The 238,853-nt window shown below is 46.1% G+C and overlaps 1 protein-coding gene and 2 long non-coding RNA genes across 3 annotated transcripts; 1 reads left to right on the plus strand and 2 right to left on the minus strand.

Annotated features, from left to right (window-relative positions):
• Positions 1-23,291: 23,291 nt before the first annotated feature.
• LOC141048873 (uncharacterized) lies at positions 23,292-134,867 on the minus strand. The gene is made up of 16 exons (XM_073544962.1): positions 130,883-134,867; positions 130,210-130,271; positions 128,343-128,506; positions 110,259-115,768; positions 109,586-109,647; positions 107,719-107,882; positions 88,654-95,162; positions 87,981-88,042; positions 86,114-86,277; positions 70,829-76,860; positions 70,154-70,218; positions 51,081-51,244; positions 27,124-33,966; positions 25,937-26,031; positions 24,289-24,364; positions 23,292-24,058 (listed from the first exon to the last, which is right to left on the minus strand). The coding sequence occupies exons 1-15, from the start codon at positions 134,738-134,740 to the stop codon at positions 24,308-24,310; spliced, it is 29,811 nt and encodes a 9,936-aa protein (XP_073401063.1). The 5' UTR covers positions 134,741-134,867; the 3' UTR covers positions 23,292-24,058; positions 24,289-24,307.
• Positions 134,868-136,976: 2,109 nt separating this feature from the next.
• On the minus strand, positions 136,977-176,239 carry LOC141048685 (uncharacterized). Its single transcript, XR_012220111.1, has 4 exons — positions 176,188-176,239; positions 169,562-169,649; positions 152,475-152,510; positions 136,977-137,118 (listed from the first exon to the last, which is right to left on the minus strand). It is a non-coding gene; the product is annotated as an uncharacterized lncRNA (long non-coding RNA).
• On the plus strand, positions 169,083-180,593 carry LOC141048684 (uncharacterized). The gene is made up of 5 exons (XR_012220110.1): positions 169,083-169,270; positions 169,528-169,664; positions 173,767-173,791; positions 174,873-174,942; positions 179,565-180,593. It is a non-coding gene; the product is annotated as an uncharacterized lncRNA (long non-coding RNA).
• The last annotated feature ends 58,260 nt before the right edge of the window (positions 180,594-238,853 follow it).

The raw sequence follows: 238,853 nt of genomic DNA on the forward strand, positions 1-238,853 counted from the left end.
TCCTGCGGCACTGCCTCTGCTACCTCTTTGTGCTTAGCTTCCTCCACTGCCTCTACCCACATGGCTGCTTTGAAAAGCACTACCAGCAACACTTGCGGGGGGAATGGAGAACATGATGGCCTGCACAAGTGTTTCTTGGTACTCCCACATTTTACGCTCCCGGGCTTTGTAAGTTGTCCCGGTAGCGAGGATCTAAGAGGGTGTAAACCCAATAATCAGCCGTGTGGAGAATGTTGGCGATGCGGCGGTCATTTAAAAGCACTGCAGCATGAAATCAACCATGTGCTGCAGACTGCCAACTGGACCGGAAACGCTGTCCCCAGCTTGAGGCAGCATCTCAGCCTGCTCAGCATCACCCCACCCTCGCTGTACACACCGACTACTAGAGCCTTGTGTACCTCCCTCCTCTGGAGAGATGTGTTCCTCCTCCTCCATTGACTCCTCGTCATCCTCCTCACTAAGTGTCCCCTGCCTGGGCCTTTGTGTGGAAGCACGTTGCGCAGACTTGCCAGAAGCAGATGGCATTTCTGACTCCTCATCCTCGACCTCTTCAAAAACCTCCTCACTTAGTGCTTGTAAGGTTTTTTGAAGCAGACAGATAAGGGGGACAGTCATGCTGACTAGTGCATCATCTGCACTGGCCATCCGCGTGGAGTCATCGAAGGCACGCAAAACTTGGCAGATGTCCCTCATAGTGGCCCACTCAGTGGTGTTGAAGTGTGTCCGGCGCACAGTGTGACTTGTTTGCGCCTGATGCAGCTGGTACTCCATTACTGCTGCCTGCTGCTCACACAACCGCTCCAACATATGTAACGTTGAATTCCACCTGGTGGGGAGGTCACATATGATGCGATGTTCTGGCAGGCGGAATCGGCGTTGCAGAGATGCAATGCGTGATCTTGCCATGCTGGAACGCCGCAAGTGAGCACACTCTAGGCGAACCTTGTGCAGCAGTGCATCAAGATCCGGATAGTCCCTCAGAAAGCTCTGCACGACCAAATTGAGCACGTGTGCCAGACATGGTATGTGAGTGAGGTTGCCTAGGCCCAGAGCTGCCACTAGATTTTGGCCATTGTCACTCACTACCAATCCTGGCTAGAGATTCGCTGGCACAAACCACACGTCACTCTCCTGCTTGATGGCATTCCAGAGCTCCTGTGCTGTGTGGCTCCGATTCCCCAAAGAAATTAATTTAAGGACGGCCTGTTGACGTTTGGCCACAGCTGTGCTCATATCTGGCCTAACAGGCTCATGCAGTGCTGATTCCGAGGAACTAGAGTAGGAGGAGGACTCAATATGTACAGACTGCATTCCTGCAATCCTTGGAGTTGGCAGAATACGTACAGAGCCACTCTCCAGATCTGTACCCGGCTCCACAACATTGACCCAATGGGCAGTGAGGGAAAGGTATCGTCCCTGTCCATGGCTACTGGTCCACGCATCGGTGGTCAGGAGGACCTTGCTACTGACGGCGTTTAGTAGCGCATTTTTAATTTTTCCCTCCACATGCTTTTGCAGGGCAGGGATGGCTTGCCTGCTGAAATAAAAGCGGCTGGGCACATTGTATTGTGGAACTGCCAATGACATCAAGTTCCGGAAGGTGTCAGTCTCCACCAGCCTGAATGACAGCATCTCAAGGGCCAGTAGTTTGGCAATGCCGGCATTCAGAGCCAGTGCACGGGGATGGTTTGCCGAGTATGGCCGCTTTTTCTCCCATGCCTGTGCTACCGATTGCTGGTGAGTGGCCTGGGAGTGTGATGATGACTGAGAACGTGGTTCAGTGGGTGGAATTTCACTGGGTCTCTGGACAACAGTGGCAGAGGTTCTTCCATGGCGTTCCAGTGAGGAAGCCGAACCAGCTGTGTGTGAGCTGGAGGAAGAGGCCTCAACACGAGCTGAAGAGGTGGTAGGTGCTGCTGAAGGTTGGCCTACATCTTCAGTGTGTCTGTGTAACTCCACCTCGTGCTTGGTACGCACATGTTTCCACATATTTGTGGTATTGAGATTGCTCACATTTTTCCCTCGTTTAACTTTCTGATGACACAGCTTGCATTTGACAAAGCAAATGTCATCTGCAACTGTGTCAAAAAAAGACCACGCACTACAAGTCCTGGGAGCGCCCGTTTTGTGTTTTGGAAGAGGATTGCTCCTCACGGGTGCCAAAGTGGAGGCTACAGGCAACCAAGTCTGCCCCCGCCCTCTCCCTCCTCTTTTGGCCGTTCGGGGAATCTCTTCCTCAGAGCTTCTCCCACCACCTTCCTATGGCTGACGCCATGATGGGTCAAGGACCTCATCATCTCCACTCCCCTCTTCAAGCACCGGCTGGTCCTGGGTTGTCTCGCCAGCACCGTACGCACCAGAAATTGGCAACTGAGTCTCATCATCATCAGATGAGTGCTGAGGTGTGCTGACAATAGGCACTGGCCCACCCGCCTCTTCAGATTCAGAGGGACAAAGCAGTTGCGCATCACTGCATACTCCCTCTTCTTCACACTCTAGAATGCTGCTTGGCTGGCCACCTCTTTCCAAGCCAACAGATTCTGAGAACAGAAGTAAAGATTGAGATGGCTCCTGTCCAGGGCTCTCAGACTGCCTGGGCAATTTGGCAGGTGGTGAAGAGACAGATGGTTGCTCTTCAGTGCTCTGGCCCTGGGAGGATGCGGAAGTCATTGAAGTGGATGCGTTAGCTGCCATCCATCCGACAACGGCTTTAATTTGTTCGTCACGCAGCAGTGGGGTACGGCGAGGTCCTACAAAGCTGCGCATGAAGGACTGTTGCCTGGTAAAAGTGGGGGATGCCGGGTCACTGGTGGCCGCAGCAGACACCGAATCCCCACGTCCTCTCCCTGCTGAATCCCCCCGTCCTCTCCCTGCTGAAACTCCACGGCCACGACCACGTGCCTTACTCCCTGCCTTCTTCATCTTGGTAGACTGATAAAGATAGGCAGAAAAGTAAAAAAGGGGGGGCTTAGTGTTCTTATTCCTGAACACCTGCTAACCAGTATAAGAAACACTAATTTTGCTAAGAGTGTGTGTACTACACTTTAATATGATCTAATGTGGCCTACACAACTCTAAAGTGGAGTGTTTGGTGAACTTTATTTCCTTTTTTTTTGGGGGGGAAAAATAAAAGGATGTGACCAAAGTTTGAAAGCTATAGTATCACAAACTTTTTGGAGCGATTACAATGCAGGAAGCTAACCTACAATGCAATTGATGAGGCTCCAAAAAATAGGGTGATACTAGTCTGGCTGGCCCTGAAGGGCACAGGCTAGCAAAAAGGCTCCTCTATCTAATCCTATATAGTGTTTGCAACCAACCAATGACAATGGATGCGGATGGAAGCACACTAACATAGGAGCAAAAATCTGGACAAATTAGCTGCAAAAAAAGGACTATGTATGAGGCAGTGACGCACGCTGAGCGGACTACAACCAGCGGTGGCTGTAGAACACACTGCAACGTGAGCTGCACTCACACACAGAGAGACTTATCAGACAGCCAAAAACAGTGCAGAGAAATGGGCTATAGCACTGAAAGGCTGCTGAAAGGCTCCGCTGTCCACTCCTTTAGTATTTGCAACCAACGTATATGGATACGTATGGAAGCACACTATACAGGAGAAAAAAAAAGCAGCAATAAAAGAAAAATGTGTATGAGGCAGAGACATACGCTGGGCGGCCTACAAGCAGACGTGCCTGCAGGACACACTACACAGCGTGGGTCTGCACTCACACAGCCCTTGCAGACAGCTATTAAAACAGCGCTGCTGGGCTAAAAAAAATGCTACAGTGGTGGATTATGTAGCCTGGGTAGAGCAATAGATATGTTTGATGATCGCTATTTCTAACTGTCCCTCACAGTCTTCAACAGCAGCCTGTCCCTAACTGAATTCACAGCAGAGTGAACACGAAATGGCGGCTGCTGCGGTTTTTATAGTGCATCATGACATCATTTCAGCAGCCAATCACAGCCATGCCAGTAGTTAACATGCCTACATGCCTAACAGGATGTGCCCACACTTCTGAGGATCCCCATTGGCTAAATCAAATCGAGCGGGCTCCTAGCATTATGGGAACTTCCGATTCCGGTATTCGATATGAAAAAAGTATCGGAACTAAGTATCGGAATTCCGATACAGCGAATATCGGCCGATACCCGATACTTGCGGTATCGGAATGCTCAACACTATTCATGATCCAATATCAACATGGGTTTACGAGGGACCGTTCCTGTCAGACTAATCTGATAAGCTTCTATGAAGAGGTCAGTTCCGGACTGGACTAAGGGAATGCAGTGGATGTGGTGTACATGGACTTTTCAAAAGCTTGTAATACGGTGCCACACAAAAGGTTGATACATAAAATGGGAACAATGGGGATAGGGGAAAATATGTGTAAGTGGGTTAAGAGCTGGCTCAGGGATAGGAAGCAAAGGGTGGTTATTAATGGAGCACACTCGGACTGGGTCACGGTTAGCAGTGGGGTACCGCAGGGGTCAGTATTGGGCCCACTTCTTTTTAAAATATTTATTAATGACCTTGTAGGGGGCATAGAGAGTAGAATTTCAATATTTGTAGATTACACTAAACTGCAGGGTAATCAATACAGAGGATGACAATTTTATATTACAGGAGGATTTATGTAAAATAGAAGCTTGGGCTGATAAATGGCAAATGAGCTTTAATGGGGATAAATGTAAGGTCATGCACTTGGGTAGAACAAACAAGATGTATAATTATGTGCTTAATTGTAAAACACTGGGCAAAACAGTCACTGAAAAAGAGCCAGTGGCCAGTGTCAGGCAGCTGCTGCAAAGGCAAATAAAATAATGGGATGCATTAAAAGAGGCATAGATGCTCATGAGGAGAACATAATTTTACCTCTATATAAGTCACTAGTGCGACCACACTTGGAATACTGTGTACAGTTCTGGTCTCCGGTGTATAAGAAAGACATAGCTGAACTGGAGCGGGTGCAGAGAAGAGCGACCAAGGTTATTAGGGAACTAGGGGGTCTGCAACACCAAGACAGGTTATTACACCTGAGGTTATTTAGTTTGGAGAATTGAAGGCTTAGGGGTGATCTTATTACAATGTATAAATATACGAGGGGACAATACCAAGACCTATCTAATGATCTTTTTACTCTTCGACCTGTGACGGGGACAAGGGGGCATCCTCTACGTCTGGAGGAAAGAAGGTGTAAGCATACTCACAGACGCGGATTCTTTACTGTAAGAGCAGTGAGACTATGGAACTCTCTGCCATATGATGTTGTAATGAGTGATTCCCTACTAAAATTTAAGAAGGACTGGATGCCTTTCTTGAAAAGTATAATATTACAGGGTATATGCATTAGTTTCCTTGATATTGCACTGATCCAGGGAGCTAGTCTGATTGCCGTATGTGGAGTCGGGAAGGAATTTTTTTCCCCAATGTGAAGCTTACTGTTTGCCACATGGGTTTTTTTTTGCCTTCCTCTGGATCAACATGTTAGGACAAGTCAGGATAGGATATGGGTTGAACTAGATGGACTTAAAGTCTTCCTTCAACCTTAATAACTATGTTACTATGTTATATGGGGGGGTTTATATGTGAGGCCATCATACTGTCTATGGGGGGGCATTTATATGTGGGGCCATCATATTGTCTATTGGGGTGTTTATATGTGAAGCCATCATATTGTATATGGGGGGTGTTTATATGTGGGGCCATCATACTGTATACGGGGGTGTTTATATGTGGGGCCATTATACTGTATATGGGGGTGTTTATATATGGGGCCATTATACTGTATATGGGGGGCATTATATGTGGGTCCATGATGCTGTAAATGGGGGGCATTATATGTGGAGTCATGACAGTGTATATGGAGGGCATTATATGTGGGGCCATCATACTGCATATGGGGCTTTATATGTGGGGCCATCATACTGCATATGGGGCATTATATGTGGGGCCATCATACTGTATATCGGACATTATATATGGGGCCATCATACTGCATATGGGACATTATATGTGGGGCCATCATACTGTATAAGGGGCATTATATGTGGGGCCATTATACTGTATATGGGGCATTATATGTGGGGCCATCATACTGTATATGGGGCATTATATGTGGGCCCATCATACTGTATATGGAGGGCATTATATGTGGGGCCATCATACTGCATATGGGGCATTATATATGGGGCCATCATACTGCATATGGGGCATTATATATGGGGCCATCATACTGCATATGGGGCATTATATGTGGGGCCATCATACTGTATATCGGGCTTTGTATAAGGGGCATTATATGTGGGGCCTTCATACTGTATATGGGGCATCATATGTGGGGCCATCATATTATGTGCAGGACTATATGTGGAGCCATTATATTATGTGCAGGACTGTATGTGGGCCCATTATATTATGTGCAGAGCTATATGTGGAGACATTATATTATGCGCAGGACTGTATGTGGGGCTTTCATACTGTATATAGGGCATTATATGTGAGGCCATTATACTGTATAAGGGGCATTATATGTGGGGCCATCATACTGTATATGGTGCATTATATGTGGGGACATCATACTGTATATGGGGCATTATATGTGGGGCCATCATACTGTATATGGGGCATTATATGTGGGGCCATCATATTATGTGCAGGACTATATGTGGAGCCATTATATTATGTGCAGTACTGTATGTGGGGCCATTATATTATGTGCAGGACTATCTGTGGAGCCATTCTATTGTGTGCAGGGCTCTATGTGGGGCCATCATATTATGTGCAGGGCTATTAGGACTTTTGCTCTGGGGCCTCATGATTTCTATGAACATCCCTGGTAGCCACCTAGTTAGCCCCAGACCAGCAGTCAGCCCAGTGTTGTCTTTCCTGCCCCTATCTGCAGCAATGTGGGTCACTGGGTGAGTTAGTATCTATCTCAACCTAGGGACAAATTTAATAAATTTAAGGAGGTGTCCACTGCTTTAACATTGATGATCTTTCCTTCGGATAGATGATCAATGTCTGATCTGTGTGGGTGCGACACCTGGCGCCACCACAGATCAGCTGTACTCGGTGCCAGCGGGAACTGCTCAGGTACGGTAAAGCATGGCTCCACCTACTGTATAGTGGTGGGTAATGCACATTTGGTACCTTATTCAAATGAAGGGGCGGACATGCAGAACCCGATTGTGGCCACTACACTGTAGATTGAGCGGTGCTGTGCAATTCACACTAGACCTTGGAAATCAAGGTCCTAGAGTCTGGAGGAAGAGTGGAGAGGCACATAATCTAAACTGTTTGAGGTCTAGTGTGAAGTTTCCACAATCAGTGATGGTTTGGGGAGCTATGTCATCTGCTGGTGTAGGTCCACTGTATTTTATCAAGACCAAAGTCAGAGCAGCCGTCTACCAGGACATTTTAGAGCACTTCATAATTCCCTCAGCTGACAAGCTTTTTGGAGATGGAAATGTCATTCTCCAGCAGGACTTGGCACCTGTCCACACTGCCAAAACTACCAACACCTGGTGTAAAAACAACAGTATCACTGTGCTTGATTGGCCAGCAAACTCGTCTGACCTTAACCCCATAGAGAATCTATGGGGTATTGTCAAGAGGAAGATGAGAGACACCAGACCCAACAATGCAGAGGAGCTGAAGGCTGCTATCAAAGCAACCTGGGCTTCCTTAACCCCTCAGCAGTGCCACAGGCTGATCACCTGCAGTGATGCAAAAGGAGCCCCAACTAAGTATTGAGTGCATTTACTGAGCATACATTTCTGTAGGCCAACATTTCGGATCTTAAAATCATTTTTTCAAGCTGATGTTATAAAGTAATCTAATTTACTGAGATAATGACTTTTGGGTTTTCATTGGCTGTGCCACGATAATTTAAATATGACGAATGGTTTTCCTTAGTAACATGCCTTTCCAGAACTTTCTGCTACATTCATAGCTGCACAGAGACAAGCGACCCCCCTCCTTCCCCCCTGTCAGCAGGCTGTTCTCCCTAGCTCACTTCATTCCTGTCTGTAATCCAACACTACACCTCTTACCCCCCCCCTCAGGAATGTGTTAATTAGCAGAGGAATGTTCTTTTGTCTTCAACCATGTGCTCTGTGGAAAATGGATGGGATTTAGAATCTAACCATTCGATGTAACTCAACGCCAGTTAATGTTATGAAAATGAAAATTACATATCTGGGACTGGCACTGTTTAAGCGACTCTACAGCACCTTTTCCAAAACTCTAGCACCAACAGAATCTGAGAAATGGATTTCTCCTGAACAGAGTTGAATAGACAGTCCGTGTTTAGAGTCGATAGGAAGCTAATTCCAAGACAAGATTAGTGATGGTTCTGCCGTTATTCTGCTAGGTTCTCCAGCCTAGTTATGTAGCTTCAAAGTTTTCGTAACCAAGTTGCAACTCAGAGAAAAAGGGAGGGTGTTGGTAGCTCAAACTCTTTTGTGATGTCACAAGCCCAGAAGTATAAGTTACTGTCACTCAGTCTGCAGTCAGTCTTGCCTGGGGAATGCTGAGATACAGAGCCCTCTCTGTAATGCATTGTGATGTATGGCTCCTCCCACCAGCCTGGTCTGCCTGAGATGATCTAAGCAATTGTAAGTGTTTTCTTCTTTCCTCCTGTTTTTTTTTTTTAATTGTCTGTACATACTTTAATTGTCCCATATTGTAGAATCTTTTTATACCTTCTGTAAACACTGCCTACCTTTTTGGAGTAAAATATAAAATTACTAGTCTCGTTTCTCCATGCTCTATAACGAATTTGCACGTACCTCGAAGTGAATTACGCTACTAATTTAGGTTGGCTTCGGACCCCCTTTATTAGTTTAGAAATATTAATAGAGAAATTGGAGCTGGTGGCAGCGAAGTGTGTTCTGGGCTAGTTGGGTAAAGCTGACAGTGATGGAACGGGTTTTATAAGCTCATTGGCTAGCTGCAGCTAGGATTAGCTATAATTCCCTCGCTACAGCGTGCCTCATAGCCAGTCCACAGTGAAGCAGGCCCATCCGGTGACCAATTATCCTAGGTGTAGTTCCCTGACTGACCTGAGGTTAAGTGGGGCGCCGGGAGCTGCGAGTTCCAAAGCAGAACTGGGAAGTGGGATATACATAAATCCCTGCAGTTCGTGACAAATTGTTGGCAGCAGTGGGAAAACTAAAATAAGCCCCTGCGGTAAATTGATAGGTCAAGACTAGTGTTGAGCATTCCGATACTGCAAATATCGGGTATCGGCCGATATTCGCTGTATCGGAATTCCGATAGCGAGTACCGATATTTTTTCAATATCAGAATCGGAAGTTCCCATAATGCAATGAGCCACTGTTGTGGCTCTGATTGGCTGCCGAAATGACGTCATCATGATGCGCGGTCTGTGCGCATCATGATGCGCCGTCAGTTCAGGCCTTCCGGGGGGTCTGTGCCGACTGCCCGGTGGTCTGTGCCGACTGTCCGGGGGTCTGTGCGGACTGCCGGGGGTCTGTACCGGCCTGCCGGGGGGGCTGTGCTGGCCTGCCAGTTGTCTGTGCCGACTGTCCGGGGGTCTGTGCCGACTGTCTGTGCCGACTGCCGGGGGTCTGTACCGGCCTGCCGGGGGCAGTGCCGACTGTTCGGGGGTCTGTGCAGGCTGCGGGGGTGTGTGCAGGCATCGTCCGATGGGACTACAAGTCCCATCGGGCGATGCCTGCTACCATGACGGTGATTGACACATTAGCCAATGATGGGACAGTAGTAGTCCCATCATCCGGCTAGTGTGTTGAATGTAAAAAAAAAAAATACATACTACATACATACTACATGCTACATACATACTGCATACATACTACATACATGCTACATACATAATACATATATACTACATGCATGCAACATGCATACTACATATATACTACATGCATGCAACATACATATATACTACATGCAACATACATACATACTACATATATACCATATGCATGCAACATGCATACTACATGTATACCACATATATACTACATGCATGCAACATACATACTACATATATACCACATGCATGCAACATGCATACCACATATATACTACATGCATGCAACATACATATATACTACATATATACTACATGCAACATACATACATACTACATATATACCACATGCATGCAACATACATATATACTACATGCAACATGCATACTACATATATACTACATGCATGCAACATACATACTACATATTTACCACATGCATGCAACATGCATACTACATATACACCACATATATACTACATGCATGCAACATACATATATACTACATGCAACATGCATACTACATATATACTACATGCATGCAACATATATACTACATATATACTACATGCATGCAACATGCATACTACATATATACCACATGCATGCAACATACATATATACTACATATATACTACATGCAACATATATACTACATGCATGCAACATACATACTACATATATACTACATGCATGCAACATGCATACTACATATATACCACATATATACTACATGCATGCAACATACATATATACTACATGCAACATGCATACTACATATATACTACATGCATGCAACATACATATATACTACATGCAACATGCATACTACATATATACTACATGCATGCAACATACATACTACATATTTACCACATGCATGCAACATGCATACTACATATACACCACATATATACTACATGCATGCAACATACATATATACTACATGCAACATGCATACTACATATATACTACATGCATGCAACATATATACTACATATATACTACATGCATGCAACATGCATACTACATATATACCACATGCATGCAACATACATATATACTACATATATACTACATGCAACATATATACTACATGCATGCAACATACATACTACATATATACTACATGCATGCAACATGCATACTACATATATACCACATATATACTACATGCATGCAACATACATATATACTACATGCAACATGCATACTACATATATACTACATGCATGCAACATACATACATACTACATACTGTATATACAACATGCATACTACATATATACCACATATATACTACATGCATGCAACATACATATATACAACATATATACTACATGCATGCAACATACATATATACAACATATATATTACATGCAACATATATACTACATGCATGCAACATACATATATACTACATGCAACATACATACTACATACAGTATATACCACATGCATGCAACATGCATACTACATATATACCACATATATACTACATGCAACATACATACTACATATAAGTCCAACAATGTAGACCAGCTCACTCCTGTGAACCACCTGGAACCTCAGCTAACCTGGTTAACTCCGTTGTGCCCGGATCAGGATGTAGGAGTCCATCCATACAAATGTGAACAACGGCAAGGCAAGGTCCAGCAATAACGTGAGCAATCCAGGATGCTGTTAAAAATTTTTCTTTCTTTTTATTCATGAATCCATTAAAATACAATGGTCCAAGCAGTTCAAAACAGCATTAACGCAGGAAAGTAGTGCAGATAGGACTACGCGTTTCAGCGGTAAAACCCGCCTTCTTCACGGTCCAGAATCTAATCTACTTTCCAAACATGGAACCTTATATACATCCCACTCCCATCAGGGTAATTATAAACATATGTGAGAGACTTAAAAACATGAGCTAAAAAAGCAGATCAAACATATAAACTATCCACATATTGATCAGTATACAACATGCATAAAGATTATAAAGAAAGGATTCAACATATTGGAGAAAAATACAATCGGAATATCCAATAACCTGACCACAAAATTTGAATGGTACAAAAACATAAAACAATAATATTAACCAGCATTATATAGTGCAAATATATCAATAGTGCATAATGATATCCAGACGGTTATTAAAGCCCTGTGGCATGCGAGTCCCCAGCTCAAATATCCACCTACTCTCTCTTGCAAGCACTTTTTAATGAAAATCTCCCCCCCTCAATGTTTTTTTTACATGCTCTATGCCCATAAGGGTACGTGCACACGCTGCGGATTCCGCTGCGTTTCCACAGCGGTTTTGGCCGCTGCGGACCCGCAGCAGCTTTAGCTGCGGTGTACAGTACCATTCAAATGAATGGGAAAAAAAAACCGCTGTGCCGACGCTGCGGAAAAATCCGCGCGGATTTGCTGCGGTTTTGAATCCGCAGAAAGAATTGACATGTCAATTCTTTCTGCGGAAACCGCTGCGGGTTCCTATCTCCACCATTGTGGAGATAGTGAATCCGCAGGACCAAACCGCAGGCAAAACCGCAGATAATCCGCAGGTCTTTGGACCTGCGGATTATCTGCGGTTTTTGCAAAATCCGTGCGGATTAATCTGCAGCGGAATCCGCAGCGTGTGCACGTACCCTAAAAGAGAAACCGCGTAAATCCCCATTATGTTTTTTTGAGAAATGTCGGGATACTACTGATGCCCCAACCATAGGCAAATTACTAGCGTCTGATAGGTGTTTGCGGATTCTAGTTTTAAGGGGATTCATCGTGCAACCTACATATTGCATGCGGCATATATTGCAATTGATTAGATACACTACATTCTCCGTATTACAGTTTATAAAAGAACAAACATTAAACTGTTTTTTATTCGAAATAGATGTAAATATTTTGGATTTATTAGCAAAACCGCAGCACTTGGAGATATTGGCACCGCATTTAAAAAATCCTGTTGTTTTTAACCAATTCCTAGGGGAAATTTTATCCGGATCTTTGAACATGCTGGGTGATAATAGTGTAGCTAAAGTCGGGGCTTTTCTTGCCACAAAGGCAATATCATTATTTTCCACAATATTTTTCAAAATATCATTCTGGGACAACAAAGGGAGATATTTTTTGATGATTTTAACAATAGAATTAAACTGAGGACTATAATTGGTACTAAAAACCACCCTAGATTTTTTAGAGTCAAACTGTCTTTTTTTCTCAGTAGATTCCAACAGCTTAACCCTATCCATGCCTGCTACCACTTTCTTGGCTCTCTCCAAAGACCAATTAGAATACCCCCTTTTTTTTAAATTATTACAGGTCATTTCAATTCCTTCCTCCAATTTATCGCTAGATGTGGTATTCCTTTTTAGTCTAATAAGCTCCCCCACAGGTATATTCTGAATGACATGTTTGGGGTGATTAGAAGAAGCCATTAAAATACTATTGCATGCAATGGATTTTTTATAGGGAGATATCAGAACCCCATCATTGTCCAAATCTGCGGTCAGTTTTAAATCCAAGAAGTTAATTGATACCTCATGACCACTACTAGTAAATTTTAGATTGAAATCATTCAAATCCAAATAAGAAAAAAAACTTTTTGCAGACGAGAGACTACCCCTCCAGACAAATATCAGATCATCAATAAATCTCCCCAGCCAAACAATATTATCCTTGTATGGGTTATCAATATTGAAGATATAATTTTCTACCCACACAGACATAACCAGGTTAGCTAGGGAAGGTGAGAACTTGGCGCCCATGCTCACACCCTGTGTCTGGAGGAAATATCTCTCATAAAACATAAAATAGTTGTGGCTTAAAAGAAATTGAATTGAGGAAACAATAAACCTCTGAATGGAATCATCATAATTACTGTATCTGGACAAGTAATATGTGATGCATATCTTCAATATTGATAACCCATACAAGGATAATATTGTTTGGCTGGGGAGATTTATTGATGATCTGATATTTGTCTGGAGGGGTAGTCTCTCGTCTGCAAAAAGTTTTTTTTCTTATTTGGATTTGAATGACTTCAATCTAAAATTTACTAGTAGTGGTCATGAGGTATCAATTAACTTCTTGGATTTAAAACTGACCGCAGATTTGGACAATGACAGGGTTCTGATATCTCCCTATAAAAAATCCATTGCATGCAATAGTATTTTAATGGCTTCTTCTAATCACCCCAAACATGTCATTCAGAATATACCTGTGGGGGAGCTTATTAGACTAAAATGGAATACCACATCTAGCGATAAATTGGAGGAAGGAATTGAAATGACCTGTAATAATTTAAAAAAAAGGGGGTATTCTAATTGGTCTTTGGAGAGAGCCAAGAAAGTGGTAGCAGGCATGGATAGGGTTAAGCTGTTGGAATCTACTGAGAAAAAAAGACAGTTTGACTCTAAAAAATCTAGGGTGGTTTTTAGTACCAATTATAGTCCTCAGTTTAATTCTATTGTTAAAATCATCAAAAAATATCTCCCTTTGTTGTCTCAGAATGATATTTTGAAAAATATTGTGGAAAATAATGATATTGCCTTTGTGGCAAGAAGAGCCCCGACTTTAGCTACACTATTATCACCCAGCATGTTCAAAGATTCGGATAAAATTTCCCCTAGGAATTGGTTAAAAACAACAGGATTTTTTAAATGCGGTGCCAATATCTGCAAGTGCTGCGGTTTTGCTAATAAATCCAAAATATTTACATCTATTTCGAATAAAAAACAGTTTAATGTTTCTTCTTTTATAAACTGTAATACGGAGAATGTAGTGTATCTAATCAATTGCAATATATGCCGCATGCAATATGTAGGTTGCACGATGAATCCCCTTAAAACTAGAATCCGCAAACACCTATCAGACGCTAGTAATTTGCCTATGGTTGGGGCATCAGTAGTATCACGACATTTCTCAAAAAAACATAATGGGGATTTACGCGGTTTCTCTTTTATGGGCATAGAGCATGTAAAAAAACCATTGAGGGGGGGAGATTTTCATTAAAAAGTGCTTGCAAGAGAGAGTAGGTGGATATTTGAGCTGGGGACTCGCATGCCACAGGGCTTTAATAACCGTCTGGATATCATTATGCACTATTGATATATTTGCACTATATAATGCTGGTTAATATTATTGTTTTATGTTTTTGTACCATTCAAATTTTGTGGTCAGGTTATTGGATATTCCGATTGTATTTTTCTCCAATATGTTGAATCCTTTCTTTATAATCTTTATGCATGTTGTATACTGATCAATATGTGGATAGTTTATATGTTTGATCTGCTTTTTTAGCTCATGTTTTTAAGTCTCTCACATATGTTTATAATTACCCTGATGGGAGTGGGATGTATATAAGGTTCCATGTTTGGAAAGCAGATTAGATTCTGGACCGTGAAGAAGGCGGGTTTTACCGCTGAAACGCGTAGTCCTATCTGCACTACTTTCCTGCGTTAATGCTGTTTTGAACTGCTTGGACCATTGTATTTTAATGGATTCATGAATAAAAAGAAAGGAAATTTTTTAACAGCATCCTGGATTGCTCACGTTATTGCTGGACCTTGCCTTGCCGTTGTTCATACATACTACATATATACTACATATATACTACATGCATGCAACATACATATATACTACATGCAACATACATACTACATATATACTACATGCATGCAACATACATACATACTACATATATACTACATGCATACTACATATATACCACATGCATGCAACATACATATATACAACATATATACTACATGCATGCAACATACATACATACTACATAAATACTACATATATACTACATGCATACTACATATATACCACATGCATGCCACATACATATATGCAACATATATACTACATGCATGCAACTTGCATACTACATATATACTACATATATACTACATGCATGCAACATACATATATACAACATATATACTACATGCATGCAACATACATATATACTACATATATACTACATGCAACATACATACTACATACATACTACAGTACATATATACCACATGCATGCAACATACATACATACTACATATATACCACATGCATGCAACATGCATACTGTGACGGGAGTATTCTCCAGAGCAAGGAGGGACAACAGGCCTGGGAACGATCCAACAGATTTATTGACCAGAAAACAGGAACAACACGAAGGTAATTTGCAGAGTCCCAAAATAAGTCCACAGGAAACTGATTTGGGGGCACCTCCCGACAATCCTTGTGCCAGATCACAAAACCATAGTCCTTTAAGAGTCCCAGAAATCCACCACGATCACACAGAGGCCGAGGCTTCCTCAGACAGCCTCGTCCTTCTCTTTTAGCATCCAACTCACATCTGATCTTAAAACAAGAATGTATTGTCAGGGCTCCTGGGATCAGCCCATCTGAAGGGGGGTAGGGGTCACACCTACTATTCAATGGTTTGGTCCATCAGAATATTCTAGAAATGTAAGGGCTCCACTGAGTCTACAGGGTGTGTATTGTAGGTTATCTTCTGCTTAGGAAATCAATAGCCAAAGCTCCACTAGCTGTTGACACAAGCCTAAATTAGATTATGGTCCAGGAACATCACAAGACATTGCAAAGTATTGGGGGAAGGAGACATGGTTAATTTACAGCAAATGAACCAGAGAAAAGTTAAATGACATATTATACAAAATACAGGACAGGGCAAAACTAAAAATCATGACACATACTACATATATACTACATATATACTACATGCATGCAACATACATATATACTACATACAATACATTCATACAATACATACATATAGACATACAGTACATATAACAGAGAGTACATACTCACCATCACTTGTCACTTTGTTCCCCGAAGCCATTGTCATCTTACAAACCCCCGGCAGTCCGCACAGACCCCCGGGCAGTCGGCACAGACCCCCGGCAGGGCGGCACAGACCCCCGGAAGGCCCGTACACACCCCCGAGAGGCTGTACAAGGATAGAAAAGGGTTTTCCTTATTCCGATACCGGAAGTCCCATAAACTTGAATGGGACTTCCGGTATCGGAATCGGTGATACCCGATACTTTTTTCGTATCGGGCCGATACCATCCGATCCGATATTTTAGGGTATCGGATGGTATCGCTCAACACTAGTCAAGACTAGCTTGCTGTGTTTTCCTCACATTTGGTGGCAGCAGTGGGATAATCAAGATAAGCCCCCATCTAAATGTGATAGCCGTGTGTCGGCCAAGGTAGTCGCCGTGACAGGCTGTAAGCCATAATCATCAACACTAACAAAAATACTTGAAATAGAGTTTCACTGTTTGTATTGGAGATCTGAAATAAATTAACTTTTTGATGATATTCTAATTTTGTGAGATGCACCTGTAGGTGCGCATGATCCGAATTTGGGAGCCACTCGCAGCATGCAATTTTTTTTTTTTTTTCAAAACCAAAAATGTCAGCAGGGTCACAAGGTATATGTGCAGTCATGGAATGCTGTATCTCCCAACTTTTAATGACAAGGAGTGACGTATTGTAATTTTTCACCTAGTTAACTCACTTATGTGTTCTCACCCACAAACTGTATAGAAAAGGCTGCATAGAAGATACACTCTTTTCTAATTAATTTGAATGTGGGCTGCTTTGGCTTGTGTGCCAGGGCTAATTTTCAGTCCCAGTCCAGCCCTGTATAAAATACTGACCAAATACTGAAGGTATGAGAGTGGTTAAATAGCCAACTTCAGGAGCTGGTCACAGTGGGAACAGTCGATGTTGTCAAAAAGGATTAGATGCATTTTTTTTTTTTAGAAGAAATTCACATTTTTTATTTAACCTCTCCGCAACGGAGAGGTAAGATTTGTTTTTTGCTTTTTTTAAAGATGTATTCCTTTGTGCAGCCATTATTGCATTGCATGTCTTGGTCAACACAGGGGCGGACATACCGCATGTGCAGCCGCTGCATCGGGGCCCGAAGGTGGAGGGGGCCCCTGCAGGACTACTAATAATGAGGGCAATATGGCCTGCTTATCTGGCCTCGAGGCTTTGGGGAGCTCCTGGCCAGATTGCCCTCATGTGCGGTGGGCAGGGACAGGCCCGGATTGGTAATATGCCCAACCGGGCATTTTCTCGCTGGGACGCTGTCATGTGGGCCGTGGGCGGCAGCGCCCGCTCATCTGGCCGCTTGCCAGCTGATGTGGCCACTGGCCTGGCTGTTGTTCCTGCTGCCGGCCCTCTGCGGGCACGGCGGTTATAGTTTCCAACCCTACCGGGATTTTTCTATCCGCACTGCAGGGAGATAAGCTGCCACGCACCCCATCCTCTCCCTAGCATGAGACCTCCCCCCCTCCCAGCAGCCACTGACAGCGTCGCTTGGCTGCTCTCTTCTCTGTACACAGGACCTGTGATGAGGTCACAGGAGGAGAGGAGTCAGGGGAGCCTTTGTCCAGACCCCTGATCATGTGACCCCTTGACTCCGCCCCTCCTGTGACCTCATCACATTTCCTGTGCGCACATCCCTGCCTCTTGGTGTCTGCAGGACTCTGCTGTGCTGGTTGTCATGGTGCTGGATGAGGGAAGTATGTGTGGGGTCAGGACGGGTTTACAGGGTAGATGTAGCAGAGCTGTGTGTGTGCGAGGTGTATGGAGCGGAGCCATGTGTATATGAGGTGTACGGAGCGGAGCCAAGTGTGTACGAGGTGTACGGAGCGGAACCGCACGTGTACGAGGTGTACGGAGAGGAACCGCGTGTGTACGAGGTGTACGGAGCAGAGCCGAGTGTGTACTTGGTGAATGGAGCGGAGCCGTGTGTGTACGGAGTGGAGCCATATGTGTACGGGATGTACGGAGCGGAGCCAAGTGTGTACGAAGCATACAAAGCGGGCTTTTCCCACGGACACAGGAGTACATGGCGGAGCCCCGAGGAGCATTTTAAAACTCACACATGACGTTCCACTGGAAGTGATGTTCTGGAAGCTGACCGGAAATTAGATAATTTCATGAGGAGATTGTAACGGAACTAGTAATGCACAGACAGCAGGATCGCCTTTTGAACGGGGATGCCGGCCATGTGAGCGGATCATGATATGTCCTGCATCGGGAGGCTCAGGTGGGCACTACAATGGGAGCCGGGCTGCTATAGTATCTTTATAGAATCTTTCTTTATTTCTTTCTCTCTTTTTCTTTATTTCTCTGTTCTTTCTTTCTCATTCTCTGTTCTGCCTTTCCCTCATTTTCTTTCTATCTCTGTTCTTTCTTTCTCTCTCTAATCTTTCTTTTTTCTTTCTCTCTCTCTGTTCTTTCTTTCCTGTCTTTCTTTTTCTTTCCTCTCTTTACTTCTTTCTCTCTCTCTGTTCTTTCTCTATCTCTCTCTGTTCTTTCTTTCTTTCCCCTCTTTCTTCCTCTCTGTTCTTTCTTCTTTCTCTCTCTGCTCTTTTTTTCTCTCTCGCTCTCCTTTCTTTCTCTGTTTTCTTTTTTCTCTCTCTCTGTTTTCTCTCTTCCTTAGTGCCAGTCAGTGTGCCCATAATGCCAGCCACTGTGCCCTCAGTACCAGTCAGTGTGATCAGCAGTGCTAAATGGGTGCGGTTGGGCGTGGACATGGGTGTGACTAGTTGCGAAATGGATGTGACCGGGGCGTGGCCTAAAATTTGCAGTCTTTGTCTCTCTTTCCCTTCTTCAAAACTTGGGAGGTATGATAGGGGCAGCTATGACCAGGGGTCTGGTTGCCCAATGGATAGCAGTTCTGCCAGGAATTCTGTCACCATGCATACAAAAGGGGACAGAGCTTTGGGAGGAGTACTGTACCTAAAAGCAATAAATAGGACTGAGCTGTAATACTGGGCACAGCTGTGACTACATGTTATATAGTTGTGTTAATCTTCTCTCACTTCTTGTAACCTACAAGTGTACAAAGATATTATATAGTCACCATGTGACTAGTGGGCCTATGTAACTTCAAATGCCAGGGCTGAATTTTAGTCCCAGTCCGGCCCTGGGCAGGAAGAGGTCCCTGCAGCTCCGCTGCCTGCAAAAGAAAATGGCAGTGGAGCTGCAGTGATTCGTCCTGCCAGCTGGATGACATCATCATTACGCGTCGCGGCAGTGCCAGAGAGAGGAAGCTGCTGGCGACGGTGATGCTGTGGGAGAGCATGCAGAGAGGTGAGAGGTGCAGAGAGGTGAGTGTGTGTTCCTGCGGGGGAACGTGCAGAGAGTTGAAGGGTGCTGTCTGTGTAGGTGGAGGAGAGTGTGTGTGTGTCACTGCGGAGGAATGTGCAGAGAATTGAATGGTGCTGTGTGTGTTGGTGGAGGAGAGGTTGTGTGTGTGCGTCGCTGCGGGAGAACGTGCAGAGAGGTGAATGGTGCTGTGTGTGTAGGTGGAGGAGAGGGCAGTAATGGGGAGAAGGCAATGATGAGGGTGATGGAGACAGGGCCGGCATCAGCACCTGGCGCACCCGGGCAAGTGCCGGGGCCCTGAGTATGTGGGGGGCCCACTCGCCATCAGAGGCACTGGCATACTATGAGGGGCCCTGTGCCAGTGCCGGCGCCCATGGGTTGGCCCCTCCTGCTTGCTCAGGGCCCCAGCACTTGCAATTCTTACGTCTCCCTGCTCCACCGCTGTGACATCTTCTGCATTTCCTGACAGTGACATTCAGGTCAGAGAGCGCGATGACGTCACGTCTGTGCACCCTCTGCCTGAGAGCTGGAAGATGGCAACGCTGAGGAGTCCAGAGTAGAGCAGTGCCCAGTGAGGAGAGGTATTTTATTATTTTTTATGTTTGGAGCAATATATGGGGAGCATTATAAACTGGAGAATTTTATATGGGGCCCATCATATACAGTATATGGGGCCCATCATATACTAGAGCATCATACGGGGTTCATTATTTATGGGGCATCACATGGAGCTCATATATGGAGCATTACATATGAGGACCAGTATATTTGGAGCATTATATGGGGCTCATCATACACTGGAGCATTATAAATGGGGCCCATTGTACACTGGAGCATCATATGGAGCCCATTATATATGGAGCATTATATAGGCCCATCATACACTGGAGCATCATCTATGGGACCCATCATACACTGGAGCATCATATACAGGGCCCATTATACACTGGAGCATTATAAATGGGGCCCATCATACACTGGAGCATCATATACGGGGCCCATTATACACTGGAGGATCATATGGGGCCCATTATATATGGAGCATTATATAGGCCCATCATACACTGGAGCATCATCCATGGGGACCATCATATACTGTAGCATTATGGGGAGCTCATCATATACTGTATGGAACATTATATGGGACAAATTATTTATGGAGCAATATATGGGGCTTATTATTCTGTGGTGGCGATAATACTGTATGGAGCAATATACTGTCCGGTTTTTGAGCTATTGTAGAATTTAAAATAGATATCAGTCATGTCATGTAAGAAGTGAAGTATTTTTCATTGTACTATACCTATATTTCTCTGCCGTATCGGAGCATCATGAATTGTGGTATGTGTTAAAGGGGCCCACTGAGACTCTTTGGCCCGGGGCCGACGAAAACCTGGAGCCAGCCCTGAACGGAGATGGCAATGATGGGGGTGATGGGGAGAAAGCAATGATGGTGGCAGTTGAAAGGACAATGATGGAGATGGTGGAGGGAGGAGAAAATGATGGAGGTGGTGGAATGGGCAATGATGGGGGTGGTGGGGGAGAAGACAATGATGGTGGCAGTTGAAAGGACAATGATGGAGATGGTGGAGGGAGGAGAAAATGATGGAGGTGGTGGAATGGGCAATGATGGGGGTGGTGGGGGAGAAGACAATGCTGGTGGCAATGGAAAGGACAATGATGGGGTGGTGGGGAAGGAGGCAATGATGTAGGTGGTGGAGAAGGCAATGATGGAGTGGTGGGGGACAAGGCAGTGATGGGGGTGATGGAGAGGGCAATGATGAGGGTGGTGGGGGAGAAAGCAATTATAGAGGTGGTGGAAAGGGCAATGATGGGGGTGGTGGGGGAGAAAACAATGATGGAGATGGTGGAAAGGACAATGATGGGGGTGGTGGGGGAGAAAGCAATTATAGAGGTGGTGGAAAGGGCAATGATGGGGGTGGTGGGGGAGAAAGCAATGATGGAGGTGGTGGAATGGGCGATGATGGGGGTGGTGGGGAAAAGGCAATGATGGTGGTGGTGGAAAGGACAATGATGGTCATGGCGTAAAGGGCAATAATGGGGGTGTGGGGGAGGAAATGATGGAGGTGGTGGATTGGGCAATGATGGGGGTGGTAGTGGAAAGGACAATGATGGTGGAAAGGGCAAAGATGGGGGTGGTGGGGGAGGAGGAAATGATGGAGGTGGTGGAATGGGCAATGATTGGGGAAGTGGGGAGAAGGCAATGATGGAGGTGGTAGAATGGGCAATGATGGCATGGTGGAGGAAAAAGCAATAATGGAGGTGGTGAAGAGAGCAAAGATTGGGGTGGGGGAGGGGACAATAATGGGACACGGGGAGAGGAGGACAATGAGGGGTGTGGGGGAATGGGATGGGAGGAAGGTGGATTTATAATGGATTAAGGAACAGGGGGAGGTGGAGGAAGACGTTGTTATCGCTTATTATGTCTAACACAGTCCCTTAGTGTATAGTGTACTCACTTGTTATACATAGCACAGCCCCTTAGTGTATTGTACTCATTTATTATGTATAGCACATTAGTATATAGTGTACTCGCTTATTATGTATAGTGCCATCCCTCAATATACAGTGTAGTCACTTTTTATGATGCCGTCCCTTATTATATACAGTAGCTTCCTCTGCTGTTATGTACAGTGCTGTCTCTTACATAGTGTATTCTTGTTATTTTTGTTATTCACAGTGCCCTCTTTTATTACATAGTCCCCTCTCTTATTAGATATAAAATGACTGCTGATGGAGGAGTCGGTGACCAGACTACCAGTCCATCAGCTCCTGCATTACAAAAGAAGCTTTCCCATGCGCCATCAGCCATCATTGCATTATACAGTTAACAAGACAGGACGGTATGTAATAAAAAACAGGGCCCTATATAATGTAAGGAATGGTGCTGTACATAACAAGAGAGGGAACTGTATAATAAGGGACGGCAATATACATAATAAAGGAGACTATGTAATATATATATACATGAATGTGTGTGTGACTATATTATTCATATATAGCTTTGTCACCATAGGAGGAGTGGGGCCCAGATACATTTCTTGCACAGGGGCCCCAAGCTACCAGTGTCCGTCCCCTGAGTCAACATAAGATATTTGATGAAAAGTCATCTTTGAGCATCAAAGTTGCTATTAATAGGGGAAGTAATGTGAGCTCACCTGATGCTCTGACCAAGTGGAGCAAATCCAATTTCTAATAAATCACATGTTAGTTAAATGTTATGATTTGTGTATGTGTATATACATCCGGTAGTCCAGATGGTAATCCAACATTTTATGCCAGATTATAAAAATGTATAATGCGTCTGGCTTTGATTGTCATATTTTTTTATTTAGAAGGCCACAGATTAGATATCAAAATGATGAAAATTATTACATATATTTATATATACAAATATCACGTTGCTCTCAATAAAACATTTAAAAAAGAGAAATCATTCAATAAATAGACATATAAGATAAATAAATGAAGCGCTCATGGGTGTGCTTGTGTTATTCATCATGTGCAGCAGACGGGTATGATATTGTATGTAGAAATGAACAGTTGTCCTGTTTGTCATATGATGTCATGTGTGTGATATCTGACCATCCATTGACAAGGCCAAAATCATTGTAGCCATTAGTGCAAAGCCACAGACCTGCATTACATTTCTGACCCTCCTTTCATCCCAGACATTTACCAGTGACCACAGCTATGTGCATATTACATGTCTGCAAAATGTGGGTGGTCACCAATACTGGAAGTGAATCTGGGGAATGGCAGAATCGTGATGCAGGGTCTTACTAGGAGATTATAGAGCAGAGGACGTATAATAATGGTCTTCATTTGGCATCTTTCCAGCTGTGGAAACAATAACTCTTAGAATGGCCTGGTAGTCACAGACTGTATGGAGATTGTTTCTCTTTTCTCTTGTATTGCTAGTTTTCAGGTTTTTAGATTTATCAGGATCTCTGGATCAGAAGTTGTTCTTTCACTACTGTTGCAGTGTTCTTTGAGACATATTGGACGTCTCTCGTTGCTGTTTGTTCCTTTTTTTCTGGTTTATCGGTTGATCAGTGAATCGCACATCAACATCTCTGCATGAAAAAAAAAACATCCCTGAATAAGATGGATACAGGACTGATATACCCGCCATTGTCTGTAGATTTGTGCATAAGCATAATTCCCAGCTGTTCTGTATTTTTGAGATATAGCCACATAATATGTGTCAATGTGGGTGACGTTAGTGCAAAGTGACAATAATCCGACTGGATCCTGACACCGTCACTTAGGACATGTGGGTAGAAACCAACAGAAATTCTCTTACCTTGGCAAGTATCAAAACTTTAGGTGGGGATCCGAACATTAGGCAAGGTAAAGGACACAGTAGTGAATCTGGCAGCCTGAAAATAAAAAATGAGATGTATCACACTGGTATGCATCACACTGTGCACTCTGTATTTCACATTAATCAGGTAATGTCACAACCCACAAGGGTCATTCCAGCGGACAGCACAACAAACACCAACAACGGGGATGGAAAAAGGCAGAGGAAGGCCCTAACAATAGGGAACAAGGGATGGGGCACCTCCTAACACAGCCTGTACCTATCGCTAAGCTCACCTAACGCCCTATGTGGGTCCTTCCCTCCGCCGCCGTCACGTACCTAGTCTCTAGCTGTCACCTCACTATACCCTGGCTAGTGCACTGTCCGACAAGGACGCTAGCATCACCACTGCAGATAGTGTACACACAGGGGTAATGACAAGCGTGAGACAAACCAACACAGGGAACAAGAAAACTTAGCTTTCAAGCTTCTGCTGCAAGCTCCACACAGCAGAGGATACGGAACCAGGACCTCACTCAGATGATACCCGCTAGCACCAGAGAGCTCCCAACTCCTTGGCTTGTCTCCAGAGAAAAACTCTATCACAACAGTCAGCTGATGCATCAGGTGATTATTTAAAGAATGGTGGGAGTGGTCACCACCCACATCAGCTGACCAGCAAAAACAGCAGCTGCCAGCAAGGAAACTAACATCAACCCTTGCTGGCCCAAAAGGAAAAGCCATGTTTAAAGTAAAGCAGAACCAGAGCTGTCACGACTTCCACAAAATGAGTTGTGACAAGTAATCCCAGTATTAAATGAAGAGTGCAGTACTAATAATGTCTGTGTCTTTAGGACCATTGCTCATTGTCAACATTCAGAAGCTTCATTCCTGATCTAGTCCTGCTCCACAGCTGATGGACTTCTACAATGTGGATGAATGTATGCCACTCAGGATGTGGTGCTTAAGAATGGGGTCCACTCTGTATCAATAATTATTATAAATACTCGGCACTCAAAAAAACAGGGAAAATATGGATTTTATTTATAAGGCAATCCCAAAAATAGTAGTAATGTTTCAACCCTACAACATGAGCCTTTATCAAACTCAGGTTGCAGAGAAAAGCGCGAGTTCCATATAGTATTCGTGCTATGGGTTGCGAAAAAATCACGTGGTGCTAGGTGAATATTTTTCCTGAATTTTTCTTCAAATTATTTTTATTAATTGTATAGGGAAGGGTTACAATATACACTTGAGTGCCGAGCTTCTACAATGTATCAGTCTAGGTAAAAGCTATCAGCCTGGTCTAGGACAGGGAAAGGATTTATACTGCTGCTTCTCCTACAGTAGCTTAGAGAATTGTTTAGACTGGATACATTGTATCAGTTTTATCAGGCGTGTGAAATACTAGAAATACTTTCCCTAGACGTGAAATACATTTTAAGGAACCATGTTGCCATAATAACAATTTATTTAATTCCGCAGATCTGAGCTTTCCTAAAAGGGAGAGGGTTCTGAGAGGCTCTCCCGTTTAGGAAATATGCAGAAGGGTTTGTTATAATGAGAAAGGTTTAAAATGCTCCCCAAACTAAGCAGGGGGTAATCATCATTATATTGATAGGAGCCCCAGTAATATTTGTCTACATACCACAATAAAGCATACAGGTACAATAACGATAACGACAATGACCAGAACAATTAGGGCAATCCCAAAGGCAGGGATAGAGGCTGGAGCAGCAACTCCTGTAGAAAAACAAAATGGAGCAAAATTATATACATAATATACACCCCCAGAAGCTTTAATGTAAAACGGCGTAGGGGTTGGGGAGGTGCGACTGTACTAAGTCTATTCTTGGACTGCATTGCCCTATTTACTCAGGTGAGGTACCTACCTTTATGGGTTATCTTTAAATGTTTGCCTACTACTGGTACTTATGTTATATGTAATTTAAACATTGGCAGGTTTATAAATATTTACCATTCATGCTTCCTTTCATTATTCACAATGCCTATGGTTAAACACTTTGCCATTTCCTTGTTTAATACACAGGACTGCTAAGTCCTTTTTCTATATATAATAATTATAAGTTTACAATAGCACATAGCACTTTATATCTTGGCAATACTAAAACTTATTTAGCTTTGATACTACTATCTTTACCTGTCTAAATTAAGCCCCTTTCTCACATAGCGAGATCGCTGAAGCGTCACCGATTTTGTGATTAAACAGCGACCTCGCCAGCGATCTCGCTTTGTGTGACACGCAGCGGCAACCGCCCCCCCCCCGGATATCACTGATCGTGCTCGAATGTCCTGGGCCATTTTTTCATCGACGCAGAACTCAGGACGCAGGCTGGAATCATTTAGAAACGCTGCTGTGTGACAAAGTACCAACGACCGCCGAGGATCGCTGGACGGTTGCTGCATCGCTGAAGAGATCTGACTGTTTGGCAGCTTACTAGCGATTATTTAGCGATGCACCAGCGATCCTTACCAGGACGTATCATTGTCGGGATCTCTGGTGCGTCGCCAAGTGTAACGGGACCCTAAGGCTCCATTCATTTGGGATTGCTGTGAGGTGAATAAATAGCCTCTCTGCACTTCCCCCCCAGGAGGTCTTTTTCATCACCTGTTAATTAATTGTTGTTTGTATTGATTTTAATTATTCATGTTATTAAAACGAATTGTATCTTTTACCTAAGCTAGAATCTCTATTTTTGGTTGACGGCAAAAAAACCCTAGCTGTTAAATTCAATATATTTTCTGCTAAGCCAAAATATCCACAATAAATTAAAAATTACCAGTGCTATGTATCTGTGTTACTGGTCTCTTTACCTTGTGGCTGATTTGTTGCAGGTCCCAGGGTTGGTGTTCCTGGTCCTGAGGTTGTTGTTGCACGTCGTGTAGTAGTTGAAGGTCCTGTGCTGGTGGGAAGCTGTGTGGTAGTTGGAGGCTGTGTGGTAGTTGGAGGCTCAGTACTGGTGTGAGGTTGTGCGGTAGTTGGAGGCTCAGTGCTGGTTGGAGGCTGTGTGGTAGTTGGAGGCTCAGTGCTGGTTGGAGGTTGTGTGGTAGATGGAGGCTCAGTGCTGGTGGGAGGCTGTGTTGTAGTTGGAGGCTGTGTGGTAGTTGGAGGCTCAGTGCTCATGGGAGGCTGTGTTGTAGTTGGAGGCTGTGTGGTAGTTGGAGGCTCAGTGCTGTTGGGAGGTTGTGTAGTAGTTGGAAGAGGTGTTGTAGTTGGAGGCTCAGAGCTGGTGGGAGGCTGTGTGGAAGTTGGAGGCTCAGTGCTGGTGGGAGGCTGTGTAGTAGTTGGAGGCTCAGTGCTGGTGGGAGACTGAGTTGTAGTTGTAGGCTGCGTGGTAATTAGAGGCTCAGTGTTGGTGGGAGGCTGTGTGGTAGTTGGAGGCTCAGTGCTGGAAGGAGGCTCTGTGGTAGTTGGAGGCTCAGTTGTGGTGGGAGGTTGTATGATAGTTGGAGGCTCAGTGCTGGTGGGAGGTTGTGTAGTAGTTGGAGGCTCAGTTGTGGTGGGAGGTTGTGTGGTAGTCGGAGGCTCTGTGCTTGTGGGAGGCTGTGTGGTAGTTGGAGGCTCAGTGCTGGTGGGAGGTTGTGTAGTAGTTGGAGGCTCAGTGCTGGTAGGAGGCTGTGTGGTCGTTGGAAGCTGTGTGGTAGTTGGAGGCTCAGTGCTGGTGGGACGTTGTGTCGTAGTTGGAGGCTCAGTGCTGGTGGGAGGCTGTGTGGTCGTTGGAGGCTTTGTGGTAGTTGGAGGCTCAGTGCTGGTGGGAGGCTGTGTTGTAGTTGGAGGCTGTGTGGTAGATGGAGGCTCAGTGTTGGTGGGAGGTTGTGTGGTAGTCGGAGGCTCAGTGCTGGTGAGAGGCTGTGTTGTAGTTGGAGGCTGTGTGGTAGTTGGAGGCTCAGTGCTGCTGGGAGGTTGTGTGGTAGTTGGAGGCTGTGTGGTAGTTGGAGACTCAGTGCTGGTGGGAGGCTGTGTAGTAGTTGGAGGCTGTGTGGTAGTTGGAGGCTCAGTGCTGCTGGGAGGTTGTGTGGTAGTTGGAGGCTGTGTGGTAGTTGGAGGCTTAGTGCTGGAGGGAGGCTGTGTTGTAGTTGGAAGCTGTGTGGTAGTTGGAGGCTCAGTGCTGCTGGGAGGTTGTGTGGTAGTTGGAGACTGTGTGGTAGTTGGAGACTCAGTGCTGGTGGGAGGCTGTGTTGTAGTTGGAGGCTGTGTGGTAGTGGGAGGCCGTGTGGTAGTTGTAGGCTCAGTGGTAGTGGGAGACTGTGTGGTAGTGGGAATCTCTGTGGCAGTTGGAGGCTGAGTGGTAGTAGGAGGCTGAGTGGTAGTGGGAGGCTGAGTGGTAAAGGGAGACTGTGTGGTAGTTGGAGGCTCTGTGGTGGTGGGAGACTCTGTGGTAGTGGGAGGCTGTGTGGTAGTTGGAGGCTCTGTGGTAGTGGGAGGCTGTGTGGTTGTGGGAGGCTGTGTAGTTGTTGGAGGCTCTGTGACAGTGGGAGGCTCTGTGGTAGTGGGAGGCTGTGTGGTAGTTGGAGGCTCTGTGGTAGTGGGAGGCTGTGTGGTAGTTGGAGGCTCTGTGGTAGTAGGAGGCTCTGTGGTAGTGGGAGGCTCTGTGGTACTGGGAGGCTGTGTGGTTGTGGGAGGCTGTGTAGTAGTTGGAGGCTGTGTAGTAGTTGGAGGCTCTGTGGTTGTGGGAGGCTGTGTAGTAGTTGGAGGCTCTGTGGTAGTGGGAGGCTGTGTGGTAGTTGGAGGCTCTGTGGTAGTGGGAGCCTGTGTGGTTGTTGGAGGCTCTGTGGTCGTGGGAGGCTGTGCGGTAGTGGGAGGCTGTGTGGTTGTGGGAGGCTGTGTAGAAGTTGGAGGCTGTGTAGTAGTTGGAGGCTGTGTGGTAGTGGGAGGCTGTGTGGTAGTTGGAGGCTCTGTGGTAGTTGGAAGCTCTGTGGAAGTGGGAAGCTCTGTGGTAGTGGGAGGCTTTGTGGTAGTGGAAGGCTGTGAGGTTGTGGGAGGCTGTGTAGTAGTTGGAAGCTCTGTGGTAGTGGGAGGCTGTGTGGTTGTGGGAGGCTGTGCAGTTGTTGGAGGCTCTGTGGTAGTGGGAGGCTCCGTGGTAGTGGGAGGCTGTGTGGTAGTTGGAGGCTCTGTGGTAGTTGGAGGCTGTGTGGTAGTTGGAGGCTCTGTGGTAGTGGGAGGCTGTGTGGTAGTTGGAGGCTCTGTGGTAGTGGGAGGCTGTGTGGTAGTTGGAGGCTCTGTGGTAGTGGGAGGCTGTGTGGTTGTGGGAGGCTGTGTAGTAGTTGGAGGCTGTGTAGTAGTTGGAGGCTCTGTGGTTGTGGGAGGCTGTGTAGTAGTTGGAGGCTCTGTGGTAGTGGGAGGCTGTGTTGTAGTTGGAGGCTCTGTGGTAGTGGGAGGCTGTGTGGTTGTGGGAGGCTGTGTAGTAGTTGGAGGCTGTGTAGTAGTTGGAGGCTGTGTAGTAGTTGGAGGCTGTGTGGTAGTTGGAGGCTCTGTGGTAGTTGGAAGCTCTGTGGTAGTGGGAGGCTCTGTGGTAGTGGGAGGCTTTGTGGTAGTGGAAGGCTGTGAGGTTGTGGGAGGCTGTGTAGTAGTTGGAAGTTCTGTGGTAGTGGGAGGCTGAGTGGTAGTGGGAGTGGTAGAGGGAGGCCCTGTAGTAGTTGGAGGCTCTGTGGTAGTGGGAGGCTCTGTGGTAGTGGGAGGCTGTGGGGTTGTGGGAGGCTGAGTAGTAGTTGGAGGCTCTGTGGTAGTGGGAGGCTCTGTGGTAGTGAAAAGCTGTGTGGTAGTGGGAGGCTCTGTGGTAATGGGAGGCTCTGTGGTAGTGGGAGGCTCTGTGGTAGTGGGAGGCTGTGTGGTGGTTTTAGGCTCTGTGGTTGTGGGTGGTTTTGTTGTAGTTGGAGGCTCTGTGGTAGTGGGAGGCTCTGTTGTAGTGGGAGGCTCTGTTGTAGTTCGAGGCTCTGTGGTGGTGGGAGACTCTGTGGTAGTGGGAGGCTGTGTGGTAGTTGGAGGCTCTGTGGTAGTGGGAGGCTGTGTGGTTGTGGGAGGCTGTGTAGTTGTTGGAGGCTCTGTGGTAGTGGGAGGCTCCGTGGTAGTGGGAGACTGTGTGGTAGTTGGAGGCTCTGTGGTAGTGGGAGGCTGTGTGGTAGTTGGAGGCTCTGTGATAGTGGGAGGCTGTGTGGTAGTGGGAGGCTGTGTGGTAGTGGGAGGCTCTGTGGTAGTGGGAGGCTGTGTGGTAGTTGGAGGCTGTGTGGTAGTGGGAGGCTCTGTGGTAGTGGGAGGCTGTGTGGTTGTGGGAGGCTGTGTAGTAGTGGGAGGCTGTGTAGTAGTTGGAGGCTCTGTGGTTGTGGGAGGCTGTGTAGTAGTTGGAGGCTCTGTGGTAGTGGGAGGCTGTGTGGTAGTTGGAGGCTCTGTGGTATTGGGAGGCTGTGTGGTTGTTGGAGGCTCTGTGGTAGTGGGAGGCTGTGTAGTAGTGGGAGGCTGTGTGGTTGTGGGAGGCTGTGTAGTAGTTGGAGGCTGTGTAGTAGTTGGAGGCTGTGTGGTAGTGGGAGGCTGTGTGGTAGTGGGAGGCTGTGTGGTAGTTGGAGGCTCTGTGGTAGTTGGAAGCTGTGTGGTAGTGGGAGGCTCTGTGGTAGTGGGAGGCTGTGTGGTAGTTGAAGGCTCTGTGGTAGTGGGAGGCTGTGTGGTAGTGGAAGGCTGTGTGGTAGTTGGAGGCTCTGTGGTAGTGGGAGGCTGTGTGGTAGTGGGAGTCTCTGTGGTAGTGGGAGGCTCTGTGGTTGTTGGAAGCTGTGTGGTGGTTGGAGGCTCTGTGGTTGTGGGAGGCTGTGTAGTATTTGGAGGTTCTGTGGTAGTGGGAGGCTCTGTGGTAGTGGGAGGCTCTGTGGTTGTTGGAAGCTGTGTGGTGGTTGGAGGCTCTGTGGTAGTGGTAGGCTCTGTGGTAGTGGGAGGCTGTGTGATAGTGGGAGGCTCTGTGGTTGTTGGAAGCTGTGTAGTAGTTGGAGGCTCTGTGGTAGTGGGAGGCTGTGTGGTAGTTGGAGGCTCTGTGGTAGTTGGAGTCTCTGTGGTAGTGGGTGGCTGTGTGGTTGTGAGAGGCTGTGTAGTAGTTGGAGGCTCTGTGGTAGTGGGAGGCTGTGTGGTAGTTGGAGGCTCTGTGGTAGTCGGAGGCTGTGTGGTAGTTGGAGGCTGTGTTGTAGTGGGAGGCTCTGTGGTAGTGGAAGGCTCTGTGGTTGTGGGAGGCTCTGTGGTTGTTGGAATCTGTGTGGTGGTTGGAGGCTCTGTGGTTGTGGGAGGCTGTGTAGTAGTTGGAGGCTCTGTGGTAGTGGGAGGCTCAGTGGTAGTGGCAGGCTGTGTGGTAGTGGGAGGCTCTGTGGTAGTGGGAGGCAGTGTGGTAGTTTGAGACTGTTTGGCAGTTGAAGGCTGTGTGGTAGTTGGAGGCTGTGTGGTAGTTGGAGGCTGTGTGGTAGTTGGAGGCTGTGTTGTAGTGGGAGGCTCTGTGGTAGTGGAAGGCTCTGTGGTTGTGGGAGGCTCTGTGGTTGTTGGAAGCTGTGTGATGGTTGGAGGCTCTGTGGTTGTGGGAGGCTGTGTAGTAGTTGGAGGCTCTGTGGTAGTGGGAGGCTCAGTGGTAGTGGCAGGCTGTGTGGTAGTGGGAGGCTCTGTCGTAGTGGGAGGCTGTGTGGTAGTTGAAGGCTCTGTGGTAGTGGGAGGCTCAGTGGTAGTGGCAGGCTGTGTGATAGTTGGAGGCTCTGTGGTAGTGGGAGGCTGTGTGGTAGTGGGAGGCTCTGTGGTAGTGGGAGGCTCTGTGGTAGTGGGAGGCTGTGTGGTAGTGGGAGGCTGTGTGGTAGTTGGAGGCTGTGTTGTAGTGGGAGGCTCTGTGGTAGTGGAAGGCTCTGTGGTTGTGGGAGGCTCTGTGGTTGTTGGAATCTGTGTGGTGGTTGGAGGCTCTGTGGTTGTGGGAGGCTGTGTAGTAGTTGGAGGCTCTGTGGTAGTGGGAGGCTCAGTGGTAGTGGCAGGCTGTGTGGTAGTGGGAGGCTCTGTGGTAGTGGGAGGCAGTGTGGTAGTTGGAGACTGTGTGGCAGTTGAAGGCTGTGTGGTAGTTGGAGGCTGTGTGGTAGTTGGAGGCTGTGTTGTAGTGGGAGGCTCTGTGGTAGTGGAAGGCTCTGTGGTAGTGGAAGGCTCTGTGGTTGTGGGAGGCTCTGTGGTTGTTGGAAGCTGTGTGATGGTTGGAGGCTCTGTGGTTGTGGGAGGCTGTGTAGTAGTTGGAGGCTCTGTGGTAGTGGGAGGCTCAGTGGTAGTGGCAGGCTGTGTGGTAGTGGGAGGCTCTGTCGTAGTGGGAGGCTGTGTGGTAGTTGAAGGCTCTGTGGTAGTGGGAGGCTCAGTGGTAGTGACAGGCTGTGTGATAGTTGGAGGCTCTGTGGTAGTGGGAGGCTGTGTGGTAGTGGGAGGCTCTGTGGTAGTGGGAGGCTGCGTGGTAGTGGGAGGCTGTGTGGTAGTGGGAGGCTGTGTGGTAGTGGGAGGCTGTGTGGTAGTGGGAGGCTCTGTGGTTGTTGGAAGCTGTGTGGTGGTTGGAGGCTCTGTGGTTGTGGGAGGCTGTGTAGTAGTTGGAGGCTCTGTGGTAGTGGGAGGCTCCGTGGTAGTTGGAGGCTCTGTGGTAGTCGGAGGCTGTGTGGTAGTTGGAGGCTCTGTGGAAGTTGGAGGCTCTGTGGTAGTGGGAGGATGTGTGGTTGTGAGAGGCTGTGTAGTAGTTGGAGGCTCTGTGGTAGTCGGAGGCTGTGTGGTAGTTGAAGGCTCTGTGGTAGTCGGAGGCTGTGTGGTAGTTGGAGGCTGTGTGGTAGTTGGAGGCTGTGTTGTAGTGGGAGGCTCTGTGGTAGTGGAAGGCTCTGTGGTTGTGGGAGGCTCTGTGGTTGTTAGAAGCTGTGTGGTGGTTGGAGGCTCTGTGGTTGTGGGAGGCTGTGTAGTAGTTGGAGGCTCTGTGGTAGTGGGAGGCTCAGTGGTAGTGGCAGGCTGTGTGGTAGTGGCAGGCTGTGTGGTAGTGGGAGGCTCTGTGGTAGTGGGAGGCTGTGTGGTAGTTGGAGGCTCTGTGGTAGTGGCAGGCTGTGTGGTAGTGGGAGGCTGTGTGGTAGTGGGAGGCTCTGTGGCAGTGGGAGGCTGTGTGGTAGTGGGAGGCTGTGTGGTAATGGGAGGCTGTGTAGTAGTTGGAGGCTCTGTGGTAGTGGGAGGCTCCGTGGTAGTGGGAGGCTGTGTGGTAGTTGAAGGCTCTGTGGTAGTTGGAGGCTCTGTGGTTGTTGGAAGCTGTGTGGTGGTTGGAGGCTCTATGGTTGTGGGAGGCTGTGTAGTAGTTGGAGGCTCTGTGGTAGTGGGAGGCTCCGTGGTAGTGGGAGGCTGTGTGGTAGTTGGAGGCTCTGTGGTAGTGGGAGGCTGTGTGGTTGTGAGAGGCTGTGTAGTAGTTGGAGGCTCTGTGGTAGTTGGAGGCTCTGTGGTAGTTGGAGGCTGTGTGGTAGTTGGAGGCTGTGTGGTAGTTGGAGGCTGTGTGGTAGTCGGAGGCTGTGTGGTAGTCGGAGGCTGTGTGGTAGTTGGAGGCTCAGTGCTGGTGGGACCCTGAGTGGTAGTTGCAGTTGGTCCTGTGGTGGTTGATATTGGAGTAGTAGTTTGTTCTGTGCTCGGTGCCATAGTGGGTACTGTTACATCTGCAGAAATAAAATATGACATTTACAAACTGTTTTGCTCCTTTTGTTAATTGTGGATCTCACTATAAAATCTCCATGAATCTCATCCTGGATTATAGAGAATTATACAGATGATTCCTATAGTTACTCACCAATTACTGACATGGTCACAATTTTGATTGCTGGAGCTGTGAGAAGACTTTGTACTGAGATCTTAGTTGGATGGAATTCACCATCCACATCAGTGTCCACATTTAGCAGATTCAACATCTAGTAGATTTGATTGAATCTTGTGTGAACAATGATGTGAATTCGGATTCAGCTACTCGGTGCAGCGGTGATGTTGTGGAGGTAAAAAAGCTAATAACTTAAATCATGAATGTTTGTAATATGATCAGTACAATTCAGCAGCCTCAGTCCTATAACTTTGAATATTAATAAGTCGTCGCTGAATTATGTCATCTACGGTACATATTTTTCATTAGCATCAAGAAGAATATCAGATTATTCTTGCATTTCATTTTGTTTCATAGATTCCTCATGCTCATTCCATACTTGCCAGACATAGGGGTCTCTGTGCTCTGAACAGTTGCAATATATATTTCTGATTAGCTAATAAAGGTATTACTTATATCAGGGGTGTAAAACTGAAATAAGGTCTGGGTCCACTTAGAAAAATTCCATTATGGCACTGTGTATTGTTACATTTTGGTAGGGATGTTACAGCGACAGAGGTCATTCGTCTAAATTTTGCTCTGTGTAGCTGCTGCTACATCACTGTGTCATACAGGAAAATATGCATCTCCTATGTGTAGTGGCCTCTGCCAGGTCCTGCAGCACAACTCCAGATCAAAAGGTTAGGAAATGTTTTGCAGTGCTCAACAGCAGCTGCTACACATTCATTGGAGCTAGGATCAGTATCTTTGTTTAATGAGTTTACATCCAGCGACCACCGGACCTGTTTTCGGCTGATCGGTGGGGCTCCGATCGTGTCTGCTGCAGCACGGTGTTGGCTGTAGTATACAGCTGATACTCACACAGCCTGTACTCGCTTGGGGGTGTTATTTACTTAATCCTCAATGCCATAAAAAGGCAGCTCTGAGTAATACATTGCTTTCGTATGCCAGTAGGTATAGGCTGAGCAAATATAAGCTGTATACTACAACGTCTTTTTCCCCTGATGAAGCTGTCTTGAGCAGCGATACGCTTGGGGTTCTCCTCCACTGACATTCTCAGCTGATTCTGCTCCCTTTGATTGTCACAATATGTGACTGGCCCTGTGTGGCGCGACCCGACGACCGGTTGGTCACCAAACAACAAGACAAACAAGGGGACACCGGGGACACAATTACAATGGTGGGCACTGCTATAGGGAACGGGAAAAGGAACACATCCTGCACTCTGCTGCGGCTGAGTCCTGGACTAACCTGACGTCCCTATACAGGTTCTCTCGACCTGTCGCCGAGCAGGATACCTTGTCCCTCACTTACCCTGCACCTATCCCTCACTAGGGAATTGGTAAGTGCGGACACTCGTCCCACCACTGCACTAATAAAACACCAAGGGGAGATACGACAGACAGGGGTAAACAAAACAACACTTAGCTTTCTCTGCTGCCAATGCACCGTACAGCAGAGTAAGGCTCCTGAACTCAGCTTTCAGCAGAATCACCACTGCTCCAGAAAGCTCCTCTCTTTAGCAGAACCACCACTGCTCCCAACAAGCTGAACCACCACTGCACCAGGTAGCTCCAGTCTTCACCACGGGTTGGTATCCAATAAGGACCTGTCATAACCAACACTCAGCTGATGCACCAGGTGACCTTATATAGGAAGGAGGGAGTGGTCACCACCAGCACACGCAGACTAACTAAACATGTAGTAACACCAGCGGCCACCGGAGGGAAAACTAATATTAACCCCCGATGGCCTGAAAGGAAAAAGGTTTATAAGTGAGCGTCCCAAACTGACAGATCCAAAAATGGATCGTGACATTGGTCTTGGATTCAACAGCATTATTGGTTTGATACATCTAACACCATTATTTTACTTATGCCTTGTTTTACAATTAGTCAGTTACATAGGTATATCTAACTATTTACTATATAGCGTGGTCTTTATATTTGTATTTGCACTTTATCGTGCGGCTCCTTCTTTTGCCCTTTCACTGTGCCAACAACCTCTGGGAAGCCAAATAATAGCCTTGTTCTCTGCTACTATGGTGGCTTGTTAAACCTTATCATAAGCAGGTCTATCAGGCCATGGGGTAGTCTAAACCTGACAGGTTTAACTCCTTCCTGACATTTGCAGTATATATACATCATGGTCGGGAAGTATGGTACTTCTCAACGGATGCAGTAGGGAAAATAAGTGTTTGATACACTGCCAATTTTCCAAGTTTTCCCACTTTCATAAAATAGAGAGGTCTGTAAATTGTATCATAGGTATACTTCAACTGTGAGAGACAGAATCTGAAAAAAAAGCAGAAAATCACAATGTGTGATTTATAAATAATTAAGTTGCATTTTATTGTATGAAATAAGTATTTGATCACCTACCAACCAACAAGAATTCTGGCTCTCACAGACCTGTTAGTTTTTATTTATGAAGCCTTCCTATTCTGCACTCATTACCTGTATTAATTGCACCTGATTGAACGCGTTACCTGTATAAAAGACAATTGCCCACACACTCAATTAATAACACTCCAACCTCTTCACCATGGCCAAGACCAAGGATCTCTCTAAGGACACCCTAAGACAAAATTGTAGACCTGCACAAGGCTGGGATGGCCTACGGGACAATATGCAAGCACCTTGGTGAGAAAGCAACAACTGTTGGCGCTATTATTAGAAAATGGAAGAAAGGCAAGATCACTGTCAATCTTCCTTGGTCTGGCGCTCCATGCAAACTCTCACCTCGTGGGGTAAGGATGATTCTGAGAAAGGTCAAGAATCAGCCCAGAACTAAGTGTGAGGGACTAGTCAATTACCTAAAGAGATCTAGGACCACAGTCTCAAATATTACTGTTAATATCACGCTATGCTGTCATGGATTAAAATCCTGCACGGCACACAAGACCCCATTCTCAAGCCAGCATATTTCCAGACCCGTTTAAAGTTTGCCAATAACCATCTGAATGATCCAGAGGAGGCATGGGAGGTCAGGTGGTCAGATGAGACCGCAATAGAACTTTTTAGTATTATTATTATTTATTATTATAGCGCCATTTTTTCCATGGCGCTTTACATGTGAGGAGGGGTTTACATAATAAACAACAAGTACAGTAATCTTAAACAATACAAGGCACGACTGGTACAGGAGAAGGAAGGGGAGAGCACCCTGCCCACGAGGGCTCACAATCTACAAGGAATATATTAGCTCTACTCACCATGTTTGGAAGAAAAAGGATTAGTATAACCTCAAGAACACTGTCCCAACTGTGAAGCATGGTGAGGAAATATCATGCTGTGGATGTGCTTTTCTGCAAAGGAGACAGGATAACAGCACCGAACTGAAGGGAGGATAGATGGGGTCATGTATTGTGAGATTTTGGCCAACAACCTCCTTACCTCAGTAATAGCATTGAAGATGCGCTGTGGCTAGGAGGACTTCCAGCATAATAATGACATGAAACACACAGGGCAACAAAGGGTTTGCTCCGAAAGAAGCATTTCAAGGTCCTGGAGTGGATTAGCCAGTCTCCAAACCTGAAACCAATAGAAAATCTTTGGAGGGAGCTGAAACTCAATGTTGCCCAGCGACAGTCCCGAAAGATCTGGAGAAGATCTGTATGGAGGAGTGGGCCAAAATCCATGCTGCAGTGTGTACAAACTTGGTCAAGACTATAAAGAGAGCACGGCACTCAGGAATAGTTTGGTTGTTGGTGCTCAAGTCGGGTATCCAACCCATCAATCAAAAATGACTAGCCATCCAGACTCTCTACTTTGTCCTTCTTTTGGCTACCATTGCAAGGATTTATTTATTTCAGTAAACAAGATTTTTCTGATGAAGGTCCTATGCTGGACCGAAAACGTTTAAACCTTTCTGTCTGGATGCACAAAATAAAAGTGTCTGAATATTTCACATATTGAGTGCCAAGATTTTTGTCATTTTCAAACTTGGTCAAGAGCCACAGGAAACGTCTGACCTCTGTAAATGCAAACAAAGGATTCTGCATCAAATAATAAGTTCTGTTTTTCTATTGTATCAAATACTTATTTCAAATAATGTGATTTTCTGGAATTTTTTTTTAAGATTCTGGCTCTCACAGTTGAAGTGTACCTACGATAAAAATTACATACCTCTCCATTCTTTGTACATGGGAAAACTTGCAAAATCGTCAGTGTATTAAATACTCATTTTCCCCACGTCATGGCGATTACCTGTATACAGGAGACTGTGCGCGGGCGATCACCGTAGAGTGTCAGCTGATTTTGACAGCACTGCCAGGAGCGATGCCCACACGTCTCCCAGCAATTTACCGATCACAGCATTTAACACGCATGCAGAGGGAGGGAGCCCCCTCTGCCCTCCGATTGGTGCCCCCCCGACGACATCTGGGTCACTACAGCCGGCAAATATGCTAGATCATGCTCAAATCATGGTGCAGCGAGTTTGTCCGTCATTGCAGCGCTGACAGTTTATAAAGCATTGCAATGCTCCTGCATTGCTATGCTTTATAAGCGATCGGATGGTAAAAAGTGAAAGTCCCATAGTGAGACAAATTAAAGTGATATTTAAAAAATATATATAAAAATAATAATAATAGTAAAAAAAGTGTTATATATGTATAAGAGAGAGAACACTGTAAAAAAATAATAAAAAGCAAGGCAAAAAAGAATGCTTTATCATCATACCATCAAACAAAAAGTGGAAAAAAACACGATCAAAAAGATGAATGTAAATAAGTGTGGCATCTCTGAAATCGTCATCTTGTTCCACAATAAATAAGCCACCATACAGCGCCATGAGCAGAAAAATAAGTTATAGCTGTGCAAAAATAATTATTTTTTTCTATAAAATAGTTTTTATTATGTAAAAGCGCCAAAACATTAAAAAAATTATATAAATATGGTATCACTGTATTCATACTGACCAGAGAAATAAAGCTGCTTTATCAATTTTACCACACGTGGAATGACATTAAAAAAAACAGTTCCTGAATTCATGGTCTTGATCATTCTACTTCCCAAAAATCGGAATAGAAAGCAATCAAAATGTCATGTGTTCGAAAAAACAAGCCCTCTCATGACTCTGTAGGCCAAAATATGGAAAAATTAGAGCTCTGAAAATATGGTGATGCAAAAAATAGTTTTTGCCAAAAAAATTGTCTTTTAGTGTATGACTGCAGTCAAACAAAAAAAACACAATATAAATTTGGTATTGCTGGAATTGCACCAACCCGAAGAATTAAGTCGTCTAATCACTTCTAACACACGAAGAGGGGCATAAAAAATAAATAATATCAATTCTTCACCTGCTGTTGATTTGTTCATTCTGCCTACCAAAGACTGCAGTAAGGCCTGGCTCACATTTACCCTGCTCTCTATGGAGAGTGCTTACTCTGGGGTTTTTGTGTAGATCTCTTAAATACATGATTGAGATGGAAACCCCAGTAGAATATTCCCTACAATGAGGCAGATGGATGCACTGTTGACATCGTCTGACTTGTTATCCAGCACTGTCCGTATTTTTAAGGCATGCATAAAAGTGTCATCAGCCACAGTTTTGTGCACCACTGATAAAAAGAACAAATGCTGAACAGTGGCCAGATGGAGTCCAGAGTAACTCTGTTGCTTCATTATAGTGAATGGATCCTTCCAGGGTTTCATCTCAATCACGTCATTCGGAAATTTAGATGGAAACCCTGATCTAAGTGCTCTGCGTAGAGCACCAGATAAATGTAATCCCAAATGTTATGTAAAATGTTCTCAATAAAAGCTTTAACTCAATCCACAAAAAGCAAGTCCCCACTCAGGTCAGTCATCTGTTGATGAAAATATAGGGAGTTTCCACGTTACTGGTAGCATAAAGGCTCTGTAAAAGTAAAATGGATCCTCGCTCCCCCAAAACAAATTCAGCAAATTCTGCGCTCCCAAGTTGAAATATCCCTTCCCTTCTGAGCCGTAGTGTGCCTAATCCACAGTTAGCACCCACGTTTGGAATTTCGGTAGCGATACCAGCATGCCTAATTTACAGGTGCATGAGCTAGGCACAATGTATGGGCACTACAAAGTACTGGTCACTATGATGTACTGGAGACTACAATGTACTGGTCACTACAACATACTGGGGACTACAATGGAGGTTTGTAATTTTCACTCCGCAGCATCCACTGCTGCTTGTTTCTGGAAAACACCCATGCAGTCAAAATCGTCACTACACCTGTAGATAAATTTCCAAAGGAGTATAATTTCCAAAATAGGCTAATATGAGTGGGGAATTCTGCTCTTCTAGCACTTAGAGGTTCTGCATATGGAGTCTGTAAACTATTGTAGGACAATCTGCACTCCAGGAGGCAAATAGCACTCCGTCCCTCCAGAGTTTTGTCCCATGGCTAAGCAGTATTATATTGCCTTATTCAGCAGAAATTGTGGGACAAATTTTGGTGCCATTTTAGCCCATTTTCCCTCGTGAAAATGTAAAATCTAGGGCTAATAAAACATTTTGTGTTAAAAATGTAATTATTTTTTTCTTCACTGCCAAATGGTATAAAATTCTGTGACTCACCTGTGGTGTCAATCTGATCACTAAACCCCTTGATGAATTCATTGACAACTGTTGTTTGTAAAATGGATTCTCTTATGGGGAGGGTATGCTGTTCTGGCACCTCAGGGGCTTTGCCAATGTGACATAGCACCCTCAAATGAGTCCAACAAAATCTGAACTCCAATATGGTGCTTCTTCACTTCTGAGCTTTGCACTGTGCCTTAAAAGTAGTTTTCGACCACATATGGGGTATTGGTGTAGTCAGGAGAAATTGAGGTCCATTTTCTCCTTTCCTTGTAAAAATGAAAAATTTGTGGCTAAAACAATATTTGTGGGAAAAATATATTTTTCCATTTTCACAGATCAACATTGTAAAATTCTGTGAAGCACTTATGGCTTCAAGGTGCTCACCACACATCTAGATATATTCCTTGAGAGGTCTAGCTTTCAAAATAGTGTCACTTGTTGGCTTTTTCACTGTTTAGGCACATCAGGGGCTCTCCAGATGTGACATGACACCCGCAGTCCATTCCATCAAAGTCTGCATTCCAAAACGTCACTCCTTCCTTTCTGAGCTCTGCTGTGCACCTATAAAGTAATTTCCCCTCACTTATGGGGTATGTACATACTCAGGAGAAAATGCAAAACAAATTTTGGGGTCCATTTTCTCATGTTACCCTTGTGAAAATAAAAAATTGGGGCTAAAAAAACATTTTCGTGGGATAAATGTGATGTTTTAGTCTCATGGCTCAAAGTTATAAACTTTTATGATGCAACTGGGGGTTCAAGATGCTCACAACATATCTAGATAAGTTCTCTGAGGCATCTAGTTTCCAAAACGGTGTCGCTTGTGGGCGGTTTCCACTATTTAGGCACATCAGGGACTCTCCAAATGCGACATGGCGTCTGCTAATGATTTCAGCAAATTTTGCATTCAAAAAGTCAAATGGTGCTCCCTCACTTCCAAAACCTGCCGTGTGCCCAAACAGTAGTTTTCATCCATATATTGGGTATCAGCATACTCAGGACAAATTGCACAACAAACTGTATGGTGCAATTTCTCCTGTTATCCTTGTGAAAATGCAAAATTTGGGGCTAAAAACATTTTTTTGAGAAAAATGTGATTTTATTTTCACGGCTCAACGCTATAAACTTCTGTGAAGCACCTGGGGTTTCAAGGTGCTCACCACACATCTAAATAAGTTCCCTGAGGGGTCTTGTTTCCAAAATGGTATCACTTGTGGGGGGAGGGTTTCCACTGTTTAGGCACATCAGAGCCTCTCCAAACGCCACACGTCTGATATTAATTCCAGCAAATTTTACATTTTTACATTCAAAAAATCAAATGACACTCCTTCCTTTGCAGAGCCCTTCTCTGTACCCAAACAGTGGTTTTCCCCCACATAGGGGATATCAGCGTGCTCATGAGAAATTGCACATCAAATTTTGAAGTCCATTTTCTCCTGTTACCCTTGTGAAAAATAAGGTGTGCATTTTTTGGAATGGTGTCACTTTTGGGTATTTTCTGTCATATAGATGCCTCAAAGTCACTTCAAATTTGATATGGTCCCTAAAAAAATGGTTTTGTAAATTTTGTTGGAAAACTTTTAACCCTTGCAACTTGCTAACAAAAAAAATTATGTTTCAAAACTTGTGCTGATGTATTGTAGACATATGAGAAATTGTATTTATTAACTATGCTTTGTGATATAACGCTTTCATTTAATGGCAAAAAATAAAGAAAACTGCAAAAAATTTCAATAAATTTTCATTTTTTTTTTTTTTACAAATAAACGCAAGTCTTATAGAAGAAATTTTACCACTGCCAGGAAGTATAATATGCCACGAAAAAACAATCTCAGAATCGGTGGGATCAGTTGAAGCGTTCCAGAGTTATTACATCATAAAGTGACACTGGTCAGAATTGTAACATTTGACGTGGTCATGAAGGTGGAAACGGGCTCAGTGGTGATGGGGTTAATGCACAGCATAACAGAAGAATGGCAGCGCATTAGACCAGAGAATAATATGTAAAATGTTCACTCTCCATGATGGGACAAAATAAAAAGGTTAAAAAAAATAATTAAAAAAATAATCACAGAAAAATCTTTCACTATTAAAAATGCTTTTTTATGTATAGAAAAGCCACCACTAAATAGTATCACTGTATTTGGAATGGCTGGAGTTAAAACTGTCCGGATATATAACCCATATGGTGATTACGGTATAAAAAGATAAATACGTATAAACATGCACTGAAAGCTTCAACTCATCCAGTAAAAAACAACCCTCATATACCACTGTTAGCAAAAAAAGAATAGGTCTCTGATTATGAGGATGATAATCTAAAAACTTTCTTTAAAAAAAAATAGCTTCTAGTGCGCAAAAGAAGCAAAACAAAAACTTTTATAAATCTGGTATTGCTAATATCGTACTCACCTGAAGAATAATGTTGGCTTGGGCACCTTTGTATGGCAATCAAACATGCTATTATTGTTTTTGTGAGAAAGTGTATGGCCGGGGTCACACTTACGAGTGTGATGCGAGTCTCTGGCATCAATACCCGGCACTAACGCCGGTACTCGGACCGGAGCGTTCAGCTGCATAGAAATACATGCAGCCGCACACTCTGGTTCCGAGTGCCAGCAACAGTGCCGGGTATTGATGCGTGAGACTCGCTCAAGTTTCTCGCAAGTGTGACCCCGGCCTATACAGTATCACATTTTCCCCTACTAATTGTTGTGAAAATGGAAAATTTGGGACTAAAGTAACATTTTAGTAGAAAAGTTGGATAATACCTATGTTAAAACTTTACCAAACCTTCTGTGTTCAGAACACAATAATGATACATCTAGAAAATTTTGGCAGCTTTTTAGAAAAGAACAATGTAACTTACTACATCCGAACCTGCACTGACCTCACAGTTCCAGTCTCTATAATGAGTCTCATTGTCGTGATATAATTGACGGCATCCACCCATTACATGCTGCATGAACATACAATCCTTTGTTCTCATTGATAATTCACTGTACAACTTATGTAGTACAGTGCATTGTCTAACCCGACAGTGTTTGACTGACAGGTAGTTTATTGGACATGGCCGGTGCTGGAATTTGATAGACTGAGGTGTATGCCAGACCCACAGGCATTGCAGCCATCGACAACGCACAGTCATGCTGTGGGGTTTCCAGTAGGATTACAGAAGAAGAGTTCTTCCCCTGCCTTAAAGGGAATCTGTCCCTCCTGGACGCTTTTAAGCTATTACTATTAGCATACAGGTAATAGAATGGTTAAACTAATCTTACCTGTATGCCTCATAGCTGTGGTGTAGATATTAAGAAAAGCACTTTTATGTTAATGATTTTTTCCAGGCTCCAGGGCATGCGGTGCCTTGAAGAAATCTCTACCTCCTCTCTTCATCACTCCCATACATGTCACACTGCCTTGTGACGTGCAGTTGCGTTGCCGTAATCCTGTGCATACACCATGCACTTGCGCGGTTATTGGTACCTTAACCGCCCTTCTATGGGCAGTGTCTTTATCCTGTTTCTGCGCAGGCGCCGGAGAGTCACTGCACAGTAGCACTATTGAGAGTGGCATCTGAATTATTAAATTGCTGGGATGAGAGCTAAGTCCGCTCTCGGCACATGCATCAGGAGCTCAGCTGTTTATAGGCAGTCTCTGCTGCAGATAGCACAGGCACAACTCCAGTGCCTGCGCCATCCCAGATACATAATTCTTTACATCATTGAAGTAGACTACTTTCAGTCTAGATGTACAGTTATATCAATGTGTTGGAAGGGGTTAAGTCATCACCTTGAAGATAATGATGAATGCCTAGAGCTACTGTATAGGTATCCTGCCCCTGGAGAAGGTTTCTGCAAAATGAAACTAATTTAATATGATGGAAATACGTGGGATGAAGCTCCTATCTAGTCCAGCCAGGACCCTGATGTGAGGTTTTCGGGATAAATTAAAAGACCGAACTAATTCCTTAGTTTTTCACAGTATTTCAACAAGTTTCATTTTTTGATAGAGGTCACCTAGATTTTTTTTTTAAAGGAACGGTGCAGTCTTTATTATGAATTAAACCCAACATGCAAAACCATAAGGACGTTTTGTGATAGAGGGAGAGGTCCGTGAGCCCTGCACCTCCACGTCTCCTATATCGTATGAAGATCACATCCTGATTAGTGATGAGCGAGCATGCTCGTCGCTACTCGGCGATCGCCTGAGCATCTCACTGCTCGAGATGCTCGGCGAGTATTTCCGGGGTTGCTTGGCGGGAGCTCGGGTCCCCGCTCTGCATGTTTGGCATTCTTTAGAGAGCAAATGAACATGCAGGGATTGTCTGCCACACACTGTAATGCCGCAGCCATGTTGGTTGTGGCATTAGTGATTGGCTTGCCGCACAGCATCATCAGGTCTATACCAGACCTGGCACCGCCATGCTCGTCACAGTCAACTCCAGAATCAGGCGGTGTAGGGAGAGTTGCTGCTGAGCTAGGGAGAGATTTACTTGTGTGTTTTTGTAGGTATACCAGAATATCAGACACATATCCATCTCAACTAACAGTCCTTCTGAAGACTAATAGCTGCATAGATATTAGTGCTAGGCAATGTAATGTATGTGGCAGACTGCAGTGCATATAACAAGAGGGTCCATTCCGATTCTGTGTGCTGCTGCTACCTATTACAGATATTTGTAGACATAGCCCCAGGTATCAGGGGCCAGAAATATTTTTTTGGGATCTGAATCCTGATGACTTGCTGAAAAAGCAATCCAAAGAACACCTTTTTCTGCTCCATTTGCTGGTTGGGACTGCAGAATACAGTCAGATCTTTTCCATATTACAGCGCTAAAAATCCAGATATTTTCAAGTGGGGTTTGTCTGTCACACAGATAACTTATCAGTGCACTAAAAAAATTGTGCCATTTGAAGCCTCCATTTAATTCTTTTTGCTGTGTCAGCCAAGTTATTGATGCCAGTTTGCTGAAAAAAAATAGTTACCTACAGGCCAGATATTTTCAAGTGGGGTTTGTCGGTCACATGGATCACATATCAGTGCGCTTAAAATTGTCCCCTTTCAGGCCTCCATTTAATTTTTTTTGCAGTGTCTTAGTCAAGTCATTGACACCAGTTTTCTGATAAAAGAAATGGTTACCTACAAGCCAGATATTTCAAACTGTGGTTTGTTGTCACACGGATCACATATAAGTTCGCTCCAAATTCAGACATTTGTAGTGAACCTGGAATATATTGTCCTTCATTTAAAATGGGCAAGGCGCGTGTCAAGGCACCGTAAACTGTAGTGATGGTGCATGCAGAGGCCGAGGCCGAGGGCAAGCTGTAATTGTGCCACAACAAACACCCACATCTTCTCGCCCGAATTTTCTGTCCCAATTACTAGGGCACCGCAGCAGCACACCACTATTGAACCCAGAGCAGTGTCAAAAGGTTGTTGGTTGGACAGCGGATAATGCTTCCAGTCAGTTTACCACCACCAACCATTCTTTCACACGGTCAAGTCTTAGTAGCCGTGAATCTGGACCGCATATTCCTCACCCTGATCCTCCTTCCTCCCACCATGCCGAGTGCCCGGAGACAACTGATCCCAAACTTGGAGACTCCGAAGAGCTGCTCACTTTTCCATTTATAGATTCGGGCCTCTCGCCCGGCCCACATGAAGCGGGGCAAGAGGAGATCGCATGTAGCGATGCCCAAATATTTGAGCAGCTACAGTCACACGAAGGGGACAGTGGGAAAGTGTCACAGGAGGTGGACGATGATGAAACAATTGCCATAAAGTCAGGAGGAGGACCAGGATGTGGAAGTGGAAGATGAGGTGGTGGATGATATAGGAACTGACACAACCTGGCAGTAGGGCATGCAGAGCGAGGACAGCAGCACACAGGGGGAGGGAGGCATAGCACCCCAACAGGCAGGAAGAAGCAGTATGGTGGCCGCAGACAGTAGGCGGGCAACCGTTCCCCATAACACCAACACGATGGAAGTTGCCAGTACAACTGTTAGGTCTTACCGAGTCTGATTGTTTTTCAAAAACTCTGCTGATTACCCCAAAAAGGCCATTTGCACCACCTGCCATGCCAGCATCAGCAGGAGTAGCAAAACTACCAGCCTGACCACCACCAGCTTGATCAGGCACATGGTAGCAAAGCACTCGACTTTGTGGGCCGAACCCCAGGGTCCAGGAACAGTGTCTGCGGGTGACACCACTGCTTCTTCCGCTGTTGTGTGTGCAAGCCAATCCCCTGTTCATAGTGCATGCGAAGATGCCTCCTGCACTGCACCTGTTGTTGCACACACTCAACTAGCACCATCATCAAGCATGTCCACATCCTTGTTCCATCTCAGCATTCAGTTGTCCATACCCCAGTCCTCGGAACGCAAGCGCAAATATGCAGCCAACGCCCCACAGGCAACAGTACTAAATTCACACATTTCGCGACTGCTTGCGCTCGAAATGTTGCCTTTTTTCGGCTCATCGAGACGGAAGCTTTCCGCAACCTGATGGCAGCAGCCGTCCCTCAGTACTCGGTCCCCAGCTGCCACTATTTCTACCCGGTGTGCCATCCCTGTATTACACAAGCACATGTCCCACAACATTAGCCGTGCCTTCAACAATGCAGTTATTAGGAAAGTCCACCTAACCACAGACACGAGGACAAGTGCTTGTGGGCAGGGACGGTACATCTCGCTGATAGCACACTGGGTTAACATAGTGGAAGCCGGGACCCAGTTGGACCTTGGGATGGAACACTAGAGCATGTAAATTCAGCTGACACCCAGACTGGATGCTGTTCCTCCTTCATGTCTCTTGGAATGGAACACGTCCTCCCGACGCCGAGGATTGCGGGCTCTCGCTCAATCAGGCTTGCCCCCACAGTCTACAGTGCCTGCACCTCCACCTCCTCCTCTTCAGCCTCCATCTCCGAAATGACCACATCAGTCACAAGCTGGAAGAACTGCAGCACTGCCTCAGCCAAGTGGCAACAGGCTGTGCTGAAGCTAATATGCTTAGGCAACAAACCGCACAATGCTGAAGAGTTGTGGACAGTTCTGAAAGAGCAGGCAGATCTGTGGCTGACACCGCTGAACCTACAGCCAGGCATTGTCGTGTGTGACAATGGCTGGAACCTGGTGGCGGCTCTGAGGCAATGCGAGCTCACACACGCACCATGCATGTCCCATGTGCTTAACCTCGTGGTTCAGCGGTCTCTCAAAACCTACCCATAGCGGCCGGATCTGCTTGTCAAAGTACGCCTCCTGTGTGCCCATTTTAGAAAGTCAGCTACAGCTTCCGCCGCCCTTGCCGTGCTTCAGCAGCATTTGCAGCTTCTGCCTCACCGACTGGTGTGTGATGTCCCCACGCATTCGAATTCTACACTTCAGATGTTGGGAAGTATTTGTGAGCAGAAGAGGACAGTTGTTGACTACCACCATCAACAAGGCCATCGGTATTCAGTTCAGACTCCACACATAAGACCTCAGGAGTGGACATGGATGTCAGACATATGTACCATCCTCCAAAACTTTGAGGGCTCCACCAAGATGGTGAGCAGCAATGACGCCATAATTAGCATCACCATCCCGCTTCTCTGACTTGTGAAACGCTCTCTGATCACAATTAACGAGGATGCAATGCAGGCGGTGCACGATGAGAAGGAGCAAGGATCAGTACAGGGTGATTACACACAGCCCAGCCTCATCTCATCTCGACATGTATTGGGTGACAATGACAAAGAGGAGGAGGAGGAGGAAGAACAGGAGCTAATTTTATGCGCTATAGACGGTACTACCTCCACAACTGTCATACCGTCTGTTCATCATGGATGGCCTGAGGACAGGGAGGAGGAGGAGGAGAAGAGCATGGTCAGTCATCCTCTTGGTGAGGACATGGAAGTCTTGCCTGTTAGCAGTCTGGCACTCTTGGCTGAGTTTATGTTACACTGCCTTTCCCGTGACCCTCGCATTAACAAACTTTTGGGTGACAGACATTACTAGTTGGTGACATTTCTAGACCCAAGCTACAAGGAGAACTTTATCTCCCTTATTCCTGAGGTGGACAGGTCAATTAAAATGGGGCAGTACCAGAAGACCGTTGTTGTGGAATTATTTAAAAAATTCCCATCTGAAAACGCTGAGGTCACAGGTGAGAGAGACAACTCCAATCCAGCAGAGACAGGGGAAGACTGTCAATGTTCTGGGAGAGTTTTCTCAGTCCCTCCCATCACACAGGCCCTGAGGTGCGGGGTACTCTCACAAGGAGTGCAAAGTTTGGGAAGACGCTGAGGGAGTACCTTGCTGACTGTACCAACATCCTCCGTGATTCATATGTGCCTTATAATTATTGGATGTCCAAGCTGGATATGTGGCATGAATTGGCTCTCTACGCCTTGGAGGTCCTGGCCTGCCCTGCTGTTAGCGTTTTGTCAGGGGGGGTTTAGTGCCGCTGGTGGAATTATAACTGATAAGCGCATACGCCTATCAACTGAAAATGCTAATAAAAATGAACAATGGCTGGATTGGGACAGACTTCTCAACACCACAGAATGATAGCAGCGTACCATAAAGTCAAAATCTGTGTCTTTTTTTGGGAGGTCTATTCCCATGCAGCTCTTCACATCCACACATGGGTATACACTTCCTGATTTGGGCTATTTGCTGTTGTCCTCATCCTCCACCACCATATCACCAGGGTAACCGTGGTCCGTGATGCAACACCCACATAATTTTTTAAACGGGTGTTTATGATGGACGCAAAAAAAAAAATTAGTATACAGTCTGTTCATATATACCTCCCAGGGGTAAATGTTTGTAAGCCCATACACTTACTGCATGGGCATTAAAAGTATTGGAGACCCACTCCTTTCTAATGGGAACATTTTTTAATGAGGCCATCCTCCACGTCTCTTCCAAGGGGCATTGGAGTGCCTCCAAATTTTTGGCAGCCCTTGTTTTCACTGCATAGGAAAACAGTATGGGAAACCCACTTCCTAATAATAGGAACATTTTTTTCAGGAGGCCCTCTGACCTCTACATCTCTTCCAAGTGGCATTGGAGTAGGTCCAAATTTTTGACAGGCCTTGCATTCAATGCATAGTCAAATAGTATGGGAGAACCACTTCCTAATAATGGGAACATTGCTTTTAGGAGGACCTCCTGTACTTCTGTTCAAAGGGTTATTGGGGTGCGTCCAAAATTGTGACAGGTCTTGTATTTACTGCATAGGCAAACAGTATGAGAGTACCAACATCCTAATAATGGGATGATTGCTTTCAGTATACCCTCCTGTATGTCTCTTCAAAGAGGTATTGTGGTGCATCCAAATTTGGGGCAGGTCTTGCATTCATTTTATACGCAATAACAGTATAAGAGACCCACTATTTAATAATGGTAACAACAAAGCATAGCCGGCTGATGGCTCTCTAAGAATAGTGAGGGCCGCCTGATGGCCCTATAAAAATAGATTTTGTGACTTTCAGAGTACCTCCTTCATAAATGAAACAGGATGTGTCTGATGATGTGTCACACACCACATGGCCAGATAAGGCTGTAAAATGATAAAATGATATTTCCTAGTGAATGCATTTGTTTTGGTTGAAAGCAATGCTAAAGTTCAAAAACGCATCAAAAACGCTATGTGTGAACATAGCCCAAGGTATGGAGGAGCATTTTTTTTTTTGGTTATTTATTTTGCCTTATATACAAGTCATTACCCTGGAAAGGATGTTCCTTAACATATTTCTCAGGAAAATCCATTTTGGTTTCATTTTTGTATGTTTCATTGTGAGTCTGTAAAAGTGGTGTAAGACTCTGACAACATTGTTCACAGCAGTGACCTGGGAGTCAGAAATGCTTCCAGTGGTCTTCCCCATGCTCGTTCCATGTCATTTGAGCTCTGTTCCCTTCGATTTCTGCAATTTTTAGTCCATCTGCAGACTGCCGGGAAGGGGGGGCAGAAGTAAAAATGCTCAAGTTTCCCATAGACTTACATTGGGCTCGATGCTTGGGTCGAGCACCCGAGCATTCCAAATTGCTCCAAGCACCAGAGCATTTTAGTGCTCGCCCATCATTAGTCCTGATCTAAGTGTAGACGCTCAACAAACAAGTTCCCTGACCGAACAGCAAAGCGTCAGGAGAGACAGGAGAGGAAATGTTCTCATGTTATTGAGCAGTGAGAAATCACAACTATTTAGCAGTAGTGTCCGAGAAATATAATAGTTATAGACAATAAAAATATAATGTTATTTCACTATAATAAATAGCGCTGGAGAAAGTTATTTTCTTGCTATCAATTATTTACTTTTAAATAATACCGCTCTTTTTATGAATAATATTTTTGCTTATGGAGGGTTGTGTGACTATTATATAGTTCAGAATAATCCCAGTGTACATTTACCTCTAGATTGAATGCTCCAAGGATCAAACTCGAAATCCTCAAGAGTATTCGGCGGTGAGGTGTTTTTCAATCCTTCGCTCACTGCTTCAACCATCTGTTCGGAGGTAGGAGTATCTGCAGCATTTTCAGAAACTGTATCCATGGTGGTGATTATAGAACCTTCCCTGCAGGACGAAACCAAAGAGTCAGGTTAGAAGTTCTGAAATGTCCAGCATACGGTGTCTGGCAGTAGAATTTGGCCAGAGTAAGTTGACGGTGAGAATAATTTCATGGGGAAGTGTCTTCTATACTAAAAACTATAGTGGAGATTTATTATATAAAATGCAGCTGAATTCTGACTCACTTTGCACTAAGAAACCCCTCTTTTTTATTTGCATCACATTTATTGTGTTGTAAATACATTTATCTCCTTGATCAACAAGGAAGCCTGGCAGGAAAGGGGATGTGTCCTTATTGCAGCTCTGTGCTTCAAAAAATATGCTCACAATTTTGAGGCAAGTTTTTAACATAGTAACCTAGTTAGCAAGGCCGTAAAAAGCCATTTGTCCATCCAGTTCAGCCTATGTTCCGTCAGAATAAATCCCCAGATCTACATCCTTCTAAAGAACCTAATAATAACTGTAAGATACAATATTGTTACGCTCCAGGAAGACTTCCAGGCCTCTCTTGAGTTCGCCATCACCACCTCCTCAGGCAGGGAATTCCAGATTATCACTGCCCTAACAGTAAAGAATCCTCTTCTATGTTGGTGGAAAAACCTTTTCTCCTCCAGACGCAGAGAATGCCCCCTTGTGGCCATCACCTTCCTTGGTATAAACAGATCCTCGGAGAGATATTTGTATTGTCCCCTTATATACTTATATACGGTTAGTAGATCCGCCCCTCAGTCGCAACTTTTTAGCACAGAGTAAGCCAGATTATAGGTGCCAATTGGCTAAGAAAAAATATATAGTGGCGTCCTCAATATTTTGTGACATCGTACTTGACTAACCTCCTGATGAATGGCTCTCTAAAATGGGAAACACATCAAGCTGTTAGAGGTGATATGTATTGGTAATTATGGGGAATGAACATCTTTAATCCCTTGAATGTTCACGAATGATATCCCTCCTTTGAAGCAAATGTCCTGATCTTTTACTGTGATCATCTCATACGGGGACAATCTTGTGTCTTTCTATCTGTTGCTGGAAGGTGATGTCTATTTATGGTGTCTAGTGTGATGGATGACTTACACCATCACTAGATGGCTCTGGCTTTGTACCTGCTTCAATAAGAGGGACACTAGTAGTCTGGGGTACCTTCCCTAAGGAGAGGCGACAATGAGCGGGGCACCTATCTTGCATTTCCTATTAGGATGCCACCTCTGTGGTTAGGTAGGTTTGTATTGAAGGCTTTATAGGGAGAGTACAGACAATTATCATTTTTGGTGTATCTGTGACACTTTCACCTCAATACTTCACATTTATGTTAAAATTAATATTGATAATTCTGCTCCTTTATCTTTCCCATTGAAGTCATTGCAGATTTGCATTTGACATTTATTTTACTCAGGAGGTGATAAGTAACTTTCTTACATTGCACATTTCGGATTGGTGACTATGTGGCGCCCCTGAGGGTTCAGTCGCCACAGAGGTACTGTGTTATGATTGAGTCACCGTAGGAGGCAAAAACAGAAATGAAAGCTAAGTCCAGAAAACCAGAGAAGTTGGCAGCTATTGGATTGCAGACCCCTGAACCTATCAACACAACTAGCAGTAGCCGTGGGGGGTTCCTACGATGCCCTAGACCCCTCGATCACAGCCGGAGAGCTAGATAGCCTAAAGACAGAAAGGGAAATCTAAACTGCCCCAGAGCAGACCCCAAAGCAAAAGGCAGCCCCCCACATATAATGACGGTGAAGCAAGAAGAAAGAACACAACACAGACAGAAAGATAGACTGAGCAAAGACGGGGCCCAAGCTAACTTGATAGGAAAGGACAGGAAGGCTGCTGTCTGCAATCCGTGAAAAACCCTATGAAAATAAGAGCCAACAGACTGACAGTGAAAAGGGCCCTGAAGACGCTAGGCTTCAAAAATTCTATGTCAGTACTCAGGAATATTCTGAAGACAGAGCAACAGGCAAAAGGAGATTCAGCTCACCCCAGCAGGGAATGGCAGAATCCAGAAAAGCAAGGCAAACAAAAAACCAAACACAAATGCAAAAAGGCAACGCAGAAAACTTAGCTTTAGAGGAGCAGGAATCAGACTGGTGTCCTAGAAATCCACAGAGAAATCACCCGCAGGGCAGAAAGGCGTAGGCAGCCTTATATCCAGTCAGTGACTCCACTCAGCCAGTCATCATCATTAGTCTCAGGTGCCTGATAATCAGGCTCATTACCTTCCTTTACCAGAATAGGGAGTTCACCAGACCTCAGTGACGAAGGGGAAAATGAACTCGCAACAGTACCTCCCCCTTGAGGAGGGGTCACTGAACCCTCAACCACGCCACCAGGGCGATCAGGGTGAGCCCGATGAAAGGCACGCACCAATCTTTTGGCATGAATATCAGAGGCAGAGACACAGGAATTATCCTCCTGACCATAACCCTTCCACTTAACCAAATACTGGAGTCTCCGTCTAGCCAGACGGGAATCCAGTATTTTCTCTACCTCATATTCCATGTTACCTTCAACCAATACAGGGTCCGGAGGTGCCACCCCAGGAACAACTGGTTCAACAAACTTCTTCAACAAGGACTTATGGAACACATTATGGATTTTAAATGTGACAGGAAGAGCCAAACGAAAAGAGACCGGATTAATAATCTCCAAAATCTTGTAAGGTCCAATAAATCTAGGCTTAAACTTAGGAGAAGCCACCTTCATAGCGATATTTTTTGATGATAACCACACCATATCACCAATCTTAAACTGGGGACCAATGGTCCTATGTCGATTGGAAAACCGCTGGGCCTTTTCCTGGGAAAGAGACAACTTATCCACCACTTGGTCCCAGATCTGGTGCATTCTCTCCACCACAGTGTCAACACCTGGGCAGGCAGAAGGCTCCACCTGCCCTGAAGAAAATCGAGGATGAAACCCAAAGTTACAAAAAAAAGGTGACATCAAAGTGGCAGAACTAGCTCTATTATTTAAAGCAAATTCGGCCAAGGGCAAAAATGAAACCCAGTCATCCTGATCAGCGGAAATAAAACATCTCAAATACGACTCCAAGGTCTGGTTTGTTCTCTCTGTCTGCCCATTGGTCTGAGGGTGAAAAGCGGAGGAGAAGGACAACTGAATTCCTAGCTTGGAACAGAAAGTTCTCCAAAATCTAGACACAAACTGAACTCCTGTGTCAGATACAATGTTCTCAGGTATCCCGTGCAAGCGAACCACCTGTTGCAAAAACAGAGGCACCAACTCAGAGGAAGACGGCAACTTAGGGAGTGGTACAAGATGAACCATCTTAGAGAACCTATCACAAATCACCCAAATAACAGTCATCCTTTGAGAGACAGGCATATCAGAGATGAAATCCATTGAAATATGGGTCCATGGCCTCTTGGGGACAGGCAAAGGCATCAACAACCCACTAGAGCGAGAACAAGATTTAGACCGGGAGCACGTCGCACAGGACTGCACAAAATTCCTGACATCACGAGACAAGGAGGGCCACCAAAAAGACCGACTCACCAGATCTCTAGTACCAAAAATACCTGGATGACCAGCCAAAGCCGAGCATCACTCTCTTCTTCCACTGGTCAGGAACATACAACTTTCCACTGGGACAACGCTCAGGTTTGTCCTCCTGGAACTCTTCCAGAGCACGTCTCAAATCGGGCGAGATGGCAGAGAGAACTACCCCTTCACCTAAGATGGTAGCAGGCTTGGTCACCACTGGAGAATCAGCAAAGAAGCTCCTAGAGAGGGCGTCTGCCTTGACATTCTTAGTTCCAGGAAGAAAAGAGACCACAAAATCAAAACGTGTAAAAAACAAGGCCCACCTAGCCTGTCTAGGGTTCAAGCGTTTAGCCGACTCAAGATAAATCAAATTCTTGTGGTCAGTGAGGACCACAACTTGATGTTTAGCTCCCTCCAACCAATGCCTCCACTCCTCAAATGCCCATTTCATGGCCAACAGTTCCCGATTCCCCACATCATAGTTAGGTTCAGATGGAGAGAACTTTCGGGAAAAGAAAGCGCAGGGATTCATTTTAGATGTTACAGGATCCTTTTGGGACAAAACAGCTCCAGCACCAATCTCAGAAGCATCCACCTCTACCTGGAACGGGAGTGAGACATCAGGTTGCCGCAAAACCGGGGCGGAGGTAAATCTTCGCTTCAGCTCCTGAAAGGAAGCAACAGCCTCCGGAGACCAATTCAACACATCAGCACCCTTCTTAGTCAGATCAGTCAATGGCTTGGCAATACTAGAAAAATTTGCTATAAATTTCCGATAAAAATTAGCAAAACCCAAAAACTTCTGGAGGGTCTTCAAAGAAGTGGGCTGAACCCAATCATAAATGGCCTGTACCTTGGCCGGATCCATTTCAATAGTTAACGGAGACAAAATAAATCCCAAAAATGAAATCCTCTGTACTCCAAAAAGGCATTTCGATCCTTTGACATACAGGGAATTCTCCCTCAAGATCCGGACCACAGTCCGAATATGTTCCACATGAGAATCCCAATCTTTGGAGAAGATCAAAATATCATCCAGATAGTTAATCAAAAAATTTTTCGACAAAGTCTCGGAAAATATCGTTCATGAAGCACTGGAAGACAGAATGGGCATTAGTGAGCCCAAAAGGCATCACCAGGTACTCAAAATGTCCCTCCGGAGTATTAAACGCCGTCTTCCATTCATCCCCCTGCTTAATGCGGATAAGATTATACGCCCCCCTGAGGTCAAGCTTGGTAAACCAGCAAGCACCTCTACCTCTAGAGAATAGATCCGAAATCAGGGGTAACGGATACTGATATTTAATAGTAATTTTGTTGAGGGCACGATAATCAATACAAGGCCTTAAAGAACCATCCTTTTTGGCCACAAAAAAAAAAACGGCACCTAAGGGTGAAGAGGATGGTCTAATATGACCCTTCTCCAACGTCTCCTTAATATAGGACCGCACAGCCTCGTGCTCGGGTACAGATAAATTGAAGAGCCGACCCTTGGGAAATTTACACCCCGGGCTCAGTTCAATTGCACAGTCATAACTAGAGTTGAGCGACTTTTGGTTTTTTAGGGTCGCGTTTCGTTTCGTGAAACCCGACTTTTCCAAAAGTCGGGTCGAGCAAGATCGTCCGATTATAGGGAAAAGTCGGGGTCGTCCCGAAACACGAAACCCAATGTAAGTCAATGGGGAATAAAAGTCGGCAGTGAGAGGAGGACAGGAAACACACCTACAGTGCCCATTTGAATGCCAAAAGCATCAATTCTTCTTTCTTAAGCTTGTCGACCTTAATTAACTTCATATTACAAGTTACGCACTGAAAAATGGGGGTTATTTGGCTACAAACTGTGGGGGGGGAGGGCTGGCTCCAGGTTTTCATGTGCCCTGGGCGAAAGAGCGCCCCTTTAACACATACCACAACTCATCATGCTCCGATACGGCAGAGAAATAGCAGTATAGTACAATGAAAAATACCTCACTTTTTACATCTCATGACGAGGCCCATCTATTTCTCCATACAGAATCATTGGTCCCATATAATGTTTGAAACAGTATATGATGAGCTCCACATAATGCTACAGTATATGTTGGTCCCCATGGATGAAGCTCCACTGTCTTATGGGCCCAAATAATGCTCCAAACATAATGGGCCCCATTTCTAATGCTCTAGTGTATAATGGGCCCTGTAAATGCTGCTCCAGTGTCTGATGTCCACCTTTGGAATGTTCCAGTGTATGGTGGGCCCCATCTATCATTCTCCAGAGTATAGTGCTCCCCAAAAATTGCTGTCCCAACATTGAAAACAATCAAATAAGTCTCCTCGCTAGGGAATCCCTGTACTTGTCTGGACAGGTGCTGTAGCTTGCTTAACAGCTCGCCAGCCGTTCTCACGCCCAGTATCGATTGCACGTGATTGCACAAAGGTTAGAAAGGGTACCGTATCCCTGGATAACATGTATGGATAGCGTACACATTCAAAATATATGTCTATACAGCATGAGGCAGGCTCAGACGGTGTTAGGCCCAGTATGGATTGCACGTCATTGCACAAAGGTTAGAAAGGGTACCGTATCCCTGGATAACATGTATGGATAGCGTACACATTCAAAATATATGTCTATACAGCATGAGGCAGGCTCAGACGGTGTTAGGCCCAGTATGGATTGCACGTCATTGCACAAAGGTTAGAAAGGGTACCGTATCCCCGGATAACATGTATGGATAGCGTACACATTCAAAATTTATGTCTATACAGCATGAGGCAGGCTCAGACGGTGTTAGGCCCAGTATGGATTGCACGTCATTGCACAAAGGTTAGAAAGGGTACCGTATCCCTGGATAACATGTATGGATAGCGTACACATTCAAAATATATGTCTATACAGCATGAGGCAGGCTCAGACGGTGTTAGGCCCAGTATGGATTGCACGTCATTGCACAAAGGTTAGAAAGGGTACCGTATCCCCGGATAACATGTATTGATAGCGTACACATTCAAAATATATGTCTCAGGAGGCAGGCTCAGACGGTGTCAGGCACAGTATGGATTTGACGGCCCAGATTACACAGAGGAGGAGCAGGGAGAGGTAAAGATTGCAAATGCTGGGGCCCTGCCCAAGCAAGGGGGGCCCACTCGTGGGCGTCGGTACTGGCACTGGGCCCCTCATAGTACAGCGGTGTGTCTGACGGCGGGTGTGCACCACCGCCGTCAGAGACACTTGATTGCACTATGAGGGACCCTGTGCCAGTGCCCGCGCCCAAGAGTCGGCCTACCCACCTGTCCAGGGCAACGGCACTCGCACGGTGTCGTGCGGTAGGTGGTGACCCCGGCCATGGGGGGGAGGCAGCACAGTTAGGGAGTTTTAGAAAGTGGCATATGTTGATGTTGGACATTCAGCTGATGCAAAAGGCGAAATAGGTGAAGTACCAGGAAGAGGTGGACCAAAGCAAGCCATTTTTCTGTCACCCTATGTGTCATCAGGGGAAGGTGGGACAAAATCCTTGGAAACCCATGCGTGGTTCATTTTAATGAAGGTTAGATCATCCACATTTTGGGTTGACAGACGGGTCCTTTTTTCTGTAAGGATTGATCCAGCTGCACTGAAGACTCTTTCCGATAGCACACTTGCAGCTGGGCAAGCGAGCTCCTGTAAGGCATATTGGGCCAATTCAGGCCAGGTGTCCAGTTTAGCGGCCCAATAGTCAAAGGGGAATGACCTGTGTGGGAGAACATCGATATGGGAGGAAAAGTAGTTTGTAACCATAGTTGACAACTGCTGTCTCCTGTCACTTTCCATCGATGCAGTATTACCAGTTGTGTGAGCGGTATTTGAAAAATCAGTCCACAACATTGTCATGAAACCCCTGTCTCCAACGCCACTTCTGCTGTGTGCACCACGAACACCTCTGCCAAGCTGCCCCCGGCCCGTACGGCTCGTGTGAGAACCATCACCGCTGCTGTGTGCTGGGAATGCCTCAAGCAACCGATTTACCAGAGTTGCTTGTTTATTAGCCAATATTAGGTCAAGGTTCTCCTGTGGCATGATGTTTTGTAATTTGCCTTTATAGCGTGGATCCAGGATGCTGGCCAACCAGTAGTCGTCATCGTTCATCATTTTGGCAATGCGGGGGTCCCTTTTTAGGATCCGCAAGGCATAATCTGACATGTGGGCCAATGTTCCCGGTGTCAATGATGCACTGCGAGTGCTGGGTGGAGGAGCACTTTCTGGCAAATCCACATCCCTCCAGTCACGCACAAACCCTGTACCAGACCTTGCCACACCAACATTTTCACTTGCCCCACGAGATGCATCCTCCTCCCCTAAGTAATCATCCCCATCATCCTCCTCCTCCTCCTCCTCTTCTTCCTCCACTTCGTCCAGGAGAGGTCCCTGAGCAGACAATGGCTGAATGTCATCAAGGATTCCCTCCTCCTCTTCCTCCTCATCAACATTGGCTGCAGACGCCTGCTCCTTAAGGTGCGTCAAAGTTTGCATGAGCAGACGCATAAGTGGGATGCTCATGCTTAGGATGGCGTCGTCTGCGCTTACCAGCCGTGTGCATTCCTCAAAACACTGAAGGACTTTACAAAGGTCTTTCAGCTTCGACCACTGCACGCCTGTCAACTCCATGTCTGCTCTCAAAGTGCCTGGCCGTGTATCCTCCCACAAATGCATTATGGCCTGCCTCTGCTCGCACAGCTGCTCCACCATGTGCAGGGTGGAGTTCCACCTTGTTGCAATGTCGATAATGAGGCGGTGGTTGGGAAGGTGGAGCAATCGCTGCAGCTTCTGCATACGAACGGAGTGTACAGGCGACCGGCGGATGTGCGCGCACAGTCTTCGCACCTTCTGGAGCAGGGCTGTTAACTCCGGATAATTTTTGAGGAAGCACTGCACCACCAGGTTCAATGTGTGAGCCAAGCAAGGTATGTGGCTGAGTTTTGAAAGGGCTATGGCTGCCACAAAATTACGGCCGTTATCACTAACTACCTTGCCTGCCTCAAGATGTACACTGCCCAGCCATGACTCAGTTTGTCGCTTCAAGTACTCGGCCAGCACCTCGGCGGTGTGTCTGTCGCCCAAACACATCATCTGCAACACAGCCTGCTGACGCTTTCCACTAGCTGCTCGATAGGGGGACACATCGTGTGCAACAGTGGCAGCTGCAGATGGAGTGCTCGTACGACTGCGCTCTGTGGACGAGCTTTCGCTTCTGGAGGAGGAGGAGGAGGAGGAGGGTGGAACGCCTACAGCCAACTGTTTCCTATACCGTGGGCTAGGCAGCACTGTCCCACCACCGCTGTCCCCTGTGGACCCAGCATCCACCACATTAACCCAGTGCGCAGTGATGGACACGTAACCGCCCTGGCCATGCCGACTGGACCATGCATCAGTTGTGAGGTGCACCTTTCCGCTCACTGACTGCTTGAGTGCATGGACAATGCGGTCTTTCACATGATGGTGGAGGGCTGGGATGGCTTTGCGAGAGAAGAAGTGGCGACTGGGTAGGTCATAGCGTGGTACTGCATAGGCCATGAGTTCGCGGAAAGCTGTGCTTTCCACCAACCGAAAGGGCATCATCTCAAACGAGATTAGTTTGGCAATGTGGGCGTTCAAACCCAGTGTACGCGGATGAGAGACTGAGTACTTTCTTGACCTACTCATAGTGTCTGGGAGGGTGAGCTGGACTTGAGAGCTGCATATGGTGGAAGTAGCGGTGGACAGGGCGGACTGAGAGAGGGTTGATGATGGTGATGGAGTTGGTGTTCTTTCTGATGGCCTAGAATCAGTCTTTCGTTGATATAACAGTGGGATTCCCTGACTGCTGTGGCCTTGCAACGACACCTCAACATTTGCTGCTGTGCTAACCGGTGGGCTTACAGTGGGGGAAACAATGTAGCGTTGCTGACTACCTTCGTTGTGATCAGTTGCACATGTGGCACTTGAGGTTTGGTGTTGTGTCCACGCTTGCAAGTGCATGCTGGTTAAATGTCTAAGCATGCAACTGGTATTCAAATTTTTCAGATTTTTCCCTCGGCTAAAGGTCTTTGCGCACTTCTTACAGATAACCTTGGCCTGATCATGAGGATTTTGTTCAAAAAAGTGCCACACTGCACTCTTCCTACTTTGGCAGACATTTTGCGGCCTAGCACGCTGTGATCTTTTGACCCTCTGGACAAGCTGTCCAGCAACTCTTTTGATGTTTGGAACCTGTCTTTGGAGTGCTCCGGGCCTGCCAGATAACAGCTGTTGCGATGTCGATGTCTGCTGTGGATGCTCCTCATCTGAGCTATTGGAAGCAGCACCCTCTTCCCCCAATGGATGCCAATCTGGGTCAACAACTGGGTCATCCATCACCTCCTCTTCTATGTCATGTGCACCTTTCTCTGTGTCACCGTGTATGGTGGTATAGCGTGCGGGAAGGGGCACCTGAGTCTCATCAGGGTCAAAATCTGGCTCTGTACACTGCGAGGACAATGTAGTGCTCTGAGTGAATGTACCAGCAGAATCATCCATCAGCGGCTGTGCATCAGTGCACTCCATGTCAGATTCATCTTGGCCTGGGTAATTCACCATTTGACTTGATAATCCAGGCATGGTATGTGAAAACAGCTCCATGGAGTAATCAGTAGTATGGCCTGCGTCATCCTTCAATCTTGGTTGGGGTGAAGGACACAAGGAAAGGTGTGGTTCATGAACATGAGCCTCCAATGACGACTCAGTGCTTTTACTTTTTACAACTGAAGAAGAGGAGGCGATAGAGCTGGAGGCTGAGTCAGCAATGTAAGACAAAACTTTTTCCTGATGCTCTGCCTTTAAAAGCGGTTTGCCAACTCCTAGAAAACTAAGCGTTCGAGGCCTTATGTAGCCAGACGATGACGCAGGGTCAGCACCTCCTGCATTCGGTCCTATTTCGCTCTTGCCACTACCATCAGATCCACCACCAACACCATCATTACCAGCTGCCAACCCCCGCCCAATTCCACGGCCTCTTCCACCAGCCTTCCTCATTTTTGGTAGAAATGTAGACAAAATCCAACAAACTATATAGTAATGTAAAACAAGGTAAAAGGTGTCTATAGGACAGGGGAGATTTAGAATTTCTGCACACACTTGTGGACAGTGGACACTTTTGGATTGTGTGAGGCCCACTGATATCTGAGCGCTATGTGACACGCTCGATGGCACAGCTGCCTGTGACCAAAGTAACGAGAGGATAATGGAGATTTTGAATCTCTGTGTACACTTTTGGACACTGGACACTTGTGGATTGTGTGAGGCCCACTGATATCTGAGCGCTATGTGACACGCTCGATGGCACAGCTGCCTGTGACCAAAGTGACGAGAGGATAATGGAGATTTTGAATCTCTGTTTACACTTTTGGACACTGGACACTTGTGGATTGTGTGAGGCCCACTGATATCTGAGCGCTATGTGACACGCTCGATGGCACAGCTGCCTGTGACCAAAGTGACGAGAGGATAATGGAGATTTTGATTCTCTGCGTACACTTTTGGACACTGGACATTTGTAGATTGTGTGAGGCCCATTGATATCTGAGCGCTATGTGACACGCTCGATGGCACAGCTGCCTGTGACCAAAGTGACGAGAGGATAATGGAGATTTTTGAATCTCTGCGTACACTTGTGGACAGTGGACACTTGTAGATTGTGTGAGGCCCACTGATATCTGAGCGCTATGTGACACGCTCGATGGCACAGCTGCCTGTGACCAAAGTGACGAGAGGATAATGGAGATTTTGAATCTCTGCGTACACTTTTGGACACTGGACACTTGTAGATTGTGTGAGGCCCACTGATATCTGAGCGCTATGTGACACGCTCGATGGCACAGCTGCCTGTGACCAAAGTGACGAGAGGATAATGGAGATTTTGAATCTCTGCGTACACTTTTGGACACTGGACACTTGTGGATTGTGTGAGGCCCACTGATATCTGAGCGCTATGTGACACGCTCGATGGCACAGCTGCCTGTGACCAAAGTGACGAGAGGATAATGGAGATTTTGAATCTCTGCGTACACTTTTGGACACTGGACACTTGTGGATTGTGTGAGGCCCACTGATATCTGAGCGCTATGTGACACGCTCAATGGCACAGCTGCCTGTGACCAAAGTGACGAGAGGATATTGGAGATTTTGAATCTCTGCGTACACTTTTGGACACTGGACACTTGTGGATTGTGTGAGGCCCACTGATATCTGAGCGCTATGTGACACGCTCGATGGCACAGCTGCCTGTGACCAAAGTGACGAGAGGATAATGGAGATTTTGAATCTCTGCGTACACTTTTGGACACTGGACACTTGTGGATTGTGTGAGGCCCACTGATATCTGAGCGCTATGTGACACGCTCGATGGCACAGCTGCCTGTGACCAAAGTGACGAGAGGATAATGGAGATTTTGAATCTCTGCGTACACTTTTGGACACTGGACACTTGTGGATTGTGTGAGGCCCACTGATATCTGAGCGCTATGTGACACGCTCGATGGCACAGCTGCCTGTGACCAAAGTGACGAGAGGATAATGGAGATTTTGAATCTCTGCGTACACTTTTGGACACTGGACACTTGTGGATTGTGTGAGGCCCACTGATATCTGAGCGCTATGTGACACGCTCGATGGCACAGCTGCCTGTGACCAAAGTGATGAGAGGATAATGAAGATTTTGATTCTCTGCGTACACTTTTGGACACTGGACACTTGTAGATTGTGTGAGGCCCACTGATATCTGAGCGCTATGTGACACGCTCGATGGCACAGCTGCCTGTGACCAAAGTGACGAGAGGATAATGGAGATTTTGAATCTCTGCGTACACTTTTGGACACTGGACACTTGTAGATTGTGTGAGGCCCACTGATATCTGAGCGCTATGTGACACGCTCGATGGCACAGCTGCCTGTGACCAAAGTGATGAGAGGATAATGGAGATTTTGAATCTCTGCGTACACTTTTGGACACTGGACACTTGTAGATTGTGTGAGGCCCACTGATATCTGAGCGCTATGTGACACGCTCGATGGCACAGCTGCCTGTGACCAAAGTGACGAGAGGATAATGGAGATTTTGAATCTCTGCGTACACTTTTGGACACTGGACACTTGTGGATTGTGTGAGGCCCACTGATATCTGAGCGCTATGTGACGCGCTCGATGGCACAGCTGCCTGTGACCAAAGTGACGAGAGGATAATGGAGATTTTGATTCTCTGCGTACACTTTTGGACACTGGACACTTGTAGATTGTGCGAGGCCCACTGATATCTGAGCGCTATGTGACACGCTCGATGGCACAGCTGCCTGTGACCAAAGTGACGAGAGGATAATGGAGATTTTGAATCTCTGCGTACACTTTTGGACACTGGACACTTGTGGATTGTGTGAGGCCCACTGATATCTGAGCGCTATGTGACACGCTCGATGGCACAGCTGCCTGTGACCAAAGTGACGAGAGGATAATGGAGATTTTGAATCTCTGCGTACACTTTTGGACACTGGACACTTGTGGATTGTGTGAGGCCCACTGATATCTGAGCGCTATGTGACACGCTCGATGGCACAGCTGCCTGTGACCAAAGTGACGAGAGGATAATGGAGATTTTGATTCTCTGCGTACACTTTTGGACACTGGACACTTGTAGATTGTGTGAGGCCCACTGATATCTGAGCGCTATGTGACACGCTCGATGGCACAGCTGCCTGTGACCAAAGTGACGAGAGGATAATGGAGATTTTGAATCTCTGCGTACACTTTTGGACACTGGACACTTGTAGATTGTGTGAGGCCCACTGATATCTGATGGCACAGCTGCCTGTGACCAAAGTGACGAGAGGATAATGGAGATTTTGAATCTCTGCGTACACTTTTGGACACTGGACACTTGTGGATTGTGTGAGGCCCACTGATATCTGAGCGCTATGTGACACGCTCGATGGCACAGCTGTGACAAAAGTGACTAGAGGATAAGGGAGATTGGATTGCTTTTAAAAAAGCAGTTTGCGGAGCAGTGGGTAAACAGCAATGCCAGCATGTCAGGAAGCCTTAGAAGGCAGTCCAACAACCAACACCACTGATACACCACAATATAGCCTCCCCTTGCACTGCACACACAGTGACTTGTGTGTTGTGCAGGCCAAATCGCTAGCAGCAGAAGCAGTTCTTTTGTCTTCTTCCCTGCCTAACGCTCTCCCTACAGAATCAGCAGCAACCTCTCCCTATACTAAGATCGGCAGAAGTAAGATGGCGGTCGGCGTGCACGCCCTTTTATACCCCCTGTGACGCCCACCAAAGCAAGCCAATCACTTGCATGCCCTTCTGAAAGATGGTGGTGACCCGTGCCTAGGTCATCACGTTGCCCACAGTGTCCGTGGATCCTGATTGGCTGAAAAAGAGCGCAAAACAAACTTTTGAAACGCGACTTTGGCGCGTAAGTCGCCGACCTCGTGGCCGACCTCATCCTAGGGTCGGGTTTCGTTTCATGAAACCCGACTTTGCCAAAAGTCGGGGACTTTTGAATTTTTTCGACCCGTTTCACTCAACTCTAGTCATAACTCCTATGAGGAGGCAAGGACACAGACTCATTCTCACTAAATACATCATAAAAGTACGCCAAATAGTCAGGAATATCATGCGACTGAGGAGAGGTGGAAAAAACCGGAGCCTCACTAAAGGCACACCGACTACCCCAACTCACCACAGACACAGATTTCCAATCCAAAACTGGATTATGAATTTGCAACCAGGGAAACCCCAGAACAACAGCATCATGCAGACCATGCAACACCAAAAATCTGCAATTTTCTTGATGGTCTGGGGCGACCCGCATGACCACCTGGGTCCAAAACTGAGGTTTATTTTTCGCCAAAGGAGTAGCATCAATCCCCCTCAAAGGGATAGGCGTCTGCAGAGGTGTCATCGGAAATCCACAACGTTTAGCAAAATCCAAGTCCATTAGGTTTAGCGCTGCTCCCGAATCCACAAAAGCCTTGGCGGAAAATGTGGACAGGGAGCAGATCAGAGTAATTGCCAGAAGAAACTTAGGTTGAACACCACCAACAGAAAACGTGTGTGCAAAGCGTTTCTCTCGTTTAGGACAAACAGAAATTATATGTGAGGCATCTCCACAGAAAAAGCACAGCTTATTACGCCTTCTGAACTCCTGACGTTGCGCCTTAGACAAAACTCTATCACATTCCATAGGTTCAGACGTCTGTTCAACCGGTGGCAACACCTCTCGTGCAATCCTGCGTTCACGTAAACGCTGATCAACCTGAATGGCTAATGACATAGAATTGTCCAGACCAGAGGGAACAGGAAATCCCACCATAGTATCTTTTACAGCTTCTGACAAACCCTTCCGAAAGAGAGCAGCCAAGGCATTATCATTCCAGGTAGTAAGGACCGCCCACTTTCGGAACTTTTGACAGTACAACTCTGCAGAATCTCGACCCTGGTTCAATGCCAACAGGGTCTTTTCAGCCTGATCAACAGCATTAGGTTCGTCATACAACAACCCCAAGGCTTGAAAGAATGCATTCACATTAGTCAGAATAGGATCATCTGGTTTCAAAGAAAATGCCCAATCCTGGGGATCGCCACGCAGGAAAGAGATGACAATTTTAACCTGCTGCGCGGAGTTCCCTGACGAGTTGGGCTTCAAGGCAAAAAATAATTTACAATTATTTTTGAAACTCAAAAATTTAGATCGATCCCCAAAAAATACATCAGGTATAGGGATCTTTGGTTCAACAGCATGTGAACGAGCAAGGAAGGCGGAAATTCCCCACAATTCCGCAGCGAGCTGCTCCACACGATCAGACAATTGTTTTATCTCCATTGAGAGAAAAAAAAATTCCCCCTACGGCCTCAGAGATATAGAGGAAAGAATATACAAACACCCTCTTTTTTTTTTTTTTTTTTTAAACACAATTCTTTCCTGCTATTCAGTACCCTAGGATCTGCAGTAGGGCGGGTGATTATGTTATGATTGAGTCACCGTAGGAGGCAAAAACAGAAATGCAAGCTAAGTCCAGAAAACCAGAGAAGTTGGCAGCTATCGGATTGCAGACCCCTGAACCTATCAACACAACTAGCAGTAGCCGTGGGGGGTTCCTACGATGCCCTAGACCCCTCGATCACTGCCGGAGAGCTAGATAGCCTAAAGACAGAAAGGGAAATCTAAACTGCCCCAGAGCAGACCCCAAAGCAAAAGGCAGCCCCCCACATATAATGACGGTGAAGCAAGAAGAAAGAACACAACACAGACAGAAAGATAGACTGAGCAAAGACGGGGCCCAAGCTAACTTGATAGGAAAGGACAGGAAGGCTGCTGTCTGCAATCCGTGAAAAACCCTATGAAAATAAGAGCCAACAGACTGACAGTGAAAAGGGCCCTGAAGACGCTAGGCTTCAAAAAGACTATGTCAGTACTCAGGAATATTCTGAAGACAGAGCAACAGGCAAAAGGAGATTCAGTTCACTCCAGCAGGGAATGGCAGAATCCAGAAAAGCAAGGCAAACAAAAAACCAAACACAAATGCAAAAAGGCAATGCAGAAAACTCAGCTTTAGAGGAGCAGGAATCAGACTGGTGTCCTAGAAGTCCACAGAGAAATCACCCGCAGGGCAGAAAGGCGTAGGCAGCCTTATATCCAGTCAGTGACTCCACTCAGCCAGTCATCATCATTAGTCTCAGGTGCCTGATAATCAGGCTCATTACCTTCCTTTACCAGAAAAGGGAGTTCACCAGACCTCAGTGACGAAGGGGAAAATGAACTCGCAACAGTACTGCACCTCCTCCTGAGGTGTAGTATCCCACTCTCCAGGTAAGATGGAACACCTGACCAGCCTCCAACACCTGCATCCCACACAACATAGTAGTGTAGCAAAGCACCTTTGGTGGCTCCCTGCTTGGAACACGAAGAGTGCTGGGAGGTGGGTGGAGCTTAGACTGCGGAAGAATATTAGGACTAGGTCAGTCTGTGAGAGGAGATCCCCTGAGTGGGATGGATTGAAGGAAGTGCTACAGCAGACTCCTGTGACCTGGAGCTGCTGGCACAAGAAAGAGATATAGAAAGCCTGATTCTTCAGAAGAAAGATAGTTTGGTACGGAACGTAAGGAGAAGCAGAGAACTAAGGACTAGGGTCCTCAAGTTCTAAGTGCATGGCCGGGGTCCGGTACCCAAGGTTGTATGGATACTGATGGTCCTGCAGCAGACACCGAAGGAATAGAAGTTGTCACCACTTTATTCCCACCCAAGACTTGGGGGCACAACAGCAACGTGAGTGAATCGGGTCTTGGTAGCAAGGAGTCCCCGAAGCAGGCTACAGCTGTCTGCTGTACAAGTAGAGTTCAAAGGAACATCTGAAAGGAGGAACTTTGGTTTAACACACAACCACAAGTATTTCATTACAAGTGCTAGAAAGGAGACGTTCAGAACAGGCACATGAAAGGGAGAGCTGTAAAGGTTAATTCCATCTGCCTGGGAGTTGGCTGAGCCCCTGATCTGGAGGCCGCGGCATGGAAGCGGGCACCTGTCTGTGCCAAGAACATGAGTAAAAGAACTGGAACTGCATTCATTGTTTCGTTGCCATCTTCCTGCGCCAACCCACTCAGCACTGCTACATCTCTGTGCCTAAGGCCTGTTTCACACTTCAGTTTATTTGTGTCAGTTAAAATCCGCCAAAATGGCGGAAAGCGGATCCATTGCTAACTGATGTGAACGGATGCCACTGGACCGTTTTTTTGACGGATCCAATGAATGAAGAATTTTAAAGGAACCGCAGCCCGGGGAGGAGAGAGAGAGAGAGAGAGAATTTTTTTCCAGCCGCCAGAACAGACTTTAGGGTTAAATTTCCGGCTGAGTGAAGACTTTCGGACATGCGCAGTGTGAAGTGCGGATCCTGCCGGCCGAAAAAACGTTACATGCTCCGTTCGGGCATGTCGGCGGACGGCAAAATTTTGTCGGATCCGCAAAAAAACGGATCCAACGGATTGCCATCCGTCAAGATCCGCCGGTAATGCAACTCAATGGGGAAAAAAACGGATCCGCCAAACAAAATGGCGGATCCGTTTTTTTTGCAAAACGGCGGATCTTGACTGATGGACAAAAACTGAACTGTGAAACAGGCCTAACACTGCATCATCTCCTTCTCCTCACTATCTCCTCATCTGCCAACCTCTTCCACACTGCCCTGGGACTACAGCTACACCTGTGGGGAGCTTCAACATCATTGCTGCACCACACCATCTGTCCCAGAGAAGCAGCCCTCCAGCGCTGGTCAAACTGACCAGAAACCACAGGTGGCCCGTCACAAATCATCTCAATGACTTTATCCCCATTACACTACCCCCTTTTCCATGGACCCCCAGGGTCATGGACCGGGTCACCGCCACTGTGACACTTCCCTCTGAGATACCAGCCCAGTACCGAGTAACCCACGGCCCTGGCGGGCGATCCATTTTTGCCGACACGAACAGGATGACGAAGCCGGGTACCACCGGGTTCTGTGTGCTGAAGATTTATTGGACTTAAAATTGCAGAAAATGTGCAAAACAACCAAATTAATAGACTGTAAAATGGACTCTCAAAATGGCCGCTGGCGCGGTGAAGAAGGGCATGACAACATGGGTGGCCGTAAGAAAAGAGCGCAAACTGTCCTGGGCCTCCCCTGCCTGAACCCTCAGGGGCGCCACAACTGCCTCTGTCTTGGATTCCTCTCCTGGACAGGTGTCTGTTTAGTATATGGTCCTATCTGAACAGGTCGGCTTGTTGTGGTAGGTTAGCGAATATCATTTTCTGTTAAATCTTTTGTGAGTCTTTGCTGTTAGATTGCAGTCACACATGTGTACCTCCTGCACATACCAAACAATTATGGGAGGTTCTAACCAACTTAGTTTTTTGTGTCCCTCGTACACTAGTTATTCTCCTGAGGAGATATCACCGGAGCCATATTATAACATTTTCCCATAAATGTTCCCACAATATGTACTGCAGAGCTGCACTTTACCAACGGACAGGAATTTGCTGCCATAGTCAGGCATTCTGATGGCTATAAGTAGTAATATTTGTCCACCTGGCGTTCACCGCGGTCTACAAGTGTCACGTCATCTTCCTTATGAAGTTGTATAAAGCTCAGACGCTCTACAGTTCCTCAATACCAATTCTGCCTGTTGTGCTGATGTAGAAGAAAAGGGGACATAAGACCTCTATAGTGTTTAACACATGGGTAGCAAATACCTAAAATGTATCAGTAATCCCTCATGTAGTATCAGACTAGGATGAGAAATGTCCTAATGTGGTTAATAGTGGTGATGTCCCTGGATGATGATTTTCCTCCCAGGTCATTATCATTGTGTCACTGTTATCACACTCATATACAATAAGTACTTACTCATATATAATATTGATTATCTTTATCGGACCTTTCTTCAAAACTTGCTGTAAAAAGGACGTCATCTGTAGAATAAGATCAGAGGAGATAAGAGTGAGCTCTCCAGTAATGTGATTGTGGGATCACCCCCATCCTCCTGTGTTATAGCATCCAGTGTGATATGAAGCAGGCTATACTCTATAGATCTTACTGAGGCGACAGGTGATGGAGGAAAAGGCACGAATATTGCTGAAAATAAAGTCCTACTCATATCAGGAGTGGATCTAATTTTTTCATTAAGAACAGTGTAAATAAAACTCTATTGTTAATACACGTGATGTATAGGAATATGATCCCCATAAGGCCAAGTTCACACGCTCAGTATTTGGTCAGTATTTTACATCAGTATTTGCCAGGCAAAATCAGGAGAGAAACAATCTGAGAAAAAGTACAGTAAAATAGTAAAATGTCACCACTTCTGCATTTTTCACCCACTCCCAGCTTTGGATTACAAATATTGATGTAAAATACTGACCAAATACTGAACGTGTGAGCGTGACCTTATAGGGATGATCAGATGTGAGAATATAATCTGCCATATCTGACAAAACATATTCATTCTGTGAACATGTACGGACCGCTCCTTAATCATAAACCGGTAAATATAAATGTGGAGATGCATTCATTGTTACTTACTATTCTGATTATTTGATTGCTCAGTGCTTCATAATCTGGAGACGATGTGTCCAGGAGCCTCTCGTTAAATGTGATATTAGTAATTCTGAATCTTAACGGACAAACCAAATCAGCAGCTGGAGTTGTCTTGGTCTGAGTAGTTGTTGGACGCTTAGCAGTGGTAAGATGCTGTGTGGTAGTTGGAGGCTTTGTGGTAGTAGGAGACTCAGTGGTAGTTGGAGGCTGGCTGGTAGTGGGAGGCTGTGTGGTAGCTGGAGGCTCTGTAGTAGTGGGAGGCTCTGTGGTAGTGGGAGGCTGCGTTGTAGTTGGAGGCGCTGTGGTAGTGGGAGGCTCTGTGGATGTTGGAGGCTGTGTGGTAGTTGGAGGCAGTGTGGTGGTTGGAGGCTGTGTGGTAGTAGGAGGCTGTGTGGTAGTTGGTGGTTGTGTGGTAGTTGTAGGCTCTGTAGTAGGATAAGGCTGTGTGGTAGTTGGTTGCTCTGTGGTAGTGGGAAGCTGTGTAGCAGTTGGAGGCTCTGTGGTAGTGGGAGGCTCTGTGGTAGTGGAAGGCTGTGTGGTAGTTGGAGGCTGTGTGGTAATGGGAGGCTCTGTGGTAGTTGGAGGCTGTGTTGTAGTTGGAGGCTCTGTAGTAGTAGGAGGCTGTGTGGTAGTTGGAGGCTGTGTAGTAGTTGGAGACAGTGTGGTAGTTGGAGGCTCAGTGCTGGTGGGAGACCGTGTGGTAGTTTGAGACTCAGTGCTGGTGGGAGGCTGTGTCGTAGTGAGAGGCACTGTGGTAGTCGTAGGCTCTGTGGTAGTCGTAGGCTCTGTGGTAGTTGGAGGCTCTGTGGTAGTCGGAGGCTCTGTGGTAATTGGAGGCTGTGTGGTAGTGGGAGGCTCTGTGGTAGTCGGAGGCTCTGTGGTAGTGGGAGGCTGTGTCGTACTGAGAGGCACTGTGGTAGTAGGAGGCTCTGTTGTAGTTGCAGATTCAGTGGTAGTTGGAAGCTCTGTGGTAGTTGGAGGCTGTGTTGTAGTTGGAGGCTCTGTAGTAGTAGGAGGCTGTGTGGTAGTTGGAGGCTGTGCAGTAGTTGGAGACAGTGTGGTAGTTGGAGGCTCAGTGCTGGTGGGAGACTGTGTGGTAGTTTGAGGCTCAGTGCTGGTTGGAGGCTCTGTTGTAGTTGGAGGTTCAGTGGTAGTGGGAGGTTCTGTGGTAGTGGGAGGCTGTGTGGTAGTTGGGCGCTGTGTGGTAGTTGGAGGCTGTGTGGTAGTTGAAGGCTCAGTGCTGGTGGGAGCCTGTGTGGTAGTTGGAGGCTGTGTGGTAGTTGGAGGCTCTGTGGTAGAGAGAGACTCTATGGTAGTGGGAGTCTCTGTGGTAGTTGGACGCTCTGTGGTAGTTGGAGGCTGTGTGGTAGTTGGAGGCTGTGTGGTAGTCGGAGGCTCTGTGGTAGTGGGAGGCTCTGTGGTAGTAGGAGGCTCTGTTGTAGTTGCAGATTCAGTGGTAGTTGGAGGCTCTGTGGTAGTGGGAGGCTTTGTGGTAGTTGGAGGCTCAGTGCTAGTCGGAGGCTGTGTGGTACTGGGAGTCTGTGTAGTACTTGGAGGCTGTGTGGTAGTGGGAGACTCTGTGGTAGTCAGAGGCTCTGTGGTAGTGGGAGGCTGCGTCGTACTGAGAGGCATTGTGGTATTAGGAGGCTCTGTTGTAGTTGCAGATTCAGTGGTAGTTAGAGGCTCTGTGGTAGTTGGAGGCTGTGTTGTAGTTGGAGACTCTTTAGTAGTAGGAGGCTGTGTGGTAGTTGGAGGCTGTGTAGTAGTTGGAGAAAGTGTGGTAGTTGGAGGCTCAGTGCTGGTGGGAGACTGTGTGGTAGTTTGAGACTCAGTGCTGGTGGGAGGCTGTGTCGTAGTGAGAGGCACTGTGTTAGTCGTAGGCTCTGTGGTAGTCGTAGGCTCTGTGGTAGTTGGAGGCTCTGTGGTAGTCGGAGGCTCTGTGGTAATTGGAGGCTGTGTGGTAGTGGGAGGCTCTGTGGTAGTCGGAGGCTCTGTGGTAGTGGGAGGCTGTGTCGTACTGAGAGGCACTGTGGTAGTAGGAGGCTCTGTTGTAGTTGCAGATTCAGTGGTAGATGGAAGCTCTGTGGTAGTTGGAGGCTGTGTTGTAGTTGGAGGCTCTGTAGTAGTAGGAGGCTGTGTGGTAGTTGGAGGCTGTGCAGTAGTTGGAGACAGTGTGGTAGTTGGAGGCTCAGTGCTGGTGGGAGACTGTGTGGTAGTTTGAGGCTCAGTGCTGGTTGGAGGCTCTGTTGTAGTTGGAGGGTCAGTGGTAGTGGGAGGTTCTGTGGTAGTGGGAGGCTGTGTGGTAGTTGGACTCTGTGTGGTAGTTGGAGGCTGTGTGGTAGTTGGAGGCTCAGTGCTGGTGGGAGCCTGTGTGGTAGTTGGAGGCTGTGTGGTAGTTGGAGGCTCTGTGGTAGAGAGAGACTCTATGGTAGTGGCAGTCTCTGTGGTAGTTGGACGCTCTGTGGTAGTTGGAGGCTGTGTGGTAGTTGTAGGCTCTGTAGTAGTAGGAGACTGTGTGGCAGTTGGAGGCTGTGTGGTAGTTGGAGGCTCTGAGGTAGTGGGAGGCTGTGTGGTAGTGAGAGGCTCTGTGGTAGTCGTAGGCTCTGTGGTAGTCAGAGGCTGTGTGGTAGTTGGAGGCTCTGTGGTAGTCGGAGGCTCTGTGGTAGTGGGAGGCTGTGTGGTAGTGGGAGGCTCTGTGGTAGTGGGAGGCTCTGTGGTAGTTGCAGATTCAGTGGTAGTTAGAGGCTCTGTGGTAGTTGGAGGCTGTGTTGTAGTTGGAGGCTCTTTAGTAGTAGGAGGCTGTGTGGTAGTTGGAGGCTCTGTGGTAGAGAGAGACTCTATGGTAGTGGGAGTCTCTGTGGTAGTTGGACGCTCTGAGGTAGTGGGAGGCTGTGTGGTAGTGAGAGGCTCTGTGGTAGTCGTAGGCTCTGTGGTAGTCAGAGGCTGTGTGGTAGTTGGAGGCTCTGTGGTAGTCGGAGGCTCTGTGGTAGTGGGAGGCTGTGTGGTAGTGGGAGGCTCTGTGGTAGTAGGAGGCTCTGTTGTAGTTGTAGATTCAGTGGTAGTTGGAGGCTCTGTGGTAGTGGGAGGCTTTGTGGTAGTTGGAAGCTCAGTGCTAGTCGGATGCTGTGTGGTACTGGGAGTCTGTGTAGTACTTGGAGGCTGTGTGGTAGTTGGAGGTTCTGTGGTAGTGGGAGGCTCTGTTGTAGTTGGAGGTTCTGTGGTAGTGGGAGGCTCTGTGGTAGTTGGAGGCTGTGTTGTAGTGAGAGGCACTGTGGTAGTCGTAGGCTCTGTGGTAGTCGGAGGCTCTGTGGTAGTTGGAGGCTCTGTGGTAGTCGGAGGCTCTGTGGTAGTCGGAGGCTGTGTGGTAGTGGGAGGCTCTGTGGTAGTCGGAGGCTCTGTGGTAGTGGGAGGCTGCATCGTACTGAGAGGCACTGTGGTAGTAGGAGGCTCTGTTGTAGTTGCAGATTCAGTGGTAGTTGGAGGCTCTGTGGTAGTTGGAGGCTGTGTTGTAGTTGGAGGCTCTGTAGTAGGAGGCTGTGTGGTAGTTGGAGGCTGTGTAGTAGTTGGAGACAGTGTGGTAGTTGGAGGCTCAGTGCTGGTGGGAGACTGTGTGGTAGTTTGAGGTTCAGTGCTGGTGGGAGGTTGTGTCGTAGTTGGAGTCTCTGTTGTAGTTGGAGGTTCTGTGGTAGTGGGAGGCTCTGTGGTAGTTGGAGGCTGTGTCGTAGTGAGAGGCACTGTGGTAGTCGTAGGCTCTGTGGTAGTCGGAGGCTCTGTGGTAGTTGGAGGCTCTGTGGTAGTCAGAGGCTCTGTGGTAGTTGGAGGCTGTGTGGTAGTGGGAGGCTCTGTGGTAGTCGGAGGCTCTGTGGTAGTGGGAGGCTGCGTCGTACTGAGAGGCACTGTGGTAGTAGGAGGCTCTGTTGTAGTTGCAGATTCAGTGGTAGTTGGAAGCTCTGTGGTAGTTGGAGGCTGTGTTGTAGTTGGAGGCTCTGTAGTAGTAGGAGGCTGTGTGGTAGTTGGAGGCTGTGTAGTAGTTGGAGACAGTGTGGTAGTTGGAGGCTCAGTGCTGGTGGGAGACTGTGTGGTAGTTTGAGGCTCAGTGCTGGTGGGAGGCTGTGTCGTAGTTGGAGGCTCTGTTGTAGTTGGAGGTTCTGTGGTAGTGGGAGGCTGTGTGGTAGTGGGAGGCTGTGTGGTAGTTGGACGCTGTGTGGTAGTTGGACGCTGTGTGGTAGTTGGAGGCTCAGTGCTGGTGGAAGCCTGTGTGGTAGTTGGAGCCTGTGTGGTAGTTGGAGGCTGTGTGGTAGTGGGATGCTCTGTGGTAGTAGGAGGCTCTGTTGTAGTTGGAGGTTCTGTGGTAGTGGGAGGCTCTGTGGTAGTTGGAGGCTGTGTCGTAGTGAGAGGCACTGTGGTAGTAGGAGGCTCTGTTGTAGTTGCAGATTCAGTGGTAGTTGGAGGCTCTGTGGTAGTGGGAGGATTTGTGGTAGTTGGAGGTTCTGTGGTAGTAGGAGGCTGTGTGTTAGTTAGAGGCTGTGTTGTAGTTGGAGGCTCAGTGCTGGTGTGAGGCTGTGTGGTAGTGAGAGTTTGTGTAGTACTTGGAGGTTCTGTGCTAGTGAGAGAGCGGATGGTACTTTGAAGCTGAGTGGTAGTTGAAGGTTCAGTGGTAGTGGGAGGCAGGGTGGTAGTCAGTGTCTCTTTGGTAGTCGTAGGCTCTGTGGAAGTTGGAGGCTGTGTCGTAGTGAGAGGCAGTTTGGTAGTCGTAGGCTCTGTGGTAGTCAGAAGCTGTGTGGTAGTGGGAGGCTCTGTGGTAGTAGGAGGCTCTGTTGTAGTTGCAGATTCAGTGGTAGTTGGAGGCTCTGTGGTGGTGGAAGGATTTGTGGTAGTTGGAGGTTCTGTGGTTGTGGGAGGCTGTGTGTTAGTTGGAGGCTGTGTGGTAGTTGGAGGCTGTGTGGTAGTGGGAGTTTGTGTAGTACTTGGAGGTTCTGTGGTAGTGAGAGACTGGGTGGTACTTTGAGGCTCAGTGGTAGTGGGAGGCTCTGTGGTAGTTGGAGGTTCAGTGTTAGTGGGAGGCTGGGTGGTAGTCGGTGGCTCTGTAGTAGTCGGATGCCCTGTGGTAGTCGGAGGCTCTGTGGTAGTGGCAGTCTGTGTGGTAGTGGGATGCTCTGTGGTAGTAGGAGGCTCTGTTGTAGTTGGAGGTTCAGTGCTGGTGGGAGGCTGTGTGGTAGTTGGAGGCTGTGTGGTTGTTGGAGGTTCAGTGGAAGTGGGAGGCTGTGTGGTAGTTTGAAGCTCTGTGGTCGTGGGAGGCTCTGTGGTAGTGGAAGATTCTGTGGTATTCGGAGGCTGTGTGCTAGTTGGAGGCTCTGTGGTAGTTGGAGGCTGTGTGGTAGTTGGAGGCTCTGTGGTAGTTGGAGGCTGTGTGGTAGTCGGAGGCTGTGTGGTAGTTGGAGGCTGTGTGGTAGTTGGAGGCTGTGTGGTAGTCAGAGGCTGTGTGGTAGTTGGAGGCTGTGTGGTAGTTGGAGGCTCTGTGGTAGTTGGAGGCTGTGTGGTAGTTGGAGGCTCTGAGGTAGTTGGAGGCTGTGTGGTAGTCGGAGGCTGTGTGGTAGTTGGAGGCTTTGTGGTAGATGGAGGCTGTGTGGTAGTCAGAGGCTGTGTGGTAGTTGGAGGCTGTGTGGTAGTTGGAGGCTCTGTGGTAGTTGGAGACTGTGTGGTAGTCGGAGGCTGTGTGGTAGTTGGAGGCTCTGTGGTAGTTGGAGGCTGTGTGGTAGTTGGAGGTTCAGTGGTAGTTGGAGGCTGTGTGGTAGTGTGAGGCTCTGTGGTCATGGGAGGCTCTGTGGTAGTCGGAGGCTGTGTGGTAGTCGGAGGCTGTGTGGTAGTCGGAGGCTGTGTGGTAGTCGGAGGCTGTGTGGTAGTTGGAGGCTCAGTGCTGGTGGGACCCTGAGTGGTAGTTGCAGTTGGTCCTGTGGTGGTTGATATTGGAGTAGTAGTTTGTTCTGTGCTCAGTGCCATAGTGGGTACTGTTACATCTGCAGAAATAAAATATGACATTTACAAACTGTTTTGCTCCTTTTGTTATTTGTGGATCTCACTATAAAATCTCCATGAATCTCATCCTGGATTATAGAGAGAATTATACAGATGATTCCTATAGTTACTCACGAATTACTGACATGGTCACTATTCTGATTGCTGGAGCTGTGAGAAGACTTTGTACTGAGATCTTGGTTGGATGGAATTCACCATCCACATCAGTGTCCACATCTAGTAGATTTGATTGAATCTTGTGTGAACAATGACGTGAATTCAGATTCAGCCACTCGGTGCTGCGGTGATGTGGTGGAGGTAAAGCTGATAAAGCTCCGCCCTCCTGCATTGTAGCAATATGTTGAAATGGCAATTGGCCTTGTAGTAGTCACTTTCAGCTGTATGCAGCCGACAAAACAGTTATAACTTAAATCATGAATGATTGTAATATGATCAGTCCAATTCAGCAGCCACAGGCCTATAACTTCAAATATTAATAAATCGTCACTGAATTATGTCATCTACATATTTTTCATTAGCATCAAGAGGAATATCAGATTATTCTTGCTTTTCATTTTATTTGATAGATTCCTCATGCGGATTCCATACTTGCCAGACATAGGGGTCTCTGTGCTCTGAACGGTTGCAATATATAGTTTTGATTAGGTAATAAAGGTATTACTTATATCAGGGGTCTAAAACTGAAGTGCAGTCTGGGTCCACTTAGAAAAATTCCATTATGGCACTGTGCATTATTTAATTTTGGTTGGAATGTTACAATGACAGAGGTCGTTCGTCTAAAGTTTGCTCTGTGTAGCTGCTACATCACTGTGTCATACAGGAAAATATATATCTCCAATGTGTAGTGGCCTCTGCCAGGTCCTGCAGCACAACTCCTGATCAAAAGGTTAGGAGCTGTTCTGCAATACTCAATAGCAGCTGCTACACATTGAATGGAGCTGGGATCAGTATCTGTGTTTAATGTGGTTACATCCAGCGACCACCGGACCTGTTTTCAGCTGATCATTGGGGCTCAGATGGTGTCTGCTGCAGCACGGTGTTGGCTGTAATATACAGCTGATACTCACACAGCCTGTACTCACTTGGGGGTGTTATTCACGTAATCCTCAATGCCATAAAAAGGCAGGTCTGAGTAATACATTTTGCCTGAGTCCACCGCACAGGAAACCATGGAACTGCCGGGGCTCTGGAGTTTCACAAAATGTCGGCAGAGCCCCAGCAGCACTGGAGACACACGCAGCTGCACCGGGCAGCACTGCTGGACACCCCCGCAGCGCCACCGGGCACCCACAACACCGGAGACGCCCGTAGCAGCACCTTCGGACACCCTGTAGCACCGCCGGGCACTCGCAGCACTGGACACACCCGCAGTAGCTCCTGACACCACAGCAATGCCAGACACCCGCAACAGCATCGGACAACCGCAGCGGCACGCCGCACATCTGAACATCCCCTCATCCCAGCCTGCAGCATCACTCCACTCCTGCCTACTCCAGCAGCGACCCTGGGATCCTGCTTCACCACAGCCACCACACCCGGTAAGCAATAAGACGCATGGATTATAAGCACCACCATTTTATTAAAAAAAAATTATTTCCTATTTTTCTCCTCAAAATTTTGGGTGCGCTCCGGAGTGTCTCATAATACAAAAAATACAGTAAGTGTTTGATACACTGCCGATTTTGCAAGTTTTCCCACCTACATAAAATCGAGAGACCTGCAATTTTTATCATAGGTACACTTCAGCTGTAAGAGACAGAATCTAAAAATAAAAACCAAAAAATCACATTGTATGATTTTTAAATAATTACCGTATATACTCGTGTATAAGCCGAGATTTTCAGCCCATTGTTTGGGCTGAAAGTCACCCTCTCGGCTTATACACTAGTCATATACCGGGGGGGATCGGCAGGGGAGGGGGAGTGGGGGCGTCAGATCATACTCACCCTTCTCTGCAGCTCCCCTGCTTGTTCTATGTTGTCGGCGCTGCTCTCTTCCTGCTTCAGCTGTCAAATGGCACCCGCTCATTAAATATGCGCATATTTAATGAGCGGGTACCACGTGACCGCTGAACCAGGAAGAGAGCAGCGCCGACAACATGGAACAACAAGCAGGGGAGCTGCAGAGACAAGCGCCAGGACCCGGTGAGTATGAACGCGGGGGGTTGGGAGGCATAGTCACCTGTCCCTGCGCTCTGCTGTCTTGCGTCCTCTGCAGTGACAATCAGGTCAGAGGGCGCTATCGCGCTCTGCCTGCACAGTCACTGCAGAGCGCAACGCTGATGAGCAGGGGGCAGCAACTGAGGTGAGCATACAGGTTTTTGTTTTTTTTTGTAAGGGAGGCAGCGGCAGCAACAACATGATGGGGCCACTCACTGTGCAGATAACTGGGGCCACTCACTGTGCAGAAAAGCTGGGGCCACTCACTGTGCAGAAAAGCTGGGGCCACTCACTGTGCAGAAAAGCTGGGGCCACTCACTGTGCAGATAACTGGGGCCACTCACTGTGCGGGTAGCTGGGGCCACTCACTGTGCAGAAAAGCTGGGGCCACTCACTGTGCAGATAACTGGGGCCACTCACTGTGCAGATAGCTGGGGCCACTCACTGTGCAGATAGCTGGGGCCACTCACTGTGCAGATAACTGGGGCCACTCACTGTGCAGATAACTGGGGCCACTCACTGTGCAGATAACTGGGGCCACTCACTGTGCCAAAAAGCTGGGGCCACTCACTGTGCAGATAGCTGGGGCCACTCACTGTGCAGCAAAGCTGGGGCCACTCACTGTGCAGCAAAGCTGGGGCCACTCACTGTGCAGCAAAGCTGGGGCCACTCACTGTGCAGAAAAGCTGGGGCCACTCACTGTGCAGATAGCTGGGGCCACTCACTGTGCAGCAAAGCTGGGGCCACTCACTGTGCAGATAACTGGGGCCACTCACTGTGCAGATAACTGGGGCCACTCACTGTGCAGATAACTGGGGCCACTCACTGTGCAGATAACTGGGGCCACTCACTGTGCATCATAACTGGGGCCACACACTGCAGATAACTGAGGCCACTCACTGTGCACCCTCGGCTTATACACGAGTCAATAAGTTTTCCCAGTTTTTTGTGGCAAAAATAGGGGGGTCGGCTTATACTCGGATCGGCTTATACTCGAGTATATACAATAATTTGCAATTGATCTTGGCTTTCACAGACCTGTTAGTTTTTCTTTATGAAGCCCTTCTACTCTGCACTCATTACCTGTATTAATTGCACCTGTTTGAACTCGTTACCTGTATAAAAGACACTTGCCCACACACTCAATTAATCACACTCCAACCTCTTCACCATGGCCAAGACCAAAGAACTGCCTAAAGACACCAAGGACAAAATTGTAGATCTGCACAAGGCTTGGATGGGCTACAGGACAAGATGCAAGCAGCTTGGTGAGAAGGCAACAACTGTTGGCACAATTATTAGAAAATGGAAGACAGACAAGATGATTGTCAATTTTTCTTGGTCTGGCGCTCCATTCAAAATCTCGCCTCATGGGGTAAGGATGATTCTGAGAAAGGTCAAGAATCAGCCGTGAACTAAGCGGGAGGACCTGGTCAATTATCTAATGAGAGCTAGGACCACAGTCTCAAATATTACTGTTAATATCACGCTATGCCGTCATGGAATAAAATCCTGCACGGCACACAAGATCCCCCTTCTCAAAACAGCACATGTCCAGACCCGTTTGAAGTTTGCCAATGACCGTCTGAATGATCCAGAGGAGGCATGGGAGAAGGTCAGGTGGTCAAATGAGACCACAATAGAAATTTTTAGTATTATTATTATTTATTATTATTATAGCGTCATTTTTTCCATGGCGCTTTACATGTGAGAAGGGGTATACATAATAAACAACAAGTACAGTAATCTTAAACAATACAAGTCACGACTGGTATAGGAGAAGGAATGAGAGAGGACTCTGCCCATGCGTGCTCACCATCTATAAGGGATATATCAGCGGTACTGGTTTGGAAGAAGAAGGATGAGCACAACCTTAAGAACACTGTCCCAACCGTGAAGCATGGTAAGGGAAATATCATACTGTGGATGTGTTTTTCGGTAAAGGGGACAGGACAACTGCACCGTATTGAAGGGAGGATAGATGGGGTCATCTATTGTGAGATTTTGGCCAGCAACCTTCTTACCTCAGTAAGATCATTGAAGATGGGCCGTGGCTAGGACTTCCAGCATGATAATGATGTGAAACACACAGCCAGGGCAACAAAGGGTTTGCTCCGTAAGACGCATTTCAAGGTCCTGGAGTGGTTCAGCCAGTCTCCAGACCTGAACCCAATAGAAAATCTTCGGAGGGAGCTGAAACTCATGGGCGGACATACCGCCGGTTCAACAGGTGCGACTGCAGCGGGGCCCAGAGCCTCCAAGGGGCCCTTCAAGGCGGCTAATAATGAGGGCAATCTGGCCGGGTTCTCCGGGCCCGAGGCTCCGGGGGTGCCTGGCCAGATTGCCCTCATGTGTAGCCGTGGTACAGTGTAATATGCCACAAAAAAAACAATCTCAGAATCGGTGGGATCAGTTTAAGCGTTCCAGAGTTATTACATCATAAAGTGACACTGGTCAGAATTGTAACATTTGACGTGGTCATGAAGGTGAAAACGGGCTCAGTAGTGATGGGGTTAATGCACAGCAATACAGAAGAATGGCAGTGCATTAGACCAGAGAACAATATGTAAAATGTTCACTTTCTATGATGGGACAAAATAAAAAGGTAAAAAAATAATTGAAAAAATCTTCACAGAAAAATCTTTGACTATTAAAAATGCTTTTTTATGTACAAAAAAAGCCGCCACTAAATAGTATCACTGTGTTTGGAATGAGAAAATGGAAAACGGTCTTAGGAGCACAGGAAAGAGACTCAGACAAGAGATGGGTTTAAACCACAACGCGTTTCGACGGAGGAACCGTCTTCATCAGGTCAATGAAGACCGTTCCTCCGTCGAAACGCGTTGTGGTTTAAACCCATCTCTTGTCCGAGTCTCTTTCCTGCGCTCCTAAGACCGTTTTCCATTTTCTCATTGCTCCTATCCTCCATTGGAGGCTTTCGGCTGGAGCTGCGGTGGAGACCTGACATCCTTGTCTGCCCCTGGGTTGCTTCCTAAAGGCCCCTTTACATTTAGCGATGCACCAGCGATCCCGACAACGATACGACCTGGTCAGGATCGCTGGTGCATTGCTAAATGGTCGCTAGTGAGCTGCCAAACAGGCAGATCTCACAGCGATGTAGCGACGCAGCAGCGGTCATTACTTACCTTTCAGACGAGGCGATCCTGACGTCCTGCTGCCCGCGTCTACACATCGCTCGTCGGCGCCAGCAGGAAGCCCAGCACAAAGCGCCCAACGAGAAATGGAGCTGTACGATCTCGCGCGATCAGCGACAGACAGCGGGGGAGCCGGTCGGAGGTAAGTATCACACATAGCGATATCGCTAGCAATATCGCTGCTGCGTCACAAAATCGGTGACTCTTTAGCGGTATCGCTAGCGATATCGCTATGTGTAAAGGCCCCTTTAGTGCTCCTTTATGACCGCTTATCACTGACTCTTACTGTGTTTGGAATGGCTGGAGATAAAACTGTCCCATTATATAACCCATAAGGTGACTACCGTAGAAAAGGATAAATAAGTATAAACATGCACTTTATACTTCAACTCATGCAGTGAAAAACAAACCCTCATATACCACTGTTAACAAAAAAACGTGTAGGTCTCCAATTATGAGGATACTAATCTAAAAACTTGCTTTAAAAATAAAATAGCTTATAGTGGGCAAAAGAAGCAAAACAAAAACTTTTATAAATCTGGTATTGCTGAGAACGTACTCACCTGAAGAATAATGTTTGCTTGTGCACCTCTGTATGGCGATCAAACATGCTATTATTGCTTTTGGGAGAACGTGTATATCACATTGTGGGATCCATTTTTTCCTAATACTTGTTGTGAAGATAGAAAATTTGGGGCCAAAGCAACATTTTAGTAGAAAAATTGGATTAGGCCGGAGTCAGACACAACGTATAAAAATACGGTCCGTATTTTACGGTCGTAATAGGCAGAAATGTTCCCTGAACAGTGATCCCTATGTCATCCGATTGTAATGCGAGAAAGCAATTTTCTCGCATCTAAGCATCCATGTGACATCTGTATTGCATCCATGTCGCCGGCTTGCAAAACGGACATATAATGGACCCCAATGACAGGTTTTAAAACACAAGTGAAAGAATAGATATAGACACATAGAATATATATATATATATATATATATATATATATACATGTAATTGAGACACAAATACTGTGTATATATATATTTATATTTCATAGAGTTCTACATAGCATTATAGTCGCTAAATCAACTGCCAGCTTCTGTAAAATCATTACAGAACCCGACATGAAATGACACGTGGTTTACATACAGTAAACCATTTCATTTCATTTAGTTTTAAAAATGTTTTAGACTAATAATTAGATTAGGGTAGGTGTGAAAAATTTGGGACATGTAGGTGTTAAATTAATGGGTAAATTAGTTGAAAAAAAAGTGTGGGCTTCCGCGGTATTTTCTCCGCCAGAGAGGGAAAGCCAGTGACCGAGGACAGATATTCATAGCCTAGAAAGGGACCATTGTTTTTGGCCCCCCCCCGGCTACAAACATCTGGCCCCAGCCACCCCAGAAAAGGCACATCTATTAGATGCGCCTTTTCTTGCCTCTCTATTCCCATTGCCTTTAATAATGGAGATGTGTCAATAAGACAACTATCAATTATTAATCCCACAGTAATAAAGGGTTAAAAAAGACACACACACACACACACACTAATTAAAAATTCTTTTAATGAAGCCGGGAACTCCACGCTACTATGTGTATATATCTATTATTTCAATTCTTTATTAAAAAATAACCTGTCAGTGTGATTTTACAGTACACCACACTGAATTGCCGGCTTTTCTAAAGGAGACCGGTGCGTATTTCTTGCAAGTCACACGTGTGATCTGTGTGTAATTCGTATTTTTCTCGCCCCCATAGACTTGCATTGGCGTATTACGGCCGTAATACGGTAACAATCGCAGCATGCTGCGTTTTTCTCAGCCCGTATAGTACGGGCGAGAATTAATCGGCTGATGGGAGTTGCCCCATACATTAACATTGGTCCGAGTGCAATGAGATTTTTTTCTCGCATAGCACTCGTCCGTATTTCTCGCTAGTGTGACTCCAGCCTTATACTTAGGTTAAAATAAATTACCAATCTTTCTGTGTTCAGAACACAATAAAGATCCATCTAGAAAATTTGGAAGCTTTTTAAAAAAGAATAATGTAACTTAACTGCCTCCGAACCTGCACTGACCTCACAGTTCCAGTCTCTATAATGAGTCTCATTGTCGTGATATAATTGACGGCATCCACCCATTACATGCTGCATGAACATACAATCCTTTGATCGCATTGAAAATTCACTGTACAACTTATGTAGTACAGTGCATTGTCTAACCCCACAGTGTTTGACTGACAGGAAGCCTATTGGACATGGCCGGTGATGGAATTTGATAGGATGAGGTGTATGCCAGACCCACAGGCATTGCAGCCATCGACAACTTACAGACATTCGTGCTGTGGGGATTGCCAGTAGGATTACAGAAGAAGAGTTCTTCCCCTGTCAAATCCCTTAAAGGGAATCTGTCCCTCCTGGACGCTTTTAAGCTATTACTATGGGTATACAGGTAATAGAATGGTTAAACTAGTCTTACCTGTATGCTGTGGTGTAGATATTAAGAAAAGCACTTTTATGAAATGATTTTTAACAAGGCATGCGGTGCCTTGAAGAAATCCCTACTTCCTCTCTTCATTACAAAACCACATCACTCCCATACATGTCACACTGCCTTGTGACGTGCAGTTGCGTTGCCGTAATCCTGTGCATGCACCATGCACTCACACGGTTATTGGTACCTTAACCGCCCTTCTATGGGCAGTGTCTTTATCCTGTTTCTGCGCTGGCGCCGGAGAGTCACTGCACAGTAGCGATATTGAGAGCGGCATCTGAATTGTTAAAGTGCTGGGATCAGAGTTAAGTCCGCTCTCGGCACATGCGTCAGGAGCTCAGCTGTGTATAGGCAGTCTCTGCTGCAGATAGCACAGGCACAACTCCAGTGCCTGCACCATCCAAGAGACATAACTCTTTACATCATTGAGGAAAACTACTTTCAATCTAGATGTACAGTTACATCAATGTGTTGGAAGGGGTTAAGTCATCACCTTGAAGATAATGATGAATGCCTAGAGCTATTGTACAGGTATCCTGCCCCTGGAGGAACAGGTTTCTCCAAAATAGGACTCATTTAATATGTTGGAAATACGTGGGATGAAGCTCCTATCTAATCCAGCCAGAAACCTGGTGTGAGGGGTTCGGGATAAATTGAAAGACGGAACTTATTTCTTAATTTTTCACTGTATTTCAACAAGTTTCATTTTTTGATAGCGGTCACCTAGATTTTTTTAAGGGAACGGTGCTCAGTCTTTGTTATGAATTAAACCCAACATGCAAAACCATAAGGACGTTTTGTGATAGAGGGAGAGGTCCGTGAGCCCTGCACCTTCACGTCTCCTAAATCGTATGAAGATCATGTCCTGATCTAAGAGTAGACGCTCACCAAACAAATTTCCTGGCCAAACTGCAGAGAGATAGGGTGTGTGCACACGCTGTGGATTGGTCTGCGGATTGATCCGCGCGGATTTTGCAAAATCCGCAGGTATCTGCGGATTAGCCTGCGGTTTTGCCATGCGGTTTATCAACTCTACAATGGAGGAGACGGTAAACCGCAGCAAATCCGCGCAAAATCCGCACCGTCTGCACTGCGATTTCCTTTTCCCATAGGATATTATGGTACTGTAAACTGCTGCGGATCCGCAGGGCCAAAACCGCTGCAGATCCGCAGCAGAATCCGCAGTGTGTGCACACACCCTTAGTGACAGACAGGAGAGGGAATTTAGGAGTAGTCTCCGAAACACATAATAGTTATAGACAATATAAAGATAATATTCTTTCACTATAATAAATTATGCTGGAGAATGTTTTTTTTGCGATCAATAATTTACTTTTAAATAATACTGCTCTTTCTGAATAATAATTTTTGCTTATGGAGGGTTGTGTGAATATTATATAGTCCAGAATAATCCCAGTGTACATTTACCTCTAGATTGAATGCTCTGAGGATCAAACTCGAAATCCTCAACATTATTCGGCGGTGAGGTGTTTTTCAATCCTTCGCTCACTGCTTCAACCATCTGTTCGGAGGTAGGAGTATCTGTAGCATTTTCAGAAACTATATCCATGGTGGTGATTATAGAACCTTCCCTGCAGGACGAAACCAAAAAGTCAGGTTAGAAGTTCTGAAATATCCAGTATACTGACAGCAGAATTGGGGATATAGAGGGTGAGAATAATTTCATGGGGAAGTCTCTTATACACTGAAAACTATAGGGGAGATGTATTATATAATGCAGCTGAATTCTGGCTCACTTTGCTCTTTTTTGATTTACATCGTATTTACTGTGTTGTAAATACGTTTATCTCCTTGACTGACAAGGAAGCCTGGCTGGAAAGGGGATGTGTTCTTAGTGCAGCTCTGTGCTTCAAAAAATATGAATACAATTTTAAGGCAAGTTTTTAGCACAGAGTAAGCCAGATGATAGGTGCTGATTGGCAAAGAGAAAAAATATATAGTGGCGTCATCAATATTTTGTGACATCTTACTTCACTCCTGATGAATGGCTCTCTAAAATGGGAAACGCATCAAGCTGTTAGAGGTGATATGTATTGGTAACTGTGGGGAATGAACATCTTTAATCCCTTGAATGTTCACGGATGATATCCCTCCTTTGAAGCAAATGTCCTGATCTTTTACTGTGATCATCTCATACGGGGACAATCTTGTGTCTTTCTATCTGTTGCTGGAAGGTGATGTCTATTTATGGTGTCTAGTGTGATGGATGACTTACACCATCACTGGATTGCTCTGGCTTTGTACCTGCTACAATAAGAGGGACACTAGTAGTCTGGGGTACCTTCCCTAAGGAGAGGCGACAATGAGCGGGGCGCCTATCTTGCATTTCCTATTAGGGTGCCACCTCTGTGGTTAGGTTGGTTTGTATTGAAGCCTTTATATGGAGAGTACAGACAATTATAATTTTTGGTGTATCTGTGACACTTTCACCTCAATACTTCCCATTTATGTTAAAATTAATATTGATAACTCTGCCCCTTTATCTTTCCCATTGAAGTCATTGCAGATTTGCATTTGACATTTATTTTACTCAGGAGGTGATAAGTAACTTTCTTTCTTACATTGCACATTTTGGGTTGGTGACTGCCTCTGTCTTGGATTCCTCCCCTGGACAGGTGTCTGTTTAGTATAGGGTCCTATCTGAACAGGTCGTCTTGTTGTGACAGGTTGGCAAATATCATTTTCTGTTACATGTTTTGTGACTGATTGCTATTACATTGCAGTCACACATGTGCCCCTCCTGCACATACCATATAATAATGGGAGGCTCTAATCAGCTTAGTTTTTTCGTGTCCTTCCTACACCAATCATTCTCCTGAGGAGATATCACCGGAGCCATATTATAACATTTTCCCATAAATGTTCCCACAATATGTACTGCAGAGCTGAACTTTACCTACGGACAGGAATTTGCTGCCATAGTCAGGCATTCTGATGGTTATAACTAGTAAACTTTGTCCACCTGGCGTTCACCGCGGTCAACAAGTGTCACGTCCTCTTCATTATGAAGTTGTATAAAGCTCAGACCTCTACAGTACCTCAATACCAATTCTGCCTGTTGTGCTGATGTAGCAGAAAAGGGGACATAAGACCTCTATAGTGTTTAACACATGGGTAGCAAATACCTAAAATGTATCAGTAATCCCTCATGTAGTATCAGACTAGGATGTGAAATGTCCAAATGTGGCTAATAGTGGTGATGTCCCTGGATGATGAATTTCCTCCCAGATCATTATCATTGTGTCCTTCACAATCCTATACTATAAGTACTTACCGAAATCTCAAGTTGATTATATAGAAGTTAACCCTGAAATATGGCTGTATAAGTACCAGTACCTGTAGAATAAGATCAGAGGAAAAAAGAGTGAGATCTCCAGTAATGTGATCGTGGGATCACCCCCATCCTCCTGTGTTATAGCATCCAGTGTGATATGAAGCAGGCCATACTCTATAGATCTTACTGAGGCGACAGGTGATGGAGGAAACGGCACGAATATTGCTGAAAATATACCCCTGCTCATATCAGGAGTGGATCTAATTTTTTTCATTAAGAACAGTGTAAAAAAAACTCTTTTGTTAATACATGTGATGTATAGAAATATGATCCCCATAAGGCCAAGTTCACACGCTCAGTATTTGGTCAGTATTTTACATCAGTATTTTCCAGGCAAAATCAGGAGAGAAATAATCTGAGAAAAAGTACAGTATATTAGAAAGGTGTCACCACTTCTGCATTTTTCACCCACTCCTGGTTTTGGCTTACAAATATTGATGTAAAACACTGACCAAATACTGAACGTGTGAGCGTGACCTTATAGGGATGATCAGATGTGAGAATATAATCTGCCATATCTGACAAAACATATTCATTCTGTGAACATGTACGGACCACTCCTTAATCATAAACCGGTAAATATAAATGTGGAGATGCATTCATTGTTACTTACTATTCTGATTATTTGATTGCTCAGTGCTTCATAATCTGGAGACGATGTGTCCAGGAGCCTCTCGTTAAACGTGATATTAGTAATTCTGAATCTTAACGGACAAACCAAATCAGCAGCTGGAGTTGTCTTGGTCTGAGTAGTTGTTGGATGCTTAGCAGTGGTAAGATGCTGTGTGGTAGTTGGAGGCTTTGTGGTAGTAGGAGACTCAGTGGTAGTTGGAGGCTGGCTGGTAGTGGGAGGCTGTGTGGTAGCTGGAGGCTCTGTAGTAGTGGGAGGCTCTGTGGTAGTGGGAGGCTGCGTTGTAGTTGGAGGCGCTGTGGTAGTGGGAGGCTCTGTGGATGTTGGAGGCTGTGTGGTAGTTGGAGGCAGTGTGGTGGTTGGAGGCTGTGTGGTAGTAGGAGGCTGTGTGGTAGTTGGGGGTTGTGTAGTAGTTGTAGGCTCTGTAGTAGCATAAGGCTGTGTGGTATTTGGTTGCTCTGTGGTAGTGGGAAGCTGTGTAGTAGTTGAAGGCTCTGTGGTAATGGGAGGCTCTGTGGTAGTTGGAGGCTGTGTTGTAGTTGGAGGCTCTGTAGTAGTAGGAGGCTGTGTGGTAGTTGGAGGCAGTGTAGTAGTTGGAGACAGTGTGGTAGTTGGAGGCTCAGTGCTGGTGGGAGACTGTGTGGTAGTTTGAGGCTCAGTGCTGGTTGGAGGCTCTGTTGTAGTTGGAGGTTCAGTGGTAGTGGGAGGTTCTGTGGTAGTGGGAGGTTCTGTGGTAGTGGGAGGCTGTGTGGTAGTTGGACGCTGTGTGGTAGTTGGAGGCTGTGTGGTAGTTGGAGGCTCAGTGCTGGTGGGAGCCTGTGTGGTAGTTGGAGGCTGTGTGGTAGTTGGAGGCTCTGTGGTAGAGAGAGACTCTATGGTAGTGGGAGTCTCTGTGGTAGTTGGACGCTCTGTGGTAGTTGGAGGCTGTGTGGTAGTTGTAGGCTCTGTAGTAGTAGGAGACTGTGTGGTAGTTGGAGGCTCTGTGGTAGAGAGAGACTCTATGGTAGTGGGAGTCTCTGTGGTAGTTGGACGCTCTGTGGTAGTTGGAGGCTGTGTGGTAGTTGTAGGCTCTGTAGTAGTAGGAGACTGTGTGGTAGTTGGAGGCTGTGTGGTAGTTGGAGGCTCTGAGGTAGTGGGAGGCTGTGTGGTAGTGAGAGGCTCTGTGGTCGTCGTAGGTTCTGTGGTAGTCGGAGGCTCTGTGGTAGTCGGAGGCTCTGTGGTAGTGGGAGGCTGTGTGGTAGTGGGAGGCTGTGTGGTAGTGGGAGGCTCTGTGGTAGTAGGAGGCTCTGTTGTAGTTGCAGATTCAGTGGTAGTTGGAGGCTCTGTGGTAGTGGGAGGCTTTGTGGTAGTTGGAGGCTCAGTGCTAGTCGGATGCTGTGTGGTACTGGGAGTCTGTGTAGTACTTGGAGGCTGTGTGGTAGTTGGAGGATCTGTGGTAGTGGGAGGCTCTGTTGTAGTTGGAGGTTCTGTGGTAGTGGTAGGCTCTGTGGTAGTTGGAGGGTGTGTCGTAGTGAGAGGCACTGTGGTAGTCATAGGCTCTGTGGTAGTGGGAGGCTCTGTGGTAGTGGGAGGCTCTGTGGTAGTCGTAGGCTGTGTGGTAGTGGGAGGCTCTGTGGTAGTCAGAGGCTCTGTGTTAGTGGGAGGCTGCGTCATACTGAGAGGCACTGTGGTAGTAGGAGGCTCTTTTGTAGTTGCAGATTCAGTGGTAGTTAGAGGCTCTGTGGTAGTTGGAGGCTGTGTTGTAGTTGGAGGCTCTGTAGTAGTAGGAGGCTGTGTGGTAGTTGGAGGCTGTGTAGTAGTTGGAGACAGTGTGGTAGTTGGAGGCTCAGTGCTGGTGGGAGACTGTGTGGTAGTTTGAGGCTCAGTGCTGGTGGGAGGCTGTGTCGTAGTTGGAGGCTCTGTTGTAGTTGGAGATTCTGTGGTAGTGGGAGGCTCTGTGGTAGTTGGAGGCTGTGTCGTAGTAAGAGGCTCTGTGGTAGTCGTAGGCTCTGTGGTATTCGGAGGCTCTGTGGTAGTCGGAGGCTCTGTGGTAGTCGGAGGCTCTGTGGTAGCCGGAGGCTCTGTGGTAGTCGGAGGCTCTGTGGTAGTTGGAGGCTGTGTGGTAGTGGGAGGCTCTGTGGTAGTCGGAGGCTCTGTGGTAGTCGGAGGCTCTGTGGTAGTGGGAGGCTGCGTCGTACTGAGAGGCACTGTGGTAGTAGGAGGCTCTGTTGTAGTTGCAGATTCAGTGGTAGTTGGAAGCTCTGTGGTAGTTGGAGGCTGTGTTGTAGTTGGAGGCTCTGTAGTAGTAGGAGACTGTGTGGTAGTTGGAGGCTTTGTGGTAGTTGGAGGCTCAGTGCTGGTGGGAGACTGTGTGGTAGTTTGAGGCTCAGTGCTGGTTGGAGGCTCTGTTGTAGTTGGAGGTTCAGTGGTAGTGGGAGGTTCTGTGGTAGTTGGAGGCTGTGTGGTAGTTGGAGGCTCAGTGCTGGTGGGAGCCTGTGTGGTAGTTGGAGGCAGTGTGGTAGTTGGAGGCTCTGTGGTAGAGAGAGACTCTATGGTAGTGGGAGTCTCTGTGGTAGTTGGACGCTCTGTGGTAGTTGGAGGCTGTGTGGTAGTTGTAGGCTCTGTAGTAGTAGGAGACTGTGTGGTAGTTGGAGGCTGTGTGGTAGTTGGAGGCTCTGAGGTAGTGGGAGGCTGTGTGGTAGTGAGAGGCTCTGTGGTAGTCGTAGGCTCTGTGGTAGTCAGAGGCTGTGTGGTAGTTGGAGGCTGGGTGATAGTTGGAGGCTGGGTGGTAGTTTGAGGCTCTGTGGTAGTTAGAGGCTCTGTGGTAGTTGGAGGCTGTGTGGTAGTTGGAGGCTCTGTGGTAGTGGGAGGCTGTGTGGTAATTGTAGGCTCTGTGGTAGTGGGAGGCTGTGTAGTAGTGGGAGGTTCTGTGGTAGTGGGAGGCTCTGTGGTTGTGAGAGGCTGTGTGGTAGTTGTAAGCTCTGTGGTAGTGGGAGGCTGTGTAGTAGTGGGAGGCTGTGTGGTAGTTGTAGACTGTGTGGTAGTGGGAGACTCTGTTGTGGTAGGAAGCTGTGTGGTAGTTGGCTCTGTGGTAGTAGGAGGCTGTGTGGTAGTTGGAGGCTCTGTGGTAGTGAGAGGCTGTGTGGTAGTGGGAGTCTGTGTGGTAGTTGGAGGCTGTGTGGTAGTTGGAGGCTGTGTGGTAGTCGGAGGCTCAGTGGATGTGGGAGGCTGTGTGGTAGTTGGAGACTGTGTGGTAGTTGGAAGCTGTGTGGTTGTGGGAGGCTGTGTTGTTGTGGGAGGCTGTGTGGTAGTGGGAGGCTGTGTGGTAGTTGGAGGCTGTGTGGTAGTTGGAGGCTGTGAGGTAGTGGAAGTGGTAGTGGAAGTGGTAGTGGTAGTGCTGGTAGGAGGCTCTGTGGTAGTTGGAGGCTCTGTGGTAGTGGGAGACTCTGTGGTAGTGGCAGGCTCTGTGGTAGTGGGAGGCTCTGTGGTAGTGGGAGGCTCAGTGCTGGTGGGAGGCTCACTGCTGGTGGAAGGCTGTGTGGTAGTTGGAGGCTCGGTGCTGGTGGGAGGCTCAGTGGTAGTGGGAGGCTGTGTGGTAGTGGGAGGCTGTGTGGTAGTGGGATGCTCAGTGGTAGTTGGAGGCTGTGTGGTTTTTGGAGGCTGTGTGGTAGTGGGAGGCTGTGTGGTAGTGGGAGGCTGTGTGGTAGTGGGATGCTCAGTGGTAGTTGGAGGCTCTGTGGTAGTTGGAGGCTCAGTGCTGGTGGGAGGCTTAGTGGTTTTTGGAGGCTGTGTGGTAGTGGGAGGCTGTGTGGTAGTGGGAGGCTTTGTGGTAGTGGGAGGCTCAGTGGTAGTTTGAGGCTCAGTGGTAGTTGGAGCCTGTGTGGTACTTGGAGGCTCAGTTCTGGTGGGAGGCTGAGTGGTTGTTGGAGGCTGTGTGGTAGTGGGAGGCTTTGTGGTAGTGGAAGGCTCTGTGCTGGTGGGAGGCTCTGTGGTAGTTGGAGGCTCAGTGCTGGTGGGAGGCTCAGTGCTGGTGGGAGGCTCAGTGCTGGTGGGAGGCTGTGTGGTAGTTGGAGGCTCTGTGGTAGTTGGAGGCTCAGTGCTGGGGCGAGACAGAGCGATTGTTTGAGTTTGTGTGGTAGTCAGAGGCTTTGTGGTAGTGGGAGGCTTTGTGGTAGTTGGAGCCTGTGTGGTAGTTGGATGCTCACCTCTGGTGGGAGGCTGAGAGGTTGTTGGAGGTTGTGTGGTAGTGGGAGGCTTTGTGGTAGTGGGAGGCTCAGTGGTAGTTGGAGGCTCTGTGGTGGTGGGAGGCTCTGTGGTGGTGGGAGGCTGTGTGGTAGTGGGAGGCTGTGTGGTAGTGGGAGGCTGTGTGGTAGTTGGAGGCTCTGTGGTAGTTGGAGGCTCAGTGCTGGTGGGAGGCTCAGTGCTGGTGAGAGGCTCAGTGCTGGTGGGAGGCTGTGTGGTAGTTGGAGGCTCAGTGCTGGTGGGAGGCTGTGCGGTAGTGGGAGGCTGTGTGGTAGTGGGAGGCTGTGTGGTAGTGGGATTCTCAGTGGTAGTTGGAGGCTCTGTGGTAGTTGGAGGCTCAGTGCTGGTGGGAGGCTTAGTGGTTTTTGGAGGCTGTGTGGTAGTGGGAGGCTGTGTGGTAGTGGGAGGCTTTGTGGTAGTGGGAGGCTCAGTGGTAGTTTGAGGCTCAGTGGTAGTTGGAGCCTGTGTGGTACTTGGAGGCTCAGTTCTGGTGGGAGGCTGAGTGGTTGTTGGAGGCTGTGTGGTAGTGGGAGGCTTTGTGGTAGTGGAAGGCTCTGTGCTGGTGGGAGGCTCTGTGGTAGTTGGAGGCTCAGTGCTGGTGGGAGGCTCAGTGCTGGTGGGAGGCTCAGTGCTGGTGGGAGGCTGTGTGGTAGTTGGAGGCTCTGTGGTAGTTGGAGGCTCAGTGCTGGGGCGAGACAGAGCGATTGTTTGAGTTTGTGTGGTAGTCAGAGGCTTTGTGGTAGTGGGAGGCTTTGTGGTAGTTGGAGCCTGTGTGGTAGTTGGATGCTCACCTCTGGTGGGAGGCTGAGAGGTTGTTGGAGGTTGTGTGGTAGTGGGAGGCTTTGTGGTAGTGGGAGGCTCAGTGGTAGTTGGAGGCTCTGTGGTGGTGGGAGGCTCTGTGGTGGTGGGAGGCTGTGTGGTAGTGGGAGGCTGTGTGGTAGTGGGAGGCTGTGTGGTAGTTGGAGGCTCTGTGGTAGTTGGAGGCTCAGTGCTGGTGGGAGGCTCAGTGCTGGTGAGAGGCTCAGTGCTGGTGGGAGGCTGTGTGGTAGTTGGAGGCTCAGTGCTGGTGGGAGGCTGTGCGGTAGTGGGAGGCTGTGTGGTAGTGGGAGGCTGTGTGGTAGTGGGATTCTCAGTGGTAGTTGGAGGCTCTGTGGTAGTTGGAGGCTCAGTGCTGGTGGGAGGCGTTGTGGTAGTTGGAGTCTGTGTGTTAGTTGGAGTCTGTGTGTTATTTGGAGCCTGTGTGTTAGTTGGAGGCTCAGTGGTGGTGGGAGGCTGTGTGGTGGTGGGAGGCTGTGTGGTGGTGGGAGGCTGTGTGGTAGTGGGAGCCTGTGTGGTAGTGGGAGGTTGTGTGGTAGTGGGAGGCTGTGTGGTAGTTGGAGGCTGTGTGGTAGTTGGAGGCTGAGTGGTGCTGCTTGGAGGTTGAGTGGTGGTGCTGCCGCTTGGTGGTTGAGCGGTGCTGCCGCTTGGAGGCTGAGCGGTGCTGCCGCTTGGAGGCTGAGTGGTGGTGCCGCTGCTTGGAGGCAGAGCGGTGGTGCCGCTGCTTGGAGGCTGAGCGGTGGTGCCGCTGCTTGGAGGCTGAGCGGTGGTGCCGCTGCTTGGAGGCTGAGCGGTGATGCCGCTGCTTGGAGGCTGAGCGGTGGTGCCGCTGCTTGGAGGCTGAGTGGTGGTGCCGCTGCTTGGAGGCTGAGTGGTGGTGCCGCTGCTTGGAAGCTTAGTGGTGGTGCCGCTGCTTGGAGGCTGAGTGGTGGTGCCGCTGCTTGGAGGCTGAGTGGTGGTGCCGCTGCTTGGAGGCAGAGTGGTGGTGCCGCTGCTTGGAGGCAGAGTGGTGGTGCTGCTGCTTGGAGGCAGAGTGGTGGTGCCTCTGCTTGGAGGCTGAGTGGTGGTGCCGCTGCTTGGAGGCTGAGTGGTGGTGCCGCTGCTTGGAGGCAGAGTGGTGGTGCCGCTGCTTGGAGGCAGAGTGGTGGTGCCGCCGCTTGGAGGCTGAGTGGTGGTGCCGCCGCTTGGTGGCTGAGTGGTGGTGCCGCCGCTTGGAGGCTGAGTGGTGGTGCCGCCGCTTGGAGGCTGAGTGGTGGTGCCGCTGCTTGGAGGCAGAGTGGTGGTGCCGCTGCTTGGAGGCTGAGTGGTGGTGCCGCTGCTTGGAGGCTGAGTGGTGGTGCCGCCGCTTGGTGGCTGAGTGGTGGTGCCGCCGCTTGGAGGCTGAGTGGTGCTGCCGCTTGGAGACTCTCTGCTAGTTGCAGTTGGTCCTGTGGTCGTTGTCTTCGTGGTTACATCTGCAGAAATAAAATATGACATTTACAAACTGTTTTGCTCCTTTTGTTATTTGTGGATCTCACTATAAAATCTCCATGAATCTCATCCTGGATTATAGAGAGAATTATACAGATGATTCGTATAGTTACTCACTAATTACTGACATGGTCACTATTCTGATTGTTGGAGCTGTGAGAAGACTTTGTACTGAGATCTCGGTTGGATGGAATTCACCATCCACATCAGTGTCCACATTTAGTAGATTTGATTGAATCTTGTGTGAACAATGATGTGAATTCAGATTCAGCCACTCGCTGCGGTGATGTAGTGGAGGCAAATCTGCTAAAGCTCTGCCCTCCTGCATTGTAGCAATATGTTGAAATGGCAATTGGCCTTATAGTAGTCATTTTCAGCTGTATGCAGCCGACAAAACAGTTATAACTTAAATCATGAATGATTGTAATATGATCAGTCCAATTCAGCAGCCTCAGGCCTATAACTTCAAATATTAACCCCTTCACGAACCATGACGCCTACGTAGGCCTCATGAAAAGCAGTGCTAATACGACACATAAATCACCCTCCTGCGGGTTGGTGACCGGGGTCACTGAAAGGTCACCCGACCCGCATGCGCGCGCACACACAGGATGCTTTGTGCTTCACCACAGGGGGCGTGGCTTAGCCCCCACGTGGCTACGATCGCTCTGATTGGCTGTTAAAAGTGAAACAGCCAATCAGAGCGACAGTAATATTTCGTCAATGAAATTTTTTGAAATATTATAATCCAGCCATGGCCGATGCTGCAGTAGCATCGGACATGGCTTGGAGTCACTAACCTGACCCCCCCACACCGGCTGGCAGGGGTGATCGGTCCCCGCCACTGTCTGACGGCAGCGATCGGGCGCTGCCGTCAGGGTCTGCTCCCACTCCCCTTCCCTCCGCTCTCCCCGCAGTCCGATCTCACCCTCCCCAGTACCTCCTATATCCCTCTGGCTGTCCCGGTGCCCCGCCATCCCGGATCATGGGCGCCGCCATCTTGGAAAGTGGCGGGTGCATGCAGCGTCGGACTGGAGCACCTTGGGCCCACCAGAGAAAATCATTCTTGGGGCCCACTATGTAGCTACATAGAAATAAATACAAAACCACCAATTGTGCGGTAAAACATGCTAATATCAGGGCATAATATAAGGCAGTACACGTTTTAATTATGTAGCAGGGGTTGGCGTAGAATCATAGAGGGTTAGCCACCTCATAGAATATAATGTAGTCGGAGGCTCTGTGGTAGTGGGAGGCTGCGTCGTACTGAGAGGCACTGTGGTAGTAGGAGGCTCTGTTGTAGTTGCAGATTCAGTGGTAGTTGGAAGCTCTGTGGTAGTTGGAGGCTGTGTTGTAGTTGGAGGCTCTGTAGTAGTAGGAGGCTGTGTGGTAGTTGGAGGCTGTGTAGTAGTTGGAGACAGTGTGGTAGTTGGAGGCTCAGTTCTGGTGGGAGACTGTGTGGTAGTTTGAGGCTCAGTGCTGGTGGGAGGCTGTGTCGTAGTTGGAGACTCTGTTGTAGTTGGAGGTTCTGTGGTAGTGGGAGGTTCTGTGGTAGTGGGACGCTGTGTGGTAGTTGGACGCTGTGTGGTAGTTGGACGCTGTGTGGTAGTTGGAGGCTCAGTGCTGGTGGAAGCCTGTGTGGTAGTTGGAGCCTGTGTGGTAGTTGGAGGCTGTGTGGTAGTGGGATGCTCTGTGGTAGTAGGAGGCTCTGTTGTAGTTGGAGGTTCTGTGGTAGTGGGAGGCTCTGTGGTAGTTGGAGGCTGTGTCGTAGTGAGAAGCACTGTGGTAGTAGGAGGCTCTGTTGTAGTTGCAGATTCAGTGGTAGTTGGAGGCTCTGTGGTAGTGGGAGGATTTGTGGTAGTTGGAGGTTCTGTGGTAGAAGGAGGCTGTGTGTTAGTTGGAGGCTGTGTTGTAGTTGGAGGCTCAGTGCTGGTGTGAGGCTGTGTGATAGTTGGAGGCTGTGTGGTAGTGAGAGTTTGTGTAATACTTGGAGGTTCTGTGCTAGTGAGAGAGTGGGTGGTACTTTGAAGCTGAGTGGTAGTTGAAGGTTCAGTGGTAGTGGGAGGCAGGGTGGTAGTCAGTGTCTCTTTGGTAGTCGTAGGCTCTGTGGAAGTTGGAGGCTGTGTCGTAGTGAGAGGCACTTTGGTAGTCGTAGGCTCTGTGGTAGTCAGAGGCTGTGTGGTAGTGGGAGGCTCTGTGGTAGTAGGAGGCTCTGTTGTAGTTGCAGATTCAGTGGTAGTTGGAGGCTCTGTGGTGGTGGAAGGATTTGTGGTAGTTGGAGGTTCTGTGGTTGTGGGAGGCTGTGTGTTAGTTGGAGGCTGTGTGGTAGTTGGAGTTTGTGTAGTACTTGGAGGTTCTGTGGTAGTGAGAGACTGGGTGGTACTTTGAGGCTCAGTGGTAGTGGGAGGCTCTGTGGTAGTTGGAGGTTCAGTGTTAGTGGGAGGCTGGGTGGTAGTCGGTGGCTCTGTAGTAGTCGGATGCCCTGTGGTAGTCGGAGGCTCTGTGGTAGTGGCAGGCTGTGTGGTAGTGGGATGCTCTGTGGTAGTAGGAGGCTCTGTTGTAGTTGGAGGTTCAGTGCTGGTGGGAGGCTGTGTGGTAGTTGGAGGCTGTGTGGTTGTTGGAGGTTCAGTGGAAGTGGGAGGCTGTGTGGTAGTTTGAATCTCTGTGGTCGTGGGAGGCTCTGTGGTAGTGGAAGATTCTGTGGTATTCGGAGGCTGTGTGCTAGTTGGAGGCTCTGTGGTAGTTGGAGGCTGTGTGGTAGTTGGAGGCTCTGTGGTAGTTGGAGGCTGTGTGGTAGTCGGAGGCTGTGTGGTAGTTGGAGGCTTTGTGGTAGATGGAGGCTGTGTGGAAGTCAGAGGCTGTGTGGTAGTTGGAGGCTGTGTGGTAGTTGGAGGCTCTGTGGTAGTTGGAGACTGTGTGGTAGTCGGAGGCTGTGTGGTAGTTGGAGGCTCTGTGGTAGTTGGAGGCTGTGTGGTAGTTGGAGGTTCAGTGGTAGTTGGAGGCTGTGTGGTAGTGTGAGGCTCTGTGGTCATGGGAGGCTCTGTGGTAGTCGGAGGCTGTGTGGTAGTCGGAGGCTGTGTGGTAGTCGGAGGCTGTGTGGTAGTTGGAGGCTCAGTGCTGGTGGGACCCTGAGTGGTAGTTGCAGTTGGTCCTGTGGTGGTTGATATTGGAGTAGTAGTTTGTTCTGTGCTCGGTGCCATAGTGGGTACTGTTACATCTGCAGAAATAAAATATGACATTTACAAACTGTTTTGCTCCTTTTGTTATTTGTGGATCTCACTATAAAATCTCCATGAATCTCATCCTGGATTATAGAGAGAATTATACAGATGATTCCTATAGTTACTCACGAATTACTGACATGGTCACTATTCTGATTGCTGGAGCTGTGAGAAGACTTTGTACTGAGATCTTGGTTGGATGGAATTCACCATCCACATCAGTGTCCACATCTAGTAGATTTGATTGAATCTTGTGTGAACAATGACGTGAATTCAGATTCAGCCACTCGGTGCTGCGGTGATGTGGTGGAGGTAAAGCTGATAAAGCTCTGCCCTCCTGCATTGTAGCAATATGTTGAAATGGCAATTGGCCTTGTAGTAGTCACTTTCAGCTGTATGCAGCCGACAAAACAGTTATAACTTAAATCATGAATGATTGTAATATGATCAGTCCAATTCAGCAGCCACAGGCCTATAACTTCAAATATTAATAAATCGTCACTGAATTATGTCATCTACATATTTTTCATTAGCATCAAGAGGAATATCAGATTATTCTTGCTTTTCATTTTATTTGATAGATTCCTCATGCGGATTCCATACTTGCCAGACATAGGGGTCTCTGTGCTCTGAACGGTTGCAATATATAGTTTTGATTAGGTAATAAAGGTATTACTTATATCAGGGGTCTAAAACTGAAGTGCAGTCTGGGTCCACTTAGAAAAATTCCATTATGGCACTGTGCATTATTTAATTTTGGTTGGGATGTTACAATGACAGAGGTCGTTCGTCTTAAGTTTGCTCTGTGTAGCTGCTACATCACTGTGTCATACAGGAAAATATATATCTCCAATGTGTAGTGGCCTCTGCCAGGTCCTGCAGCACAACTCCTGATCAAAAGGTTAGGAGCTGTTCTGCAATACTCAATAGCAGCTGCTACACATTGAATGGAGCTGGGATCAGTATCTGTGTTTAATGTGATTACATCCAGCGACCACCGGACCTGTTTTCAGCTGATCATTGGGGCTCAGATGGTGTCTGCTGCAGCACGGTGTTGGCTGTAATATACAGCTGATACTCACACAGCCTGTACTCACTTGGGGGTGTTATTCACGTAATCCTCAATGCCATAAAAAGGCAGGTCTGAGTAATACATTTTGCCTGAGTCCACCGCACAGGAAACCATGGAACTGCCGGGGCTCTGGAGTTTCACAAAATGTCGGCAGAGCCCCAGCAGCACTGGAGACACACGCAGCTGCACCGGGCAGCACTGCTGGACACCCCCGCAGCGCCGCCGGGCACCCACAACACCGGAGACGCCCGTAGCAGCACCTTCGGACACCGTGTAGCACCGCCGGGCACTCGCAGCACTGGACACACCCGCAGTAGCTCCTGACACCACAGCAATGCCGGACACCTGCAGCAGCATCGGACAACCGCAGCGGCACGCCGCACATCTGAACATCCCCTCATCCCAGCCTGCAGCATCACTCCACTCCTGCCTACTCCAGCAGCGACCCTGGGATCCTGCTTCACCACAGCCACCACACCCGGTAGGCAATAAGACGCATGGATTATAAGCACCACCATTTTATTAAAAAAAAATTATTTCCTATTTTTCTCCTCAAAATTTTGGGTGCGCTCCGGAGTGTCTCATAATACAAAAAATACAGTAAGTGTTTGATACACTGCCGATTTTGCAAGTTTTCCCACCTACATAAAATCGAGAGACCTGCAATTTTTATCATAGGTACACTTCAGCTGTAAGAGACAGAATCTAAAAATAAAAACCAAAAAATCACATTGTATGATTTTTAAATAATTACCGTATATACTCGTGTATAAGCCGAGATTTTCAGCCCATTGTTTGGGCTGAAAGTCCCCCTCTCGGCTTATACACGAGTCATATACCGGGGGGGATCGGCAGGGGAGGGGGAGCGGGGGTGTCAGATCATACTTACCCTTCTCTGCAGCTCCCCTGCTTGTTCTATGTTGTCGGCGCTGCTCTCTTCCTGCTTCAGCTGTCAAATGGCACCCGCTCATTAAATATGCGCATATTTAATGAGCGGGTACCACGTGACTGCTGAACCAGGAAGAGAGCAGCGCCGACAACATGGAACAACAAGCAGGGGAGCTGCAGAGACAAGCGCCAGGACCCGGTGAGTATGAACGCGGGGGGTTGGGAGGCATAGTCACCTGTCCCTGCGCTCTGCTGTCTTGCGTCCTCTGCAGTGACAATCAGGTCAGAGGGCGCTATCGCGCTCTGCCTGCACAGTCACTGCAGAGCGCAACGCTGATGAGCAGGGGGCAGCAACTGAGGTGAGCATACTGGTTTTTGTTTTTTTTTGTAAGGGAGGCAGCGGCAGCAACAACATGATGGGGCCACTCACTGTGCAGATAACTGGGGCCACTCACTGTGCAGAAAAGCTGGGGCCACTCACTGTGCAGAAAAGCTGGGGCCACTCACTGTGCAGAAAAGCTGGGGCCACTCACTGTGCAGATAACTGGGGCCACTCACTGTGCAGGTAGCTGGGGCCACTCACTGTGCAGAAAAGCTGGGGCCACTCACTGTGCAGATAACTGGGGCCACTCACTGTGCAGATAGCTGGGGCCACTCACTGTGCAGATAGCTGGGGCCACTCACTGTGCAGATAACTGGGGCCACTCACTGTGCAGATAACTGGGGCCACTCACTGTGCAGATAACTGGGGCCACTCACTGTGCCGAAAAGCTGGGGCCACTCACTGTGCAGATAGCTGGGGCCACTCACTGTGCAGCAAAGCTGGGGCCACTCACTGTGCAGCAAAGCTGGGGCCACTCACTGTGCGGCAAAGCTGAGGCCACTCACTGTGCAGCAAAGCTGGGGCCACTCACTGTGCAGAAAAGCTGGGGCCACTCACTGTGCAGATAACTGGGGCCACTCACTGTGCAGATAGCTGGGGCCACTCACTGTGCAGCAAAGCTGGGGCCACTCACTGTGCAGATAACTGGGGCCACTCACTGTGCAGATAACTGGGGCCACTCACTGTGCAGATAACTGGGGCCACTCACTGTGCAGATAACTGGGGCCACTCACTGTGCAGATAACTGGGGCCACTCACTGTGCATCATAACTGGGGCCACACACTGCAGATAACTGAGGCCACTCACTGTGCACCCTCGGGTTATACACGAGTCAATAAGTTTTCCCAGTTTTTTGTGGCAAAAATAGGGGGGTCGGCTTATACTCGGATCGGCTTATACTCGAGTATATACGGTAATTTGCAATTGATCTTGGCTTTCACAGACCTGTTAGTTTTTCTTTATGAAGCCCTTCTACTCTGCACTCATTACCTGTATTAATTGCACCTGTTTGAACTCGTTACCTGTATAAAAGACACTTGCCCACACACTCAATTAATCACACTCCAACCTCTTCACCATGGCCAAGACCAAAGAACTGCCTAAAGACACCAAGGACAAAATTGTAGATCTGCACAAGGCTTGGATGGGCTACAGGACAAGATGCAAGCAGCTTGGTGAGAAGGCAACAACTGTTGGCACAATTATTAGAAAATGGAAGACAGACAAGATGATTGTCAATTTTTCTTGGTCTGGCGCTCCATTCAAAATCTCGCCTCATGGGGTAAGGATGATTCTGAGAAAGGTCAAGAATCAGCCGTGAACTAAGCGGGAGGACCTGGTCAATTATCTAATGAGAGCTAGGACCACAGTCTCAAATATTACTGTTAATATCACGCTATGCCGTCATGGAATAAAATCCTGCACGGCACACAAGATCCCCCTTCTCAAAACAGCACATGTCAGACCCGTTTGAAGTTTGCCAATGACCGTCTGAATGATCCAGAGGAGGCATGGGAGAAGGTCAGGTGGTCAAATGAGACCACAATAGAAATTTTTAGTATTATTATTATTTATTATTATTATAGCGTCATTTTTTCCATGGCGCTTTACATGTGAGAAGGGGTATACATAATAAACAACAAGTACAGTAATCTTAAACAATACAAGTCACGACTGGTATAGGAGAAGGAATGAGAGAGGACTCTGCCCATGAGTGCTCACCATCTATAAGGGATATATCAGCGGTACTGGTTTGGAAGAAGAAGGATGAGCACAACCTTAAGAACACTGTCCCAACCGTGAAGCATGGTAAGGGAAATATCATACTGTGGATGTGTTTTTCGGTAAAGGGGACAGGACAACTGCACCGTATTGAAGGGAGGATAGATGGGGTCATCTATTGTGAGATTTTGGCCAGCAACCTTCTTACCTCAGTAAGATCATTGAAGATGGGCCGTGGCTAGGACTTCCAGCATGATAATGATGTGAAACACACAGCCAGGGCAACAAATGGTTTGCTCAGTAAGACGCATTTCAAGGTCCTGGAGTGGTTCAGCCAGTCTCCAGACCTGAACCCAATAGAAAATCTTCGGAGGGAGCTGAAACTCATGGGCGGACATACCGCCGGTTCAACAGGTGCGACTGCACCGGGGCCCAGAGCCTCCAAGGGGCCCTTCAAGGCGGCTAATGATGAGGGCAATCTGGCCGGGTTCTCCGGGCCCGAGGCTCCGGGGGTGCCTGGCCAGATTGCCCTCATGTGTAGCCGTGGTACAGTGTAATATGCCACAAAAAAAACAATCTCAGAATCGGTGGGATCAGTTTAAGCGTTCCAGAGTTATTACATCATAAAGTGACACTGGTCAGAATTGTAACATTTGACGTGGTCATGAAGGTGAAAACGGGCTCAGTAGTGATGGGGTTAATGCACAGCAATACAGAAGAATGGCAGTGCATTAGACCAGAGAACAATATGTAAAATGTTCACTTTCTATGATGGGACAAAATAAAAAGGTAAAAAAATAATTGAAAAAATCTTCACAGAAAAATCTTTGACTATTAAAAATGCTTTTTTATGTACAAAAAAAGCCGCCACTATATAGTATCACTGTGTGTGGAATGAGAAAATAGAAAACGGTCTTAGGAGCACAGGAAAGAGACTCAGACAAGAGATGGGTTTAAACCACAACGCGTTTCGACGGAGGAACGGTCTTCATCAGGTCAATGAAGACCGTTCCTCCGTCGAAACGCGTTGTGATTTAAACCCATCTCTTGTCCGAGTCTCTTTCCTGCGCTCCTAAGACCGTTTTCCATTTTCTCATTGCTCCTATCCTCCATTGGAGGCTTTCGGCTGGAGCTGCGGTGGAGACCTGACATCCTTGTCTGCCCCTGGGTTGCTTCCTAAAGGCCCCTTTACATTTAGCGATGCACCAGCGATCCCGACAACGATACGACCTGGTCAGGATCGCTGGTGCATTGCTAAATGGTCGCTAGTGAGCTGTCAAACAGGCAGATCTCACAGCGATGTAGCGACGCAGCAGCGGTCATTACTTACCTTTCAGACGAGGCGATCCTGACGTCCTGCTGCCCGCGTCTACACATCGCTCGTCGGCGCCAGCAGGAAGCCCAGCACAAAGCGCCCAACGAGAAATGGAGCTGTACGATCTCGCGCGATCAGCGACAGACAGCGGGGGAGCCGGTCGGAGGTAAGTATCACACATAGCGATATCGCTAGCAATATCGCTGCTGCGTCACAAAATCGGTGACTCTTTAGCGGTATCGCTAGCGATATCGCTATGTGTAAAGGCCCCTTTAGTGCTCCTTTATGACCGCTTATCACTGACTCTTACTGTGTTTGGAATGGCTGGAGATAAAACTGTCCCATTATATAACCCATAAGGTGACTACCGTAGAAAAGGATAAATAAGTATAAACATGCACTTTATACTTCAACTCATGCAGTGAAAAACAAACCCTCATATACCACTGTTAACAAAAAAATGTGTAGGTCTCCAATTATGAGGATACTAATCTAAAAACTTGCTTTAAAAATAAAATAGCTTATAGTGGGCAAAAGAAGCAAAACAAAAACTTTTATAAATCTGGTATTGCTGAGAACGTACTCACCTGAAGAATAATGTTTGCTTGTGCACCTCTGTATGGCGATCAAACATGCTATTATTGCTTTTGGGAGAACGTGTATATCACATTGTGGGATCCATTTTTTCCTAATACTTGTTGTAAAGATAGAAAATTTGGGGCCAAAGCAACATTTTAGTAGAAAAATTGGATTAGGCCGGAGTCAGACACAACGTATAAAAATACGGTCCGTATTTTACGGTCGTAATAGGCAGAAATGTTCCCTGAACAGTGATCCCTATGTCATCCGATTGTAATGCGAGAAAGCAATTTTCTCGCATCTAAGCATCCATGTGACATCTGTATTGCATCCATGTCGCCGGCTTGCAAAACGGACATATAATGGACCCCAATGACAGGTTTTAAAACACAAGTGAAAGAATAGATATAGACACATAGAATATATATATATATATATATATATACATGTAATTGAGACACAAATACTGTGTATATATATATTTATATTTCATAGAGTTCTACATAGCATTATAGTCGCTAAATCAACTGCCAGCTTCTGTAAAATCATTACAGAACCCGACATGAAATGACACGTGGTTTACATACAGTAAACCATTTCATTTCATTTAGTTTTAAAAATGTTTTAGACTAATAATTAGATTAGGGTAGGTGTGAAAAATTTGGGACATGTAGGTGTTAAATTAATGGGTAAATTAGTTGAAAAAAAAGTGTGGGCTTCCGCGGTATTTTCTCCGCCAGAGAGGGAAAGCCAGTGACCGAGGACAGATATTCATAGCCTAGAAAGGGACCATTGTTTTTGCCCCCCCCCCCGGCTACAAACATCTGGCCCCAGCCACCCCAGAAAAGGCACATCTATTAGATGCGCCTTTTCTTGCCTCTCTATTCCCATTGCCTTTAATAATGGAGATGTGTCAATAAGACAACTATCAATTATTAATCCCACAGTAATAAAGGGTTAAAAAAGACACACACACACACACACACACTAATTAAAAATTCTTTTAATGAAGCCGGGAACTCCACGCTACTATGTGTATATATCTATTATTTCAATTCTTTATTAAAAAATAACCTGTCAGTGTGATTTTACAGTACACCACACTGAATTGCCGGCTTTTCTAAAGGAGACCGGTGCGTATTTCTTGCAAGTCACACGTGTGATCTGTGTGTAATTCGTATTTTTCTCGCCCCCATAGACTTGCATTGGTGTATTACGGCCGTAATACGGTAACAATCGCAGCATGCTGCGTTTTTCTCAGCCCGTATAGTACGGGCGAGAATTAATCGGCTGATGGGAGTTGCCCCATACATTAACATTGGTCCGAGTGCAATGAGATTTTTTTCTCGCATAGCACTCGTCCGTATTTCTCGCTAGTGTGACTCCAGCCTTATACCTAGGTTAAAATAAATTACCAATCTTTCTGTGTTCAGAACACAATAAAGATCCATCTAGAAAATTTGGAAGCTTTTTAAAAAAGAATAATGTAACTTAACTGCCTCCGAACCTGCACTGACCTCACAGTTCCAGTCTCTATAATGAGTCTCATTGTCGTGATATAATTGACGGCATCCACCCATTACATGCTGCATGAACATACAATCCTTTGATCGCATTGAAAATTCACTGTACAACTTATGTAGTACAGTGCATTGTCTAACCCGACAGTGTTTGACTGACAGGAAGCCTATTGGACATGGCCGGTGATGGAATTTGATAGGATGAGGTGTATGCCAGACCCACAGGCATTGCAGCCATCGACAACTTACAGACATTCGTGCTGTGGGGATTGCCAGTAGGATTACAGAAGAAGAGTTCTTCCCCTGTCAAATCCCTTAAAGGGAATCTGTCCCTCCTGGACGCTTTTAAGCTATTACTATGGGTATACAGGTAATAGAATGGTTAAACTAGTCTTACCTGTATGCTGTGGTGTAGATATTAAGAAAAGCACTTTTATGAAATGATTTTTAACAAGGCATGCGGTGCCTTGAAGAAATCCCTACTTCCTCTCTTCATTACAAAACCACATCACTCCCATACATGTCACACTGCCTTGTGACGTGCAGTTGCATTGCCGTAATCCTGTGCATGCACCATGCACTCACACGGTTATTGGTACCTTAACCGCCCTTCTATGGGCAGTGTCTTTATCCAGTTTCTGCGCTGGCGCCGGAGAGTCACTGCACAGTAGCGATATTGAGAGCGGCATCTGAATTGTTAAAGTGCTGGGATCAGAGTTAAGTCCGGTCTCGGCACATGCGTCAGGAGCTCAGCTGTGTATAGGCAGTCTCTGCTGCAGATAGCACAGGCACAACTCCAGTGCCTGCACCATCCAAGAGACATAACTCTTTACATCATTGAGGAAAACTACTTTTAATCTAGATGTACAGTTACATCAATGCGTTGGAAGGGGTTAAGTCATCACCTTGAAGATAATGATGAATGCCTAGAGCTATTGTACAGGTATCCTGCCCCTGGAGGAACAGGTTTCTCCAAAATAGGACTCATTTAATATGTTGGAAATACGTGGGATGAAGCTCCTATCTAATCCAGCCAGAAACCTGGTGTGAGGGGTTCGGGATAAATTGAAAGACGGAACTTATTTCTTAATTTTTCACTGTATTTCAACAAGTTTCATTTTTTGATAGCGGTCACCTAGATTTTTTTAAGGGAACGGTGCTCAGTCTTTGTTATGAATTAAACCCAACATGCAAAACCATAAGGACGTTTTGTGATAGAGGGAGAGGTCCGTGAGCCCTGCACCTTCACGTCTCCTAAATCGTATGAAGATCATGTCCTGATCTAAGAGTAGACGCTCACCAAACAAATTTCCTGGCCAAACTGCAGAGAGATAGGGTGTGTGCACACGCTGTGGATTGGTCTGCGGATTGATCCGCGTGGATTTTGCAAAATCCGCAGGTATCTGCGGATTAGCCTGCGGTTTTGCCATGCGGTTTATCAACTCTACAATGGAGGAGACGGTAAACCGCAGCAAATCCGCGCAAAATCCGCACCGTCTGCACTGCGATTTCCTTTTCCCATAGGATATTATGGTACTGTAAACTGCTGCGGATCCGCAGGGCCAAAACCGCTGCAGATCCGCAGCAGAATCCGCAGCGTGTGCACACACCCTTAGTGACAGACAGGAGAGGGAATTTAGGAGTAGTCTCCGAAACACATAATAGTTATAGACAATATAAAGATAATATTCTTTCACTATAATAAATGATGCTGGAGAATGTTTTTTTTGCGATCAATAATTTACTTTTAAATAATACTGCTCTTTCTGAATAATAATTTTTGCTTATGGAGGGTTGTGTGAATATTATATAGTCCAGAATAATTCCAGTGTACATTTACCTCTAGATTGAATGCTCTGAGGATCAAACTCTAAATCCTCAACATTATTCGGCGGTGAGGTGTTTTTCAATCCTTCGCTCACTGCTTCAACCATCTGTTCGGAGGTAGGAGTATCTGTAGCATTTTCAGAAACTATATCCATGGTGGTGATTATAGAACCTTCCCTGCAGGACGAAACCAAAGAGTCAGGTTAGAAGTTCTGAAATATCCAGTATACTGACAGCAGAATTGGGGATATAGAGGGTGAGAATAATTTCATGGGGAAGTCTCTTATACACTGAAAACTATAGGGGAGATGTATTATATAATGCAGCTGAATTCTGGCTCACTTTGCTCTTTTTTGATTTACATCGTATTTACTGTGTTCTAAATACGTTTATCTCCTTGACTGACAAGAAAGCCTGGCTGGAAAGGGGATGTGTTCTTAGTGCAGCTCTGTGCTTCAAAAAATATGAACACAATTTTAAGGCAAGTTTTTAGCACAGAGTAAGCCAGATGATAGGTGCTGATTGGCAAAGAGAAAAAATATATAGTGGCGTCATCAATATTTTGTGACATCTTACTTCACTCCTGATGAATGGCTCTCTAAAATGGGAAACGCATCAAGCTGTTAGAGGTGATATGTATTGGTAACTGTGGGGAATGAACATCTTTAATCCCTTGAATGTTCACGGATGATATCCCTCCTTTGAAGCAAATGTCCTGATCTTTTACTGTGATCATCTCATACGGGGACAATCTTGTGTCTTTCTATCTGTTGCTGGAAGGTGATGTCTATTTATGGTGTCTAGTGTGATGGATGACTTACACCATCACTGGATTGCTCTGGCTTTGTACCTGCTACAATAAGAGGGACACTAGTAGTCTGGGGTACCTTCCCTAAGGAGAGGTGACAATGAGCGGGGCGCCTATCTTGCATTTCCTATTAGGGTGCCACCTCTGTGGTTAGGTTGGTTTGTATTGAAGCCTTTATATGGAGAGTACAGACAATTATAATTTTTGGTGTATCTGTGACACTTTCACCTCAATACTTCCCATTTATGTTAAAATTAATATTGATAACTCTGCCCCTTTATCTTTCCCATTGAAGTCATTGCAGATTTGCATTTGACATTTATTTTACTCAGGAGGTGATAAGTAACTTTCTTTCTTACATTGCACATTTTGGGTTGGTGACTGCCTCTGTCTTGGATTCCTCCCCTGGACAGGTGTCTGTTTAGTATAGGGTCCTATCTGAACAGGTCGTCTTGTTGTGACAGGTTGGCAAATATCATTTTCTGTTACATGTTTTGTGACTGATTGCTATTACATTGCAGTCACACATGTGCCCCTCCTGCACATACCATATAATAATGGGAGGCTCTAATCAGCTTAGTTTTTTCGTGTCCTTCCTACACCAATCATTCTCCTGAGGAGATATCACCGGAGCCATATTATAACATTTTCCCATAAATGTTCCCACAATATGTACTGCAGAGCTGAACTTTACCTACGGACAGGAATTTGCTGCCATAGTCAGGCATTCTGATGGTTATAACTAGTAAACTTTGTCCACCTGGCGTTCACCGCGGTCTACAAGTGTCACGTCCTCTTCATTATGAAGTTGTATAAAGCTCAGACCTCTACAGTACCTCAATACCAATTCTGCCTGTTGTGCTGATGTAGCAGAAAAGGGGACATAAGACCTCTATAGTGTTTAACACATGGGTAGCAAATACCTAAAATGTATCAGTAATCCCTCATGTAGTATCAGACTAGGATGTGAAATGTCCAAATGTGGCTAATAGTGGTGATGTCCCTGGATGATGAATTTCCTCCCAGATCATTATCACTGTGTCCTTCACAATCCTATACTATAAGTACTTACCGAAATCTCAAGTTGATTATATAGAAGTTAACCCTGAAATATGGCTGTATAAGTACCAGTACCTGTAGAATAAGATCAGAGGAAAAAAGAGTGAGATCTCCAGTAATGTGATCGTGGGATCACCCCCATCCTCCTGTGTTATAGCATCCAGTGTGATATGAAGCAGGCCATACTCTATAGATCTTACTGAGGCGACAGGTGATGGAGGAAACGGCACGAATATTGCTGAAAATATACCCCTGCTCATATCAGGAGTGGATCTAATTTTTTTCATTAAGAACAGTGTAAAAAAAACTCTTTTGTTAATACATGTGATGTATAGAAATATGATCCCCATAAGGCCAAGTTCACACGCTCAGTATTTGGTCAGTATTTTACATCAGTATTTTCCAGGCAAAATCAGGAGAGAAATAATCTGAGAAAAAGTACAGTATATTAGAAAGGTGTCACCACTTCTGCATTTTTCACCCACTCCTGGTTTTGGCTTACAAATATTGATGTAAAACACTGACCAAATACTGAACGTGTGAGCGTGACCTTATAGGGATGATCAGATGTGAGAATATAATCTGCCATATCTGACAAAACATATTCATTCTGTGAACATGTACGGACCACTCCTTAATCATAAACCGGTAAATATAAATGTGGAGATGCATTCATTGTTACTTACTATTCTGATTATTTGATTGCTCAGTGCTTCATAATCTGGAGACGATGTGTCCAGGAGCCTCTCGTTAAACGTGATATTAGTAATTCTGAATCTTAACGGACAAACCAAATCAGCAGCTGGAGTTGTCTTGGTCTGAGTAGTTGTTGGATGCTTAGCAGTGGTAAGATGCTGTGTGGTAGTTGGAGGCTTTGTGGTAGTAGGAGACTCAGTGGTAGTTGGAGGCTGGCTGGTAGTGGGAGGCTGTGTGGTAGCTGGAGGCTCTGTAGTAGTGGGAGGCTCTGTGGTAGTGGGAGGCTGCGTTGTAGTTGGAGGAGCTGTGGTAGTGGGAGGCTCTGTGGATGTTGGAGGCTGTGTGGTAGTTGGAGGCAGTGTGGTGGTTGGAGGCTGTGTGGTAGTAGGAGGCTGTGTGGTAGTTGGGGGTTGTGTAGTAGTTGTAGGCTCTGTAGTAGCATAAGGCTGTGTGGTATTTGGTTGCTCTGTGGTAGTGGGAAGCTGTGTAGTAGTTGAAGGCTCTGTGGTAATGGGAGGCTCTGTGGTAGTTGGAGGCTGTGTTGTAGTTGGAGGCTCTGTAGTAGTAGGAGGCTGTGTGGTAGTTGGAGGCAGTGTAGTAGTTGGAGACAGTGTGGTAGTTGGAGGCTCAGTGCTGGTGGGAGACTGTGTGGTAGTTTGAGGCTCAGTGCTGGTTGGAGGCTCTGTTGTAGTTGGAGGTTCAGTGGTAGTGGGAGGTTCTGTGGTAGTGGGAGGTTCTGTGGTAGTGGGAGGCTGTGTGGTAGTTGGACGCTGTGTGGTAGTTGGAGGCTGTGTGGTAGTTGGAGGCTCAGTGCTGGTGGGAGCCTGTGTGGTAGTTGGAGGCTGTGTGGTAGTTGGAGGCTCTGTGGTAGAGAGAGACTCTATGGTAGTGGGAGTCTCTGTGGTAGTTGGACGCTCTGTGGTAGTTGGAGGCTGTGTGGTAGTTGTAGGCTCTGTAGTAGTAGGAGACTGTGTGGTAGTTGGAGGCTGTGTGGTAGTTGGAGGCTCTGAGGTAGTGGGAGGCTGTGTGGTAGTGAGAGGCTCTGTGGTCGTCGTAGGTTCTGTGGTAGTCGGAGGCTCTGTGGTAGTCGGAGGCTCTGTGGTAGTGGGAGGCTGTGTGGTAGTGGGAGGCTGTGTGGTAGTGGGAGGCTCTGTGGTAGTAGGAGGCTCTGTTGTAGTTGCAGATTCAGTGGTAGTTGGAGGCTCTGTGGTAGTGGGAGGCTTTGTGGTAGTTGGAGGCTCAGTGCTAGTCGGATGCTGTGTGGTACTGGGAGTCTGTGTAGTACTTGGAGGCTGTGTGGTAGTTGGAGGATCTGTGGTAGTGGGAGGCTCTGTTGTAGTTGGAGGTTCTGTGGTAGTGGTAGGCTCTGTGGTAGTTGGAGGCTGTGTCGTAGTGAGAGGCACTGTGGTAGTCATAGGCTCTGTGGTAGTGGGAGGCTCTGTGGTAGTGGGAGGCTCTGTGGTAGTCGTAGGCTGTGTGGTAGTGGGAGGCTCTGTGGTAGTCAGAGGCTCTGTGTTAGTGGGAGGCTGCGTCATACTGAGAGGCACTGTGGTAGTAGGAGGCTCTTTTGTAGTTGCAGATTCAGTGGTAGTTAGAGGCTCTGTGGTAGTTGGAGGCTGTGTTGTAGTTGGAGGCTCTGTAGTAGTAGGAGGCTGTGTGGTAGTTGGAGGCTGTGTAGTAGTTGGAGACAGTGTGGTAGTTGGAGGCTCAGTGCTGGTGGGAGACTGTGTGGTAGTTTGAGGCTCAGTGCTGGTGGGAGGCTGTGTCGTAGTTGGAGGCTCTGTTGTAGTTGGAGATTCTGTGGTAGTGGGAGGCTCTGTGGTAGTTGGAGGCTGTGTCGTAGTAAGAGGCTCTGTGGTAGTCGTAGGCTCTGTGGTATTCGGAGGCTCTGTGGTAGTCGGAGGCTCTGTGGTAGTCGGAGGCTCTGTGGTAGTCGGAGGCTCTGTGGTAGTTGGAGGCTGTGTGGTAGTGGGAGGCTCTGTGGTAGTCGGAGGCTCTGTGGTAGTCGGAGGCTCTGTGGTAGTGGGAGGCTGCGTCGTACTGAGAGGCACTGTGGTAGTAGGAGGCTCTGTTGTAGTTGCAGATTCAGTGGTAGTTGGAAGCTCTGTGGTAGTTGGAGGCTGTGTTGTAGTTGGAGGCTCTGTAGTAGTAGGAGACTGTGTGGTAGTTGGAGGCTTTGTGGTAGTTGGAGGCTCAGTGCTGGTGGGAGACTGTGTGGTAGTTTGAGGCTCAGTGCTGGTTGGAGGCTCTGTTGTAGTTGGAGGTTCAGTGGTAGTGGGAGGTTCTGTGGTAGTTGGAGGCTGTGTGGTAGTTGGAGGCTCAGTGCTAGTGGGAGCCTGTGTGGTAGTTGGAGGCAGTGTGGTAGTTGGAGGCTCTGTGGTAGAGAGAGACTCTATGGTAGTGGGAGTCTCTGTGGTAGTTGGACGCTCTGTGGTAGTTGGAGGCTGTGTGGTAGTTGTAGGCTCTGTAGTAGTAGGAGACTGTGTGGTAGTTGGAGGCTGTGTGGTAGTTGGAGGCTCTGAGGTAGTGGGAGGCTGTGTGGTAGTGAGAGGCTCTGTGGTAGTCGTAGGCTCTGTGGTAGTCAGAGGCTGTGTGGTAGTTGGAGGCTGGGTGATAGTTGGAGGCTGGGTGGTAGTTGGAGGCTCTGTGGTAGTTAGAGGCTCTGTGGTAGTTGGAGGCTGTGTGGTAGTTGGAGGCTCTGTGGTAGTGGGAGGCTGTGTGGTAATTGTAGGCTCTGTGGTAGTGGGAGGCTGTGTAGTAGTGGGAGGTTCTGTGGTAGTGGGAGGCTCTGTGGTTGTGAGAGGCTGTGTGGTAGTTGTAAGCTCTGTGGTAGTGGGAGGCTGTGTAGTAGTGGGAGGCTGTGTGGTAGTTGTAGACTGTGTGGTAGTGGGAGACTCTGTTGTGGTAGGAAGCTGTGTGGTAGTTGGCTCTGTGGTAGTAGGAGGCTGTGTGGTAGTTGGAGGCTCTGTGGTAGTGAGAGGCTGTGTGGTAGTGGGAGTCTGTGTGGTAGTTGGAGGCTGTGTGGTAGTTGGAGGCTGTGTGGTAGTCGGAGGCTCAGTGGATGTGGGAGGCTGTGTGGTAGTTGGAGACTGTGTGGTAGTTGGAAGCTGTGTGGTTGTGGGAGGCTGTGTTGTTGTGGGAGGCTGTGTGGTAGTGGGAGGCTGTGTGGTAGTTGGAGGCTGTGTGGTAGTTGGAGGCTGTGAGGTAGTGGAAGTGGTAGTGGAAGTGGTAGTGGTAGTGCTGGTAGGAGGCTCTGTGGTAGTTGGAGGCTCTGTGGTAGTGGGAGACTCTGTGGTAGTGGCAGGCTCTGTGGTAGTGGGAGGCTCTGTGGTAGTGGGAGGCTCAGTGCTGGTGGGAGGCTCACTGCTGGTGGAAGGCTGTGTGGTAGTTGGAGGCTCGGTGCTGGTGGGAGGCTCAGTGGTAGTGGGAGGCTGTGTGGTAGTGGGAGGCTGTGTGGTAGTGGGATGCTCAGTGGTAGTTGGAGGCTGTGTGGTTTTTGGAGGCTGTGTGGTAGTGGGAGGCTGTGTGGTAGTGGGAGGCTGTGTGGTAGTGGGATGCTCAGTGGTAGTTGGAGGCTCTGTGGTAGTTGGAGGCTCAGTGCTGGTGGGAGGCTTAGTGGTTTTTGGAGGCTGTGTGGTAGTGGGAGGCTGTGTGGTAGTGGGAGGCTTTGTGGTAGTGGGAGGCTCAGTGGTAGTTTGAGGCTCAGTGGTAGTTGGAGCCTGTGTGGTACTTGGAGGCTCAGTTCTGGTGGGAGGCTGAGTGGTTGTTGGAGGCTGTGTGGTAGTGGGAGGCTTTGTGGTAGTGGAAGGCTCTGTGCTGGTGGGAGGCTCTGTGGTAGTTGGAGGCTCAGTGCTGGTGGGAGGCTCAGTGCTGGTGGGAGGCTCAGTGCTGGTGGGAGGCTGTGTGGTAGTTGGAGGCTCTGTGGTAGTTGGAGGCTCAGTGCTGGGGCGAGACAGAGCGATTGTTTGAGTTTGTGTGGTAGTCAGAGGCTTTGTGGTAGTGGGAGGCTTTGTGGTAGTTGGAGCCTGTGTGGTAGTTGGATGCTCACCTCTGGTGGGAGGCTGAGAGGTTGTTGGAGGTTGTGTGGTAGTGGGAGGCTTTGTGGTAGTGGGAGGCTCAGTGGTAGTTGGAGGCTCTGTGGTGGTGGGAGGCTCTGTGGTGGTGGGAGGCTGTGTGGTAGTGGGAGGCTGTGTGGTAGTGGGAGGCTGTGTGGTAGTTGGAGGCTCTGTGGTAGTTGGAGGCTCAGTGCTGGTGGGAGGCTCAGTGCTGGTGAGAGGCTCAGTGCTGGTGGGAGGCTGTGTGGTAGTTGGAGGCTCAGTGCTGGTGGGAGGCTGTGCGGTAGTGGGAGGCTGTGTGGTAGTGGGAGGCTGTGTGGTAGTGGGATTCTCAGTGGTAGTTGGAGGCTCTGTGGTAGTTGGAGGCTCAGTGCTGGTGGGAGGCGTTGTGGTAGTTGGAGTCTGTGTGTTAGTTGGAGTCTGTGTGTTATTTGGAGCCTGTGTGTTAGTTGGAGGCTCAGTGGTGGTGGGAGGCTGTGTGGTGGTGGGAGGCTGTGTGGTGGTGGGAGGCTGTGTGGTAGTGGGAGCCTGTGTGGTAGTGGGAGGTTGTGTGGTAGTGGGAGGCTGTGTGGTAGTTGGAGGCTGTGTGGTAGTTGGAGGCTGAGTGGTGCTGCTTGGAGGTTGAGTGGTGGTGCTGCCGCTTGGTGGTTGAGCGGTGCTGCCGCTTGGAGGCTGAGCGGTGCTGCCGCTTGGAGGCTGAGTGGTGGTGCCGCTGCTTGGAGGCAGAGCGGTGGTGCCGCTGCTTGGAGGCTGAGCGGTGGTGCCGCTGCTTGGAGGCTGAGCGGTGGTGCCGCTGCTTGGAGGCTGAGCGGTGATGCCGCTGCTTGGAGGCTGAGCGGTGGTGCCGCTGCTTGGAGGCTGAGTGGTGGTGCCGCTGCTTGGAGGCTGAGTGGTGGTGCCGCTGCTTGGAAGCTTAGTGGTGGTGCCGCTGCTTGGAGGCTGAGTGGTGGTGCCGCTGCTTGGAGGCTGAGTGGTGGTGCCGCTGCTTGGAGGCAGAGTGGTGGTGCCGCTGCTTGGAGGCAGAGTGGTGGTGCTGCTGCTTGGAGGCAGAGTGGTGGTGCCTCTGCTTGGAGGCTGAGTGGTGGTGCCGCTGCTTGGAGGCTGAGTGGTGGTGCCGCTGCTTGGAGGCAGAGTGGTGGTGCCGCTGCTTGGAGGCTGAGTGGTGGTGCCGCCGCTTGGAGGCTGAGTGGTGGTGCCGCCGCTTGGTGGCTGAGTGGTGGTGCCGCCGCTTGGAGGCTGAGTGGTGGTGCCGCCGCTTGGAGGCTGAGTGGTGGTGCCGCTGCTTGGAGGCAGAGTGGTGGTGCCGCTGCTTGGAGGCTGAGTGGTGGTGCCGCCGCTTGGTGGCTGAGTGGTGGTGCCGCCGCTTGGAGGCTGAGTGGTGCTGCCGCTTGGAGACTCTCTGCTAGTTGCAGTTGGTCCTGTGGTCGTTGTCTTCGTGGTTACATCTGCAGAAATAAAATATGACATTTACAAACTGTTTTGCTCCTTTTGTTATTTGTGGATCTCACTATAAAATCTCCATGAATCTCATCCTGGATTATAGAGAGAATTATACAGATGATTCGTATAGTTACTCACTAATTACTTACATGGTCACTATTCTGATTGTTGGAGCTGTGAGAAGACTTTGTACTGAGATCTCGGTTGGATGGAATTCACCATCCACATCAGTGTCCACATTTAGTAGATTTGATTGAATCTTGTGTGAACAATGATGTGAATTCAGATTCAGCCACTCGCTGCGGTGATGTAGTGGAGGCAAATCTGCTAAAGCTCTGCCCTCCTGCATTGGCGCAATATGTTGAAATGGCAATTGGCCTTATAGTAGTCATTTTCAGCTGTATGCAGCCGACAAAACAGTTATAACTTAAATCATGAATGATTGTAATATGATCAGTCCAATTCAGCAGCCTCAGGCCTATAACTTCAAATATTAACCCCTTCACGAACCATGACGCCTACGTAGGCCTCATGAAAAGCAGTGCTAATACGACACATAAATCACCCTCCTGCGGGTTGGTGACCGGGGTCACTGAAAGGTCACCCGACCCGCATGCGCGCGCACACACAGGATGCTTTGTGCTTCACCACAGGGGGCGTGGCTTAGCCCCCACGTGGCTACGATCGCTCTGATTGGCTGTTAAAAGTGAAACAGCCAATCAGAGCGACAGTAATATTTCGTCAATGAAATTTTTTGAAATATTATAATCCAGCCATGGCCGATGCTGCAGTAGCATCGGACATGGCTTGGAGTCACTAACCTGACCCCCCCACACCGGCTGGCAGGGGTGATCGGTCCCCGCCACTGTCTGACGGCAGCGATCGGGCGCTGCCGTCAGGGTCTGCTCCCACTCCCCTTCCCTCCGCTCTCCCCGCAGTCCGATCTCACCCTCCCCAGTACCTCCTATATCCCTCTGGCTGTCCCGGTGCCCCGCCATCCCGGATCATGGGCGCCGCCATCTTGGAAAGTGGCGGGTGCATGCAGCGTCGGACTGGAGCACCTTGGGCCCACCAGAGAAAATCATTCTTGGGGCCCACTATGTAGCTACATAGAAATAAATACAAAACCACCAATTGTGCGGTAAAACATGCTAATATCAGGGCATAATATAAGGCAGTACACGTTTTAATTATGTAGCAGGGGTTGGCGTAGAATCATAGAGGGTTAGCCACCTCATAGAATATAATGTAGTCGGAGGCTCTGTGGTAGTGGGAGGCTGCGTCGTACTGAGAGGCACTGTGGTAGTAGGAGGCTCTGTTGTAGTTGCAGATTCAGTGGTAGTTGGAAGCTCTGTGGTAGTTGGAGGCTGTGTTGTAGTTGGAGGCTCTGTAGTAGTAGGAGGCTGTGTGGTAGTTGGAGGCTGTGTAGTAGTTGGAGACAGTGTGGTAGTTGGAGGCTCAGTGCTGGTGGGAGACTGTGTGGTAGTTTGAGGCTCAGTGCTGGTGGGAGGCTGTGTCGTAGTTGGAGACTCTGTTGTAGTTGGAGGTTCTGTGGTAGTGGGAGGTTCTGTGGTAGTGGGAGGCTGTGTGGTAGTTGGACGCTGTGTGGTAGTTGGACGCTGTGTGGTAGTTGGAGGCTCAGTGCTGGTGGAAGCCTGTGTGGTAGTTGGAGCCTGTGTGGTAGTTGGAGGCTGTGTGGTAGTGGGATGCTCTGTGGTAGTAGGAGGCTCTGTTGTAGTTGGAGGTTCTGTGGTAGTGGGAGGCTCTGTGGTAGTTGGAGGCTGTGTCGTAGTGAGAAGCACTGTGGTAGTAGGAGGCTCTGTTGTAGTTGCAGATTCAGTGGTAGTTGGAGGCTCTGTGGTAGTGGGAGGATTTGTGGTAGTTGGAGGTTCTGTGGTAGAAGGAGGCTGTGTGTTAGTTGGAGGCTGTGTTGTAGTTGGAGGCTCAGTGCTGGTGTGAGGCTGTGTGATAGTTGGAGGCTGTGTGGTAGTGAGAGTTTGTGTAATACTTGGAGGTTCTGTGCTAGTGAGAGAGTGGGTGGTACTTTGAAGCTGAGTGGTAGTTGAAGGTTCAGTGGTAGTGGGAGGCAGGGTGGTAGTCAGTGTCTCTTTGGTAGTCGTAGGCTCTGTGGAAGTTGGAGGCTGTGTCGTAGTGAGAGGCACTTTGGTAGTCGTAGGCTCTGTGGTAGTCAGAGGCTGTGTGGTAGTGGGAGGCTCTGTGGTAGTAGGAGGCTCTGTTGTAGTTGCAGATTCAGTGGTAGTTGGAGGCTCTGTGGTGGTGGAAGGATTTGTGGTAGTTGGAGGTTCTGTGGTTGTGGGAGGCTGTGTGTTAGTTGGAGGCTGTGTGGTAGTTGGAGTTTGTGTAGTACTTGGAGGTTCTGTGGTAGTGAGAGACTGGGTGGTACTTTGAGGCTCAGTGGTAGTGGGAGGCTCTGTGGTAGTTGGAGGTTCAGTGTTAGTGGGAGGCTGGGTGGTAGTCGGTGGCTCTGTAGTAGTCGGATGCCCTGTGGTAGTCGGAGGCTCTGTGGTAGTGGCAGGCTGTGTGGTAGTGGGATGCTCTGTGGTAGTAGGAGGCTCTGTTGTAGTTGGAGGTTCAGTGCTGGTGGGAGGCTGTGTGGTAGTTGGAGGCTGTGTGGTTGTTGGAGGTTCAGTGGAAGTGGGAGGCTGTGTGGTAGTTTGAATCTCTGTGGTCGTGGGAGGCTCTGTGGTAGTGGAAGATTCTGTGGTATTCGGAGGCTGTGTGCTAGTTGGAGGCTCTGTGGTAGTTGGAGGCTGTGTGGTAGTTGGAGGCTCTGTGGTAGTTGGAGGCTGTGTGGTAGTCGGAGGCTGTGTGGTAGTTGGAGGCTTTGTGGTAGATGGAGGCTGTGTGGAAGTCAGAGGCTGTGTGGTAGTTGGAGGCTGTGTGGTAGTTGGAGGCTCTGTGGTAGTTGGAGACTGTGTGGTAGTCGGAGGCTGTGTGGTAGTTGGAGGCTCTGTGGTAGTTGGAGGCTGTGTGGTAGTTGGAGGTTCAGTGGTAGTTGGAGGCTGTGTGGTAGTGTGAGGCTCTGTGGTCATGGGAGGCTCTGTGGTAGTCGGAGGCTGTGTGGTAGTCGGAGGCTGTGTGGTAGTCGGAGGCTGTGTGGTAGTTGGAGGCTCAGTGCTGGTGGGACCCTGAGTGGTAGTTGCAGTTGGTCCTGTGGTGGTTGATATTGGAGTAGTAGTTTGTTCTGTGCTCGGTGCCATAGTGGGTACTGTTACATCTGCAGAAATAAAATATGACATTTACAAACTGTTTTGCTCCTTTTGTTATTTGTGGATCTCACTATAAAATCTCCATGAATCTCATCCTGGATTATAGAGAGAATTATACAGATGATTCCTATAGTTACTCACGAATTACTGACATGGTCACTATTCTGATTGCTGGAGCTGTGAGAAGACTTTGTACTGAGATCTTGGTTGGATGGAATTCACCATCCACATCAGTGTCCACATCTAGTAGATTTGATTGAATCTTGTGTGAACAATGACGTGAATTCAGATTCAGCCACTCGGTGCTGCGGTGATGTGGTGGAGGTAAAGCTGATAAAGCTCTGCCCTCCTGCATTGTAGCAATATGTTGAAATGGCAATTGGCCTTGTAGTAGTCACTTTCAGCTGTATGCAGCCGACAAAACAGTTATAACTTAAATCATGAATGATTGTAATATGATCAGTCCAATTCAGCAGCCACAGGCCTATAACTTCAAATATTAATAAATCGTCACTGAATTATGTCATCTACATATTTTTCATTAGCATCAAGAGGAATATCAGATTATTCTTGCTTTTCATTTTATTTGATAGATTCCTCATGCGGATTCCATACTTGCCAGACATAGGGGTCTCTGTGCTCTGAACGGTTGCAATATATAGTTTTGATTAGGTAATAAAGGTATTACTTATATCAGGGGTCTAAAACTGAAGTGCAGTCTGGGTCCACTTAGAAAAATTCCATTATGGCACTGTGCATTATTTAATTTTGGTTGGGATGTTACAATGACAGAGGTCGTTCGTCTTAAGTTTGCTCTGTGTAGCTGCTACATCACTGTGTCATACAGGAAAATATATATCTCCAATGTGTAGTGGCCTCTGCCAGGTCCTGCAGCACAACTCCTGATCAAAAGGTTAGGAGCTGTTCTGCAATACTCAATAGCAGCTGCTACACATTGAATGGAGCTGGGATCAGTATCTGTGTTTAATGTGGTTACATCCAGCGACCACCGGACCTGTTTTCAGCTGATCATTGGGGCTCAGATGGTGTCTGCTGCAGCACGGTGTTGGCTGTAATATACAGCTGATACTCACACAGCCTGTACTCACTTGGGGGTGTTATTCACGTAATCCTCAATGCCATAAAAAGGCAGGTCTGAGTAATACATTTTGCCTGAGTCCACCGCACAGGAAACCATGGAACTGCCGGGGCTCTGGAGTTTCACAAAATGTCGGCAGAGCCCCAGCAGCACTGGAGACACACGCAGCTGCACCGGGCAGCACTGCTGGACACCCCCGCAGCGCCGCCGGGCACCCACAACACCGGAGACGCCCGTAGCAGCACCTTCGGACACCGTGTAGCACCGCCGGGCACTCGCAGCACTGGACACACCCGCAGTAGCTCCTGACACCACAGCAATGCCGGACACCTGCAGCAGCATCGGACAACCGCAGCGGCACGCCGCACATCTGAACATCCCCTCATCCCAGCCTGCAGCATCACTCCACTCCTGCCTACTCCAGCAGCGACCCTGGGATCCTGCTTCACCACAGCCACCACACCCGGTAGGCAATAAGACGCATGGATTATAAGCACCACCATTTTATTAAAAAAAAATTATTTCCTATTTTTCTCCTCAAAATTTTGGGTGCGCTCCGGAGTGTCTCATAATACAAAAAATACAGTAAGTGTTTGATACACTGCCGATTTTGCAAGTTTTCCCACCTACATAAAATCGAGAGACCTGCAATTTTTATCATAGGTACACTTCAGCTGTAAGAGACAGAATCTAAAAATAAAAACCAAAAAATCACATTGTATGATTTTTAAATAATTACCGTATATACTCGTGTATAAGCCGAGATTTTCAGCCCATTGTTTGGGCTGAAAGTCCCCCTCTCGGCTTATACACGAGTCATATACCGGGGGGGATCGGCAGGGGAGGGGGAGCGGGGGTGTCAGATCATACTTACCCTTCTCTGCAGCTCCCCTGCTTGTTCTATGTTGTCGGCGCTGCTCTCTTCCTGCTTCAGCTGTCAAATGGCACCCGCTCATTAAATATGCGCATATTTAATGAGCGGGTACCACGTGACTGCTGAACCAGGAAGAGAGCAGCGCCGACAACATGGAACAACAAGCAGGGGAGCTGCAGAGACAAGCGCCAGGACCCGGTGAGTATGAACGCGGGGGGTTGGGAGGCATAGTCACCTGTCCCTGCGCTCTGCTGTCTTGCGTCCTCTGCAGTGACAATCAGGTCAGAGGGCGCTATCGCGCTCTGCCTGCACAGTCACTGCAGAGCGCAACGCTGATGAGCAGGGGGCAGCAACTGAGGTGAGCATACAGGTTTTTGTTTTTTTTTGTAAGGGAGGCAGCGGCAGCAACAACATGATGGGGCCACTCACTGTGCAGATAACTGGGGCCACTCACTGTGCAGAAAAGCTGGGGCCACTCACTGTGCAGAAAAGCTGGGGCCACTCACTGTGCAGAAAAGCTGGGGCCACTCACTGTGCAGATAACTGGGGCCACTCACTGTGCAGGTAGCTGGGGCCACTCACTGTGCAGAAAAGCTGGGGCCACTCACTGTGCAGATAACTGGGGCCACTCACTGTGCAGATAGCTGGGGCCACTCACTGTGCAGATAGCTGGGGCCACTCACTGTGCAGATAACTGGGGCCACTCACTGTGCAGATAACTGGGGCCACTCACTGTGCAGATAACTGGGGCCACTCACTGTGCCGAAAAGCTGGGGACACTCACTGTGCAGATAGCTGGGGCCACTCACTGTGCAGCAAAGCTGGGGCCACTCACTGTGCAGCAAAGCTGGGGCCACTCACTGTGCGGCAAAGCTGAGGCCACTCACTGTGCAGCAAAGCTGGGGCCACTCACTGTGCAGAAAAGCTGGGGCCACTCACTGTGCAGATAACTGGGGCCACTCACTGTGCAGATAGCTGGGGCCACTCACTGTGCAGCAAAGCTGGGGCCACTCACTGTGCAGATAACTGGGGCCACTCACTGTGCAGATAACTGGGGCCACTCACTGTGCAGATAACTGGGGCCACTCACTGTGCAGATAACTGGGGCCACTCACTGTGCAGATAACTGGGGCCACTCACTGTGCATCATAACTGGGGCCACACACTGCAGATAACTGAGGCCACTCACTGTGCACCCTCGGGTTATACACGAGTCAATAAGTTTTCCCAGTTTTTTGTGGCAAAAATAAGGGGGTCGGCTTATACTCGGATCGGCTTATACTCGAGTATATACGGTAATTTGCAATTGATCTTGGCTTTCACAGACCTGTTAGTTTTTCTTTATGAAGCCCTTCTACTCTGCACTCATTACCTGTATTAATTGCACCTGTTTGAACTCGTTACCTGTATAAAAGACACTTGCCCACACACTCAATTAATCACACTCCAACCTCTTCACCATGGCCAAGACCAAAGAACTGCCTAAAGACACCAAGGACAAAATTGTAGATCTGCACAAGGCTTGGATGGGCTACAGGACAAGATGCAAGCAGCTTGGTGAGAAGGCAACAACTGTTGGCACAATTATTAGAAAATGGAAGACAGACAAGATGATTGTCAATTTTTCTTGGTCTGGCGCTCCATTCAAAATCTCGCCTCATGGGGTAAGGATGATTCTGAGAAAGGTCAAGAATCAGCCGTGAACTAAGCGGGAGGACCTGGTCAATTATCTAATGAGAGCTAGGACCACAGTCTCAAATATTACTGTTAATATCACGCTATGCCGTCATGGAATAAAATCCTGCACGGCACACAAGATCCCCCTTCTCAAAACAGCACATGTCCAGACCCGTTTGAAGTTTGCCAATGACCGTCTGAATGATCCAGAGGAGGCATGGGAGAAGGTCAGGTGGTCAAATGAGACCACAATAGAAATTTTTAGTATTATTATTATTTATTATTATTATAGCGTCATTTTTTCCATGGCGCTTTACATGTGAGAAGGGGTATACATAATAAACAACAAGTACAGTAATCTTAAACAATACAAGTCACGACTGGTATAGGAGAAGGAATGAGAGAGGACTCTGCCCATGAGTGCTCACCATCTATAAGGGATATATCAGCGGTACTGGTTTGGAAGAAGAAGGATGAGCACAACCTTAAGAACACTGTCCCAACCGTGAAGCATGGTAAGGGAAATATCATACTGTGGATGTGTTTTTCGGTAAAGGGGACAGGACAACTGCACCGTATTGAAGGGAGGATAGATGGGGTCATCTATTGTGAGATTTTGGCCAGCAACCTTCTTACCTCAGTAAGATCATTGAAGATGGGCCGTGGCTAGGACTTCCAGCATGATAATGATGTGAAACACACAGCCAGGGCAACAAAGGGTTTGCTCCGTAAGACGCATTTCAAGGTCCTGGAGTGGTTCAGCCAGTCTCCAGACCTGAACCCAATAGAAAATCTTCGGAGGGAGCTGAAACTCATGGGCGGACATACCGCCGGTTCAACAGGTGCGACTGCAGCGGGGCCCAGAGCCTCCAAGGGGCCCTTCAAGGCGGCTAATGATGAGGGCAATCTGGCCGGGTTCTCCGGGCCCGAGGCTCCGGGGGTGCCTGGCCAGATTGCCCTCATGTGTAGCCGTGGTACAGTGTAATATGCCACAAAAAAAACAATCTCAGAATCGGTGGGATCAGTTTAAGCGTTCCAGAGTTATTACATCATAAAGTGACACTGGTCAGAATTGTAACATTTGACGTGGTCATGAAGGTGAAAACGGGCTCAGTAGTGATGGGGTTAATGCACAGCAATACAGAAGAATGGCAGTGCATTAGACCAGAGAACAATATGTAAAATGTTCACTTTCTATGATGGGACAAAATAAAAAGGTAAAAAAATAATTGAAAAAATCTTCACAGAAAAATCTTTGACTATTAAAAATGCTTTTTTATGTACAAAAAAAGCCGCCACTATATAGTATCACTGTGTGTGGAATGAGAAAATAGAAAACGGTCTTAGGAGCACAGGAAAGAGACTCAGACAAGAGATGGGTTTAAACCACAACGCGTTTCGACGAAGGAACCGTCTTCATCAGGTCAATGAAGACCGTTCCTCCGTCGAAACGCGTTGTGGTTTAAACCCATCTCTTGTCCGAGTCTCTTTCCTGTGCTCCTAAGACCGTTTTCCATTTTCTCATTGCTCCTATCCTCCATTGGAGGCTTTCGGCTGGAGCTGCGGTGGAGACCTGACATCCTTGTCTGCCCCTGGGTTGCTTCCTAAAGGCCCCTTTACATTTAGCGATGCACCAGCGATCCCGACAACGATACGACCTGGTCAGGATCGCTGGTGCATTGCTAAATGGTCGCTAGTGAGCTGCCAAACAGGCAGATCTCACAGCGATGTAGCGACGCAGCAGCGGTCATTACTTACCTTTCAGACGAGGCGATCCTGACGTCCTGCTGCCCGCGTCTACACATCGCTCGTCGGCGCCAGCAGGAAGCCCAGCACAAAGCGCCCAACGAGAAATGGAGCTGTACGATCTCGCGCGATCAGCGACAGACAGCGGGGGAGCCGGTCGGAGGTAAGTATCACACATAGCGATATCGCTAGCAATATCGCTGCTGCGTCACAAAATCGGTGACTCTTTAGCGGTATCGCTAGCGATATCGCTATGTGTAAAGGCCCCTTTAGTGCTCCTTTATGACCGCTTATCACTGACTCTTACTGTGTTTGGAATGGCTGGAGATAAAACTGTCCCATTATATAACCCATAAGGTGACTACCGTAGAAAAGGATAAATAAGTATAAACATGCACTTTATACTTCAACTCATGCAGTGAAAAACAAACCCTCATATACCACTGTTAACAAAAAAACGTGTAGGTCTCCAATTATGAGGATACTAATCTAAAAACTTGCTTTAAAAATAAAATAGCTTATAGTGGGCAAAAGAAGCAAAACAAAAACTTTTATAAATCTGGTATTGCTGAGAACGTACTCACCTGAAGAATAATGTTTGCTTGTGCACCTCTGTATGGCGATCAAACATGCTATTATTGCTTTTGGGAGAACGTGTATATCACATTGTGGGATCCATTTTTTCCTAATACTTGTTGTAAAGATAGAAAATTTGGGGCCAAAGCAACATTTTAGTAGAAAAATTGGATTAGGCCGGAGTCAGACACAACGTATAAAAATACGGTCCGTATTTTACGGTCGTAATAGGCAGAAATGTTCCCTGAACAGTGATCCCTATGTCATCCGATTGTAATGCGAGAAAGCAATTTTCTCGCATCTAAGCATCCATGTGACATCTGTATTGCATCCATGTCGCCGGCTTGCAAAACGGACATATAATGGACCCCAATGACAGGTTTTAAAACACAAGTGAAAGAATAGATATAGACACATAGAATATATATATATATATATATATATATATATATATATATATATACATGTAATTGAGACACAAATACTGTGTATATATATATTTATATTTCATAGAGTTCTACATAGCATTATAGTCGCTAAATCAACTGCCAGCTTCTGTAAAATCATTACAGAACCCGACATGAAATGACACGTGGTTTACATACAGTAAACCATTTCATTTCATTTAGTTTTAAAAATGTTTTAGACTAATAATTAGATTAGGGTAGGTGTGAAAAATTTGGGACATGTAGGTGTTAAATTAATGGGTAAATTAGTTGAAAAAAAAGTGTGGGCTTCCGCGGTATTTTCTCCGCCAGAGAGGGAAAGCCAGTGACCGAGGACAGATATTCATAGCCTAGAAAGGGACCATTGTTTTTGCCCCCCCCCCGGCTACAAACATCTGGCCCCAGCCACCCCAGAAAAGGCACATCTATTAGATGCGCCTTTTCTTGCCTCTCTATTCCCATTGCCTTTAATAATGGAGATGTGTCAATAAGACAACTATCAATTATTAATCCCACAGTAATAAAGGGTTAAAAAAGACACACACACACACACACACACTAATTAAAAATTCTTTTAATGAAGCCGGGAACTCCACGCTACTATGTGTATATATCTATTATTTCAATTCTTTATTAAAAAATAACCTGTCAGTGTGATTTTACAGTACACCACACTGAATTGCCGGCTTTTCTAAAGGAGACCGGTGCGTATTTCTTGCAAGTCACACGTGTGATCTGTGTGTAATTCGTATTTTTCTCGCCCCCATAGACTTGCATTGGCGTATTACGGCCGTAATACGGTAACAATCGCAGCATGCTGCGTTTTTCTCAGCCCGTATAGTACGGGCGAGAATTAATCGGCTGATGGGAGTTGCCCCATACATTAACATTGGTCCGAGTGCAATGAGATTTTTTTCTCGCATAGCACTCGTCCGTATTTCTCGCTAGTGTGACTCCAGCCTTATACCTAGGTTAAAATAAATTACCAATCTTTCTGTGTTCAGAACACAATAAAGATCCATCTAGAAAATTTGGAAGCTTTTTAAAAAAGAATAATGTAACTTAACTGCCTCCGAACCTGCACTGACCTCACAGTTCCAGTCTCTATAATGAGTCTCATTGTCGTGATATAATTGACGGCATCCACCCATTACATGCTGCATGAACATACAATCCTTTGATCGCATTGAAAATTCACTGTACAACTTATGTAGTACAGTGCATTGTCTAACCCGACAGTGTTTGACTGACAGGAAGCCTATTGGACATGGCCGGTGATGGAATTTGATAGGATGAGGTGTATGCCAGACCCACAGGCATTGCAGCCATCGACAACTTACAGACATTCGTGCAGTGGGGATTGCCAGTAGGATTACAGAAGAAGAGTTCTTCCCCTGTCAAATCCCTTAAAGGGAATCTGTCCCTCCTGGACGCTTTTAAGCTATTACTATGGGTATACAGGTAATAGAATGGTTAAACTAGTCTTACCTGTATGCTGTGGTGTAGATATTAAGAAAAGCACTTTTATGAAATGATTTTTAACAAGGCATGCGGTGCCTTGAAGAAATCCCTACTTCCTCTCTTCATTACAAAACCACATCACTCCCATACATGTCACACTGCCTTGTGACGTGCAGTTGCATTGCCGTAATCCTGTGCATGCACCATGCACTCACACGGTTATTGGTACCTTAACCGCCCTTCTATGGGCAGTGTCTTTATCCAGTTTCTGCGCTGGCGCCGGAGAGTCACTGCACAGTAGCGATATTGAGAGCGGCATCTGAATTGTTAAAGTGCTGGGATCAGAGTTAAGTCCGGTCTCGGCACATGCGTCAGGAGCTCAGCTGTGTATAGGCGGTCTCTGCTGCAGATAGCACAGGCACAACTCCAGTGCCTGCACCATCCAAGAGACATAACTCTTTACATCATTGAGGAAAACTACTTTTAATCTAGATGTACAGTTACATCAATGCGTTGGAAGGGGTTAAGTCATCACCTTGAAGATAATGATGAATGCCTAGAGCTATTGTACAGGTATCCTGCCCCTGGAGGAACAGGTTTCTCCAAAATAGGACTCATTTAATATGTTGGAAATACGTGGGATGAAGCTCCTATCTAATCCAGCCAGAAACCTGGTGTGAGGGGTTCGGGATAAATTGAAAGACGGAACTTATTTCTTAATTTTTCACTGTATTTCAACAAGTTTCATTTTTTGATAGCGGTCACCTAGATTTTTTTAAGGGAACGGTGCTCAGTCTTTGTTATGAATTAAACCCAACATGCAAAACCATAAGGACGTTTTGTGATAGAGGGAGAGGTCCGTGAGCCCTGCACCTTCACGTCTCCTAAATCGTATGAAGATCATGTCCTGATCTAAGAGTAGACGCTCACCAAACAAATTTCCTGGCCAAACTGCAGAGAGATAGGGTGTGTGCACACGCTGTGGATTGGTCTGCGGATTGATCCGCGTGGATTTTGCAAAATCCGCAGGTATCTGCGGATTAGCCTGCGGTTTTGCCATGCGGTTTATCAACTCTACAATGGAGGAGACGGTAAACCGCAGCAAATCCGCGCAAAATCCGCACCGTCTGCACTGCGATTTCCTTTTCCCATAGGATATTATGGTACTGTAAACTGCTGCGGATCCGCAGGGCCAAAACCGCTGCAGATCCGCAGCAGAATCCGCAGCGTGTGCACACACCCTTAGTGACAGACAGGAGAGGGAATTTAGGAGTAGTCTCCGAAACACATAATAGTTATAGACAATATAAAGATAATATTCTTTCACTATAATAAATGATGCTGGAGAATGTTTTTTTTGCGATCAATAATTTACTTTTAAATAATACTGCTCTTTCTGAATAATAATTTTTGCTTATGGAGGGTTGTGTGAATATTATATAGTCCAGAATAATTCCAGTGTACATTTACCTCTAGATTGAATGCTCTGAGGATCAAACTCTAAATCCTCAACATTATTCGGCGGTGAGGTGTTTTTCAATCCTTCGCTCACTGCTTCAACCATCTGTTCGGAGGTAGGAGTATCTGTAGCATTTTCAGAAACTATATCCATGGTGGTGATTATAGAACCTTCCCTGCAGGACGAAACCAAAGAGTCAGGTTAGAAGTTCTGAAATATCCAGTATACTGACAGCAGAATTGGGGATATAGAGGGTGAGAATAATTTCATGGGGAAGTCTCTTATACACTGAAAACTATAGGGGAGATGTATTATATAATGCAGCTGAATTCTGGCTCACTTTGCTCTTTTTTGATTTACATCGTATTTACTGTGTTCTAAATACGTTTATCTCCTTGACTGACAAGAAAGCCTGGCTGGAAAGGGGATGTGTTCTTAGTGCAGCTCTGTGCTTCAAAAAATATGAACACAATTTTAAGGCAAGTTTTTAGCACAGAGTAAGCCAGATGATAGGTGCTGATTGGCAAAGAGAAAAAATATATAGTGGCGTCATCAATATTTTGTGACATCTTACTTCACTCCTGATGAATGGCTCTCTAAAATGGGAAACGCATCAAGCTGTTAGAGGTGATATGTATTGGTAACTGTGGGGAATGAACATCTTTAATCCCTTGAATGTTCACGGATGATATCCCTCCTTTGAAGCAAATGTCCTGATCTTTTACTGTGATCATCTCATACGGGGACAATCTTGTGTCTTTCTATCTGTTGCTGGAAGGTGATGTCTATTTATGGTGTCTAGTGTGATGGATGACTTACACCATCACTGGATTGCTCTGGCTTTGTACCTGCTACAATAAGAGGGACACTAGTAGTCTGGGGTACCTTCCCTAAGGAGAGGTGACAATGAGCGGGGCGCCTATCTTGCATTTCCTATTAGGGTGCCACCTCTGTGGTTAGGTTGGTTTGTATTGAAGCCTTTATATGGAGAGTACAGACAATTATAATTTTTGGTGTATCTGTGACACTTTCACCTCAATACTTCCCATTTATGTTAAAATTAATATTGATAACTCTGCCCCTTTATCTTTCCCATTGAAGTCATTGCAGATTTGCATTTGACATTTATTTTACTCAGGAGGTGATAAGTAACTTTCTTTCTTACATTGCACATTTTGGGTTGGTGACTGCCTCTGTCTTGGATTCCTCCCCTGGACAGGTGTCTGTTTAGTATAGGGTCCTATCTGAACAGGTCGTCTTGTTGTGACAGGTTGGCAAATATCATTTTCTGTTACATGTTTTGTGACTGATTGCTATTACATTGCAGTCACACATGTGCCCCTCCTGCACATACCATATAATAATGGGAGGCTCTAATCAGCTTAGTTTTTTCGTGTCCTTCCTACACCAATCATTCTCCTGAGGAGATATCACCGGAGCCATATTATAACATTTTCCCATAAATGTTCCCACAATATGTACTGCAGAGCTGAACTTTACCTACGGACAGGAATTTGCTGCCATAGTCAGGCATTCTGATGGTTATAACTAGTAAACTTTGTCCACCTGGCGTTCACCGCGGTCTACAAGTGTCACGTCCTCTTCATTATGAAGTTGTATAAAGCTCAGACCTCTACAGTACCTCAATACCAATTCTGCCTGTTGTGCTGATGTAGCAGAAAAGGGGACATAAGACCTCTATAGTGTTTAACACATGGGTAGCAAATACCTAAAATGTATCAGTAATCCCTCATGTAGTATCAGACTAGGATGTGAAATGTCCAAATGTGGCTAATAGTGGTGATGTCCCTGGATGATGAATTTCCTCCCAGATCATTATCACTGTGTCCTTCACAATCCTATACTATAAGTACTTACCGAAATCTCAAGTTGATTATATAGAAGTTAACCCTGAAATATGGCTGTATAAGTACCAGTACCTGTAGAATAAGATCAGAGGAAAAAAGAGTGAGATCTCCAGTAATGTGATCGTGGGATCACCCCCATCCTCCTGTGTTATAGCATCCAGTGTGATATGAAGCAGGCCATACTCTATAGATCTTACTGAGGCGACAGGTGATGGAGGAAACGGCACGAATATTGCTGAAAATATACCCCTGCTCATATCAGGAGTGGATCTAATTTTTTTCATTAAGAACAGTGTAAAAAAAACTCTTTTGTTAATACATGTGATGTATAGAAATATGATCCCCATAAGGCCAAGTTCACACGCTCAGTATTTGGTCAGTATTTTACATCAGTATTTTCCAGGCAAAATCAGGAGAGAAATAATCTGAGAAAAAGTACAGTATATTAGAAAGGTGTCACCACTTCTGCATTTTTCACCCACTCCTGGTTTTGGCTTACAAATATTGATGTAAAACACTGACCAAATACTGAACGTGTGAGCGTGACCTTATAGGGATGATCAGATGTGAGAATATAATCTGCCATATCTGACAAAACATATTCATTCTGTGAACATGTACGGACCACTCCTTAATCATAAACCGGTAAATATAAATGTGGAGATGCATTCATTGTTACTTACTATTCTGATTATTTGATTGCTCAGTGCTTCATAATCTGGAGACGATGTGTCCAGGAGCCTCTCGTTAAACGTGATATTAGTAATTCTGAATCTTAACGGACAAACCAAATCAGCAGCTGGAGTTGTCTTGGTCTGAGTAGTTGTTGGATGCTTAGCAGTGGTAAGATGCTGTGTGGTAGTTGGAGGCTTTGTGGTAGTAGGAGACTCAGTGGTAGTTGGAGGCTGGCTGGTAGTGGGAGGCTGTGTGGTAGCTGGAGGCTCTGTAGTAGTGGGAGGCTCTGTGGTAGTGGGAGGCTGCGTTGTAGTTGGAGGAGCTGTGGTAGTGGGAGGCTCTGTGGATGTTGGAGGCTGTGTGGTAGTTGGAGGCAGTGTGGTGGTTGGAGGCTGTGTGGTAGTAGGAGGCTGTGTGGTAGTTGGGGGTTGTGTAGTAGTTGTAGGCTCTGTAGTAGCATAAGGCTGTGTGGTATTTGGTTGCTCTGTGGTAGTGGGAAGCTGTGTAGTAGTTGAAGGCTCTGTGGTAATGGGAGGCTCTGTGGTAGTTGGAGGCTGTGTTGTAGTTGGAGGCTCTGTAGTAGTAGGAGGCTGTGTGGTAGTTGGAGACAGTGTGGTAGTTGGAGGCTCAGTGCTGGTGGGAGACTGTGTGGTAGTTTGAGGCTCAGTGCTGGTTGGAGGCTCTGTTGTAGTTGGAGGTTCAGTGGTAGTGGGAGGTTCTGTGGTAGTGGGAGGTTCTGTGGTAGTGGGAGGCTGTGTGGTAGTTGGACGCTGTGTGGTAGTTGGAGGCTGTGTGGTAGTTGGAGGCTCAGTGCTGGTGGGAGCCTGTGTGGTAGTTGGAGGCTGTGTGGTAGTTGGAGGCTCTGTGGTAGAGAGAGACTCTATGGTAGTGGGAGTCTCTGTGGTAGTTGGACGCTCTGTGGTAGTTGGAGGCTGTGTGGTAGTTGTAGGCTCTGTAGTAGTAGGAGACTGTGTGGTAGTTGGAGGCTGTGTGGTAGTTGGAGGCTCTGAGGTAGTGGGAGGCTGTGTGGTAGTGAGAGGCTCTGTGGTCGTCGTAGGTTCTGTGGTAGTCGGAGGCTCTGTGGTAGTCGGAGGCTCTGTGGTAGTGGGAGGCTGTGTGGTAGTGGGAGGCTGTGTGGTAGTGGGAGGCTCTGTGGTAGTAGGAGGCTCTGTTGTAGTTGCAGATTCAGTGGTAGTTGGAGGCTCTGTGGTAGTGGGAGGCTTTGTGGTAGTTGGAGGCTCAGTGCTAGTCGGATGCTGTGTGGTACTGGGAGTCTGTGTAGTACTTGGAGGCTGTGTGGTAGTTGGAGGATCTGTGGTAGTGGGAGGCTCTGTTGTAGTTGGAGGTTCTGTGGTAGTGGTAGGCTCTGTGGTAGTTGGAGGCTGTGTCGTAGTGAGAGGCACTGTGGTAGTCATAGGCTCTGTGGTAGTGGGAGGCTCTGTGGTAGTGGGAGGCTCTGTGGTAGTCGTAGGCTGTGTGGTAGTGGGAGGCTCTGTGGTAGTCAGAGGCTCTGTGTTAGTGGGAGGCTGCGTCATACTGAGAGGCACTGTGGTAGTAGGAGGCTCTTTTGTAGTTGCAGATTCAGTGGTAGTTAGAGGCTCTGTGGTAGTTGGAGGCTGTGTTGTAGTTGGAGGCTCTGTAGTAGTAGGAGGCTGTGTGGTAGTTGGAGGCTCAGTGCTGGTGGGAGACTGTGTGGTAGTTTGAGGCTCAGTGCTGGTGGGAGGCTGTGTCGTAGTTGGACGCTCTGTGGTAGTTGGAGGCTGTGTGGTAGTTGTAGGCTCTGTAGTAGTAGGAGGCTGTGTGGTAGTTGGAGGCTGTGTGGTAGTTGGAGGCTCTGAGGTAGTGGGAGGCTGTGTGGTAGTGAGAGGCTCTGTGGTAGTCGTAGGCTCTGTGGTAGTCAGAGGCTGTGTGGTAGTTGGAGGCTGGGTGATAGTTGGAGGCTGGGTGGTAGTTTGAGGCTCTGTGGTAGTTAGAGGCTCTGTGGTAGTTAGAGGCTGTGTGGTAGTTGGAGGCTCTGTGGTAGTGGGAGGCTGTGTGGTAATTGTAGGCTCTGTGGTAGTGGGAGGCTGTGTAGTAGTGGGAGGTTCTGTGGTAGTGGGAGGCTCTGTGGTTGTGAGAGGCTGTGTGGTAGTTGTAGGCTCTGTGGTAGTGGGAGGCTGTGTAGTAGTGGGAGGCTGTGTGGTAGTTGTAGACTGTGTGGTAGTGGGAGACTCTGTTGTAGTAGGAAGCTGTGTGGTAGTTGGCTCTCTGGTAGTAGGAGGCTGTGTGGTAGTTGGAGGCTCGGTGGTAGTGAGAGGCTGTGTGGTAGTTGGAGGCTGTGTGGTAGTTGGAGGCTGTGTGGTAGTTGGAGGCTGTGTGGTAGTTGGAGGCTCAGTGGATGTGGGAGGCTGTGTGGTAGTTGGAGACTGTGTGGTAGTTGGAGACTGTGTGGTAGTTGGAGACTGTGTGGTAGTTGGAAGCTGTGTGGTTGTGGGAGGCTGTGTTGTTGTGGGAGGCTGTGTGGTAGTGGGAGGCTGTGTGGTAGTTGGAGGCTGTGTGGTAGTTGGAGGCTGTGAGGTAGTGGAAGTGGTAGTGGAAGTGGTAGTGGTAGTGCTGGTAGGAGGCTCTGTGGTAGTTGGAGGCTCTGTGGTAGTGGGAGACTCTGTAGTAGTGGCAGGCTCTGTGGTAGTGGGAGGCTCTGTGGTAGTGGGAGGCTCAGTGCTGGTGGGAGGCTCACTGCTGGTGGAAGGCTGTGTGGTAGTTGGAGGCTCGGTGCTGATGGGAGGCTCAGTGGTAGTGGGAGGCTGTGTGGTAGTGGGAGGCTGTGTGGTAGTGGGATGCTCAGTGGTAGTTGGAGGCTGTGTGGTTTTTGGAGGCTGTGTGGTAGTGGGAGGCTGTGTGGTAGTGGGAGGCTGTGTGGTAGTGGGATGCTCAGTGGTAGTTGGAGGCTCTGTGGTAGTTGGAGGCTCAGTGCTGGTGGGAGGCTTAGTGGTTTTTGGAGGCTGTGTGGTAGTGGGAGGCTGTGTGGTAGTGGGAGGCTTTGTGGTAGTGGGAGGCTCAGTGGTAGTTTGAGGCTCAGTGGTAGTTGGAGCCTGTGTGGTACTTGGAGGCTCAGTTCTGGTGGGAGGCTGAGTGGTTGTTGGAGGCTGTGTGGTAGTGGGAGGCTCAGTTCTGGTGGGAGGCTGAGTGGTTGTTGGAGGCTGTGTGGTAGTGGGAGGCTTTGTGGTAGTGGAAGGCTCTGTGCTGGTGGGAGGCTCTGTGGTAGTTGGAGGCTCAGTGCTGGTGGGAGGCTCAGTGCTGGTGGGAGGCTCAGTGCTGGCTGGAGGCTGTGTGGTAGTTGGAGGCTCTGTGGTAGTTGGAGGCTCAGTGCTGGGGCGAGACAGAGCGATTGTTTGAGTTTGTGTGGTAGTGAGAGGCTTTGTGGTAGTGGGAGGCTTTGTGGTAGTTGGAGCCTGTGTGGTAGTTGGATGCTCACTTCTGGTGGGAGGCTGAGAGGTTGTTGGAGGTTGTGTGGTAGTGGGAGGCTTTGTGGTAGTGGGAGGCTCAGTGGTAGTTGGAGGCTCTGTGGTGGTGGGAGGCTCTGTGGTGGTGGGAGGCTCTGTGGTGGTGGGAGGCTGTGTGGTAGTGGGAGGCTGTGTGGTAGTGGGAGGCTGTGTGGTAGTTGGAGGCTCTGTGGTAGTTGGAGGCTCAGTGCTGGTGGGAGGCTCAGTGCTGGTGAGAGGCTCAGTGCTGGTGGGAGGCTGTGTGGTAGTTGGAGGCTCAGTGCTGGTGGGAGGCTGTGTGGTAGTGGGAGGCTGTGTGGTAGTGGGAGGCTGTGTGGTAGTGGGATTCTCAGTGGTAGTTGGAGGCTCTGTGGTAGTTGGAGGCTCAGTGCTGGTGGGAGGCATTGTGGTAGTTGGAGTCTGTGTGTTAGTTGGAGTCTGTGTGTTAGTTGGAGTCTGTGTGTTAGCTGGAGCCTGTGTGTTAGTTGGAGGCTCAGTGGTGGTGGGAGGCTGTGTGGTGGTGGGAGGCTGTGTGGTGGTGGGAGGCTGTGTGGTAGTGGGAGCCTGTGTGGTAGTGGGAGCCTGTGTGGTAGTGGGAGGCTGTGTGGTAGTTGGAGGCTGTGTGGTAGTTGGAGGCTGAGTGGTGCTGCTTGGAGGTTGAGTGGTGGTGCCGCTGCTTGGAGGCTGAGTGGTGGTGCCGCTGCTTGGAGGCTGAGTGGTGGTGCCGCTGCTTGGAGGCTGAGTGGTGGTGCCGCTGCTTGGAGGCAGAGTGGTGGTGCCGCTGCTTGGAGGCAGAGTGGTGGTGCCGCTGCTTGGAGGCAGAGTGGTGGTGCCGCTGCTTGGAGGCAGAGTGGTGGTGCCGCTGCTTGGAGGCTGAGTGGTGGTGCCCCTGCTTGGAGGCAGAGTGGTGGTGCCGCTGCTTGGAGGCAGAGTGGTGGTGCCGCTGCTTGGAGGCAGAGTGGTGGTGCCTCTGCTTGGAGGCTGAGTGGTGGTGCCGCTGCTTGGAGGCTGAGTGGTGGTGCCGCTGCTTGGAGGCAGAGTGGTGGTGCCGCTGCTTGGAGGCAGAGTGGTGGTGCCTCTGCTTGGAGGCTGAGTGGTGGTGCCGCTGCTTGGAGGCTGAGTGGTGGTGCCGCTGCTTGGAGGCAGAGTGGTGGTGCCGCTGCTTGGAGGCAGAGTGGTGGTGCCGCTGCTTGGAGGCTGAGTGATGGTGCCGCTGCTTGGAGGCGGAGTGGTGGTGCCGCTGCTTGGAGGCAGAGTGGTGGTGCCGCTGCTTGGAGGCAGAGTGGTGGTGCCGCTGCTTGGAGGCTGAGTGATGGTGCCGCTGCTTGGAGGCTGAATGGTGGTGCCTCTGCTTGGAGGCTGAGTGGTGGTGCCGCTGCTTGGAGGCAGAGTGGTGGTGCCGCTGCTTGGAGGCAGAGTGGTGGTGCCGCTGCTTGGAGGCAGAGTGGTGGTGCCGCTGTTTGGAGGCTGAGTGGTGGTGCCGCTGCTTGGAGGCTGAGTGGTGGTGCCGCTGCTTGGAGGCTGAGTGGTGGTGCCGCTGCTTGGAGGCTGAGTGGTGGTGCCGCTGCTTGGAGGCAGAGTGGTGGTGCCGCTGCTTGGAGGCAGAGTGGTGGTGCCGCTGCTTGAAGGCAGAGTGGTGGTGCCGCTGCTTGGAGGCTGAGTGGTGGTGCCGCTGCTTGGAGGCTGAGTGGTGGTGCCGCTGCTTGGAGGCTGAGTGGTGGTGCCGCTGCTTGGAGGCAGAGTGGTGGTGCCGCTGCTTGGAGGCTGAGTGGTGGTGCCGCTGCTTGGAGGCTGAGTGGTGGTGCCGCTGCTTGGAGGCTGAGTGGTGGTGCCGCTGCTTGGAGGCAGAGTGGTGGTGCCGCTGCTTGGAGGCAGAGTGGTGGTGCCGCTGCTTGGAGGCAGAGTGGTGGTGCCGCTGCTTGGAGGCAGAGTGGTGGTGCCGCTGCTTGGAGGCTGAGTGGTGGTGCCGCTGCTTGGAGGCTGAGTGGTGGTGCCGCTGCTTGGAGGCTGAGTGGTGGTGCCGCTGGTTGGAGGCTGAGTGGTGGTGCCGCTGGTTGGAGGCAGAGTGGTGGTGCCGCTGGTTGGAGGCAGAGTGGTGGTGCCGCTGGTTGGAGGCAGAGTGGTGGTGCCGCTGGTTGGAGGCAGAGTGGTGGTGCCGCTGGTTGGAGGCAGAGTGGTGGTGCCGCTGGTTGGAGGCTGAGTGGTGGTGCCGCTGGTTGGAGGCTGAGTGGTGGTGCCGCTGGTTGGAGGCTGAGTGGTGGTGCCGCTGCTTGGAGGCAGAGTGGTGGTGCCTCTGCTTGGAGGCTGAGTGGTGGTGCCGCTGCTTGGAGGCTGAGTGGTGGTGCCGCTGCTTGGAGGCTGAGTGGTGGTGCCGCTGGTTGGAGGCAGAGTGGTGGTGCCGCTGCTTGGAGGCTGAGTGGTGGTGCCGCTGCTTGGAGGCAGAGTGGTGGTGCCGCTGCTTGGAGGCAGAGTGGTGGTGCCGCTGCTTGGAGGCAGAGTGGTGGTGCCGCTGCTTGGAGGCTGAGTGGTGGTGCCGCTGCTTGGAGGCTGAGTGGTGGTGCCGCTGCTTGGAGGCTGAGTGGTGGTGCCGCTGCTTGGAGGCTGAGTGGTGGTGCCGCTGCTTGGAGGCTGAGTGGTGGTGCCGCCGCTTGGAGGCTGAGTGGTGGTGCCGCCGCTTGGAGGCTGAGTGGTGGTGCCGCCGCTTGGAGGCTGAGTGGTGCTGCCGCTTGGAGACTCTCTGCTAGTTGCAGTTGGTCCTGTGGTCGTTGTCTTCGTGGTTACATCTGCAGAAATAAAATATGACATTTACAAACTGTTTTGCTCCTTTTGTTATTTGTGGATCTCACTATAAAATCTCCATGAATCTCATCCTGGATTATAGAGAGAATTATACAGATGATTCGTATAGTTACTCACTAATTACTTACATGGTCACTATTCTGATTGTTGGAGCTGTGAGAAGACTTTGTACTGAGATCTCGGTTGGATGGAATTCACCATCCACATCAGTGTCCACATTTAGTAGATTTGATTGAATCTTGTGTGAACAATGATGTGAATTCAGATTCAGCCACTCGCTGCGGTGATGTAGTGGAGGCAAATCTGCTAAAGCTCTGCCCTCCTGCATTGGCGCAATATGTTGAAATGGCAATTGGCCTTATAGTAGTCATTTTCAGCTGTATGCAGCCGACAAAACAGTTATAACTTAAATCATGAATGATTGTAATATGATCAGTCCAATTCAGCAGCCTCAGGCCTATAACTTCAAATATTAACCCCTTCACGAACCATGACGCCTACGTAGGCCTCATGAAAAGCAGTGCTAATACGACACATAAATCACCCTCCTGCGGGTCGGTGACCGGGGTCACTGAAAGGTCACCCGACCCGCATGCGCGCGCACACACAGGATGCTTTGTGCTTCACCACAGGGGGCGTGGCTTAGCCCCCACGTGGCTACGATCGCTCTGATTGGCTGTTAAAAGTGAAACAGCCAATCAGAGCGACAGTAATATTTCGTCAATGAAATTTTTTGAAATATTATAATCCAGCCATGGCCGATGCTGCAGTAGCATCGGACATGGCTTGGAGTCACTAACCTGACCCCCCCACACCGGCTGGCAGGGGTGATCGGTCCCCGCCAGCCGGTGGACTGGAGCACCTTGGGCCCACCAGAGAAAATCATTCTTGGGGCCCACTATGTAGCTACATAGAAATAAATACAAAACCACCAATTGTGCGGTAAAACATGCTAATATCAGGGCATAATATAAGGCAGTACACGTCTTAATTATGTAGCAGGGGTTGGCGTAGAATCATAGAGGGTTAGCCACCTCATAGAATATAATGTAGCCTCCCTCATAAAATATAATGCAGCCCCCCTCGTAGGGTATAATGCAGCCCCCCACAAAATATAATGCAACCCCCTCATAAGGTATAACGCAGTCCCCACCATAGAATTTAATGTAGCACCCTCATAGGGTACAATGCAGCCCCTCTCAAGTAGTATAATGCAGCATCACCACAGAATATAATGCAACCCCCATAGAGTATACTGTAGCCCCCTAATAGGGCATAATGCTGCCCCCCTCATATAGTATGATGTAGTCCCCTGAGAGAATAATGCAGCCCCACCACAGAATATAATGCAGCCCCCCATAGAGTATACTGTAGCCCCCTCATATAGTAATATGTAGCTCCCAAAATATAATCTAGTATGATGTAGCCCCCCAGAATATAATGTAGTCCCCTGAGAATAATTCAGTCCCCCGCAGAATATAATGTTGCCCCCTCATAATGCAGCCCATCTCCACCCCCATCATTGTCCTCATCACCACCTCCATCATTGCCTTTTCCCCCACCATCCCTATAATTCTCCTCCACCACCCCATCACTGCCCATTCCACCACCTCAATCATTGCCTCCTCCCCACCATCATTGTCCATTTCATCACCTCCATCATTGCCTCCCCCACCACCATCTTTGCCCATCACCTCCATCATTGCCTCCCCCACCTCCATCATTGCCCATCACCTCCATCATTGCCTCCCCCACCAATCATCATCCATCACCTCCATCATTGCCTCCCCACACCATCATTGCCCATCACCTCCATCACTGCCTCCCCACCATCATTGCCCATCACCTCCATCATTGCCTCCCATCACCTCCATCATTGACTCCCCACCGCCATCATTGCCCATCACCTCCATCATTGCCTCTCCCACCACCATCATTGCCCATCACCTCCATCACTGCCTCCCCCACCATCATTGCCCATCACCTCCATCATTGTCTCCCCCACCGCCATCATTGCCAATCATCACCATCATTGCCCATCACCTCCATCATTGCCTCCCCCACTACCATCATTGCCCATCACCTCCATCACTGTCTCCACCTCCATCATTGCCCATCACCTGCATCATTGCCCATCACCTCCATCATTGCCTCCCCCACCACCATCATTGCCCATTCACCTCCATCATTGCCTCCCCCACCGCAATCATTGCCAATCACCTCCATTATTGCCTCCCCCACCACCATCATTGCACATCACCTCCATCATTGTCTCCCCCACTGCCATCATTGTCCATCACCTCCATCATTGCCTCCCCACCGTCATCATTGCCCATCACCTCCATCATTGCCTCCCCCACCGCCATCATTGCCCATCACCTCCATCATTGTCTCCCCCACCACCATCATTGCCCATCACCTCCATCATTGCCCATCACCTCCAGTATTGCCTCCCCCACCGCCATCATTGCCCATCACCTCCATCACTGCCTCCACCTCCATCATTACCCATCACCTCCATCATTGCCTCCCCCACCTCCATCATTGCACATCACCTGCATCATTGCCCATCACCTCCATCATTGCCTCCCCCACCACCATCATTGCCCATTCACCTCCATCATTGCCTCCCCCACCGCAATCATTGCCAATCACCTCCATTATTGCATCCCCCACCACCATCATTGCACATCACCTCCATCATTGTCTCCCCACTGCCATCATTGTCCATCATCTCCATCATTGCCTCCCCACCGCCATCATTGCCAATCACTTCCATCATTGCCCATCAACTCCATCATTACCTCCCCCACCGCAATCATTGCCAATCACCTCCATTATTGCCTCCCCCACCAATATCATTGTCCATCACTGCCATCATTGCCTCCCCACCATCATTGCCCATCACCTCCATCATTGCCTCCCCCACCAGCATTGCCCATCACCTCCATCATTGCCTCCCCCACCAGCATTGCCAATCACCTCCATTATTGCCTCCCACACCACCATTGCCCATCACCTCCATTACTGCCTCCCCACACCAATATCATTGCCCATCATCTCCATCATTGCCTCCCCCACCAATATCATTGTCTTTCCCCACCACCCCTCTCACACTCACACAACAGCGGTCCGCATCACTCACTCACACTCTCACAGCACCGCATCTCAAACACACACCACCGCACCACACACACACAGCACCGCATCACTCTTTCACACTCACACACCACACCACATACACACATGCAGCAGACACACAGCACAACTCACCTCCCCGCAGCACATCCCGGAAGCCTCTTTCTCTCCAGCAGCTTTCTCTCTGAGACAGCACATTGGATGATGACGTCATCCAGCTGGGCTGTCTTAGACAGGAAACGCCCAGAAAGCAGGACGCCGGGATGTGCTGCGGGGAGGTGAGTTGTGCTGTGTGTCTGCTGCCTGCGTGTGTGTGAGTGTGAGTGATGCGGTGCTGTGTGTGTGTGGTGCGGTGGTGGGGATGGTCTGCCCGCTATTAAAGAGGAATGGTATTCACTCCTCTCCACGCCCATAGGAGTCACTTGTGGGGGAGGTCCAATGTTTAGGCATACAGGGACTCTCCAAACGCGACATGGCAACCACTAAATATTCCAGCATATTTTCCATTCAAAAAGTCAAATGGTGCTCCTTCCCTTCCTGACCACATATGAGGTATCAGTGTACTCAGGAGAAATTGCCCAATAAATTTTAGGATCCACTTTACCCTGTGGCCCATGTGAAAATGAAAAAACTGAGGCTAAAAGAAAATTTTGTGAAAAAAAAAGTACTTTTTTTTTTTACGGATCAATTTGTGAAGCACCTGGCGGTTCAAAGTGCTCACTATGCATCTAGATAAGTTTCTTGGAGGGTCTAGTTTCCAAAATGGGGTCACTTGTGGGGGAGCTCCAATGTTTAGGCACATAGGGGCTCTCCAAACACAACATGGCAACCGCTAAATATTCCAGCATATTTTCCATTCAAAAAGTCAAATGATGCTCCTTCCATTCTGAGCCCTGCCGTGCGCCCAAACAGTGGTTTATGACCACATATGAGGTATCGGTGCACTCAGGAGAAATTGCCCAACAAATTTTGGGATCCATTTTATCCAGGTTACCCATGTGAAAATGAGAAAAATTGATGCTAAAAGAAAATTTTTGTTGGAAAAATTAAAATGTCCATTTTTTCCTTCCATGTTGCTTTAGCCCCTGTGAAGCACCTGAAGGGTTAATAATTTTCTTTATAATGGTGTCACTTTTGGGTATTTTCTGCCATATAAACCCCTCAAAGTGACTTCAAATGTGAGGTGGTCCCTAAAAAAAATGGTTTTGTAAATTTCGTTGTAAAAATGAGGAATTGCTGGTCAACTTTTAACCCTTATAACTTCCTAACAAAAAAAAATTGTTTCCAAAATTGTGCTGATGTAAAGTAGACATGTGGGAAATCTTATTTATTAACTAGTTTGTGTCACATAACGCTCTGGTTTAACGGAAAAAATTTATTTTTATAAATTTTCGCCAAATTTCCGTTTTTTTCACAAATAAATGCAAAAATTATCGACCTAAATTTAACACTAACATGAATCCCAATATGTCACGAAAAAACAATCTCAGAATCGCTAGGATGCGTTGAAGTGTTCCTGAGTTATTACCTCATAAAGGGACAGTGGTCAGAATTGCAAAAAATGGCCAGGTCATTAAGGTCAAAATAGGCTGGGTCATGAAGGGGTTAATAAATCATCACTGAATTATGTCATCTACATATTTTTCATTAGGATCAAGGGGACTATCAGATTCTTCTTGCTTTTCATTTTATTTGATAGATTCCTCATGCGGATTCCATACTTGCCAGACATAGGGGTCTCTGTGCTCTGAACGGTTGCAATATATAGTTTTGATTAGCTAATAAAGGTATTACTTATATCAGGGGTCTAAAACTGAAGTGAGGTCTGGGTCCACTTAGAAAAATTCCATTATGGCACTGTGCATTGTAAGGCTATGTGCCCAAGTTAGCGTTTTTAAACGCTCAGGAAACTGATCCCCTTCCCAGAAAACGCGCGTTTTATTTCCGCGCGTTTCTTTTGTGTTTTTTGCACAAAAAACGCGCGTTTTTGACGCGCGTTTTCTCGGAACATTGGAAATGGCTAAAAACGCTCAGCTATGCGGAAATTAATGACCATGCTGCGTTTTTAGCCGCTAAGCGCTTCCTGAGCGTTTAAAAACACATGCATTGGCACAAAATGCCAAAAATGCATTAAATTTAATAGGAAGCTTCTTTTAAGCGTTTCTGCAGCGTCTGAGCCGGCTCAAATGCTGCGGAAACGCTTACAAAAACGCAACGTGGGCACACAGCCTTAAACTTTGGTAGGGATGTTAGAGTTAGTTCGGCTAAAGTTTGCTCTGTGTAGCTGCTACATCACTGTGTCATACAAGAAAATATGCATCTCTGATGTGTAGTGGCCTCTGCCAGGTCCTGCAGCACAACTCATGATCAAAAGGTTAGGCGCTGTTCTGCAATACTCGGCAACAGCTACTACACATTGAATGGAGCTGGGATCAGTATCTGTGTTTAATGCGTTTACATCCAGTGGCCGCCGGACCTGTTTTCAGCTGATCAGTGGGGCTCAGATCATGTCTGCTACAGCACGATACTCACACAGCCTGTACTCGCTTGAGGGTGTTATTCACGTAATCCTCAATGCCATAAAAAGGCAGCTCTGAGTAATACATTGATTTCAGACTCCAGTAGGTGCAGGCTGAGCAGGTATAAGCTGCAGGCAGGGGTCACACTAACCGACGCAAAATACGTGTCGTAGTTTACATGCGTAATACGGAGAAATGTCCCCTAAATAGTGCTCCATATGTCATCCGTAATCAAGGTGTGGTCGCGTATTTTGCGCATGTAAGCATCCGTATGTAATCCGTATGGCATCCGTATGCCGAGATTTTCTCGAAGGCTTGCAAAATGGACATATAATGGAGCCCAATGACAGGTTTAACCCCAATCGAAAGTGTAGATATATATATATATATATATATATATACACAAACACATGTCATTGAGATATATATATATGTATATATAATGTACATTTCATAGAGTTCTACATAGCAGAATAGCCGCAAAATCAATTGCCGGCTTCTGTCAAATCATTCCCCAACCCGACATGAAATGACACATGGTTTACATACAGTAAACCATTTTTTTAGATGTCTTTCACTGGTAATTAGATGAGGGTTTGTGTGTAAAATTTGGGAGGTGTAGGTGTTAATTTTTTGTAAAAAATTGCGTGGGCTCCCGCGGTAATTTGTCAACGGTAATTTGTCAACCAGAGAGGTAAAGCAAATGAGTGAGGGCAGATTTAAATAGCCTTGAGTGGGACCATTGTTTTTGGCCCCCCTGGTTACAAAAATCTGCCCCCAGACACCCCAGAAAAGGAGCATCTATAAGATGTGCCTTTTCTGGCACTTATCCTCTCTATTCCCATTGCCCTATAGTGGTGGCTAATGGGTTAATAACAAATGTCACCATTCAATTGCCGCTACAGGGCAAGAGGTGTTTAACTCCTTCCTGATATTTGCAGTATATATACACATCATGGTCGGGAAGTACAGTACTTCTCGACCGATGCAGTATATACGGTAGGGAAAATAAGTATTTGATACACTGCCGATTTTGCAAGTTTTCCCACCTACATAAAATAGAGAGGTCTGTAATTTTTATCATAGGTACACTTCAACTGTGAGAGACAGAATCTGAAAATAAAAAAAAGAAAATCACATTGTATGATTTTTTAAATAATTAAATAGCATTTTACTGCATGAAATAAGTATTTAATCATGCACCAACCAAGAAGAATCCTGGCTCTCACAGACCTGTTAGTTTTTATTTATGAAGCCTTCCTACTCTGCATTCATTACCTGTATTAATTGCACCTGTTCGAACTCATTACCTGTATAAAAGACACCTGTCCATACACTCAATCACACTCCCACCTCTTCACCATAGCCAAGACCAAAGAGCTGTCTAAGGACACCAAGGACAAAATTGTAGACCTACACAAGGTTGGGATGGGCTACAGGACAAGATACAAGCAGCTTGGTGAGAAGGCAACAACTGTTGGCGCAATTATTAGAAAATGGAAGAAAGACAAGATGATTGTCAATCTTCCTTGGTCTGGCACTCCATGCAAAATCTTGCCTAGTGGGGTAAGGATGATTCTGAGAAATGTCAAGAATCAGCCCAGAACTACATGGGAGGACCTGGTCAATTACCTAAAGAGAGCTGGGACCACAGTCTCAAAAATATATAAAAAGAATAACAAAAAGTGTGTATATAAATTTTACCACACGTGGAATGACATGAAAAAAACAGTTCCTGAATACCTGGTCTTTTTATTCTACTTCCCAAAAATTGGAATAGAAAGCGATCAAAATGTCATGTGTCCGAAAATGGTAACAATAAAAACGTCAACTAGTCCCGCAAAAAACAAGCCCTCGCATGACTCCGTCTGCCAAAATATGGAAATATTAGAGTTCTGAAAATATGGCAAAAAAAAGTTGTTTTTTTTAAAAAAAGCACCTTTTAGTGTATGACCTCAGTCAAACAAAAAACACAATATAAATCTGGTATCACTGCAATCGCACCAACCCGATGAATAAAGTCTGGAGTTTTCACATTACTGGTAGCATAAAGGCTCTGTAGAAGTGAAAGGGATCCTCACCCCCCCCAAACAAATTCAGCAAATTCTGCGTGCCCAAATTGAAATGTCCCTTCCCTTCTGAGCCCTAGTGTGCCTAATCCACAGTTAGCATCCATGTTTGGCCTTTCTGTAGTGATGACAGCATGCCTTATTTACAGGTGCATGAGCTAGGCACAATGTACAGGAGCTACAAAGTACTGGTCACTAGGACATACTGAAGACTACAATGTACTGGTCACTACAACGTACTGGAGACTACAACAGAAGTTTGTAATTTTCACTCAGCAACATCCACTGCTGCTTGTTTCTGGAAAACACCCATGGAGTCAAAATTGTCACTACACTTGTAGATAAATTCACAAAGGGGTATAATTTCCAAAATGGGCTAATATGAGGGGGGATTCTGCTCTTCTAGCACTTAGGGGTTCTGTATATGGAGTCTCTAAACTATTCTAGGAGAACCCAAATAGCAAATAGCACTCCGTTCCTCCAGAGTTTCGTCGTATGGCTAAGCAGTATTGTACAGCTACACATGGGGTATTGCCTCGTTCAGCAGAAATTGTGGGCCAAATTTTGGTGCCATTTTTGTCCACTCCCTCTTGTAAAAATGTAAAATCTGGGGCTAAAAAAAAAAATTGTGGTAAAAATGTAATTATTTTTTTCTTTGCTGCCGAATGGTATAAAATTCTGTGACTCACCTGTGGTGTCAATATAATCACTGAACCCCTAGATAAATTCATTGAGTAGTGTAGTTTGTAAAATGGGATCTCTTATGGGGAGGGTTCTGCTGTTCTGGCACCTCAGGGGCTTTGGCCATGTGTTATGGCATCCTCAAATGAGTCCAGCAAAATCTGAACTCCAATATGGCGCTTCTACACTTCTGAGCTTTGCACTGTGCCACAAAAGTAGTTTTAACCACATATGGGGCATTCAGGAGAAATTGGGGTCCATTTTCTCCTATCCTTGCAAAAATGAAACATTTGGGGCTAAAGCAATATTTTTGTGGGGAAAAAATGTTTTTTAATTTTCACAGAACAACGTTGTAAAATTTTGTGAAGCACTTGTGGCTTCAAGGCGCTCTCCACACATCTAGATAAATTCCTTGAGGGGTCTAGTTTTCAAAATGGTTTCACATGTTGGTGTTTTCCACTGTTTAGGCACATCAGGGGCTCTCCAAACGCGACATGACACCCGTAGACTATTCCATCAAAGTCTGCATTCCAAACATCACTCCTTTTCTGAGCCCTGCTGTGCACCCAAAAAGTAATTTTCCCTCACTTATGGGGTATCTGCGTACTCAGGAGAAACTTCACAACAAATTTTGGGGTCCATTTTCTCCTGTTACCATTGTGAAAATAAAAAAAATTGGGGCTAAAAAAAACATTTTTGTGGGATAAATGTGATGTTTTTAGTTTCACAGCTCAACATTATAAACTTCTATGAAGCACCTGGGGGTTCAAGATACTCACTACATATCTAGATAAGTTCTCTGAGGCGTCTAGTTTCCAAAATGGTGTCACTTGTGGGGGGTTTCCACTATTTAGGCACATCAGGGACTCTCCAAATGCGACATGGCATCTGATAATGATTTCAGCACATTTTGCATTCAAAAAGTCAAATGGTGCTCCCTCACTTCCAAAACCTGCCGTGTGCCCAAACAGTAGTTTTCATCCACATATTGGGTATCAGCATACTCAGGACAAATTGCACAACAAACTGTATGGTTCAATTTCTCCTGTTACCCTTGTGAAAATGCAAAATTTGGGGCTAAAACATTTTTTTGAGAAAAATTAGATTTTTTTATTTTCATGGGTCAACGTTATAAACTTCTGTAAAGCACCTGGGGTTTCAAGGTGCTCACCACACATCCAAATACGTTCCCTGTGGGGTCTAGTTTCCAAAATTATTTCACTTGTAGGGGGAGTTTCCACTGTTTAGGCACATCAGAGCCTCTCCAAACTCCACATGTCCGCTAATTATTCCAGCAAATTTTACATTAAAAAAATCAAATGGCGCTCCTTCCCTTCCAAAGCCCTGCCCTGTGCCCAAACAGTGGTTTTCCCCCACATATGGGATATCAGCGTGCTCAGTAGAAACTGCACATCAAATTTTGGGGTCCATTTTCTCCTGTTACCCTTGTGAAACTAAAGGCCCTGTCACACTAAGCAACTTACCAGCGATCCCGACACCGATATCAAGGTGTCAGGATCGCTGGTAAGTCGCTATGTGATCACTGGTGAGCTGTCACACAGACAGCTTCACCAGCGATCAGCACAGCGATGCTGAGCGCCCGGCATCGCTGGCCATCCCTGTCAAAAATAGAATCAAAATTAAAAATATAGTTATTTTCACCTTCCGACGTCCCGTTCAGCCATCCTGCCTCTCTCCACGCTCCGGTCCCAGTGATCCTTTGCGAGAATGACCGCGAGATGTCACGGTCTCGAGGGATAACAAAGTCTCGTGGTCATTCGTGCAAAGGATCACTGGGACCGGAGCGTGGAGAGAGGCAGGATGGCTGAACGGGACGTCGGAAGGTGAGAATAACAATATTTTTTATTATTTTTTACACCTGATCGCTGGTCTCCCGCCTGTCACACACAGCGATGCGTGCTGGCCAGCAGGAGACCAGCGACCAAAGAAATGTCCAGAGGTTTCTTCCAGTGATCAGCGATACCGGCAGGGGGGCCGCTCGCTGATCGCTGTCACACACAGCGATCTCGCTGGTGAGATCGCTGTTACGTCACAAAAGTTGTGACTCAGCAGCGATCTCGCTACCGAGATCGCTTAGTGAGACGGGGCCTTAAGGGGTGCAGTTTTTGGAATGGTGTCACTTTTGGGTATTTTCTGTCATATAATTGGTTTTGTGAATTTTGTTGGAAAATTTTTAACCCTTTAACTTGCTAGTCAAAAAAAAGTTTCAAAACTTGTGCTGATGTAGTGTAGACATATGATAAATTTTATTTATTAACTGTTTTGTGATGTAACAAAACATAAAGAAAATTGCAAAAAATTTTCACCAAATTTTCATATTTTTTTTTTACAAATAAACGCAAGTCTTATAGAAGAAATTTTACCACTGCCATGAAGTAGAATATGCCATGAAAAATCAGTCTCAGAATCAGTGGGATCCATTGAACCGTTCCAGAGTTATTACATCATAAAGTGACACTGGTCAGAATTTTACCATTTGACGTGGTCATGAAGGTGAAAACAGGCTCAGTGGTGATGGGGTTAATGCACAGCAATACAGAAGAATGGCAGCGCATTAGACCAGAGAACAGTATGTAAAATGTTCACTTTCCATGATGGGACAAAATAAAAAGGTTAAAAAAAATAAAAAATAATCGTTGAAAAATCTTTCACTATTAAAAATGCTTTTTTGGAAATGACTGGATTTAAAACTGTCCCATTATATAACCCATATCGTAAATACCGTAGAAAAGGATAAATACGTATAAACATGCACTGAATACTTCAACTCATCCAGTAAAGAACAAACAATCATATACCACTGTTAGCAAAAAAATGTGTAGGTCTCCGATTATGAGGATGATAATCTAAAAATTTTCTTTTAAAAAAAAAATAGCTTCTAGTGGGCAAAAGAAGAAAACAAAAACTTTTATAAATCTGGTATTGCTGAGAACGTACTCACCTGAAGAATAATGTTGGCTTGTGCACCTTTATACGGCGATCAAACATGCTATTATTGCATTTGGAAGAACGTGTATATTACATTGCGGGATCCATTTTCTCCTACTACTTGTTGTGAAAATGGAAAATGTGGGACTAAAGCAACATTTTAGCAGAAAAGTTGGATAATACCTAGGTTAAAAAAAAATTACCAATCTTTCTGTGTTCAGAATACAATAAATATCCACCACGAAAATTTTGGAAGGTTTTTAAAAAAGAACAATGTAACTAACTGCCTCCGAACCTGCACTGACCTCACAGTTCCAGTCTCTATAATGAGTCTCATTGTCGTGATATAATTGACGGCATCCACCCATTACATGCTGCATGAACATACAATCCTTTGATCGCATTGATAATTCACTGTACAACTTATGTAGTACAGTGCATTGTCTAACCCCACAGTGTTTGACTGACAGGAAGCCTATTGGACATGGCCGGTGCTGGAATTTGATAGGCTGAGGTGTATGCCAGACCCACAGGCATTGCAGCCATCGACAACTTACAGTCATGCTGTGGGGTTGCCAGTAGGATTACAGAAGAAGAGTTCTTCCCCTGTCAAATCGCTTAAAGGGAATATGTCCCCCCTGGTCGCTTTTAAGCTATTACTATGGGCATACAGGTAATAGAATGGTTAAACTAATCTTACCTGTATGCCTCATAGCTGTGGTGTAGATATTAAGAAAAGCACTTTTATGTTAATGATTTTTTCCTGGCTCCGGGGTGTGCGGTGCCTTGAAGAAATCCCTACTTCCTCTCTTCAGTACAAAACCACATCACTCTCATACATGTCACACTGCCTTGTGACGTGCAGTTGCGTTGCCGTTATCCTGCGCATGCAACATGAACTCGCGCAGTTATTAATACCTTAACCACCCTTCTATGGGCAGTGTCTTTATCTTCCCAGGCTACAACAGTTCCTCCTTAAGGCGACCACCAGTAATGGAGAAACAGTCCAAGTTAACTTGAATATTCTCTTTACTTAATACTTCACACGTTACATCCACAGTTGTCACATCATGATATTCACTTGTTTCCTCATCTTTCCCTGCTTGGCTGTCGCTTCTGTGCAGTACACGCCCGGACTGGACCGTCCTAGACTGCTACCCAGTTCCTTCCTGGCATGACCTCGCCATGATGACAATTCCTTTTGCCTGATTCGCCCCAGACTCAAAATCATCAGTCACCAGGTTTGGTTGCCTCTGGTAAAGCATACGGCCCCGTCTGTACCGATTTTGTCAAAGCTCCAACTTCCTTCATCTCCTCAGTCCAACCAACTCCTGCCCTAAAAGCATCCGCCCAGGCGATAAGTCGCCACATCTTTCCTTTCCTGTACTGGCCCACTGCTATGACACACAGTGGCCATGGGTAACGTGGGATGCAGCGCATTAACGTTATGTGGCTGCCGAGCTGTCTGGGCCTATCGCCCATCTGGATACTTTGACACCCCGGCCCCGTCTGACCTAACTTCCTAGAAACATCTATCTTACTACCCGGCAGCCCCTCCTACACTTAACCCTCTATAAACATCCTATAAGCTATACCTACAGTGCCCACTAGTATGCCCCCATCTAGTGGCCAACAACAGAACTACACCAACCCTATATTTAAGAACTATAATACTAAAGTGCCCTCCTCTAATGTTCCCAGAAAGGATGCACTTTACTTACCCTAAACTGTACATGAACATTAGTCACATTACATTATCTACACTATGACACTAAGAAACAAAACATATTACTGTTCTCCAAAAGCTGGTAGCACATATATAAATGTGGCAGTACCATAAATATACGCAATAATACATAGTTCTATGTAGCAGTACCACAAGCATTTGTCATAGACATTATCAACAGATAAAAGACAATTAAAAGAAAGGAAGCAAGGTTTTCATTCTATCTCACCCCCTTACACTAGCACGCCCACAACAACAGTTAGGCTAGGTTCACATTGTGTTAATGCAGTCCGTTCAATGCATAGCGTTGACGGACTGCATTAACGCTACTGTCATATTGTGATCGCGTTTAGTGATCACGCTAGCGCAGCTTCCCTGTCTGTGCTAGCGGTGACGGACCCCCGAATGCTACAGCCTGCATCCAATAGTCCGTCACAGAATGACGGCACATCGCTAACGCATGCCGCTTATGGCATACGTTAGTGATGCGCTACATAATGGCAGCCTATGGCAGCGCTAACGCATCCATTCCATAGCGTTAGTGCCGCTATGTAACGGATGCCATTGGCGCATTGCCATTAGCGCAGTGTGAACCCAGCCTTACTTTCAGCCTGCACAGATGTAATACTCTCACAGCACAAGTCCACACACTCAGCCAGGACTCTCACTTTCACGTAACTCGCTGGGACGCTGAGGACGAGTGCCTCACCCGTGGCTACCGCCCCAACTCCGCATCACAATCTGAGCAGTTAAATTGTTGACAATAGCCATCCTGCTGAAGGGGGTGTCAATAATATAGACATTGTATATCACGATTATCAGTAGTGTTTGAGCTCTGTGCGGTGGTATCTACATTGTGCAGCACTGCTATTTTTTTTTTGCAGTGTTGAATTAATTTTGTTTTCAATTCTATTTATATATTCTTATCTCGGGAAAAAAAATAGAAAAGTAAACCTCAACTGAAATGAAGGAACTGAATAATAGATGGCCGAGAGATAAAAGAAGATTATGCCGCTGCTATAAGGGACCATCATGATATAGGTTGGGCCCCATCCTGGTAGGTCCTGCCTACTTTACTGTTGGGTGCTGAGAACTTGTGCAGGACTCACCCCTCCAGAGCAATGGCACCAATAGCAAGCAAAATATTGTAACTTCCATCAAATCCTCTAGAAAATTTGGTGGGAGACTGTGTGGTAGGTGGAGGTTCAGTGCTGGTGGGAGGTTGTGTGGTAGTTGGAGGCTCAGTGCTGGTGGGAGGCTCTGTGGTAGTTGGAGGCTCAGTGCTGGTGGGAGGTTGTGTGGTAGTTGGAGGCTCAGTGCTGGTGGGAGGCTGTATGGTAGTTGGAGGCTCAGTGCTGGTGGGAGGCTCTGTGGTAGTTGGAGGCTCAGTGCTGGTGGGAGGTTGTATGGTAGTTGGAGGCTCAGTGCTGGTGGGAGGCTCTGTGGTAGTTGGAGGCTCAGTGCTGGTGGGAGGCTCTGTGGTAGGTGGAGGTTCAGTGCTGGTGGGAGGTTGTGTGGTAGTTGTAGTGTCAGTGCTGGTGGGAGGCTGTATGGTAGTTGGAGGCTCAGTGCTGGTGGGAGGCTGTATGGTAGTTGGAGGCTCAGTGCTGGTGGGAGGCTGTGTGGTAGTTGTAGTGTCAGTGCTGGTGGGAGGCTGTGTGGTAGTTGTAGTGTCAGTGCTGGTGGGAGGCTCTGTGGTAGTTGGAGGCTCAGTGCTGGTGGGAGGCTGTATGGTAGTTGTAGTGTCAGTGCTGGTGGGAGGCTGTGTGGTAGTTGTAGTGTCAGTGCTGGTGGGAGGCTGTGTGGTAGTTGTAGTGTCAGTACTGGTGGGAGGCTCTGTGGTAGGTGGAGGTTCAGTGCTGGTGGGAGGTTGTGTGGTAGTTGGAGGCTCAGTGCTGGTGGGAGGCTGTATGGTAGTTGGAGGCTCAGTGCTGGTGGGAGGCTGTGTGGTAGTTGTAGTGTCAGTGCTGGTGGGAGGCTGTGTGGTAGTTGTAGTGTCAGTGCTGGTGGGAGGCTCTGTGGTAGTTGGAGGCTCAGTGCTGGTGGGAGGCTGTATGGTAGTTGGAGGCTCAGTGCTGGTGGGAGGCTGTGTGGTAGTTAGAGGGTCAGTGTTGGTGGGAGGCTGTGTGGTAGTTGTAGTGTCAGTGCTGGTGGGATGCTGTGTGGTAGTTGGAGGCTCAGTGCTGATGGGAAGCTGTGTGATATTTAAAACATGGTTCAGAACTTTTGATTTTTTTATTTAAAATTTCTCAACTTACCAGTAGTCTTTTGTGCGTCAGCTCCCAGGCTCAAAGCTGAATACAGAAAAACACAGATTATTTATTAGCTGTATGATGTGAAATGTTAGCTACATATCATCTACATTTACAGGTGCTTCTCACAAAATTAGAATATCAAAAGCTAATTTATTTCAGTTCTTCAATACAAAAAGTGAAACTCATATTATTTAGAGTCATTATAAACAGAGTGACCTATTTCAAGTGTTTATTTCTGTTAATGTTGAGGATTTGTCACTTGTGACACCGCTCTCACCTGGGGGCGGGACCTCGGTCCAGACGTCACCTCTTCCGGAGTCGCGGCTGCTCCGGGGATCCCGTCGGGTGCGCATGTGCACCTCTCGTACTTATTTCCATGTTTGCACCATGTTCTTTGTGCACACGCGTGCTCTTCTCAGCTCTGCCTCCAGGCCTGTCCTCTCTATAGTTTTGGAGTACCAGACCCGGAAGTTCTAGTGATCATGTGCTAAATCAGGCTTCCTCTTCCTATGGGAGGTGCCTGATTATTGTTGTGCTTCCTGGTTTGGTCTGCCTTGTCCTTGCCTGGCTGTGCGCAGTATTCGGGTCTTCTGCCTTGTGCTCAGTTGTGCCTCCTGGCACTCGCTCTGATCCTGTACTCTGCCTTATGCTCAGTGTGCCTCCTGGCACACGCTCTGATCCTGTATTCTGCCTTGCGCTCAGTTGTGCCTCCTGGCACACGCTCTGATCCTGTATTCTGCCTTGCGCTCAGTTGTGCCTCCTGGCACACGTTCTGATCCTGTACTCTGCCTTGTGCTCGTTGTGCCTCCTGGCACACGCTTTGGCCCTGCACTCTGACTTATGCTCTGTTGTGCCTCCTGGCACACGCTCTGATCCTGTACTCTGTTCCTGTACTCTGTTGTGCCTCCTGGCACTCCTTCTGTATACGGCCAGGGTCACACTAACCGACGCAAAATATGGTCCGTATTTTACATGCGTAATACGGATGAATGACCCCTAAATAGTGCTTTGTATGTAATCCGTAAGCAAGGTGTGGTCGCATATTTTGCGCATGTAAACATCCGTATGTAATCCGTATGCCGAGATTTTCTCGCAGGCTTGCAAAATATACATATAATGGAGCCCTATGACAGGTTTTCTAACACAAATGAAAGAATAGATATAGACACATAGAATGCATATATATATATATATATATATATATATATATACAGTCATGGCCAAAAGTTTTGAGAATGACATAAATATTAATTTTTACAAAGTCTACTGCTTCATTTTTTCTAATGGCAATTTGCATATACTCCAGAATGTTATAAAGAGTGATCAGCTTAACAGCAATTACTTGCAAAGTCAATATTTGCCTAGAAAATTAACTTTATCCCCCAAAACACATTTCAACATCATTGCAGCCCTGCCTTAAAAGGACCAGCTAACATCGTTTCAGTGATTGCTCCATTAACACAGGTGTGGGTGTTGATGAGGACAGGGCTGGAGATCAATCTCTCATGATTAAGTAAGAATGACACCACTGGACACTTTAAAAGGAGGCTGGTGCTTGGCATCATTGTTTCTCTTCTGTTAACCATGGTTATCTCTAAAGAAACACGTGCAGTCATCATTGCACTGCACAAAAATGGCCTAACAGGGAAGAGTATCGCAGCTAGAAAGATTGCACCTCAGTCAACAATCTATTGCATCATCAAAAACTTCAAGGAGAGAGGTTCCCTTGTTGCCAAAAAGGCTCCAGGGCGCCCAAGAAAGACCAGCAAGCACCAGGACCGTCTCTTAAAAGTGTTTCAGCTGCAGATCGGGCTACCAGCAGTGCAGAGCTTGCTCAGGAATGGCAGCAGGCTGGTGTGAGTGCATCTGCACGCACTGTGAGGCGGAGACTCTTGGAGCAAGGCCTGGTCTCAAGGACGGCTGCAAAGAAGCCACTTCTCTCCAGAAAAAACATCATGGACAGACTGATATTCTGCAAGAGGTACAGGGAGTGGACTGCTGAGGACTGGGGTAAAGTCATTTTCTCTGATGAATCCCCTTTTCGATTGTTTGGGACATCTGGAAAACGGCTTATTCGGAGAAGACCAGGTGAGCGCTACCACCAGTCTTGTCTCATGCCAACTGTCAAGCATCCTGAAACCATTCATGTGTGGGGTGGCTTCTCAGCCAAGGGAATGGGCTCTCTCTCAGTCTTGCCTATAAACACAGCCATGAATAAAGAATGGTACCAGAATGTCCTCCAAGAGCAACTTCTCCCAACCGTCCAAGAGCAGTTTGGCGATCAACAATGCCTTTTTCAACATGATGGAGCACCTTGCCATAAAGCAAAGGTGATAACTAAATGGCTCAGGGAACAAAACATAGAGATTTTGGGACCATGGCCTGGAAACTCCCCAGATCTTAATCCCATTGAGAACTTGTGGTCAATCATCAAGAGACGGGTGGACAAACAAAAACCTTCAAATTCAGACAAAATAAAAGCATTGATTTTGCAAGAATGGACTGCTATCAGTCAGGATTTGATCCAGAAGTTGATTGAGAGCATGCCAGGGAGAATTGCTGAGGTCCTGAAGAAGAAGGGTCAACACTGCAAATATTGACTTGCTGCATTAACTCATTCCAACTGTCAATATAACCTTTTGTTACTCATAATATGATTGCAATTATATTTCTGTATGTGATAAAAACATCTGACAAACACACATAAAAACCAGAGGGCAGCAGATCATGTGAAAATATAATATTTGTGTCATTCTCAAAACTTTTGGCCATGACTGTATATATATACACACACAAGTCATTGAGACACACATATATATACAGTATATATTTATATTTCACAGAGTTCTTCATAGCAGAATAGTCGCTAATTCAATTGCCGGCTTCTGTCAAATCATTCCCCAACCCGACATGAAATGACACATGGTTTACATTCAGTAAACCATTTCATTTCATGTTTTTTTTATATGTCTTTCACTAGTAATGAGATGAGGGTTGATGTGTAAAATTTGGGAGGTGTAGGTGTTAATTTAAGGGGTTAATTTGTTGTAAAAAAATGTGTGGGCTCTCGCGGTAATTTGTCAACCAAAGAGGTAAAGCAGGTGAGTGAGGGAAGATTTTAATAGCCATGAGAGGGACCATTGTTTTTGCCAACCCCTGGCTACAAAAATCTGCCCCCAGAAATGGCACATCTATAAGATGTGCCAATTTTTGCACTTATCCTCTCTATTCCCATTGCCCTGTAGTGGTGGCAAATGGGTTAATATAACAAAGGGTTAATGTCACCATTCGATTGTAATGTTTTTTTTATACGTCTTTCACTAGTAATGAGATGAGGGTTGATGTGTAAAATTTGGGAGGTGTAGGTGTTAATTTAAGGGGTTAATTCATTGTAAAAAAATGCGTGGGCTCCTGTGGTAATTTGTCAACCAGAGAGGTAAAGCAGGTGAGTGAAGGCAGATTTTAATAGCCATGAGAGGGACCATTGTTTTTGCCCCCCCCCCGGCTACAAAAATCTGCCCCCAGACACCCCAGAAATGGCACATCTATAAGATGTGCCAATTCTTGCACTTATCCTCTCTATTCCCATTGCCCTGTAGTGGTGTCGGATGGGTTAATGTAACAAAGGGTTAATTTCACCATTCGATTGTAAGGTGACATTAAGCCGATTAATAATGGAGCGGTGTCAATAAGACACCCATCCATTATTAACCCTATACTAAGAAAGGGTTTAAAACCACACACAGACATTAATTAAAAAGTCTTTTAATGAAATAAATACACCAAGTTTTTGACAATTTTTTATTACTCTATTAATCCCCAAAAAAACCATGACCTGCAAAAAAAATAACATAAAAAAGCAACTATATCCTTACCTCTCCGCTGCTCAGTCATGTCCCACGCTGCATTCTTTCACAAGGGGTTAAATAGTTTACAATAAGGACTGGTGCTAATGTGACCAGCCTCACTGTAAACTACAGCAAGAATGACTTAGATCAGCTCTGCGCAGGCTCACTGGCTGCCTGGAGATGACCTAATTACCGTGGGAAAGTTTCTGACTTTTTTCCCACGGTCATTAGTTCATTCTCAGATCATCCGGGGACTCCCTCTAACGTCACTGAGGCTGCGGGGAGTCCCCGGCTGATCTGAGAATGAACTAATGACCGTGGGAAAAAAGTCAGAAACTTTCTCATGGTAATTAGGTCATCTCCAGGCAGCCAGGGAGGCTGCGCAGAGCTGATCTAATTCATTCTGGCTGTAGTTTACAGTGAGACTGGTCGCATTAGCACTGGTCCTCATTGTAAACTATTTAACCCCTTGTGAAGGATTGCAGCGTGGGACATGACTGAGCAGCGGAGAGGTAAGGATATAGTTGCTTTTTTGCTATTTTTTTTGCAGGTCATGGCTTTCTTGGGATTACCAGAGTAATAAAAATTTGTCAAAACTTGGTGTATTTATTTCATTAAAAGACTAAAAAATTAATGTCTGTGTGTGGTTTTTAACCCTTTGTTAGTATAGGGTTAATAATGGATCGGTGTCTTATTGACACTTCTCCATTATCAATCGGCTTAATTGTCACCTTGAAATCGAATGGTGACATTAATCCTTTGTTATATTAACCCATTCGCCACCACTACAGGGCAATGGGAATAGAGAGGATAAGTGCCAGAATTGGCACATCTTATAGATGCTCCATTTCTGGGGTGTCTGGGGCAAATTTTTGTAGCCGGGGGGGCAAAAACAATGGTCCCTCTCATGGCTATTAAAATCTGCCCTCACTCACCTGCTTTACCTCTCTGGTTGACAAATTACTGCGGGAGCCCACGCATTTTTTCACAACGAACTTACAGTAAATTAACACCTACACCTCGCAAATTTTACATATCAACCCTCATCTCATTACTAATGAAAGACATATAAAAAAACATGAAATGAAATGGTTTACTGTATGTAAACCATGTGTCATTTCATGTCGGGTTGGGGAATGATTTGACAGAAGCCGGTAATTGAATTAGCGGCTATTATGCTATGAAGAACTCTAAGAAATATAAATATATATATGTGTCTCAATAACATGTATGTATGTGTGTGTGTGTGTGTATATATATATACATATATATAATGTGTGTGTATGTATTCTATGTGTATATATCTATTCTTTCGCTTCTTTATTAAACCTGTCAGTGTGATTTTACTGTATCGCGCACTGAATTGCCGGCTTTTCTAAAAGACACCGGGTGCTTATTTCTCGGAAGTCACACATCTGGTCCGTGTGTAATGCGTATTTTTAGCGCACCCATAGACATGCATTGGCGTACTACGCTGACAATCGCAGCATGCTGCGATTGGCACGGACCGTAGAATACGGACGAGAAATATACGGCTGATGGGAGCTGCTCCATAGAGAATCATTTATCCGTGTGTAATGCGTAATGTGTAATGTAATGTTTTAACGCCTCTCACTCGTCCGTATTTCACTCTAGTGTGACCCTGGCCTGACTCTACTCTCTGACGTGCTCCTTTGCATGCGCTCTGCTTTGCTCGCTTCCGGGCGTGCTTGTCTGTGCACGCCATACATGCTCTCGAGTACCCGCCTTGCACTATCCTGTATCTAGCGCACTCCCGTGTACACGCCTTGTATTGTCCTGTACTATCTCCATGCCTCCGTATATTTGTCCTGTACCTTGTGTGCCCCTGTGTCCACGCGTTGCACGTTCCTGCAGACACATTCACTTGTGTCTCCTGTGAGCCGGCCACCTGGTGCCAGCAGTTGTGGTACCTTACCCCCTCGGGCTTGCCCCTGACACTCCCTGTATAGGGGGTGGTCCTCACTAGGCCAACTCGCCCTGGGAGGGTTGGTGCCACGACCCAGAGGGTCTACTCCAGGAGTCGTCACAGGATTATGACTTACATCTAATGAAAACCCAAAAGTAATTATCTCACTAAATTAGGATAATAAAAAAAAACACCTGTAAAGGCTTCCTAAGCTTTTGAAAAGGTCCCTTAGTCTGTTTCAGTAGGCTTCACAATCATGGGGAAGACTGTTGACTTGACAGATGTCCAGAAGGCAGTCGTTGACACACTCCACAAGGGAAGTAAATTTTGCATTTCATTTGGAAACTGCGGTCCCAGAGTCTGGAGGAAGAGTGGAGAGGCCACAATCCAAGCTGTTTGAAGTCTAGTGTGAAGTGTCAACAATCAGTGATGGTTTGGGAAGCCACTTCATCTGCTGGTGTAGATCCACTGTGTTTTATCAAGACTAAAGTCAGCGCAGATGTCTACCAGGAAATTTTAGAGCACTCATGCTTCCCTCTGCCGACAAGCTTTTTAGAGATGGAAATTTCATTCTCCAGCAGGAGTTTGCACCTGTCCACACTGCCAAAAGTACCAATACCTGGTTTAACCTCTTTCTGACAGCTGACGTACTATCCCGTCCATATGCCCTGACACAATTAGACCATGGATGGGATAGTATGTCACGGCGATCGGCCACGCTCATGGGGGGACCATGGCTGATCGTGGCCGGATATCAGCTGATTCTCACATCTGACACCCAACACTAAGTGCCAGGAGCGGTCACAGACTGCTCCTGGCACTTTAACCCCTGGAACACTGCGATGAAACAAGATCGCAGCATTCCGATGCTGGCAGAGGGGCTTATAGCCCCTCTGCCTTTGGATCAGAGACCCCGCGGCATAACGCGGGGTCCCAATCGCTCCCACGGTAACCCGATGTTGTCATGACAACATCTGGTTTACCAGAGCTAAGAAACTTCCTGTTATGCGCAGTGCATGACAGGAAGTCTCAGGTCAGAGTGCACAGAGTGCAGCGCTGACATCTTGTGTAGCATGCAGATGCTGTTTCATCTGCATGCTATAGAAGCGATTAGCCTGCACAAAATGAGTGTTCTAGTAGGACTAAGTGTAAAAATTAGAATTAAGTAAAAAAAAATTTAAATAATTGTAAAAATATTTTTTTAAATAAAAAATAATACAAAATAAATATTTATTCTATCATTAAATCAATATTTGAATAAAAAAATCTAAACTATAAAAGTAAACATAGATTTTATAATATAAAACCACCAAAACATAAAAAAGATATAAATGAGGTATCGCTGTAATCGTACTGACCTGAAAAATAAAACTGACTAATCAATTTTACTACACGTGATACGGTCTAAATGCCCCCAAAAGAAATTCATGAATTTTTGGTATTTGCGCATTCTGTCTCTCAAAAATTGGACTAGAAAGCGATCAAAAAATGTCATGTGCCCGAAAATGCTGCCAATAAAAATGTCAGCTTGTCCCGCAAAAAAACAAGACCTCACATGACTCTGTGGGCCAAAATATGAAAAAATGATAGCTTTCAAAATCTGGTGATGCAAAAACTATTTTTTTGCAATAAAAACCGTCTTTTAGCGTGTGACAGCTGCCAAACATAAAAACCCGCTATAACACCTCTTTCACACGTCCTGATATTTCCAGTACCGGAGATATCGGTGTCCGTGTGTAATACATGCGGCACACGTGTGGCATGTGTGTGCCACATCAGTACCACAAGGACGGACGCCAGGGAAGAAGCAATACAGTAAGTGCTGTTTCCCAGTGCCGGGTGCTGAACACGGCTCTCGTCATTCTCCCCTGCTCTACCGGCGATTGGCGCGAGCAGGGGAGAATGATGAGATTTACATTTCACCTCTTAACGACCGCCGATACACCTTTTAATGGTGGCAGTTAAGAGTACTTAAACCACAGCACCGCTTTTTAATGGGGCTGAGGTTTAAGGTTATAGCGCCCCCCAGCGTCAGAATTTCTCTGGGGTCTCGGTTGCCGGGAGTTGCCGAGACCACAGAGAACATGATTTGAGTCGGTTTTTACTTACCCCGGTGTTGCGATCGCCGTTATTAACGGTATAACGGCGACCGCAAAAAATGTCAGATTTTCCATTTAATTTTTCTCTCCTCTAATGTAATCACACATCAGAGGAAAGAGAAATAGGGTCCTCCGATCACTCCCCTTAGTATCTCCGTTGTCCCTGCAGGCCCCCCTGAAGTCCCCCAGGCCACCCGCTTCTTCCGGGAGAAAATGTGCAGTGCGCTCGCCGAGATCTGCTGGCCGGCACCCATGAACCATAGGAGATTTTTTCCTATTGGTTCATTTTGATCACTGTGATAGACCCTATCACAATGATCAAAATAAAAAAATAGTAAATCAAACCCCCATTTATCACCCTCTTAGTGAGAGAAAAATAATAAAATAAAAAAATGTATTAATTTCCATTTTCCCATTAGGGTTAGAGTTGAGCTAAAGTGAGTTGGGCTAAAGTTAGGGTTAGGGTTTGGGCTAAAGTTAGCATTGAGGCTAAAGTTAGGGTTGGGGCTAAAGTTAGGGTTAGGGTTGGGGCTAAAGTTAGGGTTAAGATTGGGGCTAAAGTTAGGTTTAGGGTTGGGGTTAGGGTTGGGATTAGTGTTAGGGTTGGGATTAGGGTTAGGTTTGTGGTTAGGGTTATGGCTAGGGCTGGGATTAGGGTTAGGGGTGTGTTGGGGTTAGGGTTAGAGTTAGAATTGGGGGGTTTCCACTATTTAGGCACATCAGGGGCTCTCTAAATGCGACATGACATCCGATCTCAATTCCTGCCAGTTCTGCATTAAATAAGTCAAGTGGTGCTCCTTCCCTTCTGAGCTCTGCTGTGCGCCCAAACAGTGATTTACCCCCACATATTGGGTATCGGCGTACTCAGGACAATTTGTACAACAACTTTTGGGGTCCAGTTTCTCATGTAAGCCTTGTGAAAATAAAAAATGGGGTCTAAAATATCATGTTTGTGGAAAAAATATGATTTTTTTATTTTCACACCTGGGCATTATAAACTTTAGCGAAACACCTGGGGGTTCAGAGTTCTCATCACACATGTAGATAAGTTCTTTGAGGGGTCAAGTTTCCAAAATGGTGTCACTTGTGAGGGGTTTTTACTGTTTAGGCACATCAGGGGCTCTCCAAACTCAACAAGGAGTCCGATCTCACTTCCAGCCAATTTTGCGTTGAAAAAGTCAAATGGCGCTCCATCCCTTCCATGTTTTGCCATGCGTCCAAACAGTGGTTTACCCCCACATATGGGGTATCAGCATACTCAGGACAAATTCCACAATAACTTTTGGGGTCCAATTTCTCATGTTACCCTTGGGAAAATAAAAAATTGGGGGTGAAAAGTAATTTTTGTAGAAAAATATGATTTTTACGGCTGTAAGTTATAAACTTATGTGAAGCACTTGGGGTTTCAAAGTGCTCACCACACATCTAGATAAGTTCCTTAGGAGGTCTAGTTTCCAAAATGGTGTCACTTGTGGGGGGTTTCCACTGTTTCGGCACATCAGGAGCTCTCCAAACGCGACACGGCATCCAATCTGAATTCCAGCCAATTTTTCATTGAAAAGTCAAATGGTGCTCCTTCCCTTCCGAGCTCTGCCATGCACCCAAACAGTGGTTTACCTGCATATATGGGTATCAGCGTACTCAAGACAAATTATACATCAACTTTTGGGGTCCAATTTCTCATGTTACCCTTGGTAAAATATAAAAAATTGGATCTGAAGTAAAATAAAATTGAAAAAAAGTTAAATGTTCATTTTTTTTTTTAAACATTCCAAAAATTCCTGTGAAGCACCTGAAGGGTTAATAAGCTTCTTGAATGTGGTTTTGAGCACCTTCAGGGGTGAAGTTTTTAGAATGGTGTAACTTTTGGGTATTTTCTATCATATAGACCCCTCAAAGTGACTTCAAATGTGATGTGGTCCCCAAAAAAATGGTGTTGTAAAAATTAACCCTTTCCTAACAAAAAAAAAATTTGGGTTCAAAAATTGTGCTGACGTAAACATGTGGGAAATATTAGTTATTAAGCATTTTGTGAGACATATCTCTGTGATTTAAGGGCATGAAAATTCAAAGTTGGAAAATCGCAATGTTTTCAAAATTTTCGGCAAATTTCCGGGTTTTTTTCCACAAATAAACGCAAGTCATATCAAAGAAATCATGAAGTACAATATGTCACGAGAAAACTTTGCCAGAATCACCGGGATCCATGGAAGCGTTCCCGAGTTATTACCTCTTAAAGGGACAGTGGTCAGAATTGTAAAAATTGGCCTGGTCATTAACATGTAAACAACCCTTGGGGGTAAAGTGGTTAAAAGCAACAGTATCATTGTGCTTGACTGGCCAGCAAACTCACCTGACCTTAACCCCATAGAGAAGCTGAAGGCTGCTATCAAAGCAACCTAAGCTTCCATAATACCTCAGCAGTGCCACAGACTGATCGCCTCCATGCCACGCCACACTGACGCAGTAATTGATACAAAAGGATCCCCGACCAAGTATTGAGTGCATTTACTAAACATACATTTCAGTAGGCCAACATTTTAAAATCATTTTTCAAGCTGGTGTTATAAAGTATTCTAATTTACTGAGATAATGACTTTTGGGTTTTCATTGGCTGTAAGCCACAATTATCAATATTAAAAGAAATAAACACTTGAAATAGATCACGATGTTTGTAATGATTCTGTATAATATAGGAGCTTCACTTTTTGTATTGGAGAACTGAAATAAATTAACTTTTTGATAATATTCTAATTTTGTGAGAAGCGCCTGCATAGCTGCCTTTTTATGTAACCAGTCTCATGGCTACATACTGCAAGACCATAGTATTTCTCATTTTTGTCTCTCAAAATCAATCAGACCATCAGTTGATGAAATTAGTATGAATTGACCCAGATATTTTGCTGATTAGAACCAATTCTCGTGTTCCTTATGTGCTATAATTATCCTTCTATAAAATCTCTCTATTCTATTAGAGTTGTCTTTCAGATACAGTTCACACGCTATAACTATTGTGATTAGGAGTAGAGATGAGCAATCTTGCTTGGACAACATTCGCCAATCTCAAATTCGGTACGAACATTGCCCATTTGGGTTCATGTTTGGATTCCCAAGCTTTTTTCCTTAACAACAGGGAAAAAGTTGGCCAAAGTTTGGTAAATAAATAAATATGAAAAAAGGACGTGGGGTTCCCCTGGATTTTTGATAACCGGCCAGGTAAAACTGACAGCTACAGACTGCAAACCTCAGATGTCAGCTTCAGCAAGCTTGGTTGCCAAGAATAAAGGTGTACCTGTTAGGAACGGCGGAACGCACTAAATAAAAATAAATAATAAAGTGCGTTAGCCGCTCGGGGTCCACCGTGCAGTAGGTGTTACACCGCTGCAAGATAATGACAGACGAGCAATATGGAGGTATAATGCGCACAGGTTAGACTTCACCCGAAGTGCGCAAAGCGGGCGCTGTTCAGACACAGAGGCGCCGCAACATAAACATACAAAAACGCTGAGGCTGTTAGTGTCACTGACCACAGGGAAATGCACACACGGTATCTGGTCACAGGAGCAGGACCCAAGGCAGAGGAGCTGCGTCCATCTAGACCTACCGTGTGTGCGGCGTCGCTACTGCGGATGCCAAGGAGGGCTGCACCTGCAGCGCGGCGTAGGGCACGGCCGCTAGTCGACAAAGCTAGGAGGCAGGCGCAATGTCGGACGCTAGAGTAGAGGTGCGGAGTGTACAGTGGCCTAGGGCTTGCCACTGACTGGCACTGACTGCTGCACTAATTCCCTAGCCACATGCGTAATATCAGAGGGAAGGGGTTTCAAATGAGTCAGTCACCAGAGTCATACATCCGTCACCATTCACACATTTAGCTTGAAAAGTCTATACTATACGGTCATGTGCACTTTTTATAGCCATGCGGGACCTTCCAGATCTCCGAGATGGACCAATGAGATCTGGAGCAGGACCTGGGCACATGACTCCCAATCTCCAATGGGAGATCGCCTCATGAGCATGCCCAGTAGGAGCAGAGAGGAACTTAGTCTCTGGAGTGGTCTGCTGCAAGGTAATCTTCTCTGCAGTAGATAGACAGCAGGAGACCGCAAAATGTGAGTCTCTGGATTCCTGCAGAGCAGGCGCAGATACCAGACGCCTAACAGTATCCATGCCGTATTTTTAAATTATTTAAATAAATATTTTAAAAAAGTGGCTTGGGTCCCCCCCCCATTTTTGACAACCAGCCATGCTAAAGCAGACAGCTGGGGACTGGTATTCTCAGACTGGTAAAGGGCCATGGATATCCTTCCCCCACAGCCTAAAAATAGCAGTCCGCAGCTGCTTCAGAAAAGGCGCATCTATACTGCTCAAAAAAATAAAGGGAACATTAGACACTCTTACTGAACAGTCACATGGATGTTAGTGACCTTCCTATCATTTCTACCTGTTGTTTATTCCATTGGCACAACAGCAGGAGAAATTGAATCACAATCAGTGTTGATTTCACAGAAGTATGACTGACTTGAAGTTACATTTTATTGTTTAAGTATTCCCTTTCTTTTTTGAGCAGTATATTAGATAGAGGACTCAATTTAACACCTGGATTTATGACTCACTGCATGGATACAATTCACACTTCCACCAGATGGACTCCAGATAACTAAGAACATCATTTCCACTGCCTCTCCATTTGTAAGAAAATACCTAATTTGATTTCCTTGGCTTATCTTTAGGAAGCATCACACCCCCCACCTCATGAACAAATGTCCTACTGTAGTATCCCTTAAATGTTGTGCTTTTTCTTATTAATCTACTTGTAATCCTGCCTGAAGAAGGAGCCTCTGTGCTCTGAAAGCTTGCAACATATTATTTTCTGGTTATAGAATCATAGAATCATAGAATCATAGAATCGTAGAGTTGGAAGGGACCTCCTGGGCCATCTGGTCCAACCCCCTGCTCAAAGCAGGATTCGCTAAATCATCCCAGTCAGATGTCTGTCCAGCCTCTGTTTGAAGACTTCCATTGAAGGAGAACTCACCACTTCTCGTGGCATCCTGTTCCACTCATTGATCACTCTAACTGTCAAAAAGTTTTTTCTAATATCTAATCTGTGTCTCCTCCCATTCAGTTTCATCCCATTGCTTCTAGTCTTTCCTTGTGCAAATGAGAATAAAGTTGATCCTTCTACAATGTGACAGCCCTTTAGATATTTGTAGACAGCTATTAAGTCTCCTCTCAGTCTTCTCTTTTGCAAACTAAACATTCCCAAATCCTGCAACCTTTCCTCATAAGACAGGGTTTGCAGACCGGTCACCATTCTGGTCGCTCTTTTCTGAACTTGCTCCAGTTTGTTGATGTCTTTTTTAAAATGTGGTGCCCAAAACTGGACACAATATTCCAGATGAGGTCTGACCAAAGAGGAGTAGAGGGAAATAATGACTTCACGTGATCTAGACTGTATGCTTCTGTTAATACATCCTAGAATTGCATTTGCCTTTTTTGCTGCTGCATCACACTGTTGACTCATATTCAGTCTGTGATCTATTAGTATACCCAAGTCTTTTTCACATGTGCTGTCACTTAGCCCTATTCCTCCCATTCTATATATGCTTTTTTCATTTTTATTGCCCAGATGTAGTACTTTGCATTTCTCCCTGTTAAAAACCATTCTGTTAGTTGCTGCCCACTTCTCCAGTTTATTTAAATCTTTTTGAATCCTCTCTCTCTCTTCTCTAGCATTAGCTATCCCTCCTAGCTTAGCCAATAAAGGTGTCACTACGAGAATGCTTTTGTCATCATTGGGCAGAAAAGTATCCACATGGATTTTTCTGGCAAACACGGTACCACAATATAATTTGATATTGTACATCGTGGAAATCTCTGAAACACGTGATTCAGACTGAACCTCTGGTGGAAGATTTCCTATAACGAGGCAGATGGAGGCACTGTGGACGCTGTCTGACCTGTGATCCGGCGGTGTCCTTCTTTGTAGGATTGCATAAATGTGCCGTCGGACACAGTTTTGTGCACTTCTGAAAAGAAGGACACCGCTGAACAGAGGCTAGACGGAGTCCAGAGTAACTCTGCTGCCTCATTATAGTGAATGGATCCCTCAAAATTTCATCTGAATCGTCAGCTTCTCCCACCGATGACGCTGCAATGTAGGAAAGAGGCGGAGGGAATTCATGGAGTCGGAGAGCCGCAGATAACTACTGCGCATGCCCAAGATTCCCAGCCCCGCAGTGTGAATAAACCATAAGCGACTGCGGGGCGGGATCTCTGGCCGCGCATCCATGCAGGCGCAATAGGAAGGCCAGGAAGTCGTGAGAGAGGACGAGCAGCGGTAACTACGCATGCCCAAGAATAAATAGGACAGCGCAGGCGCCAGAATTTGAAAAGAGCGATGTGGAGGCGGAGCCAAAAATGCAGGACGACATGAGTGACGGATGTGAGGCGTCTCTGTCAGATGGGGAAAGACCTGCCCCCCGTCAAATATCAGGTATTGCTGACCAATTTTATAAACTATTATTTCTGCGGTGGAAGGTACCCTAAATAAAAGAGCCACCTTGACAGAATGCAGCATTAGTGCTGCACAAGGTGGCTCTTGGCTCTTTTACTTAAAATCGCCAGGGGGGGGGTGACAGGTTCCCTTTAATAGCCTTAATAGCCTGGGAACCTTTATGATTATTGCTTCTTTCCCAGAATATTAAAATCATGCCCCAACCGTCGACTTTCCATCAACTGTTTATGAAAATTAGCGGGGACCCCACTCGTTTTTTTTTTTGTTTTTTTTATTTATTAACAAGTACAGTAAAATACACACCCAAGGTAACCTTAGTTTACACCCTTCAGGTGTTCCAGCAGCTCGAAATTTCAGTAACCATAAAATGTCCCTCAAAGTTTCATATGAGGTTTCCAGGCCTCGCAGCTGCTCTGGTAAATTAAATTCAAGCTACCGTGTCTCACGGTATTTATTTGTAGCACAATTGATGCCACTTTTCCTGGTGTCTTCCCCTAATTTTAGATGTTTTGGCAGCTTTTTGGCCCAATGAATGTGTTGTCTATGCGTTTCGTTTTGTGTCCCATTAAAGTCAATGGGGTTCGGGTATGTTTGTCGAATGGGGTTCGGGTATGTTTGTCGAATGGGGTTCGGGTATGTTTCACCAAACTGAACCTTGAAAGGTTCACTCATCTCTAATTAGGAGACAGATTTTTGCTCATGTCAGATCATAATAATGAGGCTTATGGACAGATGTGCTCATGTGTTTCTCCATCAGCTGTCATTTTTAGAGCAGTAGTATCTGGGCACTCTGTGAGAGAGGTTGTACGGAAGCAGCTCTTTACAAATGTGGAAAACAGAGCTCAACCTGTAATACCCCCAAATCACATTTCTATCACATTTGTTAAAGGTAAAATAGTTAACTAGTCAACTGCTTTAAGCCGACACCAACTCCTTCTCCTGTTTGTCACTACTTCAGTCATTTCTATATTGCAATTGCTCTGGGTGTCACCATACAATCTACAGACAAACATCTGTGGACAAGGACTTCATATCACATGACCTATACTATTATCAATAGGTGGAGGTTATACAACAGGAAGGACATACAGAAGTCTGTAAACTCCATGGCAATCCCAGAGCAAACATAATGCCACCATTGTAAGATCAAAAAAGGGAGAGAAACCCAAAAAGGTGCATAATATTAAATTACATTTACTCTTAACAAGCACACAATACGTTACAATTTTAACTTCTCCTTTACAGTACATTTAAAATAGTGGTAGCATTAAAAAGAGAACAGAGATCGGCGTCCAAAAAACATCAACCAATGAACCTGTAGCATGTGATCAGTATTAGTAGTGGAGACTTGTGTGAAGTAGCCTTAGTAGCTATAGGCGCAACTTCCCAATGTAAAATCTGTAATAGGCCCTCACCTATCATGTGTCATTTATAATAATGGTGACTCCTTTTACAGCAGAAGGGTCTGCAGTCTTCATGGGAGCCAAAGCCCTGGTGAAACTACTTGTACTACCGGCTCTGCATGTTCAATGCAACAGGTTCATTTTCATGTTAAATAGGTGAGATATAAAAATGGGGCTTTATCATATGACTACAGTTCACCATAGAAAATGAAATGAAATGGTTTACTGAATGTAAACCATGTGTCATTTCATGTCGGGTTGGGGAATGATTTGACAAAAGCCGGCAATTGAATTAGTGGCTATTCTGCTATATATGTGTCTCAATGACATGTATGTATATATATATATATATGCATTCTATGTGTCCATAGCTATTCTTTCGTTTGTGTTATAAACCCTGTCATAGGGCTCCATTATATGTCCATTTTGCAAGCCGGCGAGAAAATCTCAGCATACGGATGGCATACGGATTACATACGGATGTTTACATGCGCAAAATACGCGACCACACCTTGCTTACGGGTGACATACGGAGCACTATTTAGGGGTCATTCATCCGTATTACGCCTGTAAACTACAGACCGTATTTTGCGTCGGTTAGTGTGACCCCGGCCTTAAAGGGAACCTGATATGTCCAAAAATGCTATTTACCTGCAGTTATAGGGTTAATTTGCAGGTAAATAGCATTAAAATCATGCTTGGGTGTCTTACTGGAAGAGCAGCTACAAGCAGAAAATAAACGTATATCCTCCCTGTGCAGCTCACTTTCAGCCATTGAGGCAGAGCAGGGAATGCTAACAGTGACAGCTCACTATAAGGTGAGTGCGGCTGTGATCACTCCCTGCAGTTTGATTGACAGCCTGCTCTGCACTCAGATGCTGCGGATAATTCCAGAGAGCGCTGAAACACTTCCAATCCAGTTAGTTTTATTGATATTCTATAGAAGCTGCTGCATCTGGTCTTCAGGCTCTTTAATAGGTGTTGTGTCTCACACAGCCTTACAAGGTGAGCAGTTTTGCATTTATTCATCAAACTTTTAACCTGGATAAGACCCTATTGTGCTTTTGTATTTCTTTATTATAACTCATCCTATAGTGAGGGAATCAATAGGCTGTTTCTGATGATACTTTCCTTGAAAGCTAAAGGCCTTAGTGTTTCAAAAATGCTGATGGAGGGCCCTACACAATGATTCCAGGTTTCAAAACTTTTGGAATGTTTGAAAGGATGGAGGTGGTGCAAATTTGCGAAATTTTCTCTTTCAGGACCTACGTCTAGTGAAAAGATTTATCCACTTACCTGCTAGGAGCAGCCCGAGCTGGGCGAGCGCCTTCCATTTCATTCTGAGATCAGAGTCTCAGATCTTTTCCTCCTGTGTCCCCAGTATCTGTGAGAAATCCAGGTAAGGTTAGTATTAACAATCACACAGTCACAACTTAAATGCTTCCTTATAAAAAAAAAAAAATGAAATATTTTCCTTGTGACGCATGGTTATCACATTTTATTGCACCTTTTGCCTTAGAAAATTTGCCTAAATAAATAGAACATTTTTTTTATGACCTTTAAAAATGATCAGAAAACAGTTATGGCCTCAGTGAGTTTAGTAAGAATTCTTCATTCATTATTATGATCCTGAATTTATTCACATTGAGATATCTGTAAAATTACAGTTTCATAAAATTATCTTTTTGTTTCTTATTTTTTTTTTTTATTAATTTTCTCCTAAAAATAGTAGTTATGATGTCTTGTAACAAATTTGCTTAGAGATAGATAGATATAGATAGATAGAAAAATTTGAGCAGAGAGCAACACCTGAACAATGGCAATAGTTGGGTCACGGTGCAAGGCTGCACAGGTACATACCAGTCCTTATATTAGAGAAATCAAAGAAGCAGCACACCATCATTTTAGTGCCAAAAAAGCTATTTTAATAGCCCATTTGTGCGCAACTTTTCGGCTCTGTCTGAGACTTGAAAAAGGCTATTAACCCCTTCCCAACCGCTGACGGGATAGTACATCAGCGGTCGGTGAGCCCACCTAAAAGCCGCGACATGTCAGCTGTTATAAACAGCTGACATGTGCCCGCAATAGGCGTGGGTGGAATCGCGATCCGCCCGCGCCTATTAACTAGTTAAATCCCGCTGTCAAACGCTGACAGCAGGCATTTAACAAGCGCTGCCGGCCGGAAATGAGCGTGTCACTGACTCCCGTCACGTGATCGGGGTCAGCAACGCGTTGCCGTGACAACCAGAGGTCTCATAGAGACCTCTATGGTTGTTGCCGGCACATTGCTATGAGCGGCACCAGGTGGTCACCGCTCATAGCAATGCAGTAAATCTAAGCATCGCCTATATGTAGCAGAGCCGATCAAGTATGGCATTCTTCTAGCCTCCTATGGAGGCTATTGAAGCATACTAAAAGTAAAAAAAAAAGTGTTTGAAACTTTTTTTTTTTTATTTTTAATCACCCCCCTTTCGCCCCAATCAAAATAAAATAATAAAAAAATCAAACGTACACATATTTGGTATCGCCGCGTTCAGAATGGCCCGATCTATCAATAAAATAAAGGATTAACCCGATCACTAAACGGCGTAGCGAGAAAAAAAATCAAAACTCCATAATTAATTTTTTTTGGTTGCCGCGATATTGCATTAAAATGCAATAACGGGCGATCAAAAGAACGTATCTGCACAAAAGTGGTATCATTAACAACGTCAGCCCGGCACACAAAAAATAATCCCTCACCCGACCCCAGATCACGAAAAATGGAGATGCTACTGGTCTCGTAAAATTGCCCTCTTTTTTCTTTTTTTTTTTTGTTAGCAAAATTTAGATTTTTTTTCACCACTTAGATAAAAAAAATGAACCTAGTCCTGTTTGGTTTCCATGAACTCGTAATGACCTGGAAAATCATAATGGCAGGTCACTTTTAGCATTTAGTGAACCTAGCAAAAAAGCCAAGCAAAAAACAAGTGTGGGATTGCACTTTTCTTTGCAATTTCACCAAACTTGGAATTTTTCTCCCATTTTCGAGTATGCGACATGGTAAAACCAATGGTGTCATTCAAAATACAACTCGTCCCGCAAAAAACAAGCCCTCGCATGGCCATATTGACTTAAAAATAGAAAGGTTATGGCTCTGGAAAGAAGGGGAGCGAAAAACGAAAATGAAAAATCGAAAAAATCTCCGGTCATTAAGGGGTTAAAATAGCTTTTTTGCACTAAAATGATGGTGTGCTGCTTCTTTGATTTTTCTAGATAGACAGATAATAGATACAAGTATAGACAGATAAATATATGGCTAGATTGATAGTAGATATTCATGTACAATGACAAAGCTGTTGATTCGCTATTGTGAAATAGTCTTCCAAGTAGCTCCACTCATTATAGTGGATGAACCTGTTTATCTGAAGGTTGAATTCTGACCCACTCCTAAATTTAGAAATAGAAAAATACATATGTATGAAATATTAATTAGATACACATATAAATAGATTTACAGAAAAAGAGGAATAGGAAAATTTAGTAATATGACTAATCCTGAGTTACATCCTGTATTTTATTTCAGAGCAGCGCTGTCTATTCTGCTGGTGCTGTCACTGTGTACATACATTACATTACTGATCCTGAGTTACATCATATATTATACTCCAGAGCTGCACTCACTATTCTGCTGGTGCAGTCACTGTACATACATTACATTACTGATCCTGAGTTATATCCTGTATTATACTCCAGAGCTGCACTCACTATTCTGCTGGTGCAGTCACTGTGTACATACATTACATTACTGATCCTGAGTTACATCATATATTATACTCCAGAGCTGCACTCACTATTCTGCTGGTGCAGTCACTGTACATACATTACATTACTGATCCTGAGTTATATCCTGTATTATACTCCAGAGCTGCACTCACTATTCTGCTGGTGCAGTCACTGTGTACATACATTGCATTACTGATCCTGAGTTACATCCTGTATTGTACCCCAGAGCTGCACTCACTATTCTGCTGGTGCAGTCACTGTGTACATACATTACATTACTGATCCTGAGTTACATCCTGTATTATACTCCAGAGCTGCACTCACTATTCTGCTGGTGCAGTCACTGTGTACATACATTACATTACTGATCCTGAGTTACATCCTGTATTATACTCCAGAGCTGCACTCGCTATTCTGCTGGAGCGGTCACTATGTACATACATTGTATTACTGATCCTGTATTGATCCTGAGTTACATCCTGTATTATACCCCAGAGCTGCACTCACTATTCTGCTGCTGGAATCACTGTGTACATACATTACATTACTGATCCTGAGTTACATCCTGTATTATACTCCAGAGCTGCACTCGCTATTCTGCTGGTGGAGTCACTGTGTACATACATTACATTACTGATCCTGAGTTACATCCTGTATTATACTCCAGAGCTGCACTCACTATTCTGCTGGTGCAGTCACTGTGTACATACATTACATTACTGATCCTGAGTTACATCCTGTATTATACTCCAGAGCTGCACTCGCTATTCTGCTGGAGCGGTCACTATGTACATACATTGTATTACTGATCCTGTATTGATCCTGAGTTACATCCTGTATTATACCCCAGAGCTGCACTCACTATTCTGCTGCTGGAATCACTGTGTACATACATTACATTACTGATCCTGAGTTACATCCTGTATTATACTCCAGAGCTGCACTCGCTATTCTGCTGGTGGAGTCACTGTGTACATACATTACATTACTGATCCTGAGTTACATCCTGTATTATACAAATGTGCAAAAGAAAGAATCCCATTTGTACATACTTTCCATCCACTAATGCCCAGAGTCTATTCTATTATCAAAAAACACTGGCCCCTCCTCTTTAAGGCTTACCCTGACGTCGGCTCTTTTGAAGCACCAGTTTTAATCTGCACTAAACGCCCTACTAATATTCGCGATAAAGTGGTTAGGGCTGACATAGGCAGTAAACTTCCTACAACTACGCAGAGGCTACTTGCCCCTCGCCGTTGCGGCACATTCCCTTGTCTGAGTTGCGCAGCCTGTTCGAATGTGATTAGGTCAGACAGTATTACTCATCCAAGGACAGGTAAATCCTTCCCTATACGTGGCTACTATACATGTGATTCGAACTTTGTGGTTTACCTGGTAAAATGCCCATGTGGCCTCCTCTACGTAGGGGAAACAACCCAGCATGTTAAGGACCGCATTGCCAGCCACAAATCAACAATTAGGTGTCAAAAAAACTGGTTACCTTTACCTGAACATTTCACTAAATACCGACATTCAGTGGCACAATTAAAATTTCAGGTAATCGAGCATGTACCACGCCCAAGGAGAGGGGGCGACCATGTTAAATTATTAAGAGAGAGAGAAACCTATTGGATACACAAGCTAGACACTCTAGCCCCTAAGGGGCTTAATAGGGAGATAGACTGGCTCCTATAACTGCTAATAACCTTTTCCCTGCTTTTTCTGTTATTTTTCAGACTCGCTAACATGCTATTACCCTAGGTGAGTTTTGCTCCGCCCACTGGACTCTTATTTTGGATTTTTTATTTTTATTTTTTATTTTTTAATTTTCATTTTTTAGTCTTTTATCTTTTATTTTCTACTTTATTTTCTTCATAACCCTATATATACAATGCATGCATATTTAACTAGTTGCGCATGGTCAGCAACATTGTTGGTTTTTTATTTTTATTTTATTTTGTTTTTTCATTTTTTCATTCCCTGTTTTTATTTTTATTTTTATTTTTATTATTATTTTTTAATTTCATTCGCTTATTCTTTATTTACCATTTTTGTTATTTATTTTTTCCTTTTGCATATTCCATTTTCTTTTCATGGTTTATTGTTTTCCATATGCCTGCTTGTATATTAACTTTTCTTATTATTCTTTTGCAATACTATGATGCTGTCCACATGTCATACAATTATAGCCTCTACGCACTTTACACACACTATTCGGCGCTATCAGTTAAATTACAGGGACGCCAAATCTGCTGATCACCCTGACAACCATCACAGACATGCGCAGTGTCTATATTAAGACAGCGCGACGTCACTTCCGGTTCAGGGGTTTTACTTCCGGCCGGATGCGGCCACCTGGGCTCCCATATAAATACAGCCATATACTGAGGGTTATAGCATGACGCCATTGCAGCCAGGCGCGGGAGCGCCGCTTTACAGCACTATAATCACAGGTAACTCTCCCTCCAAATGACATCTATATTAGAGCGCTATTACATAGTAAATTTACTGATATTTTGCACATTATGCACAACACACATAGTAATGTAAGACGTCCTGCATTCTTCTAAGAACGTTGTTTAAACATGGCCATCTTGTGTGGATTTATTAATCTCATTATACTATTTAGACATTTTGTGGGCTAATACTTTTTGATGACATTACCATATACTTGATCAATAGGAGCATAAGTCTTCTCATCACAAGGATGGTAGTTATGCTTTTCCCCATAATGCTGATGCACTATACACCACACACAGATAACCAAACCAGAATAACTACGGTTACAACTTTATTTATTTTTCTATTTTTATTAACCATGATGTTGGCGAATTCCTTTCAGCCGTTTTACTTGGGCTATTCTCTTGGGAGTTCTCTTGCAATCTATTCAAAAGATTTGAAAACGGATTCAGGTAATCCTTTTCTTTCCCCCTATTCCCCTTATTCTATTGAGTATGGTACTAGCTTTCTGGGCTTTTGCTCCAGCTTCGTACATCCATGCTCTCTGTGAAAGCAGTATAATGTCTATGTATATATGTGTTTTTATCACTGTATTATATTTGGATAATGTGATGTTTATTTGGTGTTGTATATTCTCTTTTCTGTTTTTTCTGCAATTGTTTTTTGGTCTCTGTATATATTTTGATGTATTTTTCTCTATTTTGCAGCGATAAACTGATAAAGGCTCGGGCTGAGCCGAAACGTCGTTATATATATCGCTTCTATCTAGTGCTTTATATTCTTTTTTGGCTCCCACATCTTTTGTACATAATAAAATGAACACTTGTTGGCATTATATTTCTCTGAGTGTGCGGTGATTCTATATTATTATTGGTAATAGGACCTACAGGTCCGTTACACCTGCACCTCAATAATAAGACTTGAGTGCACGCTATTTTTCTTGATTATACCCCAGAGCTGCACTCACTATTCTGCTGCTGGAATCACTGTGTACACACATTACATTACTGATCCTGAGTTACATCCTGTATTATACCCCAGAGCTGCACTCACTATTCTGCTGGTGCAGTCACTGTGTACATACATTACATTACTGATCCTGAGTTACATCCTGTATTATACCCCAGAGCTGCACTCACTATTCTGCTGGTGCAGTCACTGTGTACATACTGTACATTACCTTATTTATTGTATACTGACCCTGAGTTATATCCAGTATCTTACTCTCCATGATTCAAGTTTCAAAGATCAAATTTTCAGCATTTGCTGCTTGTTCGGTGTCAGATGATATAGTAAAGTTCGCTCCCCCCTTGCATTACATGAGGTTTGCTAAGCAGTTAGAGAAGATATCTATCCATACACTTGCTGACTGTAGCCGGTAACAACATACAGCCAAGATGTAACAACTTCAGCTCCAGGATATAATCTGGGCTTTAAGAAAGGATATGTTTTTTGATCGGACATACATTTTCTTAATGTACTTTAACTGCAAAATATGTATTCATTGCATTATATATGTATATATCCTCCTAATAGTCCACATTAAAAGCACAGTGGACCATTGAGTTTGGATATGTAAATATTATTTGCTATCTTTTCTCAGATACTGTTCCAGGAGCTTTAAGTAAAATAACTTGGAATAAACAAATAATTTTCTAGGAATAAATGACAAAAACAATGAGATTTTCCATCCTCACCTGAGTGCTTATACCCCCTGTATATTCCTCCTGGCTGATAAAGGGAAGTGTGAGGCCTGGAAGGCGACAATGGCTTAAATAAAGGGGGCAGTGCCAACTAGTTACATGAGTCAGGTACCTGCACAGAATACCATCCCCTTTCCCTGCTCACACCTGACACTGGGATGCAGGAATAGCAGGACATCTCAATTAGTACAGTCATCACCATTATAAAATGGAATACAAGTATGTGAGGAATGAGAGAACGAAGCAGAGACAACCCCAGGCGGGGCCACAGCTCCTGTCACAATCCTAGACCCGGCGAATGTCACAGTTATTCTTGCTATATATAATTGTGACTGTCAGGATGTATAAATAGAAAAATACTTTTTTTTTTAACACATATTCTTTTTTAGCCTGTGTACGGAATGTTTCAGCCCAGTATACTTAGTCCTTTTTGAATACTTGAATCATTTGCATGCACAGGCTGATAAAAGCTGTATTGTTCACTTTTTCTGAACTACAAGGCTGTTTTTTTCTTAAAAATTGTCTCTGAACAGCCATTGAGCTCAGTGATTGGCTATAGCAGTGACTCATGATGTCCGCCCAACATCATTACTGCAGCAAAAATCTTGTCGGCTGCTTCCAATAACCCTGCTGCCTGTCAGCGGTCTTTAGGACTTCAGGTGTTTGCCTGCAGCTTCCATGGTATTCAGACTTTCTAATTACTCCAGAGTTCTGTCGGCAACCTGTTCCCGGTATTATCGGATATCTGCTGCGTATTTAGAGGTTTCCAGGGTGTCTCTCAGCTGCCTTCATCTTCCATGGTATATACTTTCTTACACCAAAAAATTGTCTGCTACCTGTCTGCAGTCCCTCCTGCTTGCCTGCCGCTTTCAGTAACCCTGATACCGGTTAGTGGCCTTCTGTACTTCATCTAATTGCCTGCGGCTTCCAGTAACCTTACTACCTGTCAGTGGACCTCAGGAATTCACCTGTTTGTTTACGGCTTCAATAACACTGCAACCTGTTAGCGGTCTTTATGACTTCATCTGTTTGTCAGCGGGTTTCAGGACCCCTTTAAGACTCTCAATTTGCCTCTATGTGTCCACCTGTGGCGTCCAGGACATTACATGTCTGCTTGTGGCTTACATGACCCTTTTAACACTTTCCATTTGCCTCTACGTGTCTGCCTGTGGCTTCCTAAACGTTTCCTGTCTACTTGCAGCTTTCAGAATCCGTTTATGACTTAGTTTGCCTTTGTAAGGAAGAGGAACAGCATCCGGTCTGGGTGAAAAATTGTATCAAAAATTTATTCTGCCAGTACAAATTACAACGTTTCGGCCATATTGTGGCCTTTTTCAAGTATAACATAACAGCACATATAGGGGGAATCTTACATACTCTGAAAAACAGGCATTGATTAATCTTTCAAAAAATACTGCTATTACGATAAAAGCTGCAGATAAAGGTGGTGCGGTAGTTGTTATGGATACGGACAAATATAAGATGGAGATTCTTGGCCAACTTTCTGATACTGCAGTGTATGTTAGATTGACTAGTGACCCTACCCCCCGTTTCTTGAGTGAATTGCGGCTCTTGGTAGATGAGTCCTTGCTTAATGGACTCATTGATCAGAAGCTATCTGAATATTTGGTGGTGGATGCTCCCCAGACACCAATACTATATACGTTACCGAAAATACATAAAAGTTTGGAGAATCCACCTGGGCGTCCCATAGTATCTGGGAGGGGGTCATTATGTAGTAAGGTTTCGATTTTTCTTGACAAAGTATTGCGACATTTTGCTACCTCAGCACGGTCTTATATTGTAGACATGAATGATTTTTTGCAGAAAATTAGTGATATTAAAGTTACTCCTCATATGATGCTTGCATCCTTTAATGTGGTTTCTCTGTATATGTCCATTGAGCATGATAGGGGTTTGGAGGCCGTCGATGTGGTGCTGACAGGCTCGGACATGGCGCCAGAGTGTGCACAACTGGTCCTAGCACTGTTAGGTTTCATCCTCAGGAGAAATGTTTTTCTCTTTGGGGATGACTATTACCTACAGTACTGCCATGGGGTCCAATGTGGCCCCAACCTATGCTAACATCTATATGGCGGTATTCGAGGACCGGTATGTGTACAATTCCATCTACTGGTGCCATGTCCGGGCCTGGTGGCGCTACATCGACAATATCTTCTGTATCTGGGATAGTAGTCTGGAGGATCTTCTTGATTTTCAAAATGAATTGAACAATGTATTCTCTGAGCTGAAGTTTACATTGACCCACTCTTATGATCAGGTCCAATTTTTGGACACGCTGGTCTATAAGAAAGATGAGTCTCTGTATACCGATCTTTTTGTAAAAGAGACAGATAGGAATAGTCTTTTGGTGTATGATAGTAATCACCCAAGACGGATGGTGGAGTCACTTCCATGGAGTCAGATGTTACGTGTACAGAGGAATGTCAAAGAGGATGATAAGTTGGATTTAAGATTGGACCAGATGTGTAAAAAATTTGTTAATAGGGGTTACCCGATGGATCGAGTTAATTCTTATAGAGTTAAGGCTCAAAATACATCGGTGGAGGATTCTAGTCGTAAGCGAACTAAAGGGCCTATGAGACGTGTTCCTTTTGTCTCAACATATTGCCCAGTTAGTGGCAGGATTGGAGGTATCCTGAACAAACATTGGAGCCTCTTACAAAAGGGTCTGCCTCAGATATCAGAATTTGTGGACAGGCCATTGCTTTCATATAGACGTGGATACAATCTTAAAGATAGATTGGTAAGGTCAGATATTGGTTCATCAAGTCAACGTACAAAGGACAATATGTCCTCCTAAGATGGGCAATTTCCCATGTTTGGGATGTGCCTGTTGTGGCAATATGTTAAAAGGTGATAGTTTCAATCACCCTCGAACAGGAAAAAAGTTCTCTATTAAAGAGAGGTATACGTGTTCATCAAGTTTTGTGATTTACTTGATTTTGTGCCCATGTGGGCTAATGTATATAGGAGAGACCACCATGGAGATTAGGGCTCGCATTAGTAAGCATAAGAGTACAATTAGGACTAAACTTGTGGAGTTTCCGATTCCGAAGCATTTTTTAGAGTGTAGACATTCAGTGAACCAGTTACGATTTAGAGTGATAGATGGGGTTCCTGTATTGAGACGTGGGGGTGATAGGGTTAAGATGTTGAAGAAAAAGGAGCTGAGATGGATATCGATTCTTGATACGTTGCAACCAAGGGGTTTTAACTTGGATTATAATCTACATACTTGTGTCACCTAATCCCTCACTTTGTGTCATTATTCTCTGTTATGGGTATATACTTATCTATGTGGCCTTTTATGGTCTTTTAATCAAATGTTTTATTATTTTATTTTTTAGTGTTTATAGGTGATACATTTGGATGGAGTGGAGGACACGGGGACTGAACAGTCCTGAATTACGAAGAGGATGTTGTCCTTTGTGAATTTTTGTCGTTATTTCTTGCATGCCAATCCCCGTGCCCTCTTTTCTGTTTTTCTCTTCTTTTTTTCTTTTTTGTAATTATCCCAATTTTGCTCCTTATATATTGTGAAACGTATGCTAATCTTGTAAAGTATGGAATATTATTAAAGTTACTATGGATATGGTTCCTTGATTCCAAATGTGGTATTACACTTGTTTTTGTTAATCAGCGCATGCGCGGGTTTGTGAGGGAGTGTGGTGTGTGATCGCGTGCTCTGGGCCTCTGCGCGTGCGCGGTCCTCCCCGGTGGGCGGTTCGTGTGGCTGATCCCTTGCATAGCACCGCGCATGCGCAGTGCTTTGTGACGGAGACGTCACGTGACCGGGTCTGCGGGGATGGGCGGCGCGCGCGCCGTGACCTGGTGGTGCGCGTCATCTGACTGCGCTCCTGATACAACCTGGCTCTGGCTGATGTTGTCATATGGGTGAGAGGGAACTCTGCCGATATATGGATTTGTGAGTCCTCATATGATTGTTCCATTGGGGTTGGCGCCACTATTATGTGATCAGGGATTGGCGGTTTATATATGGATATGTATTACTGCAAGTGATTGGTGCGTTATTTCTATGGATACCTTTGATGCATCACGACCATTGGTGGGCTGATTTGGGGATCGTTGTTTATATATGAAATGCTTTTGCAATATTTATAATATGATTGCGATTATTATTGTTAACGACTAGATAAACTGTGCTATTTAATATATATGTATCTGATGGATGTATTTATATGTATTTTATGTATGAATTTCTGTGATGGGTGTTACCTAAATGTTGATTGGCTGTGCCACACTATAAAAGGCCACCATATGTGCTGTTATGTTGTACTTGAAAAAGGCCACAATATGGCCGAAACGTTGTAATTTGTACTGGCAGAATAAATTTTTGATACAATTTTTCACCCAGACCGGATGCTGTTCCTCTTCCTTATTTGGACTATCGTTCATTTGGGTCTATGAACCTTTGAACCGGCATCCACCCCTCCATTGTGCTGTCAGCTGCTTTTTGCTGTTTATTGTTTGGACTCTGGCGGGCTTGCACCGGATTGAATATGGAAACTGCTAATCCAGAGGTGGGTGAACTGGATACTGCCATGATTTTTTCCTACACAGAGGATGATGCAAAAAGGATTTTGTCTGGAGCCCGGACAGATATGTCCTTTTTAAACAAACCTACTGCTGATATGCTTAAAAAGAAATATGAAACAGAAAGAAGGAAATGCATATCGTATGAATTGCATGCTACTACATTATGTGAACATTATATTCACAAAAATTGCCCAAACCAGCTATTAATATGTAATACTGGATATAGTACCACAACATACCAATGATTACTTTTGTGGTCACCTCATAGAACAATGTACAAGAAGTTTCCACACAATGGTACCTTGTAAAAAAGCCATCTTTATTTAAATACTAATGTCACAACATTAAAAAGAAAGGTGCTGGATCAATATGAGAGACAAAACGCATGTAAACACCATATAATATATTCATGGGAGGCTGCAACAACAATATGCAGTGTGAACACAAAAAAAAAAAAAATTCACTAGTTCAATGTCAAATATTGATTGACTATCATTAAAGAGTTGTTATACCCATATGCAGTGTGAGAACCAAGGAAGATTCACTTGCTCCATATCCATTATTAATTTATCATAAAAGGACTATTGAGTCAATTTGCAGTGTGTGCACCGAAGGAGATTTATGAAATTTCACTTGCTCCATACCAATTAGTCATCTGTAAAGAGGTGCAACACTAAAGGAGCATCCCGTCAAACTGATACTTCACAGTGCATAAAATAGGTTATAAAGTCTCATGAAACCAGTGTTTCACAGTGCATAGTTATAAACTAAGAAATATAAACACTATATAAGCGTGACAAAAAGTCACTACAACCTACCAATAGAGTTGAGCGACTTTTGGTTTTTTAGGGTTGAGTTTCGTTTCGTGAAACCCGACTTTTCCAAAAGTCGGGTCGAGCAAGATCAGCCGATTATAGGGAAAAGTCGGGGTCGTCCCGAAACACGAAACCCAATGTAAGTCAATGGGGAATAAAAGTTGGCAGTGAGAGGAGGACAGGAAACACACCTACAGTGCCCATTTGAATGCCAAAAGCATCAATTCTTCTTACTTAAGCTTGTCAACCTTAATTAACTTCATAATACAAGTTACGCACTGAAAAATGGGGGTTATTTGGCTAAAGTTGTGGGGGGTAGGGCTGGCTCCAGGTTTTCATGTGCCCTGGGTGAAAGAGCGGCCCTTTAACACATACCACAACTCATCATGCTCCGATACGGCAGAGAAATAGCGGTATAGTACAATGAAAAATACTTCACTTTTTACATCTCATGACGAGGCCCATCTATTTCTCCATACAGAATCATTGGTCCCATATAATGTTTGAAACAGTATATGATGAGCTCCACATAATGCTACAGTATATGTTGGTCCCCATGGATGAAGCTCCACTGTCTTATGGGCCCAAATAATGCTCCAAACATAATGGGCCCCATTTCTTATGCTCTAGTGTATAATGGGCCCTGCAAATGCTGCTCCAGTGTCTGATGTCCACCTTTGGAATGTTCCAGTGTATGGTGGGCCCCATCTATCATTCTCCAGAGTATAGTGCTCCCCAAAAATTGCTGTCCCAACATTGAAAACAATCAAATAAGTCTCCTCGCTAGGGAATCCCTGTACTAGTCTGGACTCCTCGTCGTTCCCATCTTCCATCTCACTGCACAGTATTTCAACCTTGCAAGTGCTGTGATCCTGAGCAAGCAGGGGGGGCCCACTCGTTGGCGACGGCACTGGCACAGGGCCCCTGATAGTACGGTGGTGTGTCTGATGGCGGGTGGGCCGAACCTGCACTTTTATCTGCAGCTTCCTCTTTGTCACCGTGTAAGATGGAACTGTATATGGGAAGGGTAACCTGAGTTTCATCAGGGTCAGATTCAGGCCGTGTAGCGTGCGAGGGGAATGTAGTGGTCTGGGTCAATGTACCAGCAGATTCATCGAGCAGTGGCTGGGCATCAGTGCACTTGTGTCGCCCCCAGGAGTACGGTCGCCACAGTGGCATTACCTTCCTCCTAGGGAGTGTGATGTCATGCTTGGGAGCAACGAAGGATCTCTCTAGCAGGTTAACTGATTGGGCGGCGCTATTCCCACAAGTCATGACCCTCCAAACAGCGTTCATGAAGGCAAAGTGTTTGTTTTACGTGGGCAGTATGGTTGCAAAGCTGAACCTTAAAGGAATGTCCAGAAGGGCACCACCAGGAGTGGAGCCTACGGTTAAATTCGACTCCACCTGGGAAGCCTCAACCATGCCAGCTACAGAAAAGATGCACACATTGCAAGCTTAATTCCGTTAACGAACGAGACTCCGTCATGCCCCGTTGTCCGAGTCCGGCTTACTAGAGGGACACATGAGGCTCTGGCACATGAGATTGGCCAATAACTGGTGTGTCATGCCCTTACATGTCCGTGGCTGCATGTGCGCTACACTGAAAAGGCCAGCGTTTGTCGCTTACAGTTGCAGATAACCCGCTGAACAACGTTAGTGATGGGGATCACTGATTACAATTATTACCCACGAACGATGATTTCCCAGTAAGTGCAGGTCAACCGCAGTTCCGGAATTAGGCCTAACCGTCATTCCTGAAAAAATGAAAAACTTACATGTGCAAACCACAGGTGCTGTAGCTTGCTTAACTGCTCGCCAGCCGTTCTCACGCCCAGTATGGATTACACGTGATTGCACAAAGGTGAGAAAGGGTACCGTATCCCCAGATAACATGTATGGATAGCATAGTGTACACATTCAAAATATATGTCTATACATCAGGAGGCAGGCTCAGACGGTGTCAGGCCCAGTATGGATTGCACGTGATTGCACAAAGGTGAGAAAGGGTTCCGTATCCCCGGATAACATGTATGGATAGCGTACACATTCAAAATATATGTCTATACATCAGGAGGCAGGCTCAGACGGTGTTAGGCCCAGTATGGATTGCACGTGATTGCACAAAGGTGAGAAAGGGTACTGTATCCCCGGATAACATGTATGGATAGCGTACACATTCAAAATATATGTCTATACATCAGGAGGCAGGCTCAGACGGTGTTAGGCCCAGTATGGATTGCACGTGATTGCACAAAGGTGAGAAAGGGTACCGTATCCCCGGATAACATGTATGGATAGCGTACACATTCAAAATATATGTCTATACATCAGGAGGCAGGCTCAGACAGTGTTAGGCCCAGTATGGATTGCACGTGATTGCACAAAGGTGAGAAAGGGTACCATATCCCCGGATAACATGTATGGATAGCGTACACATTCAAAATATATGTCTATACATCAGGAGGCAGGCTCAGACAGTGTTAGGCCCAGTATGGATTGCACGTGATTGCACAAAGGTGAGAAAGGGTACCGTATCCCCGGATAACATGTATGGATAGCGTACACATTCAAAATATATGTCTATACATCAGGAGGCAGGCTCAGACAGTGTTAGGCCCAGTATGGATTGCACGTGATTGCACAAAGGTGAGAAAGGGTACCGTATCCCCGGATAACATGTATGGATAGCGTACACATTCAAAATATATGTCTATACATCAGGAGGCAGGCTCAGACGGTGTTAGGCCCAGTATGGATTGCACGTGATTGCACAAAGGTGAGAAAGGGTACCGTATCCCCGGATAACATGTATGGATAGCGTACACATTCAAAATATATGTCTATACATCAGGAGGCAGGCTCAGACGGTGTTAGGCCCAGTATGGATTGCACGTGATTGCACAAAGGTGAGAAAGGGTACCGTATCCCCGGATAACATGTATGGATAGCGTACACATTCAAAATATATGTCTATACATCAGGAGGCAGGCTCAGACGGTGTTAGGCCCAGTATGGATTGCACGTGATTGCACAAAGGTGAGAAAGGGTACCGTATCCCCGGATAACATGTATGGATAGCGTACACATTCAAAATATATGTCTATACATCAGGAGGCAGGCTCAGACGGTGTCAGGCAAAGTATGGATTTGACAGCCCAGACTACACAGCGGAGGAGCAGGGAGAGGTAAAGATTGCAAATGCTGGGGCCCTGCCCAAGCAAGGGGAGCCCACTCGTGGGCGTCGGTAATGGCACTGGGCCCCTCATAGTACGTAGTAGGGAGTATTAGAAAGTGGCATATGTTGATGTTGGACATTCAGCTGATGCAAAAGGCGAAATAGGTCAAGTCCCAGGAAGAGGTGGACCAAAGCAAGCCATTTTTCTGTCACCCTATGTGTCATCAGGGGAAGGTGGGACAAAATCCTTGGAAACCCATGCATGGTTCATTTTAATGAAGGTTAGATCATCCACATTTTGGGTTGACAGACGGGTCCTTTTTTCTGTCAGGATTGATCCAGCTGCACTGAAGACTCTTTCCGATAGCACACTTTCAGCTGGGCAAGAGAGCTCCTGTAAGACATATTGTGCCAAATCAGGCCAGGTGTCCAGTTTAGCGGCCCAATAGTCAAAGGGGAATGACCTGTGTAGGAGAACATCGATATGAGAGGAAAAGTAGTTTGTAACCATATTTGACAACTGCTGTCTCCTGTCACTTTCCATCGATGCAGTATTACCAGTTGTGTGAGTGGTACTTGAAAAATCAGTCCACAACATTGTCATGAAACCCCTGTCTCCAACGCCGCTTCTGCTGTGTGCACCATGAACACCTCTGCCAAGCTGCCCCCGGCCCGTAGGGCTCGTGTGAGAACCATCACCGCTGCTGTGTGCTGGGAATGCCTCAAGCAACCGATTTACCAGAGTTGCTTGTTTATTATCCAGTATTAGGTCAAGGTTCTCCTGTGGCATGATGTTTTGTAATTTGCCTTTATAGCGTGGATCCAGGATGCTGGCCAACCAGTAGTCGTCATCGTTCATCATTTTGGCAATGCGGGGGTCCCTTTTTAGGATCTGCAAGGCATAATCTGACATGTGGGCCAATGTTCCCGGTGTCAATGATGCACTGCGAGTGCTGGTTGGAGGAGCACTTTCTGGCAAATCCACATCCCTCCAGTCACGCACAAACCCTGTACCAGACCTTGCCACGCCAACATTTTCACTTGCCCCACGAGATGCATCCTCCTCCCCTAAGTAATCATCCCCATCATCCTCCTCCTCCTCCTCTTCTTCCTCCACCTCGTCCAGGAGAGGTCCCTGAGCAGACAATGGCTGAATGTCATCAAGGATTCCCTCCTCGTCAACATTGGCTGCAAACGCCTGCTCCTTAAGGTGCGTCAAAGTTTGCATGAGCAGACGCATAAGTGGGATGCTCATGCTTAGGATGGCGTCGTCTGCGCTTACCAGCCGTGTGCATTCCTCAAAACACTGAAGGACTTTACAGAGGTCTTTCAGCTTCGACCACTGCACACCTGTCAACTCCATGTCTGCTCTCAAAGTGCCTGGCCGTGTATCCTCCCACAAATGCATTATGGCCTGCCTCTGCTCGCACAGCCGCTCCACCATGTGCAGGGTGGAGTTCCACCTTGTTGCAATGTCAATAATGAGGCGGTGGTTGGGAAGGTGGAGCAATCGCTGCAGCTTCTGCATACGAACGGAGTGTACAGGCGACCGGCGGATGTGCGCGCACAGTCTTCGCACCTTCTGGAGCAGGGCTGTTAACTCCGGATAATTTTTGAGGAAGCACTGCACCACCAGGTTCAAGGTGTGAGCCAAGCAAGGTATGTGGCTGAGTTTTGAAAGGGCTATGGCTGCCACAAAATTACGGCCGTTATCACTAACCACCTTGCCTGCCTCAAGATGTACACTGCCCAGCCATGACTCAGTTTGTCGCTTCAAGTACTCGGCCAGCACCTCGGCGGTGTGTCTGTCGCCCAAACACACCATCTGCAACACAGCCTGCTGACGCTTTCCACTAGCTGCTCGATAGGGGGGACACCTCGTGTGCAACAGTGGCAGCTGCAGATGGAGTGCTCGTACGACTGCGCTCTGTGGACGAGCTTTCGCTTCTGGAGGAGGAGGAGGGTCGAACGCCTACAGCCAACTGTTTCCTATACCGTGGGCTAGGCAGCACTGTCCCACCACCGCTGTCCCCTGTGGACCCTGCATCCACCACATTAACCCAGTGCGCAGTGATGGACACGTAACGGCCCTGGCCATGCCGACTGGACCATGCATCAGTTGTGAGGTGCACCTTTCCACTCACTGACTGCTTGAATGCATGGACAATGCGGTCTTTTACACGATGGTGGAGGGCTGGGATGGCTTTGCGAGAGAAGAAGTGGCGACTGGGTAGGTCATATCGTGGTACTGCATAGGCCATGAGTTCGCAGAAAGCTGCGCTTTCCACCAACCGATAGGGCATCATCTCAAACGAGATTAGTTTGGCAATGTGGGCGTTCAAATCCAGTGTACGCGGATGAGAGAATGAGTACTTTCTTGACCTACTCATAGTGTCTGGGAGGGTGAGCTGGACTTGAGAGCTGCATATGGTGGAAGTAGCGGTGGACAGGGCGGACTGAGAGAGGGTTGATGATGGTGATGGAGTTGGTGTTCTTTCTGATGGCCTAGATTCAGTATTTCGTTGATATAACAGTGGGATTCCCTGACTGCTGTGGCATTGCAACGACACCTCAACATTTGCTGCTGTGATAACCGGTGGGCTTACAGTGGGGGAAACAATGTAGCGTTGCTGACTACCTTCTTTGTGATCAGTTGCACATGTGGCACTTGAGGTTTGGTGTTGTGTCCACGCTTGCAAGTGCATGGTGGTTAATTGTCTAAGCATGCAACTGGTATTCAAATTTTTCAGATTTTTCCCTCGGCTAAAGGTCTTTGTGCACTTCTTACAGATAACCTTGGCCTGATCATGAGGATTTTGTTCAAAAAAGTGCCACACTGCACTCTTCCTACTTTGGCAGACATTTTGCGGCCTAGCACGCTGTGATCTTTTGACCCTCTGGACAAGCTGTCCAGCAACTCTTTTGATTTTTGGAACCTGTCTTTGGAGTGCTCCGGGCCTGCCAGATAACAGCTGTTGCGATGTCGATGTCTGCTGTGGATGCTCCTCATCTGAGCTATTGGAAGCAGCACCCTCTTCCCCCAATGAATGCCAATCTGGGTCAACAACTGGGTCATCCATCACCTCCTCTTCAATGTCATGTGCACCTTCCTCTGTGTCACCGTGTATGGTGGTATAGTGTGCGGGAAGGGGCACCTGAGTGTCATCAGGGTCAGAATCTGGCTCTGTACACTGCGAGGACAATGTAGTGCTCTGAGTGAATGTACCAGCAGAATCATCTATCAGCGGCTGTGCATCAGTGCACTCCATGTCAGATTCATCTTGGCCTGGGTAATTCACCATTTCACTTGATAATCCAGGCATGGTATGTGAAAACAGCAACATGGAGTAATCAGTAGTATGGCCTGCGTCATCCTTCAATCTTGGTTGGGGTGAAGGACACAAGGAAAGGTGTGGTTCATGAACATGAGCCTCCAATGATGACTCAGTACTTTTACTTTTTACAACTTCAGAAGAGGAGGCGATAGAGCTGGAGGCTGAGTCAGCATTGTAAGACAAAACTTTTTCCTGATGCTCTGGCTTTAAAAGCGGTTTGCCAACTCCTAGAAAACTAAGCCTTCGAAGCCTTATGGAGCCAGACGATGACGCAGGCTCAACACCTCCTGCATTCGGTCCTATTTTGCTCTTGCCACTACCATCAGATCCACCACCAACACCATCATTACCAGCTGCCAACCCCCACCCAATTCCATGGCCTCTTCCACCAGCCTTCCTCATTTTTTGTAGAAATGTAGACAAAATCCAACGAACTATATAGTAATGTAAAACAAGGTACAAGGTGGACACTGGACACTTATGGATTGTGTGAGGCCCACTGAATATCAGAGCGCTATGTCACAGGCTCGATGGCACAGGTGTGAAAAAAGTGACTACAGGATCACAGAGATTTTGAATTTCTGCACACACTTGTGGACACTGGACACTTATGGATTGTGTGAGGCCCACTGAATATCAGAGCGCTATGTCATAGGCTCGATGGCACAGGTGTGAAAAAAGTGACTACAGGATCACAGAGATTTTGAATTTCTGCACACACTTGTGGACACTGGACACTTATGGATTGTGTGAGGCCCACTGAATATCACAGCGCTATGTCACAGGCTCGATGGCACAGGTGTGAAAAAAGTGACAACAGGATAAGGGAGATTTTGAATTTCTGCACACACTTGTGGACACTGGACACTTTTGGATTGTGTGAGGCCCACTGAATATCAGAGCGCTCTGTCACAGGCTCGATGGCACAGGTGTGAAAAAAGTGACAACAGGATAAGGGAGATTTTGAATTTCTGCACACACTAGTGGACACTGGACACTTTTGGATTGTGTGAGGCCCACTGAATATCAGAGCGCTATGTCACAGGCTCGATGGCACAGGTGTGAAAAAAGTGACAACAGGAGAAGGGAGATTTTGAATTTCTGCACACACTAGTGGACATTGGACACTTTTGGATTGTGTGAGGCCCACTGAATATCAGAGCGCTATGTCACAGGCTCGATGGCACAGGTGTGAAAAAAGTGACAACAGGATAAGGGAGATTTTGAATTTCTGCACACACTAGTGGACACTGGACACTTTTGGATTGTGTGAGGCCCACTGAATATCAGAGCGCTATGTCACAGGCTCGATGGCACAGGTGTGAAAAAAGTGACAACAGGATAAGGGAGATTTTGAATTTCTGCACACACTAGTGGACACTGGACACTTTTGGATTGTGTGAGGCCCACTGAATATCAGAGCGCTATGTCACAGGCTCGATGGCACAGGTGTGAAAAAAGTGACAACAGGATAAGGGAGATTTTGAATTTCTGCACACACTAGTGGACACTGGACACTTTTGGATTGTGTGAGGCCCACTGAATATCAGAGCGCTATGTCACAGGCTCGATGGCACAGGTGTGAAAAAAGTGACAACAGGATAAGGGAGATTTTGAATTTCTGCACACACTAGTGGACACTGGACACTTTTGGATTGTGTGAGGCCCACTGAATATCAGAGCGCTATGTCACAGGCAGAAATTGGCTAGTGTATCACAAACTACAAGGTGTATGTAGAATTGGGCAGAATAGGAATCTCCCTAGAATGTAGGTCTGTAAGAACGGAACAAGTCCTCCACTTATCCTTCCACAGTGACACACAGATAGCTTCACTGTGGCCGTGATAACAGCCGTTACACGGTACTGAGAGGAGCGTGCACGTACACGGCTGTCCGGTGTACGTAAAATTGTCAAGCTCCGTATTTTTTAAGTATACGGACTGACACACGCTGTCTCTCTATAGTTTTGAATGTGATCAAACAGCAAATATATTTAACTGCTTGAAAGCTAGACAAAACTAGTAGGTGCAGGTCTGTAAGAACGGAACATGTCCTCGACTTATTCTCACAGAGTGACACACAGATAGCTTCACTGTGGCTGTGATAACAGCCGTTACACGGTACTGTGTGAGGAGCGTACACCGCTGTATGGTGTGAAAAAATGCACGCTCAGTACCTCAGCAGGACAAAAAAAAAAATTGGGATTGCTTTTAAAAAAGCAGTTTGCAGAGCAGTGGGAAAACAGCAATGCAGCTGTCAGGAAGCCTTAGAAGGCAGTCTAACAACCAACACCGCTGATCCACCACAATATAGCCTCCCCTTGCACTGCACACACAGTGACTGGTGTGTTGTACAGGCAAAATCGCTAGCAGCAGAAGCAGTTTTTTTTTCTTCTTCCCTGCCTAACGCTCTCCCTACAGAATCAGCAGCAGCAACCTCTCCCTATGCTAAGATCGGCAGAAGTAAGATGGCGGTCGGCATGCACGCCCTTTTATAACCCCTGTGACGCCCACCAAAGCAAGCCAATCACTTGCATGCCCTTCTGAAAGATGGTGGTGACCCCTGCCTATGTCATCACGTTGCCCACAGTGTCCGTGGATCCTGATTGGCTGAAAAAGAGCGCAAAACAAACTTTTGAAACGCGACTTTGGCGCGTAAGTCGCCGACCTCGTGGCCGACCTCATCCTAGGGTCGTTTCATGAAACCCGACTTTGCCAAAAGTCGGCGACTTTTGAAATTTTTCGACCCGTTTCGCTCAACTCTACCTACCAATAAATAAAGGTGCTTACTGCAGCGACCCTCATGCCCCGACACGTGTTTCGCAATGCTTCATCAATGGAGGCTTATCAGGGAAAAGGAGGTTGTCCCATTTTTATACCCCAGCAACTACCACTATAGGCTAATTTAATTTTCGCACCTGATTAAAAACACACACTTCCTCATTGCTGACATACAACTGCGCCTGTGCGCTACAGGTCCTATGGCTCCTAAGATATAAACCGTGCATATACAGAGTCACATGGTTTTCAGCGGCCAATGAGGTTGGGGAACAGATGTCATGTGGTTACAGGAAGGTCCTGTGCTTTATTATGCCGATCAAATCTGATGGAAACCACTCATGTGCAAATCATCTAACTTTCACAAACAAATGGAAAGCTATACACACACTTCCATATTGTAGAAGCGCCACCGCACCTATGTACTCAAGGTCCTGAGACTCCTAAAGTATAGCCCACATGTGGGCAGTATAAGCTGGCTTCCAGCGGCCAATAGGATTAATGGGCAGATGTCATGTGATTACCAAAAGGTCCTGTGCTTACTACAACAACCTAATGTGATAAAGCCACACATGTTAAATAATATAAGTTTCATAAGCCTAAAAGTATATCCACATCATATGGTTGTATAAAACTTCCACACTATTCTTTTTTGCCATTTATAAACGTTACTATCGCGCTTACACGCATATAGGCTTTATATTATATTCAATCTATATATAAGGACATAATTAACACCCATAACAGAAGGAGTTGAAAGGATTATTCAAAATCCACCTATGCAGGCATATTCGGCGCATGTTTCGAACTATGGGGCCCGTGTAAAAATAAGGGATTTCGCAGTGGTCCCGCGGTCCCACGAAAACCGGGCACTACAGTCCCAGGTAATTCAAGGAAAAACGCCATGGACACACCACGCATGCCTTGCGGCCACCCACAGTACGGACATACGCACAGCCACGAGGCTAGTAATTCTAATGCATATAATGACATACTAGAATGTTTTCCTAAAGGCATAAATCATGCGATCAAGTAATCAACAAAGACCCATGTATCAGCCACCATGTCCCAACCCCTTATCCCACTAACATTATAAATGGCCATCTTAATAAAAACAACAACCAATGCGACCAAAAAAACATGAAAGCACATGACAAATGGATATCATTATCCTATATCATCCAAGGGAAGACAGGAAGAATTAGAGTGATGGAACCACATCCAAGTCCATCTTAACCCGGATTATCTTCATCATTCCGGACATTGTTGTGGACAATCTAACACTCTTTCAACTTCTTCCTTCTTCCATGTTTCTTTTTTTCTTCTTCCTTATTTCGCCATCCACAAGGACCAACAATAAAATGTGTTCAACAATGAGTGAAGCTAATAAATAAAAAACAAAATTAAAATCACGAACGAAAAACAGAATAAACACTCCTTATTTCTACCCACAATTGCATCATCAAACTTATAAAAAGGCGCTAAATCCAAAGGACTCATTTAAGCCCTGGGGTGTGAGAGTTCCCAATCTAAAAATCCAATGGCATTCTTTCTTAGCAAGTCTATTTTGCAAATCTCCACTCCTAAGACCCAAATCCACCAAATCAATACCTTTGACAGTCAAAAGGCTGGAATTACACTTCTGATACCTCCTAAAGTGCCTAGGAAGGGTTTTTAAATTAGATTCATCGTTGGTAGTCTTAGCTTTTTCTATGTCTAGGCAGTGTTCACGCACTCTCACTTTGAGCTCACGTGTAGTCATCCCTATATACACCTTGCCACAAGGGCATTCTGCAAAATAAATCACACCCTTCGATGAACAAGTAATGTGAGTCCTGATGTTAAACTTCCTAGATTTATCAAAATTGAAAAAGAAAAAACTTTTTTTCATATTAGCACACCCTTTACATAGGCCACAAGGAAAAAAGCCCTCACGTTTGGCACTCTTCTGTAATTTTTCCCTCCCATTTGGATCATAGGTGCTATGGACCAAAATATCACGCAAATTCGGAGCCCTTTTGGCAACAAAAGATGGAACAGATGGCAAAAATGTTTTGAGTACAGGATCTGTGAAAAGGATATTCCAATGCTTTACCACACATTGCTTCAAATCATCCCATCTACTGTTAAAGTTTGTAATAAATCTTACCTGCTGCTCTTCTTTATCCTGATTCTCAATAGGTAAATTTTTATGCAATAATTGTTCCCGTGGGGTATCTTTTGCTCATATATATCCTCTTTGGATTGCTCGACGACCGTATCCACGATCTTGGAAGCGCTCCCTCAGGACTTTTGCCTGTTCTTCGAATTGGGATTTTTCAGAGCAGATCCGCTTGGCTCTTAAAAATTGTCCAATAGGTATACCAGAAATTGTAGATCTAGGGTGGGCCGATGAAGCATGTAGGAGGGAATTGTTTGACGTGGGTTTTCTGTATATTGTAGTAGAAGGGCGGCCATTCGGGAGAGCTGTAATCAATAGATCAAGGAACTCGATTTTGCGTCCATACTTGTAGGACAATTTGATGTTCTGGTTATTAATATTCAACCTGTTCATAAATAGCTCTAACTCACAACTGGACCCCTCCCAAATGAAGAGGATGTCGTCGATGTAACGAATCCAATTATGGACTCGATCAACACCGACGACACCCTCCTCCTGAAAAATGGACCACTCCCATGCCCCCATAAAAAGATTGGCATACGAGGGGGCACAAGAGGCCCCCATCACAGTACTCCTCTGCTGCAAAAATATTTTTCCATAGCCGATTCAAGTCTATGGGACTTCCGGTATCGGAATAAGAAAAACCCTTTTCTCTCCTTGTACAGCCTCTCGGGGGGGTGTACGGACCTTCCAGGGGTCTGTGCCGACTACCTGGGGGTCTGTGCGGACTGCCGGTGGTCTGTGCCGGCCTGCCGGTGGTCTGTACCGACTGTCCGGGTGTCTGTGCAGGCTGCGGGGGGCTGTGCCGGCCTGCCGGTGGTCTGTACCGACTGCCCGGGGGTCTGTGCGGACTGCCGGTGGTCTGTGCCAGCCTGCCGGTGGTCTGTGCCAACTGTCCGGGGGTCTGTGCAGGATCGTCCGATGGGACTACAAGTCCCATCGGGCGATGCCTGCTACCATGACGGTGATTGACACATTAGCCAATGATGGGACAGTAGTAGTCCCATCATCCGGCTAATGTGTTGAATGTACAAAAAAAAAAAATACATACTACATACATACTACATGCTACATATATACTACATACATGCTACATACATACTACATGCATGCAACATACATACATACTACATATATACCACATGCATGCAACATGCATACTACATATATACCACATGCATGCAACATGCATACTACATATATACCACATATATACTACATACATGTAACATGCATACTACATATATACCACATATACCGGGGGGCTGTGCCGACTGTCCGGGGGTCTGTGCCGACTGCCCGGGGGTCTGTACCGGCCTGCCGAGGGGCTGTGCCAGCCTGCCGGTGGTCTGTACCGACTGTCCCAGGGTCTGAGCGGACTGCCGGGGGTCTGTACCAGCCTGCCGGGGGGGCTGTGCCGGCCTGCCGGTGGTCTGTACCGACTGTCCGGGGGTCTGTGCAGGCTGCGGGGGTCTGTACCGGCCTGCCGGTGGTCTGTACCGACTGTCCGGGGGTCTGAGCGGACTGCCGGGGGTCTGTACCGGCCTGTCGGGGGTCTGTGCCGACTGTCCGGGGGTCTGTGCCGACTGCCCGGGGGTCTGTGCGGACTGCCGGGGGTCTGTACCGGCCTGCCGGGGGGCTGTGCTGGCCTGCCGGGGGGCTATGCCGACTGTCCGGGGGTCTGTGCAGGCTGCGGGGGTCTGTGCAGGCATTGTCCGATGGGACTACAAGTCCCATCGGGCGATGCCTGCTACCATGACGGTGATTGACACATTAGCCAATGATGGGACAGTAGTAGTCCCATCATCCGGCCTATGTGTTGAATGTAAAAAAAAATAAAAAAATACATACTACATACATGCATGCAACATGCATACTACATATATACCACATATATAATACATGCATGCAACATACTGTACATATATACTACATATATACTACATGCAACATACATACTACATATATACTACATGCATGCAACATAATTATATACTACATGCAACATGCATACTACATGCATGCAACATACATACATACTACATATATACCACATGCATGCAACATGCAAACTACATATATACCACATATATACTACATGCATACTACATATATACCACATGCATGCAACATACATAAATACAACATATATACTACATGCATGCAACATGCATACTACATATATACCACATATATACTACATGCATGCAACATACATATATACTACATGCAACATGCATACTACATATATACTACATGCATGCAACATACATATATACTACATATATACTACATGCATGCAACATGCATACTACATATATACCACATATATACTACATGCATTCAACATACATACAACATATATACTACATGCATGCAACATGCATACTACATATATACCACATATATACTACATGCAAGCAACATACATATATACTACATGCAACATGCATACTACATATATACTACATGCATGCAACATGCATACTACATATATACTACATATATACTACATGCATGCAACATACATATATACTACATGCATGCAACATACATATATACTACATGCAACATGCATACTACATATATACTACATGCATGCAACATACATATATACTACATATATACTACATGCATGCAACATGCATACTACATATATACCACATATATACTACATGCATTCAACATACATACAACATATATACTACATGCATGCAACATGCATACTACATATACCACATATATACTACATGCAAGCAACATACATATATACTACATGCAACATGCATACTACATATATACTACATGCATGCAACATGCATACTACATATATACTACATATATACTACATGCATGCAACATACATATATACTACATGCATGCAACATACATATATACTACATGCAACATGCATACTACATATATACTACATGCATGCAACATACATACTACATATATACCACATGCATGCAACATGCATACTATATATATGCCACATATATACTACATGCATACCAAAGAATTTGTGTTTGCAATCATTTTCAGGAAGAAACTGAGTGTTATCTGACAGAATTGCAGGGGTGTCAATACTTTTGGCCACAACTGTATATATGTAGTATGTATGTATGTTGCATGCATGTAGTATGTATGTAGCATGTATGTAGTATGTATGTAGCATGTAGTATGTATGTAGTATGTATTTTTTTTTTTTTTACATTCAACACATAGGCCGGATGATGGGACTACTACTGTCCCATCATTGGCTAATGTGTCAATCACCGTCATGGTAGCAGGCATCGCCTGATGGGACTTGTAGTCCCATCGGACGATTCTGCACAGACCCCCGCAGCCTGCTCAGACCCCCGGACAGTCGGTATAGACCACCGGCAGGCCAGCACAGCCCCCCCCGGCAGGCCGGTACAGACCCCCGGCAGGCCGGTACAGACCCCCGGCAGGCCGCTCAGACCCCCGGACAGTCGGTACAGACCACCGGCAGGCCGGCACAGCCCCCCAGCAGGCCGGTGCAGACCCCCGGCAGTCCGCTCAGACCCCCGGACAGTCGGTACAGACCACCGGCAGGCCAGCACAGCCACCCGGCAGGCCAGTACAGACCCACGGCAGTCCGCACAGACCCCCGGGCAGTTGGCACAGACCACCGGCAGGCCGGCACAGCCCCCCGGCAGGCCGCTCAGACCCCCGGACAGTCGTACAGACCACCGGCAGGCCGGCACAGCCCCCCGGCAGGCCGGTACAGACCACCGGCAGGCCGGTACAGACCCCCAGCAGGCCGCTCAGACCCCCGGACAGTCGGTACAGACCACCGGCAGGCCGGCACAGCCCCCCGGCAGGCCGGTACAGACCCACGGCAGTCCGCACAGACCCCCGGGCAGTCGGCACAGACCCCCGGGAGGCCGGTACAGAACCCCGGGCAGTCGGCATAGACCCCCCCCGGAAGGTCCGAACTGGCGGCGCATCATGATGCGCACAGACCGCGCATCATGATGACGTCATTTCGGCAGCCAATCGGAGCCACAGCAGTGGCTCTTTGCATTATGGGAACTTCCGATTCCGATATCCGATATTGAAAAAATATCGGTACTCGGTATCGGAATTCCGATGCAGCGAATATCGGCCGATACCCGATATTTGCAGTATCGGAATGCTCAACACTAATCACGACCATTGGTGGGCTGATTTGGGGATCGTTGTTTATATATGAAATGCTTTTGCAATATTTATAATATGATTACGATTATTATTGTTAACGACTAGATAAACTGTGCTATTGAATATATATGTATCTGATGGATGTATTTATATGTATTTTATGTATGAATTTCTGTGATGGGTGTTACCTAAATGGTGATTGTCTGTGCCACACTATAAAAGGCCACCATATGTGCTGTTATGTTATACTTGAAAAAGGCCACAATATGGCCGAAACGTTGAAATTTGTACTGGCAGAATAAATTTTTAATACAATTTTTCACCCAGACCGGATGCTGTTCCTCTTCCTTATTTGGACTATCGTTCATTTGGGTCCATGAACCTTTGAACCGGCATCCACCCCTCCATTGTGCTGTCAGCTGCTTTTTGCTGTTTAGTTTGCCTTTGTGTCTGCCTGCTGATTCGCGGACGTCTCCTGTGCCCTTGCAGCTTCCAGAACCCCTTTAAAACGTTGCATCTATATGTCTGGACGTTTCCTGTCCATTTGCGGCTTCCAGGACCCCTTTATGACTTTCAGTTTGCCTCTTTGTGTCCGCCTGCCGCATAAATGACGTCTCCTGTCCACTTGCATCTTCCAGAATCCCTTTGTGATGTTTAGTTTGCCTCCAGTAACTCTGCTATTTTCCGCGTGCAACACCTGCCTGCTGCACCGAAGTCCGAGACCCGCGAGCCCACATGGACCTTGGGCTTAGGGGATCCACATTACCTCATGTGCCCGCTTTCTGGAACACTGATAGATACAAATCTGAAAATATTCCAGCTCCACGTGGATAAAAATATTGAATCTCTATTGTGACATTAAAGCTTCATAATCCAAAAGTATCAGATGAAAGAATCCAACGCATTTCAAGTGCAAACACTCAATTCTTAGCAGTGATATAAAATAAAATGTCATAAAAGGGGGTAACAAAAGTTATTAAGGATCTGTTGATTATCATAGAAACATATCCACATTCAGAGTCTTTAGAATAGAAAGGATTCATTATTTACCCAGACGTGAGGATATCAGAAGACGCCTACTGGATCGAGAAGCTTTCTGGATGTTCATGTAATAAACTGCAGGTGCTGAGGATGTTGCCATGGATCTGAGACAGACCAAGAGTTAAAGGTTTATATACAATGACTTTACTCTCCACACAGGGAGAAGCAGTAGGGGGTTAAAGGTGACAGTATAAAATAGTAGAACAGCATAAAACAGTTATGCAGGCATTGAAATGGTTAACCTCAGAAAAATAGAACCTATCAGTCCGAGGAAAGCTTGATTGAATAGGTATACTTCTCCCACGTTGGCACCGACAACAGCGGCACTTGTAGTCTCTAGAGTCTCTTTTCTAAATGAAGCTGGGACCTCAGGGGTTAAAACCAGGAGCATGGGGACACTGCGAACCTGAGTCTCCCCTGCTCTGAGTCTCTCTATGATACATCCACTGTCTCTCCACAGGAACAATGCTGCGCACCCTGGGAAGTCTCTCTGCCATGCTCAGGGGCCCCAGCTTGGCACTGCAGTCTCTGGGACTGCGCTCTCGGGTCACCGTCTCTGCACTGTCAGGGGGGAAGTCTCTTCTAGTCACAGAGGCTACCATGACCACATACTCTACACCTCGTCCTTTGGTCTCTGTCTCTGTGTGGGAGGTTCCTGTTCTCTGGGAGCGTGGTGCTGCATCCTGGCCTCTGTCCCACATGCTCTGCTCTGCCTCTGGCGCACTCTGCTCTGTGTCTGGCACGCTCTGCTTTCGCACCCTTTCCCTGCACAGCTTCTGTCCAGCACCTCTCCTCTCTTGTCACAGCCCCCCACGGTCACATGGTTCAGTCGGTCCGGGCCCGAATGTCTTCCCCCTGGCAACCCTGCTGTCTGGCTAGGTGGTTCCGGATACGGAGCAGGAAATGTAACCCCTTTTAGGCTCTTCTTCCTCTTCACCCCCTTACATTCACACTTGACATTACATCTCCTAAAGGTTTAAACCTATGAAAACAACTTATTTTTAATTAGAATATAATATTGTCTGCTTTTCTCCCTTTTTTGGGTCTTTATTTATAATTATAATTAATGTTATTTGCGCAATTGTTAGATTTTCAATATGGAATTTCTCTTTTAAAAGAGATGGATTACGCTGCTTACTTGCCTGGAGAGACATGTTTCCCACCTGTTTGACATAATTTTAATGGAAACCTTCTACCCTTTCTTACTCACCTGCTTTGCCATTTTATTTTAGATCATGATTAAGATCACATGCTTCCATTTGAAACCATGCTGCCTTTTTCTTCTATGATAATTTTAGAAAATTTGGTTTTAATATCACAATAAAGTATTTTTATTCTTGTGGAGCAGGAATATTTTCAAAATTGCTAATCAATTTAAAGCCTCATTTAGATGTCTGTGTATCACTGTCTGAGTACAGACCACGATGCATAGACCATGATGCACGGACAGGTCGCAAGTCTACTGGCATTAGAATAGCCAGAATATGATAATTTTAATTTGATGTCTCATTATAATAATGATTATGCCAACGTAAGATAATCAAATGTTAGTTTTGTCTGTACGGGGGTCTGATGTGCCCAAGTATCATTCAGTATGAGCTACTGTGATGGCTTTGGTGCAGTTTTGGGACATTCTAGTTGGAGTCTTCGATGTTTACAAAATTTCCCTAGTTTATCTTATAATGAGTCTCCCTCCTTTAATGGAATATTATTTTAATTATAACAAGTCTGTCATGTTGCTGGGCTGCTGCTGAGGGCAGAGCAAAGTAGTGTAGTGCACATGTGCCAATTTTACTTCAGGGCCATTGCCACTCTTGTGTACTCTCCTGGTGCATGTGTATTACAGTACTTTGCTCTGCTCTCAGCAGTGGAGAGTGAGGTATGCCTGCGCAGGAAAAATTTTTTGGACGCTGTGTGGATGATGTAGGACATGTCATATACATGGAGCAGAGCAGGAGGACAGCGATTGCAGGGAGACAGGAGGCGCCGAGCAAGGCTAGCGACGCCCATCAGACCAGACCGTGTCATATGAGGGCAGGGCTGGCTCCAGGTTTTCGTGGGCCCTGGGTGAGTCTCAATGGGCCCCATTAACACATACTACGATTCAAGATGCACAGTTAAGAAATATAGGTATAGTACAATTCCAAAGATTTCACTTACGTCTTACATTACATGAGTGATATCTGTTGAAAATTCTACAATAGCGCAGAAACCGGTGAATCCTCGGACTGCAGACTTATCATTTTAGACCGGACAGTATAGTCCTCCATACAGTATTATGGGCACCACATAGTCGTCCATACACTATTATGGGCCCCATATATTGTTCCATACAGTATAATGGGTTCCATAAAATGCTCCATACAGTATATTTAACCCAAATATAATTCTCCAAATAGAATAATGGGCCCAATATGATGTTCCATACAGTATAACGTGTTCCATATTATGCTCCATACATCATATTGGCTGCATATCATGCTAAATACAGAATAATAGGCCCCATATATTGCTCCATACAGTGTCTGCATACCCTTAATCGAGATGCAATCATGGTGAGCTGGATTTCATTTTATCAATGTTACGCAATGGTTGGGTTTCAAGGGAGGTACATGCTGGCCAGCAGAGAGGCAAATAAAGCAGCACAGTCAAAGCGGGGAGAGCAAACAAGGCCAACACTGTGACCAGGAGACCTTGGAAGATGAGGCCATTATCCTGATAGAATGTTCCTCCTTATATTCTCACTAGTGAGGGACAATAATTTTATAAGAATCTCTGACCTCTTCCTCCTTGGAGGAGAGAGAGAAGCTATACATCCAGTTGAGTAAAGTTATGTGCTCAGAAAACATCTTTTTAAGGCGGATTCCACCTGAAAAAGCACCACAGATCCACCAAAAAAGTGAATATAATGGACAGCAATGTAAAAAAGACATTGCTGTGCACATAATCAGTCTTTTGTTACGTCTTTTAACCATTTCAGCGTCTTTTCTTTGAACTTTTAACATTAAAGATGTAATCAGTTCATTCTTCCAAACAAAGCTGTCATGGTTTACCGCGGCAGATGGGAGCCAGAATTTGACAGCGTCTGATTTCTCCTTCTGCTGCACTGATTAGATGCACTTGACTTTCATATTAAATGGTGTAAATTTATTTTAGCAGTGCAGAGGCTAATCTGCTCAGTTGAGAGTTCCTGGAGCGTTAAGGCTCTCAGCTGTGCACTGTTAGCCACTCCAATCTTCTATATCGTAGGGTCCTCGCTAGCACTCATTGTCAGAGTAGCTTATGCTGCGTGGCTGGAGGTTGTTGTTGGTTATCATTGGAGAAGGCATGTGGTGAATTTATCTGAGACTGTTGCTAGGTTTTGAGTGTGTAATAATTCCCTTTTTTCTCCATTTTGGTTTAACCCCATCCTCCACACCCAGGTGCATTCCACTGTTGTATGTGTGATTATATTTATATGTTTGGTATTTTTCGTTACCACTGTTCGTATTACCTTGTTAGTTTGGTGGGTGTACTATGGTACACTACTACTCCCCTCTTCCCTTGGTGGAGGAAGGGTACAGACTGAGGACGGATCCAGGAGCTAAGGCAAGGTACGTGGCCCCAGCATCTTCACAATCAGAAGTAATCCGGGGAGCAGGGTGAGCTAGGGCGCACCTAGCATTGGGGGCAGGAAAGGAGCCTGGCGTCCAGGGACACCCGACAACAGAGTCATGACAGAAGCTGCCTGCTGTAATTAAAATCACAGGAAAAAGATGGCAGAAAAAAAATTTGGCAAACTCACCGGCAAAGTCACATAAGATAAAATAGCGACGACTTTTTCCTGAACTGGCTTCCCCTACAAAAACCTCAGAGGCTTTGTGTTTGGAATTAAGATATCATGTGTCTATACCCTAAGTACCCTAAGGAGAAAAAACAGTTGGCATAGCAGCACAATACATTTATGCTTGTCATAGACTGAGAAGAAGATGCTGTTCCTTGCTCTTACTGGAGTTATATCTGTCCCTCATTTGTAGATGTACCACATACTTTGGTAATGCTAAAGTGCATTTGATTCTGCCAAAAAAATGATTTTAATTTGAACTGGGAATATTGATTATAAGTAGATTGCAGTATATCGTAATGTAATAATGAATGCTACACTGTTCTTCATAAGAATGCAGTGCGGTATGTGATCGTTTCCTCCCTTTGTTAATTGATTTCTTTGCATTAACTTGTGACTAATGGTTTTTCTAGGAGTCTTCAGCCTTCACCCTGATACCCTGATCCATCTTGCCCCATGCCCATAGCTATATATAGGTTAAAGTTAATGTAGACAAAAAGTTACCTGTGTCAGGACATTGCTGCAGGCATAACTGCAGTTTCCGAAACCTTTTCTTATGTTGAGACCCCAATTAATCACTAATATGATGCACACAACTCACAAACAATGGTGAACTAGTGTCCAATGGGCCCCATAGCAAACTTGATTCTTCAATTTCAGTGATTGAATCTCATATGCACATCACATACATATACACATTACACACATAGTACACACATATACACATTAACTTCCTGGCTGATGTCTTGAGATGTTGGTTCAGTATTGCCACATAATCTTCTTTTATCATGATGCCATCTATTTTGTGATGTGTACCAGTCCCTCCAGCAGCAAAACAACCCCCCAACATGATGCTGCCAACCCCGTGTTTCACAGTTGGGATGGTGTTCTTAGGTTTCAAAGCTTCTCCCTTTTTCCTCCAAACGTAACGATGGTCTTTATGCCCAAAAAGTATAATTTTAGTTTCATCAGACCTCAGCACATGCCTCCAAAAATTATGGTCTTTGTTCCTGTGTGCTTTTGCAAACATTAATCTGACTTTTTATGTTTCTTCCGCCATCATCTTCACAAGATCTTTTGCTTTTGTCTCTGGGTTGATATGAATATGTCGGACCAAAGAATGTTCACTTCTGGGACATAGAACCCGTCTTCTTCCTGAGCGGTATGATGGCTGGACATTCCCATCTTGTTTCTACTTGCGTATAATTGTTTGTACAGATGATCGAGGCACCTTCAGGTGTTCTGTCCCCACATGAGGCGAATGGAGGTGTAGTTGATTGGGGCTGGGAGAGATTCCTACCTTCCATTTCCTCAATGCAGGGCAGACAGGACCATGTTGCTCCAGCGTCTGGAGAGATGATACACACCAAGGATTGTGAAGTCCAGACTTGTTTATTTGGAAATCTGGACATACAGAATATGATTGGTAATGCAGTACTTCTCCAGAAATGCAGGTGTAACAACCAAGATGGTACAGCAATAAAGTGTGAGCAAAGTGTGCAGCAAATTGAGCAACAAATGTGTGCAGAAATCTGAGAAAAACTGATGCCTTTCACAGCTCGGTACAGGCGTGTCTCTCCCTGGTGAAAATGAAACTAAGAATAGCTGCGCGCAGGAAGAGAAGGCGTGATCTGACCCGAAGTGGAAGGCATGTACTAGAATTAATTAGCTGCAGGCTGCTGTACAGAAAAAGGACAGCAGGTGGCAGCAGACCAAATGCAAGACTGTACACAAAGACTGGTAATATAACATAGTCCATGAAACCATATATGCATAACTTTAGACGGAACAGCACATCAGGTATCTTGAAATTGTACCCAAGGATGAGCCAGACTTATGCAAGTCCACAATTGTCTTCCTCATATCTTGGCTGATTTCATGAGACTTTCCCATGATGCTACACAAAGAAGCAGTGTGTGCTTCAGGTGTGCATTAAAATACATTCACAGGTGTTTCTGTAACGAATGGAAGCGGAGGCAGAGATGGTGAAGTTCACATTCGTTTTTATTTTTTAAGTGGAACCTCGGGACCACAGTCCGGGGGGCTCCGAAGGGGGCGTGACTAGTGAGCCCCGGGTACCCATAGTAAAGCCCCTCTGGCAGGGCCAGAATGGAATACCCGGAGGACACAGGTGCTACCTCCAGTTAGACCCCGAACACGTGGCAGCTGTACCAGCGGGACCAAAAGGGATAACAAAAGTTACAGCAGAGTCCGTAATGAGACGGGTCCTGGATCCGGGTAGTTGGTAAGGAGTCGATTCCAGTGACCTTCACACAGTCCTTGGACTGGGATGGCTGTTGGCAGAACGGGATGGCTTAGGCCCAGATGGTTGCAGATATAACCAGGTAACACAGGATACTGATATGCTGTGGAGACAGAGAGCATTAGACAATGTACAGAGACTGCAGACGCAGCGCAGACAGGTTAGCATGAGAACCGGATGTAGCAATGATAGATACTCGTTGCTCCGGTGCTCTCCCTATGGAGAAGAGGCCAGAAATAGCAGCCTGTGCGCTGCCATTGGTTAATTGCACTTTTTAATAATGCACGCCGCCCCTTTAAGAAGGCAAGAGAGCGGGCGGGCGTGCCCTAATAGCCTTAGCTACAGATCTCCTCACAGGACGCCAGGAGGAGGAGGGAGGCCAGAACGCTGAGCAGCAACATGAGATCCAGAGGAGGCCGGCTGCTGCCTAAGGGCAGCATGTGAGGCTCGAGGTGAGTGCCCAGAATGGAGAGCAGCGGCAGGCCTGGACGCAACGTCAGGACGGAGGCCAGGTGTAACAGTGGCAGACCTGGGCGTAGCGCCAGGACGGGGACCGGGTGTAACAGTATCCCCCTCTTTACACCCCTTCTTCTTCAAGCCTGCATAGAACTGTTTAAGGAGAAGAGGAGCCTGGATGTTCTCCCTAGGCTCCCAAGATCTCTCCTCAGGACCAAAACCCTTCCAGTCCACCAGGTAGTAGGTCTTACCCCTTACTTTTTTTACGGCCATGATTTTTTTACGGCCTGGTTTTACCTCAAAAACATCATCCTCCGAGACAGGGTCAGGAGTGGTACCCGGATCCTTAAAGAAGGGGCTCAAAACTACTGGTTTGAGGAGAGAAACATGAAAGGAGTTAGGCACATGTAGGGAAGTGGGCAACTTCAACTTGTACGAGACTGGATTGATCTGTCTCAAAATCTCAAATGGTCCGATGAACCGGGGACCCAATTTGTAGGATGGCATCTTTAAACGGATGTATTAGAAGAGAGCCATACTTTGTCTCTGGGGCGAAAGATAGGCGCATCCAAACGTCTCTTGTCCGCATGCCTTTTCATACGCTGGGAGGCTTTCTCCAGAGCAGTTTTGGTATCCCTCCAGACCTTAGAAAAATCTTCGGAGAAAGTATCGGCAGCTGGAATGCCAGATGATCCAGAGATGGGAAGAGGTATTCCGGGTTGCAATCTGAATACAATCTGAAAGGGAGACTTTCCAGAAGATTCACTTACTTGATTGTTGTAAGAAAATTCGGCCCAGGACAGTAAGTCTACCCAGTCGTCATGATGGGCGTTGACAAAGTGACACAGGAATCCAGCCAGGATTTGATTTGTCCTCTCCCCTTTCCATTAGACTGGGGATGGTATGCTGAGGAAAATTCCAGTTCAATTCTTACCAGTTTACAAACTGCTCTCCAGAATCTTGAGGTGAACTGGACTCAGACACGATGTGGAGAGGGAAACCATGGAGACGGAAGATGCGCCGGATGAACAGATCCGCCAACTCAGGAGCAGTTGGAAGACCGGGTAGCGGAACGAAGTGAGCCATTTTAGAGAAGCGATCCACCACTACCCACACCACAGAACAGCCAGATGAGATCGGAAGATCTGTAATGAAGTCCATTGCGATATGTTGCCAGGGAGCAGACCGAATTGGAAGAGGCTGAAGCCTACCTGCAGGTAGGTGCTTGGCCGTCTTGTTACGAGCACAGGAAGGACAGGCTGTGACGTACTCCAGAATGTCCTTAGCCATGGCAGGCCACCAGTAGTACCGGGAGATGAGTTGCAGAGTCTCTCTGGCCGGCGTGACCAGCCAACTTGGACGAGTGACCCCGCCAAAGGACATGAGTACGTTCAGAAGCTGACAAAGTCTTCCCGGGGGGAAGCCGGGCAAGATCAGCAGAAGCGACCGCGACTAACCTTGAGGGTTCAATGATGTGCTGCGGTTCTTCTTCTTGATCAGGAGGTAGAAAGGCTCTGGAAAGTGCGTCTGCTTTGACATTTTTGTCAGCTGGGCGAAAATGAAGAACAAAATTAAAACGAGCAAAAAACAAAGCCCAGCGGGCTTGACGAGGATTCAGCCTTTGCGCAGTTTGGAGGTAAGCAAGGTTTTTGTGATCGGTGTATATGACTACCTGAAGAAGAGCTCCTTCTAGAAGATGCCTCCACTCCTGTAGAGCCAATTTGATAGCCAACAATTCCCGATCTCCAACAGAATAATTCCTCTCTGCGGAAGAAAAAACCTTGGAAAAAAAAACACAGGAATGCATTCGCCCGGAGGACGATTTCTGGGTTAGTACAGCTCCCGCACCTACTGAAGAGGCATTGACCTCAAGAAAAAAAATTGTTCATTGGAGTTAGGACGATGAACAGGTGCGACAGCAAAGGCCTTTTTGAGAGAAACAAAAGCCTCCTCAGCCTCAGGAGGCCAATCCTTCGGATTTGTACCTTTCCGGGTTAGAGCTGAGATGGGTGCCACTCGGGTGGAGAAGTTAGGAATGAATTGTCTGTAGTAGTTGGCGAAGCCCAGAAATCGCTGTATGGCCTTCAACCCAGACGGACGAGGTCACTTGAGTACAGCCGACAACTTCTCTGGATCCATTTTTAATCCTGTGGAGGAAACAATGTAACCGAGGAAAGGCAAAGAGGATTGTTCAAAGAGGCACTTTTCAAACTTGGCATACAGTGCGATGCGAGACCAAGTCGGTAGAAAAAAATCAGAATGTCGTCTAGGTAGACAACAACACAGGTGTAAAGCAGATCCCTGAAAATGTCATTGACGAACTCTTGGAAAACAGCGGGTGCATTGCTTAGATCAAATGGCATTACCAGGTACTCATAGTGGCCTTCACGGGTGTTGAAGGCTGTTTTCCATTCGTCTCCATCTCTGATTCGGATCAAATTGTAAGCCCCTCTGAGATCCAGCTTGGTGAAGATCCTGGCCCCTCGGAGACGGTCAAACAGTTCTGGAATTAGAGGCAAAGGGTACCTGTTTTTTACCGTGATCTGGTTCAGTCCTCGGTAGTCGATACAGGGCCGCAGGGATCCGTCCTTTTTCTTCACGAAGAAGAAGCCTGCTCCTGCCGGTGACGATGATTTTTGGATAAACCCTCTGGCCAAGTTCTCCTGGATGTAGTCCGACATAGCCTGAGTCTCTGCCTGGGAAAGAGGGTAAACTCTCCCACGGGGAGGAGATGTTCCAGGAAGAAGGTCTATTGGACAGTCATACGACCTGTGGGGAGGAAGTTTTTCAGCCTCCTTTTTCCCGAAGACATCCGAGAAGGACCAGTAAGCGGATGGTAATCCAGGCAGGGTAGCAGGTTGGACCGGGGGTGAAACTGGTTCAATCCGGGTTAAACAATGGTCCGAGCAGTAATCTCCCCAATGCAGAATTTCACCTGTTCTCCAATTAAGGACTGGTTCATGTTTCTGAAACCAAGGCAAACCTAGAAGCAAGGGGTGAGACAAACCAGGGTACACATAAAAAACGGATTCTTTCAGAATGCATAAGACCTACCCGGAGTTCCACTGGCTCAGTCTGGAACTGGACGGGTTCGGTCAGAGGCTGGCCATCGACAGCGGTTACCCGCAACGGATTGGGAAGAGCTTGAACTTGTAAGTGGTAGCGATCCACAAGCGTCTGCTGGATAAAGCTTCCAGCGGCTCCGGAGTCCAACAAACAGATTCCAGAAAATTTTATTGCTCCGCAGGTCTCGGAGACTGAGATCTGCAATGAAGGAGAGGAACGTTCTCTACCTAGGGTGGCCTCTCCTACCGAGCCTAGGCACAGGAGTTTTCTGACTTCTTTGGACAGGAGCGGATCAGGTGTTCGGAACTACCACAGTACAGACAGCTTCCGTCTTTGCGACGCGCCTCCTGGCGGCGGCAGGCCAGACTTACTCGATCTACCTCCATAGCTTCGGGAGAAGAGGATGAGGTAGACATCTTGGAAGAATTAGAGTCCAGGTGGTAGGACCTCCTGTCACGCTTAATCTCTATGGAACGCTCCTGAACGCAGGTCAATCTGGGTCGCCAAGGAAATCAGGTCATCCAAGATGGTAGGCCTGTCCCGTCCTGCCAGCTCATCCTTAATTTTTCCAAATAGGCCCTCCCAGAAGGTAGCCAGCAAGGCCTCATTGTTCCAGGATAGCTCAGACGAGAGGGTGCGGAACTGAACAGCATACTGAGCCACCGTGAGGGTTCCTTGGCGTAAACGAAGCAGGGCAGAAGCGGTCGACGTGACCCGGCCAGGTTCATCAAAGGTCCTGCGAAAAGTTTCTATGAAAGATTGAAGATCATTAACCAGCGGGTCTCCTCTCTCCCATAACAGATTCAGCCAGGTGAGAGCCTCTCCTGCTAGATGTGACATAATGAAGCCCACTTTGGCACGGTCAGAAGCAAACATATGCCCCAATATTTCAAAGTGTAGGGTACACTGATTGAGAAAACCCCGACACTGAGTGGGATCACCATGGAAGCGGGTAGTAGACGCCAGGCGGGGGCCCTTGCTTGTCATGACAGCAGGTACCTGGGTGTTGCTAGGTGAATCAGGAGCAGCCGGGTTCGGCAGAGAATCCATGCGGGTGGACAGGTTACGTAGATACGTCGTGATCTTATCCTGTTGATCTCTTAAACGGGTCACCTCTTGGCACAACTCCAACGTCGGAGGCCTCTGGGGTCCAGCGGATTCCATAGCCGGAGCAATCTGTAACAAATGGAAGCGGAGGCAGAGATGGTGAAGTTCACATTCGTTTTTATTTTTTTAAGTGGAACCTCGGAACCATGGTCCGGGGGCGCCGAAGGGGGCGTGACAAGTGAGCCCCGGGTACCCGTAGTAAAGCCCCTCAGGCAGGGCCAGAATGGAATACCCGGAGGAAACAGGTGCTACCTCCAGTTAGACCCCGAACACGTGGCAGCTGTCCCAGCAGGACCAAAAGGGATAACAAAAGTTACAGCAGAGTCCGTAATAAGACAGGTCCTGGATCCGGGTAGTTGGTAAGGAGTCGGTTCCAGTGACCTTCACACAGTCCTTGGACTCGGATGGCTGTTGGCGGAACGGGATGGCTTAGGCCCAGATGGTTGCAGATATAACCAGGTAACACAGGATACTGATATGCTGTGGAGACAGAGAGCATTAGACAATGCACAGAGACTGCAGACGCAGCGCAGACAGGTTAGCATGAGAACTGGATATAGCAATGATAGATACTCGTTGCTCCGGTGCTCTCCCTATGGAGGAGAGGCCAGAAATAGCAGCCAGTGCGCTGCCATTGGTTAATTGCACTTTTTGAATAATGCACGCCGCCCCTTTAAAAAGGCAGAAGAGCGGGCGAGCGTGCCCTAATAGCTTAGCTACAGATCTCCTCACAGGATGCCAGGAGGAGGAGGCAGGAAGGAGGCCAGAACGCTGAGCAGCATCATGAGATCCAGAGGAGGCCGGCTGCTGTCTAAGGGCAACATGGGGGCTCGAGGTGAGTGCCCAGAACTGAGAGCAGCGGCAGGCCTGGACGCAGCGCCAGAACGGGGGCCAGGTGTAACAGTGGCAGACCTGGGCGCAGCGCCAGGACGGGGACCGGGTGTAACAGTTTCTCTAATGAACTCAGATGTTACCAAAAAATCAGAAGCTTCCAAACACATGACATCATCAGACATAGCAACCTTAGTGTCATGATTCATTTATGGATTCGTGGCAGCGCTGGTTCGACTATGTTTTAAATGTACATTTTTTGCTTTCAGGCCAGCAGGCGATAATGTAAGTTTCCCTTGCTGCAACTGCAGAGTTGCTAGGTCAGCTGACGTGAATGGTGACCACTCCCACCCCATCCTTTAAATAGTCAGCTGATGCATCAGCTGACTGCGGGAGATAGAGCATTCTATATTGACCAATCCTGGAGTAAGGTGATCTCAGGTTTCAGTAGTGCCTCTGCTGGTTTCTTGAGTTTGTGATCCTGGTGCCTTTCTTCTGCAGTTTGGTGCTTTGTAGCAGAGAAAGTTGTAAAGCTGAGTTTTGTGTTTTTACCTCATCTGTTTCGTGTTTGTCACTGTCCCCTGTGTTGTTCCATCTGCAGTGGTGAAGCTAGCGGCTTTGCCGGCCAGTGCACTAGCCAGGGCTGTGCGAGGTGAAAACAAGGGATAAGGTTCCTGACGGCGGTGGGGGGGGAAGGACCCACTTAGGGCATTAGGGGAGTGCAGGGGCAGGCTCAGGTTTGAGCAGGAGGAGACCAGCCCTCATTTCCCTATCAGTAGCGCTTTGCTCTCCCCATTTCCATCCTGTTGTGTGTGTCGTGCCGTCCGCTGATCAATCCCCTGGTGGGATTGTGACACTTAGTGTACGTAATCTTTTGACTTTGCTTTAAGCAATAAAATTGCCTTAAAACATTCTCTCTCTCATTATTCTGGCATTACACAAATATTAATAATTGTGCTAATCCTAATTAACCTAAAACAGGAAACGTTTATACTGATTTCATGTCAGATATTGAGAAAAATATGCAGCTGTGTCTTTTTATATAGTGTATGCAAACTTCTGGTTTCAACTGTATATTCACATTACACACGTCTTGTATTTAAAAAAGTGCACTCAAAGACAAGGTATAAGAATGTACAAAATAATTTTCTTCATTCTATTACAAAAAAATTACACATAAAACAGCAAGACCGCTGGGATAGGCGAAAACTTTTTTAAGGGGGAATTACCCTCTTAATGTGCACTGCACCATCACAGTCAACACGCTTACACGCTTACTACAGTTTTTGAATATCAATGTCAGGTAGACACTGGAAACCCCCATGATTAATGCCACTGATACAGCACTGGAGACTGACTTGCTAAACCACAAGTTTCGCAAGCAGTTACCTGGCAATGTCCTTTTTTTTTGTTTTATGTCCCTGTGAAAATTGTGTTTAAGAAAAAAAAAAAATCTCCATTCGCCAATTGGGTTGAACAGACGTGTCAGAGTTGATTAAATATTCAGAGATAAGAACAAAGCTGTTCATCGTTAATTGTGAACTTAAGTTCCTGGTAAACTTGCTGAGCACAATGGATTAACTTGTTTGTGAAGTTTGACAACTGTAATCTGACTAATCCCTAACTATATAAATATCTAGATATTTCCATTGAGTTCAGCTGTGCTGTAGCGGATATGAAAATTGTTTGTGCTACCTAAATGTCAGGTGAACACTGTGAAGGCACAAAAAGGGGTGAACAAAGTGGAATAGATCTGATATAATAATAAGTTCCGCAATTAGATGTGTTAAAAATTATTTTCTTGTGCTGAGATCATCTTGTAAATGTGCCCCAGCCATGTACTGTCTTATCTTCTGTGACCGATCATGCAGAGATGCTCCAGCTCTTGGTCAGGGGAGAAAGAATAAGAGAGTATACAGACAACACAGCAGGGGCTCGCAGCTGCTTCTTTCTGTGAGGTAACACATTTCCCTACCTGATCTATCACAAGAGCAAATGTTTCTGCTGCGTCTCCAGCCCTCTAGGCTCATCATAAGTCCAGTAAGTGATGTAGGAGCTCCTACGTATATTCTATATGTCTGTCAGCAGTCTAAATGTAATATATTCAATATTTGCATGCATCTCAGTGCTTGCAGACAATGGTAAATTCTTTTGTTTGTAGATGGGTAATTAGGCCTCTTTCACATCGGATCGACGGATCCGTTGCAGATTGTGAAAAACTGATGCGACGGATCCATTTTTTCGGCAGATCCGACTGACGGATCCGTCAAAAAAACGGATCGGCTGTGTCCGTTTTTTCATCCGTTTTATCCATTTTTTTACTGATAAGTTTTTAAAAACACACACAGACATAGATAGACAGATCTATAGATAGATATGGGATAGATAGATAGATAGAATACATATATATCCATAGATATACTGTATCTATGGATATATCTAAGGATATATATCTATGGATATATCTATGAATATATCCATAGATATATGTATAGATATATCCAGAGATATATCCATAGATATATGGCCATATATATATATATATATATTTTTTTTTTTTTTTTAAATGGCGTGGGCTCCCGTGCAATTTTCTGCGCCAGAGAAAGCCGACAGCCGGGGGCCAATATTTGTAGCCGGGGGGGGGCAATATCCATGGCCCCTTCCCAGGCTGTCAATATCAGCCCGCAGCTGTCTGCATAGCCTTTACTGGCTATTAAAATAGGGAGACCCCCCAAAAAATGACGTGGGGTCCACCTATATTTTATAGCCAGAAAGGCTACGCAGACAGCTGCGGCCTAATATTCATAGCCTAGGAAGGGGCCATGGATATTCCCCCCCTGGCTACAAATACCAGCCGCAGCCGCCCCAGAAATGGCACATCTATAAGATGCGCCAATTCTGGCACTTAGCCCCTCACTTCCCACTGCCGTGTAGCTGTGGGAAATGGGATAATAAGGGGTTAATGTCACCTTGCTATTGAAAGGTGACATTAAGCCAGGTTAATAATGGAGAGGTGTCAATAACACACCTTTCCATTATTAACCCTAGAATAGTAAAGGGCTAAAAAAAGACACACACACATTAATTAAAAATTCTTTTAATGAAATAATCACACCAAGTTTTGACATTTATTAATTTGCTAATCCAAAAAAAGACCATGTTCTATTAAAAAAAATTAAATAAAAAAACAATATACTTACCTTTCCGCAGTTTAGTCAGGTCCCCTGCTGCAATCCATCACAAGGGGTTAACTAGTTTACAATGGGAACCGGTGCTAATGCTACCAGTCCTGCTGTAAACCACTGCAGAATGAATTAATTCATCTCTGCACAGGTGCCCTAGTTGACCGAGGATGAACTAATAAACGTGGGAAAGTTTCTAAACTTTTTCCCACACTATCAGTTCACTGCCAGTCAGGCAGGGAGTCTGCGCAGCCTCAGTGACTTCCGCTGAAGTCAGTGAGGCTGCGCGGAGTCTCTGGCTGACCTGAAGTGAACTCGATAGCGTGGGAAAGTGCCAGAATTGGCGCATCTAATAGATGCACCTTTTCTGGGCAGCTGCGGGCTGCTATTTTTAGGCTGTGGGGGGCCAAGATCAATGGCCCCTTACCAGCCTGAGAATATCAGCCCCCAGCTGTCTGCTTTAGCAAGGCTGGTTGTCAAAAATGGGGGGGACCCCATGCAGTTTTTTTAAATTATTTATTTAAATAATTTAAAAAATAGCATGGGAAGCCCTCTATTCTTGATAACTAGCCTTGCTGAAGCTGACAGCTGAGGGGTACAGCCCCCAGCTGTGAGTGTTGTCTGGCTGGTTATCAAAAATAGGGGAAGACCCACGCCTTTTTTTATTATTTATTTATATTCAGCGCAGGAGTGGTAGATGAATACTTCCATCCACCGCTCCTGCTTTCACTGCAATTCGTAGTAGTAGCTGTCAGATGATGGGATCAGTTGTCCCATCAGCTGACACCAGTGACCAGAGGTAAACTGAGCATGCTCAGTTAAAAAAGCAGAACTCGTCGCCGGATTCCGTCATGTGACAGACTATGACTTTTCGACGGAGACAAAAAACGTTCCTTTGTGCGTCGTCTCCGGCCGATGGACAAAGAATTTCCGACGGATCCGTCGGACAACGGATGAAACGTGCGGCCATCTGTCGCAATCCATCGCTAATACAAGTCAATGAGAAAAAACGGATCCAGTGGCATCAGTTGCTGGATCCATTTTTTTCCAAATTCGACGCATTTTGACTGATGGCAAAAAACTGATGTGTGAAAGAGGCCTTAGATAGATAAAGAAAGTAGGCGGCATTCAATTATGGGAAACTATCATAAGTCAAGTGAAACTTTTAATAAGCCGTATGTGCAACAGGCAAAGTTTTGGCTCCACAGAGCCTTTATATGTGACATTATACAAGAGGTAACTTATTAATATTACTTCTCTCATTATACAGCATTTGTCGGCTCCCATTGACACAAATTAAACATAGAGGTCAGCAATGAAGCTTACTTATGAATCATGAGTGAAATATGAGCATAATGAGATAGAAAACAGAGTGTATGTATGTATAGAAAATTCTTACAGGGAGGAAAATGTAGAGAGGATAGCAGGTAGCGAAGTTGGAAAAATATGCAGCTTCTGTCTTAGACTGGGGTCACACTTGTGAGTGTGATGCAAGAAACTAGCGTGAGTCTCTCGCATCAACAACGGGCACTGCCGCCGGCACTCGGGACCGGAGTGTGTGGCTGCATAGAAATACATGTAGCCACACGCTCCGATCCGAGTGCCGGGACAGGGATAAAGGAAACGCACCACACCGTGTACACACAGAAGAATACAATAATGTGCAAGGGCAACCAAAAAATACAACACAGGGAGGCAAAATGGCAACAACGGAATATACTACACCAGAAACCGTATGCTCCTTAGACTACCACTCCAGACCGGTATCGCTAGCACAAGGCAAGAGCTATAGTTGGCGACGCCCATAGTCACGCAGGACAATTTAAAGACAGAGGGCGTGGCTAAGCCCTCAGCCAGAATGACAACCTGGTTAACCCAATCCAAGCCAGATCAGAAGACCAACCAGCGCCGCTGAAAACCAAGTGGTAGGATGGGGTATTACCGCTGTCTGCCGGACACCCTGGTGTGAACAGTGTCCGACATGACAACGCCGCTGCCCATCTATATTCCAATTCTTCCCATACCAGTACCTGCCCCTCCTGTGTGAACAGGTCTCTACCTATTCCATACACCACTCCTACCTGTCCGTGTCCCTGTGCCTTCCCAGTCAGCCGTACCCATCTGCCAGTGTCTCAGCCGTGCCCGCCTGCCAGTGTTCTGTCCCTACATGAGGCGAATGGAGGTGTAGTTGATTGGGTCTGGGAGAGATTCCTACCTTCTGTTTCCTCAATGCAGGGCAGACAGGACCATGTTGCTCCAGCATCCGGAGAGATGATACACACCAAGGCTTGTGAAGTCCAGACTTATTTTTTGGAGATCTGGACATACAGCGTATGATTGGTAATGCAGTAAGTTTTCCAGAAATGCAGATGTAATGACCAAGGTGACACAGCAATTTGTGAAGCAAGTTGTGCAGCGCATGTGCAGCAAATGTGATTCAGCAAAGTGTATGCAACAAGTTGGTAGCAAGTTGATTCAGCAAATTGGTCAAAAAACTGATGCCTTTCACAGCCCGTACAGGCGCGTCTCTCCCGGGTGAAGTGAAACTAAGAATGGCAGCTAACAGGAAGAGAAGGAGTGACTGACCCGGAAGTGGAAGGCATGTGCTAGAAATAATTAGCTGCAGGCTGCTATACAGAAAAAGACCAGCAGGTGGCAGCAGACCAAATGCAAGACTACACAGCATTGAAATAACACAATCTATGAAACCCTATAATCATAACTTTAGACGGAACAGCACAGCCAGTGTCTCAGCCGTGCCCACCTGCCTGTGTCTCAGCCGTGTGTTACGATTGAGTCACCGTAGGAGGCAAAAATAGCAATGCTAGCTAAGTCCAGAAAACCGGAGAAGTTGGCAGCTATCGGATTGCAGACCCCTGAACCTATCAACACAACTAGCAGTAGCCGTGGGGGGCTCCTACGATGCCCTAGGCCCCTCGATCACAGCCGGAGGACTACATAGCCTAAAGACAGAAAGGGAAATCTAAACTGCCCCAGAGCAGACCCCAAAGCAAAAGGCAGCCCCCCACATATAATGACGGTGAAGCAAGAAGAAAGAACAAAACACAGACAGAAAGATAGACTGAGCAAAGATGGGGCCCACGCTAGCTTAGATAGGAAAGGACAGGAAGGCTGCTGTCTGCAATCCGTGAAAAACCCTATGAAAATAAGAGCCAACAAACTGACAGTAAAAAAGGCCCTGAAGACGCTAGGCTTCAAAAAAGCTATGTCAGTACTCAGGAATATTCTGAAGACAGAGCAACAGGCAAAAGGAGATTCAGCTCATCCCAGCAGGGCATGGCAGAATCCAGAAAAGCAAGGAAAACAAAACACTAATGCAAAAAGGCAAAGAAGAAATCTTAGCTTTAGATGAGCAGGAATCAGACTGGTTTCCTAGAAGTCCACAGAGAAATCACCCGCAGGCCAGAAGGGCGTCGGCAGCCTTATATCCAGTCATTAACTCCACTCAGCCAGTCATCATCATCAGCCCCAGGTGTTTGACAATCAGGCTCACTACCTTTCTTCACCAGAAGAGGGAGTTCCTCGGGCCTCAGCAGTGAAGGGGAAAATGAACTCACAACAGCCGTGCCCGCCTGCCTGTGTCTCAGCCGTGCCCGCCTGCCTGTGTCTCAGCCGTGTCCGCCTGCCAGAATACCAGTCGTGCCTGTCATGCTCACCTGCCTCAAATTAGTCTAATTCACCGCACACTCAAACAGATTTCATGCAAATGGGGGAGACAAACAAGAAAATATAGCACACAGTAGAAGCGATATAAACAAGACGTTTCGGCTCAGCCCGAAAACTACTGTATGGGCACACGTCGGGGCTCGGAAGGGAAGTAGTGACGTTTTGGAATGCAGACTTTGATGGAATGGTCTGCGGGTGTCATGTTGCCTTTGGAGAGCCCTTAATGTACCTAAACAGTGGAAACCCCCCACAAATGAGTACGCGGGTCGGGGCTCGGAAGCGAAGTAGTCACGTTTTGAAATACCGACTTGATGGAATGGTCTGCAGGCATCATGTTATGTTTGCAGAGCCTCTGATGTGTCTAAACAGTGGAAACCCCCCACATGTGACCCCATTTTGGAAACTAGATCCCCTAAGGAACTTATCTAGATGTGTGGTGAGCACTTTGAACCCCCAAGGGCTTCACAGAATCTGTCACAGGCAGTTCTGCAGACTTCCTCTTGCCTGCGCTTTGCAGGCAGTGAGGAAGTCAGCTCCCTACAGGCCCCCGAAGGTCCCTGTCGCCATCTTGGATCCGGGGGCCTGTAGGGAAGGAGTCTCCCGCAGCAGCGCTGCACATTGCGCTGCCGTGGGGGGCTCAGGGAAGCACGGAGGGAGCCTCCTCCCTGCCGATGCTTCCCTTTAACCCCCGGTACACCGCGATCGTGTTTGATCGCAGTGTACAAGGGGTTAACGTGTTGGGGCGGTCCGTGACCGCCCCTGACACATTGTGCCGGGTGTCAGCTGCAATAATCAGCTGACACCCAGCCGCGATCAGCGGCGCTCACCACGTGGGCGCCGCTGATCGCATTAGACTTTCTATCCCGTCCTTGGGAATTAAGTCCCAGGGCACATGGACGGGATAGTACGCCTAATGGCAGAAAGGGGTTAATATATATATTGTTAATGACATATAGGTGCTAAGTTCATGAATGGTAGACTATTCGAAAATTAGGAAAAAAAACAAATAAAGAAAACCTCGAACTTGTGGTCAAAAAGGAAAATACCAGGACTGATAAATATTTCAATAAAATTACCTTTATTAAACGACAATGGTAAATGGTAGCACTACATCAAAAAATGTGCCTGTACTTGAAATATAAAATTACACATAAAATAATAAAAACATACAATGACAAAAAAGGACGGCGGACCAAAAAGGAGGGGTAAAAAAATGAATAAACACATATGAGTTACAGTCATATAAATAAGGCCCCAAATAAATATAAAAAGGGGCAGGGAGGGAGGACGAGGACAGAGTCATAAATTGTTGTCAGAAAAACCATAAGGGAATGTATTAATAAAATAGGATATGAAGTGTCAAGATGATTATGGTTATTAGATATCAATATTACCAATGCTATTTTCCCCCAAAAATACGAAAAAATATTACCGTATATACATATAATCATACAAAACAAATGTTGGAGAGCACTGGAGTGTATTCTTATGCACTATAAACAGGTACAAAGGACTTTAAATGAAAAGTGTAGCGGGCATGTGCCACAAAAAGTAAACCTGCAGTAGTGCATAAACCATAGGTGCATTTGTGAATAAAGTGCTTATGTGCAATAACAGTGGTGCAGGAGCAATAAAGAGGCCTATACCTTTAAGGTCCGCCATTCAAGTACAGAGCAGGCCCATCTGGGGATCCATTTGTCATTTTTTTCTGCTTTCCACCCGCAGTCTAATGGGCAGACCGAATGAGTTAACCAGAATCTAGTGACGTATCTCAGGTGATTTGTTTCTGAAAATCAGGAGTACTGGGTTACATATTTACTGTTAGCTGAGTTCATTGTAAATAATTGTTGTCAGGAATTGTCCAATAAGTCCCCGTTTTTCGTGGCATCTGGGTTCAAGCCTCAGTTTAGTTCTTTTAATCGCAATCGCCTTTCTAGATTACCGAAGAATGGTTTTCATCTTCTATTTCTACCATATGGCACGGGGTTACGAATAATTTGCGGAAGACAGGATCCGAATATAAGATTGTGGCTGACTGGAGACATTTGGAGGGTCGGGACCTGTGTGTTGGTGACTTGGTGTAGCTGTCCTCTAGGAACATTAAGCTAAAGGTTCCATCTTGGAAACTGGGTCCCAGGTTTTTGGTCCTTATAAGATCATAGCCATCGTCAATTCCGTAGCAATTCGCCTTGCCTTATCGCCTACCTTTATGATCCGTAATGTATTTCATAGTTCTCTCCTCAAAAAATATGTTGCTTCTCCTGTACCATCACCTCTACCACCATCTCCTCTCATTGTTGATGAGTTTCAGGTTGCAAAGATGTTGGACTCCCATCTTGTTCGCTGGTCGCTTTAGTGTCTGGTACATTGGAGGGGGTATGGTCCTGAGGAGAGGATGTGGGTGCTAGCATCTGATGTTCATGCTAGACTGGTCATGGCACACCCTGATAAGCCTGGTCCTGAGGTTCCAGAGGTCCGTCGTAGAAGAGGGAGTACTGTCACAGGGGTTACAGCGACAGTGTGGAGTAAGAAGACCGCAGCTCCTGATTGCTCCTACTCCAGCGCTGAGAAGAAGCACTTCTTCATTTTAAATGCGTTTATTTCTTCTGGCAGAACGGGTTAATCGGCCATGTTGGAAAACCCTGTGCTCACAGCTGTGCTCGGTTAGCCACTCCTTTTCCCTTTATAATCTGGGCTCTGTTACTAATCCTTATCAGAGCTAGCATTCGCTGCATGGCTATTGGTGGGAGAGGAGTACATAAGAGAAGGAGAGTTGAAGGAGTTATTAGCGACTGCTGTTTGGTTTGTATGCATGGTAATTCCTTATCCTTCTCTGTTTTGGTTTATTCCCCTAACTTCACACCCTGGAGCATTCCTGTGTTACGTGTGAGTGAATATTTTGCATACCTGGAGCTTTCTGTTAACCCTTGTCTGCATTGCCTTGTTTGTCGGGTTGGTGTACGACAGTGCACAGTAGCGCCCCTTCTTACTTGGGTGGGGGAAGAGAACAGACGGAGGGATAACTTAAGAGATAAGGCAAGGGCGAAGGCCCTGGAATCTTCACCATCTCATGAATACCAGGGAGCAGGGTGAGCTAGGGCGCCCCCTAGTGTTAGGGACAGGGAAGGAGACCCTGGTCCCGGGTTACCCGACAGCTGTGTCGTGACACTCTCTAGTCTGTTCAGGGGCATAGGCGTCTCTCCGTTTTTCCTGCTGTACACTGCACATCTTCCTTTTCAGGTGAGGTGTTGTGTCAACCTAAGCTCTCTATGAAGTAATTGTATAAAGTGATGGTTAGTCATAAACTCTAGGCATAATACTTAATACAGTAACAATTCTCCTTATTTTATGTACACTGTCTCTCTATTGGTCTTTCTTACCAGGTTTAATTCTAGAGAATACACGTTGATGATCATGAGTTGTAAATCAGAACATCAGAAAGTGCTCACAATGGATCTAATTATACATTGCATCAGAATGTGACTAGAAAGCAACACATAGTATAGACTGATGTACTGTAGGCTGTAATTAATGGTGTAACTTTAATGACCATTTGTGTAGCCGGCATCTAAGTGAATTACTTATAAAACTTTCATTGGTATTTAATATTATGTATACAATAACATTCAGCTTGAGATGCAACTCTGGTGACTGGAAGGTTATATAGCAAAAAATGTATCCGAGAGAAAGGACTCCAAGAAAGATTTATTGGATCAATGTGCACAAACCTGTTTACAGTTTCTCACAACATCCATCAGAAAACTGAGTGCAGCTCTGGAGTAAAATGCAGTATGTAACTCAGGATCATTAATGTAATGTATGTACACAGTGACTGCACCAGCAGAATAGTGAGCACAGCTCTGGGGTATAATACAGTATGTAACTCAGGATCAGTAATGTAATGTATGTACACAGTGACTGCACCAGCAGAATAGTGAGCACAGCTCTGGAGTATAATACAGGATGTAACTCAGGATCAGTACAGGATCAGTGATGTAATGTATGTACACAGTGACTGCACCCGCAGAATAGTGAGTGCAGCTCTGGAGTATAATACAGGATGTAACTCAGATCAGTAATGTAATGTATGTACACAGTGACTGCACCAGCAGAATAGTGAGTGCAGCTCTGGAGTATAATACAAGATGTAACTCAGGATCAGTACAGGATTAGTAATGTAATGCATGCACACAGTGACTGCACCAGCACAATAGTGAGCACAGCTCTGGAGTATAATACAGGAGGTAACTCAGGATCAGTACAGGATCAGTGATGTAATGTATGTACACAGTGACTGCACCCGCAGAATAGTGAGTACAGCTCTAGAGTATAATACAGGATGTATCTCAGGATCAGTAATGTAATGTATGTACACAGTGACTGCACCAGCAGAATAGTGAGTGCAGCTCTGGAGTATAATACAGGATGTAACTCAGGATCAGTATAGGATCAGTAATGTAATGTATGTACACAGTGACTGCACCAGCAGAATAGTGAGTGCAGCTCTGGAGTATAATACAGGATGTAGCTCAGGATGAGTAATTTAATGTATGTACACAGTGACTGCACCAGCAGAATAGTGAGTGCAGCTCTGGAGTATAATATAGGATGTAACTCAGGATCAGTACAGGCTCAGTAATGTAATGTATGTACACAGTGAATGCATCAGCAGAATAGTGAGTGCAGCTCTGGAGTATAATACAGGATGTAACTCAGGAACTGTACAGGCTACATGATATATACACACAGTGGGTCAACTAGAAAAACTGCAATGAATTTTCAAAGGAAGACATTTATTTATGAAGTTTTATTTCCTCAAACTGTCAGTATCGGAAAGAATAAGACATGATTGTGCCAAAACCGGGACACACTACTTGTCTTTTTGTATGGCTTTGGAATACTGTAGTGTAGGTGGCTACAATATGTGCTCCTTATGAATGGCCTCTGTGTTATTTGTTGTACTATGGAATATAATACAGCTGGGCTGTGGCAGGCGTTACGTTCAGGAGTCACTTTCTTACTTTCATTGCTCCATCAAGTCATTTGAAGTTAATGTAATCAATTAATAAAAACGCCCATTACAAAAACATCTAAGCAATGTCTGGAATTATTAGAGCCTTTAATAATATGCAAATCACTTAAACAAGTCAATAAAAGTCAATTACAACGTAATAAGGCGGATTTAATTGTGAACTGAGTTTTCTAGAACCAAATTGCTTTAGGTCATCTGAAACTTCTCTTTCAGGTTTCCAATAAATTTCTTGTCAATGTAAGGGGGTGAAGTATAAGAAGGACAAGAAAGGGTTTACCTCCTCTGCTCCATGCCCGGAACCATATAGCTGCATAGCTCCCAAGTGTCCCGGATTCCACGGGACAGTCCCGTTTTTGCCCCTTCCACCCGCTGTCCCGCCCGCGATACTATTTGTCCCGCACTGCAGGGAGACAAGTCGCACGCCCCTCCCCATACTCGCTGATAGGAACTGAAGGAGTTAAATTGAGTTCTGTCTATGTTGCATTCTCTTGTTTAAAACCTTATCTGTTCTTCGAGGAGATGTCTCAGACATCTCCCTTGTGAACCAAGGTCAAATACCTCTGCTTTTTCGCCTAAATGACTTTCTTTGTCGAAAACAAGTTGTAAAATCATTTGTACTGCGCATGTCTGTAAAATGTTTAAATTCTTTACTATAAAAGACGGAAGCCTAACTGATAAGCCAGAGGCGTCTTGGCAGGCATCCCGAGTGGTATTATACAGCTGGTGTCTGTGTAGTTCTTCTCGACGGAGCTGATTTAATTAGAGACATATGATGCTTCACACCTAAGAACATCGGTCCTTCAGATGAAAGAGTAATCTGAGGGATCCCGACAGTTTCCTGGCGCCCGAAACAGGGACCTGATATAGGCACCTCTCCAAGACTACCCGATCTACAGACCACTCCAGTTACTGATGAAATTGTGAACAGCAGACCTAAACACCTGGCCAGGTAAGAGATCAATTTTTCTCTTCTCTGCTCTTCATAATCTATCATTATAACTAAGGTCCGTATAAAGGGGAATCTAGTAGAGGAGGGGGCCGTAAAATCAGGTCCATATAAGAACTCTGAGGAAATCGGGTGTGACACGCATATGTAATTTCTGCTCGAATGAGAGGTTACTGTAGGTTCTGTCTGTGCACAGCTATTTTTAGAAAAAGAGCTGATGCAAATCAAAATGGGAGAGGTCTGACATTATGGAATATAAGGCTGGGTGAACAGTTCATACTGCGCAGCCCGGACGGACAAGTTTTTCACAATAGACGATTCCGCACTAGGAATAGAGGAGGTTGTTGAATGGCTACTTTGATTTGAAAGGTTGTGGAAAGTAGAAAAATAAGCTGCACAGTAGGTATTCGTTCAAAGAGTGGTGATATTGCCTAACTGGGTCATGTGACAGCGTCCTTTCGGGGAGGTCACCGCCTAAGCTTAAATCAACACCCTTTATGAATAAACCTTGTGACAGATAAGAGTGTGACCGAATGAGCACAGGACCGTGAAATGAGCCTGTGACAGGATATGACTGAAGAACCCCAGTAGATGGATACTTTATTTACAATCCTGTGTGTTGTGGGAGTATTTCTGTTCGGATGCTACATAGCATATAAGTACACGAAACACGTAGTACACCGAGGAACAGACACTCCATTTAGCCTGTTAGCACCTTAGGAAGAAGGTAACGAGGTATAGTAGAGCCTAGTCTTGAGCTTACCCAATACACCACCTAAGGCAGGGGACTAACAGGAAGACAACAAGAGAGACAGGATAAGAATAAAAGATAAGATGGGGAACAGTCAGGGAAAGATACCTGAAGAAGGAAATCGGTTATGTGATATAATTGAGGATAGATATGGAAGTAGTGCAGCAAAGAACCTGGAAAAAGTATTAATCAAATCCAAAGTGCAAGATAGGCAGGCTGTGTGAATCCTTGTATATATGTCTATGAGAACCTCTGAATAAGATGAGAGATGAGTAATTGAGTAAAAAAAAAAAAAAAAATCAGTGAATGAGCACGTATGAATGAATCATCACACATCATTTTTGTGTCAAGAGATTTGTGACCTTTCTAGTTGTGGTGGAATCCCGGACAGATGCGTTATAGATATTTCAAATCTACATCTGAGACTGAATGAATTGAGTAATGATATAGTTCGTGTTATATGTGGCATTACATTGTAAAGTTTCCTGAATGCATTTGGCCAGAAAAAGGGCAAGGCATGGTTAATCTCATTATACAGTTATCTGCCCTTACAGTGAAATCCCGTGATTTTGAGTTTCTTTGTGGAAATTGATTTTGATAAGTCTAAAGAACTACAGAATTCTGTGAAGGATGCTGCATTCTGACGGGAGGGGTGAAGGATGGCGCTGCGTAGTTTTTCTTCTCCCTTCGCTCTTATCTCTGCTGAGTGTGAGTTGTGCTCAAAATTCTCTGTAATTCTATCCGTAAGGTACACGCTGAAAGATTTGTGCATTTTAAAGCAACAGTACTTAATTGAAGATTGGAAGTTAAAAGTAAGATATGGTGCCTAATTTAGAAGGGAATTGTAAGTGATTGCTTGGTCATTAATGTGTTTGAACCTGCTTCTAGTTGTGTGATTGATTTGTATAGCAAATTGTGTCAAATTACAAGAGACAGAGAAGGAAGGAAGCAGTAAAACAAGTGGGACAAATATTGAAAAAGGCAAAAATACCAGAGTGTGAATGTTTGGATGTACAAAAAGGCACAGACAAGTGAAGAAAATAGCAAGTGAATAAATGATGCTTGAGAATGTGCAGCAGTATGGAAGGTGTATTATGAATGTTTGATTGACAAAGTGTAACCAGAGACCCAGACAAAACAGATGGACTTGTAAACACTGTGGTCAGACTCAGACAAACCCAGACTGAATAGCTACTTGTGTGACCTGTGCTACTGACCTAAGAGAATTGCACTAAATCTAATCCAGACAAGATCATAAGAAGCTGACATAATAGTGTGGATAGTGGGTAGTGGGGACATTGGCCCTTGAGGAGTAAGCTGACAGTAGACATCAGACGGCCAACCCCAGCAGGACCTAGAAGTGTGACTAGAATAAGAAAGATGCAGGTGTATTATCCCTGGAGCCCCTCTGACCAGCTAGCTTTGCTGAAGCAGCTGCCTGCCCCTGAAGACCAACCATTCCCGTTTTACAGACACATAAAGGAAGTACAGCAGACATATAAGTGTACCTGGGCAGACCTAGAGAGGTTGGTGAGTTTAAAGGCAGGTGACGCACTAGATCATATAATTAAGACACATACAGATGTGACAAAGAATCAGGCTTGGGGCATGGATGATAAATCTGCACGATCTGGGGAAACGTACTGTGAGTCACTAAGACAATGGGCTGCAGTGGAACAATCAGAGCAGTCTGTACTCCTGACTAATGTGACACAGCAAAGAGGAGAGAGAGTAGAGATATACCTTGGACGGTTACAGCTGAAATGGGCAGACATGGGGTACATTTGCATAAACCCACTTGATGTTAGAATACTGGTGAATGCATTCATTGACGGTATGAACAAAGACTTACGAGACGCAGTACAGACAGCCAGACCTGAATGGAGACATGTAGATCCGAAAGACCTCCTTAAGGTAGCTAAAGAAATTGAGCAAACAAGGACAATAAAACGACCTGTCATGTATGCTGGAGCACAAGGAAAAAAGTGGAGACGTAATAGGGAAGACATGTGAGATGACACTGACGATCCATGCCATACTCCTACAAGTTCAACCAAAACATCTGTCTATGGCCAGACAGCTCCGACTTGAGTGTGCTCTACTAATTCCTGAGTATGTCACTCCTCAAAAGATGTAACGTTCTGAATCCAGCCACCCTCCTGCCTGTGGATTCAGAAAAGGGGGAATTGGTGACCGTATTGGCAAGTGAGGAAGGATACTTTGACATGACGCATGAACATGTCTGCATAGAACTGATGAGTCAGGAGACAGTTGGGTTTGCACACATTCATGAAAAACCTGTTCCTAATGCAGACTTTGAGTTTCTTTTTTGTAGATGGCCCCAGATACCACCAGGATGGACGATTCTACACTGGATATGCAGTAGTATCCTCACATGAGGTAATCCGAGCGGAACCACTCTCTCCTCACATGTCGGCGCAGGAGGCAGAGTTGAAGGCACTCACTGAGGCGTGTAGAGCCGCTGCAGGTAAAGTCGCTAATATTTTCACAGATTCGAAGCCCATTAAAAATGCAGAGCTGGTGAAACAATTGATGGAGGCATTGATGTTACCAGTCCAGGTTGGCATTGTCAAGGTAAAAGCACACACAAAGGTGACTCCGTGGAGGTAGAGGGCAATAGAAGGGCGAACGAGGCTGCTAAAATAGCACAAGGCGGCCTAGAGAGAGCAGTGGACGGTGGCGGGGAGTCAGCGTATTCCAGCCACATTGGGTCTAGATGTCCTGAAATCCCTCCAGCAAAAGGCTGCCCAAACAGAGAAGGTACACCGGAGGAGACTGGGAGCTGAGCTGAACTCAAATGGAGTATGGGAGAATAAGGATAAAATGTGCCCACCAAAGTCCCTGTTCCCAATCATGGCGCAAGCAGCACATGGCCCCAATCACACCTCAAAAAGTCACATGTGTGCCATGGTAGATGCCTTCTGGATTGCTCCTGGCTTCAGTTGCGCAGCCGCGAAACTTGTACAATCATGCCTCATCTGTGCACAGCACAACCCAGGTAAAACAGTAAAAGTCCCTAAGAAAGCGACATCTAGGCCTCTCTACCCGTTTCAGAGACGGCAGATTGACGACATACAGCTACCAAGGTAGGAGTGTATGCAAATATCCTAGTATGTGTAGATCTCTTCTCTGGATGGCCAGAGGCCTACCCGGTGAAAACGGCTACAGCTCGAGCCACTGCAAAGAAACTGGTGATGGAACTAGTACCACGATTCGGTGTCCCTGAAACAATTGAATCAGACAGAGGTACACACTTTACTGCTGAGGTAATGCAAAATGTAATGCAAATGATAGGTGTAGAACAAGCATTTCATACACCCTACCACCCACAGAGTTCAGGGAAGGTAGAAAGAATGAACGGGACACTGAAATTGAAAATACAGAAAACCATGGAGCAGACCCATAGACCATGGCCAGAGTGTCTCCCATTAGCATTATTCTCAGTAAGGTACACACCCACGGGGAAAGCTAAACTGTCACCCTTCGAGATACTGTTTGGAAGACCACCGAACACAGGGTTGTACTACCCACAGGTCTTAACACTCAATGTGGATAATTTGACAAGTTATGTAATCCAGTTGCAAAAGCATTTAACTCAAATGCATTCTCTAGTTTTCTCTTCCACTCCAGATCCAGATAGTGTGGAAGGAACTCACTGTCTACAACCTGGTGATTACGTATATGTCAAGAAACACTCCAGAAAGACCCTTGAACCCCGATATCAGGGACCTTACCAAGTACTCCTAACAACGCCTACTTCTGTTAAGTTGGAAGGACGACCAACCTGGATCCACGCATCGCATTGCAAACTAGCCACAGGAATTAACAAAGCATAAGAGTGCATAATGTTTTGGTTTGGTTTTGTTGCATTATCTGTAATAATGGTAGCTGCGTGGGATAGTCTAAATTCTTCAATGTCCTTGAATAATAAGTTTATACAACATCATGAAAAAATACTAAATGATTGGTCAAATCATTTGCTGGATCTGCACACATTCACCAGTATCAGCCACTAGTATTCCGTTCCTTGTTATTCCTATGCCACCCGAGGAATTATTTGCCTGGACCAGTTGTTCTGATACACTTGCTAATAATGCCACAAATAATGTGAAGTTATGGAACACAACTGTTGGAATATCTATTGTGGGATGGGTAGGATACCCTTGGTGGCAGGGTAATCTTTCAGGAAGTAATACATACCTTCAATATCTGGCATATAAAGGGGGGGCTTGGGTACCCAGGAATAGAACTCGATTAACCTACCTGGGGCAAATTCCAATGTATGGCCTACAAGTTAGTTTTAATGTAACTTCCCACTCTACTGATGCCTTCAAACCAATACTGCTAGAAAGAAGGTTGCATAACACGTCCTGGGAGTATTTCAATTTATTTCCCCAGGGCAATAATGAAACTTGTTTTAATATTTCAGGTAATATACCTTGCAACGAGTCATCTGGATATGAGAAAGGAACTCCCACCTGTAGAAATCCCGATGTAGGGTAGTGTAGCCCTTTAGGACAACTTCCAAATTGGTGTATGCTTCAGAATGTATCTGCGTTCATAGATTTAGTTCATAGACTGGTATTACAACATTCAGCCCTATAGGACCTACCTAGTGACATGTACTGGATATGTGGAGACAATGCATATAAATGGTTGCCAGTAGGGGTAACAGGTGCTTGTACTCTGGGTCGTTTGACTCCAGCTACCTTTGTTATTCCGAATGACCAGTTGAATACTCAGAGCATACCTAAACACACGTTGTACAAAAGAGCTGCTGACAATACACCTCGCCTCTCTGGAAGACCACATATAGTGCAGATGAGTGTGGCCAATAAAATTGTCAGCTCTATTTTTATTTATCCTATGATTACTCAAATGTGGGATAAATTAGTCAGGGCTACAGATTACTTAGATGACCAAATATGGGATATATTGGATATATCGAACACCACCGTTGCTGTCCAAAATCAGCTCATCATAGCCACTAATCAGCATACCATAGTATTAGATTATTTAACTGCAGCGCAAGGAGGTATGTGTCAAGTCATCGGACCAGCTTGCTGTCATTATATAGATCCCAACAGTAGTTTAAAGTTAAGATCAAAAATAGAGGATGTTCAAAAACTTAGAGATCAGTACAATAAAGACAATGATCGTACTAAGGATAGTTGGTGGTCAGATACATTCTCCTTTCTTAATCCAGCTAATTGGTTTAAGGGTATTGGAGGCTGGATAACTGGGATTATACTAAGTCTATTACGTATTGTTGTTTGTATCTTCGTAATATATGTGCTATTGAAACTTGTTTTTTGGTGTATCTCTGTATGCAAGAAAAGATGTAGAAATAGATAAGGAAGTTTGACTGTAAACAACAAGAATTTAACTATTATTCCTTTGAGTCCTAGATTGACATCTCATTTCTGGCATGAAGGAGCGTACTCTTGCAATGATGGACGTGGCTTCAGTATCTGGGGGATGGAGAAGGTAGAAGACCTGTCTCCCTTGGGCAACCCGTCGGCCTGGGATAGTACCTGGTGAACGAGCCACTATCCGCTGTTGTTGCAGGATCCAGTGTTCCAGATTGTGGAAAATGAAGATGTCAAAGGGGGGAATGATAGGAACTGAAGGAGTTAAATTGAGTTCTGTCTATGTTGCATTCTCTTGTTTAAAACCTTATCTGTTCTTCGAGGAGATGTCTCAGACATCTCCCTTGTGAACCAAGGTCAAATACCTCTGCTTTTTCGCCTAAATGACTCTCTTTGTCGAAAACAAGTTGTAAAATCATTTGTACTGCGCATGTCTGTAAAATGTTTAAATTCTTTACTATAAAAGACGGAAGCCTAACTGATAAGCCAGAGGCGTCTTGGCAGGCATCCCGAGTGGTATTATACAGCTGGTGTCTGTGTAGTTCTTCTCGACGGAGCTGATTTAATTAGAGACATATGATGCTTCACACCTAAGAACATCGGTCCTTCAGATAAAAGAGTAATCTGAGGGATCCCGACATCGCCCTCCCAGAGACGCACCAAAGCCAGTCACAGCCTGCAATGAACGCTAGGCTGTAGTTAGGCTAGTTTCACATTAGCGTTTTTTTGCGCAGCGCATCGGGCGCATAAAAAACACAAAGAAAAACGCAAAACAAACGCGCTTTTTTTAGTGTCATGCGCACGCTGATGCGTCAAAAAAACGCAGCATTGCTTGTGTTTTACATGCGTTTTTGCATGCGTTTGCGTTTTTTATGCACATGCGTTTTTAGGTGTGACATTTTTTCCATTGTCTAGAGAACATTCTAGACTTGTTTACCTCAAAAACGCATGGGCAAAAAAACGCAAGCATGCGCAAGACCATGCGCACGCACGCGTTCACATAGACTTCAATGTGTTGTTTTTGCGCATTCCGTGCGCAAGCGTGCGCATGCGTTTTTTTTTACGAGACAGGGCGGACCAAAAAATGCAACATGTTGCGTCTGGCGCGCCTGGCGCGAAAGACAAAAAAACGCATGCGCACGAAAACGCACGTGTGCGCAAGACCATGCGCACGTCATGTTAAACATAGGTGCGCAGTGCGCATGCGCATGGGTGCGCACGATGCGCTGCGCACAAAAGCGCTAATGTGAAACCAGCCTTAGTTCTCTTCTCTGTGCGCACAGGACCTGTGATGAGGTCACAGGAGTAGAGGAGTCAAGAGTCACAAGATCATCATGTGACTCCTCTCCTGTGACCTCATCACAGGTCCTGTGCGCATAGAGAAGAGAACTAATTACAGCGTAGCATTCATTGCAGGCTGTGAGGGGTGTGTGCAGGACTCTGCTGTGCTGGTTGTCATGGTCCTGGATGAGTGAAGTTTGTGTGGGGTCAGGAGGGGTTTACAGGGAGGATGTAGCAGAGCCGTGTGTGTATGGAGCAGAGCAATGTGTGTACAGAGCGGAGCCGTGTGTGTATGAAGCGGAGCCGTGTGTATGGAGCGGAGCCGCGTGTGTACGAGGTGTACGGAGCAGAGATGCTTATAGAGCGGAGCTGCGTGTACGAGGTGTATGGAGCGGAGCCATGTGTGTACGGAGCGGAGCCGCGTGTGCATAGGTCCCAACCATCCCGATTCCCGCGGGACAGTCCCGATTTCGGGTCCGTATCCCACCGTCCCTGCCGGGAAGCTTTCTATCCCTCGATCGCAGTGTATGGCCGCAAAATACAGCACTCTGAGCCGCACATCACGTTCCCCCGTAAGTGAAGTACTGTAAGCTGACCGCCGGAAATGACTGCTGACCTCATTTCCAGCGGTCAGCTTATAGCATGTCACCACAGGAGGAGGTAATCGCTCGGGACTCCACGGGAGGACAGAGAACCGGCGGCGGCGCATCAGCGCTGCATACAGTACAGTATGTCACCTCTGGAGGAGGTAATCATTCAGGACTCCGCGGGAGGACAGAGAAGCGGCGACGGGCGGCGGCGCATCAGCGCTCCGTACCCGGCTCTCACTCTAACAGAGATGATCATCCCAGATCTTGCCTGTCTCTCTCTGTCACATGCTGCCACGGCGCATGGAGCGGCAGCATGTGAGAGCGAGACAGGCAAGATGGGATCTCATATGTTAGAGAGTGAGAGACTGAGCCGGGAACTGTATGGAGCACTCACTTGTCCACCGGGCCGGGGGGGAGGGATTGTTTACAGCCTGGCCAGAGAGTGACACAGATAGGGCTTAGGCGCTGCACTGTGCCAGCCATTTCTTTTCATATCATCCTCAGTGCTTTGGATGATGTGGAAACAAATGGCTGGCACAGTGCAGCGCCTAAGCCCTGTCTGCGTCACTCTCTGGCTGTAAACAGTGTCTCGCTTGGCTGTCATTCCTCAGGACTGAGAGATTAGTATATGGCCACTCACCTAGGGTCTTGACTGTCACTGCGATCTGCTTGGTAAGAGGAGGGGGCAGGTTGATGAGCACCACCAGGTCCACGTCCTGGTGCAGTAATACGTCATCGATGCGGCTGGTGTAAAAGGGCACAGTCATCTCCTTGGTGAGCTCCTCGGCCTCCTTCTGCGTCATGCCCCTTAAAGCCTTCACAGAAAACCCCTCCTCTTTTACCCAGTTTGCATTAATACTTTAATTCATTACTTTTAAATAAATTTATTTTTTTCTGTTTATAATTATTGTTTATGAAACAGTGTGATCAGCAGTGCTAAATGGGTGTGGTTGGGGCATGGATATGGGCGTGACTATTAAAATGGGCGTGGCCTAAAATTTGCACTACAGCCTTTGTCCCTTTTTGCCTTCTTCAAAAGTTGGGAGGTATGTAGCTGTGCAGTTTGGTTGCCAGGGGGAAGACTCTTGGACCTGGACCGACTGCATCTTGGGCCTGTCAGTAACAGTGGGGAGGAAGTGGTGCTGCACAGGAAGGAAGCTAGACAGGGAGCGGGAAAAGCGCGGCCGCAGACCTCAGAGCAGCTTGGGCAGTGGTCAGGACAAGATGCAGCCACGCTTCGGGGAAGAGAGAGAACTCCCATTCAGAGAGCAAATACCGGGGGACTGCACAGAAAGACTGCATCTCGTGACTACATGGAACCAGAGTCTGCAGTGACAGTAGAGGTGTGTCCTGACCCCCATGCAGAGATAGTGGCCCGTGCAGAGACAGCAACCTATGCAAAGATAGCAGCCCATGCAGAGACAGCGGCCCATGCAGAGACAGTGACCCTTGTAGAGACAGTGGCCTTGCGCGCAGCCCCGGTGCCCGCTGTGTTAGTACAGAGCCCCTGATTCCTGTGGAGAGGCTTAACTGTAGTGTTGGAGCGAAGGACTCGGAGCAGAGGGGACCCCGTTTGCCTCGTACCCTCTCTGGCTCCCGCAGTAACCCCTGAGACCCCAGCTGGGGATTATTAAAGACCACAGAGTTCACAGAGACTGGAGATGACAAGTGCCGCTGTTGTTCGGCACCAACGTGGGAGAAGTTCGACCCTTCAAGCAAGCCCCTTTCAGACTGAGAAGTTCTTTCCAAGAAATACCATCTATTACTGTTTATACTGTTTGCCTGTCTGAGAACCTGTTTCACTTTGCTTATACTCGCACTGTTATATTGCCAGTGTTAATCCCTGTAAATAAAACCCCCTTTAACTGTTGGTCCGTCTGTTGCGTGGTGACATACCCAACACCTGCACTTTATTACATCATCACACATGAGCACTGTGCCTGAGCTCTGGAATATTAATACAAAAGGATTAATCCTGATATTCAGGATTATTAAAAAAATACACTAATACTTTCTTTCAAGACACAACCTATTGATAGGTGTTCGTGCATTTCTGGAAGAAGGCAGACTTTTTTAAAAATCTTAGACAACCCTTTAAACCCTTAACCCCCTGGCCATTTTCCATTTTTTTTTTTTTTCTTTACTCCCCTTCTTCAGAAAGCCATAGTTTTTTGATTTTTTGGTCAATATGGCCATGTGAGGGTTTGTTTTTTTGTGGGACAAGTTGTACTTTTGAACAACACCATTGGTTTAACATATCGTTTACTGGAAAATGGGAAAAAAATTCCAAGTGTGCTGAAATTGCAAAAAAAAGTGCAATTCCACAGTTGTTATTTTTTTTTTACCATGTTCACTAAATACTAAACCTGACCTGGCATTATGATTCTCCAGGTCATTATGAGTTCACAGACACCAAACATGTATAGGTTCCTTGTTATTTAAGTGGTAAAAAAAAATCCAAAATTGAAAAAAAAAAAAAAAATCGCCATTTTCCGAGACCTGTAGCGTCTCCATTTTTCCTGATCAGGGGTTGGGTGAGGGCTTATTTATTGCGAGCCGAGCTGACGTTTTTATTGATATTATTTTGGTGTAGATACGATCTTTTGATCACCCGTTATTGCATTTTATAGCAAAGTAGCGGCGACCAAAAAAACATAATTCTGGCGTTTTGAATTTTTTTCTCGTTACGCCGTTTATCGATCGGGTTAATTCTTTCCTTATATTGATAGATCGGGTGATTCTCAACACAGCTATACCAAATATGTGTATAATGGATATTTTTTATTGATTTATTTTGAATGGGGTGATCTGAACTTGTATATATTTTTATTTTTTTAAATATTTTTAAAAACATTTTTTTTACTTTTTGCATACTTCAATAGTCTTCATGGAAGACTAGAAGCTGCAGTACTTTGATTGCCTCTGCTACACACAATCGATGATCAGATTGCCTGTGTGTAGCAGAAATGTTCACTTGCTCATAGCAATCTGGCAATAGCAACCATTGAGGTCTGCTGAAGATCTCTGGTTGTCATGCGTCCTTTTGACGGTGCGCAGAGCAGTGCCAAACGCAACCTGTTGCATTTTGGTTGTGCTCGGCGCACCGTCAAAAGGACGCATGCACCGCCAAACGCAGACTGTGCGCAGACTGCGCACGGCCTGCGCCCTCTGTGATGAAGATAGGGGACGCACGACGCATGCAACGTCTTGCGCCCGGAGGCGGAGATACTGGTGGAGGCGGGGCAGGGGGCGGGGCTTAGCGGCGGCCGTACGCAGGCCGTCACTGCGCTCAAAAGCGCGAATGTGAAACCGGCCTAAGAGTGTCAGCTTTATGTGATCTGATTCTCTTGGATGAGCGAATCATAGCACGCTGTCAGGAGATGATAGAGAACAAAATGTCTCCATTCTGTGAGTCAGTGGAAATAGGACTGCACTTGGATGCAAACGGATGATTTCCACGCACCCATAGAATCGAATAGGTGCATGCCATCAAATTTGCACAGCAAATCGCATAATGCTGCAATTTCTTTCACTGAAAAAAGAATCAGGAATCATCACTTCTCAATTGAATAACATTGGTCCAAGTTCAATAAAACATCGGATAACACTCGTCAGATGCATACGCTTGTGTGAACGAGCCCTCTAAGTGAGCCTCATCTTCGATCTATGTTTGGAATGAATATCAGTCACAAATAAGTCATATGTGAACATGCTCCAAAACTTGTCCTCATCTAATAATATTTGGGGACTTAACTCAGTTTTCAGCTCCCCAAAAGTCACGCACTCGCTACTTTGTCAAATGCCATTCGTGGTCCATCAACATCAGGATTGTGACCGCTGGAGTTAATAAGCAGTAGGTGATAATCTGGAGCCTTCATATTCCATTTAAGCAGTAGAAGCCAGACCAGTATAGAATTCCCATGCACCACTGATGAGTATGTGCTACTCAGCAAGGCCTCCTACTAGGTCCAAGACCAGCAGCAAATGCAAAGCTTTCCGAGGCACCATAGAGACCTTTATAAAAATCAAAGCCTTATGGCAAAATATTTAAAACATCACAGCAGTCAGGAGAGAAAAACAGAGAAATTTTTGGGCCAAATGGCCTTTCTCAAGCCTAAAATACACTCACTGTATTTTAGGTTTTGTTCTGTCCCCACATGAGGCGAATGGAGGTGTAGTTGATTGGGGCTGGGAGAGATCCCTACCTTCCGTTTTTTCAATGCAGAGCAGACAGGACCATGTTGCTGTTTTTCTGATCAGCGTCCAGAGAGATGATACACACCAGGGATTGTGAAGTCCAGACTTGTTTATTTGGAAATCTGGTAGGTTCTCCAGACGTGCAGGTGTAACAACCGAGGTGATACAGCAAATTTTGAAACAAGGTGGATCAGCAATGTGTTCAGCAATGTGTGGTCAAAAAACTGATGCCTTTCACAGCTTGGTACAGGCGCGTCTCTCCCAGGTGAAAATGAAACTAAGAATGGCAGCAAGCAGGAAGAGAAGGTGTGATTGACCCGGAAGTGGAAGGCATGTACTAGAATTAATTAGCTGCAGGCTGCCATACAGAAAAAGGACAGCAAGTGGCAGCAGACCAAATGCAAGACTGTATTCACGGTATGGAAAATAACACAGTCCATGAAACCATATATTCATAACTTAGACAGAACAGCACAGGCTTAAAGGCTATTTGGCCAAAACGCTCTATTTTTATCTCCGCATTGCTGTGATTTTTTTAAGTGCCAGAAGAAGCAAAGCAGGACCAGAGCATCAATGAGCACTGTTAAACTTCACTAAGCTACCACCATGCTTAACTGTAGTCATCACTGAGCCACCACCATGCTTCATTGTACAGTAGACATCACTGAGCCACCACAATGCTTCACTGTAGGCATCACTGACCCACCACAATGCTTCACTCCAGTTATAACAAAGGCCCTAGCATGATTCACTGTAGAAATAGTAAGAAAGAAAATCACAGAAGGGAAATAAGTGCGCTTCGCACTTACATGTGTGACATTGATTTAATTGACATAGGCAGTATGAAAAATTAAGTTCTCACCTTTTGTGCAATGCAAGCAAGCATAATAATGTGCAGACTGCTGCTGACTGGTCTGTTACAACATCACTTCCTCTGAGCGCAAAAAGTTACAGGCTGAATATTGACAACAGTGAGCCAGAGCGTTCTTCTTTCATCATTGTATAGCTCCTGTCGTGGGCAGTGCACACAGCAGTTGTATTCGGGTCTGATAGACGCAAACACAATTGAGTGCGGGGAGGGAGCGATGACCGGGGCACAGGCAGAGAGGGGTGAGTGGTATAAGTGACTGACATCGCTCACCTCCATACTTACGCCCAGTCTGTCACTGTGCTGGATGTCTGCGGCCACAGCAAGATGCCGGGAGACTGCAGACATTCAGCAATTTTTTTTTAAAGTGCGTCCCCCCCAGGTAGACAGAAGGTGGCACCCTAGGCAGGTTCCTACATTGCCTACCCCTCGTCCCGGTCCTGTTTGGGGTGTATTTATTTTTGCATCAACTAATTTGTGTAAAACTGAAGATCTTGTGATGAATGTTATATTAATAACCTTACATTTTATTACAGGTTAAAAAATGTTCTATGAAACACAGTCTTGTCAAAATTTTGGAAATTGTTCATGTATTCAGTGAGATATTGATTAAAATCTTACTTTTCAATGGGGGTGTAATGATTTATGCTATGTGGTGGGGCCAGTGTATAGTATACATTATGCTCATCCGTATGTTCACAGTGCTCTGCTGTGTTTTGCACTCACAGAAAGAGCAGTCAGAGAGAACAGGCTTGTGTTCAGGCTAGAAAAGAACCAGGCCTCGTCGCCCATAGCAACCAATCACAGCACAGCTTTCACTTTCCCTCAGCAGACATGGAAGCTGATCTGTGGTTGCTATGGGGGGATCAGTCTGGGTTGGTCAGTGAGGCCTCCGCTGCACAGTGAGTCTTTCCTGTGACATTGTTCATTGTGTATATTTTAACCCCTTCCTGACATGAGACGTACTATCCCGTCCATGGGACCCGGGCCCCTATGCCCATGGATGGGATAGTACGTCTACCGCGATCAGCGGCGCCCACGTGGTGAGCGCCGCTGATCGCGGCCGGGTGTCAGCTGATTATCACAGCTGACACCCGGCACAATGTGTCAGGGGCAGTCACGGACCGCCCCCGACACGTTAACCCCTTGCACACCGCGATCAAACATGATCGCGGTGTACCGGGGGTTAAAGGGAAGCATCGGCAGGGAGGGGGCTCCCTCCGTGCTTCCCTGAGCCCCCCACGGCAGCGCAATGTGCAGCGCTGCTGCGGGGGGCTCCTTTCCTGCAGGCCCCCGAATCCAAGATGGCAACGGGGGCCTTCGGGGGCCTGCAGAAAGCTGGCTTCCTCAGTGCCTGCAAAGCGCAGGCATGAGGAAGCCTTCTGCAGTGCATGTGACAGATTCCTGATCTGTCACAGTGATCTGTGATGTGACAGATCAGCGATCTGTCACAGGACAGTGATGTCCCACCTGGGACTATTTAATAAAGTAAAAAAAAAAATAAAAAAAAGTGTTAAAATAAATTTTAAAAAAATCGCCAAATAAATTAGAAAAAAAAAAAAATATTCCCCCAAATAAATCCATTTTTTAGAAATAAAAAAAACAAACAATAAAAGTACACATATTAGGTATCGCCGCATCCGTAACGACCCGCCCTATAAAACTGTCCCATTAGTTAACCCCTTTAGCGAACCCCTTAAAAAATAAAAATAAAAATCGAAGCAAAAAATAATGATTTATTATCATACCGCCAAACAAAAAATGTAATAACGCGCGATCAAAAAGACGCATATAAATATCCATGATACCGCTGAAAATGTCATCTTGTCCCGCAAAAAACGAGCCGCCACACAGCATCATCAGCAAAAAAATAAAAAAGTTATAGCTCGCTGAATAAAGCGATGCAAAAATAATTTTTTATATAAAATAGTTTTCATTGCATAAAACCGACAAAACATAAAAAAACGACCTAAATGAGGTATCGCTGTAACCGTACTGACCCAAAGAATAAAACCGCTTTATCAATTTTACCGCACGCGGAACGGTGTAAACGCACTCCCCCAAAAGAAATTCATGAAACGCTGGTTTTTGTTCATTCTGCGTCCCAAAAAACAAAATAAAAAGCGATCAAAAAATGTCACGTGCCCGAAAATGGTACCAATAAAAACGTCAACTCGTCCCGCAAAAAATAAGACCTCACATGACTCGGTGGGTCAAAATACGGAAAAATTATAGCTCTCAATATGTGGTGATTCAAAAACTATTTTTACAATAAAAAGCGTCTTTTAGCGTGCGACAGCTGCCAAAAATAAAAACTGCCATAAATAGTAAATCAAACCCCCCGTTATCACCCCCTTAGTTAGGGAAAATAAATTAAAATAAAAAAAATGTATTTATTTCCATTTTTCCATTAGGGTTAGGGCTAGGGCTAGGGTTAGGGCTAGGGTTAGGGTTAGGGTTAGGGTTGAGATTAGGGTTAGGGGTGTGTTGGGGTTAGGGTTGGAGTTATAATTGGGGGGTTTCCACTGTTTGGGCACATCAGGGGCTCTCCAAATGCAACATGGCGTCTGATCTCAATTCCAGCCAATTCTGAGTTGAAAAAGTCAAATGGTGCTCCTTCCCTTCCAAGCTCTGCCATGCGCCCAAACAGTGTTTTACCCCCACATGTAGGGTATCAGCCTACTCAGGTCAAATTGCAAAACAATTTTTGGGGTCCAATTTCTCCTATTACCCTTAGGAAAATAAAAAATTGGGGGCAAAAATATCATTTTTGTGGAAAAAAATGCTTTTTTTATTTTCACGTCTGAGCGTTATAAACTTCTGTGAAGCACTTGGGGGTTCAAAGTGCTCACCACACATCTAGATAAGTTCCGTGGGGGGCCTAGTGTCCAAAATGGGGTCACTTGTGGGGAGTTTCAATAGTTTAGGTACATCAGGGGCTCTCCAAACGCACATGACACCCGCAGACCATTCCATCAAAGTCTGCATTCCAAAATGTCACTGCTTCCCTTCCGAGCCCCGACGTGTGTCCATACAGTAGTTTTCTCCCACATATGGGGTGTCAGCGTACTCATGACAAATTGGACAACAACTTTTGGGGTCCAATTTCTCCTGTTACCCTTGGGAAAATAAAAA

Source organism: Dendrobates tinctorius, unplaced genomic scaffold (genome assembly GCF_039654945.1).
Source record: "Dendrobates tinctorius isolate UK_male_01 unplaced genomic scaffold, ASM3965494v1 ptg000138l, whole genome shotgun sequence".
NCBI classification, from domain to species: domain Eukaryota; kingdom Metazoa; phylum Chordata; class Amphibia; order Anura; family Dendrobatidae; genus Dendrobates; species Dendrobates tinctorius.

Bases quoted from the DNA above. Each gene is read 5' to 3' on its own strand.
- LOC141048873 (XM_073544962.1), bottom strand. From the start codon at position 134,740: ATGCCTCCCACCAGCACTGAGCCTCCAACTACCACAGAGCCTCCAACT. The intron at 109,648-110,258 runs GTAAGTAACAAT...CTTATTCTACAG, and splicing joins GCAATCAAATAATCAGAATA to GTACTGGTACTTATACAGCC. The intron at 76,861-86,113 runs GTAAATGTACAC...TTATTTCTGCAG, and splicing joins TCAGAGCATTCAATCTAGAG to ATGTAACAGTACCCACTATG.